This window comes from Armigeres subalbatus, chromosome 2 (assembly GCF_024139115.2).
Source record: "Armigeres subalbatus isolate Guangzhou_Male chromosome 2, GZ_Asu_2, whole genome shotgun sequence".
Classification (NCBI taxonomy): Eukaryota; Metazoa; Arthropoda; class Insecta; order Diptera; family Culicidae; genus Armigeres; species Armigeres subalbatus.
The window spans coordinates 215,328,091-215,594,391 of record NC_085140.1 but is presented as its reverse complement, the minus strand read 5'-3'; the positions used below and the strand labels follow the sequence as shown (position 1 = coordinate 215,594,391).

Here is a 266,301-nt window from a genome sequence, read left to right as displayed (position 1 = left end):
GGAATGTAGTGCTATGGAAGAAGAAGCTTGCGATGCACTTACGAGATTGACTGATTCATTGAAACCGATTGCTAAACTGTTAGCATGTTTTCAATAGTAAATATTATCATGCACACTAGAGTCGGTGTTTACGCGGAGAATATGGGTCGGGTAAATTAAAACAACGTAAAACATCGCGTAGATCCCATAATAAGTCTTAATAAAGCGCGGAAATCCCGAAATTCGAGTGAAAAAAAACGCATAAAAAGCGATTCGTGTAAAAAAACGCGTGAAAAACGATAAAAGTATCATCGCATAAAAGTATCATCGTGTTAACCTCATGATATACGAATGCAGAAATGGTAACCTGGCTTAGAAACCTTGCATTGCAGTTAATAACTGTGGAAGTGCTTAATGAACACTAAGCTGCGAGGCGGCTCTGTCCCAGTGTGGGGATGTAATGCCAATAAGAAGAAGAAGTGCTCTATTAGCTTCCGATGTTTGTTGGGTCATCACTAAACGGCTACTTTGACATAGCCAACTTTAAAACATTGAAAAAAGCTCGGAATTTTTGAGGATTTTTTTGGATTTCTTCAGAAAATTCTTTCTATTTTCGATTAGAAATTCGACAGAAGGCTGACCTGGCAATTTGGCCGAAAAAGCCGTTTGCTCTACCAGGTTGGCTACCAGGTCATTGACCAAAAATGCCATTTTGCAGAAATAGTTTTTTGACAGAATGGGCAATTTGGCCGAAAAAGTCATTTGGTCCAACGGGTAATACAGCCAAATTTCAATCACTGATCCTCGTACTGAACGGGTAATATGGTCAGAAATGGCTATTTGTTTGGCGAGTGGTCTTTTTGTCTATTGACCATTGATCAGAATTCAGAAGCCTCTCTATTTTTAAGTCGATACTGGCCTTTAGGCCAAAAGACATCTAACCAGGTACAATTTAGCAAAACTAAACGTTTTACGGAAACTGTTATCAGGTCAAAACTGGTTTGACCGAAAATGTAGTTTGGTCGAAAGAAATGGCCTGTGGCAATGGCAAAAGGAAAATTTTGGCAGACTTGTAAAAAGTTGTATACAGAGCCGTAGCGTGGACTCCCAGCGCCCTTGGCGAAAGTTCATTGGGCGCCCATTTCGTACCAAAAATAATGTGCAATTATTAACATTAAAAGAATTGCTCTTTCTCGTATCTTACCTACCTAAAAAAGTAAGATTAAAAGTTCAGATACTTGATAGACATTCAATATTCAGCTGCACTTCACACTTAATTTTTTTCGCCGAGGCCGGTAAAATATATTACCGAGAATCCAACAGCTGAGATGTCGGTAAAATCTCGGTAAAAGTTCGAATTACTGACTGGTCGTAAAATGTATGAAAAATTTGTTCAAAGCGCTTTACAGAAATTTACAAAGTATAACATAGAATGTTTAAGAAACATAAATATACATCAAATAAAATTTTCAGATGTTCACCATCACCAGATTTACGCGATGCAATACGGGTCGTTTTAGCCCCTAAAACTTATGCTCGAATATGATTGAAGCAGATAGCTAAATATTAGAAAAAAATACGTGAGATCTAAATCTAAAGTGCGTCAGTTGTAAGTCGGAATTGCTATCGGACGTATTCGGATCAAGAAAATCTAACTTTTATGTGGATGTGTTGACGGGTTTGTACCATACTACTGGATCAATTTGGACAATAAAATCTAACTCCAATAAGATGGTCGATGTTTAGAATCGCCATCGAACTTAATGGAATCAAGAAAACCTCTATTTTGTAGTAGATGTCGATGACCGGAATCACTACATACTATAGTGGGTTGGTTGGTGACCGAAATCGCCATCAGACCTATTTCTGGTCAAGAAAAATGTTACTCTTGTATGGCTCGGTCGGTGGTTTGCAGACACTCCTGCACATAGTTGGGTCCAAATATTTTAACTTTAAAATGGGTCCTAATTGCCATAGGAAGCAAGAGGACCAAGAAGAAAATAAAGCTCTGGGCTGATAGTAAATATTTAGTTTCCAAAATCCCACTATGCAGTTACTCCTGTCTATCAGATAGCTACAAAAAAGATTATAAACTACAGAGAAAGATTGCGAAGGGTTGTCGTTGTCCGGAACATCTTTTGCTGAATAGGTTGCACGGGAGCATATTTATTGCATATTTATTTATTGCTCATACCATGATTTCTTTTTTGGCATTTTTCTAATTGTTTATGGACATTTTTTAGTTTTTTATGGAAATTTTATTTTGCTGCCAGCAAAATGTCATTGCAAAATCCACATAGTTTAAGGTGATTATACAATCGATCCATGTGGTGAATTTCAAATTCACCACACGGTTTTCTACTCCTATTGCCAAAAGTTCAAATCTAGCGAAATAATGTTCGTACAATGCTGAAATTAAAGTCGATTGTTTAGCACAAGTAAGCAAACGTTCTACGGATGCATAATCCCCATGGGCGTTGTGGTTCTTTCAATTCGTGCTCTTGAAAAATCACTACAAAAAGCACGTGGTTTCCAAGATGGCCGATTCTTGGCTTTGTTGTATAACCACCTTAACAATTTTGTACTCAGCATATTTTGGACAGCAGAACTGTGTTCTTTAATCCCAGTTCTACTGATTTCCGGGAAACGGAAATGGCACTTCAACCATAGCACCATTTGGATGGAAGTATTCCCTAAAAGAATCCACTGGGAAAAGCTGAATCATTTCAAACCGATGATTTGAGAGTAATTTGTCAGTACTGCTATTCCAGAAGTCACTTAGTAACGCAATAGTGGCTAAAATGAATCTAACCGATCTTACAATGTGGGTGTCAAACCTAATAATTATAATAAAAATAAGAATTTCTCTTATTCGATTTGAGCCATCTAGATGACATATTGGTATAGACATAAATAATATCTTTGTTTGCTTCAGTTTACTCAAATCTGTAGTCGGTTTGTTATCAATTGGCACCTTAACGAATAAATTTCAATGAAATTTCTAATGGCGTAATTCTTGTTTTCGGCGCCCCCTAGAGGCTGGCGCCCTTGGCGGGGGCCAACCCGGCCAACCCCACGCTACGGCGCTGGTTGTATACCCTAACTATTTGGCTGAATTTGCCGTTTGGATGAAAAAGTCGTTTGACCAAAAATGCCGTTTGGTAAAAAATGTCATTCTGTAGAAAGAGCCATTTGGCCCAAAAATGTACTTTCTGTTGTTCGGCTGAATTGATCATTTTGTCAAAAAGACGTTTATCCGAATACCAATTCGGCTTAATTGGATTTGGTTAGATGGCTTTTGGCTTAAAGGCCAGTATCAACTTACTATATTTTCGGACAAATATTCCATTCTGCCAAACGACTATTTGGGCCAAATTACCAGTTCGGCCGTGTGTCGCTTGCGGCCAATGGGATTTTCCAACAATTTCTTATGGACAATACATTAGTCGTTTGATAACTGCAACATGTTTTCGTTTCAGTTAGCCAATGGCGTTCGATAGCTGCGACGCATTCAAGACGGCAAACAATTATCAGACGGCGTCAGAATAGAAGTGCACCTACTAATTGTTCAGCGCTATGCAGCAATCATCAACATTGATATCGTTTTGAAGCTCAGCTGTCCGATAACTGCTTAACTGATGTAACTATCGAAATGCTCAACCGTCTAAGACGAGTTTAGTACTCTCCATTTAATTCCATCAATTATTTCGATATCTTTGCAGATACGTATTTCGACCACAACTGTGTGGTCGTATTCAGTGTCTCGTACTTGACTCGACTGGAGAGTACTAAACTCGTCTTAGACGGTTGAATACATTCCACTAAAAAGAGCTTAAAATATTTTTTCTATCGAAATGCTGTTAAAAGCATTGCAGTTAAATTACTTTCAGTTATCGAACGTCTAATGTACAAAGAATTTCCCTTAGAAACCCAATGATTTCGAACAATTTTTCGTGGAGACATTTTGAACAATCCTCCGCGGAAATTCTAAAGAATTCCAGAGATTTTTTCTTGAAATTTTTTTAGTCTCCCGCGGAAATTCTTGAGAATTTACTGTTTTATTGTTGGCCATGCCAAGCTGACCGTCTTTATTATTCTAGACTAAGTAAGCCAACGGTTAAACATCCCAGAGCGTTAATGAATAAAGCTTCCAATGAATGATTAAATTTGTTATGATTAAATCATTCAACTCTATGATTAAAGATTATGATTAATGATTTATTCATTTTTGACAATGATTAAGGATTATGAATAACGATTAAATTAATTTTGGACAATGATTAACGATTATGAAAAATGAATAATACGTTTGGAGTATGATTAACGATTACCGATCGTGATTAAATATTGACACATTATGTGTATGATTAATGATTGACGATCGATTTAATTAAGGATTAATGATTATGAATAATCAAATTGAATGATTTGCATAGTGATCAATAATCAATGAACCTTTCTACCAAATTGTGTTATAGAGGTAATGATTATGAATAAACATTAATGAATAAAAGCGGTGTATGTAATGATTAAAATTGATGATTAATGAATGAACTCAAAACAATTATGAATTAGATTAGTGATTAATGATTAAATGTAAAATTCCATGAATAAAGATTAGTGATTAATGATTTAAACGTATTTTTTGTATGAATATGAATAATGAATAATGATTAATTATTGATTGAATAATTATAAAAATTTCGAAGAATACTCAACAGAAATTCAACAGGAACTTTTCGTAAATTTCTGAAGTTTTTCCGGTAGATGCTAAGAACATTTTTTTGTGAAAATTCTGAAGTTTCTCATGCAAATTGCGAAGATTTTTCTGCTGAAATTCCAAACAATTTTATTTGGGAATAACAAAGACCTTTTTTTGGTAATTCCAAAGATTGCTCGAAAATATTTTCCAAATTATGGAAAACTTATAGATTTTTCAAATTCAAAAGATTTTTCTTTTAATGTCTTGAAAATATCCCGAAAAAATGCAAAAAAAAATCTTGGAAAATCGTAATGAAAAAATCGCCACGCCGCCGCCGCCGGCGGCTAAAATGGCTTTCGGCGTGACGCCGAAAACGCCGCCGACGAATATCGGACCGGCGCACACCTCTAGATACAGCGCTTCTAGCGTCGTAGTAGGGGAGGAGGTTCGGTTGTGGGCACCCCTATGTATCTTTTGACAGATAAGAGAGGTTGTCATTCTGACAACCGTAATTTGTTTGCTATAATAGCATGATGTTTTGTGCTCAATATTAAATCGGATGGGCATCAATACTTTGAACTAGAAACAAATAAATTTTTTGTACAAGAAAAATAACACGAATATTTTTTTATGGCCTTTTTCAAAGTGTCATAAATTGAAGTGATTTAATGCAAAAAGTGAGTTCTAATGCGTATTTACACAGTAAATTTAATCTATTTTGAGGCCCAATGTCGATTGCCATCAAAATTTTAGCGGGGAATTTTTTTTCTCCACATTCCAGAAAGGCTGCGAAATTCGGTTGTGGGCACCCTTATTGGCTCGGTTATGGGCACCCTAATTTTATTGATAAATCATTCAATATCGTTTTAGTTGTCCCTTAACTTATTTTTAATAACGTTTCTATGCAGTTTTTATAATTATTTTGACATAATTGTTCGAAATAAGGAGTTTATTTAATATTTTTGTTCTTTGGGCATGTCTATTTATTATACATACACACACTTTTTGAAACAGCGTTGCGTTGACCGATTTGCTTGCAACAAGTTGCATTCGACGGGGAATGCTTTCCCATTGTTTCCTATTGAAAATTGGTCAGATCGGACTATGGGATCAAAATTTATGGCCAAAATATTATTTTTTGAAATGTACGAGAAAGGCACTATTGCCGCTAGGGTGATCAATCAGGATTTTTTTGACTGTGATGCATACCAATAAAACGTAAATCAATGTAAAATTGAAACCCATTCACCTAAAGTGCTATTTTAGACCTTTCTTATGTGATTTTTTTCAACATCCTCCTTAATTCACCGAGAGAGACATCATCACTGCTAGGTGAATTGATTTGAGTTTTTTAGTGTCTCCTGGCTTTTAGAATGAATAAACTATTCCTTGTCTCTAAATCTGGGTGGTTTTTATTCATGCTTCTTTATTTTCAAAAAAGTTTTCAAGGGTGCCCACAACCGAACTACAAAATGAAAATGTCCAAAAATGACAAATTTTCTAAATTGTCAATATTTGTTTCCAAATCGATGAAATCATACTAATTTCTTTGCTAGTAGTAAGGTTATACGTTTAGCTTTCCATTTCTATGCAAATGTCGGCGTGGGATCAACCAGGGCCAAAGTTATGGACCAAACAAAAAAGGGTGCCCACAACCGAACCTCCTCCCCTACTTATGCTGGACTACTGGAAATATCTTTGAAAAATGCATCAGAAATTCTTCTAAAGTTCATTGGGCTTTTTTTCGGAAGGAATTCATTCGAAATTTTTGTTAGGAAAACCTTAAAAAACACCCTAAGATTTTTTTCTGGATATTTCTACGATTAGCTTAGAGATTCCTTCGTTAATTCCTTTACGAGTTTCTATGGAGTTTTTAGTAAATTTCTTCAGAAATTTCTTCGGAAATTATTTCTGGAATTCCTAAAGGAGATTATTCCAGGCATTTCCTTGGAAATTTCTTCAGTAACTTCTTCGGAAATTTCTTCGAACATTCCTAGAGATATTCCTCCAGTAACCTCTTTAAAAAAATCCTTTGAACTTTCGGAAATTCGTTTAAAATATCCAAAGAAGTTGGTTTCAAAATACCTTCGGGAATCTACTAAGAAATTCATTTTGGAATCCTTTTGAGGAATTCTTTGAATATTCTATAAGGAATTTGTTCGATTAGAAATTAGAAGGCTAAAATATAAGAGACCTTTTTGAACGACCTCTACGACCTCCAGGCTGCCGGTGAGACCGATGACCCATTCTCACCCCCAGACCCATTGTCACCCCCGATGCCGGTATTTTGTATTTTTTAATATATACCTGGAAAAATTCCAAGGAAATTCTTAGAAGAAGTATTTATAAATTCTTAGATTTCTGCAGGAATTGCTTCTGGAATTCATGTTTTTTTTGCCCATAGATCCATACTTTTTCAAATGTATGATTTGATTGGAACATTTATTCAAAATGAGTGAGTTTCACTCAGAATGTTTTGATCACCTTGGCGTTCGTAAATTCCTCAGAAATTCTTGCGGAAGCCTCTTCAGTGATTATTAAAAATGCGCGTAATTTTGGCGTAAAAAAAATTCAAGGATAAATATTCAGTTGGTGGGTCCGTGTCCCAGCTCAGCTCCGTTGGTGGAGGCCGATAGCAACTGAAATTTCAGAACGAAAGTGGGACTGAATCGACCACACCTGACATAACGAAATCTGTGAACAATCACCTTGCAACTGGCGGTGTTGAGCTTAATCTGTAGATAAAAAAAAAACACTTTAATAAAGTTAAAAAAAACCTTGCAACTGGAACCTAGCTGAGCATCGCAGCAGAGTCGACTTGAAATAAATCATGTCGCGTTAGCTTGTTCTATTCCGTTAAGGATCCTTCCTCCCTATGAGATCAATCAATGTAGTGGGTAGATTTGCGGTCACTCTTCGAAATTGAACTCACGAGAACAGCTTGAAGCTCTTGATCGCATCACGTTCAGAGTTAACGTTGTGGGCATTTGAATCATTTGTTTGAGAAACTGCATAAGTCCATTCTACACAATTTTGAGAAAACAACAAAAAACTGTTTTTGAAAAAATTGGCACCGAATCTTTCGATTTCTTCGATGCAGAGCAATAGTTTTTGGCAAAACTCAACACCCTGGGGCACTTCCAAAGCAAAAACTGAAAGCAGTACTCCATAATTGCTCTTCAAAGTGCGTGGACATATGTAGTTTCTCAAACAAACGAAAAAAAAATCATACATTCCTGAACAAAATTTTTTTTTTTGTATTTTTTGCCAAAATATGTATTTTTGGAAGAGGATTCAGAATATATAAAAATCTCATTTTGGCCAAAAATGTTACATATGCAGTTTCTCAAACAAACGGTTTATTTGTACCCGTCTGGAGTCCACTTGCCGTGGCGGTAAAGAAATCTTGTCTCATGATCCTTGCTCGACGACAATTCCTCCCATCCTCGTCTCGCTACAGGATCCAGGCACGAGATGAGCAGATTGATCAGAAGAAGGTCTTTGTTGTCTCCTGGTTGGTATTTGCATAGCGCGTTGAAAACTTTCTACTAGTTCGTGCAAATTACTTGCCGACTTCCTTGCAAGAACAGGTAGATAGCAAAGAATCTGCGCAACTGTCGTTTCTTTAACTACTCACTGTTAATTCTATGCTATACCGCTCAACGAGTAGGTTCCAGTTTTAGTAATTTGGATCGGATCGATTAAACTTCTTGGTTTGGCTCTGGAGCACATTTGCACCACAGGACCCATAAGTAAAAAGGCTATGCAAGAGCTTTTTGCCCAATAAAGTAGTTTTCTGAATGGACTTACCTGCTTCTGCACATCGAATGAACAGATAACATTCACACTATTTTAGCATTTTTATAGCGACACGATTAACTAAATCTTATTGGGCACTCGTTGCCAAATTACAGCTTACGATTTTCATTTGTTAATGTTATTTTTAATACAGTTCTATCAAAATCTTAGAAAAAATGTATTTTATATTTATTTCGTACAGTGTCACTAGAAAATTCGAATTAAAAAATAATATAGAAAACTCTTGATACCTATATAACACTTGAATAACCATGTTTGGCATAAAAGTTAGTGTAGCTTTTCCAGGGAGAGCACAATAAATAGATGATGCCAAAACGATCTCCATGCTGAAATATTTTGTGACTCCAAAATGTGATTATGAAAGTATATCAATGTCAAAAATAAACCAATTTGTAGCTAAATCGAAATAAATAAAAATAGTGATCCCTTTGTGTGCGACTCTTCAAAAGCTATAAAGCTGCTCAATAACGGCGACACTGGAATTGAAATAACTTTTACACAAATCGATAGTAGAGTTTATGTAATGTTTAAAATAGTTGTCATTGATTCGGTAGAACCTATATCGTCACGTAGCACAACCATGAATCGAAAATTATCTTAGCCCATCGAATCAATAAAAAAACTCGATGTAAAAAAATATACAAATATCACATATATAGCAAAATTTAGCATTATAACAGCCGTTGGTATAGAACTAATTTATTTATAGAAAAACGTAGTCAAAAGAGCGTATTTTGATGTGAAATTAACGTCGAAATAGTTTGCGAAGTATGTTTACTGTAAAACCAATACCAGCTGTAAAATCATATCCATTCGCAATGGGACCAAGAGTGTCAATTGAAATATCTTCGAAATGATGGACTCCGCGGAGCATGAAATTGAATTTCGATAATTACGACCCATGCGTGAAAAGGGTTCTCAGAATGCCATTACTATTGATGTAAAACCGACGAGATCATCTATCTTCATATCTAGTCTGCAGTTGTGGTTCGACGGATGGATCGTTCACTGCCGTGGTCAATGGTTAACGACACTAAGTAGAAAAAGGATTGGAATTCAATCAACACTCCTCGGTTGTTGTTGTTCCACTATGAGAAACTCATGCTAATAATTTGCACCAGTAATCAGGGTTCCCACGTTTCGTTAAGGATTTTGTAATAACTTTGGGAATGCGGTACTATAAACGATGAAAAAGTGCGTTATTGATAAGCATTCTGAAGATTGAACGTGAAGTTGGAACCCTGCCAGTAACCATTATAATTACCTGCGATTGTATCATCAAAATGAGCATTTGAACCTGATTTAATTGTTATCTGATAATATTTAGTTTAAGTTGAGGAAAAGTATTCGTTATTTACTATATATTTATTTTATTGTTGATTTTGTGTCATATAAAAATATAAATTTTTCATATATTTTTCAGTGTAAATCTGCTTCTTATAATAATCTATCCGAACGACCCTGGGATTCACCTGTCGTAGGATGATTCATTACTATTTATAACGATGTAAGCTACGGGACGAACGCTTATTGCGTCAGCTCGTCAGGAGGGGGATGTATCATTTTCTTTCATTCCATATTGACGTGTATGAAAAAAATCGAAAAAACTCGTTATTGACCTTTCCCGTCAAAAATCTTTATTCGCTCAATCGATTCTTTGGCTTATTTAAGGTCAACTTTCCCAAAGAACCCATATTTTATAACGCCTCTAAGTATTTAAAAAATTTAAAACAAAAATCGTAAAAGTGCTGTTTTATTAAGATTGGCCCGATTTTGAACGAATTTTTCAGGCCGGTTCACACGTGCAGCACTTTTTCGGTTTTTGTTTTCGATTTTAAAAATAGTTGGAGGCTTCAAAAATAAGGGTTTTTTGAAAAAGTTGACCTTAAATAAGCCAAAGAATCGACTGAGACAATAAAACGAGATATAATTTTCGACGGGAAAGGTCAATTAGTGTACGACCCCCTAAATATAAGTTTCGAGTACCTCTGTCATGTCGATAGCGTGTTGTTCAGTACCGTGCGGTGCCCTTATTCCAATCAGCGCCTAATTCCGTTCACGCAAGACAAAATGATAAATAATAAAGAGTTTAGGTCTAAAAACAACAGAAAAATATTCTTGTACTTTTCTATGGTTATGTATGCATGAAACGATTAATAGTGAAAATTTAAACAAAATTTGTTGGTCGTCACTACGAGCGCCATTTTGACTGTTTTCTTTAACCCACTTGCTAAGAACGTGTGTCATAATATTTAAGCATTTTTAAGTGAAAATTTGCCCTGGATTTCAAACACAGCAGCATAACAAGACAAAACAGGTAACACTATAGCGTATTACCAAATTGTTACCTGTATTTTCCCGATAGAAAATGTTGAAAAGTGAAAAATATCTTGACCGGAATAAGGGTACATCTAAATCTACTCGTTCCTTATTCCGTGCATTGGGTTTGGAGGATGGATTCCGCAAATTTCCGTGTTTGAGAATATAATCTATGAGCAAGAAAAAATACATCGTACATGAAGCCGTATGAATGGTGAACATTTGAAATTCTATCCCGCAAGCAGGCAGACCGAAAGGAATTCCGTTAACGACTCTACTCGAAAAGGTTATGGGACCTTTTTCAACTCGTGCCGGGAAAATACAGTTTTTTCAGTTAATGATTTAATGATGATTTATAAAGTGAATGCTGGACAATGTTAAGAAAGGGTTTCCGGAGAATACGGACAGTTTTAAACAGCACAATCCATAATTGCGGCGTTCTTGTTTGAAAGCTTTATCCGGAAAATTTTGGCGAATTTCTATAAAAAAAAAACACTGCCCTCTCTGAGCTGCAAATAAGGTTATGTTTTACCGAAATCCGTAAATACTTCGTAGAAGTAGGGTTATCCAGTACTTTAAAAAACTTTAAAGAATATTCAATTTGAACGAAACAGTGGTACGAACAAACAGAGACATTGTTTTGGAAGCTTCAGGTCAGAATTAAAGGCCTAGTATCCAGGCTCTAGTCAAATCTACGTTGAGGATAAGGTGTAAAACTCCGATAAGGAATCGTATCTGTCCTTTTCTGTGGTACCTAATGCAACTGAGCAGCTAGCATCACTGTTCATGTTGAATATATCTCGAATGGTAAGTGAAACAAACGAAAAAACAGTCAACTTGGCTATACTAAGGAAATATCATTCATTGTATTTTAAATTTGGAAGGAAATTACATTTTAAGTTTTTTAGTTGCAGTATTATATTAAATGAAAAGATGGATTTGTAAGAAAAATGATGCCTGGTATTAGCATCTTCAAGAAATCAAATGTTTTCGGGTGATTGGAATTAGGAACACGAATGAACGGAATTAGGAACAATGCCATTTCAGATGATTGGAATTAGGACCACATAATTGGTCAATTTTTTTCACTAGTGGAGCCTAAGTCTATGAATGCATCCCAACATATTTTATTTTCAATTGTATATAGAAAATGACACTATGTAGTGAAATTGCAACGGCTATTTTTTAGAGCTTTTAGACATAGCGCATTGTCTTAGGTGGACGGAATAAGGGCACAGCACGGTACATAATTAATAATTATATACATATCATATCGATAGGAACTTTTAAATGTTCCTAACGTGTTCAGGTCAATATGACCCGCATCGCATTTTCTAATTGTAATAACTTTCTAATGCAACAAAATGAAGATCTGAAACTTCTTCTCCTTATTCCTGTATCGTGGAAAACTATGCTCCTAAACGTTGACCTACTTTATACGACGTTCCTGAAGGGCTAAAAAACTCACACTTACAGTGTTCGGTTCATATTGACCCGGATTTGACTCAGCAATATCTCAGGGATTTCTCAGTCAAACTCACATGTTTATATAACCCATAATCGTCAGTTCATAAACTTTCCGAATGTCAGTCGGGGGAATGATCGTTAGTTGGCCACTTTTATATGGACGAAAATTGCACAAGAACATCGCGTATGAACGATTTTTTTTCTCAAAAATGTACCCAATACTTAGATAACGAATAACAAATGCAGACAGTATTTCTACATATGTTCTAGGTTATCCAAACCATTCTGGATTTCAGAGCCTTGGTGTACCAGGTCAATTACGCTTGGTACGAATCCAATAGCAATCCATATCATCCATACATGCCAGTAGAGGCCATGCGCATGATTTACGGTATAGATATGTCCACACAGTTGGTTAGTAGATTTACCTTCTTCGATATTAGCAGCAGATTTTACCTTCCTCCGATTCCAACACAGTTTAGAGACCGAATTAACAATTTCTTCTATGAGAACCGAAACCAAATTAACAATTTCTTCTATGAGGACCGAAACCAATTAACTATATAAACCACAGACAATGTCATAGGTCAATCAGTGCTCGCTTAGCTCAAACCTCCTTGTCACGTTGTTCTCTACGATAGGTAATCCATCCACACGTCTTTTTCAGGTTCTACATCTGATGCTGTTAATCTCGGCCAGCCTAAGGGAGATTGTCGCTGCTCAGCGAACGTAGATAGGAACCATAGGAAGATGATATCACCGCAAAACGAGTGTGGAACCAGTAAATCGAAGATCGTTGCTTCATCAAAATATTCAGTGCTGGTCAACAGTAACATCAACGATAATTTCTGATGCTACATTTTTCAACTTCGTTTTACAAATTTATTACAATTCATACAGCCTTACAAATATTTTTCCATTTTTTTTGGCCCAAAATTTATGCGTACGCAATCCAGATAGGCGTCCCGCGTTTCGCAGGACGCTTGCTGGTCACATTAATCACACCGGATGATCCAAGTTTTTCAAATCATTCGTGAGTTCAGACCAATTGATCAACCATGTCAACTGGTCTCAATACAAAGACAATAGCAACCCATGTTGTCCATACAAAGCCATAGAAGTCATGCGCATGATTTGCGATTCTGGTATATCCAAATTGGATGTTCTAAGTTCTCTAAATCATTCTAGAATTCAGACCAATTGGTCTATCATGTCAATTGTGCTCGGTACAAAACCAATAGCAACCCATGGTTAAGTTATGTCAAATACGAATGTTCTTTCTTCTTTTTTTTTAAATCACTTAAGAGTTCAGCTGAATTGGTCAACTCGATACAAAACCGATAGCAACCCATCATATTCAGGCTACTACAGGTCATGCGCTTATGATTTACGATTTCTGTTTGTTCAAATATGATGTTTAGAGCTCTCAGATTATCGTATGAGAACATGTCTAATTTTGCTACTGGTTTTAAACCGAGCCCAGTTGACTTAAAAGATCTATTGGTTTCAACTCCAAAATGATTTGGAGAACTTAGAACATCCAATTTGGACATACCTTAATCGTAAATCATGCGCATGGCTTCTATGGTTTTTCTATGGACACCATGAGTTGCTGTCCGCTTTGTATCGACTCTAGTTGCCTCGGAGCTTAGTTGCCGAATTCATCTGAACTCAAGAATGATGTGAAGAACATTTATTTATTTACTAGCAAGGACGGCAATCGAACCCACACTTCACGGCTCGCCAGTACGCCTAGGGCGGCTGACACCGCATGGTGCTTCATTTACCGTTATCATGAAAAGAATATTCAATGGGCAGCCGCCATTCGATTCCTACTATAATTCTATGCTTCTTGACAAAAAAATCGTTGGTAAATTTTTTGACATATGCCGTTTTTAAGTTTTTTTTAATGAAAAACCCCTTGTTAGCAGGGTTCGTAATGTTCACTCAATCTCAGAAGCACATGATGCTCCCTCACGAAAATTTTCGGGATAGAAAAACTGACTGGCGAGTGGCGAGTGATAACCATTTTTCGCTAACTTCGATTGCCGCCAAACGTTGTTTGCTCTTTTTCTTTCATATTCGAGTCTTTTCGTGGCATCATCAATGCAAATGGTAGTAGGGAGTGAGTGCTAGTAATAGACCTCTTAACGACTAAAATTTACCTGAATCGCTTCGCTAGAGCGAGTCTTTTGATAAATTGTGGTTCAGCAACGTGTTTCGTACATGAAACTAGCCAAAATATTCACTTTTACTACCAAAGCAAGCATTTTAAAATTATGTAGCGAGTATGGCTATTATGGCCACCCCGGGTTCATAATACGGAATGTCGAGTTTGTTTATATACGTATTATGGTCCCCCATTTGATTTACATGCTCTATTTCCACATGTTCCTTGTGCCTATTATAAACCCCCATTGTGTGCTAGTTAAGGATTCTTTAGCGTATTTACATTTACAAATTAGTTAATATAACTAAATTCCTGCTGCCCCCTAAATGTATGGAACTGCTGTCCTGTTACATAAAGCATATACATCCGACGGAAGTTTGAAGAAAATCGTTAAATTCCAGCGTTTTATTTGGGGTTTTGTGCAGTTATTATACGCACGGGGTCCATTACTAACACTTACTCCCTGCGATTCTGCTGCGTCGAACGGTTCACGACGAATCCGTACAGATCATCGAAAGATTCGTCGTTAACCGTTCGACGCAGAAGTTTATGGAGGAACAACAAGCCCACCTCAACAAGGGTATGCGATTACACATAAATCAGACGTGGAACAGATTATCGAAGACATGGAGACAACGATTTCCCGAACCATCGAGCAACAGGATCAAAATACAGCGAGGAACATCGTGGCAGACGCCATCAAAGAAGGGGGGCACGGGACAACGAACCATGACGAGAGGAGGATTCTAAAGGAGCTTAAGGAAAAACCAGTATACTACGTAAAAGCCGATAAGGGCAATGCAGTAGTGGTAATGGATAAAGAGGACTACGACGAACAGATGACGACGAAAATCAACGGAGGACCTTATAGACATTTGAGAGTGGATCCGCTACCAGGATTAATAAGACTCACGGACAAAACAATAAAGGAGTGTAAGGCGATCATCGGAGAAGCTCGAGTGAAGACAGTAAACCCGGTTCTACCTAGGATTAAAGGACTACCAAAAATCCATAAACCCGGCAAGGAGATGCGAGAGATAGTTTCATCAGTGGGTTCCCCTACCCAAAACATAGCCAAATGGTTGGTAAAGGAGTTCCAAAGTATGCCGAAACCATTCCCCAGCAGGTCAGTCATCAACACCCAGGAGTTCGCCCAGAAGCTGTTGGAATCAGGACACATCGAAGAAGAGGACATAATGGTATCATTCGACGTAGCGACATTGTTCCCTAGCGTTCCAGTGAAAGATGCTCTGAATCTGGGACGGAAACAACATGGCGAGAAAAGGTGAATATGTACCTAAATCTGGCAAGGCAATACATGACGGAGAACTACTTCACATTTCGTGGTACAAACTACAAACAGACGAAGGGAGCACCGATGGGAAATCCGCTATCACCGTTTTTGTGCGAACTGTTCATGGCGAATCTGGAAAACAACCTATAAGAACAAGGAATACTATCCGAGAAGTGGTGGATACTGACGGAGCCAGCTATTGTTATTTGGTGGGGCACCGCTTGGTGCAAGAATAATAGCCGTTGAGAACAATGGTGTGATTGCATCGTGTGGTGCCCCACCTCTGTCTCCGCCAGTGGTGGTGGAGATACGTCGACGACATCTTCAGCATCATCAACCGAAAGGATCTACCCAGGATTTTGGAAGCGACAAACAACGTGCATAAGGACATCAAATTTACCATCGAGGAGGAACAATAAGGTAAACTACCTTTCTTGGATCTACTGGTCATCATGGAAGCAAATACAACATTGAGCCTCAAAATCTACAAGAAGCCCACGAACACCATGAGAGTCATTCCAAGTAACCAAAAATTCCTTTAAGAGTACGTGTTTCGCTTAAGCTGCTCAGTGAAGCTGATTAAGCGAAAAACGTACTCTTAAAAGAACTTTTGGTTACTTGGGATCCCATATACATCAAACCACTCGTATCAACATAAAATGGCAGCATTTCATCACATGATCCACAGGATGCAGACGATACCCCTGAGCGAAGAAGGAAAAACGAAGGAACTACAACATATCTTGGAAACAGCGAAGATCAACGGATACCAGGAGAGGACTATACGAGCGATCATCAACAAGAAGGAAAGGACCCTACTACGAAATGGACTTACAGGGTTATTACGACTACGCGGATTTCGCGATTTTCGCGGATTTCGCGGTTTTCGCGGATTTACATAACGATTTTAGAGTTTCTCGCGGATTTGGCGCGGATTGCCTATCTATTTTTTTTGTTCGGGATGAACCACTGCGTCCATTTCATTGAACTTTTGTAGTATACCCGTGTCATTTGTTTAGTGCATGTCTTTCTGCTCCATTTCTATTGAGAAGATTTGAAGTAGTCATTTTTTATTCATATATTTCTCAAGCATAATGTAAGGCCTCTTTAGATTAAGGTACCGCTATTTATACCCTTCGAAAAATGGCTTATACCAACTCTCAAAGGCGCGCCCCTCAATCAGTTTCGGCTCAACAATAAGTGGGATAATACTGATTTTGACCATGCATCGGTACTAAAGTTCAAACATATTTTTGCTTTTTCTTATGAGTTCCGAATTCGTTTTTGTATAGAGATCTGATTTCATTGTGTTTGGCATTTCCGAATCTCACCTTTACACAGAGCTCTAATCAGTCAGAGGGTTCAGCAGATCCACCAAATTCGTATCCGCTTCTTTCCTAATTAATCAGCGCTCTGGAGCTTGGAGATTCATGTCGTCGACGTTTTTATAATTTACTCCATTGACTCCATCCAAAAGGAGCACAGTGTGGTAGATCTTACTCCGTAATGCAACACGAAGAGTGTCTACCCAGCATTACAGGCTCCGTTAACTGCCTGGCTAATTGTTTCAGCCCCCAGGCCATTCATCCCCTCAGCATGGGTCGCCTGACACCTTGGGATTCGGGGTTAGAGACGTCATATTGTCAGCTTCAGTGTTGTACCGAGCCTGGCGATATGACCGGATTTACACCGTTACGCACTACGCAGAGTATTCATATCCCAGCGTAACGGGACGTGCCTATCTATAGATGGGCTTTATTTTCATTAGCAAATGTTGTTGAGAACAAATTTGAGTTTCAAGGTTATTATCATTATTTTTCGGATATATCCAAGTCCTTATTCAATGGCATGCATTACACTCTCGAGCATTTTTAAAACAAATGTTATGAGGAGAGATACGCCACTTGTTGTCATTTTTAATCCATTCTAAAACACGACGCACACAAACCATGTCTATTGAAGGACATGAACGCCCATTTTCATCTTGTCAATTTCTTTGTAATACCAAGATATTTTTCAGTTTCTGATTGGTTGTTTCTTTTACGATGAACTACTCAGCATGATATATCATTTTTCAAAAGTCGTCAGGAATTCTTTCATAATATTGGAACATTTTATATTTCCTTTATAACATTCATCTAGAACGAATAAGGGTTTATACAACAATTGGAAACATAAAAATGTTCTGTGATTTAATGCAGATGCTTCATTTTAATAAGTTCTTCCGCAGAAAGTCGATCAAAAATTAGAAAATGATCCTCAAAAGTTATTTCTGGCGGTTTTTGTTTATGATATTTTCGGTAAACTTCGATTTTATAGAATTACCAACAGAAAACGAAGAAACTTCCTAAAGAAGTTTCCACAATGACCCTATGATGACCCTTGTATAAGTCCCTTGCAAATAAATTTCCACACCGTAAAAAGGATGTCTGCAGCATTAAAAACACGAAAAAATTATAAAGACATTTTTGGAGGAATTTCCTGGAGCGGTGAGCAAAGGAATGACTATAGAAAATTGAAAAGAATGCCACCTTGAATTTACAAAGCAGTTGTAGCGATGATCACAGAAATTTCTTTAATAAGTTCTCAAAAATAGTAGCGGGAGTTTTTCCGCAGGAAGCCACCAATCAATTTCTGCAAGAATATTATAAAGCGATTTCCGTAGGAATTCATTACGGAATTTCTGCAAGTAAGCTCTGAAGATTTTCCGCAGGTGTTTAATGGAGAATTTGCTTGAACTCACAACAAAATTCTCAAATGAATTACAGAATAATTTCCCTGAAGAATTTTTGAAAGAATACTCGGAGGAATTCCCACAGATAATTTGGAGCGACTTCTGCACTTCAGCAGATTCAAATGCAGTTGGATGGCACGGCCCACCGCAAACCAACCCCCCCCCCCTACATCCGGCCCTGGTTGCAGTTTAAAATCATATTTGAAATCAGTAATATTGTAAAAAAAGAACTTGAAAAGAAGATGTTCAATAAATTGTTATACAAAAATTTATATTTAACGTGTATTTGCTTAGAATTTTGATCTGGATCGCGCGGATTTGGCGCGGAAATGGCGCGGATTTGATTTCAGTCGGCGCGGATTTGGCGCGGAAAATATTTCAGGATCTCCGTAACAACCCTGGACTTACAACGCTGACATCGATCGACGAGCCGCTAAAAAGAGTTTCGGTCACATATGATAAACACATCACCAACCATCTACGCCCTCGACTAAGGAAATTCGGCATCGACCTAGTATTCTCCATTAGAAGCGACCAACTGAAGTCTTTATTGGGTTGAACCCAATAGTAGAGTAAAGTAGAAATGTTAAATAAGGCAGGCGTTTATCAAGGTGACGATGGATCGGGTGATGTGCGTAGTTAAAGTTTCAGGGGCATGCTCGAGTCCCTTCGAAACGCGCAGAGAGCTACGGCAAGGTGATGGTCTTTCGTGTCTGCTATTCAACATCGCTTGGGAGGGAGTAATACGAAGGGGCAGGGATTGTCACGAGTGGTACGATTTTCACGAAGTCTGTCCAGTTATTTGGTTTCGCCGACGACATTGATATCATGGCCAGGGATGCTAAGAAATCGCTTCTAGCGACAAAGAACAAGAAAGTAACACTCCACCAGAGTAACTTGTGTTCGTTCTGATATGTGACCACCCGTTACTCACTAAGCGTAACAGAGAGAGAACAAAACGTGCGAGAGCAACGGTTATCATGCCATGCGAACGACTCTCTTACCTCCTAGAGTCGTTTAGTTATTGCCTGATTTTCTCAAAATTGCACGCGGCGAACCTTTCATGAAAGGTACCGCCGCGCTTTCTGCACCCCGTTTACTTGATTCTTATGGATGAATAGCATTGCGGTGTATCGTTTGTCGCGGCCGTACCTTTCGACAGTCATTCGCCGCGTGAAGTTTTGTGCAAGTACCCATTTGGGAACATTACAAACGCCGCGCAGTGTATCATATCCAGAAAATCTGACAATATTAGTTGTTATGGAACGTACACACGGTCAAGCAGTTCGACCAACATTGACTCCACCTCCCGTTTATTCAAACATTCATCAATTTTTATCAACACCGACACGAACAATCAATTTATTCGACCAACAATATCACACACGAACGACCGAAGCACCAACTCGAGCATCAACCATCAAAAAATATATGGGGGTTTGTGCAACTTCACTACAAATGCTCAAACATGTTCGGCGAACCTTGACTCCACCCCGACAACTCAAACCAAAATCAAACCGTTTTAATTTTTCCCAACCGAGCCGCCAACTGTCAAATGGTTGTTCGAACAACTTCACACACGTTCCAACAAAGCAGCAACCGAAGCGTTTTCTTGGGGGTGGAGTCAATGTTCGTCGAACTGCTTGACTGGTGTGTACGTAGCATTACAAACAAGATTAAACCTTTGTCGTTGTCTCCAGCGATTCAGTGTTGTTCGCTTAGATTTATACTTAGGGAGTAAACGTTTGTCGGAGAATGTTACAGTTAGCGAATAAAGGCAATCTCGTCCCGTTCATTTTATGAACAAATGCGTTTTTGGATGATTAATACATTTGGAAAATCATATAGAATCAACTGTATTTTATAAATGCAAGGTTCGATTTTAACCAAATTTGGAATACACATTCAACAATTATTGGAACAAATTATGAATAGGATTTATGGGTCATTCGGTAAAAAGGGAGAGACTGTTTTTAGAACACAGGACGATTTCAAACAAATATATTCATTGTTTTCTTCTATACGCATGGGTCTATTCTAACCGAATTGGGTATACATATTCTTTATCTTATTAAGATGATTATGGGTGATGGATAAGTGGGTTGTTTTGTTATAAAAAGGGCTAGAATTCAGTATGATTTTTGAACGCATTTCAACCAAATTTAAATCTCATAATATTAATCTTTGCAGACGATTATAAAGAGGACGTGTGAGTTGTGTGGCAAAATGGCGGATCCTTTTTTAGAAAACAAATAAAAGGATTGTATCTATTGTGACATCTTTCGATTATTATTCTGCACACCTTCTTTCTACTGGTTTGGATTATTCTTCTTCCACGGAAGATACATATTTATACAATGGCGGACAAAGAAAATCTTTCAATTAATAACTGAGAAGCTAATTACGGGCGGTTACTAAATAGCGGGAATGGAAAGAATGACTCGGGAAGAAAACTACAAAGAAGCACTTATATATGATATACTTTATATAAAGAGCTGGTCTTAGTTTTTAATCTCAGATTAATGAATAATAGCATATCGTCCGTGGTCCGCCGTGCGGCGTACTTCAATCTTGCAGGTATCACATGACCGCTGATAAAATCGGGATATCGCTGTAGATCTTTTGTTCCCATCGGGTAGATAATAAAAGGACTTTCTTCGGAGACGAGCTAGCCTAGGACTGAAAGTCTCCTTAATAATGACAATAAAAAAAAGAACTTTCGTATAATTGCTTGATAATCATGTTTTATTGATTGTTTTATTGATCATTACTTGATGATTTTATTCTGACAAATTTTGTCTCAAATTCCGAACACTTTGAATCAAACTCCGAACAGCACATTAAATGCACTTAAATGCAAAATTTCAACGATATCTCATTGTTGGACAATTATTATGTAATTGATGTCATTAATTTCGGTAAGATAGGGGGGTCATTCCAAAGTTTCAAATTTGAGACCGTCGCGAAAAGAGGTAAGGAAGTACGAGCCAATAACTCAGCCGTTCTTCAACGGACTCGGGAGATTTTGGTATGAATCGATCAGTAAACTCTTTAAGATTCTATATAATTCATTCAATGCATTTAACTATTGAAAAATACAATTTCGCCAACCAATGTTGAAATTGCACTTCAACAGTAAATTGCCTACATTTCGGCTTTCAGTCATACGCCGGCATGAACATGCATCAAATATTGATGATCAAACTTCGTATCCGCTATTATGCCGTTATACGCATAACTATCCCATGTATATAGGGAATCCCAGCAAACATGGGACAAATATGCGTATGACGGCAGTACAGCACTATATATGTACGTAATTCTACGTTCAATTGGCGGTCGTATGTTTGATACAACCCACTACTTTTTTATGCAATAATAACGAAATGTTCCAGATAAATCACCATGTAACGAGTGTTCGGAATATGAGTCTATTCGGGATTCGGATCAAAATGGTACCAGACAGCAAGTTGTGACATATAGAAAAGAATATATTCTGAAAGCTATATGCTTCTACTTACTGTTCGGACATGCTTAAAAAAATATAGTTAATTTCTGCATAAAAATTAAGGCTGAAAATCATGCAACGCCCCACTCAGACGCGTAGTACTCAAAGTTCAAGACTTCCACTATAGATAGTGGAATATATAGATGAGCGAATATAACTGCCAAACGTGTCTCCAAACGAGCATGACGTCACGATTTCAATGAAAATGTTAAGGGCTGTGACGTCATATGCGCGTGTGCACGGGCAAAAAAATCGACTCAGTCATGCTTTCGCTCATCTATAGATTCTACTATCTATAACTTCCACATCTCGGAAGTATAAGTATTATGGAAAAAACTGTGTACCGTCGTTCGGGATGACATTGGGCCTAGGGGGTAAGATTGGGCCAAAAACGAAAAATGTTTCCACTCCTAATATCTCAAAAACGTTACGAGGCATCGTCACCGCTGAACTTTATTTCATTTGGCCCAATGTCACCCCCTGTGAGGGGTGAGAATGGGCCAATTTTGAACAACATATAACTTTGAAGAATTTCCTTCATTTATAATTTTTTCCCACACAGTGGTATAATTATGATTCAAGCTTGTACCAAACTAATTAAAACTTGATTCCAATGCTAACTACTAGAGCTTTGTAACATTTACTTAGAACATACAGTATTGACCCGATTTTGTCACTCCTCGATTTTGTCTACCCCCGATTTTGTCTACCCCAGATTTTATCACGTTTTCGACCCGATTTTGTCACGTTTTCGGCCCGATTTTGTCACCCCAAAAATGTTTGAAAATTTTAGTCTTTCTTTTTATTTTCGTAAATAATACTGCAAACAACGTTGATTTCCATGAAATAACTTTCACCGCCAGTAATTTATTATGTTATTGGATGTTATTATTATGGATGACTTCAAAGTACCTGGGAGGGATTCTAATTCTATAAGCATTTTCGACAAGAAAAAACTGGTGCCGTTCACGTATTTTGCCTTCCAAAGCATAAAATGATTCATATTTGTGAAATGAAATAAAAAATTTAAAATATTTTTTTACCGATTTATCACCCCAAAATTTACCAGGGGGGTGATAAAATCGGGATATTACTGTATAACATTTTGGCCCAATGATACCCCCGTTGACGGTATTAAAAGTTGTATGAATAATAAACTGTCCTAACCCCGTATGGGTTAACTTGTAACAGTAAAGATGGTTACTTTAACATAGGAAATTGCCTACTTTCCGGCGATTGTTCAAGCGGAGTGTTAATTAATTGCAATGCTTGAAAACTCGTTTTGAACATATTTTTATCAAACTAGGCAAAAAAGCCGCAAAAACTGGTACATTTGCCCCATGTGTGCCAAATATAGTTGGTTGAAATCGACTCATGCGTTTGGAATTACAAATTCGTTTTCGAACAAAAACCCCTCCTACTCTACTAAATGACCCGCTCATTCTTCCTCTACTAAAGACCCACTCAACTCCTAAATAATCGACCTCTTGATATTAATGATGTGTTGATTAGCTTCATGGTATAGAGAGTATGTAGTTTAAATTTGGTTAAAATTGACCCATGCGCATTTGAGTTACACTAAATTATTAAAGTTTGAAATAAAACCCACTCATACCGTACACTCTATATTACCAGTTCATCATCTTTGTCCCTCTCTCATTTAAACAGCGAACACGCTTACTCCTCTTTTGTTACAACTTACGATTCAAGTTAATCGCTGAGCGTTACACTCTCCCACAAACCTTAGTCGCTAGCGCATGGAGAGCAATTTTATTCGTCTTTGTTTTGAATTACGAACAACTTTGTCGGATGAGGCACCTTACTCTCCGGGGGCTACGAACAACCGCTTGCTCCGATTCGTCTTGCTCTATAACAAAGCAGTAAAGCGAACAATTGTGAATCAACTCATGTTCGCCAGCAGTGCATCCCTGCATGGCACGTAACTTTGATAGGATGGATGAAGCCTACATCAGACTGAAAAGCGAAGCTAAACAGATTGGACTAGTCATCAACAAGAATTCGTGTACATGGGCTCACTGGTGACCGCCAATAACGACACCAGCAGAGAAATTCGGAGACGCATCATGGCAGGAAATCGTACACACTTTGGACTCCACCAAACGCTCCGATCGAATAGAGTTCGCCGTCGTACCAAACTGACTAGCTACAAAACCCTTATTAGAATGTCGGACAGCAGGCCGGTGAAAATGGTTCTCGACACGGATCCGACGGGAACAAGAAGGCGAGGTGCACAGCGGACAAGGCGGATCGATCAGGTGGAGGACGACTTGCGGTCCCTCCGCAGACTGCGTGGTTGGCGACGTGCAGCCATGGACCGAGCTGAATGGAGAAGACTTTTATGTATAGCACAGGCCACTCCGGCCTTAGTCTGGTCTAATCTAATCTAATCTAATCGAACACAAACGCAGCAAGTACAAAGAAAGCATCCTGGAAAATCATTGAGTTAGATGACGCCCAATATTTTGAAAAGTGATGGAAAAATGAGTCGAATCGAACGGAGCCTTTTTGTTACATCATATATGCTGTAACATTTTTATACTGTGTATGATATGGAAAAAGGAAACAAATAAATATAATGTAATAAAATAACAAAAATTTGCTACCTACATACCTGCTACCTGCTATTTGAAAATATGAAATTAAAAATGAAGATACAAAAATATGAATACATAAAAGCATGAGAATATGAAAATATTGAAAATTTTAAAATATAAAAATTGATGTTAAAGTATAAAATTTTGAAACTATGACAATATGAAGATCTGAAAATACGATAATATAAAAATATTGAAACACTAAAATATATAACATAGTAATATGAAAGCATAAACAATTAAATAATGAAAATATAAAAATCCAAAAATTTGAAAACGGAAGCATGAAAATACAGAAATAAGTAAATCTGCAAATTAAATTATAACAATATCACGAGATGAACCGGCCTAGGGCCGAAAATCTCGTAAATAAAGATAATTCAATTCAATTATAACTACATAAAAGTATAAAGATATAAGAAAGACAAAAAATTAATAAAATATAAAAATAAAATATTAGAGATTATAACAATATGAAAATATGATAGCATGAAAAAAGAAAATATCAATATATGAAAATACAAAAGATTTAAATAGGGAATTTGAAAGCATGAAAATATAAAAATATAAAAGCATTATAAAGGGATATATTTATAAAAATAGGAAAAATATAAGAATCTGGAAAAAAGGATAATATAAAAATATAATAATATGAAAGTGTAATTACATGAAATTATATAAATATGAATATACAAAAATATGAAATATAATAGATTAAAAATATTAAAAAATAAAATATCAAATATGAAAGTGTAATGTTACATTTGAAGAAATATGAAAATACGACAATATAAAAATAATAATATGAAAATTATAGTACACAAAAATAATAAAACCTGAAAGTGTAAAATTAGGACAGTATAAAGTACGCAATTAAAAAAATTAAAATGTAAAAATATGAAATTATAAGAATATGGAAATTAAATGCAAAAAAATGAAAAATAAATATAATGAAATATGAAAAATAAATATATTACCGTGGAAGCACCATATTTGACGCAGGTCCAAACTTGGCGCACTTTCATATCAAATGATTCAAAAAACCTATTTTCACCAAAAATATATCAACGAATAAAGCTAGATGGATTTATTTGCTCTAGTTCTTTCCATATATTGAATAGAAAGCGTTTATTGATAAAGAATCAGGTTCCCGAATAAAATATGTGGATGTAATACGCATAATGCGTCAAATTTTCGCTTTCTTAGCCACAAGGCTAAGGATCAAACAATATTTTTTTCGTGAAAAATGACTTTTGTGAGAATTTTTGACCCCTACCTACAAACAACTGAGCATTATGCGTAAGATTTCCCTTTTAAGTTGAATATTGTAACATTCGAACGCATTATTCAACCGAAAATGTTCTGCGTCAAATTAGGCTCACAATACATTGCGATGTTCCTAATTAATCTTTAATAGACGAATAGACAAGGCAGTGCTTATAAACCTCAATAATACTATTAGGAAAAGCAATATGTATTCATTTAGTTTTAACTAACTCTCTACTACTTACAATATTAGTCAACATTATTCCACTAAGTGTCCAGCCCATGATAGTATGCCTTATGAAGTCTTCGATTCTAATGCGTTTTTTTACGCATTTCTTACACGGTATTTGGTTATTATGCAGTTTTTCTATGCTTGTTTTGAAATTCTTGCGAGAAATTAATATTATACAGTGTTGACCCGATTATGTCACTCTCCGATTTTGTCTACCCCCGATTTTATCACGTTATCGACCCGATTTTATCACGTCCCGATTTTGTCACCCTAAAAAAAATTTCATTCTTTTTATTTTCGTAAATAATACCAAAAATAACATTGATTTTCATGAAATAATTTTCACCGCCCGTAGTCTATTACGAACAACTTCTGAGTACCTGGGAAATATTCTGTAAGCAATTTCGACAAGAAATAGCGGGTACCGTTCACGCATTTGGGCTTTCCAAAGCATAAAAATGATTCATATTTGTGGAATGAATTTAAAAAAAAATAAAATATTTTTTTTTCCAATTTTGTCACATACCCTGTTTTATCACCCCAAAATTCACCAGGGGGGTGATAAAATCGGGATATTACTGTATAATAAATTAGTATCCTATAATTTAATTTACTTTCTTTGTACAAAATTCTAACAAGCCAAAAAAGAAAAACAATTTTTTAATTTATTTTTGTCGCTATCCAAGCTACTAGTCGGGCAACCCTGAATATGAAATTAAACAAAAATATGACTGGCTTTCTTATATAAGCTTCAGTGTGTGTAACATTCGCATAATGGTGGCTTCAATGTGGTTCTAAAAGGGTTCATATACAGGTTGCGTTTTTTGTATCCTCCTCATTTTACAGATTCAAAATTGCAGATTACCAAAGAAAGTGAAGTTTTTTTTACAAATACAACAGATCATGGTAGGCTGGTTACGAAATGAAATGTCAAATTTAATTCTCCCGTGATTCAAGGGCCGAGAATATATGCTTTGACATGATTCTTACACCTAACTGAGAAGCAATTTGATTGATGTGCAGGGTACATGAAACTAACAAAACATTTACGTGCTACATAGCATTTAACTTGCAGAACAACTGAACAAAAATAAACAAAAACAAATTTGTATAATAAATTAACTTGTTATTTTATATCGTACAAAGTTCTATTACACTGTCATTATAATAAAAAAAATGATTGAGTTTTAACATAGTTACAAAGTGCGTCAAATTAGGAACAACTTTGCGTCAAATAAGGAACACGGTAAAATTAGTGCGTCAAGTTGGGCACCTCGAGTACCATATAAAAACAGATTAAAAAACTAAGAAATAAACTTATATTTCGAGGTTTCATTATTTGTACACATTCTATAATAGTAGAAAGCTCGTTATGCAGAATATTAGGCGAATCAATTTAGAAATTGTTTTTGAAGTAATGATTCTTTTTAAAATGTTCTTAACTGCGTCAAATATGGTGCCTCCACGGTACGAATATATGAAAACACGAAAGCATGGCATTGCTGCGGTATATTCCGTGCACTGGAAACTAGTGATATTCATGTTTCCTTTGAAATCTCTGTCCAGATTGCTATCAGAAATCAAGGTGGGTGTAGTCCTTAATTTCAATCTATGACAAAAATGACAAAAGCATTAGAATTACTATTCCTGTCCACGCTTATCTGTACCGTTACTAGGGAGAGTAGAAATAAGTACCGCGGAGTTGGACATTAGGAACGCATTCATTGGGTCAGGATGTGCCTGTAGCTGGCAATGTGACCATGGTAGAACTTACCCCGTAACACACCACGAAGAGGTATCTACCCAGCATTACGGGTAAATTATTTGTAAATAAATTTTCAGGAGGAATTCTCAAAAAAAAATCCAGGGTGTATTCCAAAAAGAATTCCTGTCGCATTGTTGGAAAAAGATTCTAGAAGAATTTTTGATGATATTTTCCAAGGAGAACCTGAAGAGATTTCCTAAAGAAATTCCAGAAGTAATTCCAATTAGAAGTTCCGAAGATATTTCTAAACACATCCATGAATTCCTTCGTTAATTCTTGCCGGGGTTTCTTCAAAAATTCATACACAAATTTATTAAATTGGTGAAAAATCCTTTTTTTCAGGGAAATCTTTTGGGTAAAACGGACAGGGGCCCCGTTTGAACTAAATCATTACAAATTTGGCATTCTATCAAGTTGATCTTATTGCTTGTTTCAAATTATGAGTAAGACGTGTTTTACTACATTCTAATATAATGAGAACTATTCCTTTTATTAATGATTTAATGTAAAGTACGGCTGAAATGCCATGGTGATGTAATTTTCAATGTGCATTATTCAAGCTTTTAAAACAGAAATCGGCAAAATCTAAACCGCATGATCCTCGATTAGTCAAGTCAAAGATTGTGTACGGGTTGAACTGATGATTTATCTCAAAATTTGATTTTTCGAAAACTTTTAAGAAATTGGATCATGGTGGGGTAAAATGGACACGTTCTAGTGCGGTTAATATGGACCATATGAAGTACATACATTTTTTTCATCGAAAATTTATTTTAAAAAGTTTGTATTGTTTGCCTCTGAAAACGCCAAACACTCATTAGGTAATTCAAATTCCCGAGTTTTGTTAAGACCAATGGCATTTTTAAGTATTTTTTATTGATGTAACATGCTTTTTTAGTAAAATCTTTGTAAGTTACCAATATATCAATAATTATCCAACATTTTTGATTCAAGAGGCACATTGCATAGCCTATGCATACAATTCATCAATTAAGGTCTATGCATTCAATTCATCAATGAAATTCATTGTTTCAATCTCAATGTCATAACATGTCCTTTTTACCCAAACACTATGTCCATTTTACCTGCATACTTTTGAACCGGTATTCTTTACTTCTGATTTTCATTGTCACAGAAATCACAAAATCTGATTGTTTTCCACTAAATTGCCTTCAAGCCACCGTATTGCTTCGATTTGAGATTCACGTAAGTGTTAGGTCCAAGGATGTTATCGATCATTTAGTAATTTGCGTTCGATCATTTAGTAGTTTGTCAATAACTCATTCCAGAAGTTGAATTTCAAAATGTGTTGTATGGTGGACTTCTAGTGCGAAGGTTTTTCAACAACTCTGCTTAATGATTCGTTTTTAGAATTCAATTAAAAACGAAGTTATAGCGCTAGTTGCTAGATTGGAATTTTGCAATCATTTAGTCTAAGTTTCTGAAACTATAGCTATAACTCCGTTACTAGTGGCATTCAAACATGAATGATCAAACGCAAATCACTAAATGATCGATAACATCCTTGGTTAGGTCCCTAACGTTTTCCATGTGAAAATGACGCGATTCCTTAGGATGTCCATATTACCCCCAGCCCCCCTATATGTTCAAATTTAGGTAAAATTTATCAATTTGGTAGGTCACGTGCCCCGGATAGACTTCGCCAGTGTTCCCACAAGAAACAATTTTTTTCCTTCTTCAATTGTAAGGCGAGTTGTTTGACAGCTTGTTGTGATTCACTGCCAGCCTATGACATATGCATTATTAATTCTTACATAAATTATGTCAAAATTATTGGTATAATTTATGTAAATACAACTGTTCTCACTTGCTGATTGCAACAGATCTCACTTGCTGATTTCCCTGATTGTCCCAAGAATTCCCTGATAATTACCTGAATTTTCCATGTTGACAATATCTCCCTGATAATATCAGATTTTCCAGGTAGTCTCTTATACCGGAATCTAGAGCTTCAAAGATGACCAATTTGGTTCGAAAAACGACAAGTGGGTACTTTATTACGCCGGCATACATACACGGCGCTCGGGTCGAGGACGCAATTATGAAAGTCGGGTATACATGTGGATTGTAATATCTACCAAAAAGAACGTTATATCTAGATACTCGAAACTTTTATTGCATTCTTTTCATGTTTCATTTAGTTTTTCTCTTGAGTAGGGTAATGCCCTAAAATAAATTGCTAAGGATTTTTTGCTGTTTTTCTTCATTATCGATAATATGTACTGTATTCTAATCATTAGTTTGAAATAATCCGTTTAGTCCAATATTATATGTGTGTAGGTATCTCGACGTTATCCTCTTACGATACTCAATTTTGCAACTGTTCAACAAGGAAATGTGTTGTCGTTGAATTCCTATCTCATAGGGTTATCTTTTTCGTTTGGTGCAATGTGTTTGAACTGCTTTCTGGTTTGTGATTTTTGTTGTATATTTTTTATTAGTGTAAATCTGCTTTCGTTTGTTAATACATTAAAGGTGCATTTATCTTGTGAATATAGCGTTTTTCCACAATTTTAGGCTTACCAATTAGATACTGATAATAATGACTCTCCAGTTGTTTTTCGTTATCTCAAATTTCGTGTTAACATTTTCGCTTGTTAGAATGCTCATTTAAGCGCATTTTTATTGATACGGAATCAGGTGTTTTTGTTTTAGGTAAAAAGGAGTTACTGTGTGAGTTATAAGCGTTCATTTCTTTTTAATTTTCAGTTTGTATATTCAAAGTGTAGTAGCTATGTAACGATATTGCTGTATTACAAAACAGTGTTTTCCTTTTAAACTTTGTGCATATCACAATGATCACCTTCGTCATCAATAAAAATATGGACAAACCGTTGGTTGTGTATGTGTCTATATTACAGAACTAGTGGAAGAGTTATGGTCTTGAAAGTTGAGGCTATAAATGCTTTGACGAATCACTGCAAATGGATGTCCTAAGAGATCTACAGATATTTTTGAAATAAATTGTGAGGTTGCATTTAAAATATCGTCCGGTATTTTTGGATTTCGTTCACCCTAATCAAACGTCGAGTAGTCATTATACAACAAAAAGGAACTGGTTTTGAAGATTGTAGTTTGCGAATACGTAGACGGTGTATTCTAAGATATTTTACTGGACAGTAGAACAGCTTATAGCTGTAAACACTTTTCACTAGTACTGAACTAAGGTGCGATTGTGAGTTTCGTTTACTGTTTCGAGCAAACTCAAATTTCTTTTCAGGACACTTTTCATCACAAAATTCAATCAACTATACGTTTATCTTTTTATTTATGAAGTATATCCAGATGCGATTACAAGATCGCTAATTAGAATATTATGTAAAATCAATGTGATAACTTCTTTCATCCTGTTTAATCGAAATTTATTCAAAATAAATTTATAAACATAGTTCTGCCTCATATTTATTTCAGACTTTACGTACATCACCGGTGCACTCGTAATTTAATTGAGTTTTCCGCTGATAAACGAATTATTAACTAAAAAGTAGTAAGACCAGGGACATGTTTCGCATAATAGTCACTTGCAAGTATTCTATAAGTTGAGTTTGGATGTTTCCACGTTTTTCACGAATTTGTTCAAAAATTTGTATTAAGTTGTTAAAACCTGTAATATTATTGACACTTTAACAATATATCTACTCCATTGTGAGCGAAGTGTTGTACAGCGAAATGCAACACAATCGACATAAAATGGCATGATTGACGCAACGAAAACCATGGAATTAACCAAGGCTACTGTTTCCGGAGATTGAATTTCGAAATAGTTAAAAAAAAGGAGCTTTCAACAGCGTATTCTATCTAGAAAAATGTCATCAAAAGAAATTTGAGAATGTGGGTGCCATAAATATTAAATCTTGGAGATCAGTTAGAGTGTTGGCTAGATGACGGTGCACCCTCATTTCAACAATTTTATCGTAATAAGTTGTTCCGTCATCATCATGCCTCGAATTGAAAATAGGAAAAAGATTTATACTGATTCACGTAACCCGTCATATTCTTATAACAACTGTTGTAGCGCTGCTAATGTTACCTTTATTGCCTACTTCTGCTAGAACTAGTACAGCTTTCGTCGTTAGATTGCTATCTTTTGCTATCTCGTCCCTCTAGTGTAAGTCTATGCAGCAGCGGGTTGTTGTAGATCCACGATTCGCCAACCGATTTGAAATACTAGAAAGACAAAAATTTTCAGAATTGTTCGGCAAATAGGCAACATCTTATCACAATAAATACCCTATTTTCCCATTCACCGCTGTTCTCCTTTCGTTCACGTGCTTCAACGCGCTGCTTTTGTTCTACCTGAAATTTCGCATTCGTTGCTTTATCGATATCGTTCATTCTGAAATCAAAAGAATAGTGAGATAAAAGCTTCATTACTGCAACTTTTCGAACGAACTCACTTCAATCCGGCAGTGACCTCTTTCCATACGTTTCGCGACTCATTTGTCGCTTGATCGGCTACGGGACGCACCTTCTTTTTGAAAATTGGTATACTATTCACGTCGACAAATGTTTCGGGCTTGGAAGGTTTGCTACCGTCGTTGAATTTGTACTCCATTAGGCCGCTCCATTCACCGGTAATCGAGAGGAAAGACTTCTTTTCATTAGCGCCATAAATCTGTAATAAAGGATTTTGCTACATATTTTTTTATTTGTTTATTAGTTACACAACTAAATAACTGCCTCGATGCTGCCTCGAGGAGAGCGTGGCAGGTCGGAGGAGCCGTCATTGAGATCAAGATAGATGGAGCTACTCTGACCAAGGAGAGCGGAGGCCAGAAAATGGAGGTGATTACAGACGTAACGGACGTAATCATGTCCTTTCTGGACAATGGCGGGAAGTACAGCAAGGACCTTACCGACCCTAAGGAGCGACGGAAACCAGTGCCTCCGTAGTTCGCCGGGAGGAAGGGAGTGCCCGTAGAGGAAAGTGTGGAGTTGCAATGGGCCAAGCTTCGCCTCAGTGTACTCTCCATAGCTGTCAGTCTACCAACGAAGTGGGTGTAGAGAAATTCAAACCGAAAACGAACGTCAGGCTGTCGAGACGCGTGTGAGTACAAAACTGTACTTTTCTATTTTTCATGAATAAAGTTCATTTTTATCTAACGCTAAGTGTTTCGCTAGTGCCTTTATTTCGCGTTACCGAATCTATCCCAGATACGCGTGATTCCACTGTTCACTTCAACCTGCACAATCCGTCAGGTTATAGGCCCAGTAGCTGCTGCGGAAGTGAATCGGTTTGCGAGTGCATTTTATTTCGAACGGAAAGTTCCGTGGACCGTGGTATTTCGCCCCACGCGTGGGCGAAGAAGACAAATCAGAGTAGTGCTAGTGATTCCTTCTCCAGGAGTAGAACAAGAAGAATTGTGCTGCCGAGCACCTGTCGCTCGAAGAAAAAGAAACATTTTAGTTTGTTTCTTTTTCGTCAGTGTTCCGAGCCATTTACGTTCGAGGATAGAACGAGACGAATAATGTGTCGCGCCGTTACCGGAAGTGACGAACATAATGCACCGTACACACCAGTCAAGCAATTTGACGAACATTGACTCCGCCCACAAGAAAACGCTTCGGTTGCTGCTTTGTTTGAACGTGTGTGAAGTTGTTTGAACAACCATTTGACAGTTGGCGGCTCGGTTGGAAAAAATTAAAACGGTGTGATTTTGGTTTGGGTTGTCGCTGTCGGGGTGGAGTCAAGGTTCGCCGAACAAGTTTGAGCATTTGTAGTGAAGTTGCACAAACCCCCATATATTTTATGATGTTTGGTGCTCAAGTTGGCGCTTCGGTCGTTCGTGTGTGATATTGTTGGTCGAATGAATTGATTGTTCGTGACGTTGTTGGTAAAACATGATGGATGTTGGAATAAACGAAAGGTGGAGTAAATGTTAGTCAAACTGCTTGACCGTGTGTACGTTCCATAAGAGTGTTTCTTCGAGTAAACAAAACTTTTTATTTGTACCGTCTTATTCTTCTTATTGGCATTACATCCCCACACTGGGACAGAGCCGCCTCGCAGCTTAGTGTTCATTAAACACTTCCACAGTTATTAACTGCGAGGTTTCTAAGCCAGGTTACCATTTTTGCATTCGTATATCATGAGGCTAGCATGATGATACTTTTATGCCTAGGGAAGTCGAGACAACTTCCAATCCGAAAATTGTCTAGACCGGCACCGGGAATCGAACCCAGCCACCCTCAGCATGGTCTTGCTTTGTAGCCGCGCGTCTTACCGCACGGCTAAGGAGGGCCCCATTTATTTGTACCGTGGGGTCGTTAATTTGATAGTGTCGACATGTCTGCGGAACAAATTCTCAAACATGGAAGATTCGCCTCGAAATGCTGTGTTGTGAATTTGTGGAACGTTGTATCCGAGGATTTGCCGGATGAAGACGATCGTGATGAAGAGTGGGAAATGAACGATCGAAAAGCGAGGGCAACAATTGTGCGGTTGCTGCGGAGCCTCCCGATTTCGTTTGACAGCTTGATGTTCGCTCTTGACAGTAGGCCAGACGATGACATTACGCTCGAGTTAGTGAAAGCAAAACTGGCTGATGAATATAATCGGTGTTTGGAACGCGATACGGGCGCAAGGGGTTTGAAATCGGAGCGGGCAATGCGCTTTGAAGTGAAGAAAGAAACGCGGAAGTGTCATTTCTGCAAGATGCCTGCATGGTTAGAAAAGAGTACCTAATTTTAGGTAATTTTTTCTCTAGCATCTCTCTCCCTCTTCCATTTGTTGTCATAAAATGAAGAGCAAAACCACTCAACAAGGGCATTAAAGTGTGGGAACCCAACGTTGAGTAATCCCATGTTTACAAAAGTTAAGTGAAATTTACCTAACTTTTGGTTAGTTTCTATTTAAAATTAAGTATATTTTACTTAATATTAAGTGAATTTTACTTAATTTCAAGAAAAAATTACCTAATTTTGGGTTCCCACACTGAATTCCCGATTTGAGTGAAAAGTACCTAATATTAGGTACTTTTTTCTAACCGTTTGGTCATCTCCGGCGAAACTGCAGGAAATTGAAATGTAAAGAATCAGTGAAGCACGAGGAGAGTGGCCCGAAACAAAGAAGAGAAGAGGCCGAAAAAGCTAAAACGGCCCGCAGTGAATTGAAACACGTTGCGTTGGTGGTCGATGGTCAATCGCATTCGTGGCTTATCGACTGTGGGGCAAGTGCCCATATGACGAGTAACAGAGCGTTTTTCTTGGAACTCAATGAGTTCGCGGGCGGTTGGATTACAATGGCCGACGGACAGAAAACGCTAATATCCGGTGAAGGTGCGGAGTGCTTTTCGGTTACGATGATGGATGGACGTGAAATTCGTGTCGGGTCTTGCAGCTAGCCTCGTGTCCGTAGGTAAGCTTGCGCAAAAGAACATAAACGTGTGTTTCGGGAAAGAAAATTGTCGAAGAAGATCGTCGATGCGTCCTGTGGCAGTGACAGTAGGCGTTCGCAGTGGCGGTTTGTATTACCTACGGGTCACTGGAGCAGCTACGAAAGCATCAGATAACCAGCACCGAGAGAACTGCCAACACCAGTGGCACAGATGCCTTGGCCACCGTGGCTGGAAGGCCACCGAGTTAATGCTGAAGGCAGGTTTGGTCAACGGAATCAAAGTAAGCGACTGTGGGATGAAAATCATTTGCGAAATTTGTTTGGAGGGGAAGTCGGCAAAAGCGCCATTCCGCCGTGAGAAAGAAATTAAGCCGCATTTCACGACTCATTATTCTTCCCAGAAAAATTGCGTGGCTGAACGGAAGTATTGAGTGATCACCGAGATATCCAGTTGTATGCTAATCGACGCCGGTTTGGAGAAACGCTACTGGGGAGAGGTCGTGCTCACGGCTACATATCTACAAAACCGTTTACTGTCTAGGTCGATAGGTAACCATATGAGCTGTGGTGGGTGGGGGCGGCAGGTTGACCTGTCACATTTGCGAGTGTTCGGCTGGGAGGCATATGTGCACGTTCATGCAGTAAAGCGTACCAAAATAAATACGTAAATTGGTCTTCGTTGGGTACTCATTTGGCACAAAGGGTACCGGTTCTTAGATCATGATACGGACTCGGTTATAGTCAGCAGAGATGCTCGATTCTTAGAGTTGGACAACGATTCGTCCTTTGTGGAAACTCCAATCTCAGGTGGAGAAGGTACTGAAGCGGGACAGGGAACCCTGAAGCGTCGATTATCCAAAGGACGAAACTTCAGAACATGTGATCCATTGAGTAACGGTTCTGGTTGTGATGATCAATACGAATATGCAGAGCCCGAAGGTGAAGATCAAGAAGTCGCACGACGATCCACTCGTTCTACTCGTGGTGTGATTCCACTGGAACTCGGTGACTACGTACTGGATAGTATCGTTGAGAAGGCGTCCTGTGCTTTCGAAGAGCCTAGAGGCTATAGAGAGGCCATGAAGGGTGATAGACCAAAATCTCATATGAAACCTCGTCATTTCTCGTAGTGGGCACAACCAAGCCGTCTCTCTTAGGGCACCAAGAGAGAACGTGCATTATTTTAATTTGTTATTTGTTTCATGTTGATTGTGTATTTTTATGTTTGTATAAAATAATAGTAACGTGGGGCTGTTACAATGCGCAGTGGCATAGTGCTATGGTTGAAGAACTCAGCGCCCACAAGCGGAATGGAACCTGGGAATTTTTGTGCGCTCCGGAAAGACAGAAAGTGGTTAGCCCCAAATGGGTCTTTAGAGTGAAGAGTAATGAGAAAGGTGAATTGGTGAAACGCAAAGCCCGGGTCGTAGCTCAAGGCTATACTCAACGAGAGGGAATCGATTTTAACGACGTGTACGTGTGACTAGTCAAGTGACCTTGCGTGCATTTTTGGCTATTGTGATAAACAGGAGTTTCTGTGTCCACCATTTTCACGTGAAGCTGCTTATCTCCATGGCTCACTCGATGAGGGGGTTTTTATGAAACAACCTCCGGGATTTGAGAAGAAAAACAAGGAGCAATGGGTCTGTAAATTGAAACGAAGCATCTATGGTCTACGACAATCGGCGAGGTGCTGGTATAGGCGGCTAAATGAAGTTCTTTCCAAACATGGATTTAATGCATCTGTATCTGATCCCTGCCTTAACGTGCGATTGTGGCTTATCTAATAGTTTATATAGATGATATGTTGCTTGTGTCAGCCTCCGGTAAGGTCATCCAGGACATATTTAACAATTTGAAAATGGAGTTTGATCTGGCATATTTAGGACCTGTATGTTATTATCTAGGATTATAAATACAACGGGATCAAGGTGTTTTCAAGATTCGTCTGCACCAGTACATTGAAAAGCTTGTCAACAGCCATGGAATGAGTGAAGCCAAAGGAGCAAAATTGCCTATGGACTTGGACTATCTGAAAGACATGGAGGACAGTGAAGTTCTGGAGGATGCTACACAGTTTCGGAGTGTAGTAGGTGGTCTTCTAGACCTAAAGACCAATAAAGCAGCTGGTAAGGATGGTATTGGAGCTGAGCTCATCAGGAAGAAGAAAAGGTAGCCACTTGCCTGCACAAACTGATAGTCAGAATCTGGGAAACTGAACAGCTACCGGAGGAGTGGAAGGAAGGGGTTATATGCCCCATCTACGAGAAAGGCAACAAGCTGGAGTGTGAGAACTTTCGAGCAATCACCATCCTTAATGCCGCCTACAAAGTGATATCCCAGATCATCTACCGTCGTCTGTCACCATTAGTGAATGAGTTCGTGGGAAGTTATCAAGCCGGCTTCGTTGACGGCCGCTCGACAATGGACCAGATCTTTACTGTACGGCAAATCCTTTAAAAATGCCGTGAATATCAGGTCCCAACGCACCATCTGTTTATTGATTTCAAGTATACCTAGGCCGCGTAGAACTATGGAAAATAATGGACGAGAACAGCTTCCAAAGCAACGGTGGATGGTGTGCAAAACTCTGTAAAAATTTCGGGCGAACACTCCAGTTCGTTCGAATCGCGCCGGGGACTAAGACAAGGTGATGGACTTTCGTGCCTATTGTTCAACATTGCGCTAGAAGGTGTCATGCGGAGAGCTGGGTGTAACAACCGGAGAACGATTTTCAACAGATGCAGTCAAATTATTTGTTTCGCGGATGACATGGATATTGTCGGCCGAACATTTGCAAAGGTGGCAGAATTGTACACCCGCCTGAAACGTGAAGCAGCAAAAGTTGAACTGGTGGTGAATGCGTCAAAGACAAAGTACATGCTTGTGGACGGAACCGAGCGCGACAGGGCCCGCCTGGGAAGCAGTGTTACGATAGAAGGGTCGAGGTGGTCGAGGAATTCGTCTACCTCGGATCCTTGCTAACGGTTGATAACAATGTTAGTCGTGAAATACGAAGGCGCATCATCTGTGGAAGTCGGGCCTACTACGGGCTCCAGAAGAAACTGCGGTCAAAAAAGATTCGCCACCGCACCAAATGTGTCATGTACAAGAAATAAGACCGGTTGTCCTCTACGGACATGAAACATGGACAATGCTCCAGGAGGACTGGCAAGCTCTCGGAGTATTCGAGAGACGGGTGCTTAGGACCATATTTGGCGGTGTGCAAGAAGACGGTGTGTGGCGGCGAAGAATGAACCACGAGCTCGCCCAGCTCTACGGCGAACCCTGTATTCAGAAGGTAGCTAAAGCCGGAAGGGTACGATGGGCAGGACATATTGCAAAAATGCCGGACAGCAATCCTGCAAAGATGGTGTTCGCTTCAGATCCGGCAGGTACGAGACGGCGTGGAGCGCAGCGAGCGAGATGGGCAGACCAGGTGCAAATCGACTTGGCGAGCGTGGGGCGTATTCGAGGATGGAGAGATGCGACCTCGAACAGTGTATTGTGGCGTCAAATTGTTGATTCAGTGTTATCTGTTTAGATGTAGACTAAATAAATGAATGAATAGGTGGTCTTCTGTATCTGGCCGTGGTCGCTCGTCCCGACATATCTAACGCTGCTGCGATCCTTGGTAGAAAGTTTTGTGGACCGACGCAACGTGATTGGACTGCCGCAAAACGAGTCCTGAGCTATCTGAAGCATACTAGCAGTTATTTCTTAGTAGTTGGTGGAGATCCGGATCAACAACTGAATGGGTATTCGGACGCCCACTGGGCCTGAGATCCTTGTGATCGGCAATCGACGTCGGGAACCGAGAAGGGCGAGATGATCCTCGTCCTGAAGCGGGATGCTGCTCGAAAGAGTTCCGCGTATAAAAAAAAATGGCACTAGAGGTGCTGGGTGATGCAGTTCAGGTGAGAGCCCTATGCCCAGTGGAGGTAATCCAATGCCGAGGCCTATTACGGGAAGGTTATGCTGGAACGCAGGTTGCCCCATTATTGCTGACGCCAAGATAAGGCCAAGCTGAAGGTGGGTTGGTCGGTATGCTCGGTGAGCGTAAACCAACAACCTCAGGCTTGCTTCAAGTGCTTCTATTACGGACATAAGTCATATGACTGCATAGGTCCTGATCGGGGTCGGCTTTGCTGGAGGTGTGGAGCTGAAGGTCACAAGGCTCACACCTACCAGGTGTTTGATATGTGGTCCTGTCACAGACAACACACACCCATCCGGTGGGCAAACCGAGCAAAGCTTGAGAGCAAACCGATAACTTATTTTAATGTTGTGAAACCGCCGAATATGATTACTTAATTTGATATCTTTTTGGTCTTTTTGACGGTGAAAATAACAAAAAAAATCTTACTGTTACATCAAATCGCATCAAACATAGCAGTTGGGTTGCGGATAAGTCTGGAATAGTGACCATCTGAACTTGCGTCAGGTACCCCATCTAGGAGATAGTGTCATCTCCTGAGGATAAGGGTTCTTGTTATAGCAAAGGTAGACGGAGTTTGCTTTTGTAGTTGTTTTTGTCCTCCTAGATGGAGCATAGAGCAGTATACTAGACTGTTATATTACCTTGCAGCCAGATTCAAGAAAAAGAAATTCTTATTGGCATTACATCCCCGACACAGGAACAGAGCCGCCTCGCAGCTTAGTGTTCATTAAGCACTTCCACAGCTATTAACTGCGAGGTTTCTAAGCCAAGTTACCATTTTTGCATTCGTATATCATGAGGCTAACACGATGATACTTTTATGCCCAGGGAAGTCGAGACAATTTCCAATCCGAAAATTGCCTAGACCGGCACCGGGAATCGAACCCAGCCACCCTCAGCATGGTCTTGCTTTGTAGCCGCGCGTCTTACCGCACGGCTAAGGAGGGCCCCAGATTAACTGGTCTTAAACCATTAGTTGTAGCCAATGATTTCAACTTAGTTATGAAAAGACTAATATTTGTATCAAATTAAAAAAAAACTGTAAATAACTTTTCCCGGGAAATTCGGGAAACTTGCTCATATCCAGGGAATCGAGAATCCCGCCATTTTACAACATACATGTTCTCCATTTTTCTGAAAGAGTTCGGTGAATACTACTCGTTAACACCATTTTTGGAAAATGGCGTATACGTCACTTTGCCAGTTTACGGCAGCCCGGGAAATTTCATTTTTCCGGAAAATCCTTCCCGAGAATGGAAGCCCTAGTACAAACTATAGATACAATGAGCCCTAGTACAAAGCATGTGGAGCATGTGCTTCCGCGCTCTTAATGAAGTAAGTCACGTGTTTGATTTTAATATTAGTAAAGTGGTGAAGTGGTGAGTTAAGAATACAAAATCCAGTATAGCTAAAAAATATATGTGCAACTTCGCGTTGAAGATTTAAATAAACAAATAAGTTTTTAAAAATTATAGAGTAATCAGCAGTTCAAATTTTAAAAAGAACTTCGGGCTTTGTGGCCTTGCGGTTAGCGACGTCCATCATTTAGACGTATGTGCTGGGAAGTGTGAGATCGATTCCCGCCCCGGTAAGGAGGGAAACTTTTCGTGATCCACTGTGTCCTGTCCGTTGTCTCATACTATGTGTTAAGTGTGTTCAGTCTGTAGGTAAGACGGTGTTCCTGTCTTGACTTTTAACATGAATGAGGTACCGTTGAAATTATTGGGAATCCACAGTATTACTTAAAATGCCCAAGCATTCATGTGTTGACTGAACTATTTCCATCTTTATGTTGAATTGTTTATTGCAGGTAAGTAGATAAATAAAAAAATAGTGAGCCTATTGCAATCTTTGACTGTATGAGTGAGGAAGCCATGCCCACTATCATTATGTGGACTCGGTGTTAAGAGCACTTTTGTGAAGACAAAATTGATATGTTGAAAAATACGAATCGGATACAGGTTTTAGGGGTCTAAGATTTTGTAACAGTGCATTTACTAGGTATACAAAAAAATGACAGAGGGAGGAGGAAGTCTAGAAATCTCCAAAAGTATTGGATGCTATTTTTGAATCGCCCCTAAGGCTTAAAAACAAAAAAGTGTGTCACATTTTTGTACACATACACTAATACACTGACCATGATTTCATAGTTGGCGTATCAACCATTCAAAATTTCTTCGAATTTGGGTTATTACTCGTTTACTAGGGTAATTCAACCGCTGCAACATCGATACGTTGAATGTTCCACACCTCATTTAAGTGTTTACGGGTTGAAATGTTTTAAATTTTCGATGTGTGTTCTTTGATCATTTGAAATACATGCGAATGCTGTTACGTCAACTATGGAATCATGGGCAGTACAGACATCACTTCAATTCGTCAATTGTTATATAACACTGGGTCTCCGAGCCTTCTATCAAAAGCTTGGTTTTGGAATGATCTCACAGCCTTTACGTATACTTAGCAGGTATACGAGAAAGGCAAAAAGAAAATGGGCAACATAATAAATTGAAAGCAAGAAATCAATGTTTTTGTCAAAAAGCGTTCTGGCTAAATAGTGAGCCTCGTCATCATCCTCAAGGAACTTGCATCATTATGGATAGCAATTGCAACACAGCTTGCAATCTAGTTCTTGCTGTGTATAGCCACGTATTGCATGCGCCTAGATTCAATTAAATCATATCATTTCAAATATGACACCTACCTCACCCTGAATCCGGTTCCGTTTCCCTCCGTAGAAAGGCTTCGTTAGGAAATCGATATCGGCATGATAACCCGTCTGTGGACACGTGATGGTTACCGTACCGCCGAGCTCTATCCATGGCACCGTCAAAATAGACCTAGAATCCATAGATAGACAACAGTAGTCAGAATGATTCACTCAAGATACACAGACGTGCTATAATATTCGTGCTGCATTATTTATTAAAAAACGCACTAACCTGCCATAACCGTTTGGAAAGGTTACGATGTACTCCTCATTCAGGTCACATAGCGTCACGGTCCCTTGACCTATGTTGTGCACCCCAATCGATAGTCCAAGGAATTTCGATTTCGTCCACACGTGTGCCGAAAAGCTAATTTTTCTGTTGTAGTGTTCAGCATAAAACGCTGAAACTGATAGTGTGAAAGTGCATGAGAGTTGATTAGTGGCTCAGATCAACAGTTTTGAAACTGTAATCGATACAAACTTGGAGGATGGTGCGAAACCTGCTCGGCTATGAATGTTAATTGGTCTTTCCGGCACCACGGCACTGGACCGTCTTTAACTTCTATGTTAGAACTGTCATCACCGGTTGCTGTATAGGGGAAAATTGAAAATATAAAGCCGTTTATAAAACGTTCCATCATCATATACAACTTAGTTGACCACCCAGGCTCCACATGATATTATCTATCACTGGTGGTGAATGGGGATTACTTATATTTATATAGACACTTACGCATTTCAGGCGTGTCCCAGTGACACTGGAAAATTTCGCCGAGGATCGGGTTGTACGGTTTTTTGGCAACGGAACTCTTCCGGCCAGCGTGGTAAGCGCTGAGGTACCAACGGACAACCTGAATCATTCTTTCGCGAGAATCATCGAGGTCGGCTATCCGCAGGAAAAGGTCGGGATGAGCAAAATAATCCGCGTACATTTCCAGCAGCGACCGCCGCTCGAGGATAAATGTTGGCAGTACCACCTTCGTCAGATCCATGCCGATCTTCACCTGCGAGAGCAGATGTGTGACCACGGAACCGTGCGATTCCATCGACAGATCGTTGTCCGATTCGTCTTCGTATAAGGCATCGTAGTCCAGACTTCCATCGTTTCGTATTGGCAGCGATTTGGAGTCGTAGGATTTCCGCGAACTGGCATGCGCTCCATGACTCAGGTCATTCGGGATGGCAGAAGCGATGGAGGTCTCGAGACTGTCTTGCTTTTTGAGCGATACGCTATTGCTTGTTGTGTCTTCGGCGGTAACAAAGCGTTCTTCGGCGGACAAGCGCGTTATTGGATCGGATAGTGTTCTGGTATTGCTATAATTAGGAGAAAAGTGAAAAAGAAACATCAAAATGCATTCAAGTAGATTTGTTGTACAAAGATAAAACGTTATGAAAACAGTGGGATTAGACTGTTTGTTTTGATTCAAACAGCTTTCTGAGTGTATATACTTCTAAAACTTTATAACATCTGTCTGTCTGAGATAATCCTAAGGTTTGTAGAAAACTTTACAATTCAAACGCATTTTTTGCAATTAAATTTTAATTCAGAATTTAGGCAAAGATTAGTTATTGTGGGAATAGTACAAACATGTTTTAAAAACTTGGACCAATGCTAAGGAAATCATTTAAAAAAAGTAACACATCAACGCGTGACTGGGTGGTAGCCAGTTAACGCAAGGATGAGCAAACCAAGGATGTTTCTTCAACATCATTAACGTGCACTGCCCACACGAAGGAAGATCTGACGACGAGCAAGAAGCGTGTAATGCATAGCCGGATCAAACATGCTATGAATACCAACTGCGTGACCAGAAATTCGCCATCGGCGACATGAACTCTCAGATAGGAAGAGAAGGAATGCATAAAGCAATAGTCTGTAGACTAGCGGGACTTGCAGGCCGAATAGTCTATACACCATAGCCAATGGAAACGGCCAACGATCTTTGCAGTGTCTCGAGGAATGAAATAATATTTTATTCTGCAAGATTATCCCTAAGGTCCCTAAGGAAATCTCTTGACCAAGAAACGAAAAACTGAATCGACCACGTTCTAATCGACAGTAGATTCTTTTCAGAAATTAAGAACAACCGCACTCTACCGCAGTGCGTATATATTTAGAATTCGTTTATTAAATACCAGAATACCTGCACTCAATGTTCTCATAGATGGATCATACGAGTCGAAGCTGAACGCCAGGCTCTACTACGCTAAGCACGATAGTCCCGCATCAGACAAACGATTCGTCATACCAGTAGTTTCTATAGGTTTCTATGATTTTGATTCACATAATAGGCGAGATTGTTGCAGCACCAAAGGAGAGCGAGCTAAGCACGATACAAACAGGTGCGGAATAGACGAAACTAGATGTTCAGGAGAAAAAAACAAGCAACACAACGTGTAATGTATGAGACATAACCACAAAGTGAAAGTAGGAATGGACATGTTTGATTTGGGCCCTCCTTAGCAGTGCGGTTCGATTCCCGGTGCCGGTCTAGGCAATTTTCGGATTGGAAATTGTCTCGACTTCCCTGGGCATAAAAGTATCATCGTGTTAGCCTCATGATATACGGGCTCGGAACCCGCCCGGTTGACCGACGCCGCGAAAGCGACGATACCATGTTGTTCTTCGCGCGGCCACTTGTTCGATAAAAGGATCGAGTTCGACCACAGAGCATGACCACCGGTATGACCCATGAAGCCGACTCCGATCCCTTGGACCACCTCTTATTTGCGCCTGAACTAGCCATCCTTGAGTCCACGCGCCACCTTCTGTGTAGCTCCGAGACGATTTGGGCGATAGCAGATAAAACGGCGTTCCAGCCAACTTCATCTTTACACATCCTCCGAACTAGGTTGTCCGGGGTAGTGTCCAGACCACATGTGGCAAGCATGTGGTCACGCATTGCGCGAAAACGTAAGCACACGAACAACACGTGTTCCGCCGTTTCCTCTAAACCTGCGCACACCAAACACTCAGGCGAGGCCGATCAGGCCAGCTGCGTTATCTGCACTGTGATTTTGCAGCACGCTTAAACGCCGGGCACTTCGAACCTCCCAGGGGGTGCGTGCTGTTCACAGCTTTGCTGGAACAAATCAAACAATTGGGAGGGTTCGTGCAGCATTGTGCCTTATGTCCTTCCAATCCGCAGCATCGGCAGAGCTTGCTTCTGTCAGGGCCTTTGCAGTCCCATTGCTTGTGCCCCGGTTCCAGGCACTTGAAGCAAACTTCGGGTTGCTCGTATATGCCCACAGGGCATACCGACCATCCCACCTTGACTTTAACCCTTAGATTCACCTCCGTCGTGAGTGCCCTCACCTTGACCGTCTCGCCTAGGACCTCCTCCGCCAACTTCTTGTAGGCGGCGCCCTTTTGCGAGACGCCCGCTTCAGCTCGAGTATCATCTCGCCCATCCGGGTACGTCTTATTCGACGTACGTCGGCGCCGAGTTCACCGAGCTTGACGTCACTCCTCATCGCCTTCAAAACATCCGAGTACTTAGCCTCGTCCGTCGTGATGACTAGGGCATCGCCCCTGGAGCGATTGGCGCCTACCCTAGACTTCTTGCTACCCTCATTCGCCTGGGCATTCTTTTCGGCCCTTGACGTCTTCGGTTTCCTCTTGTTCTTGACCAGGGTCCAGGAGGCGTCACCCCCCTCTATTTCCCTGGTCTGGTGCGGCTGAGAACTTTCAGCCTGCCATAACCCCTTATCCCCGTCTTTCCTGAGTGGACGGACCTTTCCAGGTCCTTCCTCCCCCGGTTTTGGAGGTACCTGACCGGGGTTCAGCTTCCCAGCCCCACTACCCTTGTTCGGGGTAGTAACCCTCCGCGTTTTGGAGCGGCCCCCAGGGAGCTCATCCCCTGGAGACTGTCTCCCCGTTTTTGTGTCTGCTCCGTTGGAGCAGTCACCCCCGATGTTCCCGCAAATACTTGAGCCTCAGTCTGGGTAGACTTTGGCACCACCGTCTTCGCTGGCACGCCTTCGGTCGATTCGACATTGCCCGAGTCCGCGAATCCTTGGGGCTCAGTCTGGGTAGACCTCGTCTCCACCGATTTTACGGGTTTACACTTGGCCGTCCCGACCGCCCTCTCCAGCTTGGCGTCCAGCATCGACTTTCGAAGTTTCTGCAAGCTCCTCTTGAGGTCCTTGCTGATATTATGCTTCGATGACGCAAAGTCGATGATGGCGTCCAGCTGTTCCGTCGCCACCTCGAAGGCCGAAAGCCCATCGCGTTTGCGGTTCATCGCCTCCACAAGCCATGGGCCGTCAATAACCCCTACCGGCGTTTTTATAGCCGAGAGGAAGGTTGAGTGACCCACGCTGGCGCTGCGCACTGAGCTGCCGACTATTGCCTCTGGCCTCCTAGGCGGAGACCTGAACAACCCACCTCTTGCGAAGGGGTTGTCGCCTACACTACTACCACTAATTGAAGAATTGACTTGGTTTTCCATTTTGGTCCCACGAGTTGCTCGGGAAAAGAGGTCCACCACGCCAGAGCCCAGCATGACGCGGTAAGGGACAATTACTGTAGAGGGTGCCCAGGTACCCCACAGGCTCCGTTAAAGGCCTAGCTTATTATTTCACCCCCCTGGCCATGCATCCCCTCGGCACGGGTCGCTTGACGCCTTGGGATTGGGGGTTAGGGACGATGGTCCCGGTCTAACTCGCAGTGGCCATGGGGAGGGGTCGTCAAGCCCTTGGACAAAGTCCCTGCTGCCCCCAGTTAATAACTGTGGAAGTGCTTAATGAATACTAAGCTGCGAGGCGGCTCTGTCCCAGTGTGGGGATGTAATGCCAATAAGAAGAAGAAGAAGGAGATGTTTGATTTGGTATAATGATATGTCTATATCTCTCACTTATATAATTTGCATAAATAATCGCGGGCAACAGGGACTATGTCCAAGGGCTTGCCTAGGATGTGGTGGGGTTTGACAGTGGGCCCTGTTAAATTCCTATAGAAAGCTGCATGTATCCGCAAGTAGCGACCGGAAGCAACCGTGTGCCGCTCAAAGCGCACAAGCCCAAGTCCTGGTGTTAGGTGGGACGCTAAACAGCCCTGACACGACGGCCCTCCGACGAGACAGGAGGTTTGCGCAGGCCCAATAAGCCGCCTGGAAAACCAATAATTACGAACAATATAAGAGATAATGCGACTCGATATAATCGGCAAAGACCTAGGCGACGAATAAAGGATCACGATTGGAAGCTTGGAACATGGAACTGCAAGTCGCTAGGTTTCGCAGGTTGCGACAGGATGATCTACGATGAATTACATCCCTGCAACTTCGACGTCGTATCGCTGCAGGGGATTTGCTGGACAGCACAGAATGTGTGGAAAAGCGGGCATCGAGCGGCTACCTTCTACCAAAGCTGTGGCACCACCAACAAGCTGGGAACCGGCTTCATAGTGCTGGGTAAGATGCGCCAACGCGTGATTGGGTGGCAGCCGAAGCACCTTCTTTCCCCGCCAAAATATCCTCAAGGCCACATGGAGATCACCTAACCAAAAACGGAAAACCAAATCGATCACGTTCTAATCGACGGTAATTTCTTCTCCGACATCACGAACGTCTGCACTTACCGCAGTGCGAATATTGAATCCGACCACTACCTCGTTGCAGTATGCCTTCGCCCAAACTCTCGACGGTGTACAACACGCGTCGAAGTCGGACGCCGCGGCTTAACATTGGGCGGCTACAAGACGGTAGACTAGCTCAAGAACACGCAAAGCAGCTGGAAGTAGCACTCCAACGGAAGAGCAGCTAGGCGCAGCGTTTCTTGAAGATGGCTGGAGAGATATTCGATCCGCCATTGGTAGCACCGCAACCCTCCTTAGCCGTGTGGTAAGACGCACGGCTACAAAGCAAGACCATGCTGAGGGTGGCTGGGTTCGATTCCCGGTGCCGGTCTAGGGAATTTTCGGATTGGAAATTGTCTCGACTTCCCTGGGCATAAAAGTATCATCGTGTTAGCCTCATGATATACGCAGTTAATAACTGTGGAAGTGCTTAATGAACACTAAGCTGCGAGGCGGCTCTGTCCCAGTGTGGGGACGTAATGCCAATAAGAAGAAGAAGAAGAAGCACCGCAACCGCTGCACTTGGCACGGTGGCCCCGGATCAGAGAAACGACTGGTATGACGGCGAATGTAAACAGTTAGTAGAAGAGAATAATGCAGCCTGGGCGAGATTGCTGCAACACCGCACGACGGCGAACGAGGCACGATATAAACAGGCGCGGAACAGACAAAACTCGATTTTCCGGAGGAAAAAGCGTCAGCAGGAAGATCGAGACCGTGAAGAGACGGAGCAACTGTACCGCGCTAATAACACACGAAAGTTCTATGAGAAGTTGAATCATTCACGTAAGGGCCACGTGCCACAGCCTGATATGTGTAAGGACATAAACGGGAACCTTCTTACGAACGAGCGTGAGGTAATCCAAAGGTGGCGGCAGCACTATGAAGAGCACCTGAATGGCGATGTGGCAGACGAAGATGGCGGTATGGTGATGGACCTGGGGGAACGCGCGCAGGACATAATTCTACCGGCTCCGGATTTGGGAGGAGGAAGTTTTGCCGCAGGAGTGGATGGAAGGTGTCGTGTGTACCATCTACAAAAAGGGCGATAAGCTGGATTGTAGCAACTACCGCGCAATCATATTGCTGAACGCCGCCTACAAGGTACTCTCCCAAATTTTATTTCGTCGACTAGCACCAATTGCACGGGAGTTCGTGGGGCAGTACCAGGCGGGTTTTATGGGCGAACGCTCCACCATGGACCAGGTGTTCGCCATTCGCCAAGTACTGCAGAAATGCTGAAGAGGGAAGCCAAGCGGATCGGAACAGTCATCAACACGTCGAAGACGAAGTACATGATAGGAAGAGGTTCAAGAGAAGACAATGTGAGCCACCCACCGCGAGTTCGCATCGGCGGTGACGAAATCGAGGTGGTAGAAGAATTCGTGTACTTGAGCTCACTGGTAACTGCCGAAAATGATACCAGCAGAGAAATTCGGAGACGCATAGTGGCTGGAAATCGTACATACTTCGTACATACTACATAGAGTTCGCCGCCGTACCAAACTGACAATCTACAAAACGCTCATTAGACCGGTAGTCCTCTAAAGACACGAGACCTGGACGATGCTCGTGGAGGACCAACACGCACTAGGAGTTTTCGAAAAGAAAGTGTTGCGTACCATCTATGGTGGTGTTCAGATGGCGAAAGGTACGTGGAGACGGCGAATGAACCACAAGTTGCAACAGATATTGAGAAAACCATCTATCGTTCACACTAATCTAAAATCGGACGACTGCGGTGGGTCGAGCACGTAGCCAGATTGTCGGACAGTAACCCGGTAAAATGGTTCTCGACAACGATCCGACGGGCACAAGAAGGCGAGGTGCGCAGCGGGCAAGGTGGATCGATTAGGTGGAAGATGACTTGCGGACCCTCCGTAGACTGCGTGATTGGCGACGTGTAGCCATGGACCGAGCCGAATGGAGAAGACTCTTATATACCGCACAGGCCACTTCGGCCTTAGTCTGAATAAATGAAATGAAGATACAAATCAAAGTAAAGAACGATTTTTGATTTTTATCACCTTTTTTCACTTCGCCAGCCCATATCTTTTGACTGAATAAACATAGCGCTTCTATATTCTCCGATTCTCTTATCTAGGGTATATACTTTCATATGATATATAAATTAGATAAATTTGAGATAGTAAATTTTTCGGTTAATGGCCACCCTTCTCCCCATAGTGCCCCGGGTTCAAGAAACGTTTCGAGAAGTATCCGGTAGTGTCCGTAGGTTCTTAGGATTTTTTTCAGAAGTATTTCCTGGAGTTTCCATAGAACCTTCTCTGTGATTTCCAATAAGAGTTTTTTCCGAAGAATTTTTCCGGTTGTTCTCACAGAAGTTTCTCCGGAAATTCCTCCAGTAGAAATCTGTGGGAGAATTGCTGGAGGAAATATTTGGAACGGATTTCTGAAAATTAAACTCCTTGCAATTCATTTATTTGCTGTTATTGCTGTTTCAGAATAATGCTTAAAGAAAATCCAAGACGTTTGTCAGTTATTTTGAAATGTTCTTTGTCATATGTTTTTACGTCGAACAAGACGGAAACGGGTAGTAGATATTCTGGAAGGTGGTAGCGTAGAAGAGAAGTGGGCGACGAAGAATGCTTTTATCGCAACCGGCGACAACAACTTGGGTGTGCTGTGCACTCAGCGAAAAGAACGGATTATAGAGATGTAACCCGACGGAAGATTGAGGATCTAAGAGAAGCAAATATTGAGCAACAGAGAAAATCAGAGGAGTACGAGTCCCGTCAAAAGTATGTGTCTCTGTAAGTAGGAGGCGGGCGCTGCTGCAGGCAGGACAGGACAGAAAGGATGGTTGCAGCAACCGGAGAATACCTCACTGACTTGGACAGCTGAAATGTTGGTTCGAGCACTTCGAATACTTTCTCCAAGTCTCAGTCAGTGTTCTTCACGAAGCAGCCATCCGAAGCATGAAATCTAAAAGGGGCCCCCAATATCAGTCGGCTGTCGGCGGAGGTGTTCAGGGCTGACCCTATGCTGTATGTGCGAATGTTGTAGCAACTATTACGCAATATTTTTCCCCACTCCGCATCATTCTGGAGCACGGCAACAAGTTGGAAGTGTCCCTTTATTTGTAATTCATTGACTACGGAAGGGATTTCTGTTGTCTGAGTCACGAAAATCTGTGTGGCACCCAGGGGTGCAAGGGATTTTCAGATTTTCAGATCGGAGCTTTGTCTAGCCCCATTCGGATAGTCGCTGATGTGAGGCAAGGATTTCATCTTCCCTGTTACTTCTGAGCGTAATCGATAAGATCTTGGTGGGTGCGATTGACTGTGTACCATACCTTGAGCTGCTTTGGCAGTTTATTTTCGTGTAACAACTAGACGACTCTGATTTGAATTGGCTAATGATCACGAAACGCTATATTAGTACAACGAGCTAACCGTATGCTTCTTTGCGGCGGGTCTCACCATCAACGTCAGCATGACGAGGTGGCTGAGTGTCAACGGGAACAGCCCCTCAAACTTTGCAGTAGCCGGACGTTCGGAGGATTTCAATATCCTGGCAGTCTGATATCATCAGACGGCGAAATTAAGATCGACATGGAAGCACGAGTCAGAGAGGCTGGGGCTACCTTCGCGATTTTTGAAATATTCGGAGACCCAACCGGATTGATCCACGCACCAAAATTCGAATGTACTACTCTATTGTGAAACATGTTGTGTATAGGCAGATATAACGCAGATGATGTCTAAAATTCATAATTCTGACGGCCTTACAGCTGGATATTGTGTGCCGAGCAACATAAAAGCCATCAAACACCGATAACAATAGATGCTGAAAACGTGGATGGAAATGGCCATATATTGCAAGTGAGGACGGAATCTGTAAGCAAAAGTCCCCTCAATATTCGTGACCTGATAGGATATAGAATATTTTCGAATTTTCAATTAAAATAGCCTTGGTAACAAACTTATGGTCTATAAATGATATATTTCGTACCAAGATAAAAACAGTTATGTACAATGTACAAAATTAAAAAAAAAATCCTTCACAAAAATTTTTTTTTCGCTCCCTGAATATTTTTGGAATGTTGAAGGGGGGCGACATAAAATAAATTTAATATTTGTATCGGCCTAATTATGTTGCAAAATCAATTTCGGCTGTCTTCCACATGATTTTTTTTTATTCAAGCGAATAGTCATTTAGACATCTTTCACGCGTACAAAAAAGAATGAGATTGAGCATTGAGATTGCTACGCGCATATAAAATTGGGCGCACGAGAGTCTAATTAAGCTTGTTTACCTACCTCACATTAACATTGATAAGTCGCATTGAGACATCTCAATGCGATCAGCTCATCCATTGTTTGCCATGGCAAACCTTTGCAAACAACAGCGAAGGTGCGTAAAACAACTTGGGAGGGAAATTTTCATTCAATAATATCGTCGCCTAAGTGATGTTGAGCTTATGTTGCTTATGGGACACTGTCTCATCCAAGTATACACAACAATTAAGAGACTTAAATTTTATCTTCTTACTAAGGTATCAGAAAGCCACGGAAATAAAAAGGAAAAAAAATATATTTAAAGATTAAAAAACACATAAAAAAGAAAAAAAAAGGGAATTGAAAAAGGTTAGAACTTGGAGTAGGATGAGTGAAATTTAGCTGGAGAGTCAAATAAGCTCTACTAACACATTTCAAGGTCTACAACTCAATGCAGCTAAAAATATTACGATTCTAAATGATGTCTTCACTCATGGTCATATATGAACATGATGCAATAGTGTCGTACTAGGAGACACTTTACTCATTTTACCATTTGCGATAACAGAAAACATAGGAACAATAAGAAGAGTGAAAATTTTCACTTACAGCTACATAATTAGTGCAAGTTTGCTCACGAAGTTGCGAGAATTGTGGGTGGGTACGTCCGTTAAATCGGTCGCAATAGCGCAATAAAAACCTTGCAACAAAAATAACGGAGTGATCGTCTGCGGGCGTTTACTGATCTTTATGATCGTTTTATTGTGCAGAAAATCAAGAAAACCCCAAAAACGAGTGCACCCAAGTTGTCAATTGAATTGAGGAGAAGGGGTCCTAAGATATTTACCAATACAATCGAAAATACTTGTAAAATATATGAGTATGATGGCCGGTGGGTGAGCCTAATAAATCGACAAAAACGGCTTGATGTCGGCAAAGAATATCGCTTGAAGATAAAAGACTTTTGAAGTCACGTCATATTTTCTGAAGAAAGCAATTACATTATATTTGGATTAGATGGCCGATGTATGATATGGCGGAAATAGAATACTGAGATGCAGCCGCAGATGCTTATTCCAACAGTAAACCATGGCGCGAATTCTGTTATGGTCTGGGGGTGCACTGGTCGGGAGAAGGATGGGAGGACATTGTATGAAAAAGAAGGACACGCACAGAAAAAAATAATGAAAAGTAAACAGCGCGTAAAACTTGCCATGCGTAAATTTACGCTATTTTCGCTGAAATGGCCCTCTTCCCAACAAGATTGCTTACAACTTGCATGCAATATAGACGATTCACATCAAATATTGTATACATTTAAGCTATATCCGTTGTGGAATCACGCTAATAATGACGTTCCATTTATGTGCATGATTTTTGGCGTAAATTTTAGTGGATTTTTCTATCTGTGCGTCCTTCCAAAGGATACCATCTGGTAAGTCTGCACAGACCGTCCTTTTGCGTACCGCCAAAGATGGTTCTAAGCACCCATCTCAAATATTCCGAGTGATTGCAAGTCCTCCTCGAGCATGGTCCAAATTTTATGTCCGTAGAGGACTATTTACCGGTCTTATGAGCCGGTAAGTACATGACACTTTTTGTGCGGGTTTAAAGCACTTGCACTTACCCAAATTAATTAGAAAGGATTATTGGCGAATAACAAATCGTCCGACCATTTTTCTGAAATCACTATCTCCGATACAGTCTACACAAAATTTATTTAGTTTTCACCTGACAATCCGGTAAAAATTATCTTCGCATTGATAAATTGCATCACGTGCATCACATAATGGTTATCTGATTTTTGTTTTAAAAAGTTCACCTGATTTTTCAAGTAGATATCACGCACAGAAAAAAATAATGAAAAGTAAACAGCGCGTAAAACTTGCCATGCGTAAATTTACGCTATTTTCGCTGAAATGGCCCTCTTCCCAACAAGATTGCTTACAACTTGCATGCAATATAGACGATTCACATAAAATATTGTATACATTTAGGCTATATCCGTTGTGGAATCACGCTAATAATGACGTTCCATTTATGTGCATGATTTTTGGCGTAAATTTTAGTGGATTTTTCTATCTGTGCGTGCAAGATCAGTCCAGGGGGGGGATCTTCACAAACATCACTGATGATCACTCTGTGTTTCTAAGATTTCTTGAACAACAGACAATTATTTTTTTAATAAGCCTGGGTTGGAAAGAAGTCTTCTTCGTCTTTTTCTCCTATAGCTCTACATTCCAATCGAAACTTGACCCCTGCTTTTCAACTTAGTATTATATTAGCATTTCATCAGTTATTAATTGAAAGCTTTTCTATGCACTCCATTGCATGAGTATTTATCTTTTGTGTTTTTATATTCATTCGAGGGAAGGGGATTTCTACCCTTCAAAGCTTATTCTATTTTACTCTCTTTAATAGTAACGTTTCTATTAATGTTTAAGTTGTGCTTGTGTTTAAGATGAACCAAATAAATATAGAATTTTGAAAAACTAACGTTTTCTAACTACATATAAGTAGATGAAAGAGAAAAGTTTTCCGATTCGAATTCCTAGAGATTTACAATCGCCTGCTCTATTTGACACCACGCCACCACGTCTCACGTGTTCCGTGACGTCATTCAAAGCTATGCAGTTGTACTCTCTCGCACCAGGTACAATATAAATAAATAATGAAAGATTTCATCCCGCACGGATGCCAAAACCGTACAAAGCATAGCATAGGCCAAACGTGAACGGAACATACAAAACACACATTTCTGGGATAGCCTACATGAAAAACAAGTCGGCAGTGTTGGATAAGGCAAGCAAAGAGATTGGATTTACCTATCAATAGCCACTGAGCTACTCCTGCGGAAAGAAAATTTCTCGGCCAATGAACGGAACATGACTTTTGCTTCGTGAAAATTTGTCGCACATACAATTTGCATACACGCACACTTTTACGGCATCGTTCTTTCCGGAATCACTATGGAAGCTCTAAGGGTGCACGATAAAATCACATCGCTGTTGTTAGTTTGGAGGTTTTCCCACGATAGCACAATAAATCTATCTCGAACTGGACCCGCACTTGATGTTCTTGCTCTCTAGAATATGTGTGACCGTCGTGCCGTGGCAAGTGAAAACTGTAATAATATAAACTAATCGATAAATATACATATAGTTATACTTTGTATAAAATCGCTCTATAGACCCACTGATGGGGTTTTTCTCACAATCACATGTGTCACATAGCACGTACAATATTCGGTAAAAGGAAGAACTTCATGCAGACGGCTGTATACATGAAATTTGTGCACGCTCAGCAGCAGAACCGTATGCACTAGGGATATACACTGCCGACCATAAACAGGATTAGACAACAAAAATAACGCACCACGTTCACGGCACGGGATTTCGTGGAAGCGCGCAGAGAGCGAGAGCGCACAATACAATCCGCGATTGGACAATGGGCTGTACACTGCCGAGGAGAATTTTAAGGACATGATTATTCTTATAGAAAATATGAATGTGTTTTCGTGTTAAAGATGCCTTAAGGTAATATAGACACTATATATGCCTATGACAGTACAATGTGAGATGTTTATAATCAATTATAAAGTATCTTATACTGTAGGTAATTTTCTCTTAAAGAGGTAACCTAAGGCATACGGAAAGTTTTGTATAATATGACTATTATGCGATTAGTTTTCCTAATCAAGCAAGTGGGATATTTGGACTCTTAACATATTCAAACAGTTCGGTGGCATTACCGAACATCAGAGCCCTCAGTGTTGAAAATCGTGCCAAGCTCCAGTTAGGAACGTAATAGCATTGAAGAAGAATTAATATAAATGAAAAGTGAGTCCAGAATTTCTTTGTTGAGATTCAACTCAGTAGCGAATTAACCAATTTGAAAATATTTTTCCATTATTTAGTTCGTTTTGGGCTCCTCAATGTTTATATTGAAGATGGACAAATTCGAAATTATCAAATGGGGGAACTCCTTGAATTCATACCATGGGTACATTCAATACCATTCGAAAACAAAGAAACGGTGCTCAAATTGTTTTATTTGTGCGCCGGGAAATAACAAAACACGACACAAATTGAGCCTAAATTGTCTGTTTTGCGAATGTTATTGATATAGGAGCATGTTATTAATAATGGAACAGATACCCTACCTATTCAAAATACTGGTGAGTAGTGAAGAAATCCAAAACAATCGTTAAAAAATAATGATGAAAAAATCTTTAGGCGGCGCTGCTAAAAGCTTGATATTTAAACAGCGAAATAAACTGCCAAACAGTTCCAATATTTTGTTTGGCATACGAGGTTACAAAGTTATTTTTTAATGTTTCCACACCGCATTCTCAAATTACAATCTTTGAAAAATCACCATGTCCACAATCTATTCTCAGGCAGTGTACATGTGACCACTATCTATGATGTTTTATGCTTTCCTTGATTTGCACTTATTTAATGTTGAATGGAAGACTCGCAGATTGATTATACATTTTTTCCATAGCCCATAACTATTCAGCTGCGAATAGCACCATCTCATCCGTATATAGGTTATTTAAATAAAGAGGATTGGCTCACTAGCACGAAAATAAGTCTTTCGTGCTCAATTAGACCGGTTTTGTAATTTTTACATCTTTTCTCGTTATTATGATTAATTACGCGTTTTCATTTATTCCTTTACACGACCGAATTCACGCTCGGTTACCGAACCAAGTAGACACAAAAAAATACTGGTGCTACCCGGCAGCAGCCCAAAAAACCCATATCGTTCTTTCGCCAAGAGCTCGTGTTTTCGACTGACGACGGCGGCAGGATGTCCGTAGGAACAGAGAGCCTTGAACATCACTATGCCATATAGCAAACAGAATGATGACGTCGACGAAAACTGTGATGACTAGCCTGGGACCCACTAACACGTAAGTTTTCATTCACTAAATAGTAATCAGCAATGACAGTATAGTACCTATAACAAATGTAAAAAATAGAGTTATGGAGATCTGTTTAATTTTTACGTTCAACATTCATATATCTTGAAATTGATGCCTCTAAAATCCTGACACGGTCAAAAATCTCCAACCATTTTTTCACACTATTATGTAATTGAAAATGTTACATAAACTTGAATCACTCCCAACAACAATTATGAGGAGTTCGATGATTGACATTTTCACATTTTGATCGACAAAAGAAAGCCCATCAAGATAGCAGAATAACATGTTACAAGACCCTAGTGCGAACATAATATTAATGTCTGCTGCTGCAGCGGAATAAAAATATACGCACTAAGTTTTTGTTTTTCCAGCTCGGCAAAATCGAGCACCGCTGTATCTCAGTAAATTTTGAATTTGAGCCTCGGAAAAAAAATCGTTTATTACTGTTTATCAGCAAAACATTATTCGAAGCTCAGCAACAGAAACGTCACTTTTACTGAAATCTCGGCAAAAATCCAAGTGTGTGACCCAAGCCATTTTCCATACAAATCAATTAATTCCGCATAGTTTTACTTTACTGTTACTGACAAGATTTTTTGCCTTTCTCGTACACTAAAGTGTAACGACCAGGCTCTATATACACTCCAAAAATTAATATTATATATAAAAAATAGGGTAAAGTGCCCAATAGTGGACCCTCCAGCCATTTTTGCATTATTACAGCACAATGTACCTACCTTACAGTCCTATGATTTGATTCCATGCGTTGGAAATGCTATGGAAAGTAAAACTAGATGATTTTTTACAATTCTGTAAAAATAAACACGAGAGTGTCCATTATAGGAATATTTTGGGGAAATCAAATGAAGTGACGACTATAGGGAAGCAATTTCTATTATGGACTTCTGGGGTCTACTATAGGGCGAATTCAGTCATAAATTAAAATTTTAATTTCAACTAATAACGTCGTGTATTTGAGTGTTTTATGTATTTATCGTGAAGAGGAGATGCATAACTTGTTATTAGAAATCAATCAGTATTAATATGTTGAAAACTTCTCCTCCTTATGACAGGAAGAGGGAAATTCCGCTACTAGTGGGTCCACTATTGGGTATTTTACCCTAATTTACATTTGCTTTGAGGCAATATAACTCACGAATGGATTGACTAACTTGCAATTGCTTCACTAATCGATTCGTCTTGGGATCAGCTGTGTTTATATGTCTGAAAAGAAACATTTCACTGGGAAAGTTTAACAAATGTGAAAATACTAGTTTCCAAGAGTTTTGAAGAAAACCATCTAGCACGAAGTGAAATTGATCTAGAGGGCGACGACTAACCGATTGACATTTAGGACCCGTGCAAGATCGGGCAGGTTCGTCTAGTGCTTGATAAATGGCCTAGAGTTCTTTGTTTATATAACAATCTACTCAGCTCGATGGATTGATGTGATGTCTGTGTGTGCTTAGGAGTATGGCCATTCGGCCGAAGCCCATTCGGCTGAAAGCCATTTGACCGAATGCAAATAGGCTGAACAAACCATTAGGCCGAAACCCATCTGGCCGAAAGTCATTTGGCCGAAAGGGTCGTTTGGCCGAAAGGGTCATTTGGCCGAATAGGACATTTGGCCGAATAGGTCATTTAGCCGAATAGTTCATTTGAAAAGTGAGAAATTAGGAATGAGAAGAGAGACGTCTCACTTCATTTTTCTCTTCTCACTGTAAAAAGTGAGAAGCGCAAAATGAGTAGTGAGACGTCTCACTACCCACTTCGCACTACTCACTTTTCACAGTGAGAAGTGAGAAATGAGGAGTGAGAAGTGAGACGTCTCACTTGTCAAATGACCATTTGACGGCCAAATTACCCTTTCGGCCAAATGACCCTGTCGGTCAAATGACTTTCGGCTTAATGGTCTGTTCAGCCAAATGGTATATTCGGCCAAAACAAATGGTTTCGGCCAAATGACCCTTCCCCGTGTGCGTGTTGTGGGGATTAGAACCAACTAAGGGCACTGAAGGGCCAAAACACGAATAAATAAAAATAACAAAATAACAATAAAAGATAAAAGATAAAAGAAATAAAAATAACAACACAAACAACATCTACTCGTCGTTGCCAATAAAAGACGCCGGAAATCTACCGGGAACCACTGCACTGCCCATTCTTGAAAAGCTTCCTGCAATGCTTCAAACATTAATCAGCAGATCTCGCCAGCGGCATGGCAAACTTTTCCATTCAGACAAGCACAAAGTTCTAGTCGTCCCTCGTCTGGACCACCCCAGGGTTCCAACTAAAAGCCAACGATATTACACACCTCTACAAACGGGTGGCTTAAAAACACTCTTTTCAATTTTTTTAATGGGCCCTCTTATTGCGTTCTGTTTGACGTCCTGATGAAATTCCATATTTAAACTCGTTCTGACAAACCTCCGTACATTGACCCACTTGATCAGAATTGAAGTAAGTGGATAGATAGATCAGCCTCTTACCGTCACTTAGTAAATGTTTTGAAAAACTTATACAAAATCGGTTACTAGAACCCATTAGTAGTAACAGAGTAATCCTAGACCAACAATTCACCCGCTGAGGCCGGTAGTGGTTACGTGGGAGCTTCCGACGTCGTTGGACTCCCCGTTTGGAGTAGGATTGATCCACCGCCGGGGACTATCCGAGTAGTCTGCGTTCAAGGCGGAAGCTGAATGGCTCAACGATTAAGCAGGAAGCCGAATGGTTCACGGACATGGCAAATAGTGTCATGGGAGTAGGCTAGGTCTACCGCCGGGGAGTAGTTGAGTAGATCCTTCCGCGGATACGAGTCGTCTGTGGCAGGGGGCTTCTGCCGTGGGGGGCTCCCCGTCTGTATAGAATAGTTTTACTGCCGTGAACTGTCCGCGTAGATTGCGACCTCTAAATGGCTGAAAAAAAAATAATGCTGAATGGCACAATAATAAGAGCTAAAGGGCTCAAGGCTTTGGTTTGCTTATTGGCACAGGCAATGGAGCCTCAATGCTCAAAAGTGCAGGAACTATAGAGCCAAAGAGCTCAGAAGCTGAAAAGAACATCAAAGAGAGGCAGGTACTTTAAGTACTGCCTATCTATTAGAAGCAGTGGCGTGGGTGGTTTTGGGTTTAACCCCCCCCCCCCCCAAAGACAAAATTTTTGGAAGAAATTTTTTTTTTCGAAAAAAAAAAAATGTTCAGAAAACTCCCCCCAGACCAATTTTCTGGCTACGCCACTGATTAGAAGTAATACTGAAAGACAATTTCGGGGGCAATAGTGGCATTGAGCCTGCAACTGCACAAGGCAGCTTACTAGGTCCTGTTTTTTTACTGTGTCTACATATATACATCTGATGTTGCACAGCTCCCAAAGGATTGCCATTTATTTTTATGTGCAGATGACATCTCAATAATGACCAAAGGCCGTAACATTAAAGGCGCAACTAGAAAATTACAAAATCGACTATACAAAAACTCTTGCCATATTTTTCTGATACAAAAACTCATCAAGACTAAAACCACCCAATTATTAAATGTGAAAAAGAAGGATTCACTTTTAATGAGAAACTCATCTTCCATACAAACCCTTTCAAGACTTTTTACGCAGATCTAACGTAAAGATTTGAATTCTTCAAATGAATCCTGCCAAAACTAGTAAAGATGTTACTAGAAACAGTCCAAACAGTTCTGGGTACATATCCTCGAAAGTATAAGAAAATATGTCTAGACACAAAAATGTACTAAGCTGAGATTTATCTCCAAAAATATCCACGTGGGCATAAGATAATAAAATGATCGAGTTTTAAATCAACGTAAACTATTTCAGGGTCTCACAACATCATAGAGCTCAGAACATGCGTCCTACCAGTTCAACCAAGTGCCGAACGATGTGTGCGTGCATCATGAAGCATTTCAGCAGGTTCATTGAGCCGATTGGATGTGCTTATTACTTTCACAAGGTACTATAAATCTTCTTGGTTCTCCAAAACGTCCTGGAGTTGGAGAACATGTGATTTCCCCGATCAATTGAGTCCTGAATGATTTACACGTGCATCATGTACATCGAGTCGATAGAATTTCACTCATTACTTTCACAATAATAGACCTTTCTGTAATAGACCTTTTTGGTTCTCCAAAACGTTCTGGATTTGTTTGAATGATAATGTTTGAACTACTCGATCATTCCATTCCGTGAACGTAGTGGTTCTAAGCCCCAACAAAAAAGTCGCGGCTACATTCGAATGGATATTGCTTGACAAACACCTCCTTAGTCATTGTGCATCTGGTAGATACATTGATTCTAACTTAAGATCATTCTAGACAACATTGGATATCTCATGTTCGTGGAAATTAGGATTATATGATGAACTGGTAGAAACCTTGAAGAGAACTAGACATCGCTTTGGAGTACCTTGAACATCTCGTTATCAAGAAAATTAGGTTTACATGATGCACATATGTTTATTGAGCCGGCTTGGGAATATGCCGATGATGAAAATATTACCAAAACTAGATTGTGGTTGGATTACGACTGTGAATTTTGTAGTTCGATTTTCGGATTGGCTATCAGTCATGAATAATAGCGTTGACAATTTTATTTCATCGCCGACGTTTCGATCCAATGAGGCCAGAAACAATTTCCACCAAATCCATGACGAACACCCGTTTGAATATAACGATAACTAACAAATTGACTGCCATCGAGTCCTGAAGAAGATCCCATCCCTGGATCGAAACGTCGGCGATGAAATAAAATTGTCAACGCTATTATTCATGACTGATAGCCAATCCGAAAATCGAACTATTACCAAAACGTTGGTTTATGTGGTAGATACCATGGGCTGAGCACGAGAACATTTTGGAGAACCTTGAGCATTTCTGATTCCTGACAATAAATCACTAAATTTACGTTCAGGATTTCGGATGCCTAGATCTTCAGGGTGAAGTCAAACTTAACATCCGATATTTGTTTCTGTTAAGTTAAGATGCTGATGAACAATTTTGGTGGAAAAGTGGGGAGGAAGCTCTTTTTTTGTGATTTTTCACACCCAACTTAAACCATGTCTAATTAGTCCCGAAAGGGTTAACGGCCTAAACATTTGCGTATCTTGAGTGTATTCTGTAATTTGATTTAAATCCTAGCTACTCTGCTTGGTTTCTTCATAGGGATTCTACAGTTATTTACGTAAACAATTTCCCTTGGTTTTTCGATTCCCCTCCATCCATGTAAGATTACAAATGATTTTTTTATTTCTATAGTGCGTAAGAAAACAACAGACGAACTTTCCCCCTATCAGTGCTTAAGTAATATGTGTACGGCCCTATACCCAATATTAAAGTTTTACACTAATTAATTTAATTTTTTATACTTAGTATACGTAAAGGCTATACGTTTGCTTCAAAAACAAGTTTTTTGTATGAGGCTCGGATTCCCATAATGTTATACCGTGGATCTCCGGTAATATGATCGTTTTTAATTTGAACACTTTTTATATTGAACCCCGTTGGTCTGAACATCGTTCAAATTAAAAAGTGTCCAAACGTCATTATTTAGCACGTGGGACCGAGAAAGGAATACACTCAGTGAACTTATGAATTTTCGACAAATTATTCCACCAACAATGCTTCTTATACGCAGTTAGCTTTCCGTATATTCAAGCGTCGACGGGCGTGTGGTCTACATACCGGCCTCCCGACCCCGGCGTCCATGGTTCGAACCCAGTCTTTTTCACTTTACTTTTTTTCAAATGAAGATCATCATTCATAAGGCAACATATTGAAATTCTTACCTTGTGGCAATTTTTCATAAGGTGTTTGATTAAAAATCATACGTCCATTTTTCTTAGTGTAATGGAACATCATGAAACAGAAAGCACAATCAAAACAAAATAGCAACAAGAGCAGCCAGAAACCGGTTTGTTTGATGCTTTTTTTTTCTTTCTTTATTAATGAGGTTTTCAGCCTAGACGCTGGTTCACCTCTTCAATGTGAATAATTTACAGAGAAATAAAATTAGATATGAGAAAAAATATTGGTCTCTTTTAAGAATGCAATCAATTTTGTTTCTTCTTCTTGGCTGTTACGTAGGATGTCCGCTATGCTCGATTGAAGGTTTTGGTTTTCTCGCGATGATTCGTATTGAGGACAGTTAATGAGAAGGTGTTCGACGGTAAGAGGTACTTTGCAACCATGACATATTGGTCTATTCACGTTTGTTATGCAATGTGGGTGTGTCATCCTGGATAAGATTACCTGTTCCTTCCGCACATCACGGTCTCGCCATTGTCCGGTATCAGCTTTTATTTTCCTCAGAAAAAGTTCCCGATTATTCAGCCATTGTTGCTGCCACGATTGGTGAATGCTTCGTTGAATTGTTCGTCGAGCGTCGGGCCCTGGTACCAGTATGTTCCACATTCGGGAACCTCTTCCGATATTTGCTAATCGATCCGCTTCTTCGTTGCCCTTTATGCCGCTATGTCCTGGAATCCAGCAAAGAGTAATATTGGGTGAAATTATGGCTTCGATCTCTTGGATAATTGTATGCTTCTGTCGTGGATTTTCCAATGCTGTCAAAACGCTGGCTGAATCCGTTAGGATGATTGTTGGGATTCTGGCATTGCAGATGTTCTTGATAGCCAGGAAGATGGCTGCAGCTTCAGAGGAGAACACAGAAAACTGATCTGGCACCCTACGAGCTATGCTGAGGGTGTTGCTGTATATTCCTATTCCTACTTTCCCACCAGATCGAGATCCATCCGTAAATATTTTGATGTGATTATTGTATTTGGCATTGAGTAGTTCGTTGAGTATTGCGAAGGCTCTATTTGATGATTCTCCTGCTCGAACTATCCGCTTAATTGACCAGTCTATCTTAGGGTTAGGTCGATCCTATCGACGGTCTCCGACCCGATGGACATTAGCTATCGGGGGGAAATTCGTATCTGTCAACTCCCTAAGAAGTTGTTTCGCTTTCTCATAGACGAACACGTTGGAATTATCACCATAGGTTTTTTCAAGAAAACTAATAGCCCGATTTGCTGCAGTAATCGCCAGTAGGTAATGAAAGGGCAATGCACCAGCCTCTACACACGTGGACAACGTGGGTGAGCTGGGGAGTATACCGGAAGTAAGTTTGATAACCTTGTTATACGTTGGACTAAGGAGGTGTATCATTGCAGCATAGGAACGTATGGTGACTTCAAGTCCGTAGAGGAGTGTGCTGATTACAATACTGCGTCCAATGTTGTGAAGGGATTTCCGGTTACTAGTTTTGTGTCTGCCACTGATTGATTGGACTATGCGTAGTCTGCTCTTAATATCCTTTTTAACTGTGTGGAAGTGGGATTCGAAATTGCATCTTCGATCGAAGATTACCCCTAGGATTCGTATTTCTTTTTTATAAGGTATATGTTGTTGTCCGACAGTTACTGGATTGTTCCATGGGTGGTGTCGAAATGTACAGAAATGTGAGATCGAACATTTCTCAGCGGCCATTGTAAATCCTACCTGATCTGCCCATTTGGCTACAGCCCGAACTGCTGCTTGAAGCTTTCGTCTGATGATTTTCGGATGTTTGCCAGTTACTACGATGACGAAGATGAAAATACCATCTGGTAACTTTTCGAAGATGGAGTTCATGGCTATTAAAAAAAGGGTCACGGCCAATACAGACCCTTGCGGCACACCTGTTTGTTCTTCGAAGATTCTGGAACTTGTGTTGCCTATCTGCACTTGAAACGTTCGATCTTTCAAAAAACTCTGGATGAACTTTCCCATATTTCCTGTGATTCCCCATTCCACTAGCTGTTGCAATACAGCTGGGCGCCAAACTCTATTATATGCTTTTGAAAGGTCAAGCGCCGCCAAGTCTACGTGTAGGTTATTCGTTAACGCATCATCGATTGTTTGGCCTATCGAAGCAAAGTACGAACCAGTTCCTCTACCTTTGAGGAAAGCGTGCTGACGCTGGTCTAACCGATCTTGGAGTACTGTTGTTAATCGTCTGTTTACCATGCGCTCCATTATTTTAGATGCGCAGCAAGTAAGGGCAATCGGTCTATAGTCCCGGGGGTCGCTTGAACTGGTTTGGGCTTTTGGAATAGGGACGACCAAACTATGGCGCCATACCTACCTCGGGGGGGCAGCAGGGACAGCAGGGACAGCATGGACCATGTCCAAGGGCTTGACGACCCCTCCCCAGCTGTCTGCGAGTCAGGGAGAACTGCCTAGGGCGTGGTGGGATTTAGCAGTGGGCTCTGCTAAAATCCCTCCCAAAAAACCACAAGTGCCCGTAAGCGGACTCTATCAAAGCGACTGTGTGCCGCTTCAAAAGCACAAGCCCAGGGAGTGCCAATTGGCATGTGGAGTGTCCCTACTTCGGTAGGGTAGCGCGTGAGCTGCTTCGGCAGGGAGTGAGTGATCTGTTTGTGCTGAGGCAGGAGTGTCATAGCGCGTCACCGCTATTGTCACCTCGAAGCGCAGCAGAAGTCTGAGTATGGACTGCACATGCTAAGGTAAGAGTGTCGTAGCGTAGTATCGTTGATTGGTCCCTACATACCGCTATCGACACCTCGAGGCATGGCAGTGGAGTGTTAGAGTGAGTTGGGGAGTGTCCCTACTTCGGTAGGGTAGCGCGTGAGCTGCTTCGGCAGGGAGTGAGTGATCTGGTTGTGCTGAGGCAGGAGTGTCACAGCGTGTCGCCGCTATTGTCACCTCGAAGCGCAGCAGAAGTCTGAGTATGGACTGCACATGCTGAGGTAGGAGTCGAGGTACCCATCGACACCTCGAGGCATTGCAGTGGAGTGTTAGAGTGAGCACCCGAAAAAGGGTCACATGGAGCGAATGGTCTTTGGAGAAGCTGCTTCGGCGGCAGGGTAGCAGTGGGTTGTACCCACACACCTACAGTTGTGCACATGTGGTGCATGGGGAGTGTCCCTGCTTCGGCAGGGTAGCGTGTGGTCTGCTTCGGCAGTGGTGTGATTGATCTGCTCGTGCTGAGGCAGGAGTGTCGTAGCGTAATATCTGTAGGCCCAGGCAGTTACCGCTATTGACACCTCGAAGCGCAGCAGAAGTCTGAGTATGGACTGCACATGCTGAGGTAGGAGTCGAGGTACCTATCGACACCTCGAGGCATTGCAGTGGAGTGTTAGAGTGAGCACCCGAAAAAGGGTCACATGGAGCGAATGGTCTTTGGAGAAGCTGCTTTGGCGGCAGGGTAGCAGTGGGTTGTACCCACACACCTACAGTTGTGCACATGTGGTGCATGGGGAGTGTCCCTGCTTCGGCAGGGTAGCGTGTGGTCTGCTTCGGCAGTGGTGTGATTGATCTGCTCGTGCTGAGGCAGGAGTGTCGTAGCGTAATATCTGTAGGCCCAGGCAGTTACCGCTATTGACACCTCGAGGCATGGCAGCGGAGCGCCCGGGAGAGCATCCAAGTAAGACTCAAATGGAGTGAATGGTGTGCGAGCACCCAAGTCAGTCTCGCATAGGACGAGTGCCTGTGTGAGCGGTAATGAGCGAGTACGCTTAGTACTGCCATCCCCCCAGAAGTAGTACTGCGAGGTAGTTCCTGGGGGAAACGATGGTGGAGCCCAAGGGAGTTTAGTCGGTATTACCGGTATGGTCGAGTCCGACACTCCAGTACACTTCCGTGTGATAGTTTGGCAACTACAATGCACGTGTACTGGGTTAGTGTGTAAATGCATTCTCCCTTGTAAAAAAAAAAAAAAAAAAAAAACCTATACCTCGTGCTCTTCTTTTTCCACTGAGTGCGTTCACTCTCCTCCACATTTCTGTGATTGATTGGGAGCTGTCGAAGCCATCTAAGAAGTCTTCCCACGATTGTTGCTTAGCTTCCCTGATGATATCTCTGCATTCATTTCGGAGGCGTTTGTATTCGTTAACAACTGCTTCAAAGTCTGGATGGTCTTTAGAAGTTCGTTTACGTTTTCGAAGGGCCTTCCTTCGGGCTTTCACTGCAGCTTTCGTTTTGTCGTTCCACCAATGCAACGCCTTTTTTCCTGGATTACTTCCCGTTTTTGGAATATTGGCATTTGCAGCTTCGAGAATGAGGTCACAAAGCTTTTCAGGATCGTAAGTGCTGTCGCAATTAACTAGAGATGAGATATCTCGCTCGAAGTTCTCCCAATTACCATCATCTAGCCGCCATCTTGGGCGCCTCGTCGTTTCTGGTGAGGAGTGTACGCTGCGTATTTCGATGGGATAATGATCGCTACCCATTAAATCTGGGAGGATGGACCAGTTTAGAAGAGAGATTATACTACTACAGGTCAACGAAACGTCTATGCATGATTGATATGTGCCTCGAGAAAATGTTGCACTTCCATCGTTAAGTACAATTATGTCATTTTTTTCAACTACTTGTAGGATTGTGACACCTCTCCTGTCGGTTTTAGATGAACCCCAAGCATAGTGGTGGCTGTTGAAGTCTCCAAGGATGATGTATGGCTTTGGTAGTTGGTCAATCAGCTTTTGCAGCGTAGTTTCAATGTCACTGGTGCCGTTCTGCGGCAGGTATAAGGACACGACAGTGTGTTGGAACGGCCACTTCATTTTAACTGCAAGTGCCACAAGTGGAGTGTCTAGTTGTACTATGATATGGGGGAGTGATTTTAGCACTGCAATTGCCACATTTTGGAAACGAGTTGAACCTGCTTTAACGTACCATTTGTACTGCCCTTTGAGAATACGGTCCAGATTATCTGTTTTATGACAGTGGATTTCTTGTAGCGCCAGCGTTTGTGGTGGGTTTTCATTTGTTAATATTTCCAGGTCGCTTAGGTTGTTGAATAGTCCATTCATATTCCACTGTAGTGACAGTAAAGTCCCTTCATGATGATTTGTTGATGAATTTTGTGTAGACATTGGGGATCCTATGGATTCGCAATGTTGGGCTCTACGCGGCGCTGGCAAGGTGTGCGCAGTACTGCTGGTTGAAATTGGTTGAATCTGGATGTATTGCTCGATTGCTGGATTGTCCCGCCCTTTGTATTGAGATATGTTTGTAGTCCGGCTGGTTGAAGGTGTCTGATGAATCTGGAAGAGTCGATCGTACTCGGCAGAGTTGGAGAGAACTGAGGCTGGGAGCGGTAATCTCTCGGTAGGGGGTATCACTTCTTCGGATTTGGCTTGATGAATGCACTTTGTGGTCTGTCCGGCCAACGGAGCGGAATAATTGAAGAGACGGATAATTCCAATTTTTTAACGATTTATTGACGGTTGTTAAAAAATTCCTATAATTGGATAAATCAGTTTCATACAGGCCACATTGAGTTGGTCCTACTTACGTTTAGTATATCACGTCACGCTTTTCTACCGTCCTATTTCCCTGAACTATTCGTTAGCTATAAACCTAGTAACTATACAGAAGCTTGATTAGCTTTAATTGTTTTTGACCGAATTATTCATAAGGCTTACATTGAATTCATGTATCCAACATGTGTGTAAACTAGGGTTATAATTGGTTGGTCGGGTCACCGTTCTAGAATTCAGAAAACTATAAAGAAATTCAAGAAACTAACTTAGAAATTCAAGCATACGCTAAAACATCGAGGTTTTACAAGTTAGAGATCTAATTACCTCAAGATTGTAGTAATGATTAATAATAATATAGAAATATATAATTTTAGGAATTGAGATCGCATAAACTCTTGTTTTGGCTAGAATATCCCACTACTTTTTCTTCTTGCTCTCATTCATCGTTCCCTTATCCTCAACTGACGTTCAGTGTCTGTCATCGTTTGACTGATCCGGGTTTGAAGAATGATCGTTTAGATGCGAGGGGTTAGAAAGCGAATCGTTCTGGTGGACCGGCGCGACCAGGGGTCGTAACACTTCCCCAGGTACACCAGTGCGCTGGTTAACGACTGTTTCGCGGAACACATCCGGAACAGCAATCTTTGTTGAGGGACGCTCATATACTCCTGTAACGGTCTGTACTGCCACCGATCTCACTTGACCATCCTTCGCTTGATTTACGGATATTACTCGACCCTTCGTCCAACAATTTCTGGGAAGTTCTGGATCTACTACAAGCACAATATCGTTCACCTCAATTGGTTTGACATTGGTTAACCACTTCGTACGTTTTATCAGTTCAGGCAAGTAGTCGCGAACCCAACGTTGCCAGAAAAGGTCTGCTTCCCTTTGTCACTCACGCCAAGTTCTGTGCAGTATCATAGTTCGATCATCCAAACGCGTAGCTGGTTTAAGTCCACTAGATGATCCTAAGATAAAGTGATTTGGTGTAAGCACCGCCGCGTCGGGGTCATCCAAGGGAACATGCGTCAAAGGACGTGAGTTGACGATGTTCTCTATTTCAGCCAAGGTGTTGCGTAAGACTTCATCAGTCGGGTGCCGAGTTGGTAGCATAGCTTTCAAATTCACTTTTACCGTCTGGATTAGCCGCTCCCATGCACCTCCCATATGAGGAGAGGCAGGTGGTAGAAACGTCCATGCTGTGTGTTGACTGGTTATCTCCTTGATGACATTCTCTTGATCCATACCTTTCAAAGCTTCGTTCAGTTCCTTGCTGGAGGCAATGAAATTGGTGCCTCTATCACTATATATTTGAATTGGCACCCCTCGTCTTGCCATAAAATTTCTCAACGCCAAGATACATGAGTTTGCATTTAGAGAATGAGCAATTTCTAGGTGAATCGCTCTGATCGTTAAACACGTTATCAGGACTCCCCAACGCTTTTCATTTCTTCTTCCTACTGTCACTACCATGGGACCAAAATAATCTATACCAACGTATGAGAAAGGTCTGGTATATGCAGCCAGCCGAGCGCTTGGAAGATCTGCCATCATTGGAGGCTTAGGAGTTGCACGATCGTTTCTGCACTTCTGACAATCCGATTTGATTTTTCGAAACAATCCCCGTATTTTAGGAATCCAGAATACTTGCCGCAGTTCGTTCAAGACAGTTTCATGATTACGGTGATTGTACCGCCGGTGGTAATCTCGTACAATTAACTTCGATATATGTTGGTCTTTGGGAAGTATTATCGGATTTTGTGCGTCGGAGCTAGCATACTCACATGCACTTATTCTTCCACGCATTCTCAGTACATGCTCGCCATCTAGGAATGGATTCAGAGTGAATATGGAGCTAGATTTCGGCAACTTCTGATCACCTGCAGAGTTCGATAGAAGCCGTATTTCTTCCGAGAATGATATGTTTTGCGCCTGTCGATAAAGCATGTTAGAAGCATGTAACAATTCATCTTTGGTCAGAGGTCCTGTGTAGCGTTCGACGCTTTTTGCCTTCCGGCGGATATTAGCGATGAACCTGAGTACCGTTGCAGCGGTGCGTAATAAACGATTCCACTCCGAAAATCGATCCACTTCGAACCAGGACTGTACGGTTAGCTTGTGATGACATAGATTAGCTCGTAGTTCTTCTTTAGTTGTGTTGGTATTGAACGGTTCACATGGCCATGTGTCTGCTGGGTTCCACAATAATTCAGGTCCTCTGATCCATCTTCTCTGGCTGCCCAATTCAATCGAACGTTTCCACTTCGTTGCTTCGTCGGCTACGTTGTCCTTTGAACAAATCCATCTCCAGCTGACGATTTCCGTTGTATCCAATATTTCGCTTACCCGCCAGGCGACGTATGGAGAATATTGACGATGGTCAGAGCGTAACCAACATAAAACATCTCGAGCATCTGTCCAGAAGTATCTCTCGTTGATTTTATCGACAAGGCTTGCGATATTGAGTTGGCAAGTCTGGTACCGAGCACAGCACCTTGTAGTTCTAACCTTGGGATAGAAACAAATTTTATGGGCGCTACACGAGATTTGGCGCCGACGATAGCGCACTCTATTGTGTTGCCTTGTTGGAAACGTAAATAAGCAACTGCCGCATAGGCCAGCTCACTGGCATCCACAAATGTGTGGAGCTGTATTAGTGTATCCGAGTTAATCGTTGTCAGTGACCGATAGCAACGAGGAATGCTTATCTCTTGCAATCTCTGAAGTATTCGTAACCATTGTAGCCATTTCTCATTTAGGTCGTCTGGTATCTCGTCATCCCATTTTACTGCAGAACGCCAAATCTCCTGGAATAGTATCTTGAGTTGAACGAGTATGTTCGATAACAGGCCCAGGGGGTCGTGGTCCTTCGAGCCGGATGAACTAACAAAACGTACAAAGTGGTTTATCAATGTCAAACCAATTGAGGTGAACGATATCGTGCTTGTAGTAGATCCAGAACTTCCCAGAAATTGTTGGCCGAAGGGTCGAGTAATATCCGTCAACCAAGCGAAGGATGGTCAAGTGAGATCGGTGGCAGTACAGACCGTGACAGGAGTATATGAGCGTCCCTCAACGAAGATTGCTGTTCTGGATGTGTTCCGCGAAACAGTCGTTAACCAGCGCACTGGTGTACCTGGGGAGTGTTACGACCCCTGGTCGACGCGGTCCACCAGAACGATTCGCTTTCTAACCCTCGCATCTAAACGATCATTCTTGAAACCCGGATCAGTCGAACGATGACAGACACTGAACGTCAGTTGAGGATAAGGAAACGATGAATGGTAACAAGAAAAAAGGTAGTGGGATATTCTAGCCAAAACAAGAGTTTATGCGATCTCAATTCCTAAAATTATATATTTCTATATTATTGTTAATCATTACTACAATCTTGAGGTAATTAGATCTCTAACTTGTAAAACCTCGATGTTTTAGCGTTTGCTTGAATTTCTAAGTTAGTTTCTTGAATTTCTTTATAGTTTTCTGAATTCTAGAACGGTGACCCGACCAACCAATTATAACCCTAGTTTACACACATGTTGGATACATGAATTCAATGTAAGCCTTATGAATAATTCGGTCAAAAACAATTAAAGCTAATCAAGCTTCTGTATAGTTACTAGGTTTATAGCTAACGAATAGTTCAGGGAAATAGGACGGTAGAAAAGCGTGACGTGATATACTAAACGTAAGTAGGACCAACTCAATGTGGCCTGTATGAAACTGATTTATCCAATTATAGGAATTTTTTAACACACTTAGTATGTCGATGCCGTCTGTCTAATACTCTGGGTTTATGGGGATGGTTAGCGCATGGAGATCCATAGATCGCTGAAAAAGTTGATGAGACTGCAGAGGATGTTCGCGATAACTTGTTTAATGTACTTGCCTGGGATAGCAGGCCCCCCACACCTACTACCTTTGGAGATTCTTCACTTTCCTGGGGTGCTGCTCCAATAGGTTTCGGTGTGGGGAAAAGCCTAGGGTTTACAAAAAAAGTGTTGTCGGTCCGGTTATTAGAGCTGCATGTCGCAATACTGGATTGATGTTGAGTTGCTGTTGGGTCTTCGAAGGCCGCTCTGAGGGCATCTTCGTCTACGGGTTGGGGTATTGCGTACCGGACAGATTCTCCGCTCAGCTGCGCTTCCACTTCCGGAAGTGGAAGGGGTACTGCACTTTCCCCACTTCCAAACCTTCCTTCGTTCGTGCGGTTGTTTTCTGTATGATTTTGGTTGTATTGGATGTATTTTGGTGGTGAATTATACTGTTGAGAGGGTTATCACTTATCGGTGATGATTCACCATCTGAGTCCAGAACTACTTCTTCTTCAACATACTCAATAATTGAGTCCAGTTCAAAATTTGTGTTGGCTTGCTTCGTCGTTTTTTTGGGAGGTGATCCTGAACCATCTGGGGAAGTAGTGTAGACATTTCTCAGTCGTCTTAGATGTCTTTCTTCTCTCTTAGTTTTCTGTTTCGTTATTCCTTTAACGTTACTTGGTATCTTGGTGACGGGTTTATGCTGATTTTCCGCGCTAAGGGCGATTCCAGACGACGATGCTGACAGTGTGGAGATGGAGGACTGCAATGTTTCTACAATTAGTTCAAGAGACTCTAGTTGCGCTTTTTTGGAATGTAGATCCTCGAGAAGTTTGGCAATTATTTCATCCTTCTTCCTGCTGTCTTCGAGTAACTTAGAAATTGAATCATCTTTCTTCTGGTTTTCTAACGTGAGTTCTTCGAGTTTAGCGACGTCTGGATTAGGTTGAGCGGTAACTTGTGCATATGTTCCACATCCTCCTTCGATTCTTCTCCTAGCTTCTGGATACGTTAAATTTTCATCTACTTTTAGTTTGACAACGGCTGCCTCTTTTTGATAGACGGGACATTGCCTGTTTCCGGGGCGGTGTTCACCCTTACAATTATGGCAAAATGCTGAAATCTGGCAGTCCTCATTATCGTGTTCGGCAGAGCAGTTGCTACACCTTTTTGGGCCCGGGCATCTCTGCCTGGCGTGACCGTACGAAAAACAGGAGAAACAAAGAAGCGGGTTCGGGTAGAAAGGCCTGGTTGGGATACGCAAAAGTCCGATTTTTACATGGTTCGGGTATGTGGTTTGGTTGAACGTCAATACCAGGGCTGAGGTGTTGACCAATTTGCCGCTTACGTTCTTCGTTATCCTTCTGACATGATTTACATTTTGATGACGCAATTGCTCCAACAGTTCGTCTTCAGTGTAGTTGATAGCATCAAATGATGATATGACACATTTGCTGATGTTGAGCCGCGGGTGTGGGATAATTGAAATCTCTGTGCCGTCGCATAACGTTGTCGTGTTCAGCAATTTTGTTACATTTGCCTGATTTCTAATGCGGAGGACATAGCGCGAACCACGATCTTCGCTTTTCGCTGATTCGATCCCATTATTGCCTACTACCGATTCGATGCTGTTTCCTATAAGGACCGGGTCTGCCGGCAGTGCTGCATTGTCTTTCCCTGTCATCAGCAGCACAGTTAGTCTACCGAATTCGTTTTGTGGGTCCATGAAATTTGGAAATCGAGGACCCGCAGACCCTCCGGGGTCGCCCCCGTAGGGTGTCATATTCTTCTTACCGATTTCACTAGTCCCGGTTTGTTTTCTTCATACGCCGTGGTTGAATTAATCAGTAAAGGGCAACAGTCACCTGTTACCTACCCCAAGTAGCAACCAAATTACAGCGAAGCGTTTTCTGCTCGATGATAATCGTTTTTTAGTTTTGATCCCACGTTCGTTGTTATCAACAGTGCGTATGTCCGTATATTGCGGTGGTCACTCCGGTCACTCAGAGATGAACAACAGGCAGCACTAACACAGTGTAGCTTTTTATCGACGCTTGTTTTTCTAATATGGTCGCTTATCGTACACTTGTGAAATACAAGTGGAACCGATTTTGCGAACCACTAAATCTCCTGAAGCAATTGTCTACTTCGCACGACCTATTAAGGCGTTCGGTCTCAATTATGTGCCCGGCCGAGCAAAATGTGTTTTTTTCGCGGCGGGATACGCTAATTGAAGATTAACCGTAGTGAAGGAAACGCGACGTGTTCACGAAACCGTTTTGATTCATACACTGTTGTTTGATGCTGATAGAGTAATCATAAGTTCGAATTGAAAAGTGACCCCGTAAATACACGGGACTGACACTTGTATACCTCCACCACAGTTCATTTCGTAGCCAACATAGAAAATTCCGCACTGACAGCCATAAGAAGAATCATGGGAAAGAAAGAGATAGACGCGTTCCACACTGACAGTTCCATAAACGACAAGCAGAAGAAACGAGACTGCATCTACACTACGAAAACACAACCAAAACATCAGACCCCTGCGTAAATATGAATGAGGTACCGTTCAAATTATCGGGGGTCCACGGTATACGAATTGACTCACCTCTATGAACGTGTATATGTGTGAGTATGTGTGTGAGCAAAAAAAAATACTCACTGTTTTTTAAGACCCTTATTCCAAACCGCTGTTGTTGCATTCGACGAGAGATCCTGTCTTTCGCACTATGGGCTTAAAAGTTATTTTGAATCTAGCCTAACTTCTGAAAAAGGTCTGAGCAAAAATGCGTAGGCAATTTAAAAAAAACAACTTAATTCACCGAGTGGTGATACTGCCTTTCTCGAATTTAGCCAAGACACCAACCTTATATGGCGCTTATATAGTTCGATTACATTTTCTTAATAACTTTTAAACGCAGTGGTCGATCGTTATCAAATTCAATAGTGATCAACACGGCTTTGCTCCCTGTCGGATGCAACTTATTGCGAGAACATCGGTTAGGAATTACTATATGAAAAAGTGGCTAATGTTTTTTTTTTTAATTTTCGTGTGCACACTCACACACACATACACACGGACAGACAGACATTTGTTCAGTTCGACTAGCTGAGTCGATTGGTATATAACATCATGGGTCTCCGAGACTTCTATAAAAAGTTCGATTTTGGAGTGAAATGATAGCCTTTCGGTACAACTTTGTTGTACGAGAAAGGCAAAACATCCGATCGCTTCGGTGTCTTAGGCAATATTTGAAATGGGGTGAACCGGTCAAGGGCCGAAAACCTCATTAATAAAGACAATAAAAACAAAATGTTTGAAATGATGTTTTGGTAAAAAAATATACATTATGTGAATTCTACGATATTTTTTTCTTTTTTGATATGGTCTAATGCATAGGTTACTATGTTTTGAACAATTCGTCAAGATGAAGACAGTGAATTCCAATGCTCCTGTAAATGCCCTATAAGGGTATAGAAATCGAGAGTTAAATTCGATTCAGACAGATTTTAGTAATTTAATAAAAAAATGAGTAGTTCCCAAAATTTCAGGTAAATAAAAAATAAAAATACCATTGAATTATGATTTTTTAGCAATGAAAAAACTATACAGGTGTACCAGTAATAGTGGTAATAGTGACAGGTCCAAATTGTTTAATTCGTAACAAATGATAGGAATACATTTCCTGTGATGTAAATATATTGCTCTTTTTTACTTTTCGGGAAAATGGTGTTGATTCTTCAAAATACTATTTTCTTTTCGAAATCGCTTCCTCCACTATATGGCACATGGACAAGTAATAGTGGTATGTACTAGTTAACTTCTGTTCTATAATAGTGAATCCCATTGGTTTCTTATGGGATTCAATAATATAGGAACGCCACACTATTACTGATGCAAGAGAGCAAAAAAGTTAAGGTAAAATGATGTTTTCCTATATTTTCCCGGAAAATTTCAAATATTTTTTGAACACGTTCACCTATTATAAACAAGCGCTATGCTATGAAGTAATTTTTAAAATTGAAAATGTTAAAATTCCAGTGAAAATCAAGTTTCTACTATTTCTGGTACACCACTATTACCGGTACAGCCACCCCAATTATTACAAATTTATATGTTCCTGATAGATGATGACAAAACATATTCAATAGTGTAATACAGATTAGATCTTAGATAAGAAATTTTTACAATTGTAGATTTAAGTGATGAACTTTGTAATATCTTAAAAATCAGCTTTAAAAAAAAAAAATTGTAGATTTGCTTCAAACGATCTGGTAAACTGTTGAACAGCTTAGAGTCAATTATTGACATTCGTCATTGACAGAGTATGGTGGCTACTCTACTCAGACATAGGTTGCTGCAACGTCATTGAAATCAAGAAAGGATCAATAAAAGGGATACTCAAGACGAATGAGTGCCCAAAATTTGTTGTCCTTTTCAAGCTTTTCTTTAAATCTCAACGGATTTTCAAGATGTTTTTATCACTGAAAAAGATATGCCTTCCAAAATTCCAAATATTAGAAAAAAAAACATTCAAAAAACGGCCTCTAGAAACGCAGGAAGAAAATGAACAGTGCGTGTTGATATTAAATGATTCCAGTTCTAACGATTTGAGAATTGTCTTGTCTTATGTTTTTGTCGAATCAAATCGATTGATAATAACTTCGGGAAAAAGGCCTATAGCCTATAGTTCTCTTGCGAGCCCTTTTTACAGTTCTATATATAATTTGTTTTATGAAAGTTATAAACAACAGCGTGAGTGTCTATCGCGTACAAATCTGATGCAAAAACGTAATATACGACATTGAAATCATGTCCAGCATGTCCAGGGTATCATAGATCGTTAGTCCGACGAAGCACATTATTAGTTTTGTTGTGATCTCATTTTTTTTAAATAAGATAAATCACTCATTTCAATAAACACAAGAGCACCTGCGGGCCTCGTACATTGCGTTCCTCAATCGTCTGTGACGAGTGGTTCAGCTCAAGGACAAAAAAGATGAACTTTACCCATGAAGTTAAAGGTGGTATGTTTTATTGTGAAATCCAATGAAATTTAAATGAAATAGTTTTATTTTGATCAATTTGTCTGTTTATTCTAATGACATATACTGTAACATATCAATTTCGATGCAAATCAACATTAGGTGCGAACGAAAAAAGGTAAAATAGGTGCTCAACATCAATCATACCAAAAAGATTATAATTTTAAAGGTTACATAGATTACAAACCTTTAGTTTCATAAAAATAAATCATTTTGGACTAGGTATACATAAATAATGTGTCGTTTAAAACGATGAACCCGCGGTAAGGTTCGCTCGGTGAAATTTATGAAGTCCAACCTGTATTTACATACAGATCAGAACTTAATCACACAGCAAATAATTTTGAAAATTAAACGACGTGTTTAGTCCAAAACTCAATTAAATTTGACTAAATTTTACAAGCAAGCACGGTTTAATAATAGAACAGTAAGATCGATTGAATTTTATGTTTATTTGCATGCTTCAAATATGTGCATGAAAATACATTTAAAATCACAACATATTTTATCTGTGCAGTTTACGATACGTCATAAATCGACATCCAATTAGCATTATAAAATGGACATTGGAGCAATATTACATAGTTATTTTTCAATAGAGTTCTCATCAATTTTTGTTCAACTCCTCTATATTGTGATTTTTTATACCTTATCAAACAAACTTTTACTTATTAATTCTCGCTTCCTTGTTCGTACTTATAGGGATAAGTTGAAAAGGTCTCGATCGTTTTTGAGTGAGGGAGTGGATGCCATAGTTTGTAAAACTGATTTTCTTATCAATTGTTTAATGAACAACACTGACAATAAATTAGTGCCAATAAATTTAACGCTAACAAACAGGTTCAATATACAGCCCTGTGTTGCTTGTTCTGAACACACCTGCAACAAAACGGCGAGGATAAATGCCGCAAGGAACGCGAACTTGATGCGCATAACGCAAAATATTGCCAATGTTGTCATACAGAAACTACTACCGCTGAAGTGCCCTTAAACGGTCCGTCTTATTACATTACTATTCATAGCTCACGAAACGGTTCGTTCGTCAAAGCATCTAATGCTGATAGTCGCAGAAATTGATATAATTATGATTATTATTACTACTGAGGCTAAGCACTCTCCATGTCCATGTCGTGTCAGCATGACGGTTTGTTTAGATAGAGAACAACGTGGAAAAAAGCACTTACCTTGTCGGACTGTTCAGCTGACTAGAGGTGAATGGATCATCGTTTGCGTCGAAGAAATCGTCCTCTCCCTCCGAGCTGGAGTAAGAAGTTTCCGGAACTGTGGAAAACATTGAACCCTTGATTAGCATGGATTTTCGACACTTGGTCAGAACATTTCGAGCGAGCAGCAAAATCCACAACGTTGCGAGGGCGCCGCAGAACAGAACACATGCACACTCCAATATTTACAAATTTTCGCGGATCGGAGAAGAAGATTAACAGCCTTCAAGAAAAGCGTATTTTTTGGCTTTTTGTTGATCGGTGGAGGAAAACCTATTGGTACGACCACCTAAGGATGTGATGACTGGTTCTTTCCGCAGTGGAGAAGAAGGTACTGGAGAGCACGAGTGTGTACAGTCGAGCATGGCTACGTACTACCACTACGGGCCTAAACATAGACAAACACATGCTCGTAGCACAGCACGTGATTCTGTTGGGGAGAAAATGCGAAACGGTCGATGAGAGCAGGGTGGAAAACGTGGGAGATGGCTCCATACGACAGAGCAAGACATTTATGCTATTCCGTACAGTTGAGAGTTATACAAAGAACGTACCCAAATTTATTAAAACAGCTGTCAATCCGTTAAAATTTTGAATGTGTTTGTTTATTTTCAATAGCCAATATTTCGATAGTTAAAATTTGGTGTCATAGGGAATATCCTATTTCCATTGTTTTAATCGATATATCGTGTTTCATTAATCGTTAATGATATTTTCATATTTAAGTACCCAATCATTCTAACTCTAGTTTCGCAGAAAATGCGGCAATTGTGCTTAATCAATATCATGTTATTGAGCTTGAGCTTGATGGACCGCTTGTAGTTCCTACTTAATTATTACCAGATCAGCTGTTTTTTGATTAAATGATTAGGTTCTATGGTAGAGGATCGTCTTAGGTTGGCAATGTGACAAAAGGAATTATTCTTCTAATTGGATGTAGAAACACGCTTCAGTTCGTTTCTTCTTCCAGCACTACTAGTGCCAATAACTACTTGTTACTAGTTACTGGAGCAATGGAATAAGGAATAAAATAAAGACTCCCCCTAGACAAATAGATTTTTTTCCATAAAAAATAGGAAAATACCAATAAAGAAATCAAAATATGAGCAATAAATACATATAAAATTTCCACAAATAATGCAAACTTTCCATAAAGAATTAAGAATTTTGCACAAAATAAAAACAAATAAGCAATTATAAAAGAAGTAATTTCTATAAATAAATCAAAATGGTCCACGGAAAAAAATACTGATTTCCCATAAAAAAAATCATTAATAGCAATAAACAATTACAAAATTTTCCACAAAATAAATATTTTTTTCCATAAAAAAATCAGAATTTTTCACGAAATCTGTATAATAAAAATGCAGCGTTAATTGCAAAGTTAAACCAAGGTAGTAAACCAAATCCTGTTTGACTCTGGTATAGCTTTGTGCACAAATTACGTAACGCAAAAAGATCGTTCTCATATAACAACAAGTAATGTGTGACCAGACTCCCCCTCCTTTAATTACGTAAAGTACAGTGAGACAACCTCCTCCCTATTACCCAATTATTATAAACACATCACAAAAAACCGTTATTGTTATTTTATTGTTTTTATTTTTTTTAAATTTGATTAGTTTGCTAAGCAACGATTCATAAACTCCCTCTCTCCCCTACATATGTCACAATAAGTAACGGTTGCTGAACCCCCCTCCCTCCCCCTCAATCGTTACGTAATTTGTGCACAAAAGTCTATTAAGACAATATGTTAAGAAAAACCTCCAAAATATCGGAATTGCAGTCGATCGATCATCATACTTCTTCGGGCAATATTAAAAAAGTCCTTGACAAATTACTTCAGGAATTCTTTCTGAAATTCCACCAGATTTTTTTTTTGAATATTCACCCATGCAATATTTCATAAATGTATCCCGAAATTCATTCACAAAATCATTCTTGAATAACTTGAATATTTCTTTCGGAATTACCTCCAGGAATTAATTAATGAAGTTTTTTCCTGATGGCATAGGGTAATTCGCCAAATGTTGAACGGCTAATTTCTTCGCCTAAGGTTGAACGCACGTGCATTTCTTATGGGAGTTCAACAATAGGCGACAAAATTAGCCGTTCAACATTTGGCGGTTTCCCCTACTTCATAAATTCCTAAAGAAATTCCATACGAAACTCCTATAGGTATTCATTCAGATTTCCTCCAGTAGGTGATGCATTCTGAAATTCCTCCAGGAATTGCTTCAAACATTCCTTCGAAAATAAATCCAGAAATTCTTTCGCAATTTATTTGAAATTTTCCTCAGGAGTTTCTTTGACACTTCCTCCACTAATTATTTAAGAAATTTCTTTAATGAAAACCATAGGACATTCCTTAAGAAGTTCTTCTGGGAATTTCGTGAAAAACTCGTCTAAGATTTTTTTAAGGAATTGGGGGGTTCCTTCGAAAATTAATCTAGAAATACTTTCAGAAATTCCTACAGGAAATCATTCGAAAATTATTTCAGTTATTTCTCCGGAAATGTCTAAAGGTATTCCATCGGAAACTCTATCAACTCAGAAAATATTAAATTTGATGGGTCAGGTGCCCTATCATGGCAGATCTTCGTGCTTCCAAGTTTTCTTAATAATGTGCTGGATCAACTAAAGCAGCTGCTCCCTTTTAAGCCCAAATCTGACGTAATACATAATTGACATACAGGGATGATATTTAAGTCGATTGTTCGTTATAAGTAAGCGAATGATCGGCTATTGCTTCATCATTATGCGTGCTATGGTTCTCTCAACTCAAGGCTAAACGCATATATCGTTTGATTCAAATCCTGAACCGAGTCATATTCCGAAAACTCGTTATATGGAGATGTATATGAAACATTTCGCTATTATTGCTTGAGCTTGATTGCAGCCCGTAGTTGCTACTCCATTATGACCAGATCAGCTGTTCTTGCACAGAGAACCAACAGATGTTTTTGTTTGGGACAAGCGCACTCATCTTCAATGTACAAGGTACTGGTGATCTCATTTGTTAGGTCTTACTGGCGCCTGCAACGTCAGAACCCAAGTAACATTTTAAAATTTATCATGCTCTATAAGAGGTTTTCATGACCAGTTGCTAATAAAACTAATAACTCCACCAAAACCTCTTCCTAACATCATTAAGATAGCCTTCCGGCCTAATGGACCAATCTAGAAGAAGTTATTAAAACCGTATTAAGAGTAGTAATAAAACGGCAATAAAACATTGTATTGAATTTGTTGATACTCTATAAGAGGTTTTCGTGACCATCATAAGAGTAAAAATAAAACTGTTTCAATTTTGGATTAAATTTATTGTCATTCCATTGCCTTTGTTTTTATTTTCACTAGATAACAATGTCCCCTGATGTGTGGAAAATGAAGCTTCTGATTTTACTTGTAATGGTTGATGTTGAAAATGAAGTATTGTTTAAGTAGTTCATACAACAGAATGACATGCGCAACCAAATTTATCGTGAATATTGAGTTTGTAGAAGCTTAAAATCAACGCGCCTCGAAATTATCGAATAATCACATGAAAATAGGAAATTAAATAATTTTCTAAACTGCTCAAAATATTTCAATTTCAAATAGTTTTCAATAAAGCAACTGTGCTTCTATCAAAAAACCTCTGAAATAATTTAATGCCACTAATGAATAATCAATTTGATCGTAATTGATGTATTTTTTCAATCACGGCTATGACGTTGATCATTATTTCAACATGGCGACATTCCTTTTTATGAAAACAAAAAATCTGACGATAAATAGCTCAATGGCTTTTGTGATAACCTCAATAATTCTCTTTGGTTACTTCATGACCGTTTTAAACTTGTTATAAAACTTTGTCAAGATTACACTTCCCTACAACAGATGGCCTTCGGGTCGATAACACGCAGCCTAGTGGCTGAGACGGGAAACACTTTTTCGTCCTACGGGCAACGATGCCAAATCTGTGGAAATTAAAGCTCTCGGCAGATTTGCGGATCCGTATAAGAAATTTACGAATGCTAGTAATTTCCTGAAATTAGTGAACCTGCTAATTAATAATAACCTAACCTAAGATTCCCCATTCGTATTTTTGGTGTAATTTGTAGGAATCAGATTTGTGTGTATGTTACAAGGACAAATTCTTTAACCAGGAGCACATTAGTATGAGGAAAAATGCAAAAATTATTTTCTCCTTAACTTTTTTAGAAATCGGAAACTCGAAATCATCGTAAATTAAAATGATTCTTCATCGCATCGGCTTTTCATGAAAAGCCGCAAGTCAATTAAATGCATATATTTAATAGCATTTCACATTTATGTGTCTCATTTTCCAAATCTAAATGAAAACTATTTTTTTTAATTTGGCAAATGAGAAGCATCTTAAGTTTATCAGACACACATGTCACTCACATTATGTCGGTACAAATATGCTAACCTCATTTTGTGTCTTATTGCATGATTCACGTATAAGCTATACAGCAACACTGCTTTCCAAATTCAAAATGGCGAATAGATCGAGTCAAGTTGAGTAGTTTTAAAGCAGTGACCCAAACTGGTTTTATGACGCATATGAAAGCAATAATAAAACTTCAAAGCTAAACACAGTTTAGTTTCAAAACATGGTTTATAAGAGTTTTATGGATATCTCAAGAGTGATATAAAACTTTTGTTCGTTGGCATTGTTTATGACCACCATAAAACAAAAGGCTTTAATTATTCCCACAATTAAACCTTATTAAAATTCATATAAAACCCAACGGTCACAGAATTGTTACTTGGGAATGCAAGTCAATGTAGGGAAGGGGGAGGAAATGATGATTTAATCACTTGCAAGCCTCTGATCATACGGAATTTATTGGAATTTTTGGGTTAGGTTCGAGAGGCAGAGGTTCGTCTTGGTTAACGAGCTACCAATGTATAGATAGAAGAAAACAACTGATGGAATTTCTAATTAGATGTAGGAAACGAGTTTTTTTTAGTTTATTTCCAATTCTAGCAGCTACTGCTAGAATAATCAAGTTGAAGGTATAGGGATAGAAATGGAAACGGTATGGAAGTCCATTTCCAGTTCTAGCGATTGCTAGAACATGAGAAATATAGCGAAAGATAGAAGAATGGATAGAAGAATGGAACGGGCCTAGGATTGAACCCACGGCCTCATGCGTATGAGGCAGAAACAGTAGCCATATGACTACCAAGCCCGTTTCTAAAACATTTCGCTATTATTGCATTAATAAACGAATATTCTCGGCATACAGATCAAGGGCATTATAAATGCCCAACAATGAGAAAACATTGCAATTTTGCATTTTAGTGCATTAAAGGTGGTGATATGAATCAAAGTGTTTGAAATTTAAGATAATTTTTACTATGCGTGTTCGGTATTTGAAACAAAGTTTAGCAGAATAAAATCATTCAGAATTGATAGTAATCTATATACATAAAAATGAATTACTATGTGTCTGAACCTTATAGACTCCGAAACTATTGATTCGATCGGCGTAAAAATTTGTATGCAGATGTTTTTGGGGCCGGGGAAGGTTCTTAAGATGGTTCGAGACCCCTCCCCCCTTTGGAAAGGGGGCTCCCATACAGAAACAGAAACAGAAACATAACTCGAGAACTAATCAGAGAATAAAACGAAACGAAGTTCGTCGGGTCTGCTAGTAATCAATAAAATATGATTATCAAACGCTTTCGCTACCCGATGGAAACAATTGATCTACTAAAATATTCTAATACATGTGCTATAAAGACCTCCGAAGTAAAAAATGTGCTTAAGTGTTCGGAATATGAATTAAAACGGTACATTGCACATAGTGGGCATTAGCGCAGTTTTGTGCAATGTGCTATTGACCTATTGACAGTCAAATAAAACCTCCGCTTACTGCCTTCTCTTTTTGTGTTGGATTCGTTTTTTCGATGTATTTGCTACACATTGCCGTTTTCTGTTGAAGCGGGAATCAAGCACCGAAGAAAGCGCGATTGGACGTGTTTCGATAAGGACGCCGTGGGTGAGTAAAAATGCACGTTTGATCGTGTTTTTATCAGCACGCAGAAACATCGCGAGTTCATTCGAAATATTTTGTTCTGGTTTGTGTGATCGGTAAGTTAATTTATCGTGTTTTCGATTGCCATGCCTTTTCGATAATGAGGGCCGTAAGTAGAATATTTCCAATGCAATTAATCTATCCCATCCCATAAATCGCGAATCCAGATACAATATCCTTTGTAAGTAATACAATACCATATGCTAAGACAATCGACGTCTTATCTTATCTTATCTAGTAGCAATGAAAGTCGGACTAATAATCCTTCTCTTCCTATTTGATCGTGAGGACGTGGCCAGCGCCGTTATTGACTGCAAATATTTGAGCTTCCGTAGCGTGTACATTGAGAATGGGTATGTAATCGCAAGCCCCATTCTCCCACAAACTGTTGGCACCGCTAATCCGCTGGTATCTTTTACCCTCTCGTCCAACTTTCTTTCAGCATCCCTTTCAACTACCGAGCTACGCATTGCTATGATATTTTGTGAATTCGTGATGCTGTAAAATCGCGCATACTAACTACGAGTCAATATTCGGCTTTCTGAAGGACCTCACATCTAAAAAATAACGAAGGAGGAAGAGAAAAGAAGAATGAAGAAATAGTGAAGAAAAAAGAAGCAATAAGGATGAAGGAAGAAGCAAAAAAGGAGAAGGAAGAAAGAAGAAGCAGGAAGTGTGAAGGAAGAGGTTCCTTCGAACTTTAAACTTTCGACCTTTTCCGCCGCATATTTGTGCATATTGCAAGAAAATTTGAAGTAACCTTTTTGGTGGATTTTCCTCAATTAAACATTAAGAAATAAATTGAGTTAATCTAGAAACAATTGACCTTTCCCGCCAATCGATTCTTTATTTTATTTAAGGTCAACTTTCCCAAACAACCCGTATTCTTAAAATTTTAACCAAAAAATCTAAAATGCTGTTTCTCAAGATTGGCCTAACATTTGGCCGTAAATAAGTCTAAGAATTGACTAAGACAATAAAACGAGACATAATTTTTGACGGGAAACGGCTTTTATAAAGCTCTATACATTTCTTCACTTTTCATCGGATGCCAAAACTGGATCTGGGTTACGAAAAAACATCGAGAGTGTGCTTCTCTCCAAACATCTTTCTGTTTTTTTCACTCTATTGACAGTATGTATGCTTTGCCTTTCTAGTACCAAAAGGTGTGACGAGAAGGCTATATACTTAAAAAAAAGGAATTTGAGATAGAAGATTCGAAGGGCCGACTTGTGTAGCTTAGCTTAGCTTAGACTGACTGTACATGCCAATGGTTGCTACTCTGTGACTGTTACCAGTTACCATCAGAACTGGTGTAAATTCCACTACGATCCAAGTGAACAGAGGTTGGGATTTATCACATATTCTCGAAGTACACGAATCAGCAGCTTACAAATCCAGATCAAAAACGGCGCCGGTCAAGTCCTTACAGTCAGTTGAGAAATGAGAGGAATATTAGTGTGTAATTATTGGTGCTACTAGAAAATATAATCTCCACAATTACCACAGAAAAGAAGTCGTGTTGGGTAGCGTATATTAACTGAAGCATGAATCGAGTAATCATCAAGGAAAATGATATAGTCGATGTCACATTTTTTAATGGGAATGAGCCTGGTTCTGAAACTACGACCTCCTGCTTGTAAGGCAGAAGCGGTAGAAACTAGACCATCGAGCGCGTCCTAAAAGCGTGCAATCATGTACTAATTTATTTACCCACCGTCCGCATAAAACATAAATCCGGATTTCGCGATTATTCTGCGTCCTAATACGATATGAAACACAATCGATCTCGCATTAATTAATTTGCTTTCCGACCGCACTAAACAAAACCGATTTTGCACTAATTAATTTACTTTTCGATCGAACAAACCAAAAATAAACACCAGGATTTCGAGAAAATTCAGCGTCCGATATGAAACACGAACGAAATTGCACTAAATAATTTACTTTTCTGCACAAAACAAAAATAAACACTCGGGTCTCGGACAAATTCTGCGTTCGATATGAAACACGATCGATCTTGCATTAATTAATTTGCTTTCCGACAGCAAACATAAAAAGTAAACACAAGTAAAAGTAAACATAAATAAACACTCGGATCTCTAAAAAGAAATCAGCGTCCGATATGAAACACGACCAATCTTGCACTAATTAATTTATTTTTCGACCGCACTAAACAAAAATAAATACCCGGATCTCGGAAAAAATCTGCGTCCAATATGAAACACGATCGATCCTGCACTAATTAATTTACTTTCCGATTGCAAAATTCAGCGTCCGATATGAAACACGACCAATCTTGCACTAATTAATTTATTTTTCGACCGCACTAAACAAAAATAAATACCCGGATCTTGGAAAAAATCTGCGTCCAATATGAAACACGACCGATCTTGCACTTCGAATTTGTGATAGGAGAACCGGATGGCCGACTGTCTGACAACACATACACACAGTGTGCCAATAATTGATTAATTTTTTGGGTACTTATGCTCGCAGCAAATTACAATCGATGGGGAATCATGTTCCATTGTTTTCTATTAAAAATGAATAAAACTTCAAAAACATTTTTTATAATGAACGCGAAAGGCACTATTACAACTGTCACTCATTAGTCATTTTTTTTTAAATTTGAAAGCATCATAAATACGCGCCTTATTGCTTGAATTTCACTTTGTAAATTTATTTGCAGAGGTGAGCCAGCCAAGGGCTGAAATCCTCTTAAATAAGGACAACAATAATAATAAATATTAATTTAATTTGAATTAAAACTATGTGCACCCTGACAATTAGAAATGCGATGGAGCATTTGGCCAAACAAGTTATTTCTTCATCGACATCATGACTAGATATTCCCGCTTTGGGATAACTATGTTTGGAACGGCAGTTTTGTTTGAAAATTTCTTAGTTTTTTTCAAGTTTGTAATTATTTGTGCAAATATCATATACAGTGATGGCTTCAACCTCGATTCAAAAAATTACCATTATTGATTTTCCTACAAGAAATATCAACCAATCAGCGTATTAATTTGATTGTTTACCTTTACGTTCTCTGTATTATACCTTTATTGAGAAACTGTATGACTTTTTTCAAATGTGAGTAAGGTCGATAAAAATACTTTATAAAATGTCTCCCCCCTCGGATTTTTTGTTCAAAAATAATGATTTGAGGGGACAACAGTAGAATCTCCGGAAAATTTCGAGGATTTTCTAAACATTCATTAACAAATCCGAGGAGTTTATATTTTTTCATTTTAGCTTTTATTTTTTATTAAAATCACCGCTACACCCCTCCCCCCCCTTGCCTTCAAGAGACCAGCAGGGCATAATTTTTATTAAATATTTTTAACGGCCTAATTGTAAAAAGAACAAAGCATTTGAACGGCAATTATGCGAGACACTGTCGAACTGTTATGTCTAGAATGAAAACCCATCAGTGAAAAACTGCAAAAGGAAAATTAACGTTTGTTTGTATTTTGCAACGTGTACGACCTCTCCGGAGTATGGAACACAAATCGTGATTCGGGGGAGAATTTGCACAATCACACGCCATCACACGCATACCAAACTGGGACTGTTTCCGCCGGGCACCCACCAACAACAACATGAACAGCTGTACAGCGAGGAAAACCGGAGAGAAAATGAGTGGAAAAACGTACCAGCAATTGAAGAATGTGTGATATTGCTGCGTCGCCGGTTTTCTCTGCATTCGGAGCCGACTTCTATGCCAGTCTGCACCAAGCCGGGCGTCGAGACGGACACCAAGTCTGTGTTTAGATAGAGGAAACGATACGGGTCGACCCATGGCCCAAGATATGGAAATCACTGAGTATTTCTAGCGTGCGTAAGGGAAGAAGAAAATCCCGCAGGAACAGTACTTACCGGTGTCACTGGTTTCGGTTTCCGTTTCCGATTTGCTTACGATCGGGCCTTGGTAGATACCGTTGATTGGATTCGCTGTGTTCTGTGGAAGCCAGGTGGGAGAAGAAAATAACCAAGTGATTAATTATTAGCGTGTTTGCAAGGCGATTGGTTTGTTGCGTACAAGCCAGTCAATGGTGAGGCGGCGGAAAAATCAATTTAAACATTGGCGAGGATCCGAAAGTGGCACAAAACTTGTTTCCATGTCTCTTTTACTTCGCGTGCTTCTTATTTTCAGTTGACTTAGTCTCTGTCTTAAGGAGACATGTTCTTATGTATCGGTAATAATTTGGTATCGTGTCTACTTGTTGGCCGATGACTGGCTGGGAGGAGAGCATGCGGCGATATTTGCAGTCGAACGCTGAGGGCAGTCAACCTAGTAACTACTTACTATATATGCGGATTGCGGCATAGATTTTGGTTAGAACGCAAAGTGACTTTACCGTTTCTAATTGGTCAGTAAGAACAAGCGCCTGGCAGGTAATGTACTCGCAAAATTCGACTGTTTTGGTTGTTTCTGGCCTTGAAGTGTTCGACGTGGTGCATTGTTAAAGCTATTAGTTTTTCATACTTCTGTTCTGGATCAGAAAACTTTCTGTTTGAAAATAATTGTGTTGCATTTCCAACACCATCTGTAGTCTCAACCACAATAACAAGAAAATATGTGTCTGGTGAATAGTGATAAATACGATGCAAATTTCGATTTTTCCATCCAACCGATATAGACACAAGTATAGGCAGATTTTTTCAGAAAATCTATAAAAATATTGGATTCCTATAAGGTGGCCATTATTATATTAGTAGAATTCAGTCAAACACTAATCGAGTATTATTCAGAATTAATTTTTAGTTCCTTAGTCTCAGTTAGTGTATATAATATTTAACTATATCTAGAAAGTAAACTATTGTGATTATTGTGTTCATCAGTAAACTTCACATTAAATAATTAATCTAATTTGTAAGTGACATCATATCCGCAGGGGTATTTTGACAGTTATTATCTTGTGGGGCTTCTTTTGACTTCGGAGGGCTGCTTTGGATTTTTGATTAAATAAAGAGAAAAAAATAACCCAATTTGAAAGAGAAAGTTCTAGTGAACAAGACACCTGCAATTGGATAGTAATTTACGTTATAATTCTTGTTTCAAAATGTCCAAAATGCACCCGATTTGTCAAAAGAAGCCCCACACGATGGTACTATTTTAAAATCATATTTAAATTCCCTTTTGTCACTGAAATTCGCGTTAAAGTGGAAATCAATGATGAAAGAAATGTGATATACAAATATGGAAGAATCCACTGAAACAAAGCACGAAATGCGTAAACGATATGAATACAGCATTTGTTGCAAATTGCGAATATTGCATACAACTATTAAGTAGGGGAACAGCATAATGAATTTCAGTAGTTTTGGGAATCGAAATTAAAAGTTCATGCTGGATAGCCAATTTATCATATTTGAATTATGATAATCAGAAAATATTTTCGAAGAATTGCACCCAACCAATAGCTGCAATGCTTTCTTTATTTTTGTTTAAGGCCGATACAAATATTTAAAATCTATTTTGTCTCCCCCCCCCCTCGGATTTTTTAACCAAATTTTGAGGATTTTCAAAGCATTCTTTAACAAATCCGAGGAGTTTTTTGATTTTTTTCATTTCAATATTTATTTTTTTATTATCCCCCTCCTTGACTTTTCGGAGACCAGTAGGACAAAAAGTTAATTAAATATTTGTAACGGCCTAAGAACCTTTCAACATTAAAATGAAAGCTTGACACCTAAAAATTGCATGAACACACAGAAGAAGAACTAGGGTTACTGCTCCTGGACTTCATCTCATAGCTCCAATATTCATCCCACGAAAATCAAAGCAATGAAAAGGTATTTGATTTGTTTCGTATTTTTGTGAGCAGTGAGCACGCATGTTAGAAAAAAAAGCGACGAAATTGGTTCCGTATTTCTTTGTTTCGCGATGAGATGAATATAAATTCAGTGGGAAGGAAAAGGAAGCAGCTCCAATACGATATTTTCTATCTTTCAGTTACAAAGTCTACCATCTACAAATTAAAGTATAGAGAACTAATTTTATCGGTTCCTCTAGGTAATATACGTAATTTATGCTGAAAAAAGCACAAAAACAAGATACTTATAAAATTTTTGGTTTGATGGGGGGGGGGGGGGGTTGTTTGTTGAAGGAATTGATCCCTCTCTAAAAACTTGGTTCGATAAAAGTAGGATGGCGCTCTTTGTTTTCTTTGTTGTTTTGACGTAGACTACGTCTAAGAGGATGGCTTAAATACAGGGTGTTTTAAAATATTTTTCCTTCAAAATACGTTGATTTTCTGATTTGCGGTACGTATTTTTAAACGATTTTTATTATGGAATATTTAGATCCCCGTTTTATGATATTTACTAAATAAATATTTTTTCGAGTCACTTTTCATCACATTGGTCAATCTATGTATGTTATAGTTAGCCACCATGCTAGCTTGAGGCTTGCTATGCATGCGGTTCCACGTAACAGTAAGGTCAAATTTCAATATTATTTTGAATTCAACATATTGCTGTATGAAGGGCCACAAATGGCACTCTTTATTACATTGGTCAAATCTACAAAAAATATGAAACCTGAGATTTTTTCTGAATTTTTTCGCCAAATTTTTGAATGGGTTAACAATGAAGGTTCAAGTGTTCCCATATTGAGTCAACAATTTTTTAATATAAATATCCTTAAATCGTGAAGGAATGTTGACAATTTTATTAGGACAATTTTATTAGGAGAAGTTATTCAAATTTTGCATTGCAATCCAAAATGATCTCTAGAAAAGTTCAAATACGCTGTAGGATTAGTACGGTTGTCAATCCAAAAATGAGTCAATACATAATAAACATTTATCTTCCCTTATTGAGCAACGAAGCCGCCAACCCGGTTCTTTTTTACACGGGTGGGTTTTAGTATTAAGACCTTTAGCGTCAATGAAACTGTGAGTTAACCCCACGAAAAATTTCACAAAAAATTAAAGAAAATTTAGGTGGTATTTAGAAATCTGTGAATGTTCAGGTTAACCGAGAAATTAATAAATACCAATCGTGTAAAAAAATATTGGGTGTATTATATTCACCACGGGATCAATTGTTTGCCTTTTTTTACTTAAATAGTTAGTGTACGAGTTTAGTACCCAAATAGTTATAGAACAAGTATAGTTAACGACAAATTTCAAGATTAATTACCTTCGTAATCTGTAGAACCACTATCGAATGTTTGATATTGTCGAGCATAGCCTGCAATAACAGAAAAAAATCCATAAAATGTTTTTTTTCATTAACGTCATTACTCACGTTCGCGTGCTCGTAAATCGTTTTTAGTTTTTCAGCTTCTTCACATTCTCCTAGCGATTGTATCCTGTTGTCAATTTTCTGAAATATCAATAAAAGAAAACACAAAAATATCCTCCTAATTTATCGTCATAATTCATGTCAAGAGCACACACTCACCGTTGTCTGTTCGATCATAAGCTGTAGATATGCGTCCGCCTCGGTCACTTTCTTGTCAAATAAAACCAGATTATTGTTTCGCTTTGTACTGGACCCAGGCGTGCCGTGGGAATTGCTGCCGCTCCCCACGCTGTACTGTTGCTCCCAGAGGGCCCTGCTTCTGTTGGCGTGCCGGAGGATTGTATCCTCCAGCCGGCGAACCCATTTTTCACGTTCATCGGCGTCCCTTGCCTGGCAGTGTGGAGCAAGAAATGGCGATATTAATGATATGTAGATAATATGATTCTTTGGTGAGGGCGGACTTGCCTGGAAATGGAACGTTTTGTGATCTACGGTGATGGTGAATGTGTTGACGTCCTGGTCGTCAATTCCGATTACGGCTCCTTTTAATCGCACGCATCCACGACGAACACCTTTCATCATTTTCTCTTTTGACTGTTGAGAGATTACAGAAAAAATCGAGAACAATTAGGAACAATCGTTTTAAAATTTCGTTATAAATAATTAAGACCAAGGTTTTCAAGGTGTATTCATTTTTTTAGTTAAGTTTTTCAGGGAAACATTTAAGATAACTCGTTAAGATCCTATTCCAGAAGCACAAATTTTGACAAAGCAAAACGCATTTTATATCTTTGTGATATAACATGCGTTTTAAAATGTGCTTAAAAACGGATTTTTAGTAATGCTGATTGACTAATTAAGAGTTGGTCACAGGTCAGGCGTTCATCCTAAAAGTCATTTCATTTTTTTAAATTTTAGGCCAAATTTTTAATTGAGACACATCTAGACATCTAATTATCACGTCTAATCAATTGTTGAATGTTGTTTAACTTAATGACAGCGATTTTGCTTAGGTACACAAATATATTATTTGCAGTGATTGGATGACTTTTTAAAAGTTAGGGTTGTAATATTCACTACACAAATCATCAAATCAATTTCATCGATATTGTCTTAACAAATCACGTTTGATGGGAAAGTTACTTCCTGACATTTGATAACATATAAAACACCACCTGGCATTTTTTCCTGTACGTTCCCGATAACCCGTTAAATATTCTGCCCGTAAGCATATATAGAGTTACATTTACATTTCGGTAAGCCTGGGATGTAGAATGTAGGTTATTATTGTGGCGGCCATATCTGGTTATATCCAAACAGACCTTAAACTTTGTCCTCAAAGTTATTGGTTACCATTGATTACGACGGCTGCAAGCAAGATTTTAGTTTCCGGCCACGAGGGATGTTGAAAATATGTTTTTACCAGTTGATAAAAACGTGTTTGTTTCCACACGGAAAGTGAACTAGACTTTGACTAGTCACAGACACTGTGTTGGTAATACTGAGCAAGACTGAAAGTGTACATACGGTTTATAGTCGTGATTTGTTTGTACATATTTGCGCCATCGCGTGATGGCATAATTTTTTAGTTTTGCTTTTACTGATTCTTCTTGCCGTTCTGTATCTGCAAAGGCAAACATAAAAACACGCAAAGAAAAATAAAAGAATCAAATACAGTCATGATTTAGAATTAAAATGTCCATTAATAATTAGACTTATGAGAAAAATATTTAGAATTATGAGATAAGACCGACATAATTATTTTTATAAATTTCACGTACGTTAAGGGAACTCTAACATGAGACTTGAGATCATCTCAAAGTACGAGTCCAATGACAGGATCATCGTTGAATATCACCATTCTGGACGGCTGGCTGCTTGAGTCTTGACCTGGGCCCTGGGCTTATTATTCAAAATTTAATTACATATTTCCTCTCTGTTATTTTGTAATATGTCAATGTGGTCGACACTCTCAGTGATAAACTTGGAACAATTAAAAAAAAAAAATAAATAAACCTCGAACGAAGTGTTCGGAATTTGAGACAAATTTTACTATGCGTGTTCGGCATTCAACGATATGGCCCTTGCCTCACATCAATAACTAGCCGATCAGTCAAAGCATCCTTATGCACGACCCTGCACGTAAAAGCTTCGTACTGCGCATAGATGAGGCAGATGGTTTTATCTGTAACTTTTTTGTCTCTCAGGGCGCCACATAGATTTTCGTGGTTCAGACAATTGAAAACTTTTTCGTAGTCAATGAATACCAATGTGCAGCGGGACATAGCCGTATTGAATTTCATGCTTCGGATGGCTGCTTCATCAATAAAACTTGAGTTGGTGCTATTTTTTCCCCTTCGTCGACCAGAAAGACCACCCAAGTTTGTTCGTCTTGCCTGCAGCAGCGTACTTCCTTTATAGAGATGTCTACCGTTGACAAGCTCCTCAAATGTAAGTTTGTTTTTAGTGTTTTGTTTTTTTAGCAAGTTTAATGGAAATCTGCAACGAGACACCTCAGAAGTAACTCAGTCAGTGTGGAGTTGGGAAGTCATAACAGTTCCTACCCAACCCACTTAAATCAAAACTCTTTACATAAATCCTGATCTCTTCGGCTAATGAAGCAATACTTCAGAGAGATAGTATCTAGCATCTGGAAAGGCTTCTTTTTATGCTATTGCACAAAGCTATTCAAAAACACATGGTGTCCCGACATCACCCGTCACCCGCAAGCCACGATCTAATAGCCCCTGTCACTAATTCATTTAGGAGCAGTGCGTCCAGCAAACAATCGCCAGCAGAACGTCCCCCTTCGTCATCCATCAGTTAAAAGAGTGAAAATTTTCCGGGCGTTCTTTTGAAGTAATAATTGATAATTGAAGATAGTGCGCCTTTCAGAGGAGACCGAAGTCCTACAGAGCTCCGTTCTAGTCGTCACGGTATTTCTCGTGGCTATGAACTATGTATATGCAGACGATATTCTGCTTGTTGTTGTTAGCGACATGTCCGGTCGTACAAGGATTAAGGCACAATCCGCTGCCAATACCGTCCTCCGTAGGCTTTACTATTACAGGCAAGGCGTACGAGGACACGTCTGCAGCAGGATGCCTCAGCTGTAGGGACTGAGCCTTAAGTTAGATGACCAGCCCATCCTCAACAAAAAGAATGTGAATGTTCTCGGAATCTCCATTGACTGGAGCATCTCGGCCCTTCCGCACTTCTGCGGAGTCAAAGTAAGTTGACAAACCAGAGTCAACCTGAGTCGGACCCTGTCTAAGCCTCATAGAACCAACAACAGGTGGCTCCGGTTAAAGATCGTGCAGGCTATCACTGATAGCCGCCTATTCTACGGCATGGAACTAACCTGTATCGTCCACTCTTTAAAAGAGCTTTCTACAACCACAAACACAGGTTTATGGATAGCTCTGAAAGAGCAGCAAATCATCTCCCGGCTCCGAACCGGACACACGCGGCTCCCGCATAACTTCGGCGGAAGCCATTTCCGTACAACGTGCGTTGTCGCCCTCAGCTGTTTCTTAGAAGATGGGGGCCTATACACACAAATTTAACCCAAATGGCTTTACGGGCATCCGGAGATCGATATCGGGAGTAAGTTCCCACAACACAGGGCATTCGGGCATTCCTTGGATTCCCCAAGATTGTCCCCACACCCCTCAGCGAACGGCAGCCCGGGGACCTCAACCAGGGTTCAAAGTTTTCTCTCAACATTACCTATGAACTTCAACAAGGTCAGCTGGGGGAAAGAAGAGAGGGGCCTCGCGCTTCCCCATTTCTAGCAGCGTTGCCTAACTTACTTTGTTTTAATTCCCTGGTATTTAACTGCAGCAATGCAACATTGAAAATGCTACTTTCAACATTCCAAAGTTTGAGTTGAAATTCCGAGAACGTTAAATTCAATAAGTTTTTCGTGGAAATTTCGTAGAATTTACCAATTGATAACTTTTAAAATTTCCAGGTAATATTCCAAAGAACTCTCCGTGATAATTCCGATGTTTTTTCTTGAAAAGTCCATACAATATCCCGTTGAATAATCATCCGTTGAAATCCCAAGATTTTTTTTTGTCCAAAAGTTATTCCCTTTCAAACGAATGGTCATGGGTTCGATTCCCAGCCCCTCCACCAAAAACCCTAGTCAGTCGCCGAATGCGCAGCTTATGCGGTGGCGTATTGTGGTGCACGCCTCACCGTCACGGCTGCCTGATGACGACTGACAACTTGTTCTTCTCGGAGGCATTCCTCCAACGTTACCCGGATAAATGGCAACCGGACAATGCAACGATCATTGGATACACGACATGGACAAAACGAACACAATGGACTCACGACGAGATGGACCAGCAACGACAACAACAATGAATAATGGAAAAAATCTAAAAATAGATTCTGTGTGGATTCTGGCTGCAGAATACCACAGTAGATCTCGGCACAGTAGCGGTTAAGTAACACAGAGTGCCTATCAAATAAATAAAGGAATAAGAAAAAAGTTGTTCCGTAAAAATGTCGAGTAAATTTCCGAAAATTTAGAATTATTTCCCGTTGAATTTCAGCATAGTTTCATACGATATTTTGAAATTTCTCTTGCATAATGTGATTTCCTGAGGAAATTTTTAAGAATCCCATGGACATTCCAAAGACTTCTCCTAATAATTGTCGGTGGAAATTATGGAGAATTTCAGTTGAATTTGTGGTGAATTTATCGTAAAAATTTAAAATAAATTAAAAAAAAAAATTACAAATGCTTTCTTACAAGAATTGCCATATTTTTTTTGTGAAAATTCAAAGAGTTTTTGGTAGGAAATTCAAATAACTTCTCGTTAAAATTTTCAACAATTTCTTTTTCCATCGATAATTCTAAAGAATTTGCATTAGAACTGTCGAAGAAATTGCCGTTAAATTTCGAAGCATTTCGCTTATATCATGTCCAAAGAATTCCTCGCGGAAATTCCAAGAATTTCAGAAATTAAGAAAAATTTCCTCGGGACTTCCCAGAAAATTTTCAGTGGAAATTCTGAAGGGTTTCTCGAGGAAGTTTCGGTGAATTCCCCTTACAAGTTCTAAAGAATGTCTTTTGGAAATGCTAAAAACTTCTTCTTGGATATTCCAAAATGCTTCCTTTGTAAATTCTTAAGAATTTTCCGTTGAAGTGCGACATAATTTCTTGTATTTCTTGATATTTTTAGCCGTAGTTCAAACTATTACTTCAGTGGAATCCATAAGAGATTCGAGTGATTAATTTGGTAAAGTCTTGCAAAAAAAAACGGAAAAATCTAAAAAACTCAAAGGTTCAGCCAAATCGGGTTGTACGCAAAGGTGACGTTGAACTACGTAGTTGCATATAATCTACTGGTTTTCGACTATTCTGTCCGATGAGACTAAAGCAAACGTTTTTCAAGCCCAGCCTGAATCTGTTTTCGATGTGATGTGTATAATTTTTGACCAACGTTTGAAAATGAAGATAAAAATAAAATTTTCAAATAATCGAGGATGAACAACACTCTCAAGCGTTCACATATCCAAATTACCAGTTGATAAAAACTCGCTAGAGAGTAAGAATCGTTCGATAATTGTATCTCGATTCGAAACATTGGTAACAATGCCAAACATCCGATTGAACTTCATTGTTGACATTAAATTGGTATTAATTAGGTTTATATTATTTTAAATGATAATCGATTACACAATTTGAAAAGCACAAGCCTGGCTGATAGTGTACAGCTGCAACCATCACCGACTCAAACTGCTACAGAGACTTACCACCCATCGCTAAGCCAGTCTAAGCCCCTGGTGGCTCATTACAGAAAAACCTGGGCTGTCAACGGCGTTATTGATAATAATAATTATTCCTTCACGTGAATTGCGTCGGACTTACCGTTTATTCCGGCAGACACCTACGAATCAGCAAACACGAGCCAAAGAAAGTTTACCAGAACGCATTCACTGCAGCAGCGAAGAAGATTCCGAGCCCCTCTACTGCATCAACAGACGTAAGCATGAAGTTATCGTCAAATGCCCCCAAGCTTTCCAAGGAAAACGCACGTTTAAGTTAGCCAGTTAACCAGTTAAAAGCCCTGCAATGGCGGACATAAAAAAAAAACTTTCAATGAATAACTAAAGAAATGCTGATAAATTACTAAGTTGAAAAGCAGGCCAAGTTCTAGTTGGAATGTAGTGCTATGGAAGAAGAAGCTTGCGATGCACTTACGAGATTGACTGATTCACCGAAACCAAGTGCTAAACTGTTAGCAAGTTTTTAATAGTAAATATTATCAAACATAGATATTGTAACACACTAGAGCCGGTTTTTACGCGGAAGATATGGGCCGCGTGAATTAAAACAACGTAAAAAACCGCGTAAATCCCAAAGTATGTCTGAAGGAATGCGGAAAGCCAGAAACTCGCGTGAATAAAAAATCGCATAAAAAACAATTCCTGTAAAAACAACCGCGTAACAAACGACTTCAGTGTACATCGGGTATGAAGCGTTGACTCTTCCTTGATCGAATGGTCCAAGAAAATTGAAAATCCATCGAGAAACGGCAGAGATATAAACGTCCAAAGTCTATCATATTTTCGTGACGTTTTTTAATTTTTTGCAATCGTAAAGTGTACCCCAATATAGAAAAGACAGACGTAGTTCTACGTCAAAAAAATCAAACAAGTGAACTTCGCACAAAGCTGCTGTATGAATTATTTTCCAAAAAAATAAAATAAATAAAAAAGTCTACGTAGACTTTTAGTATTATGGACAGCCCCATTGGGGTACACTTTACGATTGCGAGCGGACGCATCAAAGAGATCGCAGCGGAGCGGACACAGCTTCACGGAGGCGCTTATAACATTTTCAAAGGAAATCCATTGCATTGGTGGTGGTGCTCGATGTGTTGCTGCATTCAACCTCAACGAACCAGCATTTCATATGAAGAAAGGGTTGACCATAAAAATAGCACTGTGGCGATCCCGCACCGCCAGTGCCGATGCTGAAAATTTATTATTAATTGTGGTGTCAGATAGTTGGAAAATTGGGAAAAGAAAAATTGGTTCTTTTCAGGACCAACATTTTATGAAAAGAAAGAGTTAATTGCAAAAATGGACTGTTTCGGTGGCATCGGGTTTGGCGTGGTAGCTTGGTTTCTGTTAGTGAATCCATCCATTAAAATTTACTGCATCATCTCCCTCCGACGCGCTATCAAATTCGCTATTTACGATTGAGTTTTGCACTTTGAAGAAAGTTTATTTCGGATAGTCGGATCAACCTTCTTTTGTATAAAATGGTGGCTTTTGTATAAAATCAATGAAGACGCCACCTCAGTGAAAACTATCTACAGCAACCACCCATCGGTGAACGTCGCTCGGACAGACAGATGCCGAAAGATAATGTTTTGTAATATGAAGAAACTTCGTCTTGAGTCAAATTTCTGTTGTCATTCCTCGCAACAATACGCATCTTAGATAAACAACATCTCATAACCAAATTCAGAATCTTGCGAGAAAATTTCATAGGATTTTTAGAATTTGTCATCCTCCGAACGGTCCGTTGTCTGCGGAATCCCGACCGAAATGGCTCGCGCGCGTCGAAAAGCAGCTTTCTTATATCTAATGAAGTAATTCCATTAGCCCCGCCCCTTCATTAATCGTTATGAATGCACATTATATTTACATCCATATCAGATCACAAAGGGGCGGGGCTAACGGGCCTAATTTATTGAATACAAGAAAGCTGCTTTCCGGCGCGCGCGAGCCATTTTGATGAGGATTTCGCAAAGAGCGGTTGAACAAGATTGTATGCAGCGGAGCGGACACAGCAGCACGAAGGCGTGGGTAGCACCAGTAGCAATGCTGTGAGCAATTCCATCCATTCAAACAAATTTATTGCATCATCCCTTCCATCGAGTGCTTGTGATTCTGCTACCGAAGAGTAGCTTTCTGCCGTCGCAAAACGATTAAGTTTTGCACTTTGAAGAAAATTTATCTCGAATTGACCTTCATTTGTATAAAATGGTGGCTCGGAAAAAACTGATTTCAATTCCAATGACTAACAGAAACAAATTTGAAAAGAAAATTTTACTTCCGCCAATGACATGAACGATGAAGACGCCAATACCTATAACTATGTGTAATTAATTCTTGAAGTTCTTCTCACTTTGCCACGTACGTTCCCATCGCGGGCGAAAACCAAACTTTGCAAATAAATATATTTGATTCTGCTTATTTCTCCTTTATTTCGGACATTTTTGAGGATGGTGTCTTCTAGGATTGTGATATCCTCCACTGAAAACAAGTCGAGTGGCTTCAGCGGCCGATTAGTCATGTTAATTCCATGGTTAGAGACTCAAAGTCCATCCAACTGGAAGCAACTATTCGCCTTCTTGATTCAGTTGATTTCCGAGCAGTTTGCTCAATGTTAATAAAGAGACACAAGTTATTATGGCAAATACCATCCATTTCATATAGCTACGTACTCCTACGTCACCTTTGCGTACAACCCGATTGGGCTGCACTTTTGAGTTTTTTTATATATTAAGAAGACTTTCAGCCCTAGGCTGGCTCGAAGTCGAAGTAATTATTGTAATAGTTTGTACAGTGTTAGTGAACGTTAAATTGTACTAAAACAATTTATTAATTACAGTCCTTACGTGAAAGATAGTTGTTCAAACACAAACATCGACAATCAAGGCGAAAAAATACAATGAACAGGTTGTGAAAATTGTGGAAAAAGTGTCACGTCACGGGGGACTAATGTGTGATTAGGTTCGCAGCACGGGCCTTTGTATTTTATTTCAGGATTTGATTTTTTCTAAGTAAAGCATTTTTTCTCCATTATCTCATACCATGAAAATTGCCAATCACTGCTACAATACTAGCATTCGTCATTAAATATCAAAGACTCCGTAAAAATTAATTCTTCGTTGAATAGAATCGAAAAGGGAGGGGGAGGGAGACAAAATAGTGTTTAAATATTTGTACCGGCCTTTATTTAAAAAAAAAAATATAACTTTTTTTCCATAATTTCTTAATTATGACCCATAGTGCAAAAATGTACATATCATAACAAAATTTTCAAAACGACTTATCTGTATTTGTAAACAAAGATTCGAATGTCGATTTAACGAATCTGATAGCACTCCCACGCAAATCAACACTATCAATAGGCAGGTGAAGGTATCTGCTACCTGTTGATGGCGTTGGTTTGCGTCGGAGTGCCATCAGATTCGTCAAACCGACGTTTTGAATCCTTGTTTACAAAAGCAGATAATTCGTTTTGTTTTTTTTTCTTGATATATTATCTGCTACAATATATCCAAAAATGAAAAAAAAAGATTGTAAAATTCGTTTTTTGAGAAAATCGATTTTTAAGTTTGTCTACTTCAATGATTGAACAATTTTTTTTCACAGTGTATATTTTTTTCACGTAGCTCCAATGATTATCTAAAACATTGCCGGAGACATCAAAACGATCGGACAAGCCGTTTTCAAGTTAAATTTTTTGAAAGTGTTCAAGGTGTCAAAAGTCAAAATGGCAAACCAATGAGGTTGAGGGTTCGAGTCCCTCCAAGACACGTGGATTCTTTTTCGCAAATTTCATATCAATTTGTCCATTTCGAAACACGTACTGTGCACAGCCAAGATATTTAACAAAAAAATGGTTTTCGTACGGCCGAGTTGCCGAATAATATGCAATTAATTGAAACCAATTGCAAATGCAATTTTTGTTTTTTGATCACAAAGAATGTATATGCAAAATTTCAGGGAAATAAAAAAATACAAAATTGAAATCTTGAAAAAAATCATGATTTTACAGAGAATTGCTCTGGTATGAAAAAGAAAAAGCCAAGTAGGGTGATCAGCAGACGAATGGAAGTACTGAAGGTAGATACTGGAGACGATTTCACTGATGGTAAAAGACACACAAACATAATTGTTTTAGAATGCTTGATAATGTTAATATGGTTTAGACACGTTTTGCTGTTAGGGCTGATAGGATGAGTGACATCAAATTGTGTCTTCAACAACTTGAAATTCAATAACAAACTTTAGTGTTTTGCATGTAGCCTTTAATTCGACACCACGATCATGTATTTCAATCACTATTAATAGCTGAGTTTTTAGAATAATATATACACACTAAAAATAAATTGCAGATTTCAGTGAAATTTCACTGAAATCTCAAAAGGAGAACCGTTCGGTGAATAATTTTACAGAATTTCGGTAATTTTGATCTGTTGAACAAAGGAAAAAATCACAGAAAATTGGTGAAATAATTATCGAATAGATCAGCATTTGAGATTTCGGTGAAATAATGCAAAATTCACCGAAATCTGTGAAATGATTCAAGTGTGTACAAATATTTCTTTATTGTGATTAAGGGTCTGTCTCATTTGGAGAATTAAACTTAAAAGTGACAGTTCGAAAATTGAAAAAATACCCGGTCATAAGAATGGCTGGTGCTACCCAGTAATTCCAATAAGACGTCGATGCAAAATGATTCGATATCTGCCAAAAATGATCTTGCTCTGCCAGCAGGGTTATTCGATAATTATTGAAATGTCAGTTTTAAGTTTATTTAATTTTCCAAATGAGACAGACCCTAAAGGTATGGTCAGTAGTATTATTATTAAAGGTACCCTCAATACACATAATCTTTTGAATGGAGAAGCAAAATCTTCTTTACTAGACTACTCCGGAACATAGCGGTATATGGAAAATGCTTATTTTCATGAAAATCATCTTCTCTCTCCAGCGGGGGTCTTCAGTTAGCCTTGTGAGCAATGGCGTAGGATTGCCAACCAGAGATGGCGAGTTCGATTCTCGGTCTAGTCTATGATGTTTTCGGGTGGGACTCCCTAGGCATAGTTTTATTTGAAATTCATCCAAGAGGGTAACGGAAACCTGCAACTAGACACCCTGGGCTAGGGTGCCAATGAAAATTACATTTTCGAATTTCAAAAAAACGACATTGCTCACAAGTTGCATTACTCTAAAATATGACCCCATGCAAAATTTGAGCTCAATCGGACATGATTTAGGGGTGCCTAAAATTCATCAAAGTTTTGAAATTTTTACCCATGAAAAGTCGGAAATCGAATTTTTGTTTTTGATGCCAAATGACTTAAAAATGCATGAAATGTCGAGATCTGAAGTTATCTCTAAAAAAAAATTGTTTGAAAAAAATCGATTTTTTCTCTTAGAACATTTTTGGGACATGGTTTAGGGGTGCCTAAAAATCATCAAAGTTTTGAAATTTTTGCCCATGAAAAATTTCCCAACAAAAGCAAAAGTCGAAAATCGATTTTTTGTTTGTGATGCATGTATGAAACGTCGAGATCTGATGCCATTTCAAAAGAATTGATTTTTTTTGTACATTCTTGGGATTTTTTTTTCATCGAATTTTAACACCGGACGACACGCAAACGTTTTCGTAGCCAAAAATATTCCTCTACGCAATATTTGGGCCAAATCGGACATGATTTAGGGGTGCTCAAAATTAATCAAAACTTTTTTTTTTCTCACAAAAGGGAATTATTTTTTTGATGCCAAAGGACTCAAAATGCATGAAAATTTGGGAATTATTTTTTTTGAAAAAATCGACTGTTTTGGGACTTCGAAAAAATTACAATAACATGATTTTTCACGTCACAACGCGGTTTATTTTTACGCTGTTTTGATTTATATTGAAAAACATCGACGTAAAAAAAAACCTTTGTGTATTGATTTTAAGTGAAATAGATAATCCTGATTTGTAAAATAAATAGAGAAGGAATTTGGAAAGTAATTCAAGAAATTACGTGAGTAATGTAAAAAAAGGAGTTGTTATATTGACATACTGTTTCTTTCAATAAATTACATGGTTCTTCTAAATGAGCTCATATTTTTTCGTCGTCGACTTTAGCAGCCTATTTTTCTGTAGATCTCTCCATTTTTTATGGTAACGCAAAATTTTAAATTCAATTGCCCTATTACCAATCACTTGATTAATTTGTTTTCATTTCCATTCAGCTATCAACGCTTCTATTGTTATTTGCGCACTTTGTCTAGCAGTTTGTTTCTCAGCTCGCAAATGAAACATGAACTTACGAAGAACTTCACCATACGACGGCAAATTAGATGACTTGGGAAACAATGGCAAATATTCCCAAAAAAAAAAGAATATCCTCCATTTTATGGAATAAAGCCTGTCCGCGTTAAATTTTGGACATCCATCTTTCAACGCGATTTTTAATCATTTTACCAACCACTGAGACGATCTATTTACATGGCAGCTCAATATTTTCGCTTTACTGCTGCTTTCAGCATGTATTAGCTCTTGTCCAAATTGTTGAAATGGCGACAAATCTATTGAACATTATCTAACTGTCCAAAATTTAACGTGGACTGGCTTTAATAATAATAATAATAAACAGCGTGACTGCTTTCACTTCTAAAGTTCAAATAGATACTGGTAAAAGGAAAACTAAGAATCAAAAAATTTTTTTGATTGATTTTGAGCACCCCTAAATCATGTCCGATTTAGCTCAAATTTTGCATAGGGGGATATTTTAGGCTACGAAAACGTTTGCGTATCGTCCGGTGTTAAAATTCGATGAAAAAATTTTCATCATCTGAAAAAAAATCCCAAAAATGTGCTAAAAGAAAAAATCATTTTTTTTCAAAAAAAATTTTTTTTGAGGTGACGACGTTTCATGCATTTTTATGTCATTTGGCATCATTAACATTAGCATTTAGCAGTTCGCACGAATTCGTAGGTGGTACAAGCCAAGACTATTGTATGAGAGTAGCATCACTTTCATCCGTTACCGCAGATATTGATTTGGGACTAATCACTAACTCCTAGATGGAAGCAGTGCACTCTCCAATAGTCGAGTTCTGTCCTGGCCACGTCCTACTTAAGAAAGATGCAGAGAACTCTACGACCTCTCATAGGTGCCACGGGAGGTTTTGGGATTGCGTGGAAGGTTATAACAGTAGGAATCGTTTTGGTATAACGTAAAACACAGAAAGGCCCTCCTTAGCCGTGCGGTAAGACGCGCGGCTACAAAGCAATACCATGCTGAGGGTGGCTGGGATCGATTCCCGGTGCCGGTCTAGGCAATTTTCGGATTGGAAATTGTTCCGACTTGCATGGGCATAAAAGTGTCATCGTGTTAGCCTCATGATATACGAATGCATAAATGGTAAACTGGCTTAGAAACCTCGCAGTTAATAACTGTGGAAGTGCTTAATGAAGCTGCGAGGCGGCTCTGTCCCAGTGTGGGGATGTAATGCCAATAGAAGAAGAAGAAGAAACACAGAAAGAACTAAGATAGAAATACAAAGTAGGAAAGGGACGAGCCTGGAATTGAACTCACGACCTCCTGCTTATAAGGCAGAAGCGGTAACCGCTAGACCACCGAGCTCGTCGCTTTTTTAAGTCATTTGGCATCAAAAACAAAAACTCGATTTTTGATTGACTTCTCCTTTGCCCCCCCCCCCTTGGGAAAATTTCCATGGGTAAAAATTTCAAAACTTTGATGATTTTTAGGCACCCCTAAATCATGTCCGATCGAGCTAAAATTTTGCATGGGGTAATATTTTGGGGTAATGAAACTTGTGAGCATTGTCGTTTTTTGAAATTCGATGACAATTTTTTTCCCATACATTCCAATGGCACCCTACTGGGCATAGTGTATCCATTGTACTTGCCACACAAGATACATAGGGGAAATATGATCCCAACTTTTCGTTTCGGATATTTTTCGATGTAGTATGTAGCATTTATACGGTTTCAAGTGGACTAAAGAATTATGTTAGTTATTCAAAATCATAATTGGAAATGATTATTTTTTCATGAAAGTTATCAAAAAATTTATTTAGCCCCCACGTACAAGAAGTAACTAATATCAAATGTTACTCAGATTCTATAATCTGTCCAACAGGTCCAACAGAACAGATCAACAGAAAAGCACAATCAAAGTTAATTGCCTATTTTTCGGGTATAAGACTCCCGACATGGTCATTAATTTACAATGTTCTGAAAAACTCCGATGTTAATATGTATATATGAGCTTGACGACCGTACTGAGGGTCATGGGTTCGACGGAAAGCGGTTACTTCCAATACATTTTTCAAATCAAATTCTTCCACATAATGTACATATTCACATCAGAGTTTTTCAGAACATAGTAAAATAGATAAGCTCTCAATTAAATACTAAGTTGAAAATCAGGTCAAGTTATAGTTGGAATGTAGAGCCATTAAAAAAGAATATGAAGAAGTAGAAGAAGAAGATCTCCACTCTCAAGTGACATCAATATTTACAGATGGGACATTGCCGCCTTGTAGCTTAGTATTCACCATACACTTCTACTTTCACAATTATAAACTGCTAGTATTCTTGATTCCATTGATGCGTTTATAAATCAGGGTAGTACGAATATTTCCATGCCCGGAAATTTTCAAAACCGGGCCGGGATTTGACAAGCATTCTCTGGCACGATCCGCTGTGTAGCCAATTATGCAGCCACGCAAAGCAGTATATGCATGCTTCGCGAGTCAATAGAGTTAATTTTCAAAACGACATTTCAAAGGCAGTGGAACCACCTCTTTTTTTTAAAGATTCTACATTCCAAATGAAAATTGGCCTGATTTTCAACTTAGTGTTAGCATTAGCAGTGCATAATTGGAATCTTTTCAGCGCTTGTTATGGGCATTATGCCCTTTTCTATGCAAGCATCCATTTGTTGATCACAATTGTGTCCCTTTGAAATAAAATAATCCTTTTTGAGCTTCTGCGTACTGAATAGTTTGAAGAGTTGGCAATATGGTTATACTTTGAAATGAAGTTATTTAGTATTTTGAACATTGATTAATCTTAAACATTATGTTCACTATGTAAATTAATTTTATACCCATCGAAAAACATTAGAAACGTTAGTTTAGACCAATCAAAAACACATATTTTGCCTGAACCTGAACTGATGCAGGCAGCGTACTTCCTTTTTTCATCAAACGGCGCTGCTAGCCACAATTTAGCCCACCAGCGACGAAAGCCGCTTTTTTCGCCTTTTCAAAGTTGCCCGAAAAGAGGCAAATATTTAAGAACATGGCCATTGGAAAGTATTTTGGTCGCCAACCTACGATTATAGCCATAACTGGAACGCTTATCTCATGTATTTGTTTTCAAAATTTAAGACATGCAATAACTAAAAACAATCATTGAGCAGATGGGAGCGCAACATAATGTGACATACTACCACTGTGAGGTACAACGCAAAACGGATCTGATGCATTTTTCGGTAGCTTGTAAAACTTCCTACAGTTCAAACACTATATTAAATAATAAATGTTTTGGGAATCTACAATTGAAAATTAATATCATATGTGTTTTGAATCTTTATAGGCAGCAACACAATGGATTTATATAACTACTACATCTGGGAAAATGCAGGTGAGAAATAGTTAACCTTTACTTAACACAATTTCTTACAATTCCTTTTCATAGATCCCCGAACACACAAGTGGTTCCTCGCAGGTTCTCCATTCCCTATGATGGGTGTTATTATCGTCTACCTCGCTCTGGTATACTACATAGTTCCTAAGTATAAAAAGACTACGAACATTTGAGAATCCCTGTTTTGATACATATTACACATTCGCAGGTACATGGAACATCGAGAAGCTTACAAGATGAAGACATTCCTAGGATTTTACAATTTGTTTCAAGTAGGATACTGCGTTATGGTGGTAGTAAAGGTAAAACCTTTCAGTTATAATATATTGAAGGCAAAACTAAATAATCAAACTGTTCCAGTGCTTTCAAGCAGGATGGACGCTGGACTATTTCTACCGGTGTTACGAAACGGATTATTCCAATCGCCCGAAAGCTGTAAAGATGGCTGAAGTGACTTGGTATATTCTGTTCATAAAGTTCTTCGAGCTAATGGAGACAATTCTATTCGTTCTACGCAAGAAACAAAATCAAATTTCATTTCTCCACGTTTATCATCACATTAGTACCTTTTTTATTGCCTACGTATTCTGCAAATATGTTGGAGGTAACAAGCTTAATATTTCAAAAATTGATATTGAAATGAAACTTCTCCTTTTACAGGCAGCATGCTAGTGTTCTCGATAGTAGCCAACTCGGTAGTACACATCATAATGTACGCGTACTACTTCATATCAGCATACGATGTGGCAATTTTCAAGTTCTTAGCAGCCAAGGTAAAAAAGTACATAACCAGTATTCAGTTGGTAAGTAGTTCATACCTAACACAGCCTTGTATAATGATTACCCTTACCTTGTGTCATTTTACAGATTCAATTCGCGCTGCTAACGACAAACAACCTGTTCGGCTTGCAGCCAAACTGCAACACTTGCAAGCCGTTTCTCGCTATGTACATTCCAAACGTGTTTGTTTTAATCTATCTTTTTAGAGATTTTTATAAAAAATCCTACGACAAGAAACAATTCAAGGTCAAGTAGATCATCAAGAAATGCAATCAAGCTAATGTCGCCGGGCTGAAGATAATCCAGTTGACCCCTAAGGGACCGGAGGTTTCAACGACAAAGATGAAACTGTGATAAACGAGAACGTTAGTAAGATCGTAATAGGTATGCGTAATTAATTGGGCGCGCCATCAACAGAGACGCTTGTAAGGAACTAAAAAAATAGGCACTACAATTAAAACAGCACGCTTCAATTGCCTTAATTAAATTGAGCAATATGAAAACTATTTTCCTTGATACCAACTAGAACTTCAGAGACAGGGGTTTGCCATTAAGTGATATTGAATACAACGAATGATAGATAAAGATAATAAATAGTGAAGCATGATTCAGCTTCTGATCTAACTATGTGTACTTCATTTGCGACTTATTAATGATTACTGTTTTGCATTCAAGTTCTAGAGTACTCCAAAAAATAAAATAATGTTTCTTAATTCCAACTGATTAAATTTAGAAGAACGAAGTGAGAAAAGCTATCTACCATTTCCATGTCAAGAAATCCAAAGCAATCATTAGTGCGGCCTTGTAATAATTGAAAGGGAAAGTAAACAGAGATTATCTTTTGGACAAACGATTAGCATAGCATAGCAGCATAGTTACGGTGTACTTCGAAGATTGGACACTCCTTCTGTCCACGCCCATCTTCACCATAACTTGGGAGGGGAAGGAAATGTTGGTGTAGTACTTACTTAAAGAGAAACTCCCGACTCAGCGACACCCTCATAAGTACCACGTAGTTGGATATTGGGGAAGTTATTAGTTGGGTCAGGATTTGCCTGTAGCTGACAATGTGACCGTGGAAGATCTTACACCGTAACACACCACGCAAAGGTGTCTACCCAGTGTTACGGGCAAGAGATTATCTTTTGGACACACGATTTTTCAAAAACTAACGCTAGAAATATATGTTTGGAGTATAATGTAAACATTTTTTTATGATGAATGCAGTCTATACGAACTGACTACTGGTATACTGATAAAACCCTGATTGTTGGGACGGAACTATTAGGATCTTTTTGCAGCACGCGGTTCGTAAGGCTAGCGAGCTCAAAGTATTAAATAAATTTGAAACATCAGCACATTTGGTGTAATACGAAAGAAATTCAATCTTACATTTGGTCTTGCTAGTATTTATTCGGAATAACTGGATGATAGTAGGATAAACGTATTCAAATTAACTATTTTAAATTAATCGGATAACAACTTCGATAAATGCTACTTCTGATTTACTCTGCCACCTCGATTTTACAAGAATAAAGGTTTTGAGGAAAGATGATTTAGCGGCAAAAAGACACATCTGTCAACGCTGAACAGCTAGTATCGACAGCGATGCGCATGGTTGTGCGCTATCGCAGTGATGTATATGCGCCCCCAACACTGATTAGTCCACCTAGCGGTAATGGTGCTTTTCACATCTCTATATATAAAAATGAAATGGTCTGTGTTCGTATCCGCATAACTCGAAAACGGCTGGATGGATTTTCTTCATTCCTTCTGTAGATATTTTCGTTATCGTTTCCGACGGGTTTATATGATATTTCCGTATGATAAAATCACGAATAAAGTTGATTAAATTGTGAAAAAACTAAAATAAAAATTCATATGGAACTATTGCATGGACATTTTCGCCTACTATGCAGGACAACGTCTGCCGGGTCTACTAGTGTCTTATAAAAATAGTATCTTAACCTAACTATTGAGCTCATTGTCGATTCAAAATGAAAATTGCACATAAGAAAAGTGTATATCAGCTACGTTTAGGTGGATAGGCCTATAACTCACATTTGGTTATACTCATTTCAAGAACCCTCGTCGAACGCAACTTGTTGCACTAGACTCGAAATGAGTCAAGTATGAGACATTGAAAACGGCCTTACTGTTGAGGTCGAAATACGTATCTGTCAAAAGTCCAATAAAGTTGTGGAATTAAATGGGATAGGACAAACTAGTCTTTGAGGTGAACCGGTCAAGGGCCGAAAACCTCATTAATAAAGACAATAAAAACTAGTCTTATGACAAGTTAATACAGTCCACTAAAAGCTCGTGATTACATGGGCCTAGAAAATAGTGTTTTGTTAATCGTACATAACTTTTGATAGAAGAAACATAAATCTGAGATTTTTGAACACAAAGTCCAATATAGGCTAAGCTTTTCAACAATATATTAACTAGCAAAATCGATGGTTGCAAACCTTGCAAAAACATAGTTATTAACAATAAATCTAAGATAGTGAATTCTGTATGGCCGCATTAATGTTTTATTATTGCCTCCCTCTTACTCTTTCCAGGGATATGCTGACTTATAAAATCGGTTGATAATTCTTGGAGTTATGGAGGTTTTAGTGAGTTAAGTATTGGTAAAAATCGAGGGGTCCATTAAAATTATTTCGTGCATAACTAACAAGAGGTCCATTTGAGTAATTTAACTTGGAACTTTCATATTCTCGCTAAAGCTTTCAAATGAACATAAATTTAGGCGTTTTTAGCGTTTTTTTTTCTATCAGATGAGTTACGATTGTTTACTTTGTTTTCTTATTTTGACCATTTGAGCAGCAAACCCTTTTATTTATTTATTTATTTATTTCTTCGTCTTGAATTATAAAAAAACTCCTCAGACTGCTTCTTATCTAATATTTCTTATTCTATTCTTAAAAACTAGTTTAGACACATTAAAATCAAAAACAGCACTTGCACTATTAAACGACCGAAAACAGTTTTCCAGAGGGTTGTTAAAACCATAAGGTACACCGGGGCAAGTTGAAACGGTTTTTTCAAAGTTGAAATTCGAAGCGCTGTAAAAAAATCACCCTTGGGTATATTTTGAATCCGTTTGCGGAGTTTGCCAGTTCGGGCCAAATATTATACATAAAAAATAAACAACCTTAACAAACTTTTTTATAAATATTTTTTATATTTAAATTATTTTTTTATATGCATCGTTTCAACTTGCCCCGCGAATCGGGGCAAGTTGAAACACTGCGTTATATTCAGACGTAAGCTAATTTTTCCGTATTAATAACAAAATGTATGTACTCAGTGAGACTCAATAAGCACGAGGTTATAAAGGGGACTATAATACTGCCAGGATTCGCATAAGAGTCCCATGTAAGTTTTTGACGATTTTGATTTCTTTCAGAAATTACCTTAAAATTGTCTCCTGTTTATTGAAAAACTGATAAAATAGTAGGCTTTGTTCTAGAAATTTGAAAACAAATCCCACTTTTGTTGTCTCATCTTGAAATTTACTCGCATAAAAATCAGATTCCAGATTACTCTTTTACACAAAAAATAAACTTAAGTATAGTTCATTTATTTGTCCCACAGTAATAAATACGGATAAAGAATATTATGTCAATTTTTTGAAAAGATACCAATTTTTTTCAATTTATTAGTTTTTTTTTGTATTTATCCATGTAAAACAAGTTTGATAAATTCAACGGCATATTACTCAAGTTGGCGAAAGTGACATGGGACTCTAATGCGAATAAGGGCAGTGTACAACAAAGTCACAAGCGTATTTTCAGAGACCAATTTCTGGAGGCACTACGCTGAAAATTTATCAAATTGATTTTTTCCTACTGGTGACCACTCGGATTACTATTCAGGATGCTTCATTATTTGGTTCACTTGTATATTGCGCAGTTGATTGATTCTGTTGTGACTTCTTCATAAATGCACATTAATTCCAGCCATCATATCTCTCATAAACTCTTCGATTGGAGAAATAGGCAACTGGGGAAGTGAAAGGTGGAGTTAACGAAATGTTTACATACTCTATGTTTTATTTTCTGAGATTCAGTGCTCAGAAGATTAAGAATCTCAAAACTGCAGTTTAAACATGACCCCTTTTCATTCTAGTGGAGATTGTAGGAAGGTTGCATTCATGACAGAATTGGCGGAAATAATTAAATTTATGTTCAGAAGCTTGCATGTTTTTACAAATTTATGTTTTTCTAATGTATTTACGGACCATGTTGAATTTTGGAAAAAAATACTTTTAATTGCGAGGGTGACGTTTTGAATCGTGGTTTCAACTTGCCCCGCACCACGCATTTCTATTTGCCCCGATGAGTTGAACATGCAGAGCAATATCAAACAACCAAAATACAAAAATTAAAACGGGTCTTTCATCGATTTCTCTTAATCATTATGCTTATTCAACATTGAATGATTACCTCCCGTGAAAATTTGATGAAAAAACTCTTCCAAACATCGTTTTGAGACCTGTTTCATTGGCACGACAAATAGTTGGTTTGGATTTTGCAAAGGGCGAAAAATAAACAATGGCAGGGATTGCTTTTGAAAGCTGCAATCTTTCGGGAATGGCAGTCAGAAGATGCGTTTAGGCGAGTAGTTTGTTGAAAAAAATTATCAGAATATTCGGTCATTTCCTTTCTGAATTACAGCTTCTGTTTCAACTTACCCCGCATTTCAACTTGCCCCGGTGTACCTTATGACGTTCTGTGACGCTGAATCATAATAAGATCGCGTTCACGCAGATGCCGAGAAGGAGCGTAAAACGTAATGTTTTGCAATAAATATGGACACTGCGACATTTTTAAAATATCAAAACAAACAGTCTTTGCAGATTAGGCCGACTAAGCTCAAGTGTCTCCAGGCCTATAAGTTTGCAGCGGCTGGAATAGTCCGGAGGTTTACAGGATCATTCCAGGGAAGCCGACGGAGGGCGTATCTGATGAAACATCGTTGAACCTTTTCAATCCTGATAGATTGTGTCACGTGGTATGGGGACCACACATACTGCATACTCCAAGATACTTCGCACCGTTGAACAGTACAGTGCTTTGAGTGCATAGATGTCCGTGAAGTCCTTTGTATTTCGAAGAATGAAACCCAATGCAGCAAATGCTTTCGCGGTAGTCATGCTGATGTGCTCATTAAAACGAAGCTTGGTATCAATGGTCACCCCCAAATCGCGGATCAAATCTACACGTTCTAATTGAGTGGAACCTATCGTATACCCATTTTCGATACGTGTATTTCGGCGAGAAAACGATATAGCTTTGCATTTGCTTATGTTGATAGCCATTCCATTTTCCGAACACCACAGTTGGAGTTCATCTATATCGGCTTGAAGCGCACAACAATCGAGATGCGATGAGATTACTTTAAATATTTTTAGGTCGTCAGCATACAGTAACTGGCCCGATTTTAGCCGACTACATAGGTCGCTTATAAACAGTACAAAGATTAAAGGTCCAAGTACAATTCCTTGCGGGACACCTGACGTAATGATAAACGCGCGTGAACGAGAGCTATTCAATCTGACGAAGGCCTTTCTTCCACTTAAATATGAGTGCAGCCATTGCCAGTCATCCAATCGGGAAAACCCAGATATTTGAATTTCTGAATAGTGAGCTCTTGAGGAACTGCATCGAAGGCCTTAGATAAGTCAAAATACGTTGCGACCCCTTGATGTTGAGCTTCGATCTCTTTTGAAATAAAACTTTAAATTCGATGTGGTCAATCGTTTCTTCACGGAACCGTGTTCAAAATTGGATAGCAGTGGCTGGGATGCGGCGTACAATACGTTATGGACAAGCTCTTCGAAGACTTTTCCCAAGCAGCATAAAATAGATATACCTCGGTAGTTTTCGACTTCGTGTTTGTCACCCGATTTAAATATCGGAGTGATGGCGGCCGTTTTCCATAGTTCAGGGAATGATCCCTCATGCAGTGACTTATTGAAGATCACTCCTTGATGAACATCGGCGATAGCCTATCCGTACCAGGTCCTTTTGAAATGTCTAATTGCTTCAATATTGCGAGGACATCGTTTTGCGAAACGACTAAAGGTGGTAGGTTAACATCGAAAGGAAGAACGTTTCGTAGAGTTTCGGGAGCAAAATTTTGCCGTGCACAACGTTTGTAACTCGGCCGCGTTCCAACCATACGACTTTTTTTTGTACATCAATAAAAATCTACAGATGCTAGCCATGTAGCAAAACCGGTTGTAATGTGCACGAGTTGTAATCGTTGCTGACGGGAATAAAACGTGCTGCCCAAATGGTCCGATACCCTACATATCGACGTTTTTGTGCGTGTGTGATTTAAGTTCCCATACAAGTCCTTATCTACGCATTGATTAACTTTTTCGGTATTACTACCCGATCAGAAATGCATATCAAAATTATAGCTCAATTACATTAATGGTTGTTATTTGAAACAACGTGTGTAATAATTAGATAATTCGACGTCTTTGACCAGTTTAATTTCATATCACATAACAACATTAAGTACATATGTATATTTATACCGACATTTGAATTCAAATTGATATTGAAATTTGAAATTACTGTTAAGTGAAACCGCATGTAGAGCAAGACTCCAACTAGGATGATGGCTAACTACATACATACATGTATATTTATACCGAAATTTCCTATTTTTTTGTAGTGCATACTTGATCAAGAATACATAGCAAAATTATAACATGGGGGGTTATTTATTTCAGAAAAGTATTGTAACGAAAAATATAATAAATCTCTCTAGCCGTAACATAACAGAGGCTGATACCTTTATACCAACTTTATAACAAACGTTAATATAATCATTCGGTAGCATTGATCAATTAGCATTGAGCAATTCGCACAAATTCGTAGGTGGTACAAGCCAAGACTATTGTATGAGAGTAGCATCACTTTCATCCGTTACCACAGATATTGATTTAAGACTAATCACCATCTCTTAAATGGAAGCAATGCACTCTCCAATAGTCGAGATCTGTCCTGGCCACATCCTTGCGAATGCTGAGGAAGGGGGAGGATGGTTAGTTGGACACCTATTTAAGAAAGATGCAGAGAACTCTACGATCTCTCATAGGTGCCACGGGAGGTTTTTGGAATAGCTAATGTGGAAGGTTATAACAGTAGGAATCGTTATGGTAGAACGTGAAACACAGAAAGAACTAAGACAGAACTACATAGTAGGAAAGGGACGAGCCTGGAATTGAACCCACGACCTCCTGCTTATAAGGCAAAAGCGGCCACTAGACCACCGAGCACATCATGCGGTAGCATTGATCAATTCGCACAAATTCGTACGTGGTACAAGCCTGGGCTATTGTATGGGAGTAGCATCGCTTTCATCCCTTACCTTAGATATTGATTTCGGACTAATTACTATCTCTTAGCTTAGTTGGAAGCAATGCACTCTCCAATAGTCGAGATCTGTAATGGTCACGTCCTTGCGAATGCTGAGGAAGGACAACTCTACGGCCTTGCATAGGTGCCACTGGAGGTTTTGGAATAATTAGTGTGGAAGGTTATAACAGTAGGAATCGTTTCGGTAGAATATAAAACACAGAAAGAACTTAGATAGAAATACAAAGTAGGAATGGGACAAGCCTGGAATTGAGCCCACGACCTCCTGCATATAAGGCAGAAGTGGTAGCTACTAGATCACCGAGCTCGTCTTCAAAGGTACATAATTGCCTGTATTATGGATAAAAATTCGATACGCTACAAATGACGCATTTCTATCCATAGTGTAGGCAATTTTAATTTTGATCTATGCTATGTATATTGAACGTGGTGTGAGTTATACCGAATGAGGTTATCTCTGATTTTTGGCGTAAACTACATCTAAGGGAAAATCTCGGATACAGGGTGTTAAACAAAAATTTACAAAATCGAAGCTGTCATAAAATTATGTGGAATTATCTATTATTGATTTGTTTGTCAGCGTGATGTAGGGATAGCGTGGTTCCTTTATCCGTGCTGTCTCTAGAAAAAAAAAACCCGAATCATCCACCTAGAGGTGATGGTGCCTTTCATGTGCCAAAAAATACTAAAAATATTAGTGAGTTATTAACGTTTTTTTTTTGTGTCTTTATTAAGGAGACTTTTAGCCCGAGGCTGGCTTGTCTCCGGATAAGTTATTAACGTGTTTTGCGCATAAGAAATAGTGTTTTAGTCATTACTTATGAGCTCATAGTCCGATCGGGCAAATTTTAAATAGCAATTCGGATAAAAAAGTACCACAGGCTTAACGCTGTAAACAATTGAATTACCATATGCTCTACGGTATGCAGTGGGATATATTGTTTCTTGATGGTTGCACATATTGTATCAACACTGGGGATATAATACGTCAACATATTACTATGTCTGAAACTCGATTGTGATTGATTTAGTTCGGAAATGGTATTGGAGGGTGGGGCCCTCCTTAGCCGTGCGGTAAGAAGCGCGGCTACAAAGCAAGACCATGCTGAGGGTGGCTGGGTTCGATTCCCGGTGCCGGTCTAGGCAATTTTCGGATTGGAAATCGACTCGACTTCCCTGGGCATAAAAGTATCATCGTGTTAGCCTCATGATATACGAATGCAGAAATGGTAACTTGGCTTAGAAACCTCGCAGCTAATAACTGTGGAATTGCTTAATAAACACTAAGCTGCGAGGCGGCTCTGTCCCAATGTGGGGATGTAATGCCAAGAAGAAGAAGAAGAAGAAGAAGTAGAAGAAGAAGATTGGAGGGTAATCGCCCCTTCGGTGGGCTTTGATCTCACGACCCCAGTACGCTAGACAGGTGCTTTCTCTACTAAGCTACGAAGGACCTTCGTCGTCCTCCGCAGCTTTGCGGGTACTGATGAAACCAAATTTCCAGCACCGGGTTACCAGCCGAACTCTCGCAATACATTTTCAGAACTAACTCTCTCATATGTATTTTTGTACACATGCCAACCAAGTAGGATGAGTATTTACAGTGACCGGCATAATAAAAAGCCCACACGCCGTTTTTCATACAAAATGGTCAACTTTGGAGATCTAGATCTCGATTGCGTGTGAACCAATTTTGCTGAAAATTTGACCAGAGCTCAGATATAACTTGAATTTTAACACACCTGAGTTTCGACCATATTGATTCATAGGGTAAAAAATTATTGCGGTAATACCAAAATGATTTTTCTGACAAAAAAATATTTTTTAAATATCTTATATCTTAATAGGATTAAATCCTATTTTTATCCGCGAGGCACTTTCAATGGTAAACATCAACATAAACAACTAATGATGTTTTTTTCTGCACATAGCAAGCACACTCAGTGACAGTCGAATGAATGAGTTGGTAGAGTAGTCGTCTGAATATGTAATTTTATTGTTGTGAAAACTCATTTGTGAATATGTACATTATGTGGAAGATATTGATTTGGAAAATGTATTGGAGGTAACCACTTCCCCTTCGATGGGACTCGAACCCATGACCCTACAGTACGCTAGACTGGTGCTTTAACGAAAGAAAATTCCCATAAAAAATAGAAAATTGCCGATAAAGAAATCAGGGTATGAGCAATAAATAAATATAAAATTTCCACAAATAAAACAAAATTTCCATAAACAATTAAAATTTTTCCACAGAACAAAAATAAATAAGCACTTTCAAAAGCAAAAAATGCAATTGTAAAAGAAGAGTTTTCCATAAAAAAAATAAAATGTTCCACGAAAAATAAAAATACAAAATTTCCATAAATAAATAAAAAAATCAGTAAAAAAATACAAAATTTTCCCCAAAATAAATATATTTTTTCCATAAAAAAATAAAAATTTTCCGCAAAATGATCAATAAAAAGCAATAAAAAAATAAGAAACATTTTCTTTTCTTTATGGAAAATTCTTCTTTTATAATTGCTATTTTTGCTTTTAAAAGTGCTTATTTATTTTTGTTTTGTGGAAAATTCTTAATTGTTTATGGAAATTTTATTTTGTTTGTGGAAATTTTATTTTGTTTGTGGAAATTTAATATTTATTTATACCCTGATTTCTTTATTGGCAATTTCCTAATTGTTTTTGGAAAATTTCTAATTTTTAATGGAAATTTTATTTTGCTGCCTCTTTTAATCAAATGATGAAGTATGTATCAATAAGAAAACAACAATTATCCTGTCAGTGTTGAACTTAGTTAACAATTAAAAAAAACACACTATAAAAAAAACAATTATCCTGTTGACCAATTGGTTTATTCATTTTCCGTGTGAAAAAACTGTGAATCAAACTGGCAATCCCGGGTACATACAGCTAGTCAAATACAATTTTGTAATAATATTATTTTGATATAAAGATATCCCTTTGTTATATTTTGTTATACGTTTTTGATCGGGGCTGAGAAACGAAATCGCATTCCATCGTGAAATATTTCCCTAGATGCTATTGGATAAAATTAACACTGCTTGTTGTATTATGTTGAAAATTTTAATAAATATAGATAACCAGCCACCATATAATTATAGAAGTCTTGATCCAATATTTTTTATAAATCGTTCCTGCTAAGTTCAATTACACATCAGATTCTGCACCGAATTTCAGAAAATAAGTTTGACACAAATCTTTACTGGTAATTTTACTAAATGTGAATAATTTATGAAAAACTGAAATTAAAAACTACAACGCGACATTGAATTTGTCATACACAAAACTTGAAAATATCGGATATCACCAAACTATTATAGAGACTAATCCATATCAATGATCAGATTAATTAACACGTTCGGTACGAATTAGTTTTGTAAAGTAGCCAGGAAGCATAGTTTCAAATAGCGGCTTACAGAAAAAAGTCGGCATATTGTACATGCATATAAGCCACAAAACAGATAGGGGGTCGTTCAAAAATGATGTTAAAATATTGTCATATTTGAATCACCCCTAGACATCATTGCAGTGGAATGTAGTACATTCTTGATGGTGGAACACTAGCGAAACACAATTTTTTTCACTTTCAAAACTATGGAATTAATGAAGTTGTTTCCTCTCTTCGTACACCCTCAGGAGAATATAAAGATCACTTGTTTACACATAGCATGCATAGTTCGGCAAAACCTATCCTCCTTCGTACCACGATTTAGGCCGCTTTTTGGAAATTCCTCAACGAGCCGTCCGCATTTCCACCAGCAGCATTTACTGTGGATGCGATAATTCCATCATCGCAAATAATTGTTCGGTTAAAAGAAAATCGAGAAAAAAAAAATAACCAAAGATATTTTCTACAGCATCTTGCGGAATTCTAGGAAATAACAAGAAAATTTTCCCAAATTCTCGCATACGCCGAATACTTGAATACTTCGGTAGTACCTGGAAATTTTTGCAGTATTTCTAGGGATGTCCGGCTGGCTTTCTGTATGATATTTTTCTTTGCTGACATTACATCTTCCACTGGAACATTGCCGCATCGCACCTTAGAGTTTATTAATAACATCCGCAGCAAGGTGTCTAAGTCAATCATTTTTGCGTTCGTTTATCATAAAACTAAAGATGCACGCAGAATAGATACATTTGCGTACGCCTAGCAAATTCGGACGGATTTGCGTAAATTCTTATGAATCCACGTGACTTGCAAGCACTCGGGGTATTCGAGAAACTCGGGGTATACACGAGATCGCCCAACTCTACGACGAACCCAGTATTCAGAAGGTTGCTAAAGAGGGAACGATACGATGGGCAGGGCATGTTGTAAGAATACCGGACAGCAACCCTGCAAAGATGATGCTTGCTTCCGATTCAGCAGGTACAAGAAGGCGTGAAGCGCAGCGAGCGAGGTGGGCTGACCAGGTACAAAACGACTTGGCGAGCATGGGTCACATTCGAGGATGGAAATATGCGGCCTTGAACCGTGTATTGTGGCGTCGAATTGTTGATTCAGTGTTATCTGTTTAAATGTAAACTAAATAAATGAATGAATGCCTCATTCAGCACCGAGTCACCAAAATAGGAATATTATTTAAAACTAGCAGAACGAACCACGCGTTGCATTTTTTTTTATTTCGCCGTACAGTTGCGGAACAAAATCTGGGACCGCCTACTAGAACAACCGCAGCGTGGTGCAGGCTGAGCCACCACCGCCATTTGAAAAACACAGACACGCCGCCGTCAGTTCAAAGCAGATTGGTGCCCGATACCCGATCGCGTTTCACATTTTTGCTTCGGCTTGAAACAATCAATTTATTTTCAATTAAGAACTTTTTAAAATATAATTTCAACTGTATAATAACTGCATGGAAGTTAAGGAAAAGTACTTGTATATATTGGCTGTTAATAAATACAGCCAATAAATATCAGTACCTTCAATAATTTCGAGGAAACTCTTTGGATTGTACCATTCAAAAGTATCCGAAATTAACATCTATTTAATTAGCATCCACCGGTATGACTGGCATTTTTTATATAGTGGAAGTGAACATAGGGGTCTCCAGTTAGCCCTGTGAGACAAGGGTTACCAATCCAGAGATGGTGAGTTCGATTCTCGTTCTGGTGGGTAACTTTCTGGCTCCCTGGGCTAATTGCCACACAAGATACATACACCCAAAAACAAATCTTACAATTATTGTATAAAATCTTGGCAAGCAGCCCAAATTCCAAATGGAATGTAGAGCCATTCAACAAGAAAAAGAAAGAAGTGACCGAAGCTGTAGAATTCAGACAGAATTGCAATTCTTATATCGATAATTTTACAGCTTTCCGCGCGATTTGAGATGCGAATCCATGGTCAAGGTAATCCGATGGAGAGTGAAAAATAGGTAATCAAATATGCGTCTGCTCCGACACATGCGTAACATTGATGTTTATTGAGCAGCTGATTCCGGTAGCTCAAACACTGATTCCAAATAGCTCAAATTAAGATCACGGTGGTTCATTCTAAGGTAAATAAAAGAATTGAATCTAAACAAACATGTATGACAAAATCTACACGCCAACCAGTTGTACTTTTTACCTTTCTTATGATGTATTTTTGCTTTCGATGGAAAATGATAGATTAGGATGTAGGATAGATTTTAATTAAAAAAAACTTATCCTGAAGCAACCGATCCTAGAGTTATTTTTATCGCATTCCTCTTCTCCATATTGGCTATATATCCCCCACTGGGACACTGCCACCTCGGAGTGTTCAATAAGCGCTTTCGCAGTTGTTAACTGCGAGGTTTCTAAGCCGAGATACCATTTTTGCATACGTATATCATGGGGCTAACACGATGATACTTTTATGCCCAGGGAAGTCGAGAAAATTTCTTAGATCGGGCTGGTAATCGAACCCAGCCACCTTCAGCATGGCCTTCCTTTGTAGCCGCACATCTTACTGCACGGCTAAAGAAGGTCCCCTTTATTGCATTGAAACACCTTAATAAGATATACCTATTTGAAATCGCTCATCATGCTTAATTGTCGTTTTTTTATCGCAATGAGTTTAAACTACCGCAATAATAGGACGTTGAAGGCTGCTACCGCTATAATGTGCTCAATTGCTTCTGTTATACAGTGTTGACCCGATTTTATCACTCCCCGATGTTGTTTATCCTCGATTTTATCATGTTTGCGACCCGATTTTATCACCCCCTTAAAATTATGAAAAGTTTTGACTTTCGTTTTATTTTCGTAAATAATACTTTTTCGATTTCCATAAAATAACTTTCGACATATGTGGTTTATTATGAATCTTTAATGAGCATCTGCCTTTTCGAGTGAAAATAACGAGTACTGCTAACACATTTTGCCCTACCAACGCTTGAACTGCTTCGTATTTGTAAAATGCATCCAAAAATTGAAAATATTTTTTACCGATTTTGGCACATTCCCTATTTTATCACCCCAAAATTCACCAGGGGGTGATAAAATCGGAATATTACTGTATTTGGGATGCTGTATGGGAAATAAAGCAGCAACAACTAAGACGTTATATAGTGATGACAAGCCCAAAGATGATTTTAAAAGGCGAAATGTGGATCTTTAATCTAGCATTACTCGTCTTACAAAGTTTGAGTGAAAGGAAAGCTACCATTTCACTTCAAAAGCAATTTTTTTTATAGGAGGCTTGGGACCCATAATGTTACAGTGGCCGGCAAAATAAAATGCCAACAGCCGTTTTTTTATACAAAAGGAGATCTAGATCTCGATTGCCCGTTGTTAAAGATTGTACTAGAAATCAGATATATAGGGGGAGATCCCCCAGCGCCGGACTCCTCCCAATATCGGACACTTCTTAAAACAACTCTTGCAGAGGTCCTTCCACCTTCTTATGTTGTACAAAAGGAAGCTATTGAAAAGTAATTTACCCGAATGGAATATCAGATCCTTATGTTGTAAACTTTGTACAAAATTTGAAATTTAACAAAAATGTCAAAAACTTTAAAAGGTTTGAACCAACAATAATAAAATTAATCGTTAGCATTCTGATTTATGTAGATATGGTCAATATTAGCCATGTTTTTAATAACGATCGATCATGATTTGTCAGATATATAATGTAACTGTTGTGAATATTCATTTTCTGTACCAGGTAGCTGTCCCACGGGTCCAGACAGTGATCAAATAGCCATTCTTACACCTGTTTTGTTAAACTTACTTCAATTCAAATGTTTCTTCTTACTAATGTATCGGAAAGCCATAGAAATAAGCAAAAAATTAAGATGTCATTCAAAATGGTGGAAATTTGGAGTAGGATGTAAGAAGTTCAGCTGGAGAGTCAATTAAGGTCTACTAACACATTTCAATATTTACAACATAAAGCAAGTGAAAAATAATACTATTCAAAATGAAGTCTTACTCATGTAACAGGAACTTGGTCATATTTGAGAATGGTGCAATAGTTTCCGTCACAAGGGGAACCGTGGATTATTTCACCAACATTCATCATCATAATACATCGTCGTAAAACGGAAACAAATGATCAAATACAGTTTGTATTTATCATTAATGATCATATGTTGTGTATATGTATGCAAGTAAACATATTCCGGATAATTTGAGAGTTTTTCGTGTAATGGCTCATGTGTCCGGCACTGAGGTATGCTCCCCTTATCTAAGATTCGACAATATTGATCCACAGGGTAAACAAATATTAGAGACAACAAATAACAAGATTGTTGTTCTAGCATTTAATTTTGCAAAATTTTAAATTAGAATAAACATGTTCAGAAAAATTGTGCATTTCGCATATAAAAAAATAAGTTGGTCTGTGTCCGTATCTGAATAGCTCGAAATGGATGGATGTATTTTCTTCATTCTTTTAACAAATCTGTTCGATATTATAATCTTCGATAAGTTTATAAAACATTTTTTTATATGTTAAAAATCCGAGTCAAGCTGAGAAAATTTTTAAAAACTAAAATTGAGGAACGTATAGAAAGAAGCATTCTCAGAAAAGCAAAAACGTAAAAATTGAAAGGGATTCTAAACATTTCGTTATTCGTTTTATTTTCACTCAACCTCTGCTATCAGCCTATTGTTAGGCAACGATTTTTGTAATTTTACACGCTGAATCACCGTGGGAAGTTTACTAGTTATATCTCGTTTTAAATATTGGAGTCTGAAAATATTTCCATATGATTAAGGAAGGGTGGAATACTCAGAGTCTTTCTTCCTACTGTTCTAATACACATACGAAAAAGGCACCATCAACGCTAGGTGATTTAATCTGAGTTTTATGTCTCAATAAGTCAAATAAGGATGAGGTTTGGAAATTAAATTGATCATTTTTCAAATAAACATTGACCTTGAACGATGGATTATTGAGCGGATTCAATCATACTTGACGGGTCGCAAAGTCTTTGTTTTGCGTCAACACGGCCGCTCAGTGTTCTCGGTTCTGAAATATTTGTTCTATTCGTTAACGTTCTGACCTTTCGTTTTAAGCCTAGACGTAGATGAGCGGCTACAAAGCAATACCATGCTGAGTGTTGCTGGGATCGATCTCTGGTTCGGTCTAGAACATTTTCTAGTTGGAAAATGTCTCGATTTTCCTGGACATATAAGTAGGGGAAGTGATTCGGTTGTGGGCACTCTTTTGTCTTGGGTTGATAACTTTTGCCCTAGTTGATATTATGACGTAATTTGTACGAATACAAGGCTAGCCAAACAACCTTACCAGTGCGAAGAAGTTAGCTTGATTCTGTAGATTTGAAAAACTTAACATTTTTGCCTTTCTCGTACAACAAAGACCGAAAGGCTATCATTTCACTCCGAGAACGAACTTTTTATAGATAGCCCGGAGACCCATAGTGTTATATACCAATCGACTCAGCTCAATGAACTAAGCACATGTCTGTCTGTCCGTGTATATGTATGTGTGTATGTGTGTGCGAATGTGTGCGCACAAAAGCTAAGTAAAACATCAGACAACTTTTCATATAGTAGTCCTCAACCGTAGTATCCTTACCCGGTGAATTAAGTTGTTTTTTTTTTAACGGTTGTATACTATTTCGCCGAAAACCATTTTGCGGATTTTTTTTTCGCGGTACGACATTTCGCGGAATGTATCAACTCACCGAAACACATTTCGCGGAATGCACCTTTTCACCGAAAGTCATTCCGCGGAATGCCATTTGGCGGAATTCAGTTAGAATAATTATCATTCAAATAATTACCGATTTCTGCTTAATTACATGAAATCCGGGCAATTTTTTTTTATTTAATGCAAATCCGAACCCGACCCGTTCCCGAGAATTTCGATTCGAACCCGACATAATTTAATTATTTTAGCCCGCACACAATTTTTCCCCGAAAAATTCAAACTAGATATTTTCTGGTTCTCTTAAAATTGAAAAAAAAAAATGTAAGCCCAAACAACAAACTAGCCTCACAATTAACAAAACTGAATTATTTGCAGTACTTTATTTCTCAAACCCGTACCCGACCCGAACCCGATATTGTAGTAATTTTTCAAACCCGAACCCAGCGGGTACGGGTTCGACTCGACCATATCTACTGCCCGTTATAAGGCGAAAGGAGTTGCTAATGTTTTCTTTAAAAGAAAACGTCTTCCCGGTATAAGGCGAAGGGAAGGGTAACGCCTTCTTTAAATGGATGCATCTGCCCGGTATAAGGCGAAAGAAGTTGATAGTGCCTTCTTTGAAAGGAGTGTACAGGTATAAGGCGAAGGGAGGGGTAACGCCTTCTTTAAATGGATGCATCTGCGAAAGGAGTTGGTAATGCCTTCTTTAAAAGAATGCGTCTGCCCGGTATAAGGCGAAAGGAGTTGATAATGCCTTTTTTAAATGCATGTATCTGCCCGGTGTAAGGCGAAAGAAGTTGGTAATTTATTTATGGATCCTGTACACCTCCGGTGGTGCAAAGGGCCGACTTAAAAGATCTCCATCCTGAGCGTTGCCCGGCTATCGCTTTAACCTGTTGCCAGGTTAGATTTCGGTCGACTTCTTTTATTTCTTTATTGAGGCTTCGCCGCCATGAGCCTCTGGGTCTGCCTCTGCTGCGATGTCCCGCTGGGTTCCAGTCTAATGCTTGTTTACAGATTTCGTTTCCGACCCTACGTAGAGTGTGACCGACCCAGCCCCACTTCCGATCCCGAATTTCTGTTGCTATCGGCCTCTGGTGACAACGACGAAGTTGGTAATGCCTTCTTTAAATGAACGCGTCTGCCCGGTATAAGGCGAAAGGAGTTGATAATGCCTTTTTTAAAAGAATGCATCTGTCCGGTATAAGGCGAAGACTGGGGTAACGCCTTTTTTAAATGGTTACATCTGCTCGGTATAAGGCGAAAGGAGTTGATAAGGCCTTCTCTAAAAGAATGCGTCTGTCCGGTATAAGGCGAAGGGATGGGTAACGTCTTCTTTAAATGGATGCATCTGCCCGGTATAAGGCGAAAGGAGTTGATAATGCCTTCTTTAAATGAACGCGTCTGCCCGGTATAAGGCGAAAGAAATTGATAATGCCTTTTTTAAAAGAATGCATCTGCCCGGTATAAGACGAAGACTGAGGTAACGCCTTCTTTAAATGGATACATCTGCTCGGTATAAGGCGAAATGAGTTGACAAGGCCTTCTCTAAAAGAATGCGTCTGCCCGGTATAAGGCGAAAGGAGGGGTAACGTCTTCTTTAAATGGATGTATCTGGCCGGTATAAGGGGCAATTGAAATTTTGAAAACTACTTCTAAATATTCTGGGAGGCGTTCCTTAGCCGTACGGGAAGATGCGTGACTGCAAAGCAAGCCTATGCTGAAGGATAGTCTCGTTAATCTCGTGTTAAACGAATGCAAAACAAAATGGTAACTTGGACCCCGCAGGTAATAATGGCGGAATGCTGAATGAACAAAGGCTATTAAAGTTTTCGGTGAAATGTTATACAATCTCCCTACATTCATGAGCATTATTAGCTTTCTCTTCATTGGTCACCTATATGGATTTACCTATGCATTTTATTCTACTCTTTTAACGTTCTCCATTGATAGCACTATGAAACCTATATATCACGTTCATGCTATGAGCTATATCACTTGATAAAGGGAATCTTGAAATAAGACGTCATATACATTTATTGCAGTGCAGTGAAAACTAGATATGTGAATTTTAATGTCAAGTTACTTTATATCAAGTTACATAGCTCGTAGTCTGGATCGGCAATATATTCGCTTTCCACATTCTTTAATGGGTTAGGAGAACCGGATGAATGCTGTCATCAGAGTAAAAGTAGAATCACAATAATTTACCACGACAAGGTATAGTCAATGGAATTCAAAATAGTTTTAAAACTTACGAGCTGATTTTTTTTTTGAAAATGTTTTATTACAAGATATTAGAAATTCACAAAACAACAGAAGCAAGTCTAACCTGATGCTCCAAGTTAATTTCAATACATACTATTTTGAAATTTTTAAAAATATTTAGAGAACTGCATCTACACTGCTAAAATTTCACACATTTTTATTGGCAAAAATCCATTAATTTAAGTTAATTATGTTTATTAGTGCACACATAACTACTCTTCACGCGAAGTACAAATAGAATCTATAATCAAATAAAATGTTTGTGTAGTCTCTAATATACAGTTATTGAATTTATGTGTGGATACAAATTACAATAAAAAGTAAATATTAGTGTTAGGTCTCATTTCATTTCATCCGTTTCGTAAAATAACTTATAGACGAATCCAAGTAAAGAGAAAAAGAACGTACGGTGTTAACTTAGACAGATCCTACAGTACAGCATAGGGAGTTAATTTTAAAATGCCTATAATAAATTCTAGACAAATTGTAATTAAAATCTGATGTACGATACGGAAAAAGTTCTGAATTACATATCTGGAAACTTATCTCAATTTTTTGAATATTTTCCATCGGACTTTGTATCGGATTTTTTTTTCGTGTCATACATCAATCAGATTTTAATTACATTTGTCTAGAGTTTATTATAACTATTTTAAAATGATCTTCCTATGCCATAACCAATGATTGAGGCGCACAGGTTTTTGGATGGAGTTGGTTACATTACCTGGACAAAAGCCATGAACTGAATAACAAAACATGATATTGACTTGATTGATAAAAGAGATAAAAGAACAGGCAACAATATCACAAATTTGCACCAAAATACCATTTTAATATAAAGATATGGTAATCGATAAGAAAGAACTAATAGCTCGAGATATTGATCACTACTTACAAATGTCATAACCTGACATGCTCGCTCGTGATTTTTCATTACAAAATATTGATATTGTCATCTGATCTTTTAACTCATATCCATCAAGTCCATATATCTCATTTTGCTATCGAATCTCGATTTGTTATTTTTGAGCAATTTTCTTCTTGAGCTATTGGTCCAAAGGATCACTATCTATTTTTTCTCTTTCTTGATTGACATCTCATCGCTGAACTTGAATCTATGACAAAAGGTCGAAAGGGACAAAAGGTTGAAAGGGACAAAAGGTCGAAAAGGACAAAAGGTCGAAAGGGACAAAAGGTCGAAAAGGACAAAAGTTCGAAAGGGACAAAAGGTCGAACAAGAACAAGTTGATAACAAGTTGGGTGTATTCCAAAGGAATTCGGAAATGCATTTAACTTCAAGCAGGAATAATACACCTACCTCATCAATCAAAGCTGAAGAATGAGCAATTTTGAAAGAAGGAGTAATTACTATGAAACAATATTATGCATATGTAGATAGTTCTGTTAGAGATAATAAATATAGTTTATGTTGGAAATGAATAAAACTTGTATTGTTGAATTGTCTTACAGTTGCTTCGGTGTGCGACATTTTGACAGATCGTAGTGATGTATATAAAATTCAAACATTCATCTATTAGTTGTTCTCACTGTATGAATTTTATTTAATTGTTTAAGCTTGTGAAAAATAAAAGAGCAGAGTTTTTGCCTCTGTAGGGCAACTTTGGTGCGAGATTGATTCTCTCCGTTTCAGTTTTTTGTCAATTTCGACCTTTTATCCCTTTCGACCTTTTGTTCTTTTTAATCTATTGTGTCGTTGATAGCCGTTGCTTGTACCGAACAGACGTATTTTGCTTCGCTCTCGTGCTTCATACCGTATTACATTGTGAAATGAGCGTCAGGAAGAATACTTTGGTGGTTGATTTTGGAGTTCTTCCAACGCGTCTGGATGTCGGAAAGGTGCAGCAATTTTTGGAGAACGAAATTAAATTAAATCTAAGCGATGTTAAAAGTATTCAATTACACAACACCCAAAACTGCTTCATGGTTTTGGGTGCTTTCTATTCAAAGCAAACGGTGGAAATACTATTTTCCTGGCATTCCCAAAGGACTGCGAGTGCTGCAAATTCGACTAAACCGTTCACGTAAGGGCCACGTGCCACAGCCTGATATGTGTAAGGACATAAACGGGAACCTTCTTACAAACAAGCGTGAGGTGATCCAAAGGTGGCGGCAGCACTACGAAGAACACCTGAATGGCGATGTGGCAGACGAAGATGGCGGTATGGTGATAGACCTGAGAGAACGCGCGCAGGACATAATTTTACCGACTCCGGATCTCCAGGAAATCCAGGATGAGATTGGCCGGCTGAAGAACAACAAAGCCCCTGGGGTTGACCAACTACCAGGAGAGCTATTTAAACACGGTGGTGAGACACTGGCTAGAGCGCTGCACTGGGTCATTACCAAGATTTGGGAGGAGGAAGTTTTGTCGCAGGAGTGGATGGAAGGTGTTGTGTGTCCCATCTACAAAAAGGGCGATAAGCTGGATTGTAGCAACTACCGCGCAATCACATTGCTGGACGCCGCCTAGCACCAATTGCAAGGGAGTTCGTGGGGCAGTACCAGGCGGGTTTTATGGGCGAACACTCCACCACGGGCCATGTGTTCGCCATTCGCCAAGTACTGCAGAAATGCCGCGAATACAACGTGCCCACACATCATCTATTCATCGACTTCAAAGCCGCATATGATACAATCGATTGGGACCAGCTATGACAGCTAATGCACGAACACGGATTTCAGGATAAACTGACACGGTTGATAAAAGCGACGATGGATCGGGTGATGTGCGTACTTCGAGTTTCAGGGGCATCCTCGAGTCCTTTCGAAATCCGGGTTACGAAAAGGTGATGGTCTTTCGTGTTTGCTATTCAACATCGCTTTGGAAGGGGTAATACGAAGAGCAGGGATTAACACGAGTGGTACAATTTTCAATAAGTCCGTCCAGCTATTTGGCTTCGCCGACGACATAGATATTATGGCACGTAACTTTGAGAAGATGGAGGAAGCCTACATCAGACTGAAGAGGGAAGCTAAGCGGATCGGACTAGTAATCAACACGTCGAAGACGAAGTACATGATAGGAAGAGGTTCAAGAGAAGACAATGTGAGCCACCCACCGCGAGTTTGTTCCACACATACACACATACATACATCGCCTCGGTTCGTCGAGCTGAGTCGATCGGTATATAACACTATGGGTCTCCGGGCCTCCTATCAAAAATTGTTTTCCGGAGTAATCGTATAGCCTTTCGGTACAACTTTGATGTACGAGAAAGGCAATAGCAAAAAAGTGTTTAAATCTAATCTTGGACTGTTATTTGCTAGATTTTGAGCCAAGAACAAGTTTTTCTTCAGGCCTGTCCTGCATTTTTTTAAATTTTTGTTTCCAATTTTTTAAATAATTAGAGTGGCAAAATAAGTTAATCCCAATTGAATCAAATAATCGACATAGACAATAATACGAAATGATTTTTTCGACGGAAAAAATTGAAATCAGAACAACGTAGGTTCAACTTTTGTTCAAAATATTGAGAGTGCATTTAAGAAAAAAAAGTTCAGGCAATCGGAGAGTCCTTTATGATGTTTTACAAATGTTTTTGTCTTTCTCGTAAGTGAAAATTTTATCGAAAGGCTATAGGATCACTCCAAAACCGAACCTTTGGTAGAAGGCCCGGAGACCCATAGTGTTATATTTCTCAGTTAAACGAACTGAGGTAATGTCTGTGTGTGCGTGATTATGTATGTATGTATGTGTGTATGACATGAAGCATGGACATTAAAAGTGGTGGACCGGAGAGCTTTCGGGGTTTTCGAGCGAAAAGTGCTGCGTACAATAGTCGGAGGGAAACTAGAAAATGGTGTGTGGCGCAGACGCATGAATCATGGGCTGTATCAAGTATACAAAGAAGAAAATATTGTGAATCGTATAAAATACGGCAGACTTCAGTGGACTGGGCTGCGAATGTCGGAAGAAAGAATAGCGAAAACAATATTCAACAGAGAACCAGATAGGGGTCGGCGACTTCGTGGAAGGCCACGAACACGCTGGCTGCACGCGGTGGAATCGGACCTGGGGACTCTGAACGTTCGGGGAAACTGGAGGAACATCGCCCAAGACCGACGATTATGGAGCTCTACAATACGCCAGGCATAGGTGTATCGACGCTGTAGCCAACCAGGTATTCAGGTAGGTATGTATATATGTTCGCAGAAAAACGCGCTATTTGTTTCGCACTTACTCTTAATCGCCAATTACTCTTGATTACTTGGCTCGCCAAGAACCAGTAACCAATATAACCAACCCTGAGATGGCAGTTTCGATTCTCAATCCGGTAGAGATGATCTTTTGGGTTGGAGTGTTATTATGCTTGTTACACAATATACAAATTTAAGTTCTCAATTAATAACTGTGGAAATGCATCTAGAAAACTAAGTTGAAAGTCGGTTATAATTTCAAACGTTTGTCATTGCCCAGAGGCAGTGTTGTAATTGGAGTACAGTTAGGGAGTGATCTATAATATATTGTTAATTTTTAACTAAAAAATCTCATCTTTGTCGATTATTCACGACTGACTATAGGTGGATTGATTTTTATACTTCCAACATGGAAGAATTGCGCTTCAAAGAATATTTTTAGGAAATATTGTCCTAAACAGGTGAATGATTTAGATCGATTATAAAACATTTCTCCAAAACAAGTCATGTGTATAAACGTTGAAATGACCCAATTTTCCATTACAGTACACAATATATAGAACATAGGTAATGCGGTATTTATTAGACTTATGCAACCGTGACCGTTATAGATTTCGTAATAATTTTCCCACACGCTATCGGCGATGACAGCTACTACTAGATATACAAATCTACAATGTATAATTGACATAGATTAAGTGACAGTGAAGTCTTCTTTGGTTGATTTTATTTGCAGCTAGGTGCAATTTGATATTAATTGCCAATTTCCTCTCCTGGTGGTAATCAAAAACCGGCTGAGAAAGAATTTACTGTATTATAGAAGCGACCTGAGGAAAAGTCACAGTTTTATATACTTACAAAAATTATCTAGCTATAAGATGCAGCTTGTTCTCACAATGTCAGGTCAAGATACTTCCGTTAAATAATAAACATCAATGACACGATCAAGTAGAAGAGTAGCCCCACCACTAACTCTGGACATTGAGCACATCCAAAGAATAGAATTAGAGGATAGGTACTAACTGTCGCGCTGCTGAATGTTTTTCCGCCGCTTGCAGTAATCTCAGAAAACGCCGTCGAGTCGCGAAGTGTTCACACGTGTGATCAGTATTTGTTATGGGACGACGGTTATCGGATGGGCATTACGAAAGGGCGCGCATTATTTTAATGTTGGTCGAATTTCAGTGTATATAGTGATACAGTTGTGACCATTCTGGAACCTATCTTGGGGAACGTGCGTAATTTATTCGATGTAGTAGATAGATAATTGTTACTGAACTTCGCGTCACCCGCTCTGCATGAAAAAAACTTTTTGAATTTGTTTATACTTTGTAACATGTAGATGGTGTCTAGCCTATAATAAAGAAATTATTAAAAGGGCAACAGGTGAATGAAACGTTTTCAGTTATACAATAGATTGCTTCGGTTAAACTAACTGCCGTACATGTTTTGTTTTTGGTAGTAATCTATGATCAGAACAAATGGATATCGAAGGTGCAATACACTACATGCTGCACAACGTGACGAGCCTGAGAGGACTATACACTTTCCTGGTGGAAGACTTAGCAGATGGCAGAACAAGAGATCTACCATTGCTGCATAACCCGATATGGATCACATTGTGTATTGGAGTTTATTTGTTGCTTGTGTTGCGGGTGGTTCCAGAGTAAGTAAATGTTATTTTTGTGACGTGCTCAAGAAGAAAAATATCGTAGTGAAATGTCAACATTCTTTGAAGTGTGACACAGGGAAAGATCTTTTATTTTTCTTGGAGACATAACAGTTTTGCATCACCTAATTCAAGTATGATTTCACATTTGATCAACAATATGACCCAATTTTGAACCATAGGTTGATTTATGCAATAATAATAAAATTGTACTTAAAAGATAGCTTCATTCAACATCATAAATGCTTATTTTTAAACGGTTAATGTTAATATTGATGAAACTTTAGTGATTTGTCATATTATCAGATGAATCAAACTCAACGCCCTGAGGCACTTCCAGTGCGAAAACTTTAAGCAGTATTTCATAATTGCTCTTTACAGTGCGTGCAACAAACAACATTGTATTTTTTGCCAGAATACGTATTTTTGGTCGAGCATTCAGAATAGAACAGAAGAACAGAATATAAAAATTTCATTTTAGCCAAAAATGTAACATATGCAATTTCTCAAACAAACGGTTCAGATAGACAAATAGGGCTCGAATTCATTTGCTCTTTATTTTTCTCATGTTGGAAAAATCTAAATGTAAAAGTAGACTTTTGCCTATTTCGTACACCAAGGTGTACCAAAAGGTTATATGTTTACTGCAAAAACGAAATTTTGATAGTAGGCCCACAGAACCAACTTTCATATACCAATCGTTTTAGCTCGACGAATTGAAGTGATATCTGTCTGTGTGTGTATGTGCGTGTGTGAATGTATGTGCACAAGAAAAACTCACTCACCTTTTAGACACTTTTTCCCAAACGATTTAATCATAACAAGTTGCATTCGACGGGAAATCTTGTCCCATTGTTTCATATTGAAAACTGACCAGATTAGACTATGAGCTCAAAAGTTACGGGCAAAATACTAATTTAAAATCCTGTATAGGAAAAATCGTTTTATTTTGCACTAATAATCATCCGATTTGCTCGTAACAAGTTGCACATGAAAGCAAAAATAAAGATCTGTCTTCATATAAGTGATATTTTAGACATTCATTATACGCTTGTCACCGCTTTAAAATGGACGAAAATGACATTGTCATTGCTAGGTGGGTTAATTTGGGTTTTGAAAATTAATATGGGAATTCTTAATGATCTAGTAATACGTTTTTGCTCAAACTTACATTCTGTTTGATCTCAGAAACGATGATGGAGTCCACTGTCCATCACGATATTCCTTCATCAATATGTTCAGTATACACTGGAGTCGGCTTTTAAGCGGGAACACTTACCGCTTAAATTAAAATTACGTACAGGGAATCAATATTCGAGCAACGCCTAACAATATACCCTTTGTCATCAATCAAGTTTGTTACTGTCAAACGCACCTCGCAACAAGCAACAACCCGAACACAATATGACAAGAATTATTTGCCTTGCATGCTCTGATATGTCCGGGAATACGATGCTATTTTTGTAATCAGAGTAAGATTCTCGAATATCTCCATAAAAGCAGAAACTACGATAGCATAAAACCGACATTTGCTGTAGAGATAGTGCAAAATAACGGGATGAAAAGTTAGCAACAAAATTGTCTTCTTTTTTGTTGCTGACACAAATTTTCGGATATCTGTCATTATTATCTCCGACAAAAACAAAGCTTTGTCGTTTGTTTCGCATGCGCATCCAAGAAAAATTGATTCCCTGATTACGTAGATTCCAAAATCCGCCTCAAGAACGCATGAGCTCCAAAATACGCTTAAAAAATCGTAATTTCCTAAAACCGCGAGAAAAAAAGACTTCATTGAAAATCGATTTTTCTTGGATCTCACGCGTTCCAGGATCTTTTTGAAAAAAATAGGACAAAACAAAAACAGAGGTCTGTGCGACCTCTGGTCGAAGACGGTGATCCTGTCTTTTTAAAAAACAAACTGCGTAAATTCTAAAATTTCCAAAAAACAACCCCCTAGATCCCAAAACCGCACAAAAAAGTCGCGTAAAAGTGATCCCAGTGTATATACAACGGATACATAACCAAAATATCTCTATGTGTTCTTGTTAGTTTTCTTCAATAGCTTATGCACACACAATGTTGCATTTATGTTGAATATATAAGTGGTAGGGTAAGATGGGCCACGGCGTAAGATGAGATTATACCTTTGTAAGAAAAATAATTTGGTTCTTTTCTATTGTCATTCGATTTGAGGATAGCATTTCATTTTGGTAGAGTATGGCAAAGTCTCCAGTTAGCCTTGCGAGCAAAAGCGTAGGATTGCTAATCCGGAGATAGCAGGTTCGATTCTCGGTCCGGTATAGGATGTTTTCGCGTGGAAAATATTCTTGACTCTCTGGGCTCTAGACCATATAAGAAGAAGATAGCAAGGTAATATTTTTCAGCTATGTTTCTTAAATGCGGAACATACTTCCTATAAAATGTGTAATCTCGCCGGGCAATGTGAAATTTTAACATTTTTAGTAATATAGTGAAAGTATCTATACGAGTACAATGTCCATATCACATTTTGCTATCTAATCAACATCTGATATTATTGAGCTTTTTTCGTCTACTCGGGATGTTGTTGCTGATGTTGTACTAATTGCTTTGAAATAAATAAATTTGATCGAAAATTTGACATTCTAACATGAACTTGCAAATGGAGCGAGATGGGTCAGCACATGCTGAACGCCATATTCGTATTCAAGCAACATTGTTCATTTCCGATTTACCTGTGGGTGGTGATCCTGCGGGGCCTCCTTAACCGTGCGGTAACGCGCGGCTACAAAGCAAGACCTTGGCTGGGTTCGATTCGCGGTGCCGGTCTAGGCAATTTTCGGATTTGAAATTGTCTCAACTTCCCTGGGCATAAAAGTGCCATCGTGCTAGCCTCATGATAGGCTTAGAAACCTCGCAGTTAATAACTGTGGAAGTGCTTAATGAACACTAAGCTGCGAGGCGGCTCTGTCCCAGTGTGGGGATGTAATGCTAATAATAATAATAAGAAGAAGATACTCGTAAAAAAATGAGAAGCATTTGCATTCTTTTTTCCTAATCCATTTCTCACAATTCTGATGCTTGTGATATTTTTGACACCTTTGTTACTGTAAATCACGCATTTCGTTTTCAATATTAACATTAATTTTATTCCAAAACTTGAAGGAAAATATTTCAGAGTTAAAACCAGAAACGTAATCGTGTGCAATATTTTGTTACAGAATGGACTTCTGTTGTATTATTGTTTATCGTATTATTGTTGTTTGTATTATGACAGCTTGCGAAAAAAGTCTCTCGCGGTACTATCTGTTTCATTATTAATAACATGCTCCTGTATCAATAACATTCGCAAAACAGGCAATTTAGGCTCAATTTGTGTAGTGTTTTGTTGTTATCCGGCGTGCTCACTGCTAAAAAAACAACACAAAAATGAAAAATAAAACAATTGGCGCTCCGCTTTTTTGTTTTCGAATGGTATTGATTTGGGTACATGGTATGAATTCAAGGAGTGGTAACCCTCTTACTGGCATTACATCCCCCACTGTGACTTTGCCACCTCGTAGCTTAGTGTTCATTGAGCACTTCCACAGTTATTAACTGCTTTATTGTGTGGCTTTCTCTGTCTAATTTAGTCAAAATGATTCGTTTTTTTGTCCGACGTTTTGGCCTGTATTTTTGGCCTTTTTCAAGGGTGAACTAAAATAGGAACATGGACTTTAGGAGGTACACAACATAATAACTAAAACATAGTAAAATATAACCAACACAGTCTATCGTTTTTCATTATTAAGTTTGGTGTTTTTTACATAGGGAGGGCTTCTCGTAATCCTACAATTGTAACACATAAAAACATAATACGACCATAACATAATTCACATAAAAATTGTCTTACAGTTTAAACATTTAGTGTGAGCGTAGGGACTTTGGTAGACACTGCTATTGCATACGACTTGCACTACAATAATAGACAGGACTAGACAATGTTCAATGGTTGGTTTAGAGATGGCGGTGTCGGAAGCTATAAAATTCTCAACTGTTCAGACTCATTTACACTTTCTGATCTAGTGTGGTGGTGAGCAATTCCTCTGCGAGAGGAATAGGCTTTAACGGTGTGGAGTATACCTGCGTATGTTATATACAGACCCTCCACATCAGTACGGTAGTTTACTGTATTAGGTGTGTTTTGAATATGACACATTTCTAATATTGGTAGAGCTGTTTGTCGAAATGTACGATCTATTATTTGTGTGTTGTCTAGATTGAAGGTGTGTTGATTGTTTATTATATATTGGATGAGGGCTGTTTTGGCGTGTATGTTATTTTCTGGGCTATTGCTAATCTTGTTTATGTCGGATCTGTGTCCACAGATACGTTTTTTTAAATTGTTGGTGGTCATACCAATATTAACTTGATCACAATCGTTACATGGAATGTTGTATACGACGTTGGGTTGGTCATATGGAAGCACTGGATCTTTAACTGGTTTCAGCAGGGATTTTGTTGTTTTGAAATTTCGTCTGGCTATTTTTATGTTTTTGAAGTCTTTTTTCAGGATGTTGGAGATGGTCGTCGTCAGAAAATGAATGTTGCGCATGGATCTATAGGTGGTTTCTTGGCTGTTTGGATTGGCTTCGTTTGGTGGACTGGGTGGTTGAGATCTTGGAGTTTGGTTGGTGTTTACGTCGCATGGATCTATTGATGGGGTATGTGTCAAGATGATCAGAAGAGGTGGACTGGGCGGTGATGATGTAGTGGGCAGCGGTGACAACCATCTGTCTCAATCATCGCCTCCCAACATCCAAAGCACATCATTGTCACCGCTGCCCACTACATCATCGCCGCCCAGTCCACCTCTTCTGATCATCTCGACACATACCCCATCAATAGATCCATGCGACGTAAACACCAGCCAAACTCCAAGATCTCAACCATCCAGTCCACCAAACGAAGCCAATCCAAACAGCCAAGAAACCACCTATAGATCCATGCTCAACATTCATTTTCTGACGACGACCATCTCCAACATCCTGAAAAAAGACTTCAAAAACATAAAAATAGCCAGACGAAATTTCAAAACAACAAAATCCCTGCTGAAACCAGTTAAAGATCCAGTGCTTCCATATGACCAACCCAACGTCGTATACAACATTCCATGTAACGATTGTGATCAAGTTTATATTGGTATGACCACCAACAATTAAAAAAAAACGTATCAGTGGACACAGAACCGACATAAACAATGTTAGCAATAGCCCAGAAAATAACATACACGCCAAAACAACCCTCATCCAACATATGATAAACAATCAACACATCTTCAATCTAGACAACACACAAATAATAGATCGTACATTTCGACAAACAGCTCTACCAATATTAGAAATTTGTCATATTCAAAACACACCTAATAAAGTAAACTACCGTACTGATGTGGAGGGTCCGTATATAACATACGCAGGTATACTACACGCCGTTAAAGCCAATTCCTCTCGCAGAGGAATTGCTCACTACCACACTAGATCAGAAAGTGTAAATGAGTCTGAATAGATGAGAATTTTATAGCATCCGACACCGCCATCTCTAAACCAACCATTTAACTTTGCTTAGTCCTGTCTATTATCGTAGTGCAAGTCGTGTGCAATAGCAGTGTCTACCAAAGTCCCTACGCTCACACTAAATGTTTAAACTATAAGACAATTTTTATGTGAATTATGTTATGGTCGTATTATGTTTTTATGTGTTACAATTGTAGGATTACGAGAAGCCATCCCTATGTGAAAAACACCAAAGTTAATAATGAAAAACGATAGACTGTGTTGGTTATATTTTACTATGTTTTATGTATTATGTTGTGTACCTCCTAAAGTCCATGTTCTTATTTTAGTTCACCCTTGAAAAAGGCCAAAAATACAGGCCGAAACGTCGGACAAAAAAACGAATCATTTTGACTAAATTAGACTGAGAAAGCCACACAATAAAACACCAAATCTTCCAGTCGTATTTCTTTTGTGTTATTAACTGCTATGCGAGGTTTCTAAGCCAAGTTACCATTTCTGCTTTCGTATATCATGAGGCTAACACGATGATACTTCTATGCACAGGGAAGTCGAGAAAATTTCCAACCCGAAAATTTCCTACACCGGAACGGGAATCAAACTCAGCCACCTTCAGCATGCTTTTGCTTTGTAGCAGCGCATCTTACCGCACAGCTGAGGAAGGCCCCATTTAACATACTGCGTGAGGCATATTTCCTCTTATAAAGAGTATACGTGTCATGTAAATTTGAGCTGTCTGCCCAGAACACGTTTGTTCGCGTTTGATGACGCATAACAGTATCCGCCAGGAGTAGTGTAATTTTCTACGATGATTCTTCTTATAGACGAATTTCGCGCCAACTCGACCAGCGGTTGGCAGCACCATCTCAGAATCGAATGAAACTTGATGGGCATAAAGATATGGTATTTCTAAGCCACTCTGCATACTTAGTTTTTCAAAAATTGTCAAGAGTAACATTTGATGAGGGCCTAATTTTTTTTCATGGATTTTTTATAAATCGATGTAACTCTAAAATGACAAGACCTACAAAAAAGTGTTGTATGGCGGACTGTTGTGAAATTCCTAGAAGTTTTTTGGAAAAATATCCAAAAAATAAAATGCCGATTTTTACACTGAAAAAAAAAATAGTTTTTAAAATTAAAATCGATATTACAAAAAAACCTCATCTCAGAAATCGATGAATTTTTTTCTGCAGATAGGTATTTTAATTATCTAACTTTTCTGGGAATAATGTTTCTGTGACATATTTAAGGAAAAAAAGTTTTTCTAACAAAAACTTTTTTCATATCCATATTGAGTGAAAATTTATCAGCGTGTTTTATGCCTACAGCGCCAATTATAGGTTCAGCAGCCTATCATCAACCAACGACACATTTTGGAAGTATATAAAATTGGTTAGGAAGCAATTTAGCCTAATCTAACATAAATGTGGACCAACATTTGGAAAGGGCGTATATTTTCCTAGATTGCTAGATTTACATCGATTTATAAAAAATCCATTAAAAAAAATTAGGCCCTCATCAAATGTTACTCTTGACACTTTTTGAAAAACTAAGTATGCAGAGTGGCTTAGAAATACTATATCTTTATGTCCACCAAGTTTCATTCGATTCTGAGATGGTGCTGCCAGCCCCATAGAAGGGTTGGCACGAAATTCGTCTATATATTTATCTGTTTTGCAATGAATGTTTAATTTCTGTCACATTGTTCTAAATTGACAACCTATGTTGTACTCTGTAGTTTTAAAAGCTTTGCGAAATATTATAAATACAGGGGTTAGACAGAAAGGTTAAGGGCAAAATTTTGTCGAAGTTCAAATAAGCATAACTTTGCGTAGAATAATCCGATTTTGATGAAACCGGGATCATCGGACGCGGAAGCTCTTCTAGTATTCTGTTCCCATGCAAAATCTCAGATTGGCCTTTGGCCACCGGAGATGTTCCGGGTTTTCTGAGTATATGTTAAAAATGCCTTTTTTCTTCTGCTTGTCATTTTATGTGACGTTTACTGTCATCATGTTTTAAGCTTCCCGCAGAAACTAGATCCAATATGCTGACCAATGCTGGCTGAAGATCGAAAATCCGTTGGGTATACGCAGAGATATGGTCATTTTCGTGAAAACGGTACGGGATTGGTCATACACCCTGAACAAATGTCACTTTCGCAGAACACCCGGAATCTGTTACCAGTTGGCCAGAGAGTCTCACAGTCCTCAGAATGTATCTTTAATAAAGATCCTATATTCATCGTCTTGGGAAAACATAAATTTTGACACCCATATATACATGGTTCCAGATGGTGCCAAAACCGGCCCCGCCTGGAAGGCCCTTGGAACCTGCTATAAGGGCGACAGTGAACACTATCATTCTGAAAATGCTTCTTTTATCATCGTCTCGTAAAGCCATGAAGATAGATACTCATATTTGCATTATTCCGATCTGTTATCATTTCATCATGTTCCCGGAACCGTTTTTACGGAAATGGTTACGTCTCTGCGTAACTTTGATGGATTCTTGATCTACAGCCACCATAGTTCGGCACATTATTTCTAGTTTTTGGAGAAAATATAAAATGTGATGAAAGTGAACGTCACGTAAAATAACAAGCAATGGAAAAAATGCATCTTGAACATACTCTCTGAAAACCCGGAACATCTCCGGTGGCCAAGGACCAATCTCAGGTTTTGCAAAAAGACAGTATACTAGAAAAGTGTCCGCTTCTGATGGTCCCAGTTTTACCAAAATCGGATTATTCTACGCAAAGATTTGAATTTCGACATAATTTCACCTGTCTCAACCTTTTTGTCTAACACCCCTGTATTATTCAATTGCTATCAGTTCCAGCCATGATTGAAAAGCGCATCTCTATACACCCGATTCTGTTTTTACACGGATTTTTTTTACACGGCCGTGTAAAAAAAATCCCACACAAAATTTTTGCAAAGTTGCTCCATTTTGCATGATTCGTCAAGAAATCATAAAACTTTTTTTACACGGATTATCAAATTTTGAACTGAAAACTTTTTTTACACGGAACGCATCCCCCGTGTAAAAAAAGAATCGGGTGTATACATTTTTATCATTTTATTTAATGCTAGAACTTTTAGAACTAGAATCTTTTACATTTTTTCACACACGAAATTTTGTCTGACACTTTGAAGCCATATTCAATATGAGCCTCTGGTGCTAATTCTCAGTAAATTGATACTTGTTAACCAATCATAGCAATACTGCCAATTATCACATGGATCTATGAAATCAGCTCGCATAAGTGTTGCGATATATTTGGCTAAAATTTAGATCCCCAGTTTGTTCTCACAATGATGATGGTGATGCATCATCTTTTAATTCCTTGGGCAGAAAAGCTGATCTGGGCGTGGACGAAAAGAAGCTTGGATTTTACGAAAAAGTATGATGTCTTCATATACGGTACTTCCAACTCTAAACTGGTTTGATCATATATACACCTAACGAATATTACTATTTGAAAAGTAATACATATTCACTACGTCTGTCTTTTCTATATATTCTTAAAACAATTTATTATAATATATAACGCACAAGAACAAATTATCATACATCAAATATTAGCAGCTATCCTCACTAGCTTTATTTTTAAGAAATAACGATCATTAAAAGTAAGCCGCATATGCGCCCGAATAAACATCATTCTTTTCGCATTGAAAAAAAAAAACATTTTTTCAGCACATCTTCTTACGAGACGAGCCAGACTTGGGCTGAAAGTCTCCTTAATAAAGATATAAAAAAACCCTGATTGATCCACCTAGCGGTGTTTGTGCCTTTCTCGTACATAAAATATACTAAAAAAATGAGTTAGATTTTCTTAGCGTGTTTTTTTTTGTTTATAAATCGTATTTTGGCCATAATTTTTGATCCCATAGTCCGATTTGGCCAATTCAATACGAAACAATGGGATAGGATTCCCCGCCGAATGCATTTTATTGCAAACAAATCGGATCAAGATAAGTGCCTAAAAGATGAGTGAGTTTTATTTTGCGCACATACATACACACACGCACACATATACACAAAGACAGACATTATCTCAATTCGTCGAGCTGAGTCGATTGGTATATAACACTATGGGTCTCCGGAACTTCTATCACAAAATCGTCTTGGAAGTGAATATATAGCCTTTTCTTCCTTGGTATACAAGAAATTAAAAAAAAAAATCTTTTTCTTCTTCTTATTGGCATTACATCCTCCAATCCCAATGGGACATTGCAGCCTCGCTGCTTAGTATTCATTAAGCACTTCCATAGTTTTTAACTGCGAGGTTTCTAAACCAAGTTACCATTTTTTGCATCCGTATATCATGAGGCTAGCGCGATTATAGACCGGCACCGGGAATCGAACCCAGCCACCCTCAGCATGGTCTTGCTTTATAGCCGCGCATCTTACCACTAAGCTAAGTAGGGCCCAATTAATTAATATATAATACGAAAATATCAATGATGCTTCCTCATTATCAGAATCATAGTTCTGCCTATGTTCCGATCAACTGGATTTTACTCCCCTTTTTCTCATGTTACCTCAAACTTTTCACGAACTTTTCATAGGCTGCCGTAATCTGAAAGAGTGATGTATGCGCCAAATTACAACATACAGGTTTTTTTTATTTTTCTGTTAAAGATCTCGATGAGTACTACTTATCATTTTTGGAAAATGGCGTATAAAACGGCAGTAGGGTTCTCGGAAACCCATTTATAGTTTAATATGTATGTGTGTTTGCACAAAAGATAACAGAAACATTAGTCAACTACTCATGCCGTACTTTTACACCACCCTTCTTCTTCTTCTTCTTCTTCTGCTTCTTCTTCTTCTTCTTCTTCTTCTTCTTCTTATTGGCATTACATCCCTACACTGGGACAGAGCCGCCCCGCAGCTTAGTGTTTATTAAGCACTTCCACAGTTATTAACTGCGAGGTTTCTAAGCTAAGCTACCATTTTTGCATTCGTATATCATGGGGCTAACACGAAGATACTTTTATGCCCAGGGAAGTCGAGACAATTTCCAATCCGAAAATTGCCTAGACCGGTACCGGGAATCGAACCCAGCCACCCTCAGCATGGTCTTGCTTTGTAGCCGCGCGTCTTACCGCACTAATGAGGACCCCACTTTTACACCATCCATTGGATTAAAACGTTATGACGAAAATGGTTTAACGAACAAGAATGCTTGCTGTCTTGACTGTTGCAAGAAAAACAGTGTCACTACTAGGTGATTAAGTTTGGGTTTTTGTTAACGTAGTAGACATCATTGATTGGATCCTCAGACATGATTGCAACCTTCTGTGTAATGTGTCACTAATAAACCATTGGATCTGGATTCAATCTGTTAAGTGGTGTGACCGTGATAGCTTTTCATACATTAATTTGGTACAGTCATTCTTGCACCGCGCTTGTAAATTCGAAAGAATCCGTGCACATCTAAATCGTTTAAGAACAAGATCTTTATATGTGAGGTCAAATGACTTCGTTAGTAGGAGGCCGTACACTAATTACGTAAGCAAATCATTTTTTATTTATATGGAGCGTAAGAAAATGGCAGACCCCCCCTCCCCGCGTAATTAGTGTACGACCCCTACATGGGAATAACCAGCGCGGGGGTGAAAAGCTCATTTTCAGTGCAAAACATAAACAACACAGAAAAAAATTATGAAAAATAAACAGTGCGTAAAACTTGACATGCGGAAATTTACGCTATTCTTCGCTGAAATGGTCCTCTTCCTAACAAGATTGCTTACAACTTGTATGCAATATTGACGATTCACGTCAAATATTGTATACATTTAGGCTATATCCTGTGTGGAATTACACTAATAATAGCGTGCATGTGCATGATTTTTAGCGTAAATTTCAGTGAATTTTTCTATCTGTGAAACAAGCTTTAATTCCGTACAATTTTCAAGATGGCAGACTTGGCGAAACTGGCAGATTGGGTCACCTATATATAATATATTATAATAGAATAAACGTAGCGTGGAAACAAGCAATTTTAAAACATTACCGATTTCCCTTTGATTTCCTTCTTCTCTACATTCAAAACGGAACTAGCTTTCCATAGTTATTGATTGAAAGCTTTTCAATGCCTGTCAATGCTCAAATAGTGAATGTTAATGGAATGGTTATTTCTTTTCAATTATGGTTTGCTATTTGAGCTATCACGTCACGTTGACTATTTCTGACAACTTTTATCAGCTTTAGCAGCAGCTTTAAGCTTTTCACGATTGGTGATACATTAACCAATTGAGTTTTTCAATTAAATGGAAAGTACTAAACTCATCTTAGACAGTTGAAGACAAAAGTAAAAATTCTGAAAATTTCACGCTATGTAAATATTAGAACCCATATTTTTGTGTTCAATAGCCTTTAATTTTACATCCAACTTTTTCTTGTCCGCAATATTGAATACAAGCTCCATAGTAACGACGACCTGTAATTTTGAAAAGAGATGGAAAAATGGTCGAATCGAACGAGCCTTTTTGCTACATCATATATGCTGTAAAAATTTATTATGTGTAGTAACATACCTCATTGATTTCGTCCACAAAATTACAAGGTTTATTAATTTTTGGATAGGTATTGATTGAAAAATGGGCTTGGGGCAAAACGCACTGATGCAAAATGGCACACTTTATGATATGTAAATGGTGAACGCGTGGTTGTTTGTAAACCTTATTTGATTAATCGATTATTTGAGCGACAATTTAATTTTCACGGAAATAGAATCTAATATGCTTCAACCACTGCTTGCAGGAAGAAGTAATTGAGCACGTTACATTGTGAGGACTTATTTTGAGTTCTAACGTTTAAGCAATATGTCTCCTATGCTGTTAATAAGGCTTCTCGGATACTGGGATTGATTTTTAGGATAACAAAATAAAAACACGATTTTGTACTGCCTTAACCACTGTACTGTCATTTATCTGGAGATTTTTCCTGAAGTTTGGACTACGAACTATAACAACGGAGTTGAAAAAAATGAACTTGTAAAATGCAGCTTCTTGCGATTCGCGCTTCGTCCATAGCCATTGATGAATATTTTATTGAGCATAGAATAATATCATTGTGCTTACATACAACATAATATACAAATTCATGAACTCAACAAATTCTCAATTAATAACTGTGGAGCTGACACTACAACATTCAGTTGAGAGTCCGCTATAAGCTAATTGTTATAAGATTCTAAAAAGTTTAGCAGAAGAGAAAGAAGGCGAGCGGCTTATCCTAATAAAAATGTGTGATATATTCGTATTGTTATATACTATAGTTTTTACTGCTTTTTCCTTTTCAGGTTTATGCAAGACAGGAAGGCACTTCAGCTGAAATATATTATAATTGTTTATGACATCTTCCAAATGTTGGGTAGTGGAGTCTCAATATACTTATTCTATCGCCACGGATGGACTTTCCAGTACTTCTACAAGTGCAAAGCACCTGATTTTTCCTACGATGCAGACTCCGTGGGATTTGTCTACGCTGCCTATTTCACATTCCTGCTGAAAATGTCTGAACTTATAGAAACTGTGATGTACGCTTTGCGGAAAAAGAATGCACAAATCAGCCGCTTCCACGTGTATCATCACTGTTATGCTCTAGTGACGTCTTGGGGCTTTGCCAAATATGGAGGAGGTATGGATTGGTACAAATATGACTGAATCGTTTCTAATGGACATTTTATATTTTAGGGAGTATGCTCAGCTATACAATTATTGTAAACAGCATAGTACATATATTTATGTACGCATACTATCTCAGTTCCATATTTGCGAAACAGATTCCATTTAGTTTAGTTCCAGTCAAAAAGTTCATCACATTACTTCAAATCGTAAGTATATTTGGTTTATCAGAAAACACGTCGAATTTATTGATGTTTCTTTACAGACTCAACTAATAACCGTGCTGATCAATTTGGGCTTTGCAATGCGTCCCGATTGCCCTGTGCCGGCCGGTCACTGCCTTTTCCATGGTCCCAATATGGCCCTGCAAATAAAATTATTTGCTGATTTCTATCTGAAAACGTACACATCGAAAAAGTTGACGAAAGAAAATCAAGCGTTATCCAATGAGGTGGTCGTGAATGTTTCAAATAACACGTACAAGCGGAAATGAAGGTGAAAGTTTATATCGACGCCTAGACTTTTACTGATGAAAGAAATTACAGATACAAATTTTCATAACGACTTCAGATTTCAATCTGCGACAGGGAAACACCGAAAATTAGGTTTAGAAAAAACTGTGGTGTTACAACTTTAGTTTACTTTAAAATAAGTATTATACTTTTTGTCCAGTGACGCTAGATCTGACTGGGAATCGAACCAAGCTGTCTTCAGCATAGTCCTAATTCGTAGTCATGCTTGGCTAGGAAGGCTATGATTCTTAACTAACATTTTTTTAAACAACGATGTAGGGTAAACTGGGGTAAAATGCACCCCGGGGCAAAACGACCTTTTGGCTTTTTTGGTGGTATTTAAGACATACTTTCAAGATTTTTTACTGCCAGATTCCAGCTGTTGTGAACACTCCTGAAAATCTACCGAAAATGTCCTCAACATCGTCAAAGGGTCGTTTTGCCCAGGGGTTGCATATTACCCCAGTTTCCCCTATCGTATTATTGGGACATACCGTAATCCGGGGGAAAGTTAATCATTTTTTTATTGTTTTGTATTTCCTCCGTAAAAATCATGCCTTTTTCATATTTTTAAAGCGAGTACTGCTATATATATAGAACATGTAAGGCTGTTGTTCTTAATTATTTGATAATTTAAAATTTGTTTTAAAATAATTTTTATCGAGTTTTTTTATTTTTCAATTTAGGATAAGTTTGATAATCAAACTTTCCAATCATTTATCAAAAAAGCAGGCGCCTGTAAACGCTTTAAAGTAGGCAATTATAGTTGGAATCCCTTACGCTGAGGCGCTTTTGCTAACGTGCGTGCTCACAGCGGAAAAAAAATCACAAAAATCAGAAACCAATTAAATTTTTTTCCATTGCTTTGTTTTTCTTGGGATGAATATCGGAGTTATGAGATGAAATCAAGGAGCAGTAACCTTATTTGTTTGGGTGCTTTTTTGGCAGCTTGCTGTGAGTTCAAAAATTAATGTTGTTTTTTTTTCAAATTTTGGCGAATAATAAATGCAAATTCATTCGAAGGTTATATCATTCAGCAACAAATTCAGTCCAGATTAGGATACCTAACTCACAATAAAAGCTTGTAACAACATAAAATAATAATTCATTCATTTCTTGAAAAAGTGGCCTTAAAATTAATCCCCAACTCCCTTTGCTGCTATTAGGCTGGTAAAAAATTTAGGAAGATTACATTACAGAACCATTAGGAAAACTCAACTTCATTGAAATTGTCATCGTTCCAATTTTGTATTCTCAAATAGAATTTGCGAACATGGTTATCCCGCATAATAAAAAACAACATGTTATATGGTCAGAATCATTATTACGATGTAAGATATAGCTTCACAGTTTACGTTGCGGTCATCGAATACTTTTCGATCGATTCAACCATAACTGCTCGACATCATCACTAAATGTCAACATATAACATGTTGTCTCAAAAATGTTCTTTATTTCCTACATTATATGTCAACATTTTATCATACTGTTGAGCGAAAATTTTGCACGCGAAAACAGACAATATTTTAAGGTGACATAACTTAACAACCCATTCAACATATTGTTATTTGTCAAATAACCGTACCACAAACTGTTAAAACTTTAAATGACATTGTTCATTTACAGTTGTCAACAGTAAAGGATACTGTTGTCGACCGCACGGGAAAATATCCATGTACAGTTTGTAATTATGCGGGATGGAAATTGCTTGGCGAGATAGAGAACACTTGTTCGATGGTTCCACTGAGTGCTTTGATTGAAAAAAATACTGAAGTAGGTCTTTAAAATTAAAGTGGGCTTCATGGCCGTACGGTTAGCGGCGTCATTTGTCTATGCGAATTTGCGATTCACGACGGAATGTGGATTCGATTCCCGCTCCTGTACGGAAAAAAAACTCTCAACTGTTCATTGGGTATTGTGTGAATGTCCTGTCCGTTTTACTAAGGCATCGAAAGCTTTCTAATACTATTGATGTTAAGTATTCAGTCTGTGCAACCTCCAGTCAAAGTTATTTTATAATCCGATCACGTGACATATTAATGAATGATGCAATCTTCATGAAAAACATTACTTGTTATTTATAGTTGGGGTTAGCCAAACTTACTGCTATCCATAGGCACATATGTAGAGATGTCGTAAAATCCCGATTAATCGATTACTCACGATTCTTGTCGATTATTGAATCGATTAATCGTAGGATAGTAATCAATTCAAAATTAATCGAATATCACAACGATGAATCGATTAATAGAAGTAATCGATTAATTTGAGACATCTTAATGATGTCGTAAAATCCCGATTAATCGATTTGTAACTAATCGATTTATCGTTGGATAATAATCGGTTAAAAATTAATCGATTATCACAACGAATTTGCGACATCTCTACATATGTAGCATTCAATCGATTTTTTCAGTGCCGGATATTCTTCTACACTTCTCTCAGCTTTGATCTATCGCTAAAATTGACGGCTGAAGTAAGATCATGTTAAAGGTGACTGGGTTTAACTCCCGGTCTGGTCTAGGATTTCTCGGTTGGAAACATTGTCGACTTTTATTTATTTATTTATTTCACTTTGTCTTCAGTTATGACTGTACAGACTGATTAAAACTTCCTTGGGCATAAGAGTATCATCGTGCTAGCCTCATGACATACGAATCTAAAAATGGTAATGGTAAAAGACCTAGCTGTATAATCACTGTGGAAGTGCATAATGCACACTGTGCTACGATGCAGCAATATCCTAGTAGTTAACATAAAGCTAGCAGAGGAGAACTGTTTTCACAATAACACTTACAGGAAGCCCACCGGGGCTCCAGTTAGTCTTGCGAGCAAATGCGTAGGATTGCCAATCCGTAGATCGGTCGACCTCGGTTTAAAAAAATCAGCAACACTTAATCGCAGAGCACTTTATGCGAGCACCACTCGCGCTCTTGTCTTGTCTTGTCTTGTCGTAGCACATACACAGCCTGTATTGAAAAGTATCCTGGAAATGTTGGTTGTGTTTCCGAGCATTTTCTTGTCAGCACTAATATTTGCAGCATATCAACAATATGACACAAATATTAAAATGGCCGTGCAGGCTTGAAATTGGGAGGTAATTCATAACTCCCCGGCAATCAGATATATTACTCAAATCAGTAATGAATAACATGATCAACGAAGAGTTTTGAATTCACGAAAGGAAGAAACGGGGACAGCCGTACCAACCGTTCCACATTCATAAGGTTGCATGAAAAGGTGACGTTGGGAGTGACATTGCTAAGAAGATTAGTTTCACTCCTTGCTGATCCAATGTTCAGGGATGGAACACAGGTATTTCTCCCCTATATCCTGGATATTATGCCTAGGCTTAAGCGCCATTACTCGCTCTCTGAAGCGAAGCTGAAACCATACAGAGCTATATATGTAGACGAAGAATCAGAAGTAATAAAAACGCACTTTTCAAATGTTGGTCTAGAAATCTTCTTCTATTTACATAAAAATGAAATTCTGTCTGTCTGAACCTTATAGACTCGGAAACAACTGAACGGATCGGCGTGAAAATTTGTATACATAGGTTTTTGGGGCCGAGGAAAGTTCTTAAGATGGTTTGAGACCCTTCCCTGCTTTGGAAAGGGGGCTCCCATACAGATGAAACACCAACTTCTTCATAACTCGAGAATTAATCAAGCAAATGGAACCAAAAAAATCTAAAAAACATCACTTGAAATTTTAAACGATTTGGGTTTGAATCCAAAGGAGAATGAGAAAATCTCTCACTTATCATGTCTGTATACACTCTCGATAGGTAGCATACCGTGAGAGACGTTTTTCGGTAGCTGTTACGATAATGAACTGATTTGGGGGGCTACAACCCATGATAAATTTCTTTTAATAAGCCCCAATTGCGAGGGGCACCGGTTCTGATGATGCATTTCAACTTGTTTTACACAGCTGTGCAAAAAAAATGGTCCCAACATGAAATGAGCGGCCGCCTGTCCGAATCAGTTTTTTCCAACTTGTATACAAGTGCTATAGTTTTGTTTTCACAAGCCATGATTCGAAGAGGTTTTTGCCTCTCATTTATTGTTGTTCGTTATCTATTGAGAGCGATTTCTGCAATCCCTGGTCAGGTAGCATTTATAAATCTTGAGAAATCCATGAATACCTGTTCTGTACATGAACTCCAAAATTCCAGAATCTGCTAATCTGATTACGAAAACCTTGTGCATAAATCATAAAAAATAATTGTAAAATCTCAAAAACACAATAAAATACGTTCGAAACCACATACAGTTTATAATCAACGCGATTACGAAGCTACCTCATTCCTCTTCCCGTGTACACTCCTGCTTGGATCGCCAAATGTAGATATTGCCTTACCATAATTCAAACCAAGAACCATTTCAAAGCCACACAGAAATCTTTCGAGCTGAAGAAGTTTACAGTAATCGGATGTTAACAAAAAAGGGGTAATTTTCTCTACCTTGTAGATAGGTGGTCAAGTATTCCTCAACTACTACTAGTCTTGAGTTTATAATTTTAGCTTAGCTTAGCTTAGCTTAGACTGACTGTACATATCAATGGTTGCTACTCCGTGATTGATCAGAACTGGTGCAAATTGCACTACGATCCAAGTGAATAGTGGTTGGGGTTTACCATCTATTCTCGAAGTGCACGTTTCAGCAGCTCTCAAATGTTGATCAATAACGGCGCCGGCCAAGTCCTTACAGTCAGTTGGGGAAGGGAGGGAATGTTAGTGTGTGGTTATTGTTGCTACTAGAGACCGAGAATACCTCTGCATCTCCACAATTACCACGGGAAGGAAGTTGTGTTAGTTGGGTGGGGTAATCAGTAACATAGATCGGGATTCACCATATATGACTATGCAACTTCTATACTACAGTATTAGCATTTCCTTGATTTGTTCAATTGTTTATTCTTCGCGAGAATAAACAATTAATCGCTCAAAATGAGCGATTGTTCATTTGAATTTCGGATGAGGCATCCGCGGCATCATTTCTTCAACGCAAGGAAAGTAAAAAAAACTAGATTTAAATTGAAAATAAAGTAATAATCACGGCTGTTCAACCAAATTGATAGTAATCGGAAAGCTAATTATGTTATCTCTATTTAACGTTAAATAAGAATGTATGTTCAGCCAGACATATTTTGTTAATTTACGTTTATTTTACATGTCGTTTATTTTGCATTACTTTCGCGCATGTGTTTGTCGCTTGCCGTGACCAGTATACCGTAATCAGGATCTCACTGGTATTAATCCTGATGTGCCGGTTGGCACTCGTGTTGGGCTTGTGCGCTTTGAGCGGCACACGGTCGCTTTTCAGTCAATATAAAGTCGTACATAGTGCAATACAAGATGCTAAATTGGAGACGATATTGATACACGATATACATACATGTTGTATGGAGAAGCACCTATATCGCCTCCACTTCAACAGCCTACACGACACCATATACTTTCATGTGTTGACTGGGTTTGATAGGGCCTGCCTATATAGACACATGCAGCTTTTTGCAGAGGTTCAACAGAGCCCACTGTCAAACCCCACCACATCCTAGACAGATCCCCTAACTCGCAGTGGCCATGGGGAGGGGTCGTCAAGCCCTTGGACATAGTCCCTGCTGCCCCTAACTAGTCTTGAGTTTATAATTTTTATGGATAAACTACTTGTCTGAGAAACTGCATATATCCATTTTACACAATTTTGAGAAAACAACAAAGAACTGTTTTTAAACAATTTGGCACCGAATCTTTCGATTTTTTTGATACAGATCAATAGATTTTGGCAAAACTCAACGCCCTGGGGCACTTCAAGTACAAAAACTGCAAGAAGTACTTCATAATTGCTCTTCAAAGTGCGTGCACACTCCACATGTGTAGTTTTTCAAACAAACGAAAAAAATATACATTCCTGAACAAATTTTTTTTTTCGTATTTTTTGCTAGAATATGTATTTTTAGACGAGGATTCAGAGTGCATAAAAATCCCATTTTGGCTAAAAATGTTACATATGCAGTTTCTCAAACAAACGCTTCAAATAGATTGGGAGCAGAGCTTAAAATATTCATCTTCATGAAGCAACTTCGGTCCGATTTTGACAAACATTGCATGAATATTCAAAACATAGAATGACATAGTCAGACGACTACTCCACGAACTCATTCATTCGACTGTCACTGAGTGTGTTCACTATTAGCATTAGCATTAGCATTGAGCATTTCGCACAAATTCGTAGGTGGTACAAGCCAAGACTATTGTACGAGAGTAGCATCCCTTTCATCCGTTACCACAGATATTGATTTGGGACTAATCACTATTCTCTTAGATGAAAGCAATGCACCTTCCAATAGTCGAGATCTGTCCTGGCCACGTCCTTGCGAATGCTGAGGAAGGGAAAGGATGGTTAGTTGGACACCTACTTAAGAAAGATGCAGAGAACTCTACGACCTCTCATAGGTGCCACGGGAGGTTTTGGGATTGTGTGGAAGGTTATAACAGTAGGAATCGTTTTGATAGAACGTGAAACACAGAAAGAACTTAGATAGAAATACAAAGTAGGAAAGGGACGAGCCTGGAATTGAACCCATGACCTCCTGCTTACAAGGCAGAAGCGGTAGCCACTAGACCACCGAACTCGACTATCACCGAGTGTGTTCACTATGTGCAGAAAAAAACATAATTAGCATTGTTTATGTTGATGTTTACCGTTGAAAGTGCCTCGCGGATGAAAATCGGATTCAGTCCTGTGTGATAAATCACTTTACTCATTTGAAATGTGTTCAGATTTCAGATAATTTATCAATTTGTAAAATGTGCATAAATATTCAATGACTAATATTCAACTGAATATTGACTGTCCAGAGGCGACTATGAATGTGTCGGAAGTGAAATGACAAGTGAAGAAAAATGGACTTCACCAAATATTTTCGATTATTTTACACTCTGGATTGGAGTGTCACCACGACTCATTCCCAAATTCGCGACCCTCCAGGTTATTCTAATGCTTCAGATTAATAAGAAATCTGTGCTATTTAGAGTCCGAGAAATATACTCCATTTTTTGATCCGGCTGCATTCTCCAGTTCAGTCAACCCTCTGGAGTGTCCAAGTTCCCTTTTTCTTCTGATTGTTTAAATTTTTTATAAAGTTTTTAGACATCTCATTTCTCACGGAATCCATCGATTTTCTAGACTTTACTGGTTCATCATGGAATACGGGACTTTTTCTCAGGACGCCTAGCAATGCGGGACAAGTTGGCTTAATCCGAGACGTCTGGTCAATTTATTATATAATTTATCTGCATGGTCATAAAAAACTTTCACAAAGACGTTTTAACGACTATAAGCCGACTATATAACTATCATCTGATCGAAACTTCAACGTCAATTAATATAATTGCCTGTCAATCGTCATAATTTCGTCTTTATCACCATCATCATTTAATTTAATTTTAACAAGGGGTTCCTTGGTTTGACGATTAAAAAGTAAATAGGGTGTTAAATCTCCTGTCATTTAATCTGTTTTGATGGGTTATATGGGTTATATATTCGACTTCGATGTATTTTTTAATCAAATAAGAAAAATAAAATATGACAAACTAGTATAGGGTAAACTGGGGTAATATGTTCCAGGAATATTTTCAAGAATGTTTACTTCTGAGTTGGTAGTTCGAGATCCGAACTACATGCTCTGTAGTAAATACTATCGAAAAACTGCCGAAAATGTACTAAAAAATTCCAAAGGGTCGTTTTGCCCCGGGGGTGCATATAACCCCAGTTTCCCCTACAGGTTGAAAATCCGTGAAATTTTCACCATAATTCACTATCGAAATATCTATGAAGTCGAAAATATTTTTCTAATATTTTGTATGAATGATTATATTTTATGTGCACCGTACACATAATATAATTTTCACAGTTATTAAAGTTTTCGCCATTCATCAAATAAAATAAGTGTCCGGTAATGGGTAATCTTCGGTTTATTTGTCATGCTATATTACTAACGATACATTTTATATCACATCCGTTACACAAGCTATAAAACCTTTCCCTACATTAAAGCTCCACAGATGGACTTTTTGCTGTATAGCGGAGCTTTATATCATGCACTGCTATATAGCGGAGGCCTATGCTAGTACGGCATTCGAGCGGTAGTAGAATGAAACAAGCAACCGACGCGAATACAGCTAGGTACAATGTGGTTGGAGTAAAAGAGTTGTTAGCACAATTGAAGTTGTGTGATGAAGTTAATTACTATAATGAAACAATGAAGATCTATAACCGAATGATACGCATAACTACACAATAGGATCGTTTAGTTCTATTAGAATATTGGTATTGTAACGTAAATCTATCTTGCATATTTCAACTATGATTGTAGATCATCTCGAAACCGATTGATTGCTTGGTGGTGCAGTACATTTTATAGAAAGGCTATGTCTACTAGAATGACCCACCCACCTAATGTGTTTTAAAAACCCAATGTGAAGTTCCACAGGACGCCCTCACTCACTCATATTTTAAGCACTTATCTTGAACCGATTTGCTTGAAACAAGTTATGGCTAACATACGATTTAAAAAAACAATCCACCCAGCGGCGTTAGTCCCTTTCTCGTGCATAAAAATACTAAAAAATATGAATGAGCGTTTTTAGCGTGTTTTGTGCATAAAAAGTAGCGTGCGACAATTCTAAGGATTCATTCTAAAAAAAATCATATTTCTTTGAAAGCATTATTATTCTGATAGAAAAGGGCAATTAAACCGGTGCAACATCGATACATTGCATGCTTCAAACCTAATTTAATTGCCAATGGATTGAAAGGGTTTAAATTTGCATTGTTTGTCCTCAAATCATTCGAAATACATGAGAAAGTACAATGGTTGATACGTCAACTATGAAATCATGGGCAGTAATATGGTCAATCCGGAGATGACGACTTCGTTTATCGGTTCGTTCTGGAACCTTGTTGATGGGTACATATGCAAGAGGGTCGCTAGTTAGCCTTGCAAGCAAAGACGTTGGATAGCCAATCTGGAGATGGCGAGTTCGATTCTCGGTCCGGCCTAGAATGATGTTTTCGGGTGGGAAACATTCTCGGCTCCATGGACATAGTTCACCCATTATACTTGTTATACAAGATCTATATTCATGCCATTGGCGGACATAGTAAAGCTTCCAATAAATAACTAAACACTAATAGAACACTTTATGAACAAGTTTATGAGCAGGCCAAGCTCTAGTTGGAACGTAGAGCCATTGAAGAAGGTCATATGCAGGGAATAATCAAAGCGGATTTTTCTGGCTCTTTGTATTGAGCACATTCTTAGGGGGTGTTTATCATTAACACTAAATAAAAAACATCGCCGAGGGCATCGTTGTTGATCTTTTAGCGATTATATAAGAAATACCTACATAGTTGGAGTTATGACCTAGGCGTTCTGAATACTTTTCCCCATGTAAGATTGAAACGTTGTTAGTAAACATGGAAAGAATGTCGCACCCTGGTTATGCCGGTATATCGGATAAAAACAAAAACAGATGAATTCATCTAGCGGTAATGGTACATGTTTTGTGCGTAAAAGGCAATAAGAAAAGCACATAAGAAAAAATGCACCTTTACCGCATGTTAAAATGTAACGAAATGTGGTTTAACTCTCTAATGGCCCAGATCGTCTTTAGACGGAGTACTTAGACTATTTTTTGTAATTTTAAATTGGTTGTTTTTAGTCAATAATATAAACTTCAAGGCATGTTTAAATATTTAAAGCATTGCATGACCGGGTTTGGTGTCGATAGAGACGTTATAAACTTCCAAGCATGTTCAAATACGGTTTAAAATTAAATTTCAAAATTCTACAAAATTATAAAAAATATTGGAAATTGAGTATTTTTTTCATCGTGCTTTTGATCGTACACCTTTGGAGAGTTGTAGAGTTGAATTTTTGTGGTTTCGTTTTTTTTCACAATCACAATAGAAAATGATTGCGGTAAAATATGCACTTTAATTCCTTCAACTTCTTCAACACGGAAAATAATGAATAAACCCTTAAATTAAGAAAAAAATCCAATAATTCAGCATTGAATGCGATCAAATTTATAAAAACAAAAAAAGGTGAATAGATTCAGAAAATATTTTATTGGATAAAAAACTGGCTAAAACGTAGATTTTAGAAAACAAAATAATGATTTTCAACCAAAAGCATTCTTGGAAAAACTTTCGGCAACATGGAATTCTTTGATGAACTCTCGCAGGAATTTCTGGACGAACTTACGGAGGAGCTCCTAGAGGATTTTCTAAAGGAATTCCTGGATGATTTTTCGGAGAAATCATTGAATCTTCCGGACAAATTCCTGGATGAACTTCAGGTGGAATTTCAAAAAGAATTCCAGAACGATTTTTTTGGAGATATTCATAGAGGAATTCTCAGGGTCTGTCTCATTTGGAGAATTGAAATTAGAAGTGACAGTTCGAAAATAAAAAAAATCAGTAATTCCAATAGGACATCGATGAAAAATGTTTCGATACCTATAAAAAGCAATCTTGCTCTGCTAGCAGGGTTATTCAATAACTATTGAAATGTCACTTTTAAGTTTAATTTCAGTTGAATTCTCCAAATGAGATAAACCCTCAGAGAAAATCCTAGAATGTTCAAAGATACTTCTAGATGAATTACCAAAGGAATGCAAAGAAGAATTTAACTAGAGTATATAAAAAGTTTCCTCTGAAATTTTCTACTGAGTCATTTATTAAAATTCCACCGGATTTTTAGTGGATTTTTTTTTATTTCTTTTAAGAAAATTTTCCTGTAAAAATTCTGAGAAATATTCATTCAAGAACAATTTAATTATTTTGTCGACATTCGTAAGAATTGTCACTAGAAATTAACTGGGGCAATTTTCAAGTGAAAATTTAAATGGTGAGAGCTCAGCAGATTTTCTCGGAAGAACTTAGAAAAAACTTGTGGAAATTAAAAAAAATCTCCCGTTTAAAATTTGGAAGATTTTCTTTATTTCTCCACACTCTGAATTTTCAATTCCAAATTTAGACGAGAAATTCCTCATAGTTTTCAACATAAATCCTCTTCATTTTTTACGAAAAAATCTTCTAAATTTTCACTGAAAATGCTTTCAAAAATCCACGGGAAATTCAAAGAGTTGTTTCACTAAATCTATTCTCGTTCTCGATGGGTATTCAGAGGAAATTCACATGGAAATATCAAGAAGATCACAGCTCAAAGGTTGAATAGATTTAATCAAGCCTTAGAAAAATTCAATCTATTTTTACCGTAAAAATAAATTAGATCGGCCATTGCGTTCCGCTGTAATGATCGAAATACTTTTTAAAAGACTCGTAGGAAACTCCGCCACCGCCATGAAAATTTAAACGAATGCTGCCTTCGATTTTTTTTTATACAGCAACAACACACAACTCAAAGTTAAATGCGTTTGACGTTTAAAATGCGTTGCAGTTATCAACCGATTAATGTAGATGTATTTTTATGTTTGAAATTTTAATCTCGAGACAAAGACTATTAAACCTTTTGTAACATTTCTATAATTTGCATATGAGAGTCGCAGAATTTATAAGTAAGTAATGAAATTATATTTTATATTCGCTGGCTTATTTATTGTCTTCAAATATCTTCAAATAAGTAGATAAGTCTTCAAATATTTTGAAAAGTCTTCAAAATGTCTTCACGAAATAAATGTCTTTACAGAGATTCAAATGTCTTCAAATTGAAGACATGTCTTCAAATTTGGCATCTCTGCTCCAAAACCGAACTTTCGATAGAAGGTCCATTTCAGAATGTTTGCCGGAAACAACTAGTTTTCTACGTTCGCATTCATTTGAGGCACTTGGTGTTTGTAATGAAATGTAACATTTTCTGGAAAAAAGTTGATTAGGTTATGCATTTAGGTTAAAATCTGAAGTGAAACTTTTTTGTTCAAGATCATATGTTATTGAACCCTTCAGCAATTGTAGAAAACCACAATTAGGAGTCGAATATTAATTACGTAAGCACTTATGGGGGGAGGGGGTCTGCCATTTTCTTACGCTCCATATAAACAAAAAATGATTTGTATGGGAAAAATCTTACGTGGGGGAAGGGGGGTGAAAAATTAAAAGAAGTAGAATAGGAAAGCAGTTTATCAAAGTCAAAAGGCCATTGACCAACAGAGAGAAAATTTTATTTCATTTTATATTTGAACGCAACGCGTTATATTTGATCGCAATCGTTACCAAATTCAATAGTGATCAAGTAGGGTACGCCCCCTGTCAAATCAATCTCGTAGGTCTTGTTATTATTCGAAATTTATTATAAAAATAGCACATATTTCGGAATGACTAGATTTATTAATTTAAAGACATGATCACCGTCTTCGACCAGAGGTCACACAGAGCGAATACTTAACACCTAGCATTAGACAACGGCCAGAACACTTACATAACACCTTGTGGACCAATGGAGATTTTTTACCTTTTACGGTGGGAAATCGAGCCGGAATTTGTCAACAAGAGAAAAAATTTACTTCCACCCGTTTGTCAATATTCAAAGAAGGCTATGATGGGGTCGATATTAGAGAAACTTTTTCGAATGTAGCAAATTCAATGAATCGCCCGCTTTGAGCGTGTTTACAGCGGCACACTAGGAGTCAACTTTCTGAAATCAGTATAGCGTAATGTATCTAAGTTTCAATTTCTCGAAATTGAACACTTTAATCGAAAAAGTATTTGGTATGCGTACACCTTCCTGCATAACTGGTATCAAATAGTTTTCTCTAAAAAGTTCCTACCTTTGAGTAATCCCGCGTTAGATGCTTTTCGACATATAAATTTCTGGCGGTTAACTCATGCTGTAGTAGTGGACGTAGTGGACGTCATATTTAATCCCCCCTTTATGCAAGAATCGTTTGGCGCGGTGGAGAAATGGAATGCAGTTTTAACTGCACTCAGATTGCCTGCAGCTTGCAGATAATCTGACGTGCCGAGCAGCAGGTGACAAGCATGACTTTGTTAGAACGGAAAGGGCTGAGTTCGGGGAAGTGCTCTGCCGCTAACCGCAAGTCGAGCACATCTGTATATGGGGCTCCATATACAGATGTGCTTGACTTGCGGTTAGCGGCAGTGCTGCTGAGGAAAGTGTGATGTAGCGGATAGCAACCGCGATCGTCGCCACGAGGCATGGGTAAAGAGTGAACGCATAGGTGTAAGTACGGACTGCTCATGCCGATTGTAGGAGGGTCGTAGCGTAAAACTGTTGGTACCTATCGCTATCGAAACCTCGTGGCATGGCAGAGGAGTGTGGCGGACGGGTCTAGGATGGCGGCTATTTGCATGACGGGACGGTACCCGGTCCAAGAGATGGTACACTCCTCCGTTGAGAGTTCGCTACAGCCAAGAACAATAGTGTGTTCTATTGTAGCTGATATGCCCCACCAATGTGGCCATTAGAACAGTTCAACCAGATGAACCTAGTGGGTCGAAAACCGTTCGTCATAGCGGGAGACTTTAACGCTTGGGCAGAGGAGTGGGCCAGCCGCTGTACCAATCGCAGGGGTCAAGCGTTACTTGAGGCGCTTGCGAAGCTCGACGATGTGCTAGTCAATGATGGTTCCAATAGCACCGGTATATTGGTGGAGTGCCGAGATTGCAGCTCTTTTATCAGCCTGCCTTAGGGTCTGTCCATATACCACGTGGACAGGTTTTGGTCAGTTTTCGATACCCCCCTCCCCCAGCGTGGACATTCGCTCATATAAATTTTCAAAAATTTCTATGGATCGTGGACATTCGCCATATCCCCCTCCCACCTAAACTGTCCACGTTGTATATGGACAGCCCCTTAAGGCCCAACAGCAAGAAAGCGTGTTTCGGCAACCTGTTCGAAGGAGTCAATGCGATTCGGTGGGGGTAACGCCTACAGGATTGTGCCAAGAGCCGAGAGGGAGTTTTACGTTTTCCCCGAGCGATCCCCGGATAGAATGGCGACGATTATCTTCCCATCCCGTCCCACACGTCCCTGGCCTCATGCACTCCAGGGCCTGATCTAGTTCCGAACACTGCTCTCAAGGCAGCAATATTAGCGAACCCAAACATGTTCAGGCTAGCTATGCAGCCAGCCTAGGGCTGAAAGTATCCTTAATAAAGATACAAAAAAACTCAGTAGTAAAGACCGCTGAGATAGCGATCCACCGAAAAGGTGAAATATTCGATACTGCGCATTAGTGTCACTGGATGTGAAGAATGAGTTCAACAGCGAGCGCAAGCTGGGATGCCATTGCGTTCTCGCCAAACCGTCTTAGCCTGACGGTGGGCCTGTACCGGATTTTGTAAAGCTATTTATATACGCTATTTTTATTTATTATACGAGACCGATGCCGATCAGGAAAGCGTTCCTATTACCACAGGAGTTCCGCAAGGTTCTATACTGGGCCCGGTATTATTAAACCTTATGTACGACGGGGTTCTGAAACATAAGTTCCCTCCTGGTGTTAAGATTGTCGGCTTTGCCGATGTCTTCGGGGAGTAAATTCATGTGGTAGAACTGATCGCAGCACACGCGGTCAGTACGGTGGTTGATTGGACAAGAATCTGCCGCGTCGAGCAGGAGTCGAAAGGAATGATTAACTTGATGTTGGTTAGCTAGCGAAAATGGCTGAGCACGGGGAAGTGAGTGAATGAACTGCACATGTTGTTGGCGTTTCACATTTCACTTTGTGGATGGCCCTCGCTTCATAAATTAATTTCAATCTACACCACCGGAAATAAATCTAACATCATCGCTGTTTTTCATACAAAATGGTCTTGTATGAGGATCAAAATTTTGATTTCAAGATCTCTCTTCCGGCATACGCACTACATGTCCAGCCCACTGTAATCTGCGGTATTTTATCAGCCTGTCGAAGTCTGCATTTTTGTACACTTGGTACAACTCGTGATTCATGCGACTGCGCCATTCACTATTTTCCACCACGCCGCACGGTGGCGGGACCCCATACAAATGCCGGGCAAAATCTAATATGTTGCTCGAATTTTTCACCAAAGAATAATTTTGGAACGCCAAATTTATTTTGAGTTTAGAAATGTTATCGAACATATACTATGCCATTCATGTACTTCCAGAAGCTCATGCCTTAAGGTCTGAAGCAGTAACAGCGTTCTCATTCTATTACTGAAACAGCCCATTTGCAGATTGTTCCGAATCATTCCCAGAAAAAAATAGTCAAATTTTCTTTTGCCATCCAAATTTGTTTGGGAGACGCTTCACAGCCTTACATCAACAAACATTAAATTTACAAGCTACAATTGTCAAATTTTGGAATCAGTTTATTTAATATATGTGTACTGTTGTCACAGTCACCAAATCTTTGTAGCGAAACGCCAGGTTTGTTGTTAATCGCTTTAAGCTAGAATATGTTTATTTGTTTCATCAATGGGGGTAAACTTACAATTTTGGTGTTCTGGAGGTTATACTAAAATGTGTACTGCGCGCGACACAACTCGACGTATATCTCGCTATATAATAAACAAGTCATTGTCATATTCCGTAAATCCCTTTAAGTATAATTCATCTATTACTAGAGAACTTACATAAATTCTAAGCTTTTCTGTACTTAATTCCTGCAAAATGACCGAATTGTCCGAGATTGCTTACAGAATTGTGCCCCGCAATGCAACGAGTTCTAGATATCAACAATACAAATAGTTCTTAAGTTTAATTGAGCATTTACATAGATTTTCAAATTCTTACCGTGCAATGGTAAGGTGTAGGGTATAATATTTAACAAATAGTAGATATAGCAAAAAGTATTCGAATAATTAAACTTTGTAGAAGTAAACACACCTCGATCGATGGAATCAATTTTACAAGTCATGGCATTTGACAGATTTTCTTTTTTCCCTTTCTCTGACATTTCTGCTATTTTTTTCTGCATGTGCAAAAACTACCAATTTTTTCAAGGTTTTGTCCGGGTTTCAGCCATTGAACTCCGTCAAGTATTGAGCACAGTATTTCCGCTCAAACACTCCGAGAAATCGATAGTCTGCATCTTTTAATGTTTATGTTTCATAGCCATACAGGGCGTCTGGGCGAATGAACGATGTGTACAGAGCTGCTGTTGTCCGTGTCTGTAGGCTGCGATATTTTAGCTGGCTACGCAAACCATGCAAAGTCCTACTTGCTGTTGAATTGACCACCTCATGGACCAGTTGGGTGTACTTCGATACTTTCGTCGAGTTTATGAGCGAATTGTTACGCAAAACCCTCGCACGACAGTCGCTGCATATTCAGCCGCATGGTTCTCTCACGCCTAGAAACAGGTGATGCTTAACAGCCTTTTTTCTTTTTTTAAGGGGGAATGAAGGCAAATTTGCAAACAGATACCTGAAATTATTTCTCGGGGAGTAGGGTGGACAGAAGGCCGATCCACTAAACCCACCTAAGTAGCGGAAGGTTACTTGAGTTATTCTCTCTGCTAATACCCTGATCCCCCTGCAACTACCTTACAGTATTACTTCTGGGAGATAGGCAGTACTTAATGTATTCGCTCAGTCACGTTCACACAGGCACTCATCCCGTATGAGTCTAACTTGGGTGCTCACCATTTACGCACCATGTGAGACTAATTTGGATGCTCACCCTACCACCTGATTCACGCTCTAGCACACTAATCTGAGACTTATTTGGGTGCTCACTCTAGCACACCCTGCCACTCCTGCTGGCACACGCTCTGACACACCATGTGGGACTAACTGGGACTAACATGCCCTCTGCGATGCTGACTTGGATGCTCATTCTACTTTCCTCTGCCATGCCTCGAGGTGTCGATAGCGATAGGTACCAATAGTTCTACGCTACGACCCTCCTACCTCGACATGTGCAGTCCATGGTAACACCTATGCGCTCACTCTTCTGTCATGACTCGAGGTGGCGACTGCGGTTGCCACCTGCTGCGACACTTTTAGATGTGCAAACCTCTCATTCACTTCCCCGCGCTCAGCCTGTTTCGCTATAACTATCCAATCACAAGTTAGTCATGCTTGCCGACTGCTGCTCGGCGCGCCAAATTTTCTGCAAGCTGCAGGCAATCTGAGTGGTTGAAGACGAAACTGTAGTAGCCTACGTCTAATGGCACACACCTAGGAACTGTTGGACATCATCCTCGGTAATGCCGCAACACCAGTCGAAGTCCTCTTGCATAGTTGATATGGCTGGCGAAGGTCAGCCTGTCGTCTATTACGACCTCAAGGAGCTTCAAGCTCCGCTTTGATGCGATCGCGACTTTACCCATATGATTCACTGCATGTTGAACCGACTTGCGGTTGTTGACGATAACCACCTCAGTCTTATGCTGAGCGAGCTCCAGGCGTCCAGGTCAGTTCTACCTAGGGAATTGACTCCCCGTAGACCTTCAAGGGGCCCTCCTTAGCCGTGCGGTAAGACGCGCGGCTACAAAGCAAGAACATGTTGAGGGTGGCTGGGTTCGATTCCCGGTGCCGGTCTAGGCAATTTTCGGATTGGAAATTGTCTCGACTTCCCTGGGCATAAAAGTATCATCGTGCTAGCCTCATGATATACGAATGCAAAAATGGTAACCTGGCTTAGAAACCTCGCAGTTAATAGCTGTGGAAGTGCTCAATGAACACTAAGCTGTGAGGCGGCTCTGTCGCAGTGTGGGGATGTAACGCCAATAAAAATAAGAAGACCTTTAAGGTTACGTCATCGGCGCAGCCGACGATCTTAACACCAGGAGGGAATCTTGGCTTCAGAGCCCCGTCATACATAAGGTTCCATAACACCGGGTCCAGTATTGAACCTTGCGGAACTCCTGCGGTCATAGGAACGCTTCTTTGACCGGCATCGGTCTCGTATAATAGTACACGGTTTTGGAAATAGCTTTCCAAAATCCGGTACAAGCCCACCGCACTAGGGGGCCTCCACATACAAACTAGCAAACAACAATATTTTCTTCCTTTTTTCGATCTTATAAGATGTTTTTAATATTGTCATAACAGGGAAATGTTGTTAAGTAACAATTCCAGCCATTTCGCGACTAACGTTTGAGAAGGCCTTTCCAAAATACAGGCCCACCGGCAGGCTTAGCGGGGGTGCCAGACCAGGACTGACAAACGTTACGTCAATCCATGATTCAACCCCGTTCCTTCTGGACGTGCTAGCGGAACCATCGTTGACTAGGACTGGGTCGAGCTACGCTAGCGCCGCTAGTAACGCTTGACCCCTTCCATTGGTGCAGTGGCTGCCCTACTCCACTGCCCAAGCGTTAAAATCTCCTGCTATGACGACCGGCTTACGACCCACTAAGTCAGACGATAACCTATCGATCATCTGGTTGAACTGTTCTAATGGCCACCTTGGTGGGGCATAGCAGCTGCCATAGAACACACCATTGATCTTGGCTATAGCGACACCTTCAGCAGAGGAATGTACCACCTCTTGGATCAGGTGTTGGACAGCCTTGGGCGAAACTTACATCACATAGTAGTCAGAGACGACATTTGGGTCTCCTCACATCTATGACATCTGAGAAATGCCGACCGTGCACCAAAAGATGATCGATTTGAGAATACGTTCACGGGTAAAAATCTGTTGCCAGATTCATGACCAAAAAGTCATGAAATCATAAAACTGGTTGCTTCATGATATCATGACTACAATTCACTATATCATGACCTAAACAACAATTATTATAAATATTATTAGCCTTTTTCATGGACTAAGGTCATGATCGCCAAGGCGTTATCACAAAACTGATTGCATTTTCATAAATAAAATCTCATATCACTGAGTTGTAGAAACATAAATCTGTTCATGAAAACATGACTCAGAGTCATGAAAACATGACTTAGAGTCATGAAAACATGACTTAAAGTTATGAAAACGCGTGTAAAGTATCTGAGCGTTACGCCAACTTGACAGCCGTATATTTGTTTCATTTCTGTCAAGGCGTTCCTTGCAGATGTCTACGGCGGTGTTTTCCAAGTTAATTTTTCAAAATGTTTTAGCTTTTGATACAATCACATCGGAATCGCGAGTGTTAAGTGTAATTTTGATAAGCTAAGAAGAAAAAAAATGAAGTCCGTAATTTAGCACTAATTCATCGACAGAGTTGCCGTACTCGTTTTTTCATCATTCAGTGTTATTTTGTCCAATTCCCACACAACGCTTTGTCAATTGCGCTTAGCTAGCGGCTCATTATTACAACCTACTCCGGGATCGTGGTAGCTTTGGTGTGCTACCACTTTGAATGGTGCTTTTGCTGAAATAACCCTTTTACTGTAAGTAGATAATATTCTTTTGTAAAGCCTACTTGCTGTAGGAGGAAGAAGGTTCCATATAAATAATTTACATATTTCATACAAAGTGCTAACGAAAAGTAGAGAGGATGGTGTATGATTAAGATGTTTTAAGTATTTGTCGTCAAACATTATTATGCAAGAGAAAAAAATAAGAATCCAAAAATATTCAATAATCCCAGATGGTTTACTGGCTATCATGCCAGGAAGGTTATATGCTGGACCTGTTGAATGTTCTTATTACGGACAGACCACGATACACGGACAGTATAGACTAAATGGAATCTGAAATGCAGGACGGATTTCGGTGTTGTTTTTTCTGTTTTTTTTTTTTTTTTCACCCTGGAACCATAAATGACAGCTACCAGATTCATGAATTATGATTCTGTTTTCATGACTATAGTTCATAATTTCAGCATGCATGCATCATGATATCATGACTCAATTTTCCACTTTTTGTCAACAAATATCGAAAACGTAACGCCATGCTTGTGATACGCCAGAATAAGTCATGATTTCATGCCCTATTTTCATGGTGTATTTTCATAACATAAAAACACACACTTTTCCTAAAATCATGACTCATTTTGCCACCTTTGGGCTCCGGATTATTATCCGTGTGTCGCTATGCGGGTGTCTCCAGGTGTGCTTTCGAATATTCTTGCGTGCAAAATAGGTGCTTCAGATAGCCATTCCTCTGGCTGCGACAAAATTGACTAGCCTCAGGCCGTTGTCATTGGTAGTTGCGTGGAGGCTCTTCTTTCCAATGACTGGGCTAAAGAACTCTTCCCTTCCGACCTGTGCGTTTGCGTCACCGATGATAAATTTCACGTCGTGTTTTGGGCATTCTCCTTAGGTCTTGTTTAGACGCTCATAGAACTCGTCTTTAACTTCATCGGGTTTGTCGTTAGTTGGTGCGTTTGCATTGATCAAGCTGTAGCTTACCAACCACTATGAAACAAATTCCATGCTCCGCCTTCTCGCCGCCACTGTAGTAGATATGATACTTGTACCCGCAATTGGGTCAACTGCGAAGAATTCCTGTTATCCTGTTCCTCGCTATCCATCCAAGTACATCAGGAATACGGAATTGGGCCAGCAGAAGCTGCAGCTGATCTACAGTTATACCGACAATACCTGTCCAGCGAGCGGACACATCGCCTGCAGCAACTACGGGAGAGCACAACGAGGTACCACTCTCCTTCCCCGGAAATTTTCGCAAGTAAGGACGCCTTCTTCGGCTGAAGACAATAGCACTATCTTATCGACCAACGGGGTAAATATTTTAACAACCAACGTGCTTCCAACAAGTTCTTCATCAAAACAGAATGCCACTGAAGTTTTGATTTACTGTCAAAATTTCAATCGCATGAAAAGCCCAGCTAAAATGAAGGAAATTCATAATAACATCTTAAGCTCGTCCTTCTCGGTTATTTTGGCAACTGAAACCAGCTGAAATGAAAGTGTGAATAGTGAAGCACTTTTTGGAGGCAGCTTTAATGTATTCAGCGGCGATCGCAATTCATCAGAATTAAAAAAAAAGTCTGGCGGTGGAGTTCTAATCGCAATCTCTACCAATTTTAATTCAGAGATAATAACTACCAAAATTTGAGCATGTTTGGGTGAAATCTAACATTGCAGAAACCCATGTTTTCTCCTCTGTGTATTTTCCACCGGAACATGCGCAAACAACATCTTATGAAAGCTTTTTAAAAACTGCAAAAAAAATTTTATCGGAACTTCCACCTAAAGTCAAAGTACATATTTACGGATACTTTAAACAACGCACCGCTGACTTTAATCCAGATTCAGAGAACGATCAAAGTCTACTTCCAGTCATTGGGGAAAATGAAACACTAATGTTTATATTTGACAGAACTGCTACCCTATAGGACTAAACCAAATCAATCACATTAAAAATCAACAGAACTGTTACCTTGATCTCCTATTAACGAATATTCAAGAAGATTTCTGTTTGTCTGAATCATTGAATCCCGTATGGAAAAACGAAACATTGCACACGGCAATCGAATACTCTTTGTTCGTTCATGAGTATCAAAAACCCAGCGACTGTGACTTTGAAGAAGTCCTTGAATACCATAAAGCAAACTATGACAACATAAGACATAGGCCAAGTAGATTTACCTGGAAGAAAATTTAAGAGAATGAAGGTAATAGTGAATCTTCCGTTGATGTCTTCTATAACATTATTTTTGATATTATTATTGACGAGGTTCCAAAAAGAAAACGACGGAGCGGAAATTCAAAATATCCAATTTGGTACAATAGGCAAATAAAAAATTTAAAGAATCGTAAACAAAAATTACATAAAACTTACAAGCTAGACAAGACGAATGAAAATTTGGAAAAATATTTGAACATCTGCGATCAATTAAAATTAGCAATTGATGTAGCATTTGAAGAACACAACACGAAAACAGAAAACGAAATAAAGTCATGTCCAAAGAACTTCTTCAATTACGTAAAATCAAAATTAAAATCAGACAATTTTCCGTCAACCATGTATTTAGACGAACGCGTCGGTAATTGCTCGGAAGATATCTGTAATCTGTTTGGAGATTTCTTCCAAGAAATATACACCACCTTTCGGAACAAGATCGCGACCTAGATTTTTTGCGCCTATCCCTGAATTCGCTAGGGATATCGGTGTTAATCAGATCATGGTGAACGATATTCTAAACGCTTTAAAAACTTAGATGCATCTAAAGGCCCTGGTCCTGATGGTATTCCACCGATATTTATGAAGAGTCTGGCTAAAGAGCTGACTGCACCTTTGTTTTGGCTCTTCAGATTGTCATTGGAATCCGGAAATTTTCCCAGGGTATGGAAAAGCTCCTATCTTGTGCCTATCTTCAAATCAGGCAAAAATCTGACATTCGTAATTACCGTGGAATAGCCATTATCTCTTGCATTCCCAAACTTTTGAATCCATTATCAATGAAAAATTATTTTCACAACTTAAAAACAGAATTACGAATAAGCAGCATGGATTTTCAAAGGTCGCTCTACCGGTACAAATTTAATAGAATTCATTGAATATTCTCTTAATGCAATAGATAATGGTAACTACGTGGAAGCTCAATACACTGACTTTAGCAAGGCATTTGATCGCATTGACATTCCAATGTTACTCTTCAAATTGCAAAAAATTGGAATTGAGCCAGGACTCCTTAGATGGCTTGAAGCTTATCTTATCTCACAGACCGGCAACAATTAATAAAATTTAACGAAAAGAAATCCAATCCCATTCAAGTCACTTCAGGAGTTCCACAAGGCTCTCATCTTGGCCCTCTTTTATTTATATTATATGTAAATGACATTACTTTCATTCTCAAAATATAAAGATTTTAATTTATGCCGATGACATAAAGCTATTTATGGAAATAAAAAATGAAGACGACATAATCATATTCCAGAATGAAATACACATGTTCTATACATGGTGCAGAAAAGCCTATTGCAACTGAATGTTAAGAAATGCAACATAATATCATTCAGCAGAAAAAGAATAACACCAAATACACAAATTGTATTAGGGAACAATACTGTAGAAAGACACGAAAGAGTTAGGGATTTAGGAGTGATTTTAGATTCGAAACTAACTCTTGTTGATCACTATAACACAATCATCCACAAAGCTAATAATATGCTAGGCTTTATCAAGCGTTTTTGCTTCAACTTTCAGGATCCCTACACAATCAAAACACTATATATTTCATATGTACGATCTATACTGGAATATTGTAGCATTGTATGGTCGCCTTTATACAACCACACATGAAGAAAGAATAGAGTCAGTACAAAAACAATTTCTATTATACGCTCTTCGTAAATTAGGTTGGACGTCATTTCCTCTTCCATCTTATGAAGCACGTTGCATGCTTATAAATATACAAACTTTGAAAGAGCGTCGAGAATGTGCAACGGTTTCATTTGTTAACGATATAGTTTCTCAACGTGTTGATTCAACTGAAATTTTATCGAAATTTAACTTTTACATACCTTCTCGGCTACTTCGACATAGAACATTATGTTTAACCAACCTCTGCCGAACAAATTACGCCAAATTTGGGCCTCTCAACCGAATGATGGCCGTTTACAATCAACACTGCGAAACTATTGACTTAACAATGTCTCGGCATAACATTAGACAGTATTTCCAAAGAACAAACATTACAAATTCAGCAATATAAATTCAAAATCAAAATTATACATCACTTTACTAAAAAAACCTATTATTTAATTATACTATAGCATTACAAAAACAAACATGTATATGTATATGTACTAGTCTACGTTGGTTGACGAAATAAAATAAATAAATAAATAAGAAACTATCGGTCCTCCTTAAGTGCTGCAACCTCCACCTTCACATTTTGAAGCTCTCGAGCAAGGAGGGCAATTCGTGCTGGTTCCAACAAGGTCTTAACGTTCCAAGTACATAGTTTTCAGGACTAGGATTTGAGCGGCACATGGTCACTTTGATAGGGCCTGCCTTTGCGGAAACATGCAGCTTTTTGAAGAAGTTCAACAGAGCCCACTGTCAAACCCCACCACATCTTAGGCAGGTCCCCCAGGTCGCACCCCCTCACTCTCATGAGAAGAATTCTAATGTTTGTTGAACCTATTTAGCCTAGAATTAAATATTATTGAACCATTCTTTAAACTATTTCACATAATTAAAAAAAAATGAGAAAATAAAAAAAACTATATTTAAAAATAGCTAATTTAGCTATTTTTTCATTTGATTTTATTTTTGTCGGCCTATTTCCTCACGAGCTTCAACCATCGGCGCCATGAAGAGGACTCATGCCTGGATTCTACGTATCGTGCCCATCAATATAAGAGCTGGGACCTACGACTTTACTTACTATCCGAGGGAAGGCATGACTAGATATTTATGGTTCATTCAATCACTGGCAACATCACCTTTTCTGGTTCTAAAGAATGCAGAATTTCAAGCAAATAAAAAAAATAATATAAAATTACTCGAATTTAAGTATTGACCCGTTAATTATTTTTAAATTATAAATGTAGGTCAACATTAGCATTAGTTAGTTAATTTATGTACTCCCAATCATGAGGTCCGAGAAGTTTTCAGATAAACCATTATTGACTTTCAAGAAAATATGCTGGTAGTGAAATACAGGAAATTGAAGCTTAACATCTTCTATAAACATACAATTAAAGTATTAATAAATATCTTACAGGTTGGTTGAACGAAGAATTCAAAACTTCTGATATTTCGACTAAATCCCAACCTGATGTGACGGTTTTACCCCCATAAGTTGCCCATCTTATCCGCACCCCAGCCGGTTCTGCTCGAACATGAGCAATTGCCTTTTTCATCGGAAATCCAACTTTATCGACATACATTGTGGTAAGACATCACGAAGTGGTGGCTATAGTGCCAAATTATACTTGGGGCCCATTCGCAAACGACGTGATGCTTTCGTGGTTGGGAGAGGATTTTCAACAGAGTCACGTTCCTCTTACAAATATCAAAAGACCATCCATGCAAAAAGCGTTACGACAGAGTGTACCGAAGGGTAGATGTCGAAAAGGGTAATTTTTGCGTTATGTAATTTGCGAATGACCCCCCACAATCCGACATGCCTAAGGGATTTACCCATTTTTTTCTAGATGAATGTTAACGATAATAATAGGATATATCCCTCTAACTAAATTTGTATTGCTTTATCTATCTATACGAAGGACAACATCATAACTAGCCTAATCAATTTGTATTTTCTATGTAACTCTTCTACTAGACGTCTACTAGACCAAACAGTTCGTTACAGAGTTGATGAATAAAAATCTATAAAATATAAAACTCTGCTCTACTGTAAAAAAAAAAATATATATACCGAGTTGAAATGACTTCTCATACACTTAAAAATGACACAAAATGTGTACAAACGAAGGGCATTTAACAAAGCCATGTCATCTGCATTAGAACGATTTAGCATAGCAAAGTGCTTTTAACCACTCCAACTTACATAAAGTCAAAGCTTTCGACAAAAAGTAGATGTAGATCCTACACTACAAAAAGCAAGCAGTAAACTGGATGTCACTTCAAGTGCTGGCACATTTAAAGTTCAAGATTGATAGCTTCCAACAAATATCGATTTAAAATATTTAGCTACCTTAGTATATTAAAGTGCGTGCTGATGATTTTCCTTACATCACAAAAGAATGAAACCGATTATATTCCCCATAAATATGCATATAATTGAGCCGATCGTTTAGTGGGAAGGTAATTTTCATTCATGCTTTTCCACGACACACGATCTTATCGTCAATCGGCTGATTGTTGATGTGCTGGACAGCACGCTGCACTACACCGTTCAGCCAAATCGTCAATTCGCAATAAAAAAAATCATAAAAAATAGTTATATGAACGAAAAATAAGACGAATATCCTAGCCAGAAGCATCACTCCTTCTCGCCAGTCGTTCGGTGCTCAGAGTGGCCAAGTGTGTCGCGAACTAAACATCTTCTGCTCAGTTGCTGTATGGCCGGTCTGACGAACGGTCGCAAGACAGCAACAATAGCAGAGACGTCGAAACACAACACAATATCCACCGATTAATGAGCGGAGGGTTGTAACGGCCGCTGAGTTAGGGGCTAATTGATCGTGTATGTATGTTACATGCTGCACACATCGGAAGAAGTGATAGTGAAAACAAAGTTCAAAAAGTGAAATATTTATGTTTTCCGTTATAAAATAGTTGATAAATTATAAAAGACACGATGGATTACAACTCGACGAGCACGTTTAGTGGACTAGAGAATTGGTACATATTTTTGGTGGATGACTTGGCGGACAAACGGACAGATGAACTTCCATTGCTGTACAGCCCAATGTGGCCGATATCAATTCTGCTGCTATACTTTGGAGCAGTTTATATTTGGGTGCCAAAGTAAGCGTGACATGTGATTATCTTGAATGAAAACGTGAATTAATTCCATCATCTTTACCAACAGCTACATGAAAAGTCGGAAACCGTACGAGCTGAAGAACTTCATGATCGGCTACAACCTTTTCCAAGTGATAGCGTGTTATTTGCTAATTCGGCATTTTTTCAAGCATGGCTGGACCATTGATTATCTGTACTCGTGCAAGTTGCCGGATTATTCCGACAATGCCAGTGCAGTGGGCTTCATGCATGGGTCCTACTTCAACTATGTGATCAAGGGGATCGAACTCATCGAAACGGTAATGTTCGCACTGAGGAAGAAGCAAAACCAGATCAGTTTGCTGCACGTTTATCACCATGCCTGCACCTTCACCATCGCGTGGATATTTGCGAAATATGTCGGAGGTAAGTTGGCGGGTGTGAAGTTTTGGGAGTTTCATTTGCATGACGGTTTTGTCTGCTCTTTCTTTTCGCCCTCACAGGAAGTATGTTGACGTACACAATCATTGTCAACTCGACGGTGCATATGTTTATGTATTCCTATTACCTGGTGGCGATTTTCTCGAAACAATTGCCGTTCAAGTTAACAGCCGTTAAGAAATTCATCACCGTGTTCCAAATTGTAAGTAGTCAGCCGGTTATTCGTGGTAGAAATATTGAGTTTTAATTGTCTTTTATTGCTTCCCGATAGGTTCAGCTTTTGAGCATTTTGGTAAACGTTGGATTCGCCATGCGCAGTAGTTGTTCAATCCCGATTGTACTGGTGTTTATCTATCTGCCCTACATGGTGGTGTTGTTGTCGATGTTCTTTAACTTTTACTTTAGTACCTACAGGAAATGTGGCAGACGTTTAACCAGTGGTAAAGAAACTAGTCCTATTAATATGCAAATGCGAAAAGAGTTATAAACCAAATAAATAGTTTTTATGCTAATGGAACAAAAAAGAAAGTAATTTTTATTGCTCCCTAAGATTTGAAAAGTTTTACGAAAAACTATCTAAAATACAACATTTTTCTTCTTATTACATAGCTAAAATGTGTAAATGTATTTTCATGCGTTAATTATGAGCATGCCACCAAATGTAAAATTCAATTAGGCTTGCAGATACCTAATTAGAATCAATATAAGTTTTATTTGAGTAAAATTTGAATTTCCTGAATTTAATCCCTCAGTTTTCTACATGTCACATTTCGTTTGCAATGAGTATTTAATTTCATTGTTCATACATGTTTTAAAGTAGTGTTGACTAATATATTAATAATTGCATAGCATCTCTCTATCTTCCTCACTTATTGATTGCAAGCGTGGATTGTTCTTATACTGAAATTAAAAAGCTTTCTTAGCAGACCATATAATACTAGGAATGATTAAATAACTGTGGTTGAAATTTCTTATCTAAAAATGTACATTCTTCTATTTTACAATGTATCAACTACATTACCACGAATGATTTGAGCGTGTTAGCAGAACTATTTTTTTTATGCGTACTATGACATATTTTTGTAACTACTAAGAATAATGTCGAAATGACCCAGATTCAGCAAAAACGTGAGTAACCTAAAGACACTATAAACAAAGGCGGAAAGTCTTATTCCTGAACGAATAAATTAACTCGCAACACTGATCGCGCAGCACTGTTTTTGCTTAATAAGCATCAATAACTTGCTAATGCGCAGTTCGTAATTAATACCAATAACTTTATATTGCGATTACTCCAATATACACACGCTAATCAAGATGCAAATTCACTACAAAGCAAATGAAATAAATATTCAACTAAAGGTGGGTGTATGTTCGACAAGATTTATTAAAAAATAAAACAATTAGGAGAATATGGTTATTATTGAGTTCAGGTAAACCCTTGTCAAATGTTACGCTTGTTTTTTTATTAGATAATGGCACTTGATTGAAATGCTACTGACATATGTGGCATTTGAATCGTCAAAATGTAGCTAAATGGAATGATATATCCGAGAAAGAGAGACTTCAAAGGAACCCAGGTCTGTTTTGATAAAATGTAATAACGGTTACCTTTCAAACTCACCAATATTCCTAAAAAAAGTACAACGGCTTACCTGCAAAGAGAAAAAGAAGAAGAGTTTTATTGAACTGTGTAGATTTGGAATTATTCATTATATTCTACATTACTCTCATATTTTTGCCTTTCTCGTATACAAAGTATACGTAAAGGCTATAGGATCACTCCAAAACCGAACTTTTGATAGAAGGCTCAGAGACCCAAAGTGTTATATATCAATCGACTCAGCTCGACGAATTGAGGTGATGTCTGTATGTGTGTGTGTACAAAAATGTGAGACACACTTTTCGGTACTTAGCATTATTCGATTTGCTCGCAACAAGTTGCAGTCGACGCGGATTGCGGCCTAGTTGTTTCCTATTGAAAATTGGCCCGATCGGTCATTGCGTTCCAAAGTTATTGAAAAAACATTGTTTTTCTACCAAGGGTCCCCCCTTGGAAAAAAAAATTCAAAAACGAAAAAAAAAATTTTTTTTCAAAGATTGCAGCAATGCATTCAAACGACCGCAAATGCATATTTATTGATGAAAAAAGTAAAATCTATCCCCCTAAGGTGCTATTTCGACCTCTCTTATGTGTTTTTCTTATTTTTTTAATGCGCGAGAAAGGCACCACCAACGCTAGGTGGATTGTTCTGGGTTTTTATAATTATTTTATTAACGTGATTTTACTGAGTACTATTTCGTAATATCATCTTAAAGATATCTGCGATGGAAGCCATTTCCATTATTGGTGGATCGAATCTCAATTCATTTAATTCAGGTAATTACATTATCACAACGCAAAATCTGAGAAATGTTCTAATCAACAAAGTTGTGGAAAAACATCGCGCTGAAAGTCTGTCATACATCACATTTCGATATTCAGCCTCTGGAACAAATCATTGGAATGAGTCAAACATTATCCACAGACAGATAGACGTAACAGCTAGAATAAGTGTCTGAGTAAACCATGGCTGATCAGCCACTTTACCACAATCCCGCGTGCATGTTGCACGAAATAAAGTAGGCGTTAGTATCAAACATGGAGGTACAGTGAGCGTTTTTATTTTGAGCCCCGTTGGTTTGATCAAAGCAGTAAAGAGAGCAACAAGAAACCAATTTATTTTATGCTCATAGAGCGTGCGTCGCGACCCCAGTGGTGGATCCAAGGTGGGTTGAGAAAGACAAATCCTGATTCATAATTTTATCCCTGTTTTGTCCGACGAATCTATAGCAGTTTTTAAATTAGGATCTAATTCTAAGTAATTGATGGGTTATTAGAGCGCAACACATTTTACAAAGTTAATGGCCTTCTTTTCCTATACAATCCAAAACTAACCCAAACCCATTTCAAATCAAATGCAATCCAATCCAAATTCAAATCCAATATAATCCAAATCCAAACCAAATCCAATCCAAATTCAATCAAAATACAATAAAAATTCGATCCAAATCTAAATCCAATCCAACTCTAATCCAAATCCAATCCAAATCTAATCCAATTCCAATCCAAATTCAATCTAAATTCAATTCAAATCCAATTCAAATCTTATCCAAATCCAATCCAAATCAAATCCGAATCCAATCCAAAAATCTAATTGTAATCCAATCCAAATAAAATCAAACTTAATCTAATCCAAATTCAATCCAAATCAAATCCGAATCCAATCCAAATCTAATCCAAATCCAATCCAAATCCAATTCAAATCCAATCCAAAACAAATCTAAATTCATTCAAAATCCAAACCAATCCAAATGCAATCCAAATTCAATTCAAATCCAATCCCATCCAAATGCAATTTTGAATCCAATCCAAATCCTAACCAAATCTAATCCAAATTCAATCTAAATCCAACCCCAATCCAATTCAAATCCAATCCATATTCAATCCACCCCAAATCCAATCCAAATACAAATCCAATCTTAATCCAATCCAAATCCAACCCAAAACCAATCCAAATTCATTTAGAATCCAAACCAATCCAAATGCAATCCAAATTCAATCCAAATCCAAACCAATCCAATTCCAAGCCAAATTCAATCAAAACCCAATGCATCCGATCCGATCCACCAACAATGGAAATGGCTTCCAATCCAAATCCAATCCAATCCAAATCCAATTCAAATCCAATCCATATTCAATCCACCCCAAATCCAATCCAAATGCAATCCAATCCAAATACAAATCCAATCTCAATCCAATCGCAATCCAATCCAAATCCAACCCAAAACCAATTCAAATTCATTTCGAATCCAAACCAATCCAAATGCAATCCAAATTCAATCCAAATCCAAACCAATCCAATTCCAAGCCAAATTCAATCAAAACCCAATGCATCCGATCCGATCCACCAACAATGGAAATGGCTTCCAATCCAAATCCAATCCCATCCAAATACAATCCAAATCAAATCCATATTCAATCCACCCCAAATCCAATCCAAATGCAATCCAATCCAAATACAAATCCAATCCAAATACAAATCCAATCTTAATCCAATCCAAATCCAACCCAAAACCAATCCAAATTCATTTCCAAACCAATCCAAATGCAATCCAAATTCAATCCAAATCCAAACCAATTTAATTCCAAGCCAAATTTAATCCAAATCAAATCCGAATCCAATCCAAATATAATTCAAATCGAATCCAAATCCAAACCAAATCCAATCTAAATTCAATCCGAATCCATTTCGAATCCGATCCAAATCCAATCGAAATCCAATCCAAATTCAATTAAAATCCAAACCAAACCAAATTCTATTAAAATTCAAACCAATCCAAATTCAATTCAAATCCAATCCAAATGTAATTCAAATTCAATCCAAACCAATCCAATTCCAAACAAAATTTAATCACAATCCAATATAAATCTAATCCCATCCAAATCCAATTCAAATACAATCCAAATCCTATCTAAATTTACTCCAAATTCAATCCAAATCCATCCCAAATCCAATCAAAATCCAAACCAAATCCAATTAAAATCCAATTCAAATACAAATCCAATCTAAATCCAATCCGAATCCAATTCAATTAAAATCCATACCAATCCAAATTCAATCCAAATCCAATCCAAATGTAATTCAAATTCAATACAAATCCAATCCAATTGCAATCCACATCCAATATAAATGAAATCCAAATGAAATCCAAATCCAATCCCAATTCAATGCAAATCCAATCAAAATTCAATCCAAATGTAATCTAAATCCAATCCAAATCAAATTCAAATACAATCCAAATCCTATCTAAATTTACTCCAAATTCAATCCAAATCCATCCCAAATTCAATCAAAATCCAAACCAAATCCAATTAAAATCCAATTCAAATACAAATCCAATCTAAATCCAATCCGAATTCAATTCAATTAAAATCCATACCAATCCAAATTCAATCCAAATGTAATTCAAATTCAATACAAATCCAATCCAATTGCAATCCACATCCAATATAAATGAAATCCAAATTCAATGCAAATCCAATCCCAATTCAAAGCATATCCAATCAAAATTCAATCCAAATGTAATCTAAATCCAATCCAAATCAAATTCAAATACAAATCCAAATCCAATCTAAATCCAATATGACTCCAATCCAAATCCAAACCAATTCTAAGGCAATCCAAATACAATTCAAATCCAATCCAAATCCTATCCAAGTTTGATCCAAATCCAAACCAAATCCAATCCGAATGCAATCCAATCCAAATGCAATCCAATCCAAATCCAATCCAAATTCAATCCAAATCCAATCCAAATGCAATCTTCATCCAATATAAATCCAATCAAAACCAATCCAAATTCATTTCGAATCCAAACCAATCCAAATGCAATTCAAATTCAATATAAATCCAATACAAATCGAATCCGAATCTAATCCTGTTAAATTAGGCTAACCGCCTGCTTTTTTTTCCTGTTTTAGCCAGCAGATTCAAATCCAATCCAAATTCAATCCAAATTCAACGCAAATCCAATCCAAATCCAATCTAAATCCGATCCGAGTTCAATCCAAATCCAACACAAAACCAATCCAAATCCAATCCAAATGTAATTCAAATTCAACCCAAATCCAATCCAAATGCAATACACATCCAATATAAATCCAATCCAAATTCAATCCAAATCCAATGCTAATTCAATCCAAATCCAATCCAAATTCAATCCAGATGTAATCCAAATCCAAACCAAATCCAATATGACTCCAATCCAAATGCAATACACATCCAATCTAAATGAAATTCAAGTTCAATCCAAATCCAATGCAAATCCAATCCTAATTCAATCCAAATCCAATCCAAATGTAATATAAATCCTATCCAAATCCAAACCAAATCTAATCCAAATTCAATTCAAATCTAATAGAAATCCAATCCAATCCAAATCGAATTTAAATCCAAATACAAATCCAATCAAAATCCAAACACAACCCAAATAAAATAAAACATTGACTAAATGTTAGCAAATACAGTGGTGGGGTATGAAATAATTTGTTATGATTTGTTTAATCTAACCCGAACTCATTTTTGTCCAATTTCTAAAAACCATACAAAACTTCCAGAGAAATAAAACAAAAAGTGTGAAGGGGGGGGGGGGGGGAGTCGGGCTTGCATTTTTTTTGCGTGACGTACTACACTGATCTTCCCTAAGCCTTGATGGTCGGGAATACACGGTTTGAGGCCACATTTCTTCAAGCTTGCTTGCGTCTCATGCTCGCCAAATCCTCTATACCTGGACCGCTTCATGCCTTCTTGTACCGGCCGGATCAGCAGCGAACACCATCTGTACAGGGTCTTGCCAAGCGTTCTTAAACATGCCCTGCCCATCGTATACTTCCAGGTTGAGCTACCTACCTACTATTTTTACGTTCCCTTCTTTAACGTAGAGGTGTGTGCCACCGCCGACATTTTCAGGCATCACGCTGTCGCTGGTATTTTTGAATCGGCGCGCCGCCGTTTAGACGAAAGTCATTCGACCGAAAACCATTTAGCTGCAAGGCCGAATGTTGTTTCGGTGAATATGACATTTCACGGAAAAACCAATAGGTCGAAAACAACCTGGCCGATGGTTATTTAGCATAGCATAGTTATCAGACTAGAAGAGCATAACAAAAACTGAAAACAATTTCAACAGATTGTGATATTTATAACTGATTTTGATAAAATTTTGTTCATAGTAGTTATTATCTTTCAAACTGTGTAACAAGATTTTATCTTAATATGATTTAAAAAAAATCACGAATTGTGCCAGGTGTATAAAGGGCTGGATGTTATTAAGCTTATACAACACGGCAGACTACGGTGGGCTGGCCACGTTGTTCGTATGCTGGAAGAACGTCAAGCGAAGATAATATTTAGTAGAGAACCCGGAAGAGGCCGCAGGCTTCGTGGAAGGCCGCGTACACGATGGCTTTTTGCAGTTGAGGACCTGAGGGCGCTCAATGTTCAGAGCGACTGGAAGCGATTGGCCCAGGATCGAGTCCAGTGGAGAAGGATACTCCATTCGGCGTAGGTTCATCGAAGAGCTGTAGCCCATCAAGTATCAAGTAAGTATGATTTAAAAAATGCTTAACACCAACAATCTAACAATGTAGCAAAGTCTCCCAGCCATAAAGGTAACAATTCGCTGGGGGCCATACACTAATTACGTAACCAATTTTGGCAATTTTGGAAAATGGCAGACCCCCCCTCCCTCCATAAGTGCTTACGTAATTAGTATATAATTTGAAAAGGTTGCCTAATAGGCAATGGGCTAAGATTCATGTTCTTGAAAAATAATCTTGTTCAGACAAAAACAAAAATTTATGATTTTTGATCACAATGTTCCAACTGCACATTAAACTATATATTTTGTATCTGATTCTGATATGAATTTCTAACAAAATATGTTATTTTTGTGATAAAATTGTAACAAAATTTAATAGTTTTTTGTTTCAAGTGGTGTATTGTTTTTATATAAATGGGCTTGGTAGTCATATGGCTACTGCTTCTGCCTCATACGCAGGAGGTCGTGGGTTCAATCCCAGGTCCGTTCCATTCTACTACTTTGTATTTTTCTCTATATTTCTCATGTTCTAGCAATCACTGGACTTCCATACCGTTTCCATTTCTATTCCTATACCTTCAGTTTGACTATTCTAGCAGTAACTAGAATTGGAAATGAACTAAAAAAAGCTCGTTTCCTACATCCAATTAGAAATTCCATCAGTTGCTTTCTCCTATTTATTACATGGGCAGCTCGTTAACCAAGACGGACCTCTGCCTCTGGAACCTAACCCAAAAATTCCAATAAATTCCGTATGAACTCGTGGAAAGTGCATAGATGTATTCGGCTTGCAGTGGGTGAGTGATTGCATCATCATTCCCTACCCCTTCCCAACATTAACTGCATTATGACGTGGCAGGCGCCAGTATGATCTAACAAATGAGATCACCAGTACTTGTACATTGAAGATACGTGCTAGTCCCAAGCCAAACTTGTGTTGATTCTCTGTGCAAGAACAGCTGATCTGGTCATAATGGAGTAGTAACTACGGGCAGTCAATCAAGCTCAAGCTCAAGTGGTGCAATTTTTGATATAAATTTAGATATTCGAACCACCAAGTTTCTACGAATTTTGTTATAGATTTTTAGTACTTTTATGCTTTAAATGAAATTTGACGTCCATTTTTGTGCGTCTTACTTTTGAGAGTCCAACTTAAAAAAATGTTTTTTTGTGTGCTGTGAAGAAACGATTTGGTTCGTGACGAACGAGAATGACGTTCGCTTTCAATTGATAATGATAAATGTCATAGACCTTGCACAATCTTTACAAATCACGAGAAAAAAGCTTATCGCAACATGATACAAGCGCGAAAAAAAACAGAAACGGAGAAGCCCCCACTGACAAGATATGACAAAACACAAAACTGACCGAGCAGCATCCCTTATTCCGGTTCCGCAATATATCAGCCGCATTCCAGCCAAACGATTTAGTAGGCATATGCATTGATACAAAACAAGTTATTTGGGTGGCATGCAGCTGAGTAATACAGCTAAGGGCCAGCCAAAGGGGTGCAGTCGGAACAGACATTTTTGTGCCTAGATTCGTGTGGTTTTTGGTTCAAGCGCTTGTTTGCCAACACACAGTTTGATAAATGTAAAAATGCATCGTTTATATAACAGAAGGCCAGGATAAGCGCTATGCTGTTAAAAATGACCAAATTCCCACATAATTCAAACTATGCACTTTAATTGCGTACTACGATTTCTGCATGTATGCAAATCACAATTACAATAAAAAAAACTTCCATTATTAACACTTGGTTATACTTAGTTCGAAAATCCTCGTTGAACGCAACACGCAACTTTTTATTAGGAAATAATGCAACAATTTTCAATAGAAAGCTCCGAGCCTTCTAGCAAAACAACATTTCTGGAGTGAATATTAAACTTATTTGTTACATGGGTGTTCGCCAAAGGCAAAACTTTACTAATTATGCATCCTCTTATACTCGTATAAAGCTAAGTAAGTAAGTAAGAATGCTGAAATTTTCAAACAAAAGTTCAATAAATCTCCTCACTCATTGAATGCACTTTGTAGCAAGCTTGGCAATGACATTCGGTTGTTATTATACGAATGAAACATTGGCGATAAATTTGGTCAACATTTTATGACTCACGATCCTCTAATAAACGAGTCATAAATGTGCTAATTTTCCAGTGCACGATATGACTTGACTTGTATCTCTTAGCTAAGTGAACTTATTTCAATTATCTCATAGGACCATTTGGACAAAAATTTCGTAACACATGTGCTGTATCTATATTTGAAGTTGAGATGGCTAGTGCTGTCGGCCAGTATAAAACTGTATCACTACAGCATAATAAATTTGATGCAGGACAGTAATTGAATACAATACTAGCACATTGGCCTCAAATAATCTGGAACAATAAAAATAGAAATCGTTCGAAAGGTCACAGAGATACGCTATTGAATCACAGAAATAGGAACTAGGGTCTCTAGAACTAATCCAACACATTATAACGTTGATCTACACATCATAAAGTTTTTACCCATTACTGAAAAATTCCAAGCAATCAATAAAAAAAACCTATATGATAATATGAATTCTTATTTTTTGACAAACTATTGTCAACAAAACTTTCTTCTTGAATCATTAGAATACAATCAGTTTGAGCTGAACATTGTTAAATATTCCAACAACTGTCCTCGAACCGACGTCATCACAGCTAATCGTGATAGACTTATGAAGAACATACTGAATGCCAAATTAAGCCACAATTGCTTCCGATTATTCCAAAAAGCTGACGCCGATGCGGTGGCACGTCACCTTTTACTTTTTCTGCATGACTAATGACCGCGCCGCCGGTCAATCCACAGTGCGCAGGCAGACAGTCGTTGTACCAATTTGACGTCGACACCTTTATTGGTTATTGGCGATGAAGCTACACCCTGCTCGTAATACCCTGCCGACCTATTACTTTTACTTGAGATCGTTTCAGTGTTCTTTGCATATTTGCATGATCGGCGCCTTTTGGCAAGTGCTTTGGGATCTGCCGATGAAAACTTCTATTTTTCATATTCCAGCTGATTGGGTCAATATTGATTATCCGTAATGAGGATTGGATTTGATATTTTGATTACTGCAAAAAAAAACTAACCTTTATAAGCGTTTGAATTTGAGATAAATTGAAGGCCAATTCTAATGGATAAAAGCTGGAAAAACAAAACTGACATTACCGCCTACAAATATGATGTTAGTAGATGGGCAGGCAATAAAGCCAAAAGGTTAAAATTGCTTACAGCTCGAGATATCTCCGATAAAATCATTATGCGACATGTAAGTAGTTTTTATCATCGCGTATATCTGAAACTATTCGATGTCATTGCATGTTCAAGTATTAAGTACAGATAATGGTCCTTAATCGTTGCCTGGGAAAATAATATTTCCGAGAAATTCTATCAGAATCGGGAAATTGAGATTTATTGAATTAAATAGACACAATCACGTCATCAACATTGTACGTTCTACACAATGTTGAGCAACTAAGTAGGTACATGGTGAGATAACATCGGAGCAACCATTTCTATAGCTCATAGATGACGGTATATAACTTGCATTAGGCATCATAATCGCTTGAAAATATGTATGAGTAGGTAATTGTTCAGAGGCCATCGACAATGAATCAATGAATCTGGCATCCGTTCGGTCGGCTTCCGCGACAAACCCACCGTTGAAGAGAGTTATTTAACATGATTAGTCACTGACTAACCCGTTGCAAACGAATTCTGCACACGACGGGTGTCAAGTGCAACACAATTGAATCAGCGATGTATTTGAATGGAAGTAAATCCTCTGTGTTGCATCCAGACAGGGTGGAAAGCAAAATTGAACTTTCACTTACGTTTGAAAGTGCATCAAGGAAAAATGTGCAGTCGAAGTATTGCTGTTTTCCTTTTGCTAGTTCGGTTTTGATGAAAGCGTTAAACTTTGGAGCATACAAAGGATCCAAATAATTTCGCTGATTTCTTTTTTTTTTCATCAGATCTAAAGTAATAAGATTAAACAGAATCCATATTTTGTTTGACTAATGGAATTGTATCAAATTAAATACAGTGAACTCTCTCTAACTCGGTGTTCTATAACTCGATATTTTCTCTTACTCGATGAAATTCTAAGTCCCTTGATATTTGCATACTGCGTTACCTCCGTGAGTCGATATCTCCCTTACTCGATATTCTCTAAGTCGAAGTAATTTCCCAAAGCATTTTCACCTCGCTAACTCGATGTTGTCAGAATCAGTTCACATGCACAATATATACAATGTCGGGCCATTTGGCCGAAAAGTTAAAAAAACTTATATTGTGAGTAATGAGTAGTAGGAATTACATGAAGTGTGTATCGAGAGGCGAGGAATGGGACATTCCGCACATCTTATAATAGGAAATAGGAAGTGAATAGTGAAAAGTCAAAAAAGTGAGAAGTAGGAATTGAGAAGTGAAAAGTGAAAAGTTAGATGTGAGAAATTCAAGAAGTGAGAACTATGAAGTGAAAAGTGGAAAGTGAGAAGTGAAAAGAGAAAAATGAGAAATGAAAGTGAGACGTAAAAAGTGAAAAGCGAAAGGTAAGAAGTGAGAATTCGAAGCGAGAAGTGTAAAGTGAGAAATGAAGCGTGAGAAAAGAAAAGTAAGAAGTATGAAGTAAGAATTGTAAAGTGAGAAGTAAAAAGTGAGAAGTGAGAAGAATTGAAAAGTGAGAAGTTAGAAATGAGAAATTTGAGAAGTGAGAACAGCGGAGTGAGAGTGAAAAGTGTGAAGTGAAAAGTGGGAAGTGAAAGTGAAAAATGAGAAGTGAAAAGTAAGAAGTCAGAAGTGAGAAGTTAAAGATAAGAAGTGACAAATTCGAAGTGAGAATTGTGAAGTGAGATATGAGAAACAAAAAGTGGGAAAAGAAAGCCAAAATGTGAAAAGTAAATTGCGAAAAGTGAGAAGTGAAAAGAAAGAAATGTGAAGTAAGAAGTAAGAATTAAGAAGTGAAAAGTGAGAGGTCAGAGGTTAGGAGTGAAAAGTTTGAGAAGTGAGAAGTTAAAAGTGAGAAGCAAAAAGTAAGGAGTGAGAAGTGATGTTGTATTTAGATTTGTTGATTTAGAGTATCGTTGTCTGACAGTTGATAAATAAATGCAACTTTACACCGTTAAAACTGATCTAATGCAGTTAGTATTTAGCATGCCGATTTGAGATTGATTTATGTGCAATATTGTAATGATTGGTGTTACTTGGGTAAGAAGTTAAAGATAAGAAGTAAGAAGTGACAAATTCGAAGAGAGTATTGTGGAAAGAGATATGAGAAATGAATAGTGATAAAAGAAAAGAAAAAAGTGAAAAGTAAATTGTGAGAAGTGAGAAAACAGAACTGTAAAGTAAGAAGTAAGAATGGAGAAGTGAAAAGTGAGAGGTTAGAAGTTAAAAGTGAAAAGTTGTGTGTGAGAGATGAAAAGTGAGAAGTGAAAGGTAAAAAATGAGAATAGTAAAGTGAGAAGTACGAAGCGAGAAGTGAAAAGTAAGAAGTGAGAAATGCGAAGTGATAAGTGAAAAATATGAGTAGTAAAAAATGAGTAGTGAGAAGTGAAAAATGAGAAGAGTGAAGTGAGAAGTGAGAAATAAGAGGACCAAGTAGTGAGAAGTAAGAAGTGAGGTGAAAATTGGAATTTTTTAACAGGATTCTTCCATTATTCCTTCTCCTTCCTTCCTGCTTTCCTTGAGAAAATAGTTTGTGAAGTAGGAGTTGCGGAAAAGTGGAAAGTGAAAGTGAAAAATGAGAAGTGAAAAGTAAGAAGTCAGAAGTGAGAAGTAAGAAGTTAAAGATAAGAAGTGATTTGTGAGTGAGATATGAGAAAAGAAAAGCAAAAAGTTCGAAGTGAATGGTGAGAAATGAAAAGTACAAAGTGAGTAGCGAGAAGTGAAAAATGAGAAGTAAGATGACCAAGTAGTGAGAAGTAAGAAGTGAGGTGAAAATTGGATTTTTTTTAACTTGATCTTTATTCCTTTTCCTCCCTTCCTGCTTTCCTTGAGAAAATAGAAGTGAAAAATTGGTGAAGTAAGAACTGCGGAGTGAGAAATGAAAAAAGTAAAAAGTGAGAAGGGCTGATTCCGAACATTTCACACTTCTCAATTCGAACAAATCAATTTTAACTATACGGCCAAACGACATTCGGCCAAATGGCATTCTGTCAAATGACGCTGAACCATATTTCTACATTTTATGAAAAGTGTTTGATATTTTGGAAGAAAAATATTAGTGTATTCTCTATCTTGATAACTCCCTAACTCGATGGTCCCTTTAATATCGAGTAAGGGAGAGTACTCATTATGTAATAGTAAAAAAAAATACATGGTAATATATTTTGATATCACTGATAATATGAACACACTTGCCTGGAACATTTTTTTTTATATTTTGATAATGCTCAATTAATAATCAGCAAAAACTATATCAGCCTCATTAATCAAAACAATCAATTTCGAAACAAATTATCTTAGCTTCGACATATTGAGAATATTGAAATATGAATATATTATTTTAAAATATTCATTGATTAGGGTTTTATATTACTCAAATCACGAAGTCACATACAGCGTTTGCATTTCAAGAACTCCAAGACTCATCTCCGTCAGCTGGTCTTTTTTGGCGGTCACCGCTGAGCTTAAGTAGGCTAAAATATCAACCATCTGGATTTCACTATTATATACATATCATGATTGTGCCTATTTAATTCAATAAATCTTAATTACACGATTCTGATAGAATTTCTTAAAATTATTAGTTTGTTCTTACCCCTAGAATATATTTATATTTGAATGATATTTTGATGCAATTTTTTGATATTGTTGCCTGTTATTATTTATTTATTTCAACTCAAGAGAGCTTTTGTGTTATTTTTTATATAAAAAGTAATAGGAGGGCTTTCTGTTTCAAGCAGTGTTATTTTTTATATACCAATATCCTGCATCAATTTTCTAACAAATTTTGTTATAGAAATTTAGTATAACAAAATAACACATAATGATATAATTTTGATATGACCTTCTACTCGGGTGACCATTACCAAAATCCTATCAGATTAGAGCAGTTTTACGTCGACTCGCTTTTCGAATTCGTTTAGTTCCGGAATCTGCAAAAGAGCCTCACTCATTCGTGGAAAAATTCGAAGCGAACGTCCGTGTGTTCAAACAGTTAGTAGAAAGGTCAGAGTATTGGGACATCCCGGGTTGACGACATTAGCTCATTAACAGTAAAACGTGATATTGATAACAAAACATGATATAAACTTGTTTGAAATAAGAGTAAAAAAAACAAAAAAAAATCCAGCTCGCGGATTTGTTATTCTAGGAAACTACATCTGTTAAGTTTGTGCTCGGAGCTGAAATAGTTCTCGATCTCTTCAAAGTGTCTAGTCGGATCCAACTTGGCAACTCCGGCCTTGGTTGGAGTTGTATCTGGGGAAGCTATCAACTGTCGACACCGTCCGCTACCGCCAACCTTGGTAAAGATGCAGTTATCTTTCGTCTAGAAACAAAATTCTGGATCATCGAAAAAACCAACCTACTCTGTTGAAGAAGGGTTCACATGTCAAATGGAAAAAGTTTCAATAGACAAACAAATGTTGACGCAATCGGTGGATCTGGATCGTGACAAAAGCATCAAAAGCCTTCGACTTCAACAGATCATCTTCGCTATAAACACGATCAACCTGCACAGGAAGACGCTCTTCAGACCAAAAGGATTACTTTATCCAAAATAGCTCGGGTGTTTGGTCCCCTTGGTCTTTTTGGTCCAGTCATGGCCGCGGTAAAATTATTTATGCAAGCTCTGTGGACCTTAGGGTCTGTCTCATTTGAAGAATTAAACTTAAAAGCACAGTCTGTGTTAAAAGTGACAGTTCGAAAATTAGAAAATCTGGTGCTACCCAGCAATTCCAATAAGACATCGATGTAAAATGATTCGATATATGTCAAAAGTAGGGGGTCCCGTAGCGTAGTTGGCTACACGTTCGCCTTATAAGCGAATGGTCATGGGTTCGATTCCCAGCCCCTCCACCAAACCCTCGTCAGTCGCCAGATTCGCAGCTCATACGGTGGCGTTTTGGGGTACGCGCCTTACCGTACGGCTGCCTGATGACGACTGACAACTTGTTCTTCTCGGAGGCATTCCTCCAACGTAACCTGGATAAATGGCAACCGAACAATGCAACGATCATTGGAAAACACTACATGGACAAACGAACACAATGGACACACGATGAGATTCACTGGCAACGACAACATTAACGAATTATGGATATCTAAAAATAGATTCTGTGTGGATTCTGTTCAACAGAATACCACAGTAGATCTCCCGGCACAGTAGCGATTAAGAACACAGAGTGCCTACCAAATAAATATATACGAATAAAAAAAATCTGTCAAAAGTAATCTTGTTCTGTGAGCAGGGTTATTCAATAATTATTGAAACGTCACTTTTATGTTTAATTTCAGTTTAATTCTCCAAATGAGACAGACCCTTAAAATATAAGGCGGTACAATGGTCGGAAAAATACGAAATTGAGCTTGAGCTTGAGCTTGATTGACTGCTCGTAGTTGCTACTCCATTATGACCAGATCAGCTGTTCTTGCACAGGGAACCAACAGATGTTTGCTTGGGACTAGCACACATCTTCAATGTACAAGTACTGGTGATCTCATTTGTTAGGTCATACTGGCGCCTGCCACGTCAGAATGCAAGTCAATGTAGGGAAGGGGAGGAAATGATGAAGCAATCACTCGCCCACTGCAAGCCGAATATACCTCTGCACTTGCCACGAGTTCATGCGGAATTTGTTGGAATTTCTGGGTTAGGTTGGAGAGGCAGAGGTCCGTCTTGGTTAACGAGCTGCCAATGTGATAGATAGGAGAAGGTAACTGATGGAATTTCTAATTGGATGTAGGAAACGAGCTCTATAGTTCATTTCCAATTCTAGCAGTATACTGATAGAATACTTAAGTTGAAGGTATATAGGAATAGTAATGGAAACGGTATGGAAGTCCATTTCCAGTTCTAGCGATTGCTAGAACATGAGAAATAAAGAGAAAGATACAAAGTAGGAGAATTTAACGGACCTGGGATTGAACCCACGACCTCCTGCGTATGAGGCAGAAGCAGTAGCCATATGACTACCAAGCCCGCCTCAAAACATGAGAGATCACGCACTGAACTGATTAATTTTATTACCGGCCGCGCAATGCAGAACACAATAATTCGACTGACCGCGCGATCGTTCTGCTGTTCGAAACATGAGAGATCACGCACTGAACTGATTAACTTTATTACCGGCCGCGCAATGCAGAACACAATAATTCGGCCGACCGCGCGATCGTTCTGCTGTCCGAAACATGAGAGATCACGCACTGAACTGATTAATTTTATTACCGGCCGCGCAATGCAAAACACAATAATTCGTCCGACCACGCGATCGTTCTGCTGTCCGAAACATGAGAGATCACGCACTCACAATGGTCGGACAAATACGAAATTTGGCCAAAACTAATTTCAACGCGTTTTTGCCTGTCTCGTAGTATACTGAATACAATACGTAAAGACTATATCTCGCTTAACTTTTCAAAAGGACCTAAGTAACATTTTTTTCATGAATTAATTTGAGTACTGCCATCAAAAGCTTTCATGTTGTTCTGTTGATTGCGCTATTCAAATTAATTCATGAAAAAAATGTTACTCAGGTCCTTTTGAAAAGTTAAGCGAGATATGTTCGCATCAACACCACTAGGTGGATTTATCAGGCTTTTACTATATTAGCTTATATGGATGCCATATAGAGAAACTACAATGTTTTAAAGTAACATTCGGGTGATTTTAGGGGAGGTTGTGGCTCTGCATACCTGAAAATGAAATGCAGGAGATTATGTATTTGTGTTAGTATATGCTTGTTTGTGCATATGTACAAGTGAATTGCCCAAACGTATACGCTCACAGCAGGATACATTCAGCAGGATTTCTCTTGGAAAATGAGCCTAATAGGTAAATGCGTTTGAAAATTATGTTTAAAGTATTATAATGTTATTAAGTGTGTAGGAAAACACGTTTTTGGCACTTCATTTCATTTATTTAGTTAACATCTAAACAGATAACACTGAATCAACAATTTGACGCCACAATGCACGGTTCGAGGCCGCATCTCTCCATCCTCGGATAATTTTTGGCACTTAATCTTCTTTTTATTTGCATCACATTCCCCACTGAGACATTTTGGTCTCGCTGCTTAGTGTTCATTCAGCACTTCCACAGTTATTAACTGCGAGGTTTCTAAGACAAGTTACCATTTTGCATTCGTATATCACGATGATACTTTTATGCCCAGGGAAGTCGAGAAAATTTCTAAACCGAAAATAGCCTAGACCGGCTTCGGGAATCGAACCCAGCCACCCCCATCATGGTCTTGCTTTATAGCCGCGCATCTTACCGCTAGGTTGAGGAGGGCCCCTTTTTTGGCACTTATACTTATCTGATTTGCTCACAAATGTTTGTATTAGTGAGAACATCACACTCTATGCCCCCAACAACGGGCTGGGCAGATTTGTATAGAGCGTGAATCAATCATACTCTGCTGTGCCAAAGACTTGTGAGCTCGCTTGACTGTGGATATACAACCGTAAAGCACATGTGAAGACTAGACAAATCAAGCATCCGAAAGATATTCAATTTGCAAAAAAGAGCTAACCGCTTGCGATTCTGTAGGGAGTGCTATCGCGCTAGAGTTTCTCGGACAGAATCGCATCGCTTCGCTCACTCGCCGAAAAATGATTTCGCTCTAAAAAGCGTCAAAACGCAATCGAGACATGTTTTTTACATATGGATTTATTACCCATTGTTATTAGCGAAAATGTTAATTTAATGCATTCAACAATGAAAAACACGTAAAAATGATGCACTGATGTAAATCGCGATTCGAATCATGAGCAATCTCTGGGCCATGATTCTGATAGAATTTAACTCAAGCATGATTTGAATCGCCGATGAGATATGAGAATTTGAGATTTCACCTACACTGGATATTTTAATCTTTTAAGGCCGGTTGCGCGTGGAACTGTTCATTTATGTCATGACGTTCCGTGACATTTTGGAAATTTCGCTCTCATGTCCCACACACATGTATTTAGAACAACGATCTGATAGACAAAGTAATAAGATCCTTTATGCTTCAAATACTCACCAAAAAATCCGAATTGTAAATTATAATAGGAAAAAGTAAATTAGCGAGATTTCCCACACTGCGCGGTGCACTGAAGTTAGAAACGAACAGTTCGTTAATTTTTTGAACGAGTTTTTCAATGTATGTATTAACCTCATAATATACGATTGCAGAAATGGTAGAAACGGTTTAGAGTCGTCGCAATTAATAACGGTGGACATGCTTAAAAAGCACTAAGCTGCAAAGTGGTAACGCCCCAGACGCGAAGAAGAACGACTATACTTTGGTATTATATCAAGGGAGGGTGGTCCAAACTGGCGAAAAAGAATATTCAGTGGAGATCACTCGCATATTGATAATTACGAAGCCTCATATATCACATTGATCGAATACTGGTAATAACTAGGTTTCTGAAACATTCTCATGCATTTAAATTGTGTTAAAAAATAAGCAAGGTGCAACTCAATAATCGCTTGCTATACTTTGGTTTGAAATAAACAGGTGAAAAGGATCGCAACAATCATTTCTTGCGTTTAGTATTATAACGACGTAACTGCAATGATTGATTTTTCTTCGTTGATTTTTCATTAATTACTCAATTGGATTAAAAGTTTTAACCGTAATTGTTGTTTGTGGTACAAGATTATCTTCATCTTCTTATTGGCATTACATCCATTATTAACCCGTTTCGGTCTGACCTAGAAATCAAAATTGAAATAACCCGTGTAGGCTCATTTTTCGTCCGATTGCCATGAAATTTTCAGGGAAGAAGCGTCATTATGTTTTTTTAGTACATGACTTGATTTGACCATGGTGCTAATCCAGCCGGATTTATTAAGGGGGTCCTGGGTCAGATGCAGTCAAAAACGGGTCATTTTTTTAAAACCATTTATAAATGAACGAAAGTGACCAGAATGCTGATGCAAACGTGGTCAATCATCATTTACCAGCATCAGAAGTTAGTTCTGATACATTTGAATCACCAGGACATGGTTCCGGATGTTCCGGGAACCTGGTTCCCTGGGGTATACCTGGGGTGGTGGACACTTTTCAAGTGGACACAACCCAGTCTTACGACATATCAAACTTCATGGTTTTGGAAGAGAATCCTAATAGATGAGTTTTTGGGAGGTTTTGGACACGTTGGCCACATCCGGAAGTGTTCCCGGGAGCATGGTTCCCTCAAGAAAGTGGACAAATTTCGATTAGCACCGAAACCCATCTTGCGACATATCGAACTCCATGATTTTGGAAGACAAGTTCAATAGATGAGTTTTTGCGAGATTTTGGACACATTGGCCACGTTCGGAAGTGTTCCCGGGAGCCTGGTTCCCTCAGGGAAGTGGACAAATTTCGATAAGCACCGAAACCCATCTTGCGACACATCAATCTCCATGGTTTTGGAAGACAAGTTCAATAGATGAGTTCTTGAGAGGTTTTGGACACATTGGCCACGTTCGGAAGTGTTCCGGGAACCTGGTTCCCTCAAGGAAGTGGACAAATCTCGATTAGCACCGAAACCCATCTTGCGACATATCAAACTCCATGATTTTGGAAGACAAGCTCAATAGATGTTTTTTAGAGATTTTGGACACATTGGCCACGTTCGGAAGTGTTCCCGGGAGCCTGGTTCCCTCAGGGAAGTGGACAAATTTCGATAAGCACCGAAACTCATCTTGCGACACATCAAACTCCATGGTTTTGGAAGACAAGCTCAATATATGAGTTTTTGAGAGGTTTTGGACACAGTGGCCACGTTCGGAAGTGTTCCCGAGAGCCTGGTTCCCTCAGGGAAGCGGACAAATTTCGATAAGCACCGAAACCCATCTTGCGACACATCAAACTCCATGGTTTTGAAAGACAAGCTCAATTAATTTTTAAGAGATTTTGGACACATTTGCCACGTCCGGAAGTGCTCCCGGGAACCTGGTACCCTCAGGGAAGTGGACAAATTTCGATTAGCACCGAAACCCATCTTGCGACACACGAAACTCCATGGTTTTGAAAGACAAGCTCAATTAATGGGTTTTTTTAGAGATTTTGGACACATTGGTCACGTCCGGAAGTGTTTCCGGGAAATTGGTTCCCCCAAGAAAGTGGACAAATCTTGCCTAGCACCAAAACCCATCTTGCGATATATCAAACTACATGAACAAGCACAATACATGGTTTTTGACAGATTTTGGACACGTTGATCACGTCCGAAAGTGTCCCCGGGAGCCCGGTTCCCTCGGGGAAGTGGACAAATTTTGATTAGCACCGAAACCCATCTTGCGATCCATGAAACTCCATGATTTTGAAAAACAAGCCCAATAGATGAATTTTTGAAAGTTTTTGGACACATTGACCACATCCGGAAGTGTTCCCGGGAGCCTGATTCCTCAGAGTCGAACAAATTTCGATTAGCGACGAAACCCATTTTGCGGCATGTTCAACTCCATGATTTTGAAAGACAAGCACAATACATGGATTTTTGAGATTTTGGACACACTGGTCACGTCCGGGAGTGTTCCCGGGAGCCTGGTTCTCTCAGCGATGCGGTCAAATTTTGATTGGCTCCAAAACCCATCTTGCGACATATCAAACTTCATTATTTTGCTTGACTTTCAAAATAAAGGAGTTTGTTACGTCACAAGATGAGCTTCGGTACTAATCTAAATTTGTTTACTTCTTCGAAGGGAACCAGGTTCCCAAGAACACTTCCAGACGTTGCCAATGTGTCCAAAATCTAAAAAAAATCATGTATTCAATTTGTCTTTCAAAATCATGGAGTTTGATATGTCGCAAGATGGGTTTCGGTGCTAATCAAAAGAGGGAACCAGGCTCCCGGGAACACTTCCGGACGTGACCAATGTGTCCAAAACCTCTCAGAAACTCATATATTGACACATCAAACTCCATGGTTTTGAAAAACAAGCTCAATAGATAGGTTTTTGAGAGATTTTCTACACATTGGCCACGTCCGGAAGTGTTCCTGGAGCCTGGTTCCTTAGGGAAGCGAAGAAATTTAGATTAGCGCCGGAACCCATCTTGTAGAGCGTTAAACTCCATGATTTTGAAGACAAGCTCAATAAATAGTTTCTGAGAGGTTTTGGGCACATTGGCCACGTCCGGAAGTGTTCCTGGAGCCTGGTTCCTTCAGAGAAGCGGACAAATTTCAATTAGCTGTGAGAACCAAGCTCCCAGGAACACTCCCGGACGTGGCCAGTGTGTCAAAAATCTCTCAAAAATTCATGTATTGTGCTTGTCTTTAAAAATCATGGAGTTGGACATGTCGCAAAATGGGTTTCGTCGCTAAATGAAATTTGTACGGTCCCCTGAGGGAATCAGGCTCCCGGAAACACTTGCGGATGTGGCCAATGTATTCAAAATCTCTCAAAAACCCTTATATTGAGCTTGACTTTCAAAACCATGGAGTTTTATGTGTCGCAAGATGGGTTTCGGTGCTTATCGAAATTTGTTCCCTGAGGAAACCAGGCTCCTGGGAATATTTCCGGATGTGGCCAATGTGTCCAAAACCTCTCAAAACTTATCTATTGAGGTTGTTTTTCAAAATCATGGAGTTTGATGTGTCGCAAGATGGGTTTCGGTGCTAATCGAAATTTGTCCGCTTCTCTGAGGGAACCAGGCTCCCGGGAACACTTTCGGACGTGATCAACGTGTCCAAAATCTGTCAAAAAACCATATATTGTGCTTGTTTTTCAAAATCATGGAGTTTGATATATCGCAAGATGGGTTTTGGTGCTAGGCAAGATTTGTCCACTTTCTTGGGAGAACCAATTTCCCGGAAACACTTCCGGACGTGACCAATGTGTCCAAAATCTCTAAAAAAAACCATCTATTGAGCTTGTCTGTCAAAATCATGAAGTTTCGTGTGTCGCAAGATGGGTTTCGGTGCTAATCGAAATTTGTCCACTTCCTTGAGGGAACCAGATTCCCGGAAACACTTGCGGATGTGGCCAATGTGTCCAAAATCTCTCAAAAACCCTTCTATTGAGCTTGTTTTTCAAAACCATGGAGTATGATGTGTCGCAAGATGGGTTTCGGTGCTTATCGAAATTTGTCCGCTTCTCTGAGGGAACCAGGTTCCCGGGAACACTTCCGGACGTGGCCAATGTGTCCAAAACCTCTCGAAAATTCATCTATTGAGGTTGTCTTTAAAAATCATGGAGTTTGATGTGTCGCAAGATGGGTTTCGGTGCTAATCGAAATTTGTTAGCTTCCCTGAGGGAACCAGGCTTCCGGGAACACTTCCAACGTGGCCAATGTGTCCAACACCTTTTAAAAACCCATTAATTGAGCTTGTCTTTCAAAACCATGGAGTTTGATGTGTCGCAAGATGGATTTTGGTACTAAGCAAGATTTGTCCACTTTCTTGAGGGAATCAGGTTCCCGGGAACATTTCCGGATGTGGCCAATGTGTCCAAAACCTCTCAAAAACTCATCTATTGAGCTTGTCTTTCAAAATCATGGAGTTTGATATGTCGCAAGATGGATTTTGGTACTAAGCAAGATTTGTCCACTTTCTTGAGGGAATCAGGTTCCCGGGAACATTTCCGGATGTGGCCAATGTGTCCAAAATCTCTAAAAAAAACATCTATTGAGCTTGTCTTTCAAAATCATGGAGTTTGATATGTCGCAAGATGGATTTTGGTACTAAGCAAGATTTGTCCACTTTCTTGAGGGAATCAGGTTCCCGGGAACATTTCCGGATGTGGTCAATGTGTCCAAAATCTCTAAAAAAACATCTATTGAGCTTGTCTTTCAAAATCATGGAGTTTGATGTGTCGCTAGATGGGTTTCGGTGCTTATCGAAATTTGTCCACTTTCCTGAGGGAGCCAGGCTCCCGGGAACACTTCCGAATGTGGCCAATGTGTCCAAAACCTCTCAAAAACTCATCTCTGGAGCTTGTATTTCAAAATCATGGAGTATGATGTGTCGCAAGATGGGTTTCGGTGCTTATCGAAATTTGTCCGCTTCTCTGAGGGAACCAGGTTCCCGGGAACACTTCCGGACGTGGCCAATGTGTCCAAAAACTCCCAAAAACTCATCTATTAGGATTCTCTTCCAAAACCATGAAGTTTGATATGTCGCAAGACTGGGTTGTGTCCACTTGAAAAGTGTCCACCACCCCAGGGATACCCCAGGGAACCAGGTTCCCGGAACATCCGGAACCATGTCCTGGTGATTCAAATGTATCAGAACTAACTTCTGATGCTGGTAAATGATGATTGACCACGTTTGCATCAGCATTCTAGTCACTTTCGTTCATTTATCAATGGTTTTAAAAAAATGACCCGTTTTTGACTGCATCTGACCCAGGACCCCCCCTTAATAAATCCGGCCGGTTTGGCACCATGGTCAAATCAAGTCATGTACCAAAAAATAGACATGATGACGCTTCTTCCCTGAAAATTTCATGGCAATCGGACGAAAAATGAGCCTACACGGGTTATTTCAATTTTGATTTCTAGGTCAGACCGAAACGGGTTAACTGCGAGGTTTCTAAGCCAGGTTACCATTTTTGCATTCGTATATCATGAGGCTAACACGATAATACTTTTATGCCCAGGGAAGTCGAGACAATTTCCAAACCAAAAATTGACCGGCACCGGTAGTCGAACCCAGCCACCCTTAAAGCATGGTCTTGCTTTGTAGCCGCACATCTTACTGCTAGGCTTAGGAAGGCCTCAGGAGTAAAATTATATCGTCCTTTATTAAACCAAACCATAAAATCTTCGTCAAACAATCAAAATCACACCAAACGTGTTTATCACTAGCAAATTTTTAGATCTTTCAAAAAAAGATCTTAACACATATACACAGGTCTTACAATAGGCCATTGCCCGAGCCAATATCACTTGAAGCTGTTAAGACACCTCAACATGATGTATGTCTTTTCTGCGGCATACATGTAGACGACTCGGTTACATCTGTTATGCCATTCTCCGGCAATTTTACAAACATTACAGTTCTTCAACAGGGGGCTGATAGAAACCTCTGAAGTTTGGAGAACACGTCCCAATACGGTACTATGACTTATCAGAATCATAATTCCGTATTGGGAATACGCTGATAGTCAAGGTGATGTAGTAGTAGTAGTACTGATATACTAATGCGTCAACTTGGCATAGCTACATCAAATGGGGCATATATCACAATAGATATAACAAATGGTCCAAGTGATCAAAATATCCAACCAGGGAAAACGGTTTAAAACAAAAACGGTTTACTTCGTAGATTGAAAACTAGTGATTCTAATGTTTTTCTTTTGAAATCTCTGGCCATATTGTTGTCAGAAAAAGGCGGGGATAGTCCTTGGCCACGACCATCTCTACCGTAACTTGAGAGGGGAAGGAAGTGTTGATGTTGTACTTACTAAAAAAGAGGCCCCGCGGGTGTCTATCTATCCAGTGTTACAGGTATCCTGCCCTCCACGCCAGGTAATGGCGGGATATCGGTGTGTAAAAATCAATCGTTTTCAATACTTTTTGACATTAACTGAAAGAAACCCCAATGACGAAAAAGTCTTTTTCTATTTCCCATCATCCAGGAACGAAATTTTGACAAACCGTCAAAATTGTCACAAAGTACAGTGAACAATTGATTTGTAACACACTCGCAAGCCGTTATTACTGTGCGTGGAAAGCTGGATTCGATAAACTGACGCAATTCGCTACATTCATAAGAAGAAAACTTCAATGAAGACAAATCGAACAATGTAGATATGCCTTTATGATATTAAGCGCAAGATTTCACCATATTTGATGCAGATAAAATTCAATGCATTATTGTCTTTTGCCCCTGCTGATAGGGTCAAGAACAAAACTTTGTTGCAAAATGATAAGCTACAAGGTAGCAATGTCCTGTTTATGTGATTCAATACCAGTAAAGAAGGAGAGTGCGTCTTAGACCATTATCTTCCAAGTACATTTAATGGATAAAAAAGGATGAATAATGTCAACACGATACTTTAGCGCACTGTAAATGTACGATTTACACTTGCATGCAAAAACTATTTAACAGATGACAAAAACAGCACTCAACAGCGTTCAACGCTTTTAAACGACCAACAGATATTTTTTTTTTCCTGTCGGGTACAATATCCACTGCGACCAGATATTTGATCTCCCTTTTTAATGTATAGTAGAAGTCAGATAGTCTAAAACACTATTGAAGAGTGATTTGAACTTACTGACTATGATTATTATCCCAGTAAGGTATAATTAAACGAATGAAGTTTATTGTCTTGTTGGGAGAAGTTATCCAAACATCCGAGGGTTCAATAAAACCCTTCTCAAAAATGTTTCTTCTTCTATGAAAAAGTGCTGTACAATCACAAAGTAAATGTTCCGAAGTTTCAATCTCAAAGTTACAGAAACGACAGATATCGTCTTCCAGCTCCCCAAGTTGTTTTAAATAGTATTTATTGGTACAGTGACCTGTTATTAGCCCACTGAATGTACATAAGTCTTTTTTTGATAAGCTCAAAACCTTTTTAGTTATTGTTGCATTTGGAGTTATGAATCTCCTTGATTCAGATATATAATAGTACATAGTTTTTTTTTATTGTTACGTGTATATATTTTTTTGTAAAATTTGAGAAGTATTTACAATTGCTAGTATCCACTGTAGCCGTCTGCTTTGGGTTGTAAAATTTTTGCTCACCCTTTGTTCGACGCCAACTTGAAGGAATGGCATGAACATTTGTCAACCGTTCATTGATCGATTCTTAGCACGTGCGAGCAGCCTAATTATAGCCGCATTAAACTACACACTTCATTTTGATTGTCAAATTTCTGTCGAGATTGGCGACTGTCCAGTACTCTCGACAAAAAGATTTTATGAGCTCTTAGTAAATAAATGACGACAACTTTTGCAGCCAATATTGTTGCTATGTTACATACTATCTTACTGAACGAATCTCAAGCTCAATCCAATCAAGATTTGCGTAATTCCTTGAACATAGAATAGAGCGTGTGTTTTTACAGGAGTTCATGACGTGAATGGAAAATTAGTAATTCTGGAGTAAGAATAACGAAGATTCTATTTTTTACCGTGAAGATTTAGGTTTTTAAAAAAATGTATAAACCTTATTTTGCAAAAGGCATTATGTTCAAAGCTATAAGATATTGTTTGGTTCAGAAAGTATTTTCAAAAAAAATAAAATGAATCACTGAAAGAGAAACCGCATTATATTTTATCTAATCTCGAAAAAATAAAGCATCGAATACGTCGTTGTTTTTTTGCTAAACAAACCATTAAAAATAAGCAACAACTCCATCAGATTTAAGTTTTTATCATTTTTTGATACGATGAATAGGAGCCCTATTACCTATTCAACTTCTTTGCGTTCTATTTTGGTATAAGGCAAATAGCCACATATTGCAATCTTTATACTCTTCATTATGAAGACTCGGTTTCTTCATTTGATTGATCGTAATGGTATGTTTATCTTTCGATATTTTGGCAATAAATTCAATGAGTACATACACAATAATTAACACTTGAGCACATCATCGAGCTGGACAATACGTTACTAAAGTTATCTCGGGCCTCAACTGCACATTATGTTTACTATTTCGTTTTTCGCACTCGCGCTGTCCTAGTTCAACGCTCTCACGGATGCGATGCAACTGATTTACCTATCCAATCAATGCATGACCATGACTCAAAATTTTGTTTTTGCAATTATGTTCCGTCCAATTGAAGTTTTCAGCATCACATTCATAACGTATCGAAGACAAAACCGCTGTATGAAATCAAAAGAAGCGATGTGCGAGTTTTCCACCAGCTGATCGCAGATGTCTGCCATGATCGATTCCACCAGTCTCGATCATAATTTGGAATTGGTTTTTGCATCGGTCATGAAGACGCCTTCGCTGTGACCTTGTTCGATGATGCAATGCAATCATTGGTGTGGTTCTTCTGCCGGTGTCGATTGCAGCCAAGCAGTAATTCAGGTGGCAAATATGATGATCAATAGAGAGCTCCGTTAGTTTGGCTGTGTTTCTTTTATTACTTTCTTGATAACACCCCGCCCGCGCCGTTTCGACGTGGAATTTACGAAAGGGTAAAGTGACGGTTGATTACTTTGCCACATTTTCGTTGCACTGCAATGGAATTAGTTTGGCTTCAATAAATGATTCAATCGTACATCTAATAAATCGGTATCATTTTCACTTGAGCACAAGGCTGTTTCCATAAAAGCACATCTAAGTGTATTATCTACACTTCGTTGGATTAGCATCGAAATTTGGTACTGTTGCAGCTGACATGGAGAAGATTACCTCAGATCTTTTTGGCAATATGGAATGGGTGTATTTTAAAATGTTGAAGTAAAATATTCGGCATTGATTTGAAAAGTTGTGGATCGTTGTTTAGGAACCATGCAACTTAACTTTTATGGCAATGTTGTGCATAGGTCCTGAAAAAATATGCAAGTAGAATACAGCCCTGACGTCTGTTGTTAAGGGCTAAGTTTATTTGAATTCTATTTGATTAGGGATGTGAATTGCATACTAAAGGGAATTTTTATTTGAACTCAAATTTTAGGCGGATTTGTTTTGGATTTGTAACGTCTTTCCAACCACGAGTTGTTATAGCAGGTTTACTAACGCACGATTGAAAAAAAAAACATTACGTTTAAGTGTTGAAAAATTGTGGATCATTTGCCTACTTTTTGATCTATCACCAATTTCTAATGTGATGCAGATGATTGGTACGCAACTGATTATCTCTCCTGTTGATCTTATAATAATTCGATGCAATTAGTGGCGTAATTGCGTTGGGGCTACGAAATGGTGAGTTGACGGAAGGGGCGTCGAACATAGCTTTGGTCTCCACAATTTCCAATACTCTTGCATCCCCAAACTTCAAAACTATGTGACGATTTCGGGTGAACACTCCAGTTCGTTCGAATCGCGCCGGGGACTAAGACAAGGTTTTGTGCCTGTTGTTCAACATTACGCTAGAAGGTGTCATGCGGTGAGCCAGGTGTAACAGCCGGGAACGATTGTTGACAGATCCAGTCAATTTATTTGTTTCGCGGATGACATGGACATTGTCGGCCGAACATTTGCAAAGGTGGCAGAACTGTACACCCGCCTGAAACGTGAAGCACCAAAAGTTGGACTGGTGGTGAATGCGTCGAAGACAAAGTACAAGCTAGTGGGCGGAACCGAGCGCGACAGGGCCAGTCTGGGAAATAGTGTTGCGATAGACGGGGATACTTTCGAGGTGGATGATGAATTCGTCTACCTTGGATCCTTGCTAACGGCTGATAAAAAAGTCGTGAACTACGAAGGCGATTGTATGACTTTTGCAAGAAAACTATTTGCCAGAATGATTTTTGCCAGAAACCTATTTGCCAGAATGAAACATATGCCAGAAAGCCATTCCCCTGAATAGACCATTGACTGAATCATATCTACAATTGAATAATATCACTTTAAGTCACACTAGACAGCTATTTGCTTTCATTGAAGAAGTTATATCTACAAGTCTAGGCAAAATGTCTACTTCTAAAGAAGAGATAACATCTACCCTTGCCTTAAGCGGAGCAAGCGCTTTCTTAAAAAAAAAACATGGATCATATCCACCATTGCTTCATTTCTGGCAAACGCCTATTTTCAAAGAATAGATCATACCCACCATTGCCTTAATCCGGACAAGCGCCTACTTTTGAAGAAGGAATTACATCTAACATTGCCTTAATTTGGGCAAGCGCCTACTTTTACAGAAGGAATCACATCTTCCATTATATTAATCCCGACAAACGCCTACTTTTAACCTTTCGGGACCCGCTGGATCCAGGACCACTCACGCAGTCCAACCTCCATTGAACGACAAGCGTGCTTTTTTCAAATGTGTTGTACTTTTTACAACTATGCGAGTACCGGAAGGTTAAAGAAGGGATCACATCCACGAAAGCAATCCGGGCAAGCGTCTACTTTTAAAGTAGGAATCACATATTCCATTGCCATAATTTTTTGAAGAAGGGATCATATCCACCATTGCTTAAATCCTGGCAAGCGCCTACTTTTAAAGAAGGAATCACATCTACCACTGCCTTAATCCGGGCAAGCGCCTGCTTTTAAAGAAGGGATCACATTCACCATTGCCTTAATCCGGGCATCTATTTGAAAGAAAGGATCCCATCCGCCATTGCCTTAATCCGGGCATCTATTTGAAAGAAAGGATCCCATCCGCCATTGCCTTAATCCGAACTAGAAAACAACAACAAAGCAAAATTATGAAAAATGTCCCTTATGCTAAATGACCCTGGAATTTTTTAATGTTTTCGGAAAATATGCATAAGAATAGACCGCTCTGCGACAAAAAGTTGAAATCTCCAGAAACAAACATGGGACAACTATGCGTAGAAGGGCAGAATTGGTAATATCTAAAAGAAAATTACGGGATATTTAAATTATGCTCATCGCCTCCTGCCTCTTCTATAATCGTTTAGACAGAGAATACGTATTTTAAATTTTGTTGAAATCGACTCATGCGTTAGAAAGGTTTGTTTTGTAAACATGTGCTCCCCTTCCTTTTCCCTATGACTCATCCGATTTTTCTAGAATCATCTCTTCTTAGAACAGAGAATACGTCTCCAGAATTTGATTGAAATTCATCAATGGGTTCAGAAGTTACACTGAGTTGATCAATAACAAAAAATACCCCCCCTTCTTTATTAATGACCTTCCCACCAGCACTGCAAATTAGTCAAAGGGTTTAGAAGTCATACTGAGTTGATCGATAACTAAACAATACCCTTCTCCTAACACACCCTTCTCACTTTTCCAAAAACTCTCTCATCTCCACTATAATGATCTCCTTAGTACAGAGAAAATGTGAAAATGTGTAAATTTGGTGGAAATCGATCCATGGGTTTAGTATTTATGCTGGAACATACATACAAACATTGAGTTCTATACATATAGATTTTTATTTATATTCATTTTTATTTAGGCCGTTGCAAACATTTAATTTAAATTATGTCCTACAGGTCCCCGAATGGTCTGGGTGGGTGGGTGGTCGGTATAATGAAAATAAATATTAAAATGGAAAAAATCAATAAAACTCCTCGGATTTGTTAAAGAATGTTTTGAAAATTTTCAAAATCATCCAAATTTTTTGTAGTTACCCCATCCAAATATAATTTTTGGGCAAAAAAATCCGAGGGGGGGGGGGGGGGACGTAATTGTTTTTAAATATTTGTATCGGCCTTTAATTTGTTTTGTTAATATCAGTATTTATCATATCAGTACCATATTTGCTTAATTTCGTATCCATATGGGACAAATATGCGATTTTAATTAGTCCCAATCCAATCCATAATCCATAATTAGATAATATTTTCGTCGCGTAGAATACTACTCCTGGTAAATGATTAGAATTGAAAATATATCAGGGTGAAAAATCGAAATCAGATTAAGTGGACATTTGCGATGTTGATATTATAATTGATTTCAATTTATTGCGCTGAACTATATTATTTTGCCAGCGCGTGGTATAGAGTCTTATTCTTTTCCTAGCTTTCACCATAAAATCGAAAGCGCAACTTATTTCAATGATAGTATATTGCAAAACAAACCTGAATAAATATTATTGTGTTGACATGCTCATCATAATTTTCATCATCAGTCCATTTTGTTATTATTTCTCCGTAATTTTGTTTCCTTTTTTTTCAAACCAACATTTTTGACAGCTGCCGCAGCCAAATTCCCTTTTTTGCGGGTGGTTCAAAAGGGATTTCGAAATACGCTTATAAGAGGTTTATAGTGGTCATCTAAAGAGGGCCACTTGGCCATATCTTACTCTTATAGTGGTCATCAGATGGTTGTCGTGTAATAATGAGTTTTATTGTTAGCTCTTATGATTTGATCGTGAAAACCATTCCGAGAGTGGAATAAAACTTGAAATTATTACTTGGGATAGCTCTCCATAGACTTGGCTGAATTTTGTGTTATTCCGTGAAACTTTCCAATTCAAATTTTGTTTCTTTAAGCTTCCTATAAGACTTTGAGGACATGTGAAGGCTTTCGAGCTTTCGATCATCTTGAAAGGAGACTTTCGAGCCTCTTGAAAGAAGCATCTGAGCCTTAAAAGAAGGCATGAGCGTTTTGAAAGGACGCTTTTAAGCCTCTTGAACCTCGTCAAAGAAGGCTTTTCAGCATCTTGGTAGGACGCTTCCGAGCCTCTTGAAAGAAGGCTTTCGAGCCTCTTGAAAGAAGGCTTCCGAGCCTCTTAAAAGGAGGCTTCAGAGCCTCTTGAAAGGAGGCTTCAGAGCCTCTTGAAAGGAGGCTTTCGAGCCTCTTGAAAGGAGGCTTCCGAGCCTCTTGAAAGGAGGCTTCCGAGCCTCTTGAAAGGAGGCTTCCGAGCCTCTTGAAAGGAGGCTTCCGAGCCTCTTGAAAGGAGGCTTCCGAGCCTCTTGAAAGGAGGCTTCCGAGCATCTTAAAAGGAGGCTTTTGAGCCTTTTGAAAGGAGATTTCCGAGCTTCTTGAAAGGAGGCTTCCGAGCCCATTGAAAGGAGACTTCTGAGCCTCTTGAAAGGAGGCTTCCGAGACTCTTCAAAAGCGGGTTTCAAGCATCTTGGAAGGAGACTTCTGCGCTTCTTGATAGCAAGATTTCGAGCCTCTTGGAAGAAGGCTTGGAAGAAGAAGTAGAATTCAAAATCTTTCGAAGGAAGGCTTCCGACGCTCTTGAAAGGAGGCATCCGAGCTTCTTTAAAGGAAGTTTCCGAGCTTCTTGAAAGGAGGCTTTTGAGCCTCTTTATAGGAAGCTTTTGAGCCTCTAGACATAAAGTTCTTGAAAGGAGGCTTCCGAGTCTTTTGAAAGTAGACTTTTGAGCCTCTTGAAAGGAGGCTTACGAACTGTTCGGCACAAGGCTTCGAAGAAGGCTTTTGCAACGAAGCTACTGAGCTTTTCATAGGCTTTGATAAACTGATCGCATCGCCTTGCATATTATATACAATACGAAGTTTTGGTACCAAACATAAAACAATTGTCAAAACTAATAATAATGCATCCGCCATTAAGCATTTTTGTCCGAGGTACCCTCTGGGGCCAGCGAAGGTACCCCCAGGGGTACATGTACCCCAGGTTGCGAATCGCTGCGGTAGACCATTTATCCCAAACTCCAGGACAATTTGTAGCTGCCACGATGTATACTGCCGCTAACCGTAAGTCGAGCACATCTGTATATGGGCCTCCATATACAGATGTGTTCGACTTGCGGTTAGCGGCAGTATATGAGTATATCGAAAAAAATACATTTTTAGAAATCCGTTGCTTTATTCCCACAGCTCTAGCGGAAAATTTAGCATCTTAGCACAGATCCTAGACACATTATTTGATAATGTCTAGAAACTAGAAGATTGGTGAAAAAACTGAAAAAAATTGTTGAAAGCCATAGAGATATAGCCATTTGAAAATTACAACGATTTTCTGCACGAATATATCCGCTTAAATTTTTTAGCGAATGTATCCTAGTTTTAATTACATTTTATAATACACGAGGCTCTCCAGTTAGCCTTGTGATCGAAGGCGTATGATTGTCAATCCGGAGATCACGGATTCGATTCTCGGTTCGGCCAAGGATGTTTTCGAGTAGGAAACATTCTCGACTCCCTGGGTATAGTGTATCCATTGTACTTGCCACACAAAATATGTACATACTCATGCAATGGCTGGCATAAAATAGGCTTCCATTTAATAACTGAGGATATGCTAGCAGAATACTAAATTGAAAAGCAGACGAAACTCCAGTGGGAATGAAGGGCTATAGAACAAGAATAAGAATTCACATTAACCACTAGGTGGATTGTAGTGGGTTTCGTAAGATCCAGGTAACCGTTCTTCTTCTTCTTTTTCTTATTGGCAATACATCCCCCACTGGGATATTTCCACCTCACAGCTTAGTGTTCATTCAGCACTACCACAGTTATTAACCCTCTACAGCCCAAATTTTTGTTTTCGCCCAAATTTACTATTTTGCCTTCTAAAATCGATCTAAACACGGTTTGGGCATTAAAAATTTGTGATTTGCGATTTTATCAATTTCACACTTTGATTTTTCAGAATTTTGTTTTTCAAGTTTTTTATCCAATCAAATATTTTTATGAATCTAGCAATATTTTTCGATTTTTCAACATATTTAGAGTTTGGTCCTCCTTAGCCGTGCGGTAAGTTGCGCGGCTACAAAGCAAGGCCATGCTGAGAGTGACTGGGTCCAATTCCCGGTGCCGGTTTAGGTAATTTTCGGATTGGAAATTGTCTCGACTTCCCTGGGCATAAAAGTATCATCGTGTTAGCCTCATGATATACGAATGCAAAAATGGTAACCTGGCTTAGAAACCTCGCATGTAATAAACGTAGAAATGCTTTATGAACACTAAGCTGTGAGGCGGCTCTGTCCCAGTGTGGGGATGTAATGCCAATAAGAAGAAGAAAAAGAAGAGTTTGGAAATCCCTATTGAATGCTGACATATTGCATTTTTGAAATTTTTAGAGTTAATTTTTAAATTTCCGTGTAACAAGTTGGATAAATATTTTAGACTATAACATTCATCACTACAACCTTCCATTGAATAAGGTTGTAGAAAAATACTAAACTGCAACTATTTCACTCTTCAAAGGTATACGAGCGAAAATACGGAGAAATGAAATATTATTCAATTTTCAATATTTTTTTATAAATGTGTAGAACTTTGAAAATTGACTTTAAACCACATTCAAACATGCATTGAAGTTTATATTATTGATCAACATCAAAAACTTTTCGAAATCTGATCGATTGAAAATTATAAAAAAATATTTAAAATACCCTGTCTAAAGGCGATCTTGGGCACTACAGGGTTAACTGCAAGGTTTCTGAGCGTTACCATTTTTGTCGAGAATCTTCGAATGATCGGATGAAGGATCGAACAGTTTGTCTCCGGATTGAACTTCGCTCGCAATATGAAGACATCATGTGAATAACTCTGTTGTTCGTACTACCTAGATAATAATAGACATCGCACTTGATGAACATTCTCTTATTTGAAACATATATTCACTTGACTTATTATACGTAAAATTAAGGGATTTAGAACAACTTTGTGAGATAACATCTATAACTCCATGCCTGTAGAACATGTTTACAATTCTATATAAAATTTGGAACTAGTCCAGCTTCAAGCATGGAAAAAACACGCCGGGAATTTCCTTTTGAGTGAATGGCTGCGCGTATAGATAATGTACATTTTTGTTTTGCTCATCGGCGGGATTCACCGACCGTCGAATATCAATCGTAAGGAGCACTTGTGGATATGTTGTACGTAATCATTATGCAGACAATGCCGTAACTAATGATAGGTTTCAATCCACGTTGACATTAGATGATTTTCATTTGACCCTGCAACGTTTTCATTTCTGTTGGGTCAAACGACCCGTGGTTTGTATCAATCACTGGGAATATACGAAATAGTACATCTTTAAGATTTTGTTTTACATAAAGTAAACTATCACCAAATGTACATTTCAGCTTTGTTGTAAATGTTAAATCAGTTTTAATGATCCGGTAAAGTACGAAATTGGATGCAAGTAAACCTTCTCTTTTAATTTTCAAGGACAATTGACAACATTTCGGTACACTTGAACCAGAATTACTTCACTTGCATCTCAACTGATGAAATGTGAAAGTTGTTTCTGGCGACATTATACAATACTATTGTATAAATTGGAATGGAACCGGTTGTTTCGGTGGTTGAAGGCGCCCCGAATTTTGGGAGATTGTCCGAACCATGCTAATTAACATAGATATTCTTCATGTTCTACCACAATGTCAATTAAGGCACAGTGGGGTAAGTTGTAGTAATAATACTATCAGATTAATTTGAAATTACATGAAGTTCATAGAGAATTCTCTACATTTTATTTTAAAATCAATGAAGAAGAAATCTTATCTGGTAATAGGTTAAATTGAAAGCCTTTTGAATCCAGTTTAAGATCTACAGTACGGTTTAGGCGCACAAATCTTAAAAAGCATGATGCTTTAACCAGTATTAAACTATGCATTATATATCATTATCATATTTGTTGATAACCTATTGCCGCAGACTATTACTGAAAATTTGTGTCCTAAAAACGTGAGGTGATGGAAACAGTGGCTATTGTGGCAGCCATTTTTGGACTTAACCGTAATTGGCCATAAAAAGATAGCGGACAATTGCAAAGTTTTGACAAATCAGATTCAATTAAATTTGAAATCAGGAAAAGTTCAGCGGACAGCTATAGTTTTGTATTGCCATAAAATGATAAATTGGTTTTATTTTAGAAAAATGATCGGTCCGAGTTTATTGAACTCCAGAAAAGGTAGTAATCACGAATCTTCACCTCTATACAAATTATATATCAGGGTGAATCGTTCGGTCGGATACGCACCGTTTGACACATTAGAGCACGGAGTGTATGTATATTGGTGCATTTTTTAGTGCTGTTCTATTTATAGGACGTTTGGATAGCATGAGCGTAAATAAAGAAAATTTGATTATAAAACTAGTTATTTTATTTATTTTTGGTTGCGTTACCTCTCAACTGTGAAATTTTCAACAAAAAAGGCTCTAGAGCACAATGTTTATGCCACGACCCTTGTGTTATTTGTCTAAAAAATAATAATTAAAATTCATATCCCTACGTATTACTGCTATATTTTAAATCTTCACTAATACCATATATTAATTTAGTACAACCTGTTGTTCATAAGAACAAAGTTTGCGGATGTCGTTTGATTATCGAAATTAAATGTGTTAATTCATTTGACGTATATCAAACCATAGACTGCTTGACTATAGCACATTTCTATATAAGATATGTGAGAATTTTGTATTTAACTGGAGAAACAAATACGGATCTTATCATTATATTTTTGGCATTACGTTCTTACTGGGACATGGCTCGCGCATAGCAATGTTTCATCAGCGACGTCGCAGTTGTTAATTACAAAGGAAAGTCGCCAAAATATTTAACCCAAAAATTTCCTCGTCGAACCGGAATTTCAATCGAATCCACTTGTAACGTGGTTTTGTGTGAATGGGCTGAGGAAAGTGTCCGACCCGAGTATCGGATTGAACGTATCAATTAACACCACCTGCACGAATTCGTTAATAATCGTTATATAACAATACGGCGGGATTTGCAACATTCGATTGTTACCAAGAATGAAATGAACCTTCAACGATTACATATCGGCGATTCTTCCGAAACAGGTTCCCCAACATCAAACCCTAAAAATGTGCAACCAAAATGCATCAACCCAAGAACCGGTATTCAAGCAGGGCTTCAACAACGTGGTCGGCGAAATTATTCGAAAGAAAGTGAAAATAAGGCCAACCCTTCCTGCCGTTGTAGGTCCGTACCCTTCGTGTCCAGTAATTATGCGTTTTGTTTATCCTTCTGCAGCACTTGTGAGAAATTTCACCTTTACTACAAGACCGATGTGCCATGTTGTGAAGGCAATACAAATATGTAGTATCGCCTTGTCACGATGAAAGCAGTCACTAACTCGATTATGCGAGCGGAATGGAGTGAATGAAGAAGAGCTGACTGCGGAAAAATGATAAGCATTGGAAGTTATGAGATGAATAAAGATATCAACTATTTTATCCTGTTTCTTATTATGTATTTTCTTAGTCTCTTGGCCTTTGATTCTTTCTAATATTGTTATAATTTTTTTAGTTGAGCACGTGCCCATGCTCATCGTGTCGAGACCAATTTTGAAATTTGCTTACGTAAATTTCTCTTCGATATATGTACCTTTAGCGTCATTGGTTCCACATTTCTCTTATTAAAATTTTGTGTTTAAAAGTGTTCTGCACCTTACATCGTATACAGTAAAAATATAAATATTACACTGTGTGCCAATTTTTGCACAGCACTTCAATTATAGTTTTGTGTTTTTGTTAAAATAATGTTTAGTTTCAATTACACGTTTAAATTTACAGCAATGCAAAAACAATATTCAACAGTCGTAAAACCCAACGCCTGGTACCAAAATAACGACGTTCCCACGGTTCGACGACATTTTTTTAGAACTAGATTACGATACATATTTTGTATTATATTATGTTTACTCAAAAATGTTCAATTGCTGGACCCTGTATGTACTTATGAAACCTTAAACGATACTGCTTCGAGCAAACAATATTATAATAATGCATAAAAATATAGTAATCCAGCATTTTACGAACGCTTATGGCCGCCACAATTACGCTCAGTTTTTGGTAGGGTGTAAACAGTTTGAAGTTTGGGTTGTGTCGTCTGACACAAAAACGATAAGTTTTTATCATTATGATGATTAATTCAGGATGATGATGATCACTACGATGTCAAACGACACAAGCCAAGTGTCAAATCGATTGCACCCTACCAGAACATGAGTAAAATTGTGGCGGCCATTACCGCACGTAAAATGCTGGATACCAATGATAAAAACATTTTACCGACGTTTTCCACCAGGTTGGCAACGTATTGTTTGATGAGACGGTGCCATTTGTCTATCAATACCAGGATATGTGTTGTTGGTTGGGTTTTAAGCGTCTTCCCAATTTTGTCCCGCCCGATAGCATCATGGCACGATCAATTAGCGTAATCGCACAATGTTCTGCTTATATTGGTGGGGGATTTTTGAAAGCAAGTCAATTTCGTACCCTTTTTTGATTTGATAACCACAGAGAAAGGAAAACAATCACCTAAGCATATTGTAGATGTTCGGTAAATTGATTTCTTCGAAAACAAAATGTTTTGTAGGGAACGATTATTGCCAGATCGATGTGGATTGCTATTGAATTAGAACATTTACCGATGAAAGTCAATCCGATTAGATTGATGAATGTTTGCAATGATTGGTCGAAATTAGATGTTTCTCTATACAACACTAACATTTTGGAAAGCGGAATAGTTAAAAGTATTATTTGCATGACCGTGTTATCATTTTTGAACCACTGATCTTCTGTGTCTGTTATTCATCGTCACATTGGAGAGTGTAACTTGAAGAGCAGTGATAGACACAAGTATCACGATTTTTCGTTCAGATGGTTGGATGATTGCCGACGACGCGACGTTGATGTTATAGCACGTAACTTATATACGATGACGGAATCGTACATTGGATAAAAGAGTGAGTCTATGCAGATCCGATTAGTCATCAACATATCGAAAACGAAGAACATAACAGAAAAAGTCCGAGAGGAGATCGAACTGCAACAACACAAACGAAGTTGGTTGTTTATAAAACGCATGTTAGTTCAGCAGATTTGTATGAAAAACAGAATTGGAAAATGTACGTAGAAGATGCGTACGTCATGGTTTCGAACCTAAAGTGTTGCGTACCATCCATGGCAAACTACAGATGAAACACGATTCATTGTTTAATAGTTTGATACGTGTGTAACTTTGCTTACTGTTATCCTTATGTTGGCCAGAAGGACAAAAGTCAAACTCTAGGAACTTTTTCAAATAGGCGTAACTGTGTTTGACCTTGAAATTTGAAATGGCTAATACTCTCTCAATTCAGCATATTTCGTTCAGCTAACGGTACTACCAGATAGATCGGAATTTATTCTTTCTGTTAGGCACATACAGTGACGGGAAATGTCATTTCGATGTCATGGGACTAATTTGCTAATAACTTTTTTCACAAGTTATTTACAATTAGGTTTTACATGTAAACATGTAGCCCTCAAAGGACCCGAAAACTTTTTCTAACAGGTAATTTCTCTAAACATGATATTGGCGACGTAAGAGTCGAATTAGTGTCAAATGACATTAATGTCATGACATTCCGTGACATTTTTTTAATCTCGCTCTCATGACTCACACTTTGTATTCAGAACAATGATCTGTTCGACAAAGTTCTAGGACCCTTTAAATACTTCATGTCAATCAAAAAATCCGAACTGTAAATGACTTTTGGAAAAAGTTATTAGAAAATTAGTAATAGCAATGCCATGACATTTTTTTGACATTTCCCATCACTGGGCACATAAGTTCACCACAATAGTGTAATTGATGAGCACAATCGCCGTTCCAAAAATCAAGCTTAGAATCATGTACGCCCATTTGAAAAAAGTTCCTAGAACTTATTTATCTGATAAATGGACACTCCTCGACGATTCGGTGCACAATGAACTGTCCACGCTGATTAACGTTAAATTTGCACCGTTTTGCGCGATTTAAAATCCAATTAACGCAAGCGTTGCGATCTATGGGATGGGACATAAATACGCGCATTGAAAATACTCTACTCACGATTCCTTTCTATCACGTTTCTACCTGTCAAGCCGGCGTGTAATCACCTAAAATACGACAATACGCGCACTAGTTAATTATTTTCACGGTCGCACAAAGCAGAACAAATTATTTCGAATGATCGCGCTGCGTTCTGCGCACTTCTCGAAATACAAATACGCACTTATTAATTCATCTTCCAGCCGCACAAAGCAGAACACATTATTATTATTAGGGTATCTGTTCCATTATTGATAACATACTCCTATATCAAAAACATTCGCCCAGGCACTTTAGGCTCAATTTGTGTCGTGTTGTTATCCGGCGTGCTCACTGCTGAAAAAATCACAAAAATGAGAAATAAAACAATTTGCGCACCAATACTTTGTTTTCGAATGGTATTGATTTTCAAGAGGCTCGGAAGCCTCCTTTCAAGAGGCTCGGAAGCCTGCTTTCAAGAGGCTCGGAAGCCTCCTTTCAAGAGGCTCGGAAGCCTCCTTTCAAGAGGCTCGGAAGCCTCCTTTCAAGAGGCTCGGAAGCCTCCTTTCAAGAGGCTCGGAAGCCTCCTTTCAAGAGGCTCGGAAGCCTCCTTTCAAGAGGCTCGGAAGCTTCCTTTCAAGAGGCTCGGAAGCCTCCTTTCAAGAGGCTCGGAAGCTTGCTGATATGGTCCGATTTATTAAATCATTAAAAGGAAATCAGCGTATGATGGAGACTGGCTATAAAGTAGCAGACGAGAAGTCAGCTTCATTCGCTTCAAAACAGAAGACGCGATGAAGTATTCATTAGAAAACAATGAGGATACGCTGCCTTTCGTCTACGGTAAAAAAGGTACAAAAGGTGATAGTGCATATGTCAGTGGCTGGTGACAATAGTCGTTATGTTTGCATTTTTGACTTGCCACCATAGGTACTCGACTCGAACTTGACTTTAGTGATGACTAAGTTTGGAAAAGTAAAACGTGTGGTACGGTAGCGTTTTCCTGCGGTGTAACAACTAGATATGTACACAGATGTATTAATGTACATTACTGCTTGGTGGCTCCGTAAAGTGTTAAACACGATTGAGCCTAACAAATAAACAAAATGGTAAAAAAAGAGGCTCGGAAGCCTCCTTTCAAGAGGCTCGAGAGCCATCATTCAAGTGGTTCGGAAGTCTCGTTTCAAAGGAAGTTTCGGAAGCTTCATAATAAAAGGCTCGGAGTCCTATTTTCAGGAGGCTTGAAAGCCTCCAAAGGCCCTCAAAGTTTAGTAGGAAGCTTGATGTATAAACTGGTATAAATTTGAACTGGGCGAACTTTTTGGGGAGCCATATATTTAGTTCTCAGGTCTTAATGTATCGTATGAGCTACGTTTATTTTCATTTACGGCGAAAACAAAATGGGGGGTACCTCAGTGAAGGCATAAGTTCGAAGGGGTACCTCTTAAGAGAAAGGTTGAGAACCGCTGGTCTAAAATAATGATTTCATATATACCACCACCTAGCCACCATGTTCTAAACTAATCATTGACCCCAGAGCACAGACAACGCAAGTTTCTTCGATAAAAGTACACTGTGGCTCTTTTTCAAGATTTTGCACCTAGGAGGCAGATCTTGGCGAGAGTCGAGAATGTTTTCCGCCTGAAACCATCCTAGACCGGATCGAAAATCGAACTCGCCATCTCCGGATTGACAATCCTACGTCTTTGCTCACAAAGCTAAATCTGCGTGAGAAACCGTATAGATACCAAAAACCGCGTAAAAAACGACTTCATCGAAAACATATTTTACGCGGTTTTCTTTTTGAAAAACCACGCGAAAAAAGACTTTTTCGAAAAATCCGCGTGAAAAAACTGCGTAAATCCCGAAAACCGCGTAAGTTCTAAAATCCGCGTAAATACCAAATTCCGCGGAAAAAGCGACCTCAGTGTACTACACTAAATATTTTATTCACTGACAAATAACAAACACTTGACCATATTTGAGCACGCCGCAGGAGTGTATTATAAATAATAAACCCTGATTGATTCACCTAGCGGTGATGGTCCCTTTCTCGTGCAAATAAAAAAATGTATTTTGGTCACAGCTTTCGAGCTCATAGTCCGATCTGGCCAATTTTCAATAGGAAACAATGGGACAGGATTCTGCGTCGAATGCAACTTTTTGCGAGCAAATCACGTAAGGATAAGTTTAAAAAAAAAGAGTGACAAAATTTTTAAAAGTTTTTTTTTTTTGTAAAAAGGAGTTGTACGTTATACTACGAGTGCTGAAAAAAAAAACAGTTTTGCAACGAGTTGCACACGGTTTTTTTTTGCAATGACGAAAAATCGGCTTCAACATGATAAATCTGTACCAAAATTGTACAGTATAATTTACTCCACATGATCATTCTTATCAATTAATTATGTTACTACAGAGAACAATCAGATCCCATGTTATCATGCCACGTTACATAGCTCGATAAGCCATTGGAAAATTTTGATGGAGTGTCTATCAAACTATTCCATTTATTACGCGACGCAGAGAATACAATATTTAAACACTTATCCATGCTAATTAAGCAAAATGTAGTCATGTGACTGCTGTTCTGATGTTGGTTTTTCTTTATAGCACCCAATTGAGTGTTGTAATGGATTTTATGCCCTCCTTAGCCGTGCGGTAAGACGCGCGGCTACAAAGCGAGACCATGCTGAGGGTGGCTGGGTTCGATTCCCGGTGCCGGTCTAGGTAATTTTCGGATTGGAAATTGTCTCGACTTCCCTGGGCATAAAAGTATCATCATGCCAGCCTCATGATATACGAATGCAAAAATGGTAACCTGGCTTAGAAACCTCGCAGTTAATAACTGTGGAAGTGCTTAATGAACACTAAGTTGCGAGGCGGCTCTGTCCCAGTGTGGGGATGTAATGCCAATAAGAAGAAGAAGAAGAAGAAGAAGAAGAAGAATGGATTTTATGCAGGTTAAAGCACCCATTTCGTTGGTATGAAAAAGTAGGCCATTTTATCACCCAAAGACGAACTGTAAATCAGTTATTATGATCAGCAATCATGTTCAAATACTTGAAGTATGATTTGAATGGATACCTTTACATATTACATGTCATTATCTTTGAATGATATTGGGGCATTAATAGAATTTTAATACAAATTTTTGATTTATTAACCAGTTAGGGGCTGTTTATATACCATGTTAACATTTTAGGGGGTAAAAGGGGGAATAACGTGTATACATGTAACAATATGTTCACACTGGGAGAGGGGATCTTAAATTAATCATTTCGATCTTTTACTCTTGGTATGGTATGCACAGCACAGGATCAAATTTTCGAAATAAATATTACCGTGTATCTAAAACTATAACAAAATCAATATCTGTTAAAGCAAAAATAGGATCAACCATTCATCAGGGAGCATCTTCGATAGTATGAAACTGAAGACGCGTTTGCGGAACACACCACATGGTCCCCGATTATGCTGTTAGTATCTGTCAAGCCGGGTCGTCATACGAGACAGACATTTCCAAGACAACGGTGGTGCTACTCCGCATGCTGCCGCAGATTGACAAAGCTCGAACGTAGGTTGAACCGTACCATCGTCGACGTCGTCGTTCGTTGCTGGCTGTGATCGGGGGTTCGCCGCTTGGCAGAAACAGTGCGCAACTTTATTTGGATAGGCGCAATTGGTGAAAGAAGTCGCGTGCGATCCGCGCCATAATTTTAGACAGTTTTTGTGCTTCTCCTGTTACAGCGTATGGCAGCACAGTTCTTGACGCACGTCAACTGACCCGGAGTGTTGAATATTTTACGGCCCGCCATTAGAATCTGTGTTTTGTGTACTTAGCCAAGCTAAAAGTGTACATTAACTAGAACCGTGTGTTATAAAACCTATCTACAACCGCGGTGCTGGTTTCAATTCATAATCACGCGTTGCCAAAGAAGAGCCGGTGTCGATTTTAGTGATAGTGTGCGGCGTAGGGATCCTTAAATTGATTTAAAATGGACTACCTACAGCAGATGAACTTAACGGACTTTACGTTGTATGACCTGATCAATGTAAAAGGCGTTGGTGAGTACCGATTCTGCAGTTAGTGAAATAAGCTGAACAAGGAAATGTGTGGCACTGACCGCAGATAAATGGTGTTATGTGGCAAATGAGTGATAATGAAAATACGTGGGCATATGACTGCATATTAATTTTTGACATTAACTGTTTTGTGGTATGTAGACAAATGGCAATATTTAAACAAATGTCAAAATAATATATCGACTTCTTGCTATATGGTGAGGATTTGTTGTTGTCCTAAAAATACAAATAAGCTTAGTTATCGATAATTTAAACAAAAGCCATCCGAATTGCATCCTTCTTCTGACACAATGAACCAAGACCTTTGTAATCGCATCGAAATTATACGGCAAACGTGTGACTTACCCAAAACAGCGCTATTGACGTCACCTGTACATTCCCAACGGACAAATAAAATAGAACAGCCAGAAAGTGGCAAAACAATGGCTTTTCTACGTGATCAATGTAAATATTAGCGAGCATGTTCCGCCAAGAACTTTTTCGCCTAATGATGAATGGGACTGAATGGTGTGGCAAAAAAAACTATGCCAAAATATGAATACCTTTATGACTATCGTGTGAAGTGATAAGTCCTAGTAGCACAGTTTACACATGTTTGGATGCAACAGCTTGAATATAAATTACAATATTTTAAATAAATTATATATTTTGGTTTACATTTTTTGTAGTTTGCCCTGAAAGAACTTGAACTATTTAGAGATCGTCAAAAGAAACAAAAAAGCAATCCATCATGAATTGCAATGTTTTACGCCTAGCCAATGGATGTCTAATTTTACTGAAATTATCTAAATAGATCAGTACAAAATCTCGATAGATATACAAAAATAGCAATCTTATAGAATACGAATATCGAATATATAGCAAATCTCGACAATACAGCATTGCTCTTGGTAATGTTAACATTCATTAAAAAACTAAATAACAGGAATGTGAAAAATATCAACTAATATCGACCAATATTTTTTTTTTTTCTTTTCGTTATCATTATCGTCTCATAACTTTATATATATTGTGAACTTCTAAGGTTATTAACTACACGGTTTTTAATTCAAGTAATCATTTCATAATAAGTGTACGACCTCCTATGCTCCAAATAAGTAGAGAAACAAAAATACTAGATCGGACCTGGGAATCGAACCTAGCCACCTTCAGCATTGTTTTGTAGCCGGGTATGGATCTTAAAAATAGCCAAGCTGATATTGGTTTTGCCTTCAGTAAAGCTAATTTAATTACAATTCAACACTACTTTCACATAATTTAAAATGCGTTGCGTTGAATAAAAAAAAGCACATAATTCAAGAAAAAGGAGCATGTCTTGGATGGATGATATTAGATTATGACATTAAGCAGATGTAATATTGATGTTATTGCACGAAACAAGTTGTCTGTCGTACTAACCTAGCTGAATCATGAACTAAATCAACTGCTAGAGTATCGACGCAATGATCTTATGTAAAATTAGGCCGGTGTGAAAACCGTTTTCAAGAACACTCGGTGTTTCAGCCCGACATAATTTTAGTTTAAATGCGTCTTACAAAAAAATAGGGTAATTTCCAATAAAGAAATCAGGGTATGAGCAAAAAATAAATATAAAATAGCACAAATAATGCAAAATTTCCATGAACAATTAGAAATTATCCTTAAAAAAAATAAATAAGCTCTTTTAAAAGCAATCAAAATCATTGCAATTATAAAAGAATTTCCAATCAAAAATCAAAATATTCCATGTAAAAATATTTTTTCTTTTATTATTAAATCAATATTAGCAATAAACAATTACAAAACTAACCAAGAAATAATTTTTTTCCACAAAAAATTAAAAACTTTGCACGAAAAAATAAAAAAAGAGCAATAAAAAATATAAGAAAATTTCCAAAAAAAAAAATGTAAAAAAAGCAATAGTGAGCTTTTTTCCATGGATGGCCTCTTCTTTAAAAACATTTAAAGTTTATGGAAAGTTTTATCAATTTTAATGCTTTTTTTTGTAAAATTTCTTATTTTTGTTTATTTTGTGGAAAATTTTGTAATTGTTTATTGCTAGTATGGATATTTTGTTTTTTTTTCGTTGAACATTTTGATTTCTTTATCTATATCTTCTTTAATAATTGCAATTTTTGCTTTTTAAAGTGCTATTTTTTTGTTTTGTGGAAAATTCTCAATTGTTTATGGAAATTTTGCATTATTTGTGGAAATTTTATACAGTGATGACCCGATTTAGTCACTCCTCGATTTTGTCTACCCCCGATTTTATCACGTCCCGATTTTATCATCCCAAAAAGTTTTGCGTTGTAAAAAATGATTTCTGAGTACCTGTCAAGGATTTTTAAGCCTTCTCGACAAGAAATAACGAGTACCGTTCACGCATTTTACTTTTCCAAGGCATTAACTGTATCACATTTGTGAAATAAATTAAAAAAATTAAAATAATTTTTTTCCGATTTTGTCGCATTCCCTATTTTATCATCCCAAAATTCACCAAGAGGGTGATAAAATCGGGATTTTACTGTTTTTATTTATTCCTCATACCCTGATTTCTTTATTGGGAATTATCTAATTTTTAAAGAAAAATTTCAAATTTTTCAAGGAAATTTTATTTTGCTGCCATCAGCGAATATCCTGTAAGTAAACCAATGTCGACTTTTTTGGTCGATTACGACCTTGAAGCAAGAAGTTCATTGATCCCAACCGTTTGAAACGCAACCTTGATGTTATTGTTTCCGCAGCATTAGCATTTGCGTCATTCAATTCGCACAATTTCATAGGTGATGCGTCAAACAATTTGCACAATTCCTTAGGTGGTGCGAGCCTAAACCATTGTAGCATCACTTCCGACTGTTTCTACAAATATCGATTTGAGATTAGTCGCTACCTGCTAAATAAAAGCAAGGAACTTTCCAACAACCGGAAGCTGCTTTTATCACGTTTTCGCAAACGCTGAGGAAGGGGAGGGATGGTTAGTTAAACGGTTACTAAAACATGAAGTGAGATATGAATAAAGCATGAAATACATACAAAGGGGATGAGCCTAGGATTAACCCATGATCTCAAGCTTTTTTGTAGTCCTAAGACCACGAAGCCATCATTTAGTTATGAAGTATTTGGATCACCGAAAAAAAACAAATGCATCTTCTCTCTTATTTGGCCTTAATGTTCCCTTAAGCGCTTCTCAGTTATTAACTGCGAGGTTTATTAGTCAGTTATCATTCTTACATACGTATATTATGAGGCTAATATGGTGATACTATTTAGCTCTCATAAACAGGGTAATCGTGAAAATATTTTAAGCTGTTAACGGAATTCAAACTCAGCTACCTTTAACGTGGTCTTGATTTGTAGCCTCAGAGATGGTGAGGGCTTTTTACGCCAATGTTGCCTTAAGAAACGTGTATAAGGAATGTATAGACAAGATGAGTTCCTTCAGATCTTCCATGAGTGCTGTCTTGGGAGCGTCAGTGAATTACGTAACGATTAAAGGGGTGGAAGTTATGAAAAGTGTGGCAATTTTTACAACAAAAAATCAGATACTTCATACAAAAAGTATAATATAGAAGGGTTTGAGATAGAGAATGGTCGAGTTTAGCGTAACGCAATGAAAGGATCTTCTTTTAATACAAGATACAAGATTTGTGGTAGCATCCAACAACTAAAATGTTTCGTAAACAACTACACACATAAACATTTTTACTAGATTCGGTACTTGGTATCAACTACAGAGGCATTTTCGTTTTCAAGAGACCAAATAGCAGAGTACCGGTCATCTGTCACATTAAAAGCGCTCATGATGGAAATGCTTGCTTTGCTTTGAAATCTCAATTTCTAATTCAAAATATATTTGAGCAAACAACGATGCCTAGTCGATTGTTCATGATTTTCGAGTCGAAACTAGTAATAATATTGTTATTTAAGCAGGGACAGCTTGTTTACAATACTTTTATACTCTTCCATGAGAAAAAAAATCTATGAAAGTATGATGAAATACCTTTCATTGTTTATGTTTTAAGCGAGAGTGAGAGAGAGCTTTATGTAAATATCGCGTGACTTAGCCGCTTACGATGGTTACGGCCGGTTGACTTTTGATAACATGAACTTCTGGTTGAGCTCGATCCAGTCTCGCCGGCAACCGGCCGGCCGGGTGGTTCGATGGCAACGGCCGCAATGATAAACCTATGGCTGAGAGGTTTCGGCAGCCGCTCTCAAGCGTTTCTTCACTGATGATGGGCCTCGCGGGGAAGACGTTTGGATAGAACTGCTACATGCTGGCTTGTTCGGTCAAACAACATAGCTTTCGGCAGCAGGCGTATCTCGGCGAGCAGTGATCAGGGGTTGTAATAGCCGCACAAAGCGGGAGCTAGAGCTGCCAAACAAGGTTTTTTTGGCAGGGTACTGAAGGGTGCCTCTCAGTAAAACAGTGGTTAGAGTTGCAATGGCCGCTCGATGCGGAGAATAGAGTCGACAACAAGGCTCTTTTACAGGGCAATAGCTGAACAGGCACAATTGTAACTGTGTCAAACTGTCATTAAATCGTTAGACACTTTGTTTCTAATACTTCAACCATCGAGAAATTTGCCTATGGATATATCCGATAGGCACAAACTGGCAATGTGCGCATCGAGCATGATTTTTGTGGTTCAGACAATCCAAAATGTTCCGTTGTCAATGAATACCAGATAAAGGGACTCTTGAAAATCGTTGACTTGCTCCCTGATACGGAGCGTGACAATATGGTCCATAGTCGTGTTTATCTTCTCCTGTATCTGATAAAGGATAACTTTGCGCAGAACGTTGAGAACAATGCACAGTAACATGATGCCAAGCCAGTTGTCGCACACAGTCAGTTTCCCTTTTTGAATAAGACGCATCCAGATGTCGGGAAAAGCGCAGTATCCCAGATATTACAGAATAGTTGATACAACATTTGCGTAGATAACATGGGGTCAGCATTGAGCATCTCTGCTGACATGCGATCGATTCCGGCCGGAGCCTTGGTGGATTTCATGCTTCGGATGACTGCTTCAATCTCCTGCAGTGATGGGACGCGAGCTATGCGTCTCATGCGGATATGTTGACGGTTGGTCGGGTGTTTGAAGAAGTTGTTCGAAGTGCTTCAGCTATCAGTTAAGTCGGTGAGTAACTGACCTGTCACGTTTTACACTGGCATCATCAGATTTATCCTCTCTCCACTCAGGCGTCGGGATATTTCGTATTTATTGTTGCGAATTTTTCCCTTCGTCGGCCAAGGAGAGCAGCAGCAGTGTATAACTTCCTGCTTCATAACCGAATCCCATTGAAGTGACTCCTATTTGATGGCTTTGGTTCTTGTTCGCTCTATCGTGGACTTTTTCCTATGCTTTTTAATCTTCCACCAGGTTACATTTATTATATACTTTCCGCTGAGTGCGTAGCTCACCCAAGCTGTTCTCGCTAGTTTCGATAAAGTCATTCTACTGCTCTGCTACACTGGCATATTTAGAAACATCTGCTGTCCAAGTTCGAAGTTCTTCAATGAACGATCTCTTCACAGCTGAATTTTCTAGTCGGCGTGTGTTGAAATACCGTCCTAGATTCTCCTTCTGCCGAATCCGAGCAATGAGGGTGGATTCCGACAAAAGAGCTTCAGAGACGTAAATAAGAAATCCACAGATGCGATGGAATTCTCGTGGATAAAAGTGTTTAATTCAGATCTTAAGTAACTGCGATCATTGCAAAAAATCCAGATGCTTTACACAAAAAGTGTAACATTTACTAATTATTAGATAACACTTTTTTCTTCCATTTGCTTCCATTACAATTTTCGTACTAGAAGACGTCTAGACCAGAACAAGAATCGAGCTGGCAACTCGAACGTCTTCATCCGCAAGGCTAACTGGAGACGCAGATCATTCATTAGATTTTTTTATTCGTGCAAGTTCTTGAAGGGACCGAATCAACTTCTGGATTTTGATTTCCCGATAGCCTATTGATGTTTGACGTTAGCCTTTTAAGATTTGCACAACTACGTCACCTGACACGTGAGGCTCGATGTAACAGGAGTGGACCTCGTGTGGCAGTTCGAGTTTGTGCGCACACAAAACCTCTAAAATTCCGGCAGAAATTAGCATACAAATCACAATCGGTGCGAGAAAGAAATCGGTGAAATTTAAATAAAATCTGAGCAACGAATCACACGTTTTTGCTGGTTGCCAGCGACGTCCTCGTAAATTAAACCATTTGATTGGCATATTTCGCCAGTCGCAACTATCAGTAAAGGTGAGAAAATGAAACACGTGACGAACAGTAGAGCTTCGCGCTTGAATGTAATGCAAACAAGCAATTATACCAAAATTTTCGAAATCGGATTGATGTACAGAGTGTCTCAGGAGTGTTCAATGAATGATCTGAACAATTGAATATAATGGGTAAATCCCCGTTTGAACCAATAAGGGGTTTATTGTTCTAGGAATCTTATAAAACTGAACCACAAGTGTTTCTAAACAAGGAGTGGGTATTTATTTAAATTTAGACAAGCAATTCGATTGATCTAAACAGTAGCTCATTTTAAAAAAATAAATGACCCTAACAGTAATTCAACTATCGTTTTATATATCGTAAAAGTGGGTAGAAAACAATGCTGATCGTTCTATTTGTGAATTAGATTGTTACTCCAGTTATGCGGTTTGTGTTTCAATAATCCTTGCACAGTTGATTCGTATTATGAGGCGTTCCTCACGAGTCACTCGAAATAATTGATTTTTTTTCGCAAATAAAGACTGCTGTTATTTGTTCTATTAGCAAAATTGAATCATACGATCCTGATGTACTAAATGTACTTTTTTAAGACAAAACATTTTGATTATCAAAAGCAAATCAATCGTTCATTTACGATGACAATGAATAAAGACAGAAATTGTAGAAACAGGTGTGTTTTACACTTTCCCTCTCAATACGATCGACCTTCGCCAATCCATGTTTTCGCAGAGCAAAGGCTCAAACGATATTCAAGTAGAGTGTAAATAAAACTTCATTGAAAATTACTTCACTAAAGGCGATCATTATATTTATGGGTTTGTTTCTAAAGCTTTAATTGTATTTGAGAGAATGTGGCAGCAACAGATGTACGTAAAGCTGTAGGCAGCTTCAAACAGCTCAATGGAAATATTAAGTAAGCCGCAAATTGTTCCATAAATGCTGTTATGTAGAATCTGTACTAAAGCTCCCAATAAGTATCTGTGGAAGTGCGGAACACAGCAGTTTTTTCAAAATCCTAGAAGGAGAAAACTCTGAAACTTTCATCATACGTGATCATTAGCTGTCAATAAACTAAAACGAGGAAAATGTTTTGAATCATAAGCAAGTTAATACTGTTCCATAAATAATATTATCTCATCTCAAACTGATTTCTCTTTTTCGTAAAAAAAATTCTCAGTGAAAATGATGATAATCGGTCGTCTGAATATTCCAATGACAATTATGTATCTGTGATATTCTGGTTCCAAGATTTAGATAGATTTTAGTGCCATTTTACTTATCATCACATTTCCACAATAAATGTAAAAGAGAGGCGTGGCATTCCTAATGGGCACTACTCTGGCCTTTTATGAGCGCTATGTAAATCATAGTTTTATGGCTCAAATGCACATTCCCAGACAGGTAAAACTGTTTTCCTGTTTGAAACCTTTTGTAACACGTTTTGACCGCGTTTTCCAAAATTCTTTCATGAGTTCAAGATTTTCCCAAAATCCAGTTAGTGGTGATATGTCTATCTACCAACAGGTAGAAGATGTAACGAACTGGTTACATTCCTAAGGGTCACAAAGTTATCAAACAAGCAGTTAATCACCAGTGATGAGTATCGTGATGCATGACCGTCGTCGTCATCGTGCATGATGCCATTGAACTAGATTCCGAGTAGCACATGTAGCAACAACATAAGAGAAATGACGATAGGCAAGCACTATGTTTTCACTGACGCGTCACACTGCCATCATTAGCTTGCGGGGAATCAAAGCAGTGTTTTTCGATTTATATTGGATAGCGCCTTCTTCAGACTCCACTGATGCAGTCGTTGCGGTGATCACTCCTAAAGTTGCACGATGGTGATGTCACCGTCAAACGTGCTTAGATAATTATCCCTTTCGAACACGTGGAGTGAAAGCGTTCAAGGTTACAGATCAAATGATCGTAATATTCATAACATTCGTAACGAATCAATGTCGTGCAAAAACATAAATGCAACGATAGCGTGTTCAGGCAGTTTAATGCTTTTTACGCATGTTTATTTTCAAAATAGTAGACCTAGCTAGGAGTGAAGTCCATAATATTGGTTGAATGCAGATTCCCGAAACGCATACGAAACCTGAGCTAAATTTCAAATGTTTCTCACAAAAGAGAGACAAACTTCATGGTGCAAGATCGAATCTTTGAGCCCTGCACACGTGCACCAAAGAAAGGTCCACTGATTACATAAGAGCTTGAACGCAGTGAGAGAGTATGGTTCAAAATGCCCACCTTGAATTACGCTCATTAACTACAGTTTCTCAACTTATGGATAATATTACTACACATATTATCTCCATTACAATTGATAGTTTTTAGAAACTTCTTTACTCGATGAGTGCATTACAAATACAAAACATCAATCCCCAATTCTCGACATATTTAATAGCAAGAAATACATTTTTTTTTGTTAAATTGTTTTTTCTTTGATTGAAATATATCTCTTTGCATCATCACTTTTTATCACAACACATACATGAATCAATCTGAATATTCATAGTATGATAGTACAGAAATAATGTCATAGATTTTTAAAATTCTATCTAAATATTTGTAAAACAAATTAGGGCGTAAAAAATGTCTGTTATTCATGAAGGAAATTCACGAATCATTATTTCCAGTACTGTTTTTCAGATATTTCTACGGAATGGAACCCATATCAGCCCTGGTATTTTGTACTTCTTTCTCCAAGGTGACAAAGCCCTATAAACAAGGTGAAAGACATATCATCGTCCCTTAAAAAGTGTATCCGAGTTTTATGCTAATGTGTAACTATTTTCTTTTCCCTTGTTGGAGTGGGTTCGGATCTGATGTTATGGTGGTTGGCCGATTAATCTATGACGAAAAACTATCTGTTTGGCCTTTCCCTCAGTTACGTCATGGCGATCTTGGTTACCTATGGGGTCTCATATCGTTAAAGCAGTGACCCTTCGTCGCATGTAAGGGCATTGATCCGGATCATCATTGATCATGCTATGCTGTATATATTGAAAAGACGATTGAAAAGCGTACAAAGAGGAAAATAATGACATTAGTTTAGTGTACACAATGCTGGATTGTTTACAATACTAAGTCTCATACTTAAGATGGATAACTAATCATTCTGAGAAAAAAAAAGACAAAAGCGATATACATATATGTTCAATTTTATCTGCATAAATATATTTGTTTGGGCTTTTTGTCAACAGTAAATTATTTTTCTGTCGAAATAATATTGGCCTCTAATTGATTTTTGTAGACCGCCGAAAAACAGACACTTCGCTTCACAGTTAGGGATCACTGCCCAACTACTTTCAAGTATCGCATGTTTTTATGCGGGTTATCTTTGGCGCATTTCGCGCCAAATCGTATTCGGAGTGTTGGCAGCACCTTTCAGTTTTCAATTAAACTTTCTGGACATTTTGATTTTGTCACAAACAGCTTTTATTTTTTTAAAAGAACGGAACTTTTATCATCCTACAAAATCCAACAGTTCACATGTAAGATGGGCAAATTTAAGGAAAAAGTTTTCCTAGCAAAATCTTTTTTAAATTCTGTTTATAAGCATATTATGACTTCAGTATTTTGGTAAAATACTATTTTTCGCCATTTTACATAGAACCTCTATAAAATCTAATTACCACTGCTTAGCTTTTGCTTGGTAACGTGGTTTTTGATTCCATTAATCAAGGTAAGCCTTTGTTTTGCTCAGTCCTTCAAAGTTGAAGAATCCGAGAAAAGTGTCAAAAGAAGCCCCGCACTACGGTAATTCATAATTGCAATCTTATCAGAAATGGAAACTATCGTCGAATGGGGCTTCATTTGACAAATTTGTGGCTATTTTTGGCATGTTGTTAAAGAGTAGGCATTTGATATGATGATATTTCCCTCAAAACAAAAAAAGTTCATAAGCCATCGGAATCTAAATGGCATATTAGTTGGATTAGCTCATCCACGCAAACCAGCGCCATTTAATGAAAGAAGATGATTCGCTGCTTCTGTGGTGTTATATTGCGTGGCCGGGTGGGCTCAAAGTAGCCCACCAGCGACGTGAGAAGCTCTTATTTACAAAAGCAGTTTCGCCCTTTTAAATGTGGGTGTCCAATTCCTTGTTTTAACCTATTTGGCAAAAAAATAATTGAGTCAGTTTGAATGACATACGCTTTTTTACCAACAAACGAGCAAAGTCGATGCTTTCCATTACATTTTACAAAAGCAATCTAAGATTTATGCATTTATAGTTATTGCAAAATAGGTATATCACATAAGATGCTCACTAACGCAGATTTGTGCCGAGGGATCGTTTTCTTTATTCTTTATTTATAAATACATTAACAGTCTACATAAAACCTAAATAATGTTTATCTAAATCTAATCTAATCACGTGTTAATAGTGAGCATTAGCATTATAACCGTGCATTTCGTAGTTGCTACTTCGTGATTGACTAGAACAATCGCAATTGCACAGTGAACCCAATGGATGGAAACATGGGATTTGCTCTCCAACCTCCATGTGCCACAGTCCGAGAGTCCTAGTATTTTTAAATGGTCGATAACGGCGCTGGTCACGTATTGGAATTGGATGCCGAAACGAGATTTTTCGCTTACTTCGAATTCTTACAGCTACCTGCTAGAACTAAGTCAAACTGTAGGTATAGAGGATAGAAGATGGAAACGATACGAAAGTCCATTTCCAGTTCTAGCGAAACATATGGAAAGATACAAAGTAGGAGGGATGGAATTAGGATTGAACCCACGACCACGCGTATGAAACAGAAGTGGTAGCCACATGACCCCCAAGCCCGTAATCTAATCACGCGTTAAAAGTATATAAAAAATCAGAAGGGTTATGCAGAGGATACGATCGCAAGGTAGACGTTGGATAACGTATGGCCATCGTTGCGATTGATCTTTATGCTTCGGTCACTAAGCAATTGTGTTTTGATTTTGAAGAAATTTCTTCTCGAATGATCTTCTTTTGTATAAAAGGATGGTCTTGGGAAGAATCGATTTATTTCAATAATGCGCCTTCCCAACCACAAACAGCAACAATCAGAGTCTCTACATGCCCGTTTCATTCATTTTACATGACTACTACTAATGTCATCCATTCGAATTAATTTTTGCCTCTGATGCGCGCTCATAATTCAGCTACCGACGGACGCTTTCTGCCGTCGCCAAGCGGTTCTTATTTACACTTTGAAGCAAGGAATCCAGAAAAAAAACTATAAGTCTGTATCAATCTCGGCAAAATGTCTATATTTGTCGGCATGGAGTTTATGAAGAGCAAGAATTAGAAAATTATCCAAAAACCATGCACTTTTGACAACGTAGAATATCGAGGTTTCAATTATCAAAAAGTTGGTGTAAGACTTAGTCGAGTCAAATACGAGGAACTGAAGTTACAATCAAGTGATGGGATTAAATAGGATAGCTCATCTTATGCCAAGTGAACAATTCCCTAACTGTTTGGGCTTTTGAATCGATACCGTTTGCGCTTTCCTTTTCCAGAATCTTTTTGGGCTTCCAAAAGAAATCCCAGCAGCATTTCATTCTGATTACCAAAAGGATATAGATTTGGTATCTCTTGTGCAGAAGCCGAAAAAAACTCCATTCAGAAGCGCAAATGGGTCCACTCGGAAGTCTAAAAGTATTCCTTTCGAAAGTCTAAAAGGACTTCGTTCAAAAGTAAAGTCCAAACTGATTCCGTTCAGAAGCCCAACAAGATTCGGAAACCCAAAGGAATTCTGTTTTGAAAGCCCAAAAGAATTCCGTTCAGATACATAATAAAATTCCTTACAAAAGCCCAAATAATTTCGATCGGTTTTCGAATCGATTCCTCTTGCGCTTCCGAACTAAATCTTCTTAGGCCTTCGGTAGGAAATCCCATGAGGATTCTAATCGGAATCCCTTGTCCAGAAGCAGTAAAAGATTTCGTTCAGAAGCTCAGAATGCTCCAATCAAAAGTCTCAAAGTATTTCTTTCGAAAGGCCAAAAGTATTCTGTTCTGGATTCTAGAATGATTTTGTTCAGAATCCCAACAGGAATCCGTTTGGAAGCCCAAAACAATTTCGTTCAGAAGCTCGGAGGAATTCGGTTCGTAAACACAGAAGGATTGCGATCGGAAGTTCACATAGCTCTGTGGGGAAATCTTTTGGGCTTTTGAACGGAATCATTTTCAGCTTCCGAAAGGAATAAGAGTGACTGCGGCCCTGAAATGAGTCGTTTTTGTTTACCTTTCGCCGTCGTTCGTGTTCAGCTGGAGCTGGTGTACTTGTTGACAGTTCAGAGTGCTTGACCAGCTTGTTCGGTAGCAGGAACCGGACGGTGGCCTGAATCTTGCGGCTGGTGATCGTTGAGCTTGTGTTGTAGTGTAGCAGACCGAAGGCTTCGGCTGCGATGTGCTCCACGCTAAAAATGAACTAGTCAAAATTGAGTCGAATCCGATTCATTTTCATTAAAAACTTGAGTAAAAGATACTACCTTCAATAAAATGATTATTGCACTTAAACTAGGGATCTGTTTGCCGTAAAATGCACTTAGATAGATAGATAAACTTGTTTCTTATCGGTTGTATAAAAAAATGCTAGAATGCCATGCTTAACTTTCACGAAATCATCATTTTACTCAAATTTTGAATAGTCTGTTTTTTTATGAAAATGAGTCGAATTCGACTCAATTTTGAGTAGTTCGCTTTTAGCGTGTCCTAAATGTCGCAAACTTCCTCTGCACGGAGAAACTCAATTTACCCATTAATGGGTACCTTTATATGCTATCTCTTTCTGCCTGCAGAAAAATTTACCCATTTTTTTTAGTTCGGCGGCATAACTCATTAATAGGTTATGCCGCAGAACTTCAAAAAATGGGTATTTTTTCTGCAGGGAGAAGGAATGGGTAGACGAAAATCTCCGTGTGTGGTTATCGCTTCGGCTGTTGTCGGGCTTGACGATGTTGTTTGGTTTGCCTCGCTCCGTTTTGCTTCGGTTCGACGCGCACAGCAGGCACTGCTTCTTTAGGCCCGATGCCCAATTGGCGTCCTTTCGACGCAGAATACACGTGGCGGTAAAACGACGCAGGTGTGCATCGGGGAAAAGCGGTAATGTAACGTCAACGCGCCGATGTATACCTGCGTTATTCTACCGCTGCGTGCACGTGGCGTTGAAAAAACGCTATGTGAACATCGGCCCTTAATATACAAAGAAAATCTTGTGGTGAATTAAAAGGCCAGTAAGTTACATGAAATTGAAGTCCGTGTTGGGAATGCATTAACGGGATTGGTTGGTTCGGAATTTTTTACTGCGTTGAATTGAATTGAATTGAAATTTTCAATAGTTTATCGTAAATAATCTTGAGTTTCGATGAGGCGGCCGGTAATAAAGTTAATCAGTTCAGTGCGTGTTTTCTCTTGTTTCGGACAGCAGAACGATCGCGCGATCTTGTGTTCTGCATTGCGCAGCCGGTCAGTTCAGTGCGTGTTTTTTCGGTGTAGTTATCGAGCAGGCGTTGTGCAGTGCGTGTTTTAGTCGTCGCGAAGTAGTTAAGATATCGAATCAGTCTTCGGGAAAATACGTAAGACACGCGTTGCTTTTCCGTTTTTCTATCATCATGAATATGGAGTCGTTCAAATGAAATAATTATTCGCTTACCAAGGCGATTTCCAAAATATTTCCTTCCCAAAGGAAGGACAAGAATCCTTGCAAAGGATTCCTCGGTCTCTTGTAGCAATGAGTGTCGAACTAAGCTCCGTTTTGTTTCGGTCTGTGAGGTTCGTTCGGTTCGACGCGCACGGCAGGCACTGCTTCTTTAGGGCCGATGCCCACGTGGCGTCTTTTCGACGCAGAATACACGTGGCGGTAAAACGATCCTAATTGACTGTGAGGACGTGGCTACGTCTTGAATCAAAGAAACTCCAAAGCATGTACAGTGAGAATAGCTTTATAGTCCCGAGAAAACTATTCAATTGGTGAGGGTGCATTATTTGTTGTTTTTCGGCCAATAACGACTAGCAACTACGATGGGTACAGTCAATCAAGCTAAACTAAGCTAATACAAAATCCTTGAAAAGCCATCGAAAGATGAAGACGCTATTAACATTCAAAATCTTACATAATATTGTTGGTTACGATCTCCAATTTTTTATTCTGATTAGATGCTTAGAAGCTCCGGGTAAAACGTTATCGAACGTCAAAAAAGTTACCGTGCTCAAAAAAGCAACTGGAAGTCGTCTCGTAGAGTTTGTCGAGAAATGTTGAAATCAAAGAAAGAAGCAACTCATATGAAAATCCTTCGCAATTCTGTTAAAGAACCATATATACTATACAGTTTCGGACAATGTCCATCAAAATAGACTTTGTAGTGAACTACGTAGTAGGTACTCGGTCGTAGGTACTACTCTATTTTGATGCAAATAATGACTGCTGGAGGGTCTCTAGTTAGCTTTACGATCAAAGGCATAGGATTGCCATTCCGGAGAAGGGGAACTCGATTCTCGGTCTGGTCTGGGACGTTTTAGGGTAGGAAGCATTCTCGGCAAACTTGGGGTTCAGTGCGAGATTTCTCTTGTTTCGTACAGCAGAACGATGGCGCGATCGGCCGAAATATTGTGTTCTGCTTTGCGCGGCCGGTAATAAAAATCAGTTCAGTGCGTGATTTCTCTTGTTTCGGACAGCAGAACGTTGTGTTCTGTATTGCACGGCCGGTAATAAAAATCAGTTCAGTGCGAGATTTCTCTTGTTTCGGACAGCAGAACGATGGCGCGATCGGCCGAAATATTGTGTTCTGCTTTGCGCGGCCGGTAATAAAAATCAGTTCAGTGCGTGATTTCTCTTGTTTCGGACAGCAGAACGATCGCGCGATCGGTCGAAATATTGTGTTCTGCATTGCGCGCCCGGTAGGCCGGTAGTTAGTTTGTACTACTTTTCGCGCCCGATTCATGGCTAGGTAAAATCACTGTGTATAAAGAATGGCACGGTCGTATCGCTTATCAGAGTGAATCCAGATCCAACGATGCCTACCAATTAACTGATAATCCTTCCTGTGGTTTTTGAGGAGACGCAGAGGTAAACACGGTCTTCAAATAGCAAAAACCACCTACTAATACTCCTTCCTTCTTCCTAACTGACTACAAGGACGTGGCCGGCGCCGTTATTGATCATTTGAATTTTAGAGTCACTGAAACTTGCACACTGAGAATGCTTGAACAATGCCAGTCAATCATTCAGTTGATTCTTTGTGCAATTTCACTGATTCTGGTCAATCACGGAGTAGCAACCATAGATATGTGTAGTCAGTCAAAGCTAAGCTAAGCTAAGCTAGCTAAGCTAAGCTAAGGAAGCATTCTCGACAAACTTGGCATAGTGTATCAATTGTGAAATGCTAATAGAACACAGTTGCAAAGCAGGCCACGTTCCAATTGGGATGTACAATTAGGATTAGGACGAATAATTTAGGGAAAAAAATCATAAATTTAAAACATTTCAACACGTAAGCACTTAAATGAGGCTTGGAACAAGCAAAGTATCGATGTTGCAGCGGTTGAATTATTCTAGTAAAGGCGTAATAAACTAAATTCGCCGAAATTTCGAATGGTTGATACGTCAACTATGAGATCATGGTGGTTTTATAAGCCATTTTATTGAGGTTTGAAGATAGCTAAAAAAAAAGACAGGAACACCGTCTTCGACCAGAGGTCGTACAGACTGAACACTTAACACCTAGACAACGGACAGGACACATAACACCCAGTGGGCCGGTGGAGAATTTTTCGATCACGAAAAGTTTTCTCCTTACCGGGGCGGGAATCGAACCCACGCTCCACAGCCCATGCGTCTAGACGATAGACGTCGCTTATCGCACGACCACGAATCCCACAATTAATATTTCGTGAAACGCACGTAGAAAAGATTTGCATTTTGTGTGTCAAAAAATGCTTTTTTTTTTAAGAAAACCAAGGTGAAAATAGAGTTATCGATGATGGTATTCCCAGCACAGGCTCAAAACCCAAACAAACAAAAATAATTTTGCTATAATTTCTTCGTAATCGTTTGTGCTTTCTCGAGAATTTACGATCCAGATAATAAATTCAACTTGAAGATGCAGTTGCTGCTTTAGCCGAACGCAATAGCTTGCCGGGAAAACCTGTCGATACCCTAAATCTCGTCGGGGGATTCCTGCAATGGAGCAATAGTTGAAGGCATATATTGAAGATGCAAAACAACTACCTACTTAGTTTTTTGGGTTTCAATTGTATTTAGATGTCAATAGTATATAAAATTCCTATTCATCACGTGCCGTAAAAAGAGGTCATAAAATGAAATGACGAATATGGAGGTTCCGTAAAAAGAGTTTTAGTGTGCTACAGCACAAATAGCTAGGCAAAAGGTTAATCTGGTTTCGGCTGCTGTTTAATTCTTCACTGTGATTTGTACGAAGGAACTCTGATTTATTGGATAATGATTCTCTGTAAATGCCTCACTGTATATAAAATGAGACTTTTGCAACGTTTCATATAGAAAATAAGATAAGATTCGATCACTACGACTTCGATGTCAATGCAATTAATTTTGGACGCCGATTAAGCAGCCAAATCCGTGAATAATATTCGTAAATAATGTGTTAGTTTTAAGCGATTGGAGTACGAGCGCGGTAGTCTAGTGGCTATCGCGTCTGTCTTATAAGCAGGAGGTCGTGGGTTCAATTCCAGGCTTGTCCTTTTTCTACTTTGTATTTCTATCTTAGTTCTTTCTGTGTTCCACGTTATATCAAAACGATTCCTACTGTCATAACTTTCCACATAATCCCAAAACCTCCCGTGGCACCTATGAGAGGTCGTAGAGTTCTCTGCATCTTTCTTAAGTAGGTGTCCTACAAACTATCCTTCCCCTTCCTCAGCATTCGCAAGGACGTGGCTAGGTCAGATCTCGACTATTGGAGAGTGCATTGCTTCCAGCCCGGTGGCATCCCTATCTCTCACAATAGGTTTGTTTTGCAGCCAACATTGCGCGACCGTATCCCACTGACAGTTCTGTATCCTAATGTGAATCAAATGTGATGTTTGTAAACAAAACATATACTATCATGAATTTTACACTGAGATGTTGGCTGCAAAAACATGGCGTCGTGCCACCCACCTGATTGCTTCCATCTAAGAGTTAGTGATTAGTCCTAAATCAATATCTGTGGTAACGAATGGAAGTGATGTTACTCTCATACAATAGTCTTGGCTTGTACCACCTACGAATTTGTGCGAACTGCTAAATGCTAATGCTAATGTTAGTTTTAAGCGATTGGAGTACCTTGAATGTGAATGTGACTATTTTAATGTGTTGTAATTGCGTAATGACTTTTCTCTACTAGAGTACTTCATAGAGACAGATGATGTTGTCAATGATGAAGATATACAAGAAAATAAATAAAATAAGAACCGACACTTTGGAGTGCGAGGCGTGGACACAAGAGATCGAAACTCCTTTAACTACATATGACGTCTATGTTAAATATTAAGGATCGTTTGAAAGTTTCTGTTCCTTGGCAACAGCATGGGCTACGAATTCACATGCTTCGATTCACGTGAATCCGTCTGTACAGCTATATTATGCAATCCAGACTACCTCGGAACCGATTATTCTTGCGGCCCAGGTGTTCCACATATGCCAAACAATGCTGCATAAATTAAAGTTTATTTTCGAACTGGTACTCGTTAGCAACAGGCACATCCTCCAGCTGGGTCCTACGTACATGATTTGCTTTTAAAATAAATTTCACACATTTACGGTCGCAATTCGGCAAAACGACTTAAATGCCAGTTTTCTTATTTTGTTATAAATGAGCCATTTCCACACAGCAGTAAAGCAGATATGTTGCATTCTGGCGCATACGCCATTTCACCAGATCACACCAGTAGAGGTTACTCGCCATTCAAACTGAAACCCATTCTTCTTTTTCTTTGTTTTCATCTGCAGAGGACACTATCGACAAATATCCGCTGATGGCATCGCCGGTGCCGAGCTCCATACTAATTGCGATCTATCTATATGTTATCTACAAATGGGGTCCGAGGTAAGTGTGCTCGGGGTTTTGAGAAATATTCCAAAATATGACGCACGACGGCGGCTGGATTGGACAGGAGACGGTTCAACGGTTTGTCATCTTTTTATTGTCACTTTCAGCTATATGGAGAACCGCAAGCCGTTCAATCTGAAGTGGATTATAGCTGCCTATAATATCTTCCAAGTGATGGCGTGTTCGTATTTGGTGCTGAACGTAAGTTTGCCACCGGAATACCAAGCAGGAGTTTCCAACCCGTTTCTATTCGGTTCTTTTTTCTCTCCCTTATGACTCGACTTGGTGACGAACGTGCTGTGCAGTACATCAAGGTAGGCTTCAAATTTAGCTTTATCGGAAGATGCACGCCAAAATTGCCCGTCGAGGAGTACGAATATGGCTACGATGCGGTGTATTATGGCTGGCTGGCGATGTGCCTCCGGATGGTGGAGTTCGCAGAGACCATCTTCTTTGTTCTCCGAAAGAAGCAGAATCAGGTGTCAGCGCTGCACGTCTATCACCACATCAGCACCTTCCTGATCGTATGGTGGAGCCTGAAGCTCAGTTTGTGTAAGTATGATCCAGGATGACAACCATTTGGTTGTTGACCGAGATGTTTATATAGGGCTTTCCAGAGTTGTGAATTTTGTATGAAAGAAGGTCGCGATCTGTGAACGAATCTTATATATAAAAATGAAATGGTCTGTGTTCGTATCCGCATAACTCGAAAACGGCTGGATGGATTTTTTTCATTTCTTCAGCAGAAACATTCGTTATAGTTTCCGACGGGTTTATATGATATTTCCTAATGCGAAAATTACGAGTAAAGTTAAGCAAATCGTGAAAAACTAAAATTGTGATTCCTATGCGAACTTTGCATGAGCAGTTCGGAATGCACATTCTCGCCTACTATGCAGGACAACGTCTGCCGGGTCAACTAGTATCCTATAAAACTCCTTCTTTTGTTCTTATTGGATAATTGGATAATAGAGTGCGAAATAAAAAATAAATAAAGACAGTTGGTAAAATCGAAAACTCAGTGTTTTTGAAGAATTTTCAATGGAAGCTCTAATAAGTATCATTTTTACCGAGCTTTGGAATAATCCTTCAAATATTAATTTAGCCACAAAAGAAGGGGGAGGGGCAGAAGAAGAAAGAAGAAAAATAAAATTAGTTCCCGCCTTATTATTCATTTTCTAGAACAATGTTGCAGTCACAGGAGGTTTGCGTAACAGTAAAGGCCTACCCAAACATGTACATCATTTTATTGTTTACCATCTTTCGTTATGGCGAAGCAATCTTTATGTAAAATTTTTATTCAGATATTTGGACAAAACCAAATGCTCAATCTTGCAGCAAGGAGACCATGTGATACACTTGTGGCACCTGCCTGTATAAAATCATAAATTATTTATCAAGTTCCTCTACTGCCTTTCTCGTATTTTGCCAACAATGAAACGAACTTTATTGTCATAACTTGTTTGTTCAACAACTGATTGCAAATAAATGAAAAAGATAAGTAAAATAAAAATTATTTATCGTCGAATGCAGATCTATAAAAAGAACAGTTAAAATACCACAGATAGTAAAGAGAGTAAAATTTCTGCAGGAGACGATTGTATACCAAAAATATCGTAAATATGCACGGCCCTACCTTTCTTAGCTGTGCGGTAGGATGCGCTGCTACAAAGCAAGACCATGCTGAAGGTGGGTGAGTTCGATTCCCGGGCATAAAAGGAATCAACGTGTAAGCCTCATGATATGCGAATGCAAAAAAAATGGTAACTTGGTATAGAAGCCTCACAGTTAATAACTGTGGAAGTACTGAATGAACATCAAGCTGCAAGGCGGCAATGTCCAAGTGGGGGATGTAATGCCAATATGAAAAATGTGAAGAAGAAAAAAGAAGACAAATGCAATATTGCATTTTGTTACCTACTCAAGTCTTTATTTCAGAGGTTTTCAGCCCTAGGCTGGCTCACCTCTTAAGGCGAACCTGTTAAAACCCAACTTAATTAACCTGGTAGTGATATTGCTTTTCTCGCATTTAGCCAAGACACCAACCTCATATGGTGCTTCTCTGGTGCGATCTACCATTTTCTTCATTTTATAACTTTTAAACATAACGGTCGGTCGTTACCAAATTCAATAGTGATCAAATTATCAGTTTAGGATTATTATTGAAAAGTAGTCTGTTTTTCTTAGCCTTTGTGCACACACACATACACACATACATACACACGGACATACAGACATTTGCTCAGCTCGTCGAGCTGAGTCAATTAGTATATTTTTTGTTGTTGTTTTGATTGGCTTTTTTCGGTGACAAATAATAATAATTAAATATTAGTATATGACACTATGCATCTCCAAGGCTTCTGTAAAAAGTTCGTTTCCGGATTGGAATGATAGCCTCTCGGTACAACCTTGTTGTTTCGAGAAAGGCAATAAAACAAACAACACACAGATATTACAAACTTCGTATTATACGAATTAAATATCCAATTCTTTACTTTATGTTAGGAGTACGGATACCTTCTCAAAGTAATATTTTTGACTTTTATTACGTGCTTTTATACAGCTCAAGTAAGACACCTCCGCAAAATTATATAATCATTTTGTTTTTTAGCTTTTCCATGGATTTAAAGTAAATTTCACAAACCTGTATCAATTTTCTCAGAATGCATAGCTCAGCTTGCTACATCACAACAAACTTCCCCGTTGTCTGTTCGTTTACAAATTATCGGCTTTTTTATTTGCTCAGCAAAGTTTGTACTTCTCAAATAAAAGAGAAAAACAATCCCAGCGTTCATAAATAAACTTTTCAGTTCCGCAAGGATGTTGCCGACTAAAAAAACACCTTTTTAAAATAGCTCTACAACATATATCACAAATGAGAACTCATTGCATTTTGCAACAGGACACAATTGATAGAAATATTAGAATATTTTCAGAAATACAACTTACGCTCTCCGTTTATGTTGAGATTTCCCATCTAATCTTCTTCCCTCCCGTTTTGCAGCCTATCAGGAAATGTCCATTATGGTGCTCAACTCGATCGTGCACATCATCATGTACTCGTACTATTTGCTGTCCTCGTACAAGGTGTTCCACCCGTTGACGAGCCGCGTGAAGCCCGCCATCACCATCATCCAGTTGGCCCAGCTGGTGACGATGCTGGTTCACGTGTACGCCGCGTTACAGCCGACCTGCGCCGCCAACAAGTTCATCTACAAGCTGCACGCCGTCAACCTCGTCATCCTGATCAGTCTATTCAGCAACTTCTACATACAGACCTACATCAAGAAAAGCCGCAAAGCCAAGCAAAGCTAACAAACCGATCTCGGGCCTCTTCTCTCTAAGTAATGCGTTGTTGTACCACTTTGTACATTGGATTATGTGTTTATCTATTGGTCATTCTGTTTTCCCCCGCGAATGACCCAATATGAGAAAAAAAGTGAAACTAGCAAGTCAATATTTGAACTTTAACAAGCGCGCTCCACTCTGATGCAATTACAATGCATCACCGTACAAGGAGATTAAACGCTGGTCTCAATCGTGACTTGTCCGGTTTCCTTGAATAACGCTTCCCAACGTCATAAGTAACAAGGTGTGATACCATGTTGTAACATTAAAGAAATAATAATGAATGTAGTGCTAAGGTATGTAGTAGATGTTAATTCACAGTTGCTGCCATATTCAGTGGTTAGGATAATGCAGTGAAACAATATAAGACCCGCTTGAAAATCATTCAATATCACACCTCCCTGCTACTTATCTGATCATACATCTTACGCCACTGGGGCGCTTCAAATACCTCTACCGGGTATTATCCGAAAAATTTCACGCACCATCGGGTGTTGGGATCAAGGTCGAACTATGGATGGGAGAAAGGCAAATTGGGGGCACTACAAAATGATGAGATAATCGATGTTTTTTTTAAATGTTTTCGCCAAAATATGAATGCGTTTGCGGTGAATGTTGAAAACGCAAGGGGATACTCAATGAGACATGCGATCAGCGACCAACACCGTCATTAACAAATATTACTCGGGGCATGTAATCAGACCTACGAGTTTAAATTTATTGCATGTGTTGTAATCCTACATCTTCAGAATCTGCCTGATCTTGGTGAATGGAATCTAGTAGGGGAAATATGATCAATATGCCGATGTACCCTTAAGCAAACCTCCCAATCCAACTCTTTTTTTTAACTTTATTAAAGTGATTTTTCTTAATTTCTAGAGTGCCTAATTTAATGGTGATTTCATAGGAAAAAAGTGTGTTTTCGAAGTGTTTATGAATAGTTCGACATATCAGCCATCATATATGATTTTTTTTTTTATGAAAAACCAACAATATTGTAAGAAAAGATTTCATTCTAAAATTGTGTTTTTTCATCTAAAATTATTACAGGGATCGTAATGTTCACTCATTCTCAAGAACGGAAATCTTAGTTTTAGTTTAGTCTTAGTTATCTTAGTTTTACTATCACTTGCATCAACACTAGACAGCTTCGCCATGTTTTTTTATCAGACGATCGGCAATGCAGACACGAGTATTTCGTAGCATGCTGTCAAACCAAACCAAATTTGCCGCTTGATCATTAATAGCCCAGGGCTGGTAGCGATGAATGGCGTTCAAAATAATGACTTTAGTGACCAACAATGACGAACAAAGTGAGCAACTAGTGACTTACAGTTGCAGGAAAAGTGACAAAATAATGGCAATTTATAACTTTTGCATTGTTACGGTGTAGTTCGTAGATTGGATACTAGTAATACTCATGTTTTCTTTCGATATCCTTACTGTGAATGCTATCAGAAATTTGATTTTGATTTTGTGGGGAGGATTGACAAACGATTTACAAAATCCACCAAAATGCAAATGTTACATTTATGCGTTCATAGGCAATGCAGCTTGAATTAAAATGGCAGAATGGTCTAAATAATTCCTAGGCAGAGAATTGTTTGGACTCACAAAGCATATAAATCTTTAACTTTAGGCCTTAAACTTTAAAAAATCAAAAATATGAAGAAATTTTTAAAATAAGATAATTCCGCTAACACAGGCGATGGCTTGAATAAAAACCTAACTTAATTCACCGAGTAGTGATACTGCCTTTCTCGCATTTAGCCAAGACACCAACCTTATATGGAACATAATATTGTTCGATGTACCATTTTCCTAATAACTTTTAAACGCAACGGTCGATTCTTATCAAATTCAATAGTGATCAACTAGGGTTTGCCCTCTGTCGAATGCAACTTGTTGCGAGAAAATCGGTTAAAGATTACTATATGAAAAGTTGTCTAATGTTTTTCTTAGCTTTTTGCACACACACACACATACACACGGACAGACAGACATGTGCTCAGTTCGTCGAGCTGAGTCGATTGGTATATAACACTATGGGTCTCCGAGACATATATAAAAAGTTCGTATTCGGAGTGAAATGATAGCCTTTCGGTACAACTTTGTTGTACGAGAAAGGCAAAAATTTAAATACAGTTTTTGAGATTTTGAACTTGACGTGGCTTGTCGAAGAAAATTGTTTACGCTCCAGTAAAATAGAACATGGGCTGCAAAATGGTGGGTTGACATCAAGGAAGGAGCGCCCAACAGAGCTCTGGTCCCCACAAGTCCCTATCTCACGCTTCCACGGGTCGTCCGATGACAAAAGACCGCCAGCTAAGGGTTGTGTCAAATATAGTAGATTAACAATATAGTCCACTTCGAGAATCCCCATATATTAGACAACGGACAGCACAATCATACCATCTTGCGTCACAAAAGGCAACTAACGTCTGGAACCGATAGCCAAGGGGTGTGATAATTGGAAAAATTACAATAGTTTAACAATTTTCAATAGTTTAAATTACATTTTTGAAAATTATATTTTCAAACTCAGATGTCAAAAAGGACCCATGTGATGATTTCTAGCACATCATTTAAAGCTATGTCCATTTAGAATCCGGAATAATAAAATCATCTGTATCTCGGTAACGGATTGACGTACAAAGAAGGTTAATACATCAAAACAAGGGTAATTTACTGTACTTTAAGGGAAAATTATTGATACAATTAATTTCTTCTTGTTTGTGAAGTGTAAATTCGCACCTTCTTCTTTATTCCTCTCATTAAAGGTTGCACACCTCCGGAGTCAACTTCCTTGGCACATTTGTTCCTCATTTTGGTCATCTGAGTCGCGTCTCGAGCTTTTTTTTCTCACTTTTTCCACTTTTCTTAAGCTTCCGCTGCATTACTGCCCAAAATATCTCGATGGGCCGGAGCTGTGGGGAGTTGCGTGGATTTATGTTTTTATCGATGAAATCTTCGTTATTATCGCTATACCACTGGATGACCTCCCGGCTGTAGTGGCAACTCGCCAAATCTGGCCAAAACTTCACGGGACCTGTATGAGCTTTATGGAAGGTCGACCGCGGTTTTTGAGACATTCCTCCTTGTACAACTTCGAGTCCATCGTCTTATTCGCCACAAACACTTAGGTCTTTGCCCCACAGTTACATATCCCATGCCAAAATCATCAGTTTTTTTTTGCAAGTTTGTCCAAAAATCAAACTTAAACCTCGCAGAACTTCTCCTCGTGCCATCACCGTGTAAAATTTTTGGCTAGGAAGCTGTCCGAAATCCATTTTGACGTAGGTTTCATCGACGATGAGCAGGATTATCAACGTGGGTGTGCAGACTTTTTTCTCTCCTGTCGGCATGCATCTGGAATAATTTTTGACACGCTGCCCGAAACTTCGTGAAATTTATACCACAGCAAGTGGGCGCCTAGGTAGACAAACCGCTGTAAAAGAATTCTTGCAGCGGTCACTTTCCGTGCCGCTGCAATACAATAAATGATTCCGGATTCTAAATGGACATGGCTTTAAACATGTCATACTGCATATTGCATCATACGTTTGGAAACCCCTCGACATATCTTTTCACTACACTGCTTGCCTTTTGTGACACCGCGGCGCCACTGTGTTGTCTTTCGAAATCAGCCAGAGTGGACTATATTGGTAATAGAGTATAGTTCAATCAAAGGTAAATGCCTATTTCCGGGGATTAAACCACCCGACTTGGACGTTAATTTACAATGTTATGGAAACTCATATGTGAATATGTACGTTATGTGGAAGATATTGATTTGAAAAATGTATTGGAGGTAACCACTTTCCCTTCGATGGGACTCGAACCCATGACCCTACAGTACGCTAGACTGGTGCTTTAACCAACTAAGCTACGAAGGACCTCCATCGGCCTTCGCAACCTAGCGGCTACTGAACGAGCTCGAGATTCCCAAATTGACGCTTGACGACCGACTGGCAAATGCTTACACAACCTCACTTGATCAGTACCGTTGCTGATGAAGAATGTGTATAGCCGCCAGACATTCTAAATACTCACGCTCCTCTAATGTGGACGTGTACAATACACATGTGGAAGTATTGGCTTGAGAAATGGATTGCGAGTGATTTGACTATGCGTCCAATTTGGGAATCTCGAGCTCGTTCAGTAGCCGCTAGGTTGCGAAGGCCGACGGAGGTCCTTCGTAGCTTAGTTGGTTAAAGCACCAGTCTAGCGTACTGTAGGGTCATGGGTTCTGAGTCCCATCGAAGGGAAAGTGGTTACCCAATACATTTTTCAAATCAATATCTTCCACATAACGTACATATTCACCTATGAGTTTCCATAACATCGTAAATTAACGTCCAAGCCGGGTGGTTTAATCCCCGGAAATAGGCAATTACCTTTGATTGAACTGAACTTGAGTAGCGTGCTCTTGCCTACGCAATGCGGTCGGGTCTGAGCATGACGACCGACTGGCAAATGCTTACACAACCTCACTTGATCAGTACCGTTGCTGATGAAGAATGTGTATAGCCGCCAGACATTCTAAATACTCACGCTCCTCTAATGTGGACGTGTACAATACACATGTGGAAGTATTGGCTTGAGAAATGGATTGCGAGTGATTTGACCATGCGTCCAATTTGGGAATCTCGAGCTCGTTCAGTAGCCGCTAGGTTGCGAAGGCCGATGGAGGTCCTTCGTAGCTTAGTTGGTTAAAGCACCAGTCTAGCGTACTGTAGGGTCATGGGTTCGAGTCCCATCGAAGGGAAAGTGGTTACCTCCAATACATTTTTCAAATCAATATCTTCCACATAACGTACATATTCACATATGAGTTTCCATAACATTGTAAATTAACGTCCAAGTCGGGTGGTTTAATCCCCGGAAATAGGCAATTACCTTTGATTGAACTGAACTTGAGTTGCGTGCTCTTGCCTACGCAATGCGGTCGGGTCTGAGCTTGACGACCGACTGGCAAATGCTTACACAACCTCACTTGATCAGTACCGTTGCTGATGAAGAATGTGTATAGCCGCCAGACATTCTAAATACTCACGCTCCTCTAATGTGGACGTGTACAATACACATGTGGAAGTATTGGCTTGAGAAATGGATTGCGAGTGATTTGACCATGCGTCCAATTTGGGAATCTCGAGCTCGTTCAGTAGCCGCTAGGTTGCGAAGGCCGGTGGAGGTCCTTCGTAGCTTAGTTGGTTAAAGCACCAGTCTAGCGTACTGTAGGGTCATGGGTTCGAGTCCCATCGAAGGGAAAGTGGTTACCTCCAATACATTTTTCAAATCAATATCTTCCACATAACGTACATATTCACATATGAGTTTCCATAACATTGTAAATTAACGTCCAAGTCGGGTGGTTTAATCCCGGAAATAGGCAATTACCTTTGATTGAACTGAACTTGAGTTGCGTGCTCTTGCCTACGCAATGCGGTCGGGTCTGAGCTTGACGACCGACTGGCAAATGCTTACACAACCTCACTTGATCAGTACCGTTGCTGATGAAGAATGTGTATAGCCGCCAGACATTCTAAATACTCACGCTCCTCTAATGTGGACGTGTACAATACACATGTGGAAGTATTGGCTTGAGAAATGGATTGCGAGTGATTTGACCATGCGTCCAATTTGGGAATCTCGAGCTCGTTCAGTAGCCGCTAGGTTGCGAAGGCCGATGGAGGTCCTTCGTAGCTTAGTTGGTTAAAGCACCAGTCTAGCGTACTGTAGGGTCATGGGTTCGAGTCCCATCGAAGGGAAAGTGGTTACCTCCAATACATTTTTCAAATCAATATCTTCCACATAACGTACATATTCACATATGAGTTTCCATAACATTGTAAAATAGAGTATATTTGGTTGTGTACTTAGCTGGTAGTGCAGCCTGGGCACTGTTGTCCTTCTGACATCAGCTAGAGTGAGAAGGTACACCTCGAGCGTCTGTTCACCAGGAGGTGCGGCTCAAACAGCGTCTGTCTGGTACCCAGCGGCTGATTAACGAAATGCTGTATCGCGTCAGCTATACCTAAAGTGGCAGCCCCATCATCGCGATGTAGCTTACTGAAGCCTCTCAAATACCACGAAAAATGGAGATAGAAGAAAAAGAGAACGTTTTTTTTTTTTTTTTTTTAACTAAATTTATTTGCTAATTATCTAATACATGCATTCATCTCTTAGACTAGGTGTTCCGTGTTTTCTTAACACTATCATCCTTATTTGCTATGTTACTTTTTAGTTATTATTAATACATTTCAATTGCCTCTGGCAGAATTTTTCCTCTGGTTGAATTGAACCATGTAGGAATTACAATCTTTTCAACTTAAACTAAACTTAACCTAATTTATACTAAGGGGGTATAAGGAGCTAATGGTTCCAATAGAAGATTGCAACGATTTTTGTCGAAAATTGAAAATGATTTTGTTAGATATTTGTTGCAATGTCTCAATATTAGAAATACTATGAAGTTCATTGGTACTAAACCACGGAGACAATTTCACGATCATTTTCAAAATTTAATTTTGAATCCTCTGAAGTGCCTTCTTTCTGGTATTGCAGCAACTAGTCCACATTGGCACATCATAAAACATGGCTGGTCTAAACATTTGTTTGTAAATCAAAAGTGATTTTCTGTTTATAAGTGGATTTAGACACTTAATATATTTGTTACATTTGGCTTGAATGCCTTCAATGTGACTTTTAAAAGTTAACTTTTGATCTAGCAGATGTCCTAAATATTTAGCTTCACTAGACCAATTAATTGGAACCCTATTCACAGTGCCAATATGTCTGCTAGAAGGTTTCAAATAAGAAGCTCTCGGCTGATGTGGGAAAATTATAAGCTGAGTTTTGGAAGCATTCGGGGAAATTTTCCATTTTGCAAGTAAGTGGAGAAAATATCCAAACTTTTTGCAATCTACTACGAATGACACGAAGGCTTCGCCCTTTGGCTGAGAGACCTGTGTCATCTGCAAACAAAGATTTTTGACACCCTGGTGGTAAATCAGGTATGTCAGAAGTAAAAATGTTATACAATATGGGCCCCAGTATGCTGCCTTGGGACACCAGCCCTTACAGGTAATCTATCAGATTTAGAATTCTGATAGTTTACCTGCAGTGAGCGATCTGATAAATAATTTTGGATCAGTTTAATGATGTACAGAGGAAAATTAAAATTCATCAATTTTACAATCAAACCTTCATGCCAAACACTGTCAAATGCTTTCTCTATATCAAGAAGAGCAATTCCAGTCGAATATCCTTCAGATTTGTTGAGCCGAATTAAATTCGTTACTCTTAATAACTGATGGGTGGTTGAATGCCCATGGCGAAAACCAAATTGTTCATCAGCAAAATAGAATTGTCATTAATATGAACCATCATTCTATTTAAAATAATCTTTTCAAACAGTTTGCTTATTGAAGAAAGCAAACTGATTAAGCGATAACTAGAAGCCTCAGCTGGATTTTTGTCCGGCTTTAAAATTGGAACAACTTTGGCGTTTTTCCATTTATCTGGGAAGTATGCCAATTGAAAACATTTGTTAAATAAATTAACCAAAAAGGATAAAGAGCTCTCAGGAAGTTTTTGATAAGTATGTAGAAAATACCATCATCACCTGGGGCTTTCATATTTTTAAATTTTCTAGTAATAGATCTCACTTCATCCAAGTTAGTTCCCAACGAAGGGTCAAAACATTATCTTGATTGATAATGTCTTCGAAACTCCGTGTAACCTGATCCTCAATTGGACTAGTGACCCCTGGACTAAAATTATGGGCACTCTCAAACTGCTGAGCAAGTTTTTGAGGCTTTTCGTCATTTGTTAATAAAATTTCATTTTCCACTTTAAGGGCTGGAATAGGCTTTAGAGGTTTTTTTTAAGAATTTTCGTTAATTTCGAACTGGGATTCAACTTAGAGACATTATTCTCAAAGTTGGGAATAGCGAAACGTTTTTTAATTTCATTTTTCTAATCTCGCCAAATAATTTTCAACGCGGGATCGCGAGTTCTGTGGTATTGTCTTCGCCTCACATTTTTAGGACGGATCAGTAGCTGAAGATCGTCGTCAATAATAATGGAGTTGAATTTAGTTTCACATTTAGGAATTGCAATGCCTCTGGCTTCGACAATTAAATTTGTCAAAGATACGAGAGCATTATCAATATCACTTTTGGTATCGAGAGGAATATCAACATCAAAATTCCTATCGACATACGTTTTATATAAATCCCAATCAGCTCTATGATAATTAAAAGTAGAGCTGATTGGATTATAAATGGCTTCTTGTGAGATTTAAAATGTCACAGGAAGATGATCGAGTCAAAGTCAGCATGAGTTACCAATTGGCCACACAGCTGACCTAAATCCGTTAAAACTAAATCAATTGTAGAAGGATTTCGACTGGAAGAAAAACAGGTTGGTCCATTGGGATATTGAATAGTATAATATCCTGCAGAACAATCTACAAATGAAATTTTTTACCATTGGAATTGCTTTGAGCATTATTCCATGAACGGTGTTTGGCATTGAAGTCACCAATTACGAAGAATTTTGATTTGTTGTGAGTCAGAATTTGAAGATCAGCTTTCAACAAATTCTTTTGCTGCCCATTGCATTGAAAAGGCAAGTAGGCTGCAATGAAGGAAAATTGTCCAAAATTTGTTTCAACAGAAACTCCCAAGGTTTCAAAAACTTTGGTTTCAAATGAAGAAAATAATTTATGTTTGATACGTCTATTAATGACAATGGCGACCCCACCACAGGCGCTGTCAAGACGATCATTTCTGTAGATAAAATAGTTTGGATCTCTTTTAATGGAGAGTCCTGGTTTTAAATACGTTTCAGTTATAATGGCAATATGCACATTATGAACTGAAAGGAAGTTGAATAATTCATCTTCCTTACCCTTTAGAGAGCGGGCATTCCAATTTAGAACTTTCACACAATTATTTAGATCCATTAAAACGGAGTCCGATAACAATTTTTTGTGTGTACTTTATACCAACCTGAACAGCTTCTGGTATGGTATTTGCTTTGAACATTGCATCAATCATGTGATGCAATTGTTCAGATAAAAAATCAAAATCGGAAGCAGTCATGCTACCTGAATCGGCAACATGACCGTTATTTTCCGTTGGGGCATGGGTATAAACCTCATTTTGAGAAGAGAAATTTTGTGTACCAGCAGCGATGTTTGCATACGTAGGTACATTCGAAAAATTGGAATTTACTGAAGTGCTTGCTACCCGTTGACGAGCGGCAACATTTGTTTGTGAATTGTGGTGGGTATGAATTGCTCGACCGGTAACCGGTTTCGAAATTTGAGCGTTTTAAGAATTTCTACCCGTCGAATCTAGGATCCGATTGGGATGTTCAGCCATCAAATTTGCACGGGAATTCACAACTTTTTTTCGTTAAGGGCATTCCCAGAAATTGGATTTATGATTCCCCCCACAATTTGCGCACTTAAATTTATTGGAATCTTCTCTCACAGGACATGCGTCCTTGGCGTGAGAGGTTCCACCACAAATCATGCATTTAGCACCCATGTGACAATGTTTGGTTCCATGACCCCACTTTTGGCACTTACGGCACTGGGTGGGGTTTTGGAAATGGGGTTTTGCGGAAATGTTCCCATGTAACACGGACATGAGACATAATACAGGCCTTTTCCAAACTTTTCATATTATTTAGTTCACTTTTGTTAAAATGAACTAAATAAAATTCTTGAGAAATGCCCCTCTGGGAAGTACCAGAGCGAGATTTCCATTTCATCTTAATTACTTGGACTGATGAAAATCCAAGTAATATGGAAATTTAATTTTTTTCTCATTCAGTGATTTATCATCTTTGGGGATACCTTACAAGACGACTTTGAACAATCGCTCAGTTTTGTCGTCGTATGTGAAGAATTTATGCCGCTTCTCACTTAAATACTGAAGAAGAAGTTTGCGATCGTCAAAGTATACCGGCTAAACGAGGCAGTCACCCTTCCTTCCAATCTGAAATGCAACCTTGATCCCTTGAAGGTTACTCAAAACCTTATTCCTAAAACTCAGCAACATATACCATAATTGGCGGAATCCTTTGCTTTTTCGCATGGATCTAATCACCTGGGCTAGAGGTAGATTCGATTTGCTCAATTTCGTCATGAATCAAGTAGAACCGATTGCTCAGTTCGATTGGAGAAAAAATTATTTCCGACATTAGAGTTTGAAGGAATGTCTGAATTCTCCAGCATCCTTCTATTTTTTCCGCGCTTTGGCAGGACGGTCTTGCAACCTTGTTTCTTTGAAAGAAGTGGAGAATTCAAAGACTCCCCTTCCTCTTGTTTTTATTAATACTCATTGCTGAGCGTGGAGACGTGACCTTCTAAGAGGTTTTTCCCAGAACGGTGTCCCTGCAGGATTACCACCGCTTGTCGGAATTTTACTTCCGCAAACGGGTCCAACGTAAAACGAAGGCACGGGTCCTTGCAAAGATCGTAACGGGATCAGTGGGTACAAATAGCGCTAAGAAGCACCGTTGAAATTAAAATAGCTTCGGGTAGTATTAAAAACTTCCTTCCGCAAAGAGAGAAAGAACCGCACAGCACGAAAGCACGATGCGGTCTGAGAAAAGAGAACGTTATTTTTGGCAACCGACCCGGCAACGAAATAAGGTCTATGATTGGAAACTCGGTACCTGGAATGTCAGGACCCTTAATGAACCTTGACGAGTGAGCCTTCTGGCTCGCAAACTGCAGAAGGTTGGAGTGAACGTGGTCGCTATTCAAGAAGTCCGATGGCCTAGATCCGGAGAACGTGAATTCCGAGCCGTGGACCCCACGACCAACACTGCATTCAAATATAACATCTATCACAGCGGCGGCAGAAAAGCAGAGCATGGAGTTGGTTTCGTAGTGATGGGCAAGCAGATAAAGCGAGTGATGCGGTGGAAACCCATTAGCGAACGAATCTGTGTGTTGAGGATACGGGGCAAATTCTCTAATTAAAGCCTATTAATCAACGTTTACGCACCAACAAACGATAAATCCTACGACGTGAAGGACACAAGGAATGTCTTCATAAAACCTATGTAGAGCGCTCAAAGCATGACGTGAAAATTGTTAACGCTCAGGTCGGTAGAAAGGGCGTCCCATAATCGGTAGCGAAAGCCTTCACTCCGCTACCAATGACAACGGCATACGGCTAGTAAATTTCGCTGCTGTCAGAGGGATGGCCATCAGTAGCAGCTACTTTGCACAAAAGAACATCCGAAAGCACACCTAGAGACACACAAATGGTGAAATTTTCAACCAGATAGACCATGTTCTGGTGGATGGGTGCCATTTCTCGGATGTTATCGATGTGCGGACAATTAGAGGTCCGAATATTGACTCTGATCACTACCTCGTTGCCAGAAAAATTCGATTACGGTTGTCAACTGTATCACAGCGAACGATGCGTTACAATATCCAGCGATTGTCGGCGGAAGGAGTATCGGCTGAGTACCGCCAGGAGCTTGAAGAACGGATAAGTACAATCAACGTTAGCGACAACACCAACGATCTATGGGAGTCGATCCATGGAGCGGTGAGCACAACAACACGAGAAGTGGTAGGCAATGCACAGAGGCGAACCAGGACGGGTTGGTTCGATGTGGAGTGTCAGAGAGTGATAGACGAGAAGAACGTTGCCAGAAGCCGGATGTTGGTGTCGGGTACCCGATCGAATAGAGATCGGTACAAGGAAGCAAGAGCAGCCGAAAAACGAACCCACCGTAGGAAGAAAAAAGAGTATGAAGAACAAGTGACTAGTTAGGCGCAGGAAAAAATGGATCAGAATGATATGCGGAGGTTTTATGAGACTGTCAATGGCGTGCGAAGAAAGACAGCGCTATTTCCCGTCATGTTCAACGCCCAAGAAGGGAATTTCCTGACAGATAAAACCGAAAGGGCTGCCAGGCGGAAGCAACACTTCGAGACTTTGTTGAATAGTGGAAGTGACGGTGCATCGGTAAACGGAATAAATATTAGCGACGATGGACAAGCTGTGGAGTCACCTACACTAGATGAGGTTAAAAAAGCTGATAAAGAGCTGAAAAACAATAAGGCTGCGGGAACTGCGACTGAACTTCTCAAAGATGGCAGTGAGCAGCTTTATGAAGTTCTGCACTATATTATGTCTAAAATATTGGAAGACGAGGAAATGCCTGCTAGCTGATTGGACGGCCTCATTTGCCCTCTTTTTGAGAAAGGGCACAGACTGGAGTGCGCCAATTACCGAGGAATAACCCTCCTTAATTCGGCGTGCAAAATTATGTCCCGTATTCTGTTCAACAGATTGAGACCGCTTGAAGGGTCCTTCATCGGCGAATACCAAGCAGGTTTTCGTGAGGGCCGATCAACGACGGATCAAATGATTACCCTGAGACAAATCCTTGATAAATTCCGGGAGTACAACTTGCAGACACATCGTCTATTTATTGATTTCAAGGCGGCGTACGATTTAGTGAAACGGAATGAATTATGGCAAATTAGGGCTTATTGCGGACTTCGTAACCAGCTTAAGTCCCGTAGTCTGCAAACGAAAACAAAACTCGCGCTGTATACTACTCTGTTTGAGCGTAAGGTGCTGCGGACAATACTCGGCGGTTAACAGAAGAACGGTATCTGGCGGCGTCGCATGAACCACGAATTGTACCAGGTGTATAAGGGCTGGATATTATTAAGCTTATACAACACGGCAGACTACGGTGGGCTGGTCACGTTGTTCGTATGCCTGAAGAACATCAAGCGAAGATAATATTTAGTAGAGAACCCGGAAGAGGCCGTAAGCTTCGTGGAAGGCCGGGTACACGATGGCTTTTTGCAGTTGAAGAGGACCTGAGGGCGCTCAATGTTCACGGCGACTGGAAGCAATTGGCCCAGTATCGAGTCCAGAGGAGAAGGATACTCCATTCGGCGTAGGTTCATCGAAGAGCTATAGCCCATCAAGTATCAATTATCAATATATAATGATTCTAGCGTTCTACTGTATGCATAACAAGGATGTTCAAAATATATTCTTATGATCTTTATAATATCTTTATTATGCTATATGAAGGTTTCCATCATCATCAGATGGAAAACATCATGCGCGGTGAGAAAATATAAGTACATCAGCTCAATGTCAGATTTCTAAAACCATTGCTTTACTCCCACTAGCTAGCTAGCTCAAGAGAATAAATTGAGCATCCCTACACACAATATTCATGAAAAGATGGCTAAGAAATTGGTAAAAACCTGAGGAAATCGGTTGCAAAACCACTGAGATATAGCCATTCGAATATTCAGTTACAACGATTTTTTGGACAAATGAATGCTAGTGTTAAATGTGTTAAATGCGCTAACACAGTGCCTTGTGAACACACAATTTTGAGTGATCATGTATTCAATTCAGAAATATGTAAATCCAGAATGATTCAAGTTTTCCAGCTTAAAGCTGTACTAGTAGAGTGATTCAAATTTTGACTTTTTTGCCCCCCGATGCTTAAACGATTTCACTTCACGATTTCACCCACCTAAATTTTTAGCAAATTTGGATGCAAATTGAGTGAGCATGCGCGGTTTGAAGTTTGTATGAAAATTGCTATGAAAACAGTAACTTTCATGGAAAACCGTTCCCCAACGCTACCCTTTAAGCTCAAACAATATATGAGTTCATCGGCAACATAAGAAATTTTACAAGGAAACAGGTTGTCTTTGTTGCGAAACGATTTGATGCTCGCAAGAAAAGTTATTAAGAAAATACTGAATCATGGGAAATTTTATTTAACACGCAAAAGAATAACATCAATATCAATAATGAGCATTTTTGTTTTCTTCATAACTTTGCTTCCAAACGAGAAATCGCTTCGCAACAACAACTGCCTTTCAGCTTGAGAAGTATTCTGTGTAAGAAATGTGTTGATTATATTTAACTAGTTCATGGGCCACCTCACAGAACGGTCTTCTACATAAGGGTCAGTTTTCACAGTAATTTCCATACAAACTTCAAATGACGTGTGCACAGTCAAATTACATCCAAAATTGTTAAAAATTTAGGAGGGTTATTAAAATGGCAAATGCAATCGTTTAAGCATCGCGGGGGCAAAAAAGTCAAAATTTGAATCACTCTACTGTACTAGCACACGAACCTAATATTACTGTCCCATGTTTGCTTGATTTCTTCCAAATAGTTATGAGGGATAGTTGCAAGAGTAATAAACGTCTATGGTTTACTTTTTTATGATTTTTTTTTGTTTAAAGGGCAAAAAAGTAAGTTACAAAAACGTAACTCAATTATGACGACACCACTCTATGTTTCAAAAAGCTCATCAATTAAGAATGTAGTTGAAACGAGTTAAATGGGTCTGGAAAATCTTGACTGGATTGAGCTCTGTATAAAAGTGGGACTCCGAAATGACAAAAATAACGAAATGCAATGTCCGATCGGGCCAATTTTCAATAGCAAACAATGGGACCTCATTCCCCATCGAATGCAACTTGTTGCAAGTAAATTGGAAAATGCTAAGTTCCAAAAAGTGTGTAAACATTTTGTACACTATAGATACTATAGGTTCCATAGACGAGCGCAAGCACGGTTGGGTTATTTCGATTAAGTGTGTTTTTCCACTTTCCACGCGAATTTGACGTCAATAGTGAAGTCATGCTCGTTTGGCTACACTAACTGACAGTTCGTTTGGCTACACTCGCCTTCGCCTCAGCTCGTCTATGGAACCTATAGTGTCTATAATACACACACATACAGATTACACCTCAGTTCGTCGAGCTGTGTCGATCGATACATAACACTATGGGTCTCCGGGCCTTCTATAAAAAGTTCTTTTTTGGTGTAAATGAGGAAGGGAAAAACCATTAGTATAGAAAAAAAGCAATGGGTAATGTTTTCAACATAACCGCGAGTAGACGTAGGACTTGTATAAACGAAACGTATTTACATTTAACTTTTGGATCTATGGAGTTTGATTATAGGTATTGATATTGGAAACGACAACTTCCATGCTGTGTAGAATTATTAGCAATTTGTTTATTCAAGCAGATGTAGGGCATTTATAGATTTCTTATTGATGATAGTATTTGAAGTTTAAAAATTCTATTTATAAAATTTTCAGACTTGGACAAAATGTGCTATTTTAGGGGAACTGTCCCGTTTGAAAGTAATTATTTTAATCAAATTTTTATTTTCATCAGTGTAGTTGATTTTTTTGACATAGGACTTACGTCTTTCTTTACTATACTGGGTGTCATTTAGATTTTTGGAAATCGAGAGCGTTACGCTGGAAGGGAAGATTTTGAATGCTACTAGCGCCTTTATCTTTCGATGGATTTTTAAGATTTATATATCAATCGACTCGGACACTCTCCACCATTTTGCCTTTTTCATTGAAACTTAAGATTATTAACGATAAGCTATTGGAAATTTTAATTCTTGTCAAAGCCAGTAAAAATTTCATATGTAACCAATCCCGTGCATTCCTAACATGGACATCAGAATGCGGTATGTCACTTCGCCTTCGAAGTGCGAGTTCATGAAGTGCGAGCCTCTCGTTTAATAAGCAATGTGCACTCGCTTGACTGTGGATATACAACAGTAAAGCACATGTGGAGATTGGACAAAACAAGCATCCGAAAGATAATAAATTTGCAAAAAGAGTGAGCCAACCGCGGTGGAGGTTGGTACTCGGATTCTGATGGCTTTTCCGCAAACGTGACCTTTAAGTGGTCTTGTTGTGTAGGGGTTATCACGCCTATCTAGAGAGTAGGAGGTTGAGGGTTCGAGTCCCTCCAAGACACGTGGATTCTTTTTCGCAAAATTCATATCAATTTGTCCATTTCGAAACATGTGCTGTGCATATGCACAGCCAAGATATTTAACAAAAAACGCATTTGAATTTTTTTGTTGTTATTGCAATATTTTGCAATATATCAATATTTTGCGTGTACAATATATTTTAAATGAATGTTCCACATGTATGATACATTAACAGACACGACCTGTTGATGATTTGAAAAAATACCTGTTTGGTTTTATGAAATATGGCGTGGGACTTTATGCCTTTATTATTTATGAACTAGATCGACTACCAAACTTGGACGTGCATGTTCATGATAGAATTAGAGGCGAAAGCATAGAATTGATAGTTCCGTTAGGATACGGCAGGCATGAAGAATGTTTTTATAGAAGTCGATTTGAAAGCGAGCGGAGGGCAATATTTGTTATGGCACATATCACACGACCTTCCTTCTGCCAATTTCCCGTATGAAGGGGGAGGGAAGAATATCAGTGTGGAAGCTGATATATCTTCACTGGCAAAAGGAAGGTGGTTTGACTTGCTCATATGCCATCGCGTGCGGAAGGATTTTCTATCGACGAGTACTGTCTCCGAATTTCTAATATGACATCAGCATTTAGTCGAAATCATTAGATTCTGGAGGAGAAGGACGCAGCGCGGGCGGTCGCGCTGCAGCAAGGTACCCGGCAGAACGTGGAACGTTATAGACGGAAGCGGAGACAGCAGACCCGCCTTTTTCAGGAGAAGAAACGCCGCCTGGAAGAAGCGGAGTGCGAGGAGATGGAACAGCTGTGCCGTTCTCAAGATACACGCAAGTTCTATCAGAAGCTCAACGCATCCCGCAAAGGCTTCGTGCCGCGAGCCGAAATGTGCCGGGATAAGGATGGGAGCATCTTGACGGACGAACGTGTGGTGATCGAAAGGTGGAAGCAGCACTACGAAGAACAATGGCGCTGAGAGTACAGGCAGTGAAAGTCAAGGCAGCGGAGGAGATGACTACGTCAGTTCAGCGGACGATGGAAGCCAACCAGCCCCCACCTTGAGGGAAGTTAAGGATGCCATTCAACAGCTAAAGACCAATAAAGCAGCTGGTAAGGATGGTATCGGAGCTGAGCTCATCAAGATGGGCCCGGAAAAGCTGGCCACTTGCCTGCACAAACTGATAGTCAGAATCTGGGAAACCGAACAGCTACCGGAGGAGTGGAAGGAAGGGGTTATATGTCCCATCTACAAGAAAGGCGACAAACTGGAGTGTGAGAACTTTCGAGCGATCACCATCCTTAATGCCGCCTACAAAGTGATATCCCAGATCATCTTCCGTCGTCTGTCACCATTAGTGAACGAGTTCGTGGGAAGTTATCAAGCCGGCTTCGTTGATGCCCGCTCGACAACGGACCAGATCTTTACTGTACGGCAAATCCTTCAAAAATGCCGTGAATACCAGGTCCCAACGCACCATCTGTTCGTTGATTTCAAGGCGGCATACGACAGTATAGACCGCGTAGAGCTATGGAAAATTATGGACGAGAACAGCTTCCCTGGGAAGCTTACCAGACTGATCAAAGCAACGGTGGATGGTGTGCAAAACTGTGTGAAGATTTCGGGCGAACACTCCAGTTCGTTCGAATCGCGCCGGGGACTAAGACAAGGTGATGGACTTTCGTGCCTGTTGTTCAACATTGCGCTAGAAGGTGTCATGCGGAGAGCCGGGTGTAACAGCCGGGGTACGATTTTCAACAGATCCAGTCAATTTATTTGCTTCGCGGATGACATGGACGTTGTCGGCCGAACATTTGCAAAGGTGGCAGAACTGTACACCCGCCTGAAACGTGAAGCAACAAAAGTGGGACTGGTGATGAATGCGTCAAAGACAAAGTACATGCTTGTGGGCGGAACCGAGCGCGACAGGGCCCGCCTGGGAAGCAGTGTTACGATAGACGGGGATACCTTCGAGGTGGTCGAGGAATTCGTCTACCTCGGATCCTTGCTAACGGCTGACAACAACGTTAGTCGTGAAATACGAAGGCGCATAATCTGTGGAAGTCGGGCCTACTACGGGCTCCAGAAGAAACTGCGGTCGAAAAAGATTCGCCACCGCACCAAATGTGTTATGTACAAGACGCTTATAAGACCGGTTGTCCTCTACGGACATGAAACATGGACAATGCTCGAGGAGGACTTGCAAGCACTCGGAGTATTTGAGAGACGGGTGCTTAGGACCATCTTTGGAGGTGTGTGGCGGCGAAGAATAAACCACGAGCTCGCCCAACTCTACGGCGAACCCAGTATTTAGAAGTTTGCTAAAGCCGGAAGGTACGATGGGCAGGACATGTTGCAAGAATGCCGGACAGCAACCCTGCAAAGATGGTGTTCGCTTCCGATCCGGCAGGTACAAGACGGCGTGGAGCGCAGCGAGCGAGATGGGCAGACCAGGTGCAGAACGACTTGGCGAGCGTGGGGCGTATCCGAGGATGGAGAGATGCGGCCTCGAACCGTGTATTGTGGCGTCAAATTGTTGATTCAGTGTTATCTGTTTAGATGTTAACTAAATAAATGAAATGAATGAATTTAGTCGAATAGGATTTTTATTGCACAGTTCTGTTTTCTCATTGCGTCCGTCTCTTCGCAACCAACTTAGCTGCCTCGGAGAGAACAAAGCAGAGAAAGGCACTGCTGCTGTACCGTCGACCAATAACAGCTGAATTGATGGATACCCCCATCAAGGGTAGGTTACTAAATTAATGATTACGTGTGTGTTACTTCTACGTGAAGTTAAACGATTTACAATGATATGCTACGTTGCTTATCAGAACTTTGAATTTATCCCCCTGTGGTAGGTGATTTTGAATGTACTAGTCACAGATTGAAATGCTTATTGATGAATAGCTAATGATTGAAATTACTACTCTGAATTAACGTGGAAACTGCTCTTTTGATCATCATTCGCTCCGGTTTAAAATTTTAGGAATATCCATAACACAAGAGATAGAAGAATTTAGGCATATAGTAGGTATGGGGCCGTCCAGAAACCACGTGGTCATATATGGGGGGAGAGGGGGTTTGGAAAATGACCACGATAAGCCATATGGGGGGAGGGGGGTGTTGCTCTCGAACCACGTGGTTTTTTTACACGAAAAACTTTTGATGAATAACAATAGCGGTGTAAAAATACAAATCATTAAAATTTAATGATTTAATCAATAAACGCAAAGCGCATCTTAGGGCCGATGCCACGTAGCGCCTTTTCAACTCAGCGTTAAAAGGACGTAGGTGTGCATCGAAAAAAAAAACCAGTAGCGCAGCGTCGGTCACAACGCCGATGCATATCTGCGTTATTTGACCATCTTATCCGTAGATCCTATTTCCATGAAAATAAACGAAAAATAGGTTGCAATTCAGTCTCAATTTCCACAAAAAAATTTGCCGCAGATGGTTTTGGCATCACGCCGCCGACACTTTTGCATCAGCGGACTGCAACTACAATTTTGAAAAATGTTCATGTTTTTACAATAATCCAAGAAAAAAATCTTAAGAAAAACTTCAAAAGAATTTCTTGTGGATATTCAGGAAAAATCCAGTAAAGAAATTTCCTGTAAAAACTTTGACATTACTTCATACAATTCTGATAAAGTGCTGGCATTCAGAATGAACAATTTTGCTACAAATTGTTAATGAAAAAAACAAAACATCTCCAGTGTAAGTTCCGAAAAATTTTCCTTAAAACTCCGATAAAAATTCCATGTGAATTCTGTCTGGCATAAAGCATTCAATTTATAACTGAGGAAATGCTAATAGAATATACTAAGTTATAAAGTAGACCAACTTCCAGTGGGAGTGTGGAGCCATAGAGGAAGCAGAAGAAGAAGACTTCTACATTTTCAAGAAAAATTCTTCTGAATTTCCAAGGATATTAAACAGCCAATGCCACATGAAACACTTTGATATTTCTGTTGATTTTTAGTTTTTGGATATATTTTTTTCAAATTTCCATATTTTTAAAAACATTTCCATATTTTTAAAAATTTCCGGAATACTTTTAATGCTCTTTGTGAATTCTATCACATTTTTTTTAATTTTCCAAGTATTTTTTTTCGAGGCATTATTTGAAATTTCCACAGAAGAGTCTATGGATTATCTCCAAAAGAATCTTTGGGTTTTCAAAAATAAATCTTGCCCAGGATTTTGAAATTTTGTTTAGAGATTCTTTAAAAACAAGTGAGCTGGAATTTTTTCTAATTTATACTGGAAATTCTTCGGAATTTGATGTTTATTGAATTTTCATCGTAAATATGCATTTACGATCCTTCTACGGATTCTTCTAGTTCTTCAAAATTTCTATCGACATTTTCGGAACTCTTCCACAGAATTTCGGAAAAAATGTCGTTGAAATTCTAAAGATTTTTCCGTGGAGACTCTGAAGAGTTTCTCGTCAATATTCCGAAGAGTTTCCTTGCAACTTCAGAATAATTATTATTGAAAATTCAGAAGATATTGGAATTTAAAATTAATCCTAGCAATAAATGTAGGCAATAATTTAGGCTTAAGAAGCCTAGTTTTTTATGATATTGAACAATTGGGATAACTGATCGAAATATTTAATTATGCACCTAAATTTTCTAAATGCACGAAATTCTAGTAGTGCGTATGAAAAAGGTCATGTCATGACATAGAGAAACTTGCATTTGAAAAATCAACATGAAGTTCTTAATAAAATGCTTTTTAAATTGATAAAGGGTCTTAGAACTAAGGAGATTCCTGCGATATGAAAAAGAGGCAATGTTCCAGAAAAAACACTCTAATTCCTAAAACAATGTAGGTTAAAAAATAGTGTTATAATAACGATTGAAATTGAATTCCAAAACAAATATCAATCATTCCAGGACGGATGGGTCATATATGCCCAGCGTTTTTGATTGTCTATAAAATCCCAAAAGAGAGCTAGGCCACCATTTTCTTTAGCAAAATTATTCATCTAGATACTTGCTTTTACAGAAAAATATAGGAGCTCAAATTTGACTGACCCTGAAAACTCAGTTATCTGAAACCTTGGGAAGATTTCGATTCTAAGAGCATGCAAATGAAGTTGAAATGTTTGAATCATTCTGAGCACTGAGATAATATGGGTCATCCTGAACGTTAAGCCAGTGATGAATATTCAGGCATACGAGATGCTCAAGGTACTCCAAAACGTTCTCAAGTTCAGCCCACGATATCTACCAGATCAATCAAGACATTTGCAATGTCCTCATCATCGGTATATACCCAATCCGATGCAATAAGCATATGATCCTAGTTTCTATTTACATGAGATCCAAGAGACAAGGTACCCAAAATTATCTTGAGTCAACATCAAGTTGCACAATGACAATGAGGTTTGTTCGCAAACTTTTTTGTAGGGCCTTATAAGCACTGGGTTCACGGACTTGAATGATTAAGTAGTTCAAACATTACGACTTCCTGGACGTTTTGTATAACCTAAAGTGTCTGTAGTAGTCGATACCAGAATAAAATTTCAATGAAGAATTATAAATGTTGAGAAATGAGCCAGCTCTGGACTGAAAATCTCTTTAATAAAGAAAAAAATAGAAATTTTCCATAACAAAATAGGAAATTGCCAATATGAAATCAGGGTATGAGTATTAAATAAATATAAAATTCCATAAATAGTTGAAAAATTTCCACAAAATAATAATAAACTAGCAAGCAAAAATTGCAATTATGAAATAAGAATTTTCCATAAAGAAATCAATATGTTCCACGAAAAAAATACAAAATTTTCATTAATAAATCAATATTAGCAATAAACAATTACAAAAATTTTCACAAAATAAATATTTTTTTCAACAAAAAAAATATTTTTTTCCACAAAATCTCTATATAATAAAAATTAGATTTCCTTCCTTACGATTTAACTCGCGAACGGGTTGACCGATTTGTAAGATTTTCCAGTAATCGATTCGTTTTGGGATCCGCAAGGTTTGTATATACAAAACGTTGGTGAATTTAACGGGGAAATGTAAAAAGTAATTTAAATACAATTTTGGGTCAGCTGTTGAGGAAAACAAAACAAACGCACGGAAATTGATCTAGAGTGCGGTGCTGCAAATAGTTCATTGTGACAATTGCAACACTTGAGCAATGCTGGGTTTCTTTCACATCAATAAAGAGCAATAAAAAATAAGAAAATTAAAAAAATACTAAAAAGCAATTAAATTAATAAAAATTCTCCATGAGCTTCAAACGCTTTTAAAGAAGAGGTAATCTATGGACAAATGCTCAATTTTATTGCTTTTTATATTCTTTAATGGAAAATTTCCTTTTGGTTTCAATGCTTCTTCTTCTTCTTCTTCGTGGAAAGGTTTTAATTATTTAATAAAATTTAATAATTTAATAAAAAATTAATAAAAAATATTTATTTTGTGGAAAATTTTGTAATTATTTATTTCTAATATTGATTTATTTATGGAATGTTTGTATTTTCCGTGGAACATTTTGATTTTTTATGGAAAATTCTTCTTTTATGTTTGCAATTTTTGGTTTTAAAAGTGTTAATTTATTTTTGTTTTGTGAAAATTCTTTATTGTTTATTGTAATTTTGCATTATTTGTAGAAAATTTGATATTTTTTATTTCTCATACCATGATTTCTTTATTGGAAATTTCCTAATTGTCATGGAATTTTTAAATTTTTAGGCTTAGTAATAAATGAAATCGCATCGGCTCAATGGACCTGCTTGGATGCTTAGCGATGCACGGATACATCGTTCAGGACTTGGTTGATCGGGTCGTTCTAAAACTCCGTAATATCATGTCTTAGGACATTTTGTTTCTTGACATGATTTTTGATACTTTCGAGGATATATACTTCAGAGCAGTTTGGCCTATGACACCCGAAAAAGTACGACTTTTCAGTTCTTTTTATACTTTTTATACTATAGGGATATTCAGTGATGAACTTCATAATTACCTATTTTAAAAAATCACCAAAACAAATCAAAAAAATATATATGGGGATATTTTGGAAAATTTCTAAACCATTACAAATTACATTGCGAGTTATAGTATAGATATCCTAATACCTGATACACATTACAGCATGATATCATCATCAAAAGGTTCGAATTCATGAAAATTTATAATTTCCATGCTGGGTTTAGTTTGATTTTGAATCAGTTGAAATCGTCTATCTTAAAATTGATCGGATTAACCATATGTTTTAGTTAATTGAGTTTTTTTAATTTTTGTACTTTAAAAAACCACGTGGTCAAAGGGGGAGGGGGTCTGCCAAATGACCACGATAGACCACATGGGGGAGGGGGGTTGAAAATCTTAAAAATATGACCACGTGGTTTCTGCATGGCCCTATGGTATCTTCTAAAAAATAAGATTTCTTTGAATATCATTCGAAAAATCATGTACAGTTTCGCTAGATGGAAAACATATAATATTTTACATGTTTACAAACAGATGAGATGGGACTGTTATGCTGCAATTTATAAGATTGGACAAAATGACTTGATTTGATTTTTTTTTTCAAATTTGTTGAACAAACTGCCCCGTTTGATCAAATACTCATAAAGTTTGGATTCCAACAAATAACTAAAAACCGTTAATCTGTCAAATGGGACAACTATGCCGCACATGACAGCTCAGTTAATAACTGTAGAATAGCTTAGAGAGCACTAAGCTGCAGTGCGGGATGTAATGCCAATAATAATACGAAGAAGCCATTGGAAGATTACCCAATTTTTCTTCTAAGATTCTGTATAGCAGTCTGATTCAGTTCACATCGTATCGGATGTCCCTCAATCCCGTAGCTGAAGATAAAGTATGCAAGTAAAAGGATGAGATTTGTTTCATTACAACGTTGTACCTCCTAAAAATTTGCCTTCAAATGACTGGATTAAAAGTAGATTGAAACTGATTGTGGCAAATCAGTACATTTGTTATATTTCATTGCACATTTGTAATGCATATTATCTCGGTAAGCTACATTCAAAGCAAAGACTCTGTTGCTCTCACGTGTTGCATACCTGCATGATAAAAAAAGGAAATCGAACACATACTTAATGCAAGTTCATATGCTTTCAATTATATCCTTAAGCCTTTGACCTTAACTCGACAGCGAGGAAGTTTCATGTACTTTAATGATAAGTTCAATGGGATTTATCCTTCGGCTACTTATGAGCATTTCTCATACAGTAAGAAACAGTGGCACTATTCACCTACGCCGGGGTGCAAATGGCCGATAACAGCAGATGATAAGAACCCAAACAAAAAAACTTAGTCTAGGTACATACCGTATAGTAGGACAGCAGTCCAGCATATTCATCCAGCACGAACCAGCGATACTGCCACCCCTTCATAACGTTTGTCCACTTGGAAAGAGTTCCCTCCAGCATTGCCATTGCTGTTCTTTTTTATAGTCCTTGCTTGTGCTGAAAAAAATACAAACAATACCCGACGAAATCTCCGAAATTCACACAATTTTGGCCAGAAAAACACTGCGCGGAACGAAATTGGACGAAAATTTCACAAAAACTTGTCATCCGACGGTGGGACAGAAATTGACGGCAGTTCGCGGCGAGAAATGTCAAAGTTTGTTGTTTTGTTTTGCTAAGCAGTGGCATGTGCTAAAAGTGGGAGCTCATGCTCTATCTGTTAAAAAGGCGAATGTTGCAATATATGATTATTTTTGTCGCTCGTCGACCTCACTTCTTTATATTTAAACAAAAGTGCGATATTCGCCCCTATTCCATCATGGAATTTCATCATGTGAAAAGTGGTAGTCTAATTCTACCAGAATATGAATATTGGTAGAATTGAAAGGGAAATGATATGAGCGGTCGAGCCAACACGGAGAAAAATATGTGGTAGAATCAACCTGATTCTGCTTCAAATCAACAATATTTTTGCATTGATTTATGAATAACAATATTTTTGGTTGATACAACCACAAATAGGGTTGAATCAACCATACGCGATAGTTGATTCAACTATCGGATATATTTGTTTCAACCATGCTTTTCAGCTGTCACTGTCAAATGTTACATCAGAAAACAACTATTTTTATGGTTGTTTTCACTTTCGAAAATGCTACGAAACTACTTTATCGACACTACGATGACATCAACAAAATAAGAAAATGTGACAGAAGCAGAATCGAACTAGTTACAAGGGGAGTAAAGAGCCCCGCACATAGGATACGTTTGCGTTGCGTTTGACACATTTCCCATGGGAAAACTGTCAAACGCAACGCAAACGTATCCTATGTGCGCGGCTCTTAAGAGTCATCCATCTTACCTCTGCTCCATACTTACTTCTTGTAGACAGAATGATTTATGTTGATAAGTTTCTACAGTGTTTTCATATTACGAAATAGTTGCCAGAACAACGATATTATTATTGTTTCAATCATGCGATGCAGGATTGAAACAACAATAATATTCAATTGAAAGAAGCAATGAATCATCGTTGAAACAACAATGTTGAAGATTGAAACAACAATATGCACGTAGTTTGGTGCAACAATCGAAATAGTTGTTTCAATCTTGCAAGATTCTTCTGCGTGAATAATAATATTGCTTTTTGCATTGAAACTTGTCGTTTTGTCTTTGGGTCTGTTCAAATATTACGTAACGCAATAGGGGGTGGGGGGTTGTTTGATTTTTGTTACGCTTTGTTACGCAAAATATAGGGGGTGGGGGTCCTTTGAAATATTGTTACGCGTAACAAGTTTTTTCAAAGGGAATTTTTTTTTTAAAATTGAAAAATAGGGTAAAATGCCCGATAGTGGACCCCCTAGTCCTAGTAGCGGAATTTTGATCTTCCTGTCAGAAGGCTTAGAAATTTTCAACATATTAACTCTGCTTGGTATCTAACAACAAGCTCTGCATCCCCTCTTCATGATACATACATAAAACACCCAAATACACGACGTTATTCGTTGAAATTAACATTTTAAAGTTTAACTGAATTTGCCCTATAGTAAACCCCTTGAGGGTCCATAATAGGAAATTGCTTTCCTATAGTCGACACTTCATTTGATTTTCATGTCCCGTTTCGGGACGTTCTTCTTCCCTATTATGGACCCCCAAAAATATTCCTATAATGGACACTCTCGTGTTTATTTTTTATAGAATTGTAAAAAATCATCTAATTTGACTTTCCATAGAATTTCCAACGCATGTAATCAAATAATAGGACTGTAAGGTAGGTTCTCCCGATAGAATTTCATAGCGAAAAGTTGACATTGTGCAGTAATAATGCAAAAATGGCTGAAGGGTCCACTATTGGTTGGGGGTCCACTATTGGTCATTTTACCCTATTCATTATCTTTGAAAAAGTATGAAATATACAAAAGATAATAATTTATTGCACCGTACTTCAAATTCTACTAAAATTAAGATCTATTTAAAAAAAATCGCATTTGTTACGCGTTACGCATAGGGGTGGGGGTGGTTCTGAAAATGGTTACAGATTGTTACGAGGGGGTGGGGGGTTCTTAAAAACAACATTTTTCTTGTTACGTAATATTTGAACAGGCCCTTTGAAAACATTGACACATGTCTTCAGCGACTGCATCCCCGATAGACCATTTGTACTAGGGATCCTATAATGAGAGATATGCGAAAGCGGCCATTGTAAGCCAATCGAGCATTGAGAACTGTCAAAACGTGAGCCAAATGAACGTTGTTATTGTTGCAGATTGAGACGAGGTTGAGAGGTATTGAGATAGATTTTAAGAAAAGTTTCATCGAAAAAACAATTTGTTTCACTTTCGCGAGTAGAAGTAATCTAGTTTATGTATCGTGTTTCGCCTATTTAAATTGCACTTTTATTTTAGTGATAAAGCTTATTTAAACACTGTTAGTGGACAGACAAACATATTCCAAATTGTTATCAAATGCAAAGTCATATACAAGCTTCAACATTTTGCGCTGGGGCAAGTGCTGGAAGCATTTGCAAACAAAAGTAACAGCGTTGCTAAATCGTCTGGAAAAGTATTTGCATATCTCTCATTATAGGATCCCTAATTTGTACATGTTGTTCATTCATACATAAATAACACTGTTAAAACTTGCATTTGATAATAAAAAAACAAACAAAAGCTCTATTTTTTGACATCGGAGCACTCACGCAACCAATCGACATTAATTGTCAAAAATCAGGGCTACCAATTTTATAACTACCGCCATCGGGGGTGACAATGGGTCTGGGAGGTGAGAATGGGTCATCGCTCTCATCGGTAGCCTGGAGGTCGTAGAGCAAAATCGTTCAAAAAGGTCTCTTATATTTTATACTAATGACACACTGGTGGTACAAGTACCATGGTACAAGAATCTTGAAATGAGTTCCGTACCGATTATTGTCTTTATCAAAGATAGTCTTGGAATAATTTTCTTGTCCTCTTGTACCATGGTACAAGTACCACAGGTGTGTCCTTAGTATTAGTCTTCTTGCCCTGTATGTATTCAATCCATTCTATACAAGCATTCTACACACTTAATCAGCATTTCAATGTTCGGTATTTTGTTTGCCGAGTACCAACTGCAATATTTCGTTTTTTACTGTACTACTAGTTTTTTAGTGGACCACCAATGATTGTCAGTAATAAATTCCCGAGATTCGGTAAAAAGTAATGTTGATTATTCTGACGTTTACTCATTTTTACTGAACAAATCGTTAAATTCCTAAATTGCTGAACAGCACAAAAATTCGGTACAAATCCACCAGTGAAAAATGAAAATTAACCGACCAGCCATTAAAAAAAATGCTGAACGCTATTATAGAGGCCCTCGATATTGTTTTCTTGATTCTTTTCCTCCGGTTGAGCTACTCGAGCTACTCTTTTGAAAATTATTTCCGTCGTGCTGGTTGACGCGTTTCCAAAAGTGATCTTTTTGTCTGAAAATTGAAGTTTTCATCGCACAACAGTACAGTCGCGATTCGCTGGTTGGGCCACGACCTCGACCCAACTAACGAATTCGATTTTTTAGTTGGGCCAACTGACAGCCATTTGAACACGTGTATTTCGACTTGAACGTCACAAATGATGTCCAGTGACGCCCAATCCCGATTTCCGTGTTTACATTGAATTTTGACGTGCGGTTGCTTTTTAGTTGGGCCATGACCCAACCAGCGGAGGCCCAACTAAAAAGTGACCCAAGTATTAAAATCCCAACCAGCGAATCTCGACTGTAGTGCTGTCCAATGAGAGCTTGAAGTAGCTCGAAGTTTCTCCCTGTCCTGCTCATGCAGATTTGTTGTCAAAAAAGAACGAGCAGGACGGGAACAACTTCGAGCTGCTCATTGGACAGCACTAGTGTAAAACAAGTGAAAGACATTATGAGGGCCTCCTACATCTGGGAACTTTTTAAAAAGAATTTATCATGGAAAATAGCCTCTCAAGTTATCGAATACGGTTATAACCAGAGGCTTCATTGCGCATCTTCTTTCGACGGCTCTTTCGTATGATAGTTTGCATGGTTTGCTCGCTTCGAGTCGAGATGCGCAATGCCACCCCAGTTTGCAAAAACATCTTTCATGGTATGCTAAGCACCGACGATGTGTCGGTGTGCTAAGGATGATGTTAATAGTGCTGTCCAATGAGAGCTTGAAGTAACTCGAAGTATCTCCTTGTCCTGCTCATGCCCGTTT

At 38.6% G+C, this 266,301-nt stretch overlaps 5 protein-coding genes across 8 annotated transcripts; 4 read left to right on the top strand and 1 right to left on the bottom strand.

Moving 5' to 3' along the window:
* Nucleotides 1-29,987: 29,987 nt before the first annotated feature.
* On the bottom strand, nucleotides 29,988-262,230 carry LOC134211630 (oxysterol-binding protein-related protein 9). Of its 2 annotated transcripts, XM_062688695.1 has the most exons (15): nucleotides 261,942-262,230; nucleotides 91,767-91,895; nucleotides 91,461-91,691; nucleotides 91,305-91,382; nucleotides 91,197-91,247; nucleotides 87,927-88,008; nucleotides 87,704-87,811; nucleotides 77,956-78,052; nucleotides 42,611-43,191; nucleotides 42,359-42,466; nucleotides 42,110-42,284; nucleotides 41,872-42,007; nucleotides 32,289-32,506; nucleotides 32,122-32,227; nucleotides 29,988-32,058 (listed from the first exon to the last, which is right to left on the bottom strand). In XM_062688695.1, exons 1-15 carry the CDS (start codon nucleotides 262,047-262,049, stop codon nucleotides 31,972-31,974), a joined length of 2,295 nt encoding a protein of 764 aa, XP_062544679.1. In that variant the 5' UTR covers nucleotides 262,050-262,230; the 3' UTR covers nucleotides 29,988-31,971. The 2 variants fall into 2 exon arrangements, with proteins under 2 accessions (XP_062544679.1, XP_062544680.1); XM_062688696.1 differs by lacking the exon at nucleotides 87,704-87,811 and having other exon boundaries at nucleotides 261,942-262,229.
* LOC134211631 (elongation of very long chain fatty acids protein 7-like) lies at nucleotides 87,866-108,147 on the top strand. Its single transcript, XM_062688697.1, has 7 exons — nucleotides 87,866-88,021; nucleotides 106,693-106,740; nucleotides 106,795-106,891; nucleotides 106,952-107,045; nucleotides 107,104-107,347; nucleotides 107,404-107,546; nucleotides 107,611-108,147. Exons 2-7 carry the CDS (start codon nucleotides 106,704-106,706, stop codon nucleotides 107,776-107,778), a joined length of 783 nt encoding a protein of 260 aa, XP_062544681.1. The 5' UTR covers nucleotides 87,866-88,021; nucleotides 106,693-106,703; the 3' UTR covers nucleotides 107,779-108,147.
* On the top strand, nucleotides 131,534-145,822 carry LOC134215880 (elongation of very long chain fatty acids protein 4-like). 3 transcript variants are annotated; one of them, XM_062694972.1, is made up of 6 exons: nucleotides 131,537-131,695; nucleotides 131,804-131,847; nucleotides 131,924-132,127; nucleotides 144,986-145,323; nucleotides 145,380-145,519; nucleotides 145,576-145,822. In XM_062694972.1, exons 3-6 carry the CDS (start codon nucleotides 131,943-131,945, stop codon nucleotides 145,801-145,803), a joined length of 891 nt encoding a protein of 296 aa, XP_062550956.1. In that variant the 5' UTR covers nucleotides 131,537-131,695; nucleotides 131,804-131,847; nucleotides 131,924-131,942; the 3' UTR covers nucleotides 145,804-145,822. The 3 variants fall into 3 exon arrangements, with proteins under 3 accessions (XP_062550955.1, XP_062550957.1, XP_062550956.1); XM_062694971.1 differs by having other exon boundaries at nucleotides 131,534-131,847; XM_062694973.1 differs by lacking the exon at nucleotides 131,804-131,847 and having other exon boundaries at nucleotides 131,536-131,695.
* On the top strand, nucleotides 171,621-173,024 carry LOC134215879 (elongation of very long chain fatty acids protein 4-like). Its single transcript, XM_062694970.1, has 4 exons — nucleotides 171,621-172,084; nucleotides 172,149-172,486; nucleotides 172,564-172,703; nucleotides 172,773-173,024. Exons 1-4 carry the CDS (start codon nucleotides 171,915-171,917, stop codon nucleotides 172,986-172,988), a joined length of 864 nt encoding a protein of 287 aa, XP_062550954.1. The 5' UTR covers nucleotides 171,621-171,914; the 3' UTR covers nucleotides 172,989-173,024.
* LOC134215878 (elongation of very long chain fatty acids protein 7-like) lies at nucleotides 215,613-238,183 on the top strand. The gene is made up of 5 exons (XM_062694969.1): nucleotides 215,613-216,157; nucleotides 234,367-234,463; nucleotides 234,574-234,667; nucleotides 234,772-235,018; nucleotides 237,471-238,183. The coding sequence occupies exons 1-5, from the start codon at nucleotides 216,088-216,090 to the stop codon at nucleotides 237,779-237,781; spliced, it is 819 nt and encodes a 272-aa protein (XP_062550953.1). The 5' UTR covers nucleotides 215,613-216,087; the 3' UTR covers nucleotides 237,782-238,183.
* Nucleotides 262,231-266,301: the final 4,071 nt, after the last annotated feature.

Bases quoted from the DNA above. Each gene is read 5' to 3' on its own strand.
- LOC134211630 (XM_062688695.1), bottom strand. From the start codon at position 262,049: ATGGCAATGCTGGAGGGAACTCTTTCCAAGTGGACAAACGTTATGAAG. The intron at 78,053-87,703 runs GTACGTTTTTCC...TGTTTTCCACAG, and splicing joins CACACATTCTTCAATTGCTG to TTCCGGAAACTTCTTACTCC. The intron at 32,507-41,871 runs GTAGGTGTCATA...CCTTTATTACAG, and splicing joins GGAACCGGATTCAGGGTGAG to ATTTATGGCGCTAATGAAAA.
- LOC134211631 (XM_062688697.1), top strand. From the start codon at position 106,704: ATGGATTTATATAACTACTACATCTGGGAAAATGCAG. The intron at 106,741-106,794 runs GTGAGAAATAGT...TCCTTTTCATAG, and splicing joins CTACATCTGGGAAAATGCAG to ATCCCCGAACACACAAGTGG. The intron at 106,892-106,951 runs GTATAAAAAGAC...ACACATTCGCAG, and splicing joins GTATACTACATAGTTCCTAA to GTACATGGAACATCGAGAAG.
- LOC134215880 (XM_062694971.1), top strand. From the start codon at position 131,943: ATGGATATCGAAGGTGCAATACACTACATGCTGCACAACGTGACGAGC. The intron at 145,324-145,379 runs GTATGGATTGGT...TTTATATTTTAG, and splicing joins CTTTGCCAAATATGGAGGAG to GGAGTATGCTCAGCTATACA. The intron at 145,520-145,575 runs GTAAGTATATTT...GTTTCTTTACAG, and splicing joins TCATCACATTACTTCAAATC to ACTCAACTAATAACCGTGCT.
- LOC134215878 (XM_062694969.1), top strand. From the start codon at position 216,088: ATGGACTACCTACAGCAGATGAACTTAACGGACTTTACGTTGTATGAC. The intron at 216,158-234,366 runs GTGAGTACCGAT...TTTCATCTGCAG, and splicing joins GATCAATGTAAAAGGCGTTG to AGGACACTATCGACAAATAT. The intron at 235,019-237,470 runs GTAAGTATGATC...CCCGTTTTGCAG, and splicing joins GAGCCTGAAGCTCAGTTTGT to CCTATCAGGAAATGTCCATT.
- LOC134215879 (XM_062694970.1), top strand. From the start codon at position 171,915: ATGGATTACAACTCGACGAGCACGTTTAGTGGACTAGAGAATTGGTAC. The intron at 172,085-172,148 runs GTAAGCGTGACA...CTTTACCAACAG, and splicing joins GTTTATATTTGGGTGCCAAA to CTACATGAAAAGTCGGAAAC. The intron at 172,487-172,563 runs GTAAGTTGGCGG...TCGCCCTCACAG, and splicing joins ATTTGCGAAATATGTCGGAG to GAAGTATGTTGACGTACACA.